Genomic DNA, 274,615 nt, shown 5'->3' on the forward strand with positions numbered 1-274,615 from the left:
GATAGAAGACCAGTACCAGATGATCTGAGAGGTCTGGACGGCTCATAGTTGAGCAGGAGGTCAGAGATGTATTTTGGCCCTAAACCATTTAATGCTTTGTAAACCATCAGCAGTATTTTGAAATCTATTCTGTGAGAAAATGGACGCCACTGCAGTGATCTGAGGACTGGGGTGATATGGTCCACTTTTTTGGTGTTAGTGAGGACTCGAGCGGCAGCGTTTTGAATTAGCTGCAGCTGTTTAATGGACTTTTTAGTGAGACCCGTAAAGACACCGTTACAAGTTTTTCCAAGTCCTGCTGAGACATAAGTCCTTTTATTCTTGATATGTTTTTAAGATGATAGTAGGCTGACTTTGTTATGGTCTTGCTGTGATCTCAGACCCCAGATTCAGGTCTGAGTCCATGACTACCCCTGGATTTCTGGCTTGGTCTGTGGTTTTTAGCATTACTGATTGAAGTTGGCTGCTAACTTTTAATCGTTCTGCAGTGGCACCAAAAACAATGACCTCAGTTTTGTCTTTGTTTAACTGAAGAAAATTCTGGCACATCCAGGCATTGATTTGATCAATGCAGGTACACAGTGTTTGTATGGGCCCATAGTCCCTTGGTGATATGGTTATGTAGATTTGGGTGTCATCTGCATATGGTAACTTATTTTGTTGCTTTCCATAATCTGGGCTAGGGGAAGCATGTAGATATTAAACAGAAGAGGCCCTAGAATGGAGCCTTGGGGAACCCCACATGTAATTTTTGTTCGCTCATATGTGTAGTTGCCTATAGACACAAAGTAGTCCCTGTCCTTTAAGTAGGATTCAAACCAGTGTAGAGCTGTGCCAGAGAGTCCTACCCAGTTTTCCAGCCGATCAAGTAATATACTGTGGTCGACTGTATCGAATGCAGCACTGAGATCTAGTAATACTAAGACTGTAATCCTGCCATTATCAGTGTTAACGAGTATGTCATTGAAGACCTTAACTAAAGCAGTCTCCGTGCTGTGGTTTGGTTGAAAACCTGACTGGAAGACATCAAAACAACTGTTCAGTGCTAAGAACACAGCTCTTTCAATAATTTTGCCTGAGAATGGCAGATTTGATATGGGCCTGTAGTTGTTCATTTCATCTTTGTCTAGATTATTCTTTTTTAATAATGGTTTGATGACTGCAGTTTTGAGGGCTTGTGGGAAAACACCTGAGAGAAGAGACATGTTACAATCTGTATCAGATCTGAAGTCATTACATTCAAGACTTTTTTGAAGAAGCCTGTTGGCAGAATGTCAAGACAGCAGGAAGAAGACTTCAGCTGTAACACATTTATAGGGTCAAACATTAACATTATCATACTACATTTAGTATTAGGATAAAATGTTAGATTTAGTAAATGTAGTGTTTGCTTACAAGTTGAAATCATCTTTTAATAAAGATTGTTTATTGTTTATTGTTTATTGTTTATTATTCAGATCCCCATTAGCTGCAGCAAAGCCATAGCTATTCTTCCTGGGGTCCAACAGCATCAAATATACAGCTGAAAACACCAAACATAAACATTATAAAAATTAAAAACAAAAAAAAAACAAGTGAGCGATATGCTCAACCCAACAAAACAAAAACAGAGCAAGTGCTCACATTTCCTAACTGTGCCCCATCCATTCCTCGTCACATTAACTGCTCAAAGATTATGCTGCATGTCATTCTCTCTCTCTTTGTCTCCCCATTTTCTCTATTGGTTTGGCTCATTTCTTGAAGCAGAAATTACATTCTCGAAATTCTAAGATCATTTGGCAAAACAGTTCAGCACAACATTATAACTCTCTCTCTCAAAACAGTTCACCCATGTGTCAAAACTAAATTCCTTTCAGCCAGTGCCCCCAAAACGTATCATCCCTTCGGCACTGTGTAAGTACTAGAAGTCAAAATGTTTAGATTGAAATTGAAATTTGAATTTGAAATATTCCTCATGTCCAACCTCTCAGTCTTAGATCAGTCCTTCATTGACAATGGTTACTGTACTAGTTTTTTTGTCCGGCTAACAGAATGCAATTGTGTATAAAACTGAAAGGATTTTACAGTGAGAGCCAATTTGACATGATCACACATTGCACTCACACTGCCAAGGAAATTGTAACTATTTTTATTCACACACATAAAGTAACTTCCATTCATCAGAGTAAAAAGAAAAAAAAATGTATACAGCGTAATATAATATAAACACATAAACAAAAAACAAGGACAATTATATGTAGCCTATGTGCTGTAAATAAGTATATGGTCTGGTATTATGTTCTTAACTACTTTTGAGAATTGAACTTGACTTGATGACTTATACACAATGTAATGATGTTCCGTTAGACTGAGAATCAATCAGTTTAAATCAAAATGCTAAATGTAAGCTACCTGTATCATTTACAAGGATGTGCTAAGACATTTGCAATGTGATGAAATTAATGAGAAACACAATTCTGTTGTGAACAATTGCCAAGTGGTTTGGAGGTTTGTCCATGTTGTTTTAAGAATGTAATTCCTGTTTGAAGAAATGAGCCAAACCAATGGAGAAAAACTGTAATGTCTCTCTCTGGTAGTCCTGTCAATTAAAGGCATAAAAGCCTCACCAAAAACAGATTTCAATTTAGAAACTGATTCTGAAATCTTATGTGAACATTTAAAGAAAACTAAGATAGAAAGATTCTGTTCACGAGACTTCATGTTAGGCTGACCACAACAAAAAGCCCCTCAGATGCTTAAGTTGGGAAATAAATTGTAGACATGAGTCACTAAAGATCTTTTTTTTTTTTTTAGCTACTTCCACAAACCAGTGAGAGGTGATGGACAGAATGAGATAGAAGTCTTTCTATACCCCATTTCTTTTTTTTTTAAGAAAAAAAGAGAAAAAAAACCCAGCAGTGTATCAAAACGTGAGAGGAACTGAATAGACTCGCGGTTCTTTCTGTCTCCACTGTTCTGGTAAAAAATCATTGTGCAACGTTACTGTTGCTTCCCTCTGCCACGTCAGCTTGTTTGTATGATAGTACAATGTAATAATAACATGTAACAAGTTGGGTTTAAATGTAATCTGGTGCAGGTCACGATTATCACGTGAAAGCTTAAGTGCCCATGTTCTTGTTTTTAACCTGTAACAAATTTGTTTTTTTAAATATGTGGGTGAAGTTTTTATGTAAGCCCTTTTGGGGTTTCATACCTCCCCCTTGCACATCCCAGTCATGATGATTGTCCATGCTGTTTTAAATTATATTGTTCGTGCTAAATAAATAAATAAATACATTTTTTTTTTAAAGGTGGGAAAAAATGATGCCAGTTTTAAATGCTTGATTTCCATTTTTCACTTTCTCCTGTAGTTTATTCAAAAGCCTCTCTGATGTGTCTTAGGGCAGTAAAAAATATCCCTTATCCTTCATGCTGTTTGGTGGTTAAAAGAGCTTACACACCACTTTATACAGCGGGGAAAATAAGTATTGAACGCGTCAACATTTTTCTCAGAAAATATATTTCTAATAGAGCTATTGACATGAAATTTTCACCAGATGTTGGCATCAACCCAAGTAATGCACACATACAAAGAAATCCGAACATTAATGTCCATAAATTAAGTTATGTGTAATAAAGTGAAATGACACAGGGAATAAGTATTGAACACATGAAGAAAAGGAGGGGCAAAAAGGTATGGAAAGCCAAGAAAACAGCTGGAGTTTGTCAGTATTTAGAATGTAATCATGTCTCCTATCAGTACAAAGTAATATCTGCTGGTTTAGTCCTGATTGATGCCTTTTAAAAAGGTTTCTCACCACCAAGGTGTCAGACAATAAGAATTGCATGGTGGGCAATGGCAAAGAGCTGTCTAAAGACCTACGCAGCCAAAGATTTCAAACAGAAGAGTCAAAACAATAATCAGAAGGGTTCCCTAACAGTCCAGGACACTGGTGGAGAGCTTCAGAAAGATCTGGAATCAGCAGGTACAGTTGTTTCAGAGAAAACAATAAGTAATGCACTCAACCATCATGGCCTCCATGCACACACACCATGCAAGCCATGGCAGTTGAGTGCATTACTTATTGTTTTCTCTGAAACAACTGTACCTGCTGATCCCAGGTCTGTCTGAAGCTCTCCACCAGTGTCCTGGACTGTTAGGGAACCCTTCTGATTATTGTTTTGACTCCTGTTTTGCAATAGTAAGGTTGTGTAGGTCTTTAGACAGCTCTTAGACAGCCCTTTGCCATTGCCCACCATGCAATTCTTATTGTCTGACACCTTGGTGGTGAGAAACCTTTTTAAAAGGCATCAATCAGGACTAAACCAGCAGATATTACTTTGCACTGATAGGAGACAGGATTACATTCTAAATACTGACAAACTCCAGCTGTTTTCTTGGCTTTCCATACCTTTTTGCCCCTCCTTTTCTTCATGTGTTCAATACTTATTCCCTGTGTCATTTCACTTTATTACACATAACTTAATTTATGGACATTAATGTTTGGATTTCTTTGTATGTGTGCATTACTTGGGTTGATGCCAACATCTGGTGAAAATTTCATGTCAATAGCTCTATTAGAAATATATTTTCTGAGAAAAATGTTGACGCGTTCAATACTTATTTTCCCCGCTGTATAAGAAACTATGGTCTGATACTGATATTTTGAAGTTTGAAGAAGGCAATAATGATGTGTGATCATTGCTCTCTGGTGGACACACTATGTAATACAGTCTGGTGGCCTATCTGTGCTGCAATGTCTTGTTACTTGTCAGCTGACAGATAGCCCTGTGTGATGTGGACAATTTCTCTACCAAGCTCTAAATCTGTAAGTTATGTTGTGGGACATTTCCCTCCAACTGCAATAATGACATTGACAATGACATCTGTTGAAAAGTTGTTTTCAAAAGTAAGGTTTGATTTGGTCAACTAACTAACTAATTTTTGGCCAAAATGGCCAAAATGGCCAAAATGTGGTTTTTTTTTCATCAAAAATGGCCTGTGTGGTTTTTGGTCATTTTCTCCAAAACCACCGGCCCGATTTCAACCAAACCTGCTGCGTTGGACTCCCCTCGGACCCCCAGATGATATATCCGAGTTTGGAGAAATTTGAAGAAATCTTTCATTTTTGGCCAAAATGTAACCCGCGTGGTTGATGTTTTGTTCAAAAATGGCCTGTGTGGTTTTTGGTCATTTTCTCCAAAACCACCAGCCCGATTTCAACCAAACCTGCTGCGTTGGACTCCCCTCGGACCCCCAGATGATATATCCGAGTTTGGAGAAATTTGAAAAAAAAAATCATTTTTGGCCAAAATGGCCAAAATGTGGGGTTTTTTAAATCAAAAATGGCCTGTGTGGTTTTTGGTCATTTTCTCCAAAACCACCGGCCCGATTTCAACCAAACCTGCTGCGTTGGACTCCCCTCGGACCCCCAGATGATATATCCGAGTTTGGAGAAATTTGAAGAAATTTTTCATTTTTGGCCAAAATGGCCAAAATGGCCAACATGTGGGGGGTTTTTTTCATCAAAAATGGCCTGTGTGGGTTTTGGTCATTTTCTCGAAAACCACCGGCCCGATTTCAACCAAACCTGCTGCGTTGGACTCCCCTCGGACCCCCAGATGATATATCTGAGTTTGGAGAAATTTGAAGACATTTTTCATTTTTGGCCAAGATGACCAAAATGGCCAAAATGTGGGGTTTTTTCCATAAAAAATGGCCTGTGTGGTTTTTGGTCATTTTCTCCAAAACCACCAGCCCGATTTCAACCAAACCTGCTGCGTTGGACTCCCCTCGGACCCCCAGATGATATATCCGAGTTTGGAGAAATTTGAAAAAAAAAAATCATTTTTGGCCAAAATGGCCAAAATGTGGGGTTTTTTAAATCAAAAATGGCCTGTGTGGTTTTTGGTCATTTTCTCCAAAACCACCGGCCCGATTTCAACCAAACCTGCTGCGTTGGACTCCCCTCTGACCCCCAGATGATATATCCGAGTTTGGAGAAATTTGAAGAAATTTTTCATTTTTGGCCAAAATGGCCAAAATGGCCAACATGTGGGGTTTTTTTTTCATCAAAAATGGCCTGTGTGGGTTTTGGTCATTTTCTCCAAAACCACCGGCCCGATTTCAACCAAACCTGCTGCGTTGGACTCCCCTCGGACCCCCAGATGATATATCTGAGTTTGGAGAAATTTGAAGACATTTTTCATTTTTGGCCAAAATGACCAAAATGGCCAAAATGTGGGGTTTTTTCCATAAAAAATGTCCTGTGTGGTTTTTGGTCATTTTCTCCAAAACCACCGGCCCGATTTCAACCAAACCTGCTGCGTTGGACTCCCCTCGGACCCCCAGATGATATATCCGAGTTTGGAGAAATTTGAAGAATTTTTTCATTTTTGGCCAAAATGGCCAAAATGTGGGTTCTTTTTCATCAAAAATGGCTTGTGTGGCTTTTGGTCATTTTCTCCAAAACCACTGGCCCGATTTCAACCAAACCTGCTGCGTTGGACTCCCCTCGGACCCCCAGATGATATATCCGAGTTTGGAGAAATTTGAAGAAATTTTTCATTTTTGGCCAAAATGGCCAAAATGGCCAAAATGTGGGGGGGGGGTTTTTAATCAAAAATGGCCTGTGTGGTTTTTGGTCATTTTCTCCAAAACCACCGGCCCGATTTCAACCAAACCTGCTGCGTTGGACTCCCCTCGGACCCCCAGATGATATATCCGAGTTTGGAGAAATTTGAAGAAATTTTTCATTTTTGGCCAAAATGGTGGTCCTTTTTTTCAAAAATGTCCTGTGTGGTTTTTGGTCATTTTCTCCAAAACCACCCGCCCGATTTCAACCAAACCTTCTGCGTTGGACTCCCCTCGGACCCCCAGATGATATATCCGAGTTTGGAGAAATTTGAAGAAATTTTCATTTTTGGCCAAAATGTAACGGGTAGTCGTTTTTCTCAAAAATGGCCTGTGTGGTTTTTGGTCATTTTCTCCAAAAGCACCAGCCCGATTTCAACCAAACCTTCTGCGTTGGACTCCCCTCGGACCCCCAGATGATATATCCGAGTTTGGAGAAATTTGAAGAAATTTTCATTTTTGGCCAAAATGGTGGTCCTTTTTTTCAAAAATGGCCTGTGTGGTTTTTGGTCATTTTCTCCAAAACCACTGGCCCATTTTCAACCAAACCTTCTGCGTTGGACTCCCCTCGTACCCCCAGATGATATATCCGAGTTTGGAGAAATTTTGAAGAAATTTATTATCCCATGATTATAAAATCTGTACTTCTGTTTCCTGTATGAAATTTAGATCACTGATCAGATCAGAATGACAATTTTTGTTATAGTTATATAACAAAAGTATATTATAGTTATTATTCACTCTCAAAGCCCAGTCTGATCTATTATCTGTGTGCACTGGGAGCATACTGGGTCCTCCCATGTTGAATGAGAAAATGAAAGTCATAACACTGGATAGTGAGATTAAAAAACTGGAGCACTAATGGAATTGTATGGGGGCACATAATGACTTCATGACCACTTTCTTTAATCTCATGTTTACTGGATTTGTTAATGGTTTAGTCATAAATCAAACTTTATTTCAGAGAAAACTGTCAAAACATTGTTTGTTTCTCCAAGTATTAGGCCAACATAATTTTGTTTATAGAAAATGGGTACAAAATGTGGAGAGAGCAGCTTCAGCATAGGGAGCATGATTTCCCATATTAGACTGCAGGTGGCGCTGGAAGCTCAGTTTTTGTTGGTAAATGTATTACTGTAAAGCAAAAGTGGACAGTGTTCAAGCATCAGTCATAGTGGTGCTGAAATAAATCAAGAAGAGGTCTCTTTTTTTTTTTTTTTTTTTTTAATTTAAAGCAGCTTAGTTACTCATAAAGTATAGGCCTATGTTTCCTGTCAATGCTTTTTGAGGCTATTCAACTGGGAAACATCATCCAGGAAGTTCTCTTCATCGTAACTCTAAATTCATATCAGTGTAAATAAATTGATCAACAAAGTCATGAGGCTCAAGGTCCAGGCCAAACAATGAAATCAAACTCTGTCAGGACAAAAGCACTGTTGGGGGTCCAGGCCTAGACCCTCACCTCATTACATCCACCTGCACACTCTATAAGCCTGGCACACAGCAAAGCAAACAAATACTGAAAACAAAGGCCAGGAAATCTCCTTTCTAGTATTGTTGCCATGCTGAAAAGATGCCTTGTTCTCAGTTTCTACTAAATCTACTCTATATCTACTAGACTGCAAAGAATCGGTGGCTGGAATTCATCTTCTTGTCCCCACTGCTGAACATATTTGTCAGTATTATTCAAATGTCCTCCTGGATTCAGTATGACAGGAAGATCACACATGAGTGAAATGTACACTGCTGACTTGTCTACTTACAGTATAACAAACGTGCCCCGTGAATTTCAGCCAAATAGTCCCCGAAATTCACCCTTAGGCACAACATCACATGTAGAAACAGATTCTGTTCCTCCGGGACTCAGTATGACAGGAAGATAACAAATGGCGGGCCAGGAAAGAACGCATTCAATTTCAGATCCTTATCATTTACTATAGAAGTTTTCTCTGAAGTCTTCATGCTGTTTGATACAGCCGTGGACGAAGTCTTTATGCTCTTCAGATTCTCTCCTAACAAGCTCAAAGGACCTTGGGGTAAATAATACTTCTCAACAGGATATACAGTATATACTGTTCATTGTAATACACTCTAAACAAGATATTTTATATCAAGGTGTTCTGAAGTGGATGATCCGTGTTGTTCAGAATGACCTGTGACATCTTCAGTGTGCATCTATACCTACAAATAATTACAAATAGGTAAATTAATAAAATAATAACAAAAGGAAATGGTTCACTTCAGTGTTTTTACTATCCATCAGTCCCCTTAGTTTTTAGGCGTGTGTACAGTTTATGATGAACATGCACAGAAGGGGCAGGGTGAATGGGTCAGGGGTTTAGAGGATAGAGAGGAGAGCTCAGACATTTCTTCTGGATTTGATCAGAATAATATTGCTGGTGAATTCCCACTGGCTTCTGTCACCTAAAGAGTGTTCTCTGGATACAAAACCTGTTGGAAAGATTGATTATTGATACACATACACACAAATGAATGTTTCCACATTTGTGGATAAATTGATTACGATCAAATGGAACCACCTACCTCAGTTGTTGGCACCAACACATGTGCTGCAAAAAAAAAAAGAAAGATAAAAATAACATGGCTCTGCTTGGACTAACAGGTTTTTGAAAGAACTTATTCATTTGACAGCTAAAGTTTCAATGATGGTAATAAGATCCATCCCTCACCTGCAGATTTCATCTTGTGGTAAACCAGGCCAGAAAGTGAAAACACCAGACCCACCAATAATCCAGCTGTTCCCACAGCGATCTTTTCCATCCCTTCGCCAGGTGCCGCCGGCTCTGAAAAGTTTTATTTAGCGCAAAGCCGGCATCATATTTACATTCACTGATATCACAAAAGTTGCTCAGTGTCTCAGCCAGGGCTTGCACCATGACAAAGACAAACAGTATCAGAGTTTATAGTTAAAGTAAGTGTGGCAGGTAAAAAAAAATGTACACTAAAGTTGTAGTTAAATATACTGTATATCAAACTACTGTATGTAATTTTTAGAGTATAAAATAAGTTAGTGAAAAGTATAGTGGGTTATTACTGTATATTTATTTATTTTAGTCGATTTGGAGCTAATTTGATATCAGGGTTTATACAGGAACCTGTTCACGCAGGCCCCCTAGTGGTTGGGACGCCGGCGTCCCAAATCAATAACACATGAACGGCGTCCTTAATACAACGAAAAGTATACACGCTGTAATGAAAACTCCACCACAGACCTTTTAAGGACACCTTCGGCAACATGTAGGAAAAAAAATGAAGTTTCTAGGTGCTACGGTTTTTTCACAGTCACTGAAAATGTCTCAAACAATATCAGACTACGGCAGCCCACAAGTGACGTCACGTCAACAACGAAGGTGATTTTAACATATATGTACCATCTGTACACCTCTTCTTTCACCACCAAAAAATCATAAACTGTCATATAAACAAAAGCAAAGCACAAAAATGCAGTTTTTACCCCATCAAAGTTTTAAACAAGCCTGCTCACTCAACACACACAAACCCGGAAGTCATTTTCGAGTGCCGAAAAAGACGGACATTTGTCAATGATAGACCCACTAAAACACTGAATAAAATTACAAGCTTACCCTCTTGTTAAAGCTGAAGATGTGCTCGACAAAACAGGCATGGGTGATTTAATCCATCGTGACCAGATAATCCGTTAATGGTTACGTTTACCCGCAGTGCTAATGCTATGAGCTATTATCCGTCAGACTGCGCACCCGCTTTGCGCATCTCTCGTCGCCTGTCAATCAAAGTCACGGGGGTGAAAACTTTTTGGTCCAATAGCAGAGACTCTAAGGTGGGACCTGATGTATAATGATCCCTGATTGGGCAAAACTTAAGCCTGCACCCAGCTGGTTCCTGTGGTTCCCTCTCCCCCTAGTGTCAACAAGTAAGCAATACAAGTATCCACAAAAAGTGTGTTTTTACTGCCCCAAGTTTAATTAAAATAATAATAAAAGACAAAATGAACTATTTCAAATGTCCTTGTTAATTTAAGCCATCACTGATGGTTGTGGGATGTTTACTTCTGGAGTTTTAAAGGAAAATAACAATATAATACAGGCGAAAATAGGTCAAATTCCAGTTTGGATGGGTTTTGGACACTAAATATTCATCCCCATAAATTAAATTTTCAAATGGCATTTTACTTATGTAACTGGTGTTCCTAAAAGCCATCAAGTATGTGATTGGCCCCAGTAAGTTATCTGTTGGAAAAAAAAAAAAATCTCACTAAAATCTTGCAGTGTGCATTTTAGCCAAATTGGACAATTTTGGACAGTTTTTGCATGCTGTACATCGCCAAGGGACACTGTTTGGAAAAACTCTATAGTGCCTCAGTAGTTTTACATATCAACCTAAAATTTGGTACATATGTGGACAGGGAGTGTGTGAACCATATATGTAAAATTCAACCTGTTTTATTATTAGGATTTTGATATATCACCTTTTCACCAAAAATTTCAAACTCGTTTTTTTTTTTTTCAAAAAAAAATTGTAATTTCAGAAGCCCATTTTTTTATGGAATGACTCAATTCAATATTTTATAGATATAGATGTAAAGGGCCAAAGGTTTTTTTTCATTTAAGCCATTAACCATAGTTGTGGGATTAGTACTTCTGTAAATAAAAAGCTTTAATTGCAGTGATACAAAAATAGGCGGAAATTGCCAAAAATGGCCTCTGCATGAAGCTAATTCTAAAACCTTTTGAAGACTTTTTCAAGACCTTCTCAATATTTTTAACACCTCACCGCCACTTCAAGCTGTAAACATTTACATCAGTGACACTTTTAACGTAACAGTTTTAGTTTGTGATAAAGACTATAGACCACTATGATGCTACAGAATTCAAAATAGGCTAGGATAAGAAATCAAAGGCAAAACAAATCTGCTTTTCTTTTTTATGTACCGGTTCATCTTTGTTTTTTAATGAAATGAATAAATTCACACACTTTCACAATGTTTTTTAGGACTCAAACTCTTGGATAGCTAATTCAGAAAAAATAACTTTTATTATTTATTTTATTTTAAATTTAAGACTTTATAAAGTCGTGAAAAGACTTTTTAATACTTTTTAAGGGTCTTAATTTTCACAAAATTGATTTATCACCTTTTAATACTTTTCAAGACCCCGCGGATACCCTGGATATGACTGTGTCAATACTGAGTTGATCTTTGTTTCTAAAATCTATTATTAACTAGAACTGTGAAATATATAATAGATAATATAAGTCTGAGCTGAGAAAGTAGCATTGTACAATAGAAAATCTGGCAAAGCAGGATTTTCTCGAATACTTAAACAGTCTGTTAATTAATCATTGATCTCCAGTGGTTTTCATGCTGCTATCACTCTCTTACCCCAGTCGTAGAGTTTAGGCTCCTTGAGGCTGGCGTGCTCCACCATGCAGGTGATTTTCTCTCCAGCTCTGGGTATGTACTCCAGATAGGAGTGGATCTGGTAGAGCCAGTTCGCATTAGACAGCTCATCAGTGGACGTCACATCCGAGGTCACCGTCTTCCCGTCCCTCAGCCAGGTCACTTTGATTCTTTTGGGATAAAAGTTGTACGCGCTGCAGAGGAGCATGGCCGGATGTTTGCCGTCCTCTGTTTTAACTGACCTCAGCTTGACATATGGTTCAACTACAGGACAAGGCCACAATTGTCATAAAATAGTGCACACTTACACACACTTACTTGTATTTATTACAGATTTATCATTACACATGTTGCCTTTAAAGCAAAAATTCAACATTTGAGGATGTATTTTATTCAGATGATGACTTCTTGGAGTTAGGTTGTTTGGGAACCGTGAACTTTTCACTGGTGTTTGTTCTAAAAACATCAGGAAGTTTGTTTTTGTAGTTTGACCTGCTCACCAAGCTGCATGCTTACATGTCTCCTTTATATTAAATGTTGAATTTTGGCTTTAAGGCAATTTTATAGTATTTGTTGTTATAATCACCTGATTTCAAAAGGCCTTTATGTGCCATCTTTGAATTTCTTCTGCAAAGGTCTGTTTTCCATACCTCATGTTTCACATAACTGGGAATGCTGTTGAGCGTATCTGCAATTTCCTTTGCTTTCTTTGTGTAGCCGATCGTTTTCCCCACACTGCTGTTGTATTGTATCTCCAACACCTTATTGAAGTAGTATTGCTCTATGAATGTGACATCATGCCCGTCATAGGCACTAAACTGACAATGAGCCAAATACTGCCCATAGAAAGCACCTGAAAATGAATCCCAGCAGTTATTTGTTAATGTTGTAAAACATTGACAATACTGTCAAAGATTTGACTGTATTGTATCTAGTTGAGCAGCAACACAAACAAACTGGTTTCTTACCTTCTGCTGAAAAGGACAAAAACAGCAAGAGGAAACTAAAGAAAGTGTGAGCATGAGACATGTTGTCAGGTAAACAGGAGAGAGTCGACTGAGTAAAAACTTGCCTGAGAAAACGGTAAAAGTTGATCCTGAGTTCAAGGAATGAGGAAATTCAGTAATAACATCATTGGTGTAGCACTCAGTGTATATCCTCTTTGATCATGTGTCATGTAATTTTGATCAAGTTTTTTCCTTTGTTTGCTAAAGGGCATTCAAGGTGGAGGAGGAAGTAAAATTGTTTTGTGTGTAAAAATGTATTATGCAAAAAATCTGCACGTGAAAGGTGCATAGTAGCTACTCAAGTTACTAAGTTAGTAAATAGTAGTTCATAGGATGAAATTTAAAAGCTGTTTCAATAGAATGATGTAACAAATAAATTCCCATAATATTCAAAGGCAAGGGCAACTAAAATGTGTCATGTTATATGTTACACCTTCTGCACCTTTTAATTGATGCTGATGGTGGAGTCCACACATACAAAAGGTGCAATTTAGACCCAGAGATTGTGGCAATACTGAGAGGCAAGATGCAATAGGCTATAGGAGAAAGTGCAATAATTATTTATTACTATAATTATTTATTACTTGTATTAACCAGGAACTATGTGAAATGGTGTATGGTTTTTTTAAAATCTGTATGCATTGATTGATTGTCCATGACAATTTCCCCTCCGGGGACATTAAAGTTTATTTTGATTTGATTTTGATTTGACACAGGTCAAACTCTATATCATCAAGTATCATGTCAGAAAGAAACTGAGATAAATGGAATAACAAGATACAAAATTCAAGTGCCGTGAATCAAAGAAGCTCCATGGTTGTGTTGCAGTATGATCATACTGTATTTAAGAGTGTGCCCTCTGTTGTTATTGACAGACAGTTGTCCTAAGTGTTTGTAAATTATCTAAACATATGTGTGGATTATTGAATTTGACTGAAAAATCTGTTAAATAATTGAGATAAGAGCTCTGGCTGATCACACACACACAAAAGAAAGTCATTCATATTGCAAATATAAAGAGACAGAGCAAACGTAAAAAATCTGTCAAACATTTTTTTCCTCAGACAGAAGCAAAGGTTTATGTTTCTTTTTTTAATGACTCTTACAGTAAATTTTACTTTTACAATGAAAGTATCAGCTACTGTTTCGTCCCTTATATTCATCTCTCTATTGCTTTCAATAAGAACTTTAACTTCTCTCTTCCTTTCAAAGCAAAGGTTAAGAAGAGTATAACTTGTGCAGGACTGAATAACAGCACTGAACTTGATCACATGCAGTGATTCAGTGATAAATTATTGTCCATTATGACCCTTGACAATAAAAAATACTCCAGTTGCGATTCCCAATAAACCCACAGTCAGGCCCACTCCACAGAAAATATCTGGTCCGAGACTAGTATGATGACTCGACTCGAGCTCTGTGGACAAACATGACAGGGGATTTGCGTCACTTCAAAGACAGCCAAACATTTGATTAAAGTGCAGTTATCAGATAAAACAATTACCCCAGACTCTGGTCGTGGGCCTCTCCAGGGCCGAGTGCTCCACAGTGCAGCTGTAAATGTCCCCCTCCATGGGTGTGAACGTCAGAGTGGAGAACTGGTGGAAGGTCTGATCGTTATTGGGATAAAATCGACTGAGTGACACCCCCTCTGACACAGGTCGGCCATTTTTAGTCCAGGTCAGTTTGACAGCAGGTGGGTAGAAATGATTCACAAAGCAGATGAGGTTGTTTTCAACTCCCTCCTCAACGTCCTCTGCAGGGTAAAGGATGGTCTCAGGGGGATCTGTGGTGGTTCGAAATATAAATACAATGATTTGTCAGCATTTCAACTGTCATATCACACAGATGTTAGGCTACATAATAATGTGGATCATTTTTACCTTTTTCCTCTTGGTGATGGTCCTCCTCCTTTTCAGCAAGTGCTGTAAATTCTAAACAGAATTGCTTGTTTGACAAAGCATCTTTGATTATAGACATACCTATCAGTATCTGACCTGGATCAGGATCAAGAAAAGCAGGCACAGTGTATACGATCTCCTCAGTTTGGAAATCAACATATAGAAGTTCCTCAGAATCAAACTCAAACTGTACCATCGTTGTGCCATTCACAAAGCAGCCTACAACATAGGTCACTTCATGGGGAACTGAAAAACAAACAACGGAAAATCAAAAAAATTGTACATAAATACACTGCATAAGATATGTATGCTATATTTTTATTGAGAACATCACTGCTTAATAGCATGTGTTAAGGGGATAAAATTAAAACACTCATATCTTCCTCATATCTTTATCTTTCAGTAAATTACTGAACCATCTGCAGTATGGTAGCGGAAAGCTGACAAGAGGAAGGTTAAATTGAAGACAAGGGGTATACTGACCAAAAAATATTAAAACCAAAATGTTCATGGATAGGAAGCCTAACTATGTAACCAACAGAAGAAAAACAAACTGGATGAAAAAAAATATCTTTAGTGTATTTTACAACTGATTTAAAACACGGGTCAAAACTGACCTGAACACCATAGATGGTTGCACAAAGCTAACACAAGACGAAGATTAAATGATCAACTACAACAAAAGACAGCAAATTTAACTCATTCTTACTTTGTGAGGAGGCACAGAAGATGTTGAGCATCAGGATTAAAACAACAGGACGCAACATGTCTGAGTGGCAGATTGAATGTTGCCTGATAGACTGACAAATTTCTTTTTTTTCTTTTTTTATATGTGTAGCCTACAAGGAAGCTCACACCCACTCACATGACCAAATTAGATGCTAAACGTGAGTTAAGTAAAACAAACAAACAAAATGAATATGTGAAATGAAGTGCCTTTTTGGTCTGAAGTGAAACATCATTTAATTCATTCTATACTTTATAAAATAGGTTAATTTGAAGATAAAAATCCCTTTCAGAGAGGTGACCTTGGCCACACTTTCCATTGTGTAAATGTTCATGCCATCACAGTGGTCTAACTTGTTTTGCAGCAAAGATGTTTAATCGACCAGATAAAAGAAAAACAGTTTAGGCCTAATGCTTGCCAAAAACTGCACAGAATGAGGAAACTCAGCTGAGAGGGGGAAGATAAAAATGGGACATAGACCGTTTCTTTTTATTTGGGTGATTAATATATTATCTGATATTTGTGATTAATTTGATGAAGAGCAATTAAAAGACTCAAATGTTTAAAATATTTTGTGAAGAAAAAAAGGTTTACCTGCTAACCATATGCATCTGGCCAAACCATGGAGGTAGCACAAAGTGTCTGTTTTTCCACAGCAGACATTTCAGCCTGTCATAGTGGGAGAAGCAAAGGTGATATTATCATTTACAATGGCTCAGGTCTATCAGGTCTATCAGCAGTCACACTGAGTCAAGGGAGTCTGCATGCACTGAATGTGAGGAAGCAAATGGAGCAGTCACTTATTTTAATATGTGCACCTTTTGTCTATTGCTTTTCCTACATTGGCTTAGTCTGCCTGCATACAAACTGACTCAGACCAGGTTATAATTTCTATCAAAACAAATTTAATTTGTTATTGGCTATGTAGAAAACGTTGGAGACTGCCTTCTCATTTGTTTGGGGTTTGGTGCAAATAAAAGCTCCAGACTCAAAAGAGCAAGAGCTGCTGTCGCACTACTATATTCTTCTTTTTGTTGTTGTTGTTGTTGTTGTACTTATTGTTTTCAAATGATATAGAGAATTTTAATCCCAGATGCATGGAAATCCAACTTCTTATCTTGTATTTGCATTTTGTATTGAATCAAATCAGCTTGTTATCTCATTTCAATCTACATTACAAAACAAAATCATATTTTTTGCTAGCACAACATAAGACTGTCACCTAACTTTTTCTTATATTCTCTATAGCTAATTTTTTTTTTTTAATTCATGGGAATACAGATGGGAATGGGTTGTCCTGTGACTAAACTAAACAACACAAATTAGCTTTTACTTGTTTGTTTATTGTTGTTTTTTCCCATATATGTTCAGTTCCAAAATTACAATAAGAAAATGTGTATTGAGAGTTTTGCACCCTGTTGATCCCAATATAATACATCCATGGTTGATCCACATCACTGACTCCAGACCCGGAGAAGCACTTCCGGTGTTTGGCCTGCAGGGGTCGCCGGAGCTCTGCGGATGGTCGCGGCAGCTGCGTGTGGAAGAGGCCGCCTGTTGGTGCTGTTCTTCTGGGGCATGTGGCTCAGAGGAATGGGGCCGTCTTCCTCCCTGACCCTGGCCAGTCGATGAAAAAAAAAGAAAAAGCGAGCGGTAAAAGAGCTGGGGGATGCACAACGGGACAGAGGAGCCGCAGCTTCACGGGCGAAACACCAGGAATGCAGGAGCTGCTGAACATGGAGAGTGGCCTCCTCTGCGGAAAAAAACGTGTGTGCTCCGGGCAGTGAGTTAGTAAAGGCAAAAGATTTGGTTTCTACTTAGTAGGGTTTTTCTTTTTTCTTTTTTTTTTAATCGTTTGCGTTGATCACTCACATCTGCAACGATGCGGGCTGTGGACTGGAGCAGGACCGCTGCGATCATACTCTGCCTCCTCCTCGGATACCTGGGCTCCCCGGCTCTCACCAAAACCTTACCGGAGGACACCGTGGCGGAAGGTAAAAGTACATTTACCGCCTTTATGTGCTCGCATTGTCCGAGAAAACCGGCTGTTTTTTGGTGTGTCGGTGGCTAACGGAGCCGCTAGCTGCAGCTGCAGCTCGGTGCTGATGTGACCTGAGCCGAGCTAATGTTAGCGAGTTAGCTGGTGTCACAGGGAGAGTCGGAGCAGGAAAACTTTACTGTCTGTGATCAAACTGTGTGTTTATACAACTGTAAAATATTTTAAACTAACGATATTTCAAACTACAGTAGTTAAACAGTATATAAATATCTGGTTAAAGGCTGAAAACATGCCCTCATGTCCGGGATAACTGAGCAGGAGGAGTCCAGCTGCTGTGATTTGTCATTTTCAGCCTGGCTGTGTTTTAGAAAAGGATCTTTCTCTTCTATCTTTATATCCTGAATAAACACATCCATCGTTATATTGATATATATTCTCATTAGCAGAGCTTTCACTGTGTAAAACTGGAATTTCAAAAGGATGTTTTTTTTTTGTTTTGTTTTTTGTCTGCGTTGTTTGGACCTGGTTCAAGCCACAATGACTGCAGACATCCACCTTGCTCTCAGGTGTCCCACTGCCAGGAGATGCAGTAAATAACAACGAACACTGACTCCATTGGTGCCATTTGGGATTGATTAGCTGTGATTGATCATCTGGTCTATAACATAGATAGATACTGTAGAGAAAGGTTTAAAGTGTCTGTCATCAGCAGAATCAAAGTTGACAGATGTGTTGTTTTGCATTTACAAATGGCTCCAGTAATTAGTCTCAGTCATGGAAATGTCAAGATTTGATTTGCTTCTCCTGCTATGACACAGGCAAAATGTTTGATTTATTGGTTGATTGAGTAAGAGCATAATCATTATGAGTTGATGATCAAAATTATCCTAAGTTGAAGTCTTTAAAGATGCATTTTTATTTCTTTCAAGTGTCACAGCAGTAAAAGTACAGGAAAAACTGTGCAGCGTAAATAAGTACTGCTCCTATTTACATTATGGCATGGTGGTATTATACACACTGGTGTTGTAACATGTGTTTGACAGGATATGTAGCTAGCTACTACACAAAAATAGTAAATACTGAAACCCCAACTCTGATTTCCCTTCAGTCAGGTCTCTACACAAGTATTTGGAGAGTCGGTTGGTGGAGGGTATCCCGTCACCACAGCAGCAGACACATGCAAAGTTATGAAAACCAGCATGAATCACAATCATCTGCTGGCATCTCATTCAGTCGCTCACTTCAAAGCTGCTCTGTCAGATTTGCTACTAAAGTGGAGCCACACTTGTTTTTTTATCTGTCACTTTTATGTCTCACTTACATCTTCACATACTCAGTCGTCTGTGTTTGCTTAGTTTTTTTGGGCCAACCCACATTTGCTCCTCACGCTGCTGCAACCGTGTGTTACAGTCGGAGTATGAATGTAAACATACAGTAACTATCACTGAAATTGCAGCGATGGTCCTGATATTTTTACATTAAAGGTTTGTCATCAGGCATGAAAATGCTGATGTTAAAGGTATAAAACTAAGTATAAATGCTTTGATAATTCACAAGATTGCGTTGCTTTGAAGTCCGTCCCAGCCTCTGTGTGTGCTCTCTCTCTCTCTGTTTTCTTTCTCTGGCGTTTTCGCTTTGCCTCAGATTGACCTTCAGTCGTCCCCAGGGGGGTGTGTTCAGGTCGATACTGAGGATTTCTCCTGGTGTGTCCAGCAGTTCTGTATGGATGAGTGGAGCCAGACAGAAATCTACCCGCAGATATAGATCTCACTCGCATAACCGCTGCCCATAATAGGCATGGGCAGTGCATCTCCAACAGACAAACATTCAGCTGATGCCGGACAAAGGCTGCCAGGAAGTAGACCAGTCAAATCATATCGTCACCAAACCAAGCCAGGCTTAATGTTAATCATGAGATGCTGGTGCGAGGCGAGCGCCCACACAGTGGCCCCCCGCTTTGAGGAACAACATGCACCGGGTCATGATGAGAGAGCGATGCATTTAGGGACGAGGTCAACTAGCTCTTAGACCAAGGAGCTGGACCAGTAAATGGTAAGCAGTATTTATTTAGACTGGAATATTTACTGAAGCGAGTCCATTTGCTCTCCGGCCTAATCATGTAACCCCTAATTGCAGAGTTCCCTGCTGAGTTAATGGGATTGACCAGTGCGATCTAATCTTACTTTTAATCCAGATGAAGGAAAATAGCAGGCTGAACATCTATTGATAGTCCGTTTCTTTGTTTATAATGGCAGTAGTTCAACTAGAGTCTGTTGGTGTGTGTCTTTTTAGTTTTCCTTATTTTGTCTGAACACCTGTGTGTGTCATGCTGTGGCATGTTCAGGAGTTGTTTTGCAGCTCCGTGCGTCCCTTGTCCCAGTTGGTGATTCATACACTTATCTTGTCTGTTTTTACTTTTTTCTTTTGTAAGATCAACGGACCGAAAGTCAGATGTTTGCTATATCAGTCTGAATGGTAAACAAATAAGCTCCAGTCTTTTGTGTGTTTTCTTTTGCTGCGGCTGAACAAGTTATTAAATCCAGAAACACAAACAACCGTCTGTTGGTGCTTAAGGTTGAAAAGCACGACGTAGTTAGTTCTCACGGTGTTGAACGCTGAGCAGGATCGCTTTGTTTTTGCAGCGCTGACACGGTGAATTGATTGTTTGCTTGACAGCAGGTATGGATAAGATCGCCTTTGGACAATATGAACGTTTAAGATGCTTTGTCATTAATTATTCAAATAGCTCTTGCAGTGTTTTGGCTGTTCGTGGCCGTGCCAGTGTAGTTTGTCTGCTTTTATTGTGAAGACCTCGGCTCTTGCACTCTTTGTCACATGATTTCTGGCTCCTCTCATAATCAACCATGTGTTTCTGCTTGAGATAGTGACATTACCCCTTTCTGCTGTTACAGGTTTCTTAGGTAACGCATTATTTTTTACAGGTCCCAAGTTTTCCAGATAATTACCTGGAAACTTTCCTCATAATTTCCAAAGAATTAGCTGTAAATTATAAAGACCGAGATGGAACGACACAGTTTAGTAATATTTACCAGATTACACCATAAATATAAGCATGTGTTTGTGTTTTTTAATTTCTTGTCAATATCAACTTAAAACAAAAAACAAAGCAATTTCCAATGCAGCAGAGTTATTGATAATGCAAATAATTATTAGCTGCAACCCTGTGTGATACAGTGTTTTATCATCAGCACTATGATGCGAAATGACATAAGTTCAGTAATCTGTTGAGGACAAATAACAAACTTTTCCCTTATTACAGCTCGTGAACTGTGCATTTGTCCGTCTAACTTCATTATGGGGTGAATGCTGTGGGTGTTTTCACTGGCATCACTTTGACCTCAAGTAACTTGTGACAGAGCGCTGATTCTATTGAGCAGCGTGAGCACGAGTGTGACTGCAGCTATAATACTAAGTGTTGTGTACAACGCAAGCTTTCCACTCGGCCTCGTGTGCAGAAAGCATCTGTTTCCCCCCGTCGTCCTCTGTGTGGAAGAACACCAAAGCCCCTCTCACACACACACACACACACATACACACCCAGTGGAGGCCGGCCATGCCACGCATTTCCAGTTTATCACACCTCACTTTCAAGGGGGCAGAAATGCTTTGCCTCTGCGTAACTCCTGATTAATAGACCAAACACACATTAATTCAAGCTGTAGTGGGGCTGAAAAGCACGCACACACACGCACTCGATCTGTCTGTCCTCGCTGTTTTTTTTTTCTCCATTTGGATACTTGCATACAAACACACACAACCACCCTGCTGCTTTGGCGGCTGTTGCCTGAGATAATTGGTCTGAGATGGCAGCGTCGGTCAGGCAGAACTCTCTTTGATGCCTTTATCCTCCATATGGCGCTCGCCACACAAACAGATAAGGGTTAGTCAATATAGCGAGAGGCTGGTTACAGAGGAATCGAAGTCTTCGTCAATTCCCGACCGATCTTCCTCTCTGCTGCGTGTGTGAGCAGAGAGAGAGGAGACTCCTAGCTTGTTTAACCATGATGTCACCGCAGCAGAGATTTATTGGATGAGGACTGGGAGGGGACTGTTGCATTTGTGTGCATGCATGTCAGTCTGGAGCCTCCCAGGGGAGATCTTTTAAAGTGAGCACAGCTGGTACCCCTAACAACATGCGTATCAGTGGGAGTGGGACAGTGGGAGTGGGACAGGAAGCGAGGTCAGGATCTCTCCAGCACACACACACACACACACAGTCGATGCAGTAGGGAGTCTCCACTGAGGGGAAATCCAGTCTTCTTTTTCCTCCGCCGTGACAGCAATAACATGATAAAGAGGAGGAATGAAGTGAGGAGTCGGAGCAGGTCTTCACACCAGACCTCTCAGGTTAATGATGTGTTTTGGTTTGAGGCCGACATGTTGCTCTGCCAAACCCCAACACCTACAAAGGCACCATGTAACTCCCAGCCAGTGAAAGGTATAATTTGTATGTGTATGTGTGTGTGTGTGTGTGTGTTGAGGTGGAGCCTGCACTCAGGCTGAACTCTTCATCTTACCAGATATTGTCAGAGTGGTTCCTCGCTGACCGCAGGGGAGGAGGAGGAGCAGGGGGGGGGGGGGGGGGATTAGTCTAGCCAGGGGTATGTGTGTGTTAGAGCGCGTGTGTGTGTGTGTGTGTGTGTGTGTGTGTCACGGAGGGTGGGGTTACAAAGAAAGAGTTACAACCCAAATTCAGCTGAAGTGAGTGTGGGGGAGGTGGGCATGTTTAGGTCAGGGGAGAGGGAGGTAGTAACTCTTTCAGTCTTAATTGAAAGGTCGCCACGGGTCAATCGGCAGCCAATGATCAGACAGGGCTCCTGTTGTCGTGTTTCTAAAAAAAAAACAGAGAGACAGTTTGAGTTTGTGCGGTTGGTAAATTATACGCTTTTGTTTTTCTCAAACCTTTAGAATTATGAGGTTGAGAAAGACATTTGTTTGTTGTTTTTTCAGCTCCTATGTTGGTCCTTTTGTTTTTATATGAACCAACCAGTAACATTTCTGCCTGTAAAATCATTTATAATCAAAATAAATCATTTTTCTGTCATACAATTCATCAAAAATGAATTGAATCACTGACTACAACTTCACTGTCCACAGCCCACCTCGCTCAGTGTAACAGGCAGTTCATGTAAAAGACTGTTGAAATCCTGATTTACAGCGTGTCTGTGAACCTCTCTTCCATCAACAGGCGGTCTGTGTTTGGTTTTTATGTTCCTCATCCCCATTAGAGAAGGTGTCCGTATGTACAGTTGTTTTCCCCCTCTGGTCCAAGGCTTCTTTGAGAGAGGGAAGCGGCCCATTGTTTTAGAGGGGAAGCGCCACTGGCAAGAGTCCAGGAAATGGTCAGATGGCCGTCTCTTTATGTTTCGCCGCGATGTGGAATGTCGCCGCTGGATTGAAGGCAAAGGGCCTGGCGCTGAAGCAAAACCCAGCTAAAGAGATGACTGTACTTTAGACGACCGTAATTACAACGCCACTGTGTTTTATGCCTGTTTATCCGCTCCATGTTGCGGTGGTTTAGAGTTTGCAGGCGTTCCCCCCCCCCCCCCCCCCCCAAACACAAACAGATCCTGTGCGCACGGCTCAGTAACGGCTCTGTCTGTTCACACAGAGGTGACTCTGAAGGTTCACCTGAGCGATGCCAGCACTCACCAGCCCCTGGGAGGAGCCACCATACAGCTCTTCGCCAACCACACATCTGTAACCACGGAAACCTCATCGGCCGATGGCAACACCTACCTGCGCTTCCCCTACCGCCTCGGGACGCCGCTGGTCGTCACCGCAACCAAGCAAGGATTTGTGCCAAACTCTGTGCCCTGGACTCCCTCCAGATTACCTGGTAAGTGTGTGTGTGTATGTGTGTGTGTGTGTGTGTATCTTGAGTGTGTCCATGTATGAAAGGGAGAGAGAGAGATTTTTGGACTAATGCAGAGAGGGTGTTATGAAATACCCACATTTAGATTGGGAGCGTTGGCTTGCAGGTTATTGATTTCAATGTGAGCTGCCAGCTTTCTGTGTGTTATGTGTGCCTGTGAGTGTGTAATGTGTGGGGGTGTGTAACACAGAAATTGTGTGACTTTGTGCCAGGTGTGTTAGCTAATAAGTGGAGTGCTCCATTACTAATTTATTGCAGTAGATGCCAAAAACCCAGCAAGGGGTCTGCTTAAGCTTCCCTTTCTCTAATACACACTTGCACACAAAATACCTCCCAGGAGGCTGCGGTACAGTGTGTGTGTATTGTGTGTGTGTGTGTGTATTGTGTTGGGTGGGGGGGGTCAAACTAAAGAGGGGGTTATTATAAGCCAACGGAACGGCAGCCAATTGGATTATCACGCTTACCAGCTCCGAACAATGGGAGAGTGAAAGGAAGGAAGGAAGAGGAGAGAAGTGCAGTTTGCTGGGTCAGACTTGTGTCCCGCACAGCAGACAGGATGAAAGCTGCACTATTAAAAATGTATAAAGATGGAGTAATGACCTGTTTCATGTCTGATAGGGATCGGTAAAGTGGCCAGGTAGATTGCAGGTTGCTTCCTATGCGATATGTGAATTCATTCTCTCACTTAATGCACTTTGTGGTGTGTTTGTTTGTTTGTGTTTCAGTGTTTTCCTCCATCAGCCTGGTCCTGCTACCAGAAAGAGCTGCTACTCTGATGGTGTACGAAGACGTTGTGGAGATCGCGTCAGGCTTACAAGGTAAACGCAGCAGCGTTTTGCATGTCCGTTGATACGTTGGCGTTTGCCTTTGTCCCCGCGTATCGAGCTTTTGCATAACAGCCTGTTATTGCTTTTTAACAATGGGCCTTTTTTAGAAGAGTCACAGTCATAAAAGTGCAGGTGTAGATAATGAAATTAAAGATGGCTAGATTGCATTAAGCTGCTTCATTTCCACGGTCCTGGTGTTGAATCGCTGTCACACCGTCATGTTTTACAAGGACACTTAAACATTGAGCCATTGTCGATGTTATTTGTAACACCTGTGCGTTTCCTACTCTTCGTATGTTTCATGTAACTTTATGTTTCCACCATGCATCCAAAAGCTGTTCACTGTGGTTCACGGTTAACACGGTCTTATTGTAAAGGGCTGGGACTGCTAAGAGTATACTTTAGGAAATTTACTTTAAAGAATATGGATGTTGATGTCTGTCTTTGTAAGAGAAATTATTATTATTCAGTACTGATGACAAAGGGTTGGTAAATTCTGAACCTTTTTATAACTCGTCCACTATAGAAGTTGGTGAAGCTGTCCATATATGCCAAATAAGGCTGCCACATCTCTGCAAAAGTGTTATAGTCATTCCTGAGTGTATATGTAATTTTTTCAAGTGGAACCCAGCCATTTATTTCTTCCTATAGAAAGTTGGGAGTCAGACTTCTACGTGATGGCTATGCACTTCCTGGCCAGTGTGAGAAACTTCTTTTGGGCTTTTCTTAATCATGCATCGATATTTGTAGTGTCTCCTAACAAACAGATTAAGAGTATGCTTTAGGAAATTTACAGCGAAGAATGTGGATGGTAAAGGTCTGTCTTTGTAAGAGAAAATAGAACTACAGATCATTGGTGCCGCAAAGAGCATTTGTATCATAAGACTTTGCCATCCTATACCTTTGGTATTGCAGCGTCATTTGCTTTCTGGCTTGTATTCAAGTTCACCAGTTGCTCAGCTGTGCTTTGTGTTTAGTGTAAATGTAAGCATGTCAACAGACGGCAACAACTGCATCTGCCTGACATCTTCACTCTTTCAATTCATATGTATTTGTTTGTTTTTAATACAGGTTTAAGATAATTAGCCCTGCCTATACAGTAGATGATCTATTGTCATGTAGGGTCTCATAGATTGGATAATCAAATCCACCCTCCTCCGTCCACATGTACTCTTTGTTAGTCAGTCTCTTTGTTAAGGTGCCTGTAATTACATTAGAAAGGGTTTTCTCACTCAGGCAAAATCAATTTAGTCTTTTTGTCTGCCGGGGCTTTTGTGCGTCTGTGACTGACAAGGGTGTAATTTAATGTGTCAGCTGTGTAGCCTGACTAAAAATCACCGACGCCACACACATAAATACACAGACGCCGTTAACATGTTAAAACCTCTTCAGTAGAGACAGACAGCCCATAGCGCGTGCCTGGGCCGGAGCGTTATTTCTGCACTCTGTCCGACGCACACAGTTTGTCATGTTGTCGTGAACTTGTGCGCCCAGGGGAGGGATAAACCTTGGCGTGTGGCACAAGGAAAAGAGAATAAAAGAGGGGGAGGAGGAGGAGGAGGAGGAGGAGGAGGATGATACAGTAGGTAGTGGTACTGGGAAGTGGGGTTGTGGGTGGAGTAGTTGGAAGAGAATAGGGGAGAGAGGGAGAAAGGGGGATGGGCAGAGCAGTGTCCAACAGAAGGAGGAACAGATGAGGTGAAAGAAAAGTGGAGGGAAAAAAGACAAGAGGAGTCGAGGAAGCGAACACACAAAGAACAGAAACTGAGTCGTTTCCTTTCACAAAAGCAGAGACACGGAAGGGAAAACACATTCACACCTGAATTTCAAGAACAACTGACAAGAAATATGTCAAAAGATGCACTCGTACGGCAGAGCCTGAAATCATGTCGTGCACAACTAGAAACACAAACACAGTGAACACTGGTATACAGCTGGGTCCGTGTCTCACTGCTCAGGAATGTGCGCTCGGCACAGTCGGACCACAATGACTTCACCTTGCTGAGTTCAGCCACATGTAGTTTTTTTTTTTTTTTTTTTTACTGTTTATTGCACTTAATCCGTGATCCGTTAATGGCAGGCAGACTGGATAGACGCAGCGAAGAGGAGAAATGACGAAGAAATAATGAATTACTTGGGGGAAACACAGCAGTGAGAGGCATCGCACTGGCTGAGAGAAAAAGTTGAACGAGGCCTTGTCTTTAATGTATCGATCCAGCGTAGCCTCCATTAAGCTCAGTTTGATGGCTGGATGTATATATACTGTATATATATATATATATAGTCATTAGGCAGAGACGAAGAGAAGAAAATTACCTTGTTAAACATCCTGGGACAGACATCAGTGTGCAGGACGGTCTGTTAACGTCGAGAGTTTCTGCGCTTGAAGTTCAGATTTCCCCTTTGAATTTGATTGTTAAAATGATATAAGAAAGTTGATAATGTGTGTTTTTTTATTGTTTACTGTGATATTTACATTTTAGACATAAGACACATTTGTTCTTCTAGTGAGATACACATTTTAGACCAGTATGTGATCTCCATCACTAACAAAGATTGCATGATTTTGCACAGATCAGTTTAAATACACGACTAATCTTGGTGCTGTTTACAAGCCACAGAGCAAATCCTCAAACATCACACACACATAGTAACATAACATATCTGAGGAATGTCGTGCCTTTTTATTGTAGAGTACAGGACAGTCAGTAGAGAGATGACAGGAAACAAGTGGACAGAGAGACGGGAAACAAAGTGCAACGGAGGTTTCCAGCCAGAGGCGTCATGATTCATGGCTGTCAGGCAGCCGTCACCTAGGTCACCAGGGCCATTTTAGTAATTGAGAGACGTCAGCATCTTTGACCACAATACCAATAGCGTTTAAGTGGATTGGCATATTCCCACTTTGTTTTAGAGGGGAACCTCTGTTCATGTCATTGTTTTATGTGTCATGTTTTAAAAGAAACTTTGAAGAATAAATTGAAATGGTTTTGAATGTTGTAACACGTGTTCACAGTGTGACGGTCTCTGTGCGTCTGTTGCTCCTCAAGGTTTCCGACGCCAGCCCAGCGTCCACTTCCAGCGCAGAGCTCTGAGTCTTCCCTCCAACACCTCCTACGCCAACCTGACCGCTCTGCTCACCGTGGCCAGCTCCCCCTCACACATCCAGCACTTCCCTCACCTGCAGGTCCTCGGCAACGGCAACGGCACAGGTAAAGGTGTTCCAACTGGGGAACGGTAGCAGGCAGCACAAAAGGGTTTTATTCAAGACATTATAGTAGAAAGGGGAGGAGGGGGAGGGGGGGGGCAAGGAGAATGGGGCACAGATGACAGGGGGGAGAAGGCTGCAGGGGGAGTGAGGAGTAGGAGCAGTGGTACATCAGAGAGACGCTACCCTGGAGAGGCCTCTGTATCTGACCTCCTGAAACACAATAACCCTGTGTGTGTGTGTGTGTGTGTGTGTGTGTGTGTGTGTGTGTGTGTGTGTGTGTGTGTGTGTGTGTGTGTGTGTGTGTGTGTGTGTGTGTGTGTGTGTGTGTGTGTGTGTGTGTGTGTGTGCGCTCTTGTGAAAGCACAAGCACCGTGTCCGCAAGCTTTCAGGCACCCTCTTATGTGTGTGTGTGTCATATGATTTGGTGTGTCCTTTCTCCTTCAGGTTGAATACCCCTCAAAAGCCCCCCCTCCCCTCCCCTCTGCACGTATCTCCCCCTCCGGGTAGCGCAGCCATACTTGCGCTTTGTGACACTTTCCAACCTCAGTCGCTCAGTTTTTTTTCTCCCTCCACCCTGTTTCCTTCTTTCCTGTCTTTCCATGTTTTCTTTCTTTTCTGTCCTTCCCCTGACAACAACTCTCCTTTTATCTTTGCTGTTTTATGTTACTCCCCCCCCACCGCCCCTCCCCAGCCCCCATCTCCTCCTTTCTCTGCTTCCCCCCCCCTTACTTAACACTCTCCTGCTTCTCTCACAGGCACTGAGAAGAAGTTTGAGTTGACTCCCGTAGCAGCCATCTCTGTTCACTTATTGGCCAGCGATGGCTCAGAGCTGCAGGTGAACGAGCCAATCACGGTGTCCGTCCCGCTGCCGGCGGACAGCGGCCTGAAGGAAAATGATCACATCCCCGCTTGGAGATTTGACCCGCGTTTGGGTATGTGCTGACAAAAAAAAAAAAAAAAAAAAGCTTCCCTGACTTTCTCAGCTTTCCAGGCACTTTCTCTGTTCTTGTATCGCTTCCACTGCACATTCACACATTGTAGCCAGGTCACAATGCCCCGGGCTCAGAGGAATTCATTAATTATTCATAAGGTCATAAAAAAAAATTAAAAAAACGTGACCAACGTACGGCACCACATTAATCTGCAAATCAAAACAGAAATACTGCTTCAGATCACGAGGTTGGACCATGGATGCATAATCTTCTCGAGCTCTGTTAAATCTCAAACATGAGCAAAAAGTCTCTGTGATGTTGTTCTCCTTCAGCAGAGACCCTGACCCAAAGATTTATCTCAGCACTCTTAAATCTGTGTTGTCAGACATCCCACACTGTGACACGCCCAGCTCCTCTTGGACAGGCTGCTCTGAAAGACAGTGATTAGATCATCAGCTGAGTCAGATGTGTCCACACTAGAAAACATCCATCTCTGTGAACATTAGTCTCACATTTCCAGATCTGCTGTTTCTCTATTTGTGCTGTGCTGCTGCTGCAGGGGGAAAAGGTCTGTTAGGACCTATTAAAATTCTTCTGTGGAAACAAAATGTATTGGATTGTTGTTTGATCTAGAGCAGAAGAGATTAGTCAATTAATCGCCTTCTAGTTCAGCAGAAAAACGTGCAGCAACTGCGATGATCAATAAATAGTTTAATTATTTTTAAAGTATGTAAGTGATGTTTGGATTAGGAGCAGTGATACTGACACATTAAGCTTTCAAGCTGATATTACCAACTTAATATATTTCCATTTATACAGTGGCAAGAAAAAGTATGTGAACCAACTGGAATTTCTTAGTTTTCTGCATTAATTGGTCATAAAATTTAATCAGATCTACATCTAAGTCACACGCATAAACAAACACAATATGCTTAACCTAATGTGTGAAGTGAACTCTTGGGGTTGAACCTCCTTTTGCTGCAATGACCTCAACCAAGCAGCTCTAGTAGCTGCTGATCAGACCTGCACAACGCTCAGGAGGACTTTTGGACCGTTCTTTCTTACAGAGCAGCTTCAGCTCAGCTATATTCATGGGATGTCTGGTGTGAACGGCTCTTTTGAGGTCATCACACAGCATCTCTGTTGGGATTCAGGTCAGGGCTCTGATTGGGCCACTATTATTTGAAGGTCCATTGTCCCGCTGCATCACCCAACTTCTACTGAGCGTCAGCTGATGTTGTAACTGTGATGTTTGATGCTGGGCTGGTGGTAGCGTACAGTCGGCTTTCAAATATGTGTAGTTTTATGCAACACCAAGAATGACACAGATGAGAGGGGAGAAAGTGAAGAACCAAAACAGCAGATGTTGGCTGCAACACAAAAACGTAACCACACAGGGCTGAAGGGAGCTGCACAGTCCAGTGAGTAACCCTAACCCTCGCTATGAGTGATCGATTGCTCACAAGAAGCTTGTGTCATAGCTGCTTTAAGCATAAATATCAGCAATTCACCATTTACTACTTTTCTAATGTGAATATTTATTATTCTATGAGAAACCAACTGACTTTGGATTCAGTGTGATTGGAGAAATGATTATCAGGATGTTTGCCTATTTCCTGACATTTTATGGACCAATTGTTCAGTAAATCATAAGTAAATGACAGGCTATTTGATAGTAAAAACTAATTTTGTAGGAGCTTGGCTGACAGACGGAAAGATAATATTATGTTCTTTCTTTCATTTGAAAAATATACAAGATATAAGCTACAAATCCCTTTTTTACGGGACAAGATCTAAGAAGCTGCTGAGTATCTTGTCCCAGCCCTGCAGCCCACATGTTGATTCAGACTACAGTACATGAACACTAACAAGAACAACAGGCCACTCGGAGTCGTCACAGGCAAACATGTCTTCTATGTTAAACACGTTTTATGAGTCCACCACTCTACTAAATCTATCGTCAAAATATTTCTGCCAAGAGAGGAAAACTGTATTGGGCCAATCGGTGTCTAAAATCTTTGCTCTTGTGACAGTTTTAAGGATTGCAGGGCTCAGTTTAAAGCGCCCAAAGTATCAACATCCAGTTCTTACAAGAAGGGCTTTGATAAAAGCTCAAAGAACACACTCAGACACAGATACACACTCGTATCCTACACACAGCCTCTAGCAGAGAGTATTTCCACAACAGAAGCCATCCCCGGACTCCTCTCCGGGCTACATCTCGTGTTCCTAAGCAACCCACCAAATAAGTAACACAACAGAAAGGCCCAGCTCCTGATTGAGTTTCTTCACTGAGTGGTTAAGTGTGTGAAATATGTATGTGTGTGTGTGTGTGTGTGTGTGTGTGTGTGTGTGTGTGTGTGCGTGTTGTAAGTGTATTAAAGTGAGGGTACAAAACCACAGTCAGACAAAGAACTTTGAAATCTGTCTGGTGCCGTTTGGAAGAAGAATACTTTAGGCTAATAAAAGCTCCCTCACAACGAAGCCAGTTCTGTTTACAAAGTGCGCACATGGACAACAAACACACACACAATATACATGCACACACACACACACACACACACAAACCTGTTTCTCCCTCTTCACAACTGACAACCTTGAATGCATTGTTCGATGTCGAGGGAGCTGGAGGTAAAATGATGTCACAGACAGACAGATCAAGTTCATCTATTTATGTACGTTTGTGTGTGTGTGTGTGTTGTCAATAAACAGAAGCACCTTCATCCCGAGGCGAGTGTTGTGATGAAAATAAGCAAAGAGACCTGACTAATGTTAGTGAACTAGCTGTGTTGACTTGAATGGGGGCGAGAAGAGGGAAGTTAAATACAAACTTCATTGACATTATGTCTGTTTGCTCCGTGTCTGAGTGGTCAGCGGCGGCGTACAGTACGGAGGCGTGGGAACAGAGCCATTAAATGTCTCGATTAAACAGGTCAATCACAAAGAGAGGAGTCCCCTGTGGAAACAACGCAGACAGTAACCGGGTGAATCTGGGCAGGGCTGGGCATTAGGCCTCTGTGTGCTGTGGTGCTGAGTCACACAGCTTCTCTCCTTTCTCTCTGGCTCTTCTCTTATCTCTCCCTCCATCCCTCCCATTTGTCCGCTTGTTTCCTTGTTTTTTCCCCTCTCACCATCTCTCGGTATCCTCTCCTTCTTGTTTCATTTCCTCCTGAAGATCGATGCAGAGTCCTGACAGCTCAAAGTTGATAACTGCTGCTACTACTACTACAAATAAACATAGGAACAAAGTAGCTCTCACCATGGTAGCCCTGAGACCCTGAGAAGAAGGGGAAGTGTAAAGGCCCTGCAACTGAATGTTTCCTCTTGGAGCAGATTTAATGTGAGCCAATCAATCAGAGCCTTTGGCTTTGTTGTGGTTTGGGCACTGGCATGGTTCAGGCTGCCATTGTGCTCCTATTCAAAGGCTCCCACTGATATTTGACTGAGCATGCTGCCTCCCTGTGGCGAAGCGCTGCCAAAACACTTTCTTCTCTGATCCAAGTGGCTGAAACCAGTGGTTCACCAACCAGTAATCAGGGTCTCTGCAGGTCTTGAAAAGTCATAAAAAGCAATGATTTCAATTTCCTCAGAAAAGGTCATAGCCTGTAAAAGCCCTAAATATATCATAGACATTTTAAACTAAAAGTGGGATTGTGGGTTTTCCTTTTTTGGACTTTCAGTCAGCGCAGTCACAGTCATTGTTGAACAGCAAGACTATATGGGCGAAAATAAATACAAAATAGATGAAATGACCACTTAATATATGTTGCTTATGCATCCATGCTGAATTCAACCAACCGTGCAGACACCTCTGCCACATTAACATAAATGATTTACAGTTGACACGTATCAAAATGCAGCTAAGCTGAGCGCTGCTTTATCTTGATGGGGATAAGAGTCAGGTGGGATGTTGCTGCAAGTCATGTCAGTTGTCACTAATCCTCACTGTGAAGGTGGTTGTAAGAAACAATAATAGTTGAGAAATTTGATTTGAGCCTATGTTATATTGTGTGTGTGTGTGTGTGTGTAGGCGCCTGGATAAAGAGCAGTTGGGGTCATGTGCAGAAGGAGGGCAACCAGCTCAGTCTGACCTACATTGCTCCTCAGCTGGGATACTGGGTGGCCGCCATGTCGCCACTACACTCAGGTGAGACACTACACTGACACAGATTATATATACTGTGTTTACTGTAAATGGCATGTCGGATGTGCTCAGAGTGACACAAACGGTATTTAGAGATTCCTGTAGAAAGCTGTAGATGGTAATTATAGTTATAAATACTGAGGGGATGAACTTTGACAGCAGATATATATTTCACATGAAGATCTGTGGCCAGTTGCGCAAAGCATCTTAAGATGTGATTTTCTTTAAGGTCTAACTTAAAATTCCCTAAAAACTAATGCACAAAACACACTAAACTCTATTTCTTAAGGTTGCCAAGGATTTCAGTGTCTCTACTCTCTACCTATCTTAAATGTATACATATAATCATTTAAAGTCAGTAAAACACTGGCCAAAAAACCCAAAATTTATAAGTTGCAATTGTATCTGGTATCCCAAGCACTAATGCCGAACAAGCAGTCTCCACAGAAACAGTACTATTTCATTGCTGTAAAATCTCTTTAATTGCTGCAAATGCCGTACTGTATATATTATTTTCCCTTAGAGCTTTTTAATAGATCCTGTGCAACAACCTTAAGTAACTCCCTAAGCAAAGGAGAAACTGAACCTGAAGTGTCATATTGAAGTAGAAAACTGATGATGCTTTGAGCAACTTGTCCCTGTTTCCCTGTGAGCTCCTGTTTGCTGGTTCTGCTTTCCTCACTTCTTGTTCTTCCAACAGGTCCAGTGGTTGCGAAGGATATCAGCACGTACCACACTGTGTTTCTGCTGGCCATACTGGGAGGGATGGCTCTCATCCTGCTCTGCCTGCTCTGCCTGCTGTTGTATTACTGCAGGTTTGTGAGAGACTTTAAAAAAATAAAATAAAATACTTTGTATCTTCCACCGATAGGAATAGGACTGTTTTGACAGTGTCAGGACTATAATAGTCAGTTTCTTTGGTTATCTGGTGGTTGGCGCAAACAAAAGATTAAACAGGACTTATGGTAATGGTTAAAATGTTTGGTTATGCGAGGAAATCAAAGTGGAACTAGATGTTCTGATTAATTCATAACCTCTGCTGTTTTTCTGTGTTGCACAGGCGTCGATGTTTGAAGCCCCGAGGGTCCCACCGCAAGCTCACGCTGTCCTCTGGTCTGGACGGCAGTAAGAGGGATCAAGCCACCTCCATGTCCCACCTGAACCTCATCAGCAACGAGGTCTGTCCGGCCTTTAGAGAGTGGATCAGTTGCTAGCCTGTAAAATAAATACTGATTAATACCAGTATTTATATTCCCCTATATACAATATGGGGAGATTTGGCTTCAGCATTGAGATTTGAGCAGCTTTGCCCATTATCCTTATGTCGTCAACCTGCTGAAGCATGACAAAATCCCATGTGATGATGATGATAATAATAATAATAAACAATCAATCATTTGATTTTCTCCAGGTGCAGCTGGAACTCGTATCCACAGCAACTGAGCCTGACATGACCACACCGATGCTGAAGCCTTCCTCATACGAGCACCAAGACAATCAGCGTCAACACAGCCTGATCCATCACAGCAAACACAGCCGCTCCTCCCTCGGCAACAACAGCCACCACGGCTCATCCCTTGGCAACCTGACACCTCGCAGCAGAGACTACCGGCAGTCCGTGGAGACGTTCCAACTGAAGACCGCCCTCTCGTCTGGAACGGAGCGAGGCTACCGTCAATCATACACCTCGGTCTGCTCGTCCAGCAACCACTTCTCGGACGCGCTGTCGTCGACCAATCACGCCCAGATGTCGGCGAACCAGCTCAGCAGCATTGGGATTGTCGATTGCATTTCCCCCTCCTCTCCTCCCCACTCCCCCAGCCGAGGGGAGGGGGTCGAGTGCAGGGCTGCTGACTACCTGCTGTCCCGCTCCGTGGACCACCTGGAGCGCCCCGGCACTCCGCTGCTCACCCGGCCGGGCCAGCTGCTCTGCTGCGGATCCGTGGACCTGCTGAGTCGCGGCGAGGGCTACCCGGGCACTCGGGTGCGCCCCACGCTGGTGATCCCGGCGCACTACATGCGCCTGCCCGGGGAGCACCCGCTGTCCGGCCAGGCCCTCCTGCTGCAGACCGACCAGCAGAGCGACCTGGAGACCATTCAGGCGGAGCTCAACGCCTCACACTCCCAGCAGCCCCTGGGGCAAACCCCTGCAGATTGCTCCCCCGTTCCCACCAAGCAGAGTGACGGGCAGGGGGTCGGCCTGTCACAGTCTCTGTCTATTCCCGCAGCGCTCGGGGAAACGTCTCTAGTGGAAATAAACAGCGAGGACACCTTGTTGGCTGAAAAGACTTTAATGGAGCTCAGAGGAGGGAAGCCGCTTCCTCACCCACGAGCCTGGTTCGTCTCGCTGGACGGACGCTCCAACGCCCACATTCGCCACTCCTACATCGACCTCCAGCGGGCGGGATGCCAAAACAACACGCCAAGTACAGGAGGTCAGCAAAAGAGCAAGGGCGGCGGCGGCGGCGGGAGGCACGGCAACGGCACCAGCCTGGACTCGGGCGTGGACCTGAACGAGCCGAGAGTGGGGCGCAGGGGGAGAGACCTGGACCGGGAGGAGAGAGAAATTGAGAAAGACAGGTCAAAGGGCACGACCCCCGCCTCGGCCTACACGCAGCTGGTTTACGTGGATGATCTGGATCGGGGAGGCAGCGAGCCGGAGCCGGCCAAGTGCAGCCCTCAGGACAGCAAAACAGGACCCGTCCTGTCAGACAAAGCAGAGGGGCAAACAGAGGCTGAGGGGCAGGGGGATCTGGAGGGGAAAAGGGTAGAGGAGGGGGTACAAATACAAGAGGACCCCCCCTCGCTTTCCTCTTCGTCCCCCGGTTCTCCTCCCCCCCTGCCGACACCGGAAGGAGTGACTTTCAGGACTGATCATGCGCTGCTGTCGGTCTCTCCGGACGATGATGCAGCACAGGAGGACGCAGAGGAGGAGAAGAAGAGCCCCTGGCAGAGGAGAGAGGAGCGACCCCTGCTGGCCTTCAACCTGAAATGATACATATTGTAGGTGCCCCCCCCCCCCCCCCCCCCCGAAGGATAGATTCACATTTCCTTTAAGGTCTTAATAGAATACACATGTCCCTTTTGTGCACTGAAAGTCCTTTTGTCACTACTTGTTCCACCTGTCCCCACTGACCCTGAAGAAATCTCCTCTCACTATAAGTTATGTTGGAAAAACCAAACTCTTCGTTCTGTGCAAAAAATTGATTCTGGAAGAAACTAAACGAATAAACTAACAAATAAACTGAAATTTTAGCATCAAACAAAAAAGCTATATTTAAAATGTATACGATTGCAAACTGAGGAAGGCAGGAGATATTTAAAGGGGAAGTGCAGAGAGATATGAGACAAATATACTGCATTGCATAAACAGGAAATATTTGTATTTCTCCCAAACATTATTCAGATATACAGTAACACTTCCCAATATCATTACCACTGATGTCCATCATGAAGACATGTCCATAAATCTGCATTGAAGTCACAGAAAAAAGATACTTCTTTTATGACCAGAACTTGCCAGAGGATCATTGAGTTTTTAATTTTCTTCAGTATCAAAGTAATCCAGTAATAATCATCTCTGAATCAATGCATAGATGGTAAGAAAAGAAGCATTTAATAGCTAATTTGGCATACTTTTAATGGTACCCATTGACCTCATATTAGCTTAAGCTGAAATTAAGAAATAGTTTTTTGCGCAGAACAAGGCTGTGGATTTTGGCCTCCATCTCTTAAATCATTTAGGTTGGGCGGGGGGGGGGGGGGGGTCTCTTTTAGGCCAGTGTGGACAGGACGATCTGTTTAGAAGTACATATGAGTGTGTGAGATTTGTTTGGACTTACAGTAAATGTGAACCTATCCTTTTATCCCGACTCGCCGTCTGCCCAGATGTTAACGTGAAGGATGTGACCATTTAAATTAAAGCCCTTTGTTCTTGATATAGCACTGAGAAAATATTTCAGCACTGGGATCCCTTCTGATTCTGAACAAGAGGGGGGCGAATGAAAACCTTCACGAACTTCCAGCTCCCCTTCATCAAATGACCACTGTCCACTTTGTCATCCTCACGTTGCACACCACACAAACTGACCACTCATCAGGCATGATGTTCACATCATGAGGGAGACGAATAGACTTTGGTGGCAAGAAATGAGTAAATTTTATGCACAACAAATATATGCCTTTTTGTATAAATAGCCGTGTGAGTGTAAATGAACTGTAGTAGAAACAGATGATGGCGGTTCTCTTAAACAAAGGACTACAGGGACCTTTTTCTTTTGAGCCATATTGGCCTCAATCAACTGGTGGAAGCCGGGAACACGCTACAGTCGTCGAGAACAAGATTGAAACACACATTTAGCCATTCTGACTGATGTTTGAAGACTGTGGAGCAGCCTTTTCACAGTTGGTTTGGAAATTAGAAGTCTTCTGATGTGTTCCTGTGGTAGAGGGAGCACTACGACAGGTGTTGTTGGATGCACTTGCACAACAATCACTAATAGGAACATGTAAAACCTGTGCTTTTAAATGGTTTGGAGTATCTCACTAGACCTCCATCAGAAAGCTGTATGGGTGTTTACATGAATCCACGGGGGGGATGAAGTTTTTGGACTGAAGAAACGAAACCACTATCAGCTCTACAGCGCAATCAATTAATGTGATGTGACCACTACGCTGGTGGGCAAGGATATAATACCACTACAAAACTGTAGTTCTACCCCAAATAATTGTGAGGTGTAATAATATGAAGGGTTTTGTAATTGTTGAACCACTGACCGGCATATTTTTGCTCTGAAGGCTATGCATCACTTTTATATGTCTGCTTAAGATGCCTTTTTTGTAATTTTAATCACTATAATTTTAATTGCCAACATGAAGTATTTTATCCAAAAATAGGCTTTCTTTGTTTGTTTGTTTGTTTGTTTTATCTTCAAATATGTTAAGGGCTTTTCTTCTTCACCCGCCTTATTGTTAGCTACAAAAACAACCACGCATACTAGTACACATCTTTTACCTGAAACCAAACTGTTTGCTGTTCGCTTGCTGTTTAACCTTAATCTTTACCATTTCCAGATGTTCCAAGTGCCTTTGAACAACCTGACTCTACAACAGATTTGTGGAACAGATTACCTTATTTATTTCTCACCTTCTTTTGCCTTCAGCTTTCCTCTTCTACCTCAGCCCTCCCTTTCTCTCCCACATGTGAAAGAAAGCATGCAGTAAACTTTCCCCAGCACTACAAAGCTACACTGCAGACGTCTCAGAAAATGTCTACCAGCTGCTGCAATCGTTAAAAAAAAGAAGAAGAAAATCCTCCACAGCAATCAACAGGCATCAACCTCTTAGAATAAGGAGTTAAAGGATTTGCAGAAGTTTTCAGTGTAGCATAGGATACATAAAGCTAAGTGCGATTGTATGTGAAGCTAAACTGCAGGTCATTTCTGTACATTTTCTTTATTTTTGTGTTTGTTTTTTTTTCCCCCCAAGAGTGAATGTTTGTTCGGATGGCTTATGTGCAACTAGTTGGTGGTAGTGTCCATATGTGATGCTGCCTGCTGTGAGTTTGTGTTGTCAGACTGTGTCCACATGAGAGTGCTGAGAAATAATCAACATACATCCACTCAAGGATCATAATAGTCATAGCAATCACATTATGGAGTGTGTATAGTTCTTTCTTTCCTCTACAGGGTCAAAATATTGTGCGAGTTGTTGTGAATGACCTTTTCTCTCTCAGTATCCCACAGCGACCTCCACTTGGAGGGTGGAGTTACACTACAGCACCCTGATTGTGTAAATTGGTTGCTTGCATTATATTTGAAGCCTATTACTCTAAATAAACAGCCAAACTGGAAGGATTTGTGTCTCTGTGTTTATACTTGAACAGATGTTTTCATGTCAAGTCCAATTATGATTGTGTCCTGTCTTTCTACCTTTCCTGAATGCATGATTGCAAATCCATCATCTCACATTTTCTGTTCACACACCTTAATGTAATGGCAGTGCTGCTAATGGATATAATAAATAGAGTATTATTGATAGAAAAAGTACTTGTTTAAAGACAAAGGATATTAGATGCCCTTTTGGTGTAGCTAATACCTCTGTTTAAGTCAGTGATGTTGTGCTGCTGTAGTGCTGGATGCTGTTGTTCAGAAATTACTGTTCTGTGAATGTTGTTTATGAGGATCAGGTAAGTACATGTCATGATTGAATTGATATGTTTGTTTAGTTCCTTTTATTAATTTTTGATACAGTGCAGTTAGCAATTGCACTTCACAGTAAGAAAGTTCTGGGTTCCCCAGTTGCCAACCCGTAAGTGTATTATTAATCTTTTTAATTTAAATATTATTAAAACTATTGTACAAGGAAAATAAAACAATAACAATAAAAGGCATTACGAGGACAATTTACACAAGACAGACTCAAGATAGGGGATAGGGAGGGGAGTAAGGGGGGGATGCAGTAACAAACTGTGGTTGTACAGTATGTGCTTCCGTCCAGCAAACACTTCATAGAATCACACACAAAATAACTTAAAAGCAAGGATCACAATCAAACAGAATAGATAGGCTACATATACGGTAGTTGGGACCGATAATTTACCAGCTGAAAAATGTGACCAGTCCTTAAATATCTAGTCTGTGTATATACATGGTTACAGTCAAACGTTCTGCATGGGAGGAGGGCAAAATGTTGTGATGTCAAAAAAGAAAAAAAATCTTTTGTCCCATAAGCCTTCCTCCCTCCAGTCCAAGTCCATCAAGGCAGCCTCACCCATGCTTACAAGACTCAGGAATTCCGCCAGCCATTTCTCCACGTTAAAACAATCTGGTTTTCTAACTTTCCAATCCATAAGTATAATGAGTTTAGTTATAGAAAATGTTTACAGGCAGGTAGCTGGCGAAGGAGTCAGCTCAGTATTGTGGACAATGTGACTGATCGTGTTCCAGGTGGCTCTGACAGCAGGACAGACCAGAAGGGAGTGGACCACGGTTCCTACCTTCCCACAGCCGTGACAACATAGCCTACGTCTGAAAGTGTAAATTGATAGTTACTTGTAAGAATTATTTATTTATTTTTCTGACATTATGCCTTTAGTAGCTAGGGACAGTGGAGACATGATAGGAAATAGGGAAAGAGAATAGGGGAACAGACATGCAGTAAATGATCATCCTCTGGAGTGAAACTGGTGATCTCCTGCACAAGGAGCAGAGCCCACATGGGACATGCTCTCAAACTACTCAGACGTGCACCCTCACCTTGTGCCATCTGGGATTGATCCAGCCCCCTGTGACCCTGCAAAAACAATAATGAGACACAAAATAGCCACAGGAAGACTAAAAGAGGTGCATGTCCACACTCCACACAGAGACAAAACCACCATAAAAGAGACTAAAGGCCTAATACTCCACAAGAACAGAGAAATTTGTTCTCTCTCCCACAGCAAGACAGCACCTTGAGAAAACGAACAAATTTCTCTTGAGTATGTACAGGCCTTAAATAGGGTGGGGTGCAGTTGGGTGCGGTGGAGTGGGTGCAGGGGGGCTTATAGTGCCAAAATAATGCATTATCCATCCATGCATGGAGGTGGTGCAAAGTTTACAGCAAACCTTAATACAGGTTTTATAGATGAATAGGTTATATACATCTACATCTATGTGTGTTGAGCAGCAGGAGCTCAGTCAACAAGAGATTGCCAGTGTACCACTGACTGGACTGTAGGACTTGATGCTGTAAAAGTAGCTGTTGTCCCTCCTCTGGCCTCTAGGTGGCGCGGTTTCCTCGGGCATTTTCTTTGTTTTTTCCATCTCTCGCCCGCTGCTGCCCGTGATCTCTATCATACGGCGGCTGGCTATTTTTTTTAAAAACACTTTTATGATGGCGGAGGACAGTGAATCCGCGGCCAGTCAGCAGAGCCTGGAGCTGGACGACCAGGACACATGCGGGATAGACGGAGACAACGAGGAGGAGAATGAACATATGCAGGGGTGAGGAAGGATGGCCTGGTCCGGTCCGGCTCGGCTCGGCTCGGCTCGGAAACGCAGTAACGCTATTTCAGGCTGCTGCTGTTTGTGCCCTGCCTGTTTTTATATATATATATATTTATCTATGTGTGCGTGCGTGTATGTATGTGTGTGTGACGTGTGTGTGCTCGGCCGGGGATGGCTAAGTTAGCGCAGTTAGCCGTGTAACGTTACGTTAGCCGACACCAACACAGCCAGGCTGTTTGCCACAAGGCCGTCGTTTTAAAACAAGGAGGGGTGATAATGTAAAACCTGTGTGACGGTGTCATTTTGGGCGTTTTTTTTTAGGCAACAATTAATACAGTTAGCTCCCAGGCTGAATGACGTGATGACAGCCGACCGATAGCACGTCCCGTTAGGTGGCTAACGGTAGGCTAGCTCAGCTGTCATTCGTTGCTATGGTAGCTAACGTTAGCTTTGGGTGTGCGTGTGTACGTGTGTGTGCGCGTGCGTGTGTTAGGAGTCAAAACAAAGTCAGACCCGCGTTCAACGATGCACTGTGCGTTTGTCCTCGTGTGTGTGTGTGTGTGTGTGTGTGTGTGTGTGTGTGTGTGTGTGTGTGTGTGTGTGTGTGTGTGTGTGTGTGTGTGTGTGTGTGTAGGAGTCCAGGGGGGGATCTGGGGGCAAAGAGGAAGAAGAAGAAGCAGAAGAGGAAGAAAGAGAAGCCCAGCTCGGGGGGAGCCAAGTCTGACTCTGCCTCCGACTCTCAGGAGATCAAGGTGTGATGATAATGACCCAAATGAAAATCTAAAAACACACTGACTGGACTGGGGGTTAAAACCTTCCTACATGTCTGACATGTGTTAGGGTCAGCCTCACCCAGACTCATGTTGAGGTACAAGGACAACTCTGAAATGACAGTGGCTGCTAATCAAAGCGACCATGAAACACAGTATATTTAGTATGTTGATGCCCATGTAAACATCAGAGACCTGGATAAAAATCCACATCCCAGTTTTAAGGGACATCACACTGTATAGTTAGTATATTACCTTAAGTACTATACTTACCATACAGCCAGGTGTTTCATCAGCTTGACTTACCTTCACATGATCTAACATGTCATGTACAAGTAAAATAAAATGTGAGTATTTCTGTCTGATGCATTTGAATTGTTGCTCTTAAAACATCCAGACAGTCAAATTTCAGGGTTCATTCATGACGAGGGAAAGGCACAAATAGAAGATACATACATTTTGAAATCCTGCAAAAAAAGACCCAACAAATTTGATTACTATTACATTCATGTACACAAGGACACAATGACCCAACGTCATGTTTGAGAACTAGGAAAAAACTTTCTGAGGATATTAACCTCACACATGCCCTTTTTTAATTGTATTTGACCAGATTTATATGATGTAAGACAATTTGTTTTTTAGCCAGATGATTCCTATACACCATTTGTGTTTGACATGGTGTGTCATATCACACACTAATGTTATTGTCATTTTATTGAATGTACCTCCTTTTTTCTTCCAGAACCCTGGCTTGCCCATTCAGAAGCTGCAGGACATCCAAAGAGCCATGGAGCTGCTGTCCTGCCAAGGTCCTGCAAAGAGCATTGACGAGGCAGCCAAGCACAAGTACCAGTTCTGGGACACTCAGCCTGTGCCGAAGCTAAGTAAGTACTGTACTGCAAGAGCAATGCAAGAATATTGTTTGCTTAATCTTTGATCATTAATTTGGTAACTCATGAGCTCTCAATAGTTCAAATATTATTGCTTGGCAAAAGGTTGAATACTGAAATTGCTTAACATTTGTATCCCTAGCTCAAACATGATTATCTCAGCTGTCAAGACAGGGTTATTTATTATCTTTCTTTAGCACTGTTTCTCTGCACCAGTGCCATCTGCTGGTTTTAGATTGTCATAGTATTTTCTGCTTGAACCGAGCTTCCCAAAACACTGTCAGCTGTGAAGTACAGTGGGGGTCCAGGCACACTCACTGTGCAAGCTTAGTGGCATTATATTGAGCCGTTACCATGACAACTACTGGCCAGAGCCAGAGCTAGTGCCATGAACTTGCCTGGTCAATATGAGACCAACAGAAGCAGATTTCATAAATGTAAAAGAGATGTTGTCAGCAGTTTTGTGTATTTTTTTTTTGTATTTTGATGCTTTAGTTTTTTGGTGTGGTGCCCAGGATCAGTGACAAAATGCAAGAACAAGAATTTTCTAGGTGTGCTGTGGTGATTGCAAAAGTAGTGTGACATCTCTCTGTGATATTTTTACAGATGAAGTTGTGACGAGTCATGGGCCGATTGAGGCTGACAAAGAAAACATCAGACAGGAGCCATATTCCTTACCTCAAGGCTTTATGTGGGACACTCTGGATCTCAGCAATGCAGATGTGGTGAGTATATTGATTGTCTTATACACAGAAAAACAATAAATGCGTATTGTTGAAATTAATAACTGGTTGTGTCTTTTTTCCAGCTGAAGGAGCTGTACACACTCTTAAATGAAAACTATGTGGAGGACGATGATAACATGTTCAGATTTGATTATTCACCAAGCTTTCTCAAATGGTAAGCTCTCAGTGCTGAGCTCAGTTGTTTTTATCAACTGTTCAGTTCATACATAGTTATAAATAAATACACGATTCAACTATCTGCTCTGACTAAGCATGTCCTCCCCTCTAAGGGCTCTGCGTCCACCTGGCTGGTTACCACAGTGGCATTGTGGAGTGAGAGTGTCCTCAAATAAGAAACTTGTTGGCTTCATAAGTGCCATCCCCGCAGATATACGCATCTACGACACGTGAGCACTCGCGGCTGACTGTACACATTTTGGAGAAACTGTGCATTGAAAGAGTCGTATGTAAATCCTTTTACACTCACGCACAATCCATCTTGTTTGTCTCTGCTGCTCCAGGCTGAAGAGGATGGTAGAAATCAACTTCCTCTGTGTCCATAAGAAGCTGCGTTCAAAGCGCGTTGCTCCCGTGCTAATCAGAGAGATCACACGGAGGGTGAACTTAGAAGGAATATTTCAGGCAGTATACACGGCGGGAGTCGTGCTGCCCAAACCTGTGTCCACATGCAGGTATATTTTGCAGTATTCAGACATCAAACACAGATGATATAGGGTCAGAAAGTCATTCAAATCCATTGCTCCCTAATGTTCACTAATGTTTTCATTTTCTCCTTGTTTCTCCCGTTTTCTGCTCAGGTACTGGCATCGTTCTTTGAACCCCAGGAAGCTTGTGGAAGTTAAATTCTCCCATCTGAGCAGAAACATGACCCTGCAAAGAACCATGAAACTCTACCGACTACCAGATGTAAACACGTAACACCTGTCACTCCGAGATATCTCTTTACAATTCTCACAAATAATAGAAACCTAAATCAGCTTTTTCCGTCACTCTCCACTCCTCATGCAGAGCACCAAGACCCCAGGTCTGCGGCTGATGGAGAGGCGGGACCTCCGCCAGGTCACTGAGCTGCTACAGAAATACCTGAAACGCTTCCAGCTTGCACCTTCTATGGGAGAAGAGGAGGTGGCTCACTGGTTTTTGCCACAGGACAACATAATTGACACATATGTAGTAGAGGTATGTGGAACTAGGTTTTACCCTCAAACTTACTCGGTACCTGTCTGTTGATTCTTCCAAACAGCTGATACGTCTCTCTCTCTCTATGTCCTCAGGGTGCTGGTGGCGTACTGACAGATTTCACTAGTTTCTACACTCTGCCCTCGACTGTGATGCATCACCCTCTCCATAGGAGCCTGAAGGCTGCTTATTCTTTTTACAACGTTCATACACAAACCCCACTACTGGACTTAATGAATGATGCACTGATCCTGGCTAAACTGGTAATGTTGCCCTCTTATGGTGCGTTCACACCAAACGCGTTAGACGCGGAAAAAAAACGCTTGAAACGCTTGTATCGCGTCACTTGATCATTTTTGGATCATTCGCTCAAGGCACGTGGAGACTGTTGTGGTCCACTGACTGTTCTGGAAACGCTGCGTGCACAGTGGAGAACTCATTGTCGGTGAGGACGTTGCACATCAAGCACGGTTAATATTTAAGTGCTCCTGATGCTTGGCATAGAAACCATGCATCACGTATCATACACACACACACACATACACTTGAGTCAGTGATACTAAAGGCGCAGCAGTGAGTCTCCTCCTCAGCTCTGCTCAGCTGCTGGCTCAGCTGCTGGCTGTCAGAGGACCGGGTGCTCACACACAGCGACGATTAGCCCCCTGCTTACGTCAGGGAAGTGAGATCGGGATGAACTTGTCACTGACTGGATGTCGCGGCAGGATGTTGCCTGAAAAGTTCAATATTTCCAACTTTATTTGCGCCGCTCGAGACACTCCAGAGTCCAGACGCTCCTTTTGCGCCGCCTGATATTAAATCGCGTGTCATCGCACTATTTACATTGATTTTGAATGTAGAGTTGCCGCTCAATGTCGCGTTTGGTGTGAACGCCCCTTTAGTGTGAGACTCATGTCACTACCAGGAAAAGTGAATAGGTTTTTTTCTTTTTGCTCATGTGAACTCAGTTTGTAATTTCTTATTCTGTGCATTCAACAGAAAGGTTTTGATGTGTTCAATGCCTTGGATCTAATGGAGAACAAGGTGTTCCTGGAGAAGCTCAAGTTTGGCATAGGAGATGGAAATCTGCAGTATTACCTCTACAACTGGAAGTGTCCCCCTATGGACCCTGATAAGGTTAGAGAGAGCAATTGACACCACATCAGCAGGTGGTCAGAGATTAGGTTTTTATTATACACAATGTAGCAGTGAAAGTTGCATTTCAGTTTTGTATGAAGCTGTTGCTTGCTAAGACAGACTTTGCATGTTTCCAGTAAATTTAAGTGAACTTAAATGCTGTGTTGAAGTTAATTTATAACAATGTATAAAAAAAGGGGGCTATGTTTGCTTTCCAACCTGCAAATACTCAGCTATGTAATCCTTGTTGTATTTTCGTCATGTTATTTTTCATTTGGATTCATTTAGTAAATCCTTGACTATATTTTTTCAACATTTTCCCAAGTTCTCAGACCTACAAGCTATTTTTCAACCAGTGATTTACTAAATTTGGTTTCAACAGTAGATGTGTGCTAAATGTCTTAGCTGGCAGTGCATTTTATTTATTTATTTTTATTTAACCAGGTAAGTCAATTGAGAACCACTTCCCACCAATTTGCAATGACAACCTGGGCTAGAGGCAACAATAATAACAGCTGGCAAGCTAGTAAAGCATGTAATAGCATGTAAATCTGCTGCTTAAATCTGCATCACTGCCCAATCACAAGCGATTAACTATAATCAAATAGTGGCTGTGGTATTGCAAACTGTAATATAACCTTCAATAATATCATTGTTTGGTTGCCAAATATTAGACTGAACCCTTAAACACTTGTGGATGTAGGAAACACAGAGTCTGATAAACCAACATAGAAATCATTTGCTCTGTTATTATCATGAATATGTTGTTCTGTAATTTGAGCTGTATTGTGACTTGGAATGACTTGGAATTTTAAGTCCCACTGGTTAACATTATTAGACTGAGCTTTTTTGTGTAAAATGTGTATATCTCCTGATTATAAACAGTCTTTCTTATCATTTGTTTACCACAGGAGAAGTCAGTGGAGCCTGCTCCAATATAGAACCTAAAATGTTTGTCTTCTTTCTGTCACAACTCATCTAACATCGGGTGAATCTCTGTTTCAGGTTGGCCTCGTCCTTCAGTAGCAGGCCGCTTCATGGCTGCTACACAAAATACTGATTGAGAGGTTTTCAGCGACCTCTGCCTATTCCTTACCTGGACATACAGGTAGCCCAAGCTAGACAATGAGAACTACAACCGTAAAAAACAACCTGGTGACCGGGAGGCGGTTCACCCGGCACTTGTGTCATCAAGAACATTCTCAGTTCACCTGGAGGTGAAAACTCTTAAAATCATCAACATCCTGAATGTGAAATCATGCTATGCCTGAGATACTCATACAGTACAATGCTCCTGACATGAACACTCATATTTAAAAACACACACCAATTTGACATTCAAGAGGATGCCTTGACATTTGTGAATTTTGTTTAGCTCTTCCTCATCAGAAACTTTGTTACAAGGGATGGGCATGTCATTAACCACACTGACATGGAAATAATGTAAATGATAATCAGCAATTAAATATGGCTAGCTATAATTAGCAACTTTTCTAATTTTGTTCATCCTGTCCAAACGATTATTATTCCCATCTGTTCTCATATCATTGTGTTCTGAATTGTCTCTGCTGGCTTTTTTGGAGCCTCAGTAGAATTAGAAATGCTGAGAAAGAGTTTCTTTGATAGCTGACATAGAGAGAGGTTTTTTTGTTGTTTTTTTTACCCCCTTAACTGGACGAAAATATCTCAAAACGACAAACACTGTCACACACACAGAAATACAAACACTGTCAAATAACACATACACAAAAAAGGAAGGACTCATCCAACCGGTGCATTGAAATACATGTTTTTGTTAAAAATATATAGTTACCTGTACATTAAAAGCCAGATCATATTTATTCCTGTAGTGTGAGTTTGGGGTTTGGGAGGGCTGATCCAAAGTATTTTCCTCATAAGTAGTGTAGATGTCACTGAGTTTGTTCAGACAGTGTGGGTTTAAATGGTTTCTGATGAAGAATGTATTGCATCATTGAAGCACAATTTTTGGGTTCTTAAACAAGCAAAAGGTCCTTAAAAGGTCAGTTAGCCCAGGTTTCAAGACAGATGGGTTGCGGTGCATAGAGAACAATCGGTTCTTTTTTCTTTTTTTTCCCCCTCTTGCAAAGGATGTGAGCTGTTTTTACATCATAAACCTGTTTCTAGAACTGGTGTTTTTTAATAGCCAAACACCCAGACAGTGTGTTATTTGGTTGTATTCACTGATACATTTGTTGCATGTCAGTGGCGTGTTGTCCTGTTAGCGAGGCTGTTGAATAATAGGGGGGGGGGGGGGATTACCATTGCAAAATTAAATAGGGAAGTTGTGCTGAGTGCACAAGCAGGGCTGGGAGAATTAAAGTACCAAAGGCTGGTAACCACACACACACACAAATCACAAATTAACTCATAGCCAAGCAAATTTGACTTTTATTTTGTACTAAAAATGTAGAAAATGGTCAGTATTTCTATCTAGAGACGGTTTTATAGTGTAGAAATGGCTTATTAGCTCTGGTGTACATGTTCTCAGTTTAAACAGCCAAGGTTAGTTTTATATATTTTTTATTTAGCCATTGCCACTCAGATCACGTGCAAAGAATTTCTCGTGTACTACTTTACATACCCTGTTGTGAAACAGAAAATAAGCTCTATGTCTCTGTAAAACTGCAGAAGTACAACGCTGTGGTTGTAAGCATTTATGAACATAACGTGTGTGGGATCACCCATCCACTCACCTGCTGCAGGATGTTAAAACGCTTTCCTAACCAGACTCTCTGTTAAACAAAAACCAATTGAACTGAGCACAACAGTCAAGGGTTAAAAAGGAGTAATTCAGGACAGCGCGCAGTCGGAGTACAGTGGCTGAATCAACAAAAGCCTGTATCACAGTAACCGCATCAGTTTGAAATGTGAGCTTTTCCTGTTTTTCCAGGTCCGTTTTTATTGACTTCTCTCAATTTGTTTTTTTGTAATGGTACTGTATTTTTGTGTGTCTGAAAAATATACTGTAGGTTATTTTTTTTAGCGTGTTGTGCAGCTAAATGCGTGGAACTGTTCTGATATTTATAATTGTACTTTGCAAAATGTCTTAAGACATCATTCTTATTCTTTTTTTCTTTCCAGTATTTCCTTTAAATTTTCCAGTTAAATATAGGCGACTTCAACACAAGAGTTTTTGAGGGTTCGGAGTATTTGACAGTTTCCTGTTGTCAGGGCGCTCGTTCTCTGGTGGTTTACTCAGAATTTTAAACGGTTTCTTTGCTCTGAGTTTACTTTATGTTCGATGTTCCTGTTCACGTGGCTCTGCATTAACTTAAGGGGTAAAGGCTGCTGCCATTTTTGTTGTTGATTTGTCTGTATGTGATGTAATTTTCTTCTCATCTCTTAAAAGATTAGCAAGAAAAGAGCAACCAATGGACAGTCAGTGCTTCAGGGTTCAAAGTTTTTTTTTCTACCATTGAAAGTTGAATGAGGAGATAGCGGGATTACTTTAACACTGAAAATCAGTCACTGAGTCAACGGTGTGCCTCATGGATGTAGTCATGATGTGTTGCCTGCAGCTGTTTGAATGAACATTGAGCATGTCAGTTTCGCTGCCGTGTTGATTTTAGCGTCGATGTTACTAGCTACACCCTTTAGTCAGAACTCAACCCGAAGTACCTGCCTTATTTAAAAGATTTTTTTTTTTTTAAGATTTTGGGATAGGGTGAATGGGGTGTACTTTTGAAATGACATACAGCTTTCTCTAACTGAAGAACAATATTTTTATTCAGATCCATTGTAAGCTGTGAAAAAGCTGAAGAACTTGTACCAGCATCATTTAGACATGACCCCATGCAAATAACAATCTGTTTCAATACACACGTCAGCTATACCAGCATGGATGTTTGATTGAATAAACTCACTTCAAAAAGGAACACGAGTGATGCTGTATTAATTACAAACTGACTGGATCATAAATACTATACATACATATTTACCAAAACATAATGAAAAACAATCCCTAAAATCCCCACTATTGTTGTGATTAATAAATGATCAGAAACACAGAACTTCCTATGTTGTCCTTGTTTCTCATCAAAGAAATTCCAAATTCATCTAACTGGCTCAATTTAAAGGATCAGGCCATGGACCTTATCCAATTAAACCAAGTTGTTGATGCAAACTGCAAATTATCCAACAACAAAGCACAAGGCAGCCAAATGTGAATTTTCCCCAGGGGATAAATTAAGTATTCATCTATCTGCCACTGGTTACTATTCATGTCAGTGCCAAGAGTGAGGACTGAAAACAGGGATTTACTTGCTAAATAAGAGTTGCCCATTCCAATAGCTCATATCTGCTCCTCATTTGGTTTTTGTTTTTTTGACGAACTTAAATCTCTATAGCTATGGATTGGGTGTTTTGCAGTCGGTTGTTACTACTAAAAATAATTCTACGTCTCAGAGCACATGGTGACATCTTTAAATTGTTTAGTTCATAAGACTTTTACCATTGGCTGAAAACCTAAAGGTATTCAGTTAACTTTCGAAAATGACAAAAAGAAAAAAAGTTGATCCCTGGAGAAAATGCTTCATTGAACAACCAATCAATTACTTGCTTCAGCTCTAAATCATTGCCATGGATAGACTATCTCAAACAAGTTTTGAGTCTTTGCAAGTCAATTTGTGTTGAATGATTGTAAACTAACAACTATCTGAAATGTCAGAAAATGAACAGTGAATCCCCACTTTAAAAGTGTTAAAAGAAAAAACTAAGAAAAATCTTCTTGGTCCTTCAGGCTTTAGATTGAAATAATCTGAAAAGAGAAAATCAGCCTCATATGGTCACAAGCCAAGAAGTTGGGGCCTACTGAGTTATAGAGTCACGGGAACAGCTCTCTACACAGTTCATTTGTCAGGTTGCGTCTTCTTCTTTTTTCTTTTCTTGTCAGGGTTAGCGACTACTCTCTTCACTTGGAGAGGCTGCAGGATGCAGGAGGGCGACTCTGTGATCTCCTCAGATTCACTCTCCAGTTTCCTTTTCTGGCCTCTCTTCTCTTCTCCTTCCTCCCCCTCCTCCTCCTCCTCGGCCTTCTCCTCAGTGGCTGCTGCACCTGGAAGCCATGCAACGTGCAGTGAGGGCACTCTGGGTTTAATGGCATCGACAGTGTCAGAGAAGACCTCCTCGTCCTTGGAGGAGCACTGTCTGAATCCCAGCGCGAGGACACTTTTCAGCCCCAGAGGCTCGGACACACTCTGGCTCAGACGAGGCACCTGGCAGGCCGGCACGCCTCTTGTCGCACTCAGCGCTATCAGGTGATTGGTCATGTGCTTTGGTTTGACAGACTTGCACACCAGCACCAGTTTGAGCTCATTTCTCTCCAGGGCCTTTGTGACCTCGTTGATGCCAATGGCCAGCTGTCGCCTGGCCGACACATCTGTCCAGCCGTTTTGGGGAGTATCCTGCACCGGGGCAACAGGTTCAGATGAAGCAGCAGCAGCAGCAGCAGCAGCAGCAGCTTTCTTGTCTCTCTTAGTCCTCCATGGCCGATACACTTTCGTCTCTTTCTTTTCGAGACCCATGGAGGCGAGCTTGTCCCTCAGGGTTTTCAGGATGAAATGCATGTCCTCCTGGGGGAGTGGGCTCCATGACGACGTGAGGGGTGAGGTGAAGGAGATCTTGGCTGGCACATACACTTCCTTTTTAGCCTTCTTCCCTTGAGAAACCATGCCTGCTCTGAAATGATGACAACAGAATAGAAAAAAATTATAATACACACAAAGCCCAACCAATATAAAACAGTTTCAAGAAATTGTAGAAGAGAAAATAATGTTAGTTTTTGAATAATTTGTCTCTGTTGCATATATATCATCCAGACAGAGAACACCAACAAGACCTGCTCAAAACATATAGTAAATAATATTAATAATTATTGAGAATTTGCTTAGCTTTATTGAAAAACACATTTAGAAAATAAAACAATACAGGGAATTCAGTTAGTGACAAAGTGACTCAAAGTAAAACACATACATGATACAATAGCATGATCACAAAATAGAAGGAATAAAGGCAAATGTATGAAAAAGTATGAGATATAACTCTATAATAAATCTTTTATAACTAGATGGCACTTTAGCCATGTTTACATGGCCACAAATAATAGGAATAAATGCTGATCAGAGTAAAACAGTGAAGTTGGAATTTCAGATCAGAATGACTATAATCAGATTGTAGGAAAAAATGCACATGTAAACGTGGCAATTGTCTTGTATTTGATTTGTTCAGATTACCTCTAAGCAGATATCAGTACAAGCCTAATAAAAAGATGTGTTAAATTTGTGAGTCAGCTCTTTTAATAACAGTGAAGGAAAATAACTTCCATCAGCACCTACAACTTGTATCTACTTTGGTAAAGTAGCCATTTTCCCAAGCACTATTCTGCTACAAGACATTTCAGAGGTAACTGTACTTTCAACTATTACTGTGCATTCACACCAAAAGCTTCCAAAGCGTCAAAACGCCGGAAGTCAGTTCATTTCAACATATTTAATTATGTAGATTAGGAAAAGCTCTCCCTCTTTTTTGTCAGCTGAAACATTAAAGTGATGAACACATTCATGCATCAATAATTACAATCCAAAACGTTATTTTTCTGTACGATAAGTTGTCGCTTTTACTGTTAGTGCTTAATGTCTGTGCTATTACTTCTGTACTTTAATTTGCACAAAACTAGGACTTTAAATTTGTAGGATTAAAAGTGTAGCAGAGTGGTACACTGTTGTTTATAGATTACAGATCAGACTGCTGCTTATCAATAACGTAAAAACACTTTGCTTCCACTCAGTGATCAGTCAACCACAGCGACTAACAACAATGAACTTCTTTACTGTACCTGGTCTTTAATGCGGGGGAACAAAAATCACGTTTCTGCTTTTAATTTCTTCGTTTTCATATCTTCAGTCCAACAGCATGGATGAGCCACTGCGAGCCGCCATGTTGGTTTGAATCCAAATAACTTTATTTAAAAAAAAAACTAAATACTGACAGCGACAGCGCCGACCAGTGTTCTGAGTGCAGTTGTACATTTGTGTGTGTGTGCGCGCGCCATAGACTGTAGCGCGCGTGTGTGTGTGTCGCGTGTGTTTCCAGGCAGCCAATCAGCTCCTCAGCAGCTCCCTGCTCCTTCCTCTGCAGGCCTGTCCTTGGTCGACAATAACGCATTGATCAGCTGTGCTGCAATTACAGCTGCAGGCGAAGCAAGAAGAAGAAATAATCATCTCGACTACGGGGCTGTGTTTGCGAAAATGTCTCTTCAGGTAAGAAAGATATTCACCGCTTTTGACTCCATTTCAGTCATGTCTTTAGAGAGGAATTACCGGAGGTTCCTTATTCTAGCTGTGAAATGAATAGCGGCGGCCGTAGCGGTCCGGTGTTCACGCCCTCTAGCCTACTGTAATGTATAGTGTCATCCATCTTTAACAGTCTGTGAGAGGCAAGAAGCAAGAAGAAGTCTTGACATCTTGATCAATGGTTCTCTGGTAGCTCTGATGTGAAACTGCACTTTATTCGCACATCAATTGCTTAACAAAGAAATCAACCTGCAGGACTGAGAGGAACAAGCAGGGTGTGGAAGGTTTATTATATTTAACTATTCCATGCAATGTCTGTTTTGACTAATAATATAGGTTTATATTATATTTGCTGCAAGAGTCCATAGGTATTTTTTAATCTGTGCAAAAACGTCTCTCTTATGGTGTATAATTATCTACTGTGCCATGCCCCAGATCCTTTGAAAAGTAGATTATTCAAGTGGACACAAAAGCTCAAGAGTGCTGAATAAAAGCCCATTGTTTATCTCCAGCTTGAGCAACAATGAGTTTCCCGGGCTCCCCACCATGACTGGAATACTAGTCTGAGGTTTCTCTTTCAGTGCTGTGTGTAACCAATTAATATGCACATTCTCATATTCAGTGGCTACTCCCACTGCACCAAAGAGCCGCCCTCAACCATCCTCATCAGGATTGCATATCATAACTGCTGTAATCATAGGATAGGAAGTGTTAAAAATGCAAAAACTGACTTGACTGGTCTTTTCCTGGTCATCTTTAACCTACAGGCAGAGTTTGAGAAGTTGGCAGAGGATGTGAAGAATGTGAAGACGCGGCCCACAGATCAGGAGCTGCTGGACCTCTACGGCCTTTACAAGCAGGCGGTCGTTGGAGACGTCAACACCGGTATGACTTCATGAATCCCTGAAATGTTTCCCTGAAATGTTTTCAGAATTCTGAATGTTTCTTCCTCTCTGTGTGCTTTCATTAGATCGACCAGGAATGCTGGATTTAAAAGGAAAAGCCAAGTGGGACGCCTGGAACTCCAGGAAAGGTAACAAGTTAAAAGTGCCTGTATAGGAGTAAAATGGAGTCTACCCAGTCTACCGATGCTATCAATAGCTTGGTGCTGTGAGGCAGCAATTAGACATTTACGTAATAAATTCTCATGATCACCAAAGTGATTATAGTGTATCCAGAGGCATGCTTGAATGTGTCTGTAGTGTAAAAAAAGTGGGAGCCATTGCCATCTGTACCAGATTTTAGAGCAATTGATGTAACAGCTATTGGGATGTTTCAGTCAGGACTGAAGTGATAGACTGACTGAAATTTTTTAAGATTAAATATTAAAAAAAATTGATTATTTGTTTTTTCTTATGTAATTTGATTGTATGCACTCTTTCAGGAACGTCCAAAGATGATGCCATGTCAGCCTACATCACCCTTGCAAAGGAGATCATCAGCAAATATGGGCTGTAATACTTGCAATAAACTAAGGAGGCAGAATTAATGCAAAAGACCAGTAACTCAAACAATGCTGCTCCCGATATAACAAGTAGCCTTCTGCTTTCAGAGGCCATAATTATGCAGGTCAAAGTGTCATTTTCATTTTTTTTAAAACTTGCTGTTACTTCTTTCTTTTTAGTAGGCTATGTCTTTTTTAACCTCAATTATTCTAATTAATTTATACAACTAATACAAATCTATGCATTCTCTAAGGGTAAAATACTAAACTTGCTAAACTCGTCGCCATTTGATCAAAATTAATTAATTTATACTTGTAGTCCACATGTGCACAGCAATATACTGTCTACTTGTGCACTTTAAAGTAGCACTATCGCAAATACAGCAGTAATAGCAATAAAAAAAAACTGAAATATGCAATAAATAGGTCCAGGGGAGCCATAACTATACACAAAATATATCCATCGGTGTAGTGCCTGTGGAGCAAATGCAGAATTCCTTTTTGTTATGTGACAAGCCGGCCCGGTGCTTAGCCCCACCTCCTGAACGGCACGCTATGTAAAGAGAACAAGGGTGTTATATCTGATTCGCTGCACCACTGGTTGCATCTAGTGGCCGAACAAAGAATTAGACTTTGCGATTGTGCTACTTTAATGTGTTTCTTGAAGTTTAATCAAATCAGGATGAACTAAATGTGAAGATACTTACTGCAAACCTTTTGAAAATAAAACCTCTTTATGGACCATTCTTGTCTCCACTGCTTGTTCTCCACTTGGTGTCTGCCTTTTCCCTTGCATTTATCAGAGTTGCAAGTGACACAGAAGCATTAAATCCATATGTGATTGTATATGTGATCTCTACTCTTTTCATGTAATTGTGATGATGATGATGATATTATTATTATTACAGAGACATGTGCATCCATTTTTTTCCCATTTACACCAGTTAAGGTAGACTAAATAACCAAATAACAAAAAGCCAGACAATAATAGTTGTAAAACAGTGAGTGAACATTTTTGTAGATATAACCCTTTTAATACTTATTTATTTTCCTGTTTTTATCAACTAAATTCTCCCTCCACTGTAGTGTGGTTGCTGTTCCAGCCACTGAATCAGTCTCTTCCTCTCAAACTGCAGACAGACAGACTGACCTCATTATTTCACTCTCGACCATAGAAGCTCTCGACATTACCATCAAATTGTCTATGGGGCATAGGGCTGTGGGGTCAAATGTGGTGTTTATATAAATACCGGTATGTGTTTGAATGTTTGCCAACCGCAAATGACAACGCTAAAAAAAAAAGAAAAGAAAAGGGGTCAAATATGGTCAAATGCGCTCCCTAGTTTGCGCATGCGCAGCAGCGTGTTCCCACTTGGCATCGGACCAGCGGTTCACTGGGGTAAAGGTGAGGACGAGAGGCAGCAGCAGCAGCAGCAGCAGCGGGCTGCGGTTTCAACACAACACACCGCACTCACAGTGTCTCTGCTGTCCCTGAATGCAACGCTGGAGTCAACATATCCTGAAGAAGGTGAGCTGACAGAGGCTGTCACTAGGAAGTGTTTTAATCTAAGTTACATGTTGTAGTTGTAGTAGTAGTAGTAACGTTAGTAGTAACGTTAGTTGTTGTTGTAGCATTAGCACGAGCTAACTTCTAACAGCTTAATATAATTGTGGACAGTTTTACCGTTAAGTTGTTGAAGCTATAATTAACAAACAAAAACTCACAGTCCAATCTCTGTAATTGGAGCAAACCGTTTGTTGTTTTTTTCTTTATCCGTATTTGACCATCAACGTTTGTCGTTTTAAAGGGAGTTTTATGAAATAAATTAGCTGTGACACAGTTAGCAACATAACATGGGAACTTATACACAGTAAGTTGAATCTGTTAAACCGACAAAGAAAGCCATATTGTGACCGCTGAAATGTTAAACAGTGTGGTTCACGATGAGTTTTGAAACTGAGATCGACCGACCGACAGAAGGACCTCAGTGGGACGATTAGCTTAGCCTTAGCCTGTAGTGTTACTGTTGTTTAGGTTGAATGGTGACTGACTGTATAATTTACACCAGCGATATCCGACCCACCTGTGTTCATTTGTAGGGGAGACCGGGGGTGCTTGTAACAAAGGGATAACAGCATCACTTTCACCAATAAGGGATAACATTAGAGTTAGCTATGTGATCAATATCATGTGTACTCACCCACTCCCTGACATTGCATGTGAATTTGCATGGTTGTGTCAATAAGTGTGTAGGTTTTACAGCCAAAAAAACACTGTTTTAGGTCAAAAACTAATATTTTGGACCAAGCCTAAATTTAGACTAGTATCAATACCATTGAAGTTTGAATTAGGTAACTTGTATAAGATGAAAGAGCAGGTTCTTAGGTAAAATATGAGTCATTTCATCAATGTTTAGCCTATTTGAAACCACCATGGTGGTACAGCTAGTCAAACAATGGCTGACAGGGGTGGGATGGTTGTTACACCTTTTACCTTTGTTGTTTTATTACTGTAAGTGTCATTAAGTGTCACCATCTTTCCTGGAATTGTATAATCTGCTTCTGACCTCCTGTTGAATGCTGAAGATGTATGAATGGAAACCTTCAACAGGAGGTCAGAGCTTTCTAATGTTAGGATCCACAACACTGTCACTGTTCTTTGTCAAACCATCAGTGATGAGTTATTTTTGTTCATACTGAACCATAGGAAGATTTAGTGTTGGAACATGCACAATACACTTACATAGATGCATGTTTTTTGGGTTTGGTCTCAGTTTTTAGTTTTTAATCTCACTGTTACAATTTACCCCAGGTTGTGTACAACCTACCCTGGTAGTGGGGTAGGTTGTAACAGTGGCACCCCTTGCATTTGACATCAAATAGTGAACTCTGTGATATACTTTGATAAGTTTAGGGCATTGCTATTTGTGGAGGACAAATGAGGGTACTCTGTGTCAAAATTTGAGAGCCCTACCATGAACACTCTGCAAGTTATGGGAGCTGAGACAAAAAGTGTTACAACCATCCCTGGCCCCCCCCCTATACTCTGAGTAGTAAGCTGAATCACACAGAGCTTGGTGAAAGGATGGGTCATCATGAGTTTGAGTCAGATCTGGATCAGATTCAGAGGTCAGGTGTTGTTGGACATTGGCCTTGACGGAGGTCTGAGTGCCCTTGTTCTTCTCCTTAATAATTGTATCAGTTATTATGTTTTGATAACAAAGCTTGTGTTTCATAATTTATCATTAGTCCTTTATGTCTGAAAATGATGATAAACTGGCCCCCAGACACCAAAGATTATCAAAATGTATTGTTATGTTTAATTCAGTCCAAGAGCAACAGTCTTAACCTTACAGTTTGTCTGTGTTATACACGTACTCTTGATACATAAAGTGGATGTGCCTCATTTTGTAAAACCCATAGGGCAGCATTAATTGAAACAGTGGAGCAGCAACTGTTAATGGGGGAGGAGGTCAAACTAAACTTAAGGGCTAAAACTGGGGAATCCGATCATATTAGTCAGTTGATATATAATTGATTGCATAATCTATTAGGCTAAAGGCCATTCCTCAAGCTAAATAGCAACAGCTACATGTGAGCTACTGTGCTTCTCCCAAGTCTGCCACACCTCTGTCAAATAACTTTTTGATTAAATATTGGTAGTAGTCAGCAGCACTGCTCCTCCATGCGGAGGGAAGTTTACAAAACAGAAACAAAAATGGCTTTGATGTGATTCACATCCTGTTATACCAGTGACACAAAGCAAAGTCGACCTCAGCTTCATGTCAGTACAACATCTGTTTGTGTTACAGGGGGAACATGGCTAATCATTTGTCAGAGTCTCTGCCAGAGCAGACCTTTCAATACCAGAGCAGCTTGCCTCCCCTGCCGGTGCCGTCACTAGAGAGCAGCCTTTCCAAGTACCTGGATTCAGGTGGGATAGTAGTTTTGTGCAACCTGCAGTGTCACAGAGTTCCCCTCTTTCAGGCTGTGTTAATGTTTACCATGCGAAATGCAACTATTTATTCAAACTAATTCTGTGAATGGGCTCACTGCAACCTGTCTTTATGCAAACTTTTTTTGTGTTTTTAATTTAAAAAAACAAAAAAAAGTATGATAGTCAGTATTTTAATTTTCAACCCTGAAAAAATGTATTTATTATTTATTTTTAATTGGCTTTTTGTGCCTTTAGCCAATAGTTAAGACAAGAAATGATGTACTCACTGAACTTGACCCCTGCTTGAAGTTGGTGTATTCAGTCTTGTACATTAAAAATGAAAATGTAACATCAGAATTGCAGTTAAAATATTTATTTTAGATCAGGATATCTTTTATCTTTTCCCCAGATTTCTATTTCTAACTGTATGATAAATTCAATAGGTCTCATATTGACCAAATTTTATTATTGTTAGTGTGGTGTAAGTAAGTGTGTCAGAAAGTTTTAAAGTGTACATGCTAGTATTTCTGTTTTTTATTGATTATGAATATCAATATTGTGTACTTTTGCATGAGAAGAATGAAAAACAAACAAACAGGGAAGCTGCTTAATGTTCACAATGAGTTAATAAATTGGTGGTAACTTGGCTGTTTAGCACAGATTCACTGGTTCATTTTGTGTTAATGTGTTTTCCATCAGTTCATCCATTTGCATCTGAGGAAGAGTACAAGACAACAGTGGACATTGTGAGGAAATTCCAAGAGGGTCCCGGTAAAGAGCTGCACCAAAAACTACTGCAGAGAGCCAAGACAAAGAGGAACTGGGTGTGTAACGCAGCTGTTACTGTTGTTTAGTTTTTATTAACTTTCCTCTTTAGACCTGGCTGTTCAACTTTGCTGTTGATTTTTGTCCCTAGTTGGAAGAATGGTGGTTGGACACAGCGTATCTGGAGGTCCGCACCCCCTCCCAGCTGAATGTGAACTTTGGCGGCCCAGCACCCTACCTGGAGCACTACTGGCCCCCTGCTGAGAGCCTTTGTCTGCAGAGGGCCAGTATAAGCACATGGCACACACTACAATACTGGAACCTGATCCGCACGTAAGACAAGCTCACAGAAACTAGTACAAGCTTTGACATGTTGAATTCATATTCTGCTTTTCTTTTCTTTTTTTACACAACATCACATAAATATGTGATATTTTGTATTTCAGGGAGAGGCTGGCTCCTCAGAAAGCTGGAAAAACACCGTTAGATATGGACCAGTTCAGGATGTTGTTCTGCACCTGCAAAGTACCTGGAGTAAAGAAGGACACCATTCACAACTACTTCAAGACAGGTGGAAAAAACACCTCTTATCTCTGACCTTCAGACACACCCGTGTAAACTGTAGCCCACTTGGCTGTCTTACATATCTCTGTTGTGTAATGTGCATTTTCTGCTGTGTCATAGAGAGAGAGGGTCCGTGCCCTTCCCATCTGGTCGTGATGTGTCGTGGGCGGATGTTCACATTTGATGCACTTCATGATGGACAGATCCTCACCCCTCCAGAGCTTCTCAGGTAGTTATTACACGCAAGTACGGAAAAAAATCACACTAGCCTGCCCAGAACCGAAGAGAGCAAATCTCCTATTGATATGGTTTGTGGCCATGGATCCATGTCCACTGACACTGTTTACTGTGTGTTCATGCTCTACTAATTAGACAAAAGAGGGCGCTGCTATACTTACGTTACTGAAGGAAGGGGACAGTGGGTGCTTTTCTCTCCTCCTGGGAGAAAAATGTTTCTATATTGTTGATCTATCAACATAATTTTGATGAGACAGCAGTTACTCATGACACACAGCAGATCAACAGTCCTATAATCCATTGAAATTATGAAGTAACAGGAGGAGGAATAGGAACACTTCACATAGATGAAGACCTATTGTGGCTTCACTGCATCATCCAAATGTGACTGATAGAAATTATATCAACTGGAAATTAGAATTATTTTAATGGGAAGAAGAGAACAGGCATGAGGGGAAGAATAGAGACATCTATGAATGTCAGAAAACACAATCTATAATGAGTTTGTGGATGGCAGCAGATACAGTGAGTGTGCTATTTTCAGGCTCAGTCTGAATCTTAACTGTGACTGTGCAGTTGTATAAACAAGTATCTAATTTTAGACCCATAAGATGCACTTGGGAAAGAGGGTGAGGACAAAAGCTCTTTGGTTCATGAAAAAAAAAATAGACAGTCTTGGTTTTAGATTTGTTAAATAATATATATTTGGGCTGCTCGATATGGATGCTGTGTGATATTCCTGTTTAATGGGTAGTTTGTTTACTCTTGAGTATTGCTAGCAAGCATAATATAATGTATCTGCAGGTCTTGCCAAGTCTAAAGCTTTGCGGTTCACTTTCCTTTGAGAGACTTTTGTGGCTTTTAAGTGTTTGATAACTTAATTTGCAATGTGAGCTGCCAGAAGAAGTGAGATTGTTTTGTTACTGCAGTGCGCAAAGCGATTCAACTCTGTGTGGTGATGTAAAAGATTTGAAAGAATCTTAGATTCAATTTGGTTTGATGCAAAGCTCTCACAGTTCAAAGTTCCTTTTTTATACTTTTATGTGTGTGTTAATCTGTGCAGGCAACTGAGCTATGTGAAGGAGCGCTGTGAGGGAGAGCCAGAGGGAGACGGAGTGGCTGCTCTCACCTCAGAGGAGAGGACTCGCTGGGCGAAGGTGAGGGGAAACAGGTTTGGAGACATGTGTCGGGCATGAAAAGGAGAGTGAAAAATTCCTGACGTTACAAAAGAACAACTGACTGTCAACAGTGTCTGTTTACTTTCTTCACAGGCCAGGGAACATCTAATAAGCATTGATCCGCACAATAAGACCATCCTGGAGACCATCCAGAGTAGCCTGTTCGTCATGTCCCTGGATGAAGCGAAGCCCTACTCCACTCCTGAGAACTACACAAATGTACTAGCCACATACATGAATTATTTATGACTTCATGAGTGCTCTGATTACAGGAAAAGAGGCATGTGTTTGATTTTCTGACTCTGCAATTCTGAACATAGATGACCCTGGAAGCTCTTACAGGCAACCCCACCATCCGCTGGGGAGACAAGGCGTACAATTCGATCGTGTTCTCGGATGGCACTTTTGGATCCACTTGTGATGTGAGTTTGTGTGTGTGCATGCAGTGCCGGAGATGATACAAGATGTTTTGAGGTTTAAGATTTCATTCTGCTCATCTCAATGTCTTGGATAGATCTACAAAAGAAAATGATCCTCCAGCGTTGAATGCATAATTGTTTGAAGTCAGAAAACTCAGTTTCAGTTGTTTTGCAGCATGCCCCATATGATGCCATGGTGCTGGTGTCGATGTGTTGGTACGTGGACCAGCAAATCAAAGCAACAGAAGGCAAATGGAAGGTAAACATCGACTATTACTTGTGCATAATCATGAAATGAAATAGTTGTTGCTGATGATGATAGTTCAGTGAACCTCACATCTATGTCTGTAATTTCTAGGGCTCAGATGCAGTCAGACCCATGCCTCTTCCTGAGGAGATGGTGTTTACTGTGGATGAGAAAATCCAGAGAGACATTAGCCAGGCTAAACAGCAATACCTGAAATCGGTGAGCCAGAATTAAATACCATTATAGAAGCATCCAAAATGACTTGTCTCTCATCACAGCTGTTTGACTGTCTCTGGTTTTACAGACCCAGGACCTTCAGGTTGTGTGTTACGCCTTCACCGCATTCGGAAAATCAGTCATCAAGCAGAAGAAGCTGCATCCGGACACCTTCATTCAACTGGCGATGCAGCTGGCCTTCTACAGAATGCACAAAAGGTGCGGCCCTGGTTATAAATATGCTCAGGTCTTTATTGACAATCGAACAATATTAAACAATCTCCTCCCTCTCTCAGGCCAGGTAGCTGCTATGAGACGGCGATGACTCGCAAGTTCTACCACGGCAGGACGGAGACAATGCGTCCCTGCACCCAGGAGTCTGTTAAGTGGTGTAAAGCAATGATGGACCCCACGTGTGATGTGAGTGTGTATCGCTGTGGAGAAGTGTCACAAAGGAAATGGGTGGATACAGTCTTTTATTTGACATGGTACATTTTTCTCACAGGTCAATGTCAAGAGGAAAGCCATGATGGTGGCCTTCAATAAACACAACAAACTAATGGCCGAAGCCCAGGAGGCAGAAGGTTTCTGTTTTAAACTCTTTGGCAATTTGTTGATATTTCTTTATGTCACTGTTGTGTTCAATAGAAAGACTGCCCTCCAAAGCGGTTCATTATCCCGTTAATGGAAATGATATTTCTTCTGTTCCTATGATTTTAAATTATTATAGAGCTATTGAGCAACTGTACATTGCCCATCACACGGGACGAAATACTGTTTGTGACTAGTAGTAGCACCGTGGAGCCTTGGTACTGTAGGGTATTATCCTTGACTCGTTCTGTTTGAATTGTATTCTTCATCATGTTCTTGATATTAGCTCATACTGTTTTTGTGACACTGTTGCCAGGTTTTGACAGGCATCTCCTCGGCCTATATCTTATCGCCAAAGAGGCAGGACTTCCCACTCCAGAGCTCTTCACAGATCCCCTCTATGCAAAGAGGTACAGTGGACTGTTTTGTAAAATGACCACCTGCCTCACTATGCCTTGTCCAGAAAAAGCAGTGTGTGTGGTAACCTTTTTGTAACTGTCTTGTAAGTTTTGTAACTTAATGTAGTAACTTAGTCACTGTCATTTAATACCATGTGCAGATGTGCAAAGATCTGTTTTTGTATATTCAAGTGCTATTCAAGTGTAATGGACATATTGATATGGTTAGTTTTAACATTGCATCCAATTGAACATTGCTGGCCTGGTCTTTCTGTCAGTCTCTAACTGGGTTGTGTTTGTATCTGCAGTGGTGGTGGTGGTAACTTTGTGCTGTCGTCCAGTCTGGTGGGCTACACCACAGTTCTGGGGGCGGTGGCTCCCATGGTGCACCATGGCTATGGCTTCTTCTACCGTATCAGAGATGACAGGTAAGAATAAACATCTTTCCACGAAGCTGTTCCCTTCTGTAAAACTTTGCTCAGGATTTCTCTGTGGAGTGATAAAACTTAAATTTAATAATTGATACATTATTGTAAAACCTTTGGTCACATGAACAATAAAATAAAAGTGTTACTCCTTGTTCTTAGGGTTTCATAAAGTTAATTACTGTACAGTTTTCACCATCATAATGAAACCTGTTGAGTATTTCGCTTATTATTTATTGGCCCAGTTTGTACTTGGTCTTAATTCATCAAGCAGTTAAATGTGTGATGTTTTGTGCATCTTCCCTGTAATTCAGCTGTAATTCAAACTGCTGTTCTTCCTTTTAGGATTGTGATCTCCATCTCAGCCTGGAAATCATGCTACCAAACAGATGCTGCGTCTCTATTCAACAACTTCTGTAGCTCGATGCATGAGATGCTCCACATGGCCACCACATCTCAGCTATAAGTATTCGCCCCAGCAGACACAGGAGCTGAACACAGGCCAACTCAGATACTCAGCTTCTACCTCTGTCTCAGTTTCAGCCTTAATGCACATACAGTCCACAAAGCCTCAGTTAATAGCCGACAGCTGCTGATAGTCATGTTTATTCTCAGCACAGATCAATGCAACAGCACAGAATCAGTATCTCTAGGTAATAGTCACTGGTTTTGGCATTCAAAAAATCAATGTCTTCTTTGTAACGCTGAATACATTTTTTTCTCCTTGTAAATTGTTTTTTTAGGTGTATATATATTTTCTAAATCTTAGATTTTTACGATTCATATGTTGAATGATAATTTTAAAGACTGACAGGTTTAATCCAAATTTCTAAACTCAGCTGATGATGTTTTCCTCCAGTGGGTATTGATTTACCAGGAACCGCAGCTAATGTAGAGAATTATAAAAAACAAAACATTGTGTGATGGGATTACAAATCAGTCTGGACGCCCATCAACATGCTGACATTCCCACCCCCAGAACTCAGTGGTAATTACTGCATCATTACACTAGTACTCAGTAGTTACGTTACTACATGCTACATGATGACTGGTAATAACTGCTGCCGTCTTTACTCTTAGACTTAACTGTGATTTAATGAAGGGCATTATAATCAAGCTCACAAAAACTAAGTTTGATAGAAGTTAAATAAAATGAATGCACCTTGTGTTAAGTTTTGGTGTTCCTGTGAAAATTTACCGAAATAATCAACAAGCCATTAAAACTTCATTGATGTGGGTGGGGTTTGACTACGGTTTACTGGTCAACATTGTACTCAAGAGAAAGATGACATTTTATTTTAATATCTGTATAGACAGGCACTAAACATAGCAGTTTTTCAAGTCCATCTAACAACCTGCACAGAACAACATTTGTGGATTTTATCCTGTCACTGATGTTGGAAGGTTGTTATTAAATGTATGGACAAATATAGCTAGAAATAGTTGCAACTTATTATGGTGCACCATAGCTAAAATACCATTACAGTGTTTATGACTTTCAAATGAAATTCAAATTTCCGTCCAGTTTTTGAAAATAAAAAGGTGCCCACCATGTGTCTGTGGGACTCTACATTATGTTGCATTACTTAGATCAGTGAAACTGTTTCTTTGCTGATTGTAGCATGTTTATTTGAACCAAAACCTTAACAACTTGGTCACTCCACCTCATGGGCTCTGTACACTACACTATGCAGTTTTCCTTTGTGTTTTCACATAATGTTGAACAGGTTTAATGTTTTATATTCAGCCGACTCACATGACTGAGCCTTAAAAACCACATTTCTTTTGAATTTAAAGCCTTACATCAATGTTATTGTTAACTCAGCTTTTGTAAACACCTTTCAAATATCCAAATAAAAAGTAGCTTGATATTTTTAACTGTGATCATGAATGTTGAAAAATGCAGCACTTAATGTACCGGTATGTGATTTTTGAAATGTAATGAAGTGTAATATAGTATGAATGTTGAGACAAATAAAGCTAAGAGATGTCCATCCTTTAAGTTAAATAATGATGTTATAGTGAAAGAATTGTACAACAATGGCTCAAAAATTGCATATAAAATTTTAATATATAAGCATGTCCTCAAAAAAAGGTTAGTAAATCTGTGCATTTTCAGAAATAAAGTAGGTCACTAAGTCATCACAGCCAAAGAGAGTCAATGAGAATTCACTTCTCTACACCACGGTGTATAAAATATTTTCCTTAAGTGAAACTGCTCAGACACCTCTGTGTCCTTATTAACCCAGACTGTAGAAAATGTTATAAACTAAGCAATCAAAGTATTCAGCAAGGGATTTTCCCAAATACATTTCCTGTAAAACACAAGTTATTTGTGATGATGATTCCTGTTTCAAAGGCACACTACATATACAATACATAGGTGTGAATACATCAGTGTAATCTCAGCTTCAATCACAGTGTATTTGTCGTAAGTATTTTGCATTTAACAGTAGGTGGCACTAAAAATCAGCAACACTTTGGTTTGACTGCCTTCAGTAGCTCCATCTTAGAGATTTAAAATACTGGCTGTAAATGTGTCCCAGCATACAGTGTATAAACACAATATTTTTCTAACCAGGATAAGATTAACAAAAAAGAAAAAAACAAAACTGGGTACGACACAGTTGGCTACTTTTTCACAGTAGACATTTTGGTTTGTTGCTAATGAATTTTCCCAGTATGTCATAACAGTGAGGCACCATGAACAATACCAGGGCCCTGGAAACATGCTAACGAACAAACAGCAGTAAAGATGTTTGACTGTTTGAACACGACCCAATGAGCTACAGCCACAAGACCAGAAGTCTGGAGGTTACTAGCCAAGATGCGGTCGGCACATCCGCTCCTCGACTGTCTCACTGCAGCTGCTCAGTCTGAATTTGTAAAACTGAAATGTGAGGCAGGGAGTTGATGAGAAAAGGCACAAGTAGGATTGCTCCCTGTGTCCTCTCCATGTCCCCTCAGTCCCTCCCGTGGCCCATCTGTGTGGTGACCAGCGTGTGGTAAACTCCCTTCTTGGCCAGCAGCTGTTGATGCGTCCCCTGTTCCACCACGACTCCCTTCTGCAGGACAGCGATGCGGTCTGCGTTTTGGATGGTGGACAGACGGTGGGCCACCACGATGCACGTCCTGCCTTTACTGGCTTGGTCCAACGCGTCCTGCACCACCTGCAGAGACAACAGACAGTCATCAGTGAGTCGCTTCAGAACCGTGTTTTTTATTCCCCTACTCTTGCTTATTGGTCTTACTGCCTCTGCCATCATCCATGGGAAGGAGTCACTCACCCTCTCGCTCTCGGTGTCCAATGCAGAGGTGGCTTCGTCCAGCAGCAGCAGTTTAGGGTTGCGTAGAATGGCCCGGGCTATGGCTATTCGCTGCTTCTGTCCACCTGACAGCTGCGTTCCCTTGTCACCTGCCTGTGTGTTGTACTTCTGCTCATGCAAACAGAGAGAGAGACAAAGAGAGGCCATGAAAAGGTGTGACAGTAGATAACCTGTTTCCACACATACAGTATATACCAAATAGATTTTTTTTTTTTAGGGTAATGGAAAGTTAGAAAAACTAGACTTAAAATTGTGATTCATTTAGTTGAGCCCATAAGTACTTAATGAAATGGGTTCAAAATAAATATTCATCAATGGAGAAATGTACTCATTTTGAATTATCTTGGTATGGTCTTCCTCACTTTAGTGAGGAGTTTTAGAGTTTTACCAAAGGTCTATATGTGAACTGTTACAGATTGTGTAGTGTGGCTCAGAGACAGTCACTACACCTGGACAAATACAGCCAAACCTGTGTTATAAATGTAAGTGGATGATTAATTAATACTTTGTTGTGGTTGTTGTATGACCTCTGGCCTGTTGATCTGTGTCACTTGCGTGACATTGAGGTGTTGTAAAGACAATTATCTGACTGATATAAACATGAAATGAGGAAACAATAGTATCAAAATAGCAATGGCTGTCATGCCTGTTATCATCTGTTATCAACACACGGTGGTTTTACCTGTGGTAGATCTTCTATAAAACTGTGGATGTTGGCCGCTTTAGCAGCCGACCTGATCTCATCCATGGTCACAGTGCGGCTGTTGTCTCCGTAGGCAATGTTTTCAGCTAAACTGCAGTCGAACAGCACGGGCTCCTGAGACACAATGCCTATCTGGGCTCTCAACCAGTAGATATTCAGGTCCTTGGTATTTATACTGTCCACCATCTGAGAGAGAAAACAGGAACAAAAATCAATGCAGAGTAAGTGGTGTGGCCTAACAACCTTGTATATTTTGTTCTCTGTAAAGCTGAACTAATGGTAGCATTAGCACTAGGTACTCAGCTATGCTATATATCCACCTACTGTTGTGAGGAATATCCGACTCTTAGGTGCTAAATGATTATAAGAAGTACCTCTGGCCACAGGTTAATTTGTCAAGTTGTAAAAAAAAAAAAAAAAAAAGGAAAACAATGAGTTTCTCTGTAGAACTGAGGGAAACTGCAAAGATGGATGAACAACAATTATCTGTGAGCTCATCACCATCTGCAGCCCCTTTCACATACAAGTCATCTTGTGGCTAATTGTTGATTTAAAAATGCTGATCATTCTTAAAGTTTCTATCTAGAGAGGGGAAAGTATTGATAACCTCGGTGTGATAACAAGGAGGCCAGGGGATATCGATAGTCTTTCTGCTCTCACACATGACTAGCAGTGACAACAGTGATCCCACCATGATAAAATGAACTGGTGAGTGCAATCTAGATAAAAACAACCACGCTACACGTGCCTCTAGGTCCCTGTCTCATCCGTACAGTGCTGTAAAGCAGCCATAAATCCTCTGCCCAGCTAACCATTAGCTAAGTGACAGTAGGTGAAGAGGCGAGGAGGGCGTGTATTTGTCTGCTCACCACTCTTCCTTCTCTGGGGTCGTAGAACCTCTCCAGCAGCTGGATGACGGTGCTCTTTCCACAGCCGCTGCTCCCAACCAGAGCCAGCGTCTCTCCCTTCCTCACCCTCAAGTTCAGCCCTTGGAGGACGGGCAGGTGAGCACGTGTAGGGTAGTTGAACTTAACATGCTCAAACTCCACATTACCATCAAATTTGTCCTGGAGGTTGAGGGAAAGAGAGAGAGAGATAATAATTATACGTTATATTGTGTGTAAAGATCTGCAGTGGAGCTGTCGAGTGGCTGGTTGCTTTGTGTTACGTACCGGTGACTCTCCCTGCTGTGAGAGATTATCAATGGCGGGCACTCTTTTCAGCAGCATCATGAGGTGGGAGGCTGACATTTTAGCCTTAGCGTAGTTGGGAGCGAACGAGTTGGCCTCTCCGACGGCCATGGCACCGTACAGAACGGCTGAAATCACCCTGGGAGAGAGGAAGTGATGAGAAAACGACATAAGCAGCAGTCTTATACCTTTCACACTGAAGAGTCAGTAGAGTGGGGTTGCATAAGGCTTAGCTAACACGAAGCAACAATGACATCCTCACCTTTGTGTGTACAATATGTTTGTAGATGTTGATATGTTCAACAAACCACCATCACTCTGACATGAACATCCAGTCATATATAATATTATGTACGACAAATATAAACAGACACCACATCTGGGGTTTTACAATGCAGAGATTATACTTGTATGTTTTATAGTTTTATGGCCTTTCAGAAGCTCAAGGTGCAGTGAACTTTGGACTGTATTTATGTGGTGGGTGGAAAATAAGTGAAGTCTGTGGCTCCTCCCAGCAATGCTGGAGAATTATATTACTGTACTAAAACATATTTCAGATGAATCACCAAGGCATGGGTCATTTGCATGACCATGTACTCTGTATTCACGGCGGCTTCTCACATGCCTCAGGCCAGGGTAATGATTAAAACCTAAATAAACAGCAGGAATGTTTTGGTCTCATGTCACCTTCTGTAGTGCACACAAACTGTTGTTGGACTGGATAGCTTTTCCATCATATGTTGGAAAAGCAGTAGATGTCCTGATTAAGAGAAAAAGACTGTATTTACTCACAGAAATACACCTTCAACATCCATTCTTCCTGCTTTAATGAGCCAAGCTCCAAATCGGAAACAGCCAGCATAAGCAAAGTAGATCATGGCCTGGGAGAAGGAGAAGGTGATGCCGTATATGTGGGCCTTTTTCTGGGAGTTCCTGTATAAAGAGTGAGAGAGGGGTGATTCAGATTAATTCAGAGTTTCACATAATACATAAAGTCATTTTATTTATGTATCTCATGGGGAAAAAAATCATTTCTCGTACTTGTATGGCAATATGAGGTTTTCATGGTACAAAGACTCAAACTTGGGTTCTCTGGTGAGAGAGGCGACAGTGCGGATGTTCTCGATGGCCTCTGTAGCGATCTGTAGAGAGACACACCACAATGTTTCTGCAAACAGTAGGAAAAAAAGGAAACATACATGCAACTCGTACTCACTCTCGCCACTGAATCCTCACCTTTCCAGCCTTCTCCAGCTCCTTCTTGTCTTCGGCAGCGTGTCCTGTGAGCATCTTCATCTCCACAGCTCCAGCCACTGCCATGACGGGCACCACAAGCAGGATGAGCAGAGTCAGCTCCCAGCCGTACACAAAGGAGATGATCACACTGGTGCCCATGTTGGAAAAGTTCTGTGCCAGCGTGGCCATACGTACTCCTGTAGCCTGAGGGGATGAGCAAGATGAGAAACAAAGCAGACGATAAGATCAGTGATTGTACAAGAATTTAATTGCCTGGAGTAAATTTTTTCAATGTGTGTGCAGTTTACCCCTTGCACTTGGGCAGCGTCTGCAGCCAGTCTTGTAGTGAGTGCTCCAACACTGTTTTTAGGGTCATCATACCAGCTGAGGTCCTACAATATAAAAAAGTGGGAATACAGCGTTTTCCAAATGAGCCACATGTATTCAGCAAAAACATACATATAGGAAACAACCTCAGGGTTGTTTGAATTCAATTTGTCTCACTCACCTGTCTCATCATAGACTTAAAAGCCCCAAGTCTCAGTTTCAGGGTCAGTATTTCTCCAGATTTACCAAAACAAAAACCCTGCAACAAATATTTGGGTCAGTGACAAACCAAAAAATGTTTTTGCTGTATTCCTATATTTAAATTGTAATGCATTCTGGCAACATATCCTAAAAACACCACTTTTCTCTAAATAATGTGTAACAAATTATGTAAAATCTGTCAAGAAACATCTATGCTTAAGTCCAGGTTTATTTCCCTGTATATAGTCAGATTTTTATGAAAAAATGCCAGTTACACAACTTGACGTTGGGTCGCATCATGTCCCCATGACCCATTTACAGATAGAAGATATTAGCACATGTGGACAGTGACATGAACACTACTATATTTTGGGGTTTAAATTTGATATATTAACTCATTAAGTAATTTTTAGGTTTAGACAAACTTGCTTAAGTTAGATGGTTCAGTTCACCATTTTGATAATTGTGCTTCTTCCCTTTGTAACTGAGAGGTAAAAACAGCAACAGCCAGAAGCCAGTTAGCATAGCTTAGCACAACGACTTGAAACAGAGGGAAACAGCTAGCCTGGTTCTACTGGTTTGTATCATACAAACAACATAGTGCTATCAATGCTTTTATCTAACCAGTAAACAAATAGTGTCTGTTACTTTGTGGCCAGTAAACAACAGAGAAACTGTGAGTCTCAGTGTTAGTGTAAGTATATAAGTGCGTACTTGTAGAAACATGGTGACAAAAGATACAGCTCCAATAACGACAAACATGAGGGAGAAGAACGTGGAGTTTTGCCTGACGATCTCTGGATTTGGCTCCACAAACACCTGAGGGAAAAAAAGACAAACACCCATTTTTTTTTATATGTCCTACAAAATCCTGACAAATGTTAAGTTTTAGGGTAGGCTACATAGGCTATATACTAAAAGTAACTTACAGTGATGATCTTGGAGAAGATGATGGCAAACAGTGGCTGCATTGCACCGTTGATGACGGCGCAGATGGTCCCAACCAACATGTACGGCCACTCGGAAGTGTTGAGACGCATCACTTCAAGGAACGACACGGGGGGGACGTTTTCCTCCTGAGGAAAGAGAGACAGATCTGAGTCACATCTCCTACACAACACAACGTCTGTTTGATCCAATGAGATGCTGCGCCGCGGCTCACCTCTTCTTCCGTCTTCTCCTCGTTATGCCTGAACTTATCCTTGTCCTCTCTGTCTCCCTCGGAGGCAGTCATGGAAGAGCCTCTCGTGGACTTCCTCCTGTGCAGGGAGGACTGAGAGAAGGACTTGACTAACGGGCTCTTCTCGTCTGCAGACACTTCATACTCCACCTCCTCCTGCTCCTCCACTTTCTGAAAAGTCTGCGGCAGGGAGAGAGAGAGAGAAAGCATAAATACAAGTTTCATCATTCCCCATTCATCACCAGTCCGGCCTAGTGATGAGTAAAATGATGTGTGTGTGTGTGTGTGCGTGCGTGCGTGTGCGTGCGTGCGTGCGTGCGTGCGTGTTACCTGCATGGTGACCAGTGTATGGTAGACTCCCTCTGTTTCCATCAGCTGGCTGTGAGTGCCCAGCTCTGCTACTACACCTTTCTGGAAACCGGCGATGACGTCAGCGTTTCTGATGGTTGAGAGGCGGTGAGCCACAATGATGGTGGTACGACCCAGTCGGATCTGCATACAAAGATATTCAGCTGAGTTTGTGTCTAAAAGGAGTTAAATGTTCATTTACGCACATATGTGTTGTCAGTAGTTCTGCTTGTACTGGCAGCACAACGTCTGCATCAGTGTGAAAGAGCAGAGAAACTGCGGATGCGACTTTACCTTGTCGAGTGCAGCTTGAACAATTTTCTCGCTCTCGGCATCCAGGGCGGATGTGGCTTCATCCAGCAGAAGGATTTTAGGGTTGCGGACCAGAGCTCGAGCGATCGCAATCCTCTGCTTCTGTCCCCCGCTTATCTGAGTCCCTCTGTCCCCGACGTGCGTCTCAAACTTCTGCTCAACGACAAGAGTCTCGGTGTTACTCTCAACATGATAAACAGAGTTCTTGATAAGCACAGAGCCATAAATGAGTTCTTACATCAGGAAGGTTCATAATGAAGTCGTAAGCGTTGGCCTCTCTGGCTGCCTGTTCGATCTCCTCCTGTGTCACGTCAGGTCGGCCATATTTGATGTTCTCGGCGATGGTGGTGGCGAAGAGGATGGGCTCCTGACTCACCACGCCGATCATCTCCCTCAGGTAGCGGACGTTAAGAGAACGGATGTCGTGACCGTCAATACACACCTACAACGAGAGCATGCGGCACTGAATGTGTGTCTGAAGCAGCATCTCTTCTTCTCTTGGTAAAGAAATCATTTCACATTTTGGATCTACTATCCTTGCGGTTCAATGGGTTATTTTATTATATAATATAGTAATACCAGTGTTATTCCATGTCCCACTTACTACTAATACATTACTACTGTATTCTCTGTATTGTAATGATACACACAGTTTAATGTAGTTCTACTTCTATAAACTGGTTTTCATACTGTTGTAAAACAAATGGACACCAATGGCTGTCTAGAAAGCAAGAAATAACTCAGGGACAGTGGCCATGCTGCAGAATAAATTTGGTACTCAGACGGTATTGCATAATGGATAAGAATCTAAACATCTGCCTAGGACTGTATGTTAAAGGTAAGATAGCAGCTGTCACTAGCATAAGTGTCATTGAAGAAGGAAGTGCAATGCATGGAAAATAAACCAGAGTTATTGAAGACTCACTTACCGATCCTTCCTGAGCATCGTAGAACCTCTGCAGCAGCTGGATTGTTGTGCTTTTTCCACAGCCGCTGCTGCCAACCAAGGCAATGGTTTGTCCACTTGTCACGTTCAGACACATATCATTTAATACCTACAAAAGATAACGGCATCAGTTCTGACAGCTGATACACAAGTAGGGTGTTTTTGATACAGTTTGATGTGATATGGTGTCAGTGGGGGCACGTACTTTGATGTCAGGTCTTGAGGGGTAGCTGAAGTGAATGTTCTTGAACTCTATGTTTCCCCTGATGAAGTCAGGCTTGAAGCCGGACTCCGAGAAGCTGTCGATGCTCGGGTCCTGTGGAGACAAGTCAACCGCGTTTCATTCACTTCTTAAACTCAGCCCCTGTCCTGGTCTGTCCTGGTCTGCAGTTTGGGATAAAGGATCCGATTCTTATCATAACCTCAAACAGACAATAGGAGGAAGGCTGTTAGCCCTCCAGGTTAGGGTGAGCGTATTTAACAAGGCTTATGTTTATTTCCACAGCTCTTTGTGTTTCCACTGCTTCTCTCGCTGCTCTAGCACACACAAACACACATGTTGGTTATTCTCTCCCCTGCTCTGCCGCCGACAAAGGCCGAACTCCGTGTTGACGCAGAATTTGAGACTGTTTTATGTCTCACTTGGAGGCCTCACCCTGCAGTATCTCAGACTGTACAGTGAGGTTTCACATCACACAAGTGGTTATCAAAACGCAAAACTGAGATATAAAGTACTGACACAATATGAACGAATATAAAAATAAATGTGTAAAGAAAGATCTCATGTCCTCCAGGGAAAGGAATCATGATGGTCTCCTGCAGTCTGAAGGTAAAAAGCCCTGAGAAGAGATTTCATGCTCTTTTCAGTTTTGCTCCAGGCTATGTGAATGCTAATTTGTGTTCATGTGTAAACAGATGTGCTACTTAGTCATCAGTAGCATCCTGTCCTGTGTTTATAATTTGAGAATAACTGAATTTCGCATGTTGTCCTAGTGAAATACCAACAGGCGCACGATAAACTAAACACAGGTCTTTCCCACAATAGCTCGAGGCAAGACTGGTTACACTGCATGTTTCTACACATATGAAGACCACTTCAAATGACAGAGATGACAGTTCCATGATGAGGAAGAATCTATACAGCACAGTGTGGGACAGTGGCGCAATAGTTTCTAAACTGATATCTACTTGAAAGTCACATTTTATATTTGTCACACTGCTTAAGTTTGGATTATTTTTCAGTAAATGAGTTGGATTCAGTCAGTTGAGGTAAAGTGAGTTCAGGAGGGAGAGAGTCACACAGCAGGAGCTCCAATTAGAGCAAAATCCAACATCTCACTAGTGAGTGCTGAGTCCAGGTTTGGCTGCATCAAAGTGACTTCCTGCAGTGCCAGGTTACAGCGGTGCATGTTCAGTAATACAAACTGACACCCTTCCAGCGGCAAAGACTTAAAAAAAAAATACAATGGTACTTTTCTAAAGACATGTATTAAGCTCCGAGTAGAAAGTGCTGCTTTTCTTACATGATCGATGATGCTGTAAACTTTATGTGCTGCTCCCCGGGCGCTGGCAAAAGTCTGGATGTTGGGAGAGGTCTGTCCCAACGTAAAAGCGCCAATAAGCACGACGAAGAACACCTGAAGACACACACACACACACGCGGTTCAGTGTTAGCTGCACCAAAACTCTTTCTTCTCTTGTTCATTTTTAGTTGTTGGGGGTGTGGGGTGTTTACTCACAGTGAGAACAGTCCCGATGGTGTACTCCTTACTCAGGATAAGTGTACTTCCATACCAGAAGGCCAGAGCATAAGACAGGTAGATGATGAAGAAGGTGAAGCCCATGGAAATGTTAGCAGAGAGGGCCTTCTTTATTCCCACTCTCTTAGCATCCTCCAAGTTTTTATGATATCTGCCATGAAACACACGCACACACACAATTAGATTTCCATGACAACAGGGCTGTGATCAAATTTTGAAATGGGAGTAATGGGTTTTATTCAGTTTCAGTCTTTCTGGCTGCTTTCCCATGGGACTATAATGGCTTTTGACGTGCACATGCTTCTATTGTTTCAAGTGTCTGAACCTTTTGCACGAATCCTCTGTGTAACACATTGTATTGCATCCGACTAATGACTAACGACTGAATATTTGTCACACCTTTTGAGGGAATCTGAGCCTGTTTTGGTGTGACAGCTGCAGTCTGGGTGCAGGTGCAAACACGCCCGCACGCGTTATGCTATATGACACAGTGTACACACACACACCTCTTGATCTCTCTGTCCTGACCACTGAAGGCAAACACTGTCCTGATGGCTGAGAGCACCTCTTCTGCCACAGCTCCAGCTTTGGCGTATGCAGTCTGCTCTTTAGAAGTGAAGGAGGCCAGCACCTTTTCAGATAAGAACATGGTGTTATATAAAGAGCACCTACAGAGGCCTGTGTCCTAATGACCAACATGAAAAAACATAGATAAGAGAGAGAGAAAGAGAGCAGGAAGACGGACAGAGACAACGGGAGCTGACCTTGCTGAAAAGCGCGGCTGAAATGCCCAACACAGGGCTCACAGCCAGGATGACCAGAGTGAGCTTCCAGCCTTTGCTGAAGCCGATGATGAAGGATGCGATGAAGGTGGTGAAGGCCTGGATCAGCATCCCCGCCTTGTCGCCAATGCCCTCTTGGATCTTGTAGACGTCACTGCAGACACAACCGCAAACATTTGCATCGATGGTCCCAGAAGCACTTCAACATTCATGAATTACAAAAGGATCTGGTTTCTGTTGTCACCCACTCTGTGAGACGCGTGTTAAGCTCTCCCGTCTCGTTGACATCGAACCAGCCGATGTCCTGCTGCATGATTCGGTGGAAAAACAACTTGCGGATGCGTTTGACCTGCCGCCCGGCTGCCAGGGTCCAGAGGGACACCTGCAGGTAGGCTGCCACCAGCACGACGGCCCCCATGATGGAGTAATAGATGGCAAAGCTGGGAGAGGAAACTTGTAAATGAGTCTCAAATTCTGATTTTGATTTTTTTTAATTGTACGAAATTCATGAAATGATGAAACTCTACAAACATAAAAAAGTAAACCTATAATGCTTGTTCTGTATATAGCTCATATAGCCTTACTTATTCATGTCCTCTTGTAGCGTGCTGTTTTTATGAGGGACAGTGACATCTGAAGACAGAAAGAAACAAAATACACTGTTAAAAAACTTGCTTCTTAATTATTTACTTCAGCCATTGTGATTAACGTTAGTCCACGCCCGTAACTGGAAACTCACTGAGACGATGGGACATTCGAGAGTCTTGTATGAAGCTGTCTGTCATGTCTCCAAACACGATGCACATGAGAGGCAAAATCGTCCCATTGACCATGGCCATGAGTGTCCCAATGAAGATCATCACAACGTCCCAGCTTTCTGCGAACCTGAACTACACTCACGAGAGAGAGAGAGAGAGAGAGAGAGAGAGAGAGAGAGAGAGAGAGAGAGAGAGAGCAGAAATCAGTATCTGTATCTGTATCTGGGGGATGCACCTGATAATTTGCTGGGAGTAAGAATGTTGAATTACGAAATAAGAACAGGGAGGAAAAAATATCGCTCTAAGAAGCCATTATATCGTCACAGCAGGGGACTGGTGGAGTCCACCCAAACAACAGGAGGATGTGTTGCACTTCCATCCTCTTCTCCCCCCACCTCCCCTTGTACTTCACACGAAGTCTGACACACACAGACACACACACACACACACACACACACCTTGCCGGTATGGTGACATAAAATCATTTACTCGAAACCATTACACACACACACAAACACCACATGGCATTTCAGTTGCACTACATAGCAATGGAAACATTTAGACTATTACCACCTTACCTACAGTAACTACCTCCAACGCATAGTGTCACACAAACATAAAAAAACAAACATGCACACACACACACACACAGTGAGTGTGAACTTACCACATCAATGGGGCCGACCATGGGCAACTTCTCCACTTCTTCTTTCTCCTTTTTTCTGCCTTTCTTCTTGCCCTCACTAGAGGAGTCATATAGAAAAAAACATGACGTCAAATAGAAAGTCTAAACACAAGAGGACAACTGAGGCATCTGGAGGAAGTACAAAGGTTTTATTTAGGGTAAAATTTAAAAAAAAAACATCACACAGACTTTTATCTGTGTGAGAACCAATAGCATTCAGACCTGGAATAAAGTATTGTCGGTACAAATTACACAGTAGCATCTCCTCTTCTATGACACAGACAGCCACACTAATACTTTTGGCAAAATAAAGAAATACTTTTTATTTAGACAGTAATTGGTTGCAGTTAATGGATCATTTGAATTTCAGATACACCCTCACGGGCAAGTTAAACAATTTGACAATTTGGTTGGCAGAGTCAGACTCAGACACTGAAATTACAGATCTAAATCTCTAAAAGGGATACTGTAGCCGATCTTTATGACACCTGTTACTGACACAAACATTTTAACATTTAAGCAGTTATAGAAATCGTTTTTTATGACAGTGTGGAGCAGAAAGTGGCCACAACAATGGAAACAGGTACCTCAAAACTGCATCAAAAGAACAAACTTGAAAACCATCTCTCTTCAAACCAGCTGAACTTTTTAATGTGCGTTTACCTTATATCCCCATTTAGCTCCTGCTTGCCTGTAGACAGCATTTCCATCTCGCCCTTCACCTCCATGTCTGGGTCCTGTCAGAGGAGGAGGAAGAACCTGTTCACATCTCACACTTAAATCTAACCAAGCCTGTTTTGTTTTTTGTTGTCCATCTCCTTTTCTAAAGAAATCCTGAGATCACTGCTAGAGTCAACCAGCCCCATGATTCAAAACTGACTGAGTACGGGGTTAATTAAAAGGGCATCATCAAATGCAAACATGGAAACATGACAACCTCCTCACACTGGTGGGCTGATCATTTTAAAAATAGACCAGGCTACAATGGAAATGGAAACAGAGTAGAACCAGGGCCAAGTCTCACCATTTCTCTGCCGCTGTTCCTCCAGACCCCTCTCTATCTCTCTCCTCTCCCTCTGTCCGTCCGTCTCTGCCGGTCCTGGTTTCTGACAGAGGAGCACAGATCACACACACACACGCCTGAAACAGAAACTGTCCGGTGCGTCCTTCCCCCCCCCCGACACACACCTCCCCGCTCCTCCCCCTTCTCTCTCTCTCTCCCCCCCCCCCGCCTCACGTGGCTTTCAGCTAAATGTTGCTCTCAGACAGGACGAGCCGACTCCTGACTGTCGCCCTCTTCTGTAACAAACCGCAGACATGCTCGATCATTGGAAATTGATTTTTTTTATTTCTTTTTTTTTTGGGGGGGGGGGGGGGGTTGATCACCGCGCGTGAACAGCATACTGGGGGCGTGGCCGAGGATTTTGGGTGCAGGAGTCCTTCAGTCAAATTGCTGTGTTGTTGATTAGCTCTAGTTTGAGTCTCACAGAGCTCATTTAAGGTGTCTGTTGTATGTGGTTTGTTTCAGGCTGCATTTGTAAATAAGAAATTGTTCTTAATTGCTTGACTGGGTAAGTAAAGGTTAAATAAATAAAAAATATCATATTTGACCTCCTTGAAAACGAGATGATTGTTTTAATCCCAAGGGGCTGCCCATAAATAGGCCTAAATTTCAAAGTTTTGATCACAGATAATCTCTGTGCAAGACAGTCTTTAAGCACTGTCAAACATGACACCAGAACATCACAAACTAAGGAGAAAGTGGAGCTTTTGTCTGTTGATCTGTTGAAGGAGATCCTATTTGATCACAAACACTTTCTTACAATAGGGGACATGGGGAGGGAGGGAGGGAGGGGAGGTGAGGGGGTGTCACAATAATTAGGCGTAGTCTCTCCTATTATTTTCTATTTGTCTACACTGCTGTGTTTGTTTTGTAACGGGCGGAGGGTGAGTCAAACTGTGACAGTGAACAACATGCAGCTTCCTTCCTGTTGATAGAGTAAATATTTTCCACAGGTTTGACTCGTTCCTGACAGACATGTGGGGGCAAATTAATTTTGAGACCAGCGATACAAACTGGTAAAGGTCAAAGGGTATCAGAGGTACTTTTAAAAAAAATCTGTTTTATATAGGCTACTTCACATTGGTTTAGGAGAGTGAGCTGACTCCAGAGATATGGTTACTTACAGTAATAAACTAAATGTATTCAAACTAAGTAAAGCATGCATATGGAAATGAGCAGAATCAGGTTGTGTGAGCTCTGTTCATGGAGCTGCTGATTGGTGTAGGCTACATTGATAAGAGGGTGAGAGAGGGTGGGTCAGCTTGGATGGCCTGGGGGGAAAAGGCGAGTTAGATCAACTGATGACCATCTCAACAACTGTCTTGAGTTGAGTTTGTTCGGGCCTTTGTCATGATTTACATTCAGTATCTGAGTTGTTAACAGTTCCACCAAATTCCCCACTCTAAACTTCTCATATAGTTTATTTAAATGTTTATTTGTGGATCAAACAATGGTCAAATTTTCCATTGTTTCACAATAAAAAAAATGTGTGCGTCAGAAACTCCTTTGGTTTATTGAAATACATTTTGTACTGTATGCCTCCTTCTACTAGTTTAAAATCATTTTACCCTTTTCAAACAACCTGACCATTCAGTGCTAATGAGGATGGCGATACCAGACATCATGGGCGTAGCGGACGCGGGGTACACGAGGGACATGTCCCCCGCACTTCAGGGTCATTCTATGTCAACTCAACCAGAGTTTGGCAACTTTAGTTTAGATTTTGACTTTGTATATCATTTTTTTAAAGAGCTAAAGTTGGTTTCCTGGTGCTGTTCTGTTTGTTTGTGTGGTTCTTTAGCTGCTAAGGAGAGGTGCAATTGAATGCGAGAGGATGATACATCACCCAATAGACCTTTGAACAATTTGTCCCCCTCACTTCTAAAATGATGGCTACGCCACTGCCAGACATGATGGTAGTGAGTGAAGATGTGACTTCTTTGTGTTTGTATCTGCAGCACCATAAACAGTATTGTTGACAGCAGAACCCTAACCCTAATGTTAGAAATATTCTTATCTGATTATCATAATAATTATAATAGAAATCTCTTCAAATATAATAATAAAATCCATCTTTGATCAGACAGCTGAGGACAAAAGTTGAATCTTGAGTGTGTGTTAGATGTTGGTTAAGTATTACGTTACATAAGGTCATAATGTTGCCTCAGTGTAGGCCAAAGGCAAAGGCACAGCAGCCAGATACCACATACGTAAAACATTAGAGGCAGTTTACAACAATTAAAAGTCACGCGATGTCCGTGACTGCATCTCTTGCTGAACTCATTCACACTTCACTTTTTGTGTGACTCACTGATAAAGGATCATAAAGATGATTTCACCTCGTCATCCGCTACAGGTGTTTAGTTCTCACATATTCACTTTCTTCAACAATATGTCCTAAAATTAAAGGTCATTACATGTTCAGCTCTGTCATGTGTTTCCTGTGAAGAATATTTTTAACAGTGTCATTGTGGGAACTGTCACTCCAGTGGTTTGTCAGTATAGTTTCATTCACGTCTCACTGAGTGCATGTGTTGCTTGTACAGAGGTCATGAAACCACAAAGATTAACCAGAGCACATGAATACTTAACACTGCTGTTCTCTGTTCTCTTCTAGTTTGGTTCGTGAAATGTTTTTCTTTTCTTTTCTTTTCTTTTCTTTTCATTTTTAAAAGAACTAATAATTCCCCCCAAATCTTCACACAAACTACAACTTCTCAATTTGGCAGATAGTTGAGGGAGTTGCTAACCCTAACTCCCCATCAATTTGCTTTATTTGAATGAAATCAGCTGCGAAGTTAATAGGTGACCTCTCACTTTGAACCTTAGACATTTAAAAGGTAACACATGGTTCATGTTTAAACCAGAAAGCGGTTTTATCCAGCTGCCATCAGGCTGCTAAACACGACAACCACACACCACTCACTGTTACCACTGTTACCACTAACACTATAGGGAACGTGCAATACCTTACGTCATGTGTGCAATAGCAGAGTCATATGTGAGTGAAAGGCCTCAAACCCAGTTTCATCTCTGCAATAACCTCCCCCTGCTTTATTCCTTATCTGTAAAATATTGTGTAATGGGTTAGTGACAAAAAAAGATGCACAATTCAGGAATATCTTAAAAAATGTCTTAAAAACTTGCAAAAGATGTGTTACAATGTACTACATTTTCTGTTCATGTTGGTTTTATTTCATTTGAAATGAAATTTGAACAATTCTTAACAAAAGTCAAACTGAATGCCCCTGAAAATGGCAAATGGTGTAACCACAAAAGAATGATAAATATTAAATATTTCCACCTACAGTGGATTTAAGTGTACTTATAAAAAATATATATATACTTTTTTTTGCTGTATTTCTATATTCAAATTTGAATTAATTTGATAATACTGAGCAGGAATTATCCCCCCCCAAAAAAAATCCCCACCACAAAATAATGTAAAATTTGTTGAAACATAGTGTTGCATTATAAAAGTGAATTACAGGTATTCCACATTTGAGTCCAGATTTATTTTCCTGTATATAGTCACATTTTTATGAAAAAATACTGGTTACACCACTTGACACATGGGTTGCATCATGTCATTGATTGACAACTTCATAATTTTATGATAGATAGATAGATAGATAGATAGATAGATAGATAGATAGATAGATAGATAGATAGATAGATAGATAGATAGATAGATAGATAGATAGATAGATAGATAGATATGTTTATTTATCAGTGTCTTTAGCCACGCTCGCAATTTTGTTCTGCTCTGCATCTTTGATGTTTCTGGAGAATGACAATAAATCTAATCTTGAATCTTGAATCTTGAAGCAAGGAAACCAACAGCTGTACTGTTATGCTGTAGTGAAAAGTATGATATCTGTAGTAGGCTAGCCTAATACAAATTAAATGTAATGTAGTTGAAGTAGGCTATACAGGGAAAATACTCAACTTATGTGGCCTATAAATACTTAAAAGTTGATTCAGATGCTGATCTCAGGGGCCGAGGGGTTCAGGATCAAGACAATGACAAACATCCTCATTCAGCTGTGGTTGGTTAGGAGAGGAGTGGGGACTAGGAGATGGATGGATGGAAGGAAGGAAGGAAGGAAGTGAAGGAGATAAGGATGCATGACTGTGATAGTGGAGTGACGCCAGACTCTGCTGTTTAATTTCAGACCACTGGGTGGCGCTCTGCTCCTTCAGGATGACTTCACTGTATTTAAAGGGATCCAAAGGCCCAATCAGTGGTCTGCTAGATTGTAAACAACAGCTGACCAAAATCAAAACACAGAACCGTGGTAACACTGTGAAACTCCTGTTTAATGGTTGACAGCATTTTACAATACAACACAGCAAAAACAGTGAATAATTATGACTGATAGACTACTCCTAAAGGTTTGAGTGTAGACTATGTTTTGTTACAACTTAAACCCTATAGTAACAAATGTAAATGTGTAATTCATATGGCAAAAACAGTTTTTAACATCAGTGGCCTTGAATTTGAACACAAGGAGGAGATCAACAGACACGGGGACTTTTCAGTTATTTGGATTAATCAGTTTTTTGGTCACAACTAAGAAAAGTAAATCCTGCAGATCATTGAAACATCATTTAAAACTGTGTATGAATGAAAAGCAGACACACGCACCTCAATTTGACACTGATGACAGCAGCAGCGTCCACTGTCATTGTAAAGTCAAGTTATTTACACCATCGCACTACCGTTTGGACAAAATTACTTTCAAAATAAGAGTAAGCCAGCTGAGGCATTTCAAATTTAACCAGAAACTGTCAGATATTCTTATGTAGACACAAAATAACGAAATAGACTAGATTAAACTATATAGCCCATCCATATGCAAAAAGTGACAAGAACCTGACATTAAAAAAAAAAAAAAAAAAATTCATGTTAATTTCAAACTTTTAGTTCATAGGCTAAGGCTAACTTATCAAAGTTTCAAGTTGTTGATTTGTGTTTTTGATTTGTTTTGGTTTTTACACTGAAATAAATTATAATATGGAAGTGCTGAATTGGCCTAGCTATTTTATTTCCAAAATTAACCTGAAAAAAAAAAGAAATGATCAAATAGACTGCAATGTCCCTAAAAGTAGTGTCAGTTAGTCATATGTCATATTTATATAACTCCAAAATATAACATTTCACACAAAATAGCCTATAACATTTCAGCCTAACATCCTGTAGCCTATAGCCTATTTGTGGACCACTGTGTCTCAATTACAATTAAATAACAGCATTTACATTACATAGCATTAAGTAGGTAGGCTTATGTGCAGTGAGACTTATTTTCTTACCTAATGCGAATGCGTAAACAAAAACGTATACATTTTTGTACTGTGGAGTTGGCACACACGAGCATTTATTTTTGAAAGTTTCCCCAGGAAGTCCTGCACCACTTGCTCAGTGTGTGTGACTTGACACATACACAAACACACACACCGCCTGTCCTCCCCCTCCTCCGGCGGTGCAGCGCTGCTCCTCCGGGCTGACGGAGACTGGTCCTGCCCTGCTGCTGCTGCTGCTGCTGCTGCTGCGCTGCGGAGGGAGCGGAGCCGCGACTGCCGCTCGCCGTCCTTCCTGCCTCAAGCCACGGATGGCGTCGCTCGGCGTGGGGCTGCACCTCATCCGAAAGCGGGGAGTAGTGAGAAGCGCCGCGGTGGAGAGGAGGAACCTGCTGACGGTGTGCAGGTGGGAAATCCTCACACTGATTTCTCTTGTGCATGACAGGGAGGATGAAACAGCGTCTGCAGCTGGATTTCTGACGACAGATTTATTTAGTGATCATTGGAGACGTACGCGTTTTTCTGAGGTCACAGCTTTAAAGGGAGCTGGTCTACAACCCCCCGACCCCAGGATTAATTAAACATAGGCTATGACTTCATAGGTGCAGACAGGAAGTCTGTGTGTAGTTATATTATGATTTAACTAGCTGGGCGAGCTCAGGTAGCTAAAATGCTCCTGTCCTGTGTGCAATATCTTAAATAGTCCTTGTCATTCATTCCCACTCATTCACATTTACAGCAGCCTCTACAACAATCTATCAAACATCCATGCAATTACATTTCACTGTTGGCTACCTTCACAACATTAGGATTATTTAAGCGCTGGATTTCACAAATGCTAACTGCTGTAGTCCTAATCTTGCAAACATTTTTTGGACCAACCACCTAAAATAAACAACAAATTGTTTTTGTTGTATTTTTTTTTTCTCCACAGTGTTATAATCCTGTGACTGCAAAGATATTTTCTGTAAATTGTCAGAGCACTTCTCATCAACACTTGCAGGAAGTGGGGCAAGAAAGACTACTTGTTCCTAATATTCTTTTTCTTACACTCAAATTTAAAGACAAAGGATCTAGAAATCACTGCATACACTGGGTATTTTTGGTGAATATACAACAAGAATCTCGATAAATGATAAGATAGATATAATTTTTTGAAAACGTTCTGCTAGATCATAAAACAAAGACAACAATGACAATGTAAAATAAATAATTCTCACAGTTCTTGGCCCTGGTGCACAGGTTGAAAGGCTTTCACCTAACCCCCTTCCTCACCCACTATTATCAGCCGTGGTGCCCATCGCTCTGCAAATTGTGTGTTTTGGAGTCTCAACATAAAAGTTTTTTTTTTTTTTTTTTTCAAAAACCTGGACAAATGAGAATATGCACCGGCTTATAACATAAAAGTTGTCTTTTCCATTATGTAAATTCTCTTGACTACTGACTGCCATATATCAAGTGTCAGGGGATCTTTTTAAAGCCAGTTTAAGGTTATTGCTCGCCGTGATTATTTTGATTCTTCACTGCAGTCCTGCGAGGTAAACAGAGTTTACTGGTGGATGGGTGACAGATTTTGTAGTCTATAGCCTACACAGGTGGCCTGTCTCTCTCTCCTTGTTTCTGTGTCAGCTGAAGTGAAAAGCTCTCTGCTCAGAGTATTGATTTGTGGTCCTTTCTGTGCTGCTGGCAGATGTCAGTAACTGACTGACAGTCCCTGTGGTGCGTTTGAAACAGACAAGTAGAAAGAGTCAGAGAAAAAGGGAAGATCAGGAGGTGTGTGTGTGTGTGTGTGTGTGTGTGTGTGTGTGTGTGTGTGTGTGTGTGTGTGTGTGTGTGTGTGTGTGTGTGTGTGTGTGTGTGTGTGTGTGTGTGTGTGTGTGTGTGTGTGTGTGTGTGTGTGTGTGTGTGTGTGTGTGTGTGTGTGTGTGTGTGTGCTTGTTTCTGCTACTGGCACCATGTTAAATGTAACAGATCAAAAACCAAACCATCTGCTCCAGTTGGAGTCTGCTCAGTGGTTTTATGGGATTAAAACCAACAACATTTTCAGGCTTCGGTGTGGTCAGGTGCGACTGTTTGTGATCTGGCTCCCTCCATTTCCGTCACCAAACAGATGCTCCTGGCTGACCAGTCTGGTCGTTTCCCGCCTCTTTCTGCTGCCTCCAAACAAACCATCAACTCACTGATTGGCACAAGGTGCAGAGAAAAGAGAGTTGGCAAAAATATCTGAAGAGAAAACACAAGTATGTCGCCAAGAAAAGTGAAACATACAGAGTAGAAAAGATTAGTCGATAAATAGATAAACAGAAAAACAGAAGTTAACATTTCCATAATTGATCATTTATTTCATTTTTGTTTTAAAAGTGCCAAATGTTCTCCGGTCCCAGCTTCTCTTGGAGATCTGATCCTTTCCCCTCCCATGTATAATAGTGAATACTGTTCGGGCTGTGGGATGGCTAGAGAAAACACTTTGAATGTCACATGGGTGCTGTAAAATTGTGATCATTTCATGCTTTTCTCTGGTGTTTCATATAAAATAATTAAACCAGAAAAGAACATGCAGACTAATTAGTTTGCAGTCTTAGCAACAGACATCTTGTTCAACTGTAGGCTACATGATGTTTAAACACTAAGTTATGGCTGATTATTTCTGGGTGTTTTATACTCGTTTTTCTATACAGTTTCACTGGAAACAGTAGATCTTGACTAGCATATAAAGTTCAGTGGATTTGGACAGTGTTTGTCTGCACAGTGTGAGTTCATATTGACCGGCCCAGCAGCAGGCGGCTACAGAGAAATTACACTTAGATCACTGCTGGAAGTGAGTGTGAGAGGGAAGACAGGATGTTGTTGTATCTGCCTTAAACACAACTGCAGTTAAATAGATGCCACTTGTTTTTTATTTGTCTCATAACTCTGTAGAGCGTCTGTTCTGTCACGGCTGATGAGATCCAGCAGGGGTCAAAATACATTAAGAACAATAATTTCATTATGAACATTTAACACTGAGGAGCTGTGACCGAAGACAGCAGCGTCATATTTCATCATATACCCTGCAGGTTTCAGTGTTTGGACTGCGCGTTTGCTGTAACCGACACTGCAAACATCGCTGTTTCTATTTTTGTATACACTGTCAGTCAGAAGTATAGACACACTACGCTGCACCAGGTTAAACTAGTAGAAATGATCTTCATTGTGTAAAATGTAAAGATTTAGCAAATAGTTACTCTATGAATGTTTGACTTGGCATGGCATAAACTTGATCTCCTTTTTTCTGCAGTAGTCCATATGTGTGTGCGTCTTTACTTGTTTCTGATGTGGTGATAAATGTTTCTGTGATATTTCACAACACATCACACTCTATAGTGAGCTGTGAGAAGTGCTGGTTTACCTGACAAGTGTCCCGAAGCTGCTTAGGTTTTGTTGCAATATGGCATCATTATTGTCATTATTATTTTGTTTATTTAACCTTTTCTCAACAATTTGTCAACATCAACCTGCAGTGTTGCTTTAAATGGATCTCCATATAGGCCTATTAATAAGCTGCACACCTGCGTAGGTGTTTTCACTTTCTCTGGCTGACTACACCCCCTCTGAAGTGGACACTGAGCACAGCGGTACTGGGAATTAGCTGATGTTGTCAAGCTCATGGTGCTAATGGAGGATAGAGGTTATTCATGTGATGCCGTGACGCAGGCCCTTACTGAGATTTCTTTTTATTTACATTTTTTTCCTGGTTAAAGGATTTTATTATTTGGATCTACATTCGAAGTAAGGGTTGAAGACACAGAGGGTATTGTATGTAACGCCCCGGGAGACAAATGTGTAATTTTTAAATAATGGGGTTTCAATCACTGTTTCCTTAGTATAAAACCTGAAGGTCTGATTTATTTTATGTGTTAATACATCTGGGTGTGAAGGGAAATGGGAAAAATGGACGTGGACACTGAGAGTGAATACAAGACAAACCATAGGCCTACTTCCGCTACAGGCCAAAGAGAAGAGCAGCCACATGAAGCAATGCTCTCTAAGAGGATTTGTAATGATATCTGTTCAAGCTGAAAGGAACATGGTTACCTGAGAAGTGAGCGTAATTTGCATACACCTACACAACTGGCCTTTTTTCACATGAGTTACATTGGCTTACCATCGTAGGAAAGGCATCAGGTGTCTCTCTTCTATCCAAGTGTCCCAGTAAACCTAGATGCCGTTGGGTCATCATTGATTTTGTTATTTACACCTGTGCTTTTTCTGCTATGACATGTCAATATGTCCTCCATGATAGAGGAAATCAAATCAGATAAAGTAATGATGACCTAGAGCAGCGCCTTGTTTACTCTGTTGGTTAGAGAAACCATTTGTTGTTCAGTTTAAACCTTACAAGTTAGTTATTTCTCTCATTCATAAGCGTGGTGTGAACTTCAGAAATCAATTCATTCAGTATTTGTTTTGAGAGGGGAAGAAATAATGATGATAACCGTTGTCAGTTACTTAGCAACGGGCTCTGTATGGGTGGTGGTCATTTATCGACAGTGTTTACATGTTACATCTCGGGCTTTCTGACCTTAAAGTTAATTCAGTTAGGGTAATGGAAAGATAATAAAAACATTAGTATTAGTTTTTGGCTTCTTTCACAGGAAGCGCACACACTGTGGTCAGCCTGCTGCTAGGCAACGAGATAGAGAAGCAGGGTGAGATGTGAAGTCAGATTATTTAATTTTGACTTTAACATCTACACACACACACACAGGCACACTTTTCTTACTACATTTGTTCTCGGTCTAATGCTTTAAGACCCAAGTCCAATGTCTTGGTCCATGCACACAAGTACAGTGGGCTCCATTGTCTGGACCCCACAAATATAGGTAAAACAAAGGCACACACACACACGCATGCACGCCAGCACTCACTGCAGCCTCGTCCATTAACTCTCCTTCCTGTCTAATTAGTTGAAACCAGATTAAGCAGAGTCAGTCGGTGCACATGACTGTCGTACTGGGCTGCACATTATGACTGCTTTCATCACAGGAGATTAATCAATGTCTCATTACCACCGTAGAGCCCAGGTGTGTTTGTTTTCTTTGTCTAGTGATTGGTGTCAAGTGTTTGTCTTATGTTAATTAGGATGATTCCTCTTCTTTTTGTCTGTTTGTCCTTGTGCGTGTTTGACTTAATTTGACATCATTCAGTCTGGGAACAGGCAGCAACAGAGATATTCGACTGTCACTGTGTGTGGATAGATGTCACTGTAGCAAAAAAAAACGTGATAGATCTGCAGGTTTAGTAACCAGTGTGGGCATCATCTCTTGTGTCTAGGTTTTCAGTGAAGACTCTGCTGGACCGCTCATGCTTTGAGACCATAGATGACTCATCTCCAGAGTTCATTAACTTTGTCTCCATCCTGGAGCACATCTTCAATCATCGCCTCAAAGGTAAGAAAAAAAAAAACTGCTCCTCATTTCCAGATGCAGATATATAAAAATGTATTACGTAAAATTCACCCAAACAAGCAGGTGATTAACTTATACAAGCATGTGTAATATATATATTTTTTGTATTAAAAAAAGGCAACGATACGCAGCAGTATCAGTTCAGATTCACACATGTATCAATTTCTATTTCCGTCTATCCCTCAGGTCAGACCACTTGGTTCGGCTATGAGAGTCCTAGGAGTTTCTGGGATTACATAAAAGCAGCCTGCAGTAAAGTCCCTCATAATTGTATTCGAAGCATTGAGAGCATGGAGAATGTGCGATCATCAAGAGCTAAGGTGAGGCTAACACCATCCTGAGGTATTGGGTGGAAGTGCATCAGATTTAATACTGGTAATGCCTTAATTAAATTACCTCGGGCAGCAGGGAACAAAAGAACTTGGATTTCTAAAACAACTGCAAAATTTAGTAATTTGTTTATTTAGTAAATGTAGCCAAACACTGAGAGATATGAGCAACGTAATATTTTTTATATACATGGTAGGCTACTGCGTCTTGTGCTTTGATCCCAAATTTTGACCGACAGCAGGAATGCAGGATCTGGCATTTACTACTTTGGCTTACTTTGCATTATCCTCTTAGAAAAAGAAAGGCGACACAGTCAAAAACATAAGAAGTAAAGGACACACAGGCTCAAACAATGTGACTCAGTCTTACCCTGCGGGCAAGAGAACAAACAACTGGAGTTAATATTGTTCTGCAGACGGTGAAGGTGAGAACAAGACTCGCTGTCTCGCACTCTCTTGGGTCATGAACTTGGAGAAATCTGTGTTTATAACCCTCCTGTTGTCCTTCTGGGTCAAATTGACCCAATCTGTTCCCTTCCTCCACCCTTCCTTCTTTCCTTCCTTTCTCCCTTCCTTCTTTCCACAATCCTTTTCCCCTTCCTTCCTTCCTTCCTTCCTTCCTTCCTTCCTTCCTTCCTTCCTTCCTTACTTCTTCCTTCCTCTTTTGATCCAGTTGACCTGGTCTGTTCCCTCCCACCATCTTTCTTTCCTTCCCTTTTCCCTTCCTTCTTTCCACAATCCTTTTTGCCTCCCTCCCTTCCTTCCCTTCATCCTTACTTCTTCCTTCTTTTTTGACCCAATCTGTTCCCTCCCTCCATTTATCTTTCCTTCTTTCCTCCCATCGTTCCCTTTGTCCTTCCTTCCTTCCTTCCTTCCTTCCTTCCTTCCTTCCTTCCTTCCTTCCTTCCTTCCTTCCTTCTTTCTTTCCCTTTGTCCTTCCTTCTTTCCCTTCGTCCTTCCTTCTTTCTATCCCTTTATCCTTCCTTCTTTCCCTTTGTCCTTCCTTCCTTCCTTCCTTCCTTCCCTTTGTCCGTCCTTCCTTCTATCCCTTTATCCTTCCTTCCGTCTTTCACTTTGTCCTTCCTTCCTTCCTTCTTTCCCTTTGTCCTTCCTTTTTTTTTAAAGTATATTTTTTTTGGCGTTTTTGCCTTTATTCGATAGCACAGTGAGATAGACAGGAAAGGGGGAGGCAGAGAGAGGGGGAACGACATGCAGGAAAGGTCTGCCCGACGCGGGACTCGAACCGGGGACGCCTGCGTTGAGGACTGTAGCCTCTACATGGGGCGGCCGCCTTAACCACTGCGCCACGCACCGCACCCCCTTTGTCCTTCCTTCCTTCTATCCCTTTATCCTTCCTTCCGTCTTTCACTTTGTCCTTCCTTCCTTCCTTCCTTCCTTCCTTCCTTCCTTCCTTCCTTCCTTCCTTCCTTCCTTCCTTCCTTCCTTCCTTCCTTCCTTCCTTCCTTCTTTCCCTTCGTCCTTCCTTCCTTCTATCCCTTTATCCTTCTTTCCTTCCTTCTTTCCCTTTGTCCTTCCTTCCTTCCTTCCTTGACCCAGGAGGACAGCAGGAGGGTTAAATAGAAAGACCCAATTTTAAAATGTCAACATTGTGTGGAGGTTTCAGTCATGAGACCTGCCGAGCTTACAAATGACTTTCTGAAGTTTTAATTCAAGTAAAGCTTGAAAAAAGGGGGTTTAACGGCTTTAACATGACATGTCATTAACAGCCAGTAAATCAAAGCATTTGTGGCCTTTAATTCTTAGTGCATAATGTCAGGCTGAAATGTCTCAGCAGAGAGATTGTGCAGACATTCATTGTGTTTAAAGGAGAAATCCTACGAAGCAGGCAGGCCAAAATGTTCCTGTAGTTTTGTAGACTCTTAGTTTTTTCCAGTACAGTGTGTTATTGGCTGATGGTAAAATATTTCTACAACCAGGCCAATGTTTTCTTCCTGTGTCAGCAGGGCAGGGCGTGGATCAGAGTGGTCCTGATGGAGAAGAGACTGTCAGAATACATCTCATCTGCACTGAGGGACTTCAAAACCACCAGGTCTTAATGTTGTCATAACACACACATATTTATCCCCCATTTCCACACCACGGATGGCTTTTCAAAGCTAGTGTAGGCTACTACATGTTAATTTAGACTTCTTATATTTGACCTCAGTGTTCACATCTCATCCTTTGTGCTTTCCTTATAATTTTCACTCAGTTGTCTAAATGTGAGCTGAATTCATGTCCCACTGACGAGTGCACGTGTGTTGACTTCAGGAGGTTTTATGACGACGGAGCGATCATCCTGGGGGAGGAGGCGGGGCTTTTAGCTGACACGCTAATTGGCCTCAACACCATCGACTTCAGGTGCGAATCATGTTCTGCTGTTTCTCACTCAGTGTCGACAATGAATGCTTCAGTGGCTGCTTCTCTTTTACACAAAGAGTATCGCTGCCACCTTTGTGGCATAACCTGCATTAGACAAAGACAAATCAACCAATAAAAACTGTTTTTGTTTGAAAATGAGATTCAAAAGTCAGGTCATGGTTGAAATAACATTTTCAAGTCACTTAGCATCCCTCTGAGCCCAGTTAAAACAATTATTGAAGCTGTAAAAGTCCTAAGAACATGAGTGCCTGTGCACGAAGCAGATAACACGCTACAAAGCCTTTACCATTACACTACAGGCTTTTATAAGTCTGTGTTACATTTAGCCATATACTGTAGAATGGCAGGTTTATGATGCTTTGATTTCCCATTCTCCCTTGCATCTTCTCTTTTACAGCTTCTGTCTGAAAGGGGAAGGTCTGGACGGCAGCTGCCCCGCTGTGATTGACTACACGCCTTACCTGAAGTTCATTCAGAAGTATGTCAGGTCGAATAACACCAGTTACACACAGTTCATCAGTGTATTGTAGTGTAGGGGGTCAGCGATTACATGTTTTGCAGGCAGGGTGTAAAATAATTCTCATATTTTTTCATTATGTTTGATTTCTGATTCATTTAAGAATACTGAGTTTATAAAACAGATGTTCAGCTTTTTATGTTCATCCTTCTTTGGCAGACATTTACATAATGTTTTATGTGTTGCATTATAAAGATATTGGAGAAATAACTAAAAGAAAGGGCTGTTGTTCAGACAAATATGAGTTATATTATTAAACCATGTCCTGTTAGTTCATTGGACTTCGTTTCAGCACCAGGCACAGGTCAAACAGCCTTTGTCTCCTCATGTGTGTGCAGCATTTGATGTTATAAAGTTAGATTTTTATGGAGATAAACATTAGCCCTGTGTTTACATTGTTTTCTACAGCAAACTAGTTTTATCCATGAAATGCAAAACTCAGCTTTACTCAGGGGACATTTGTCGCAGCAGAGAGGAGAGATTTAGCTGCTTGTCACAGCGGGATTTGTGCTAATTTGAGACACTCTGCTGTTCACTTTGCAGCGCAGACAGCATCAGCAGTGACGAGGAGGAGATGAGGACTCTGGGGAGCAGCGGCAGTGAGAGCAGCACCCCGGACAAAACGGCCACGGCCGCCTCCATCTTCACCGAGCAGAGCAACTTGGTCAGCAAGTGCAAACGCTTTGAGCAGAAGTATCGCTTGGCACTAGAGCAGAAGGTATGTGTATTTCAATATGAGTGTTATTTCTTGATAATTCAATTGGATGGTAATATATGCCAGTGTGACATTTTCCTTGATGCCTGCATAATATTCAGTAAAATGCCAGGAGGAACTAAGTCCTGGGTAGAGCGATTTGATTTAACCCACACACACTCAGCTTGGTTTTATTTCTTGCATTTAAAATGTGTAATAGGTCTTTCCTGTGTGGCTGCAGCTCTCTGCTCTGTGATTCGCTTCGAGCCAAAACAAAGAATTAAGCTGTGTTTTCACACAGCAGTGCCTTCCTGGCATTAAACAAACAAGCAGACAACAGCGTGTGTGTGTTTGTGTACCTCAGGGTTACCTGGAAGAGCTGGTCCGTCTACGAGAAGCCCAGCTGTCGGAGGCCGTGTCTCATAACAAAGCTCTCCAGCAAAACCTAGCAGACACACATCTCTCCCACACACTGGAGAAGGAACAGCTTGAGTTCATCATACTGGAGCTACAGGATCAGCTGTGAGCTCATTTTCCTCTGTGCTCGTGTGTTTTTGTGTGTTTGTCCACAAGTTTATGTGAGGTTGGTGATGATAAGCTGGAGGACGACTTGGCAGCGGATCCAGCTGTGAATTTGACATTCAGGACGCAGCAAGACTCTGGAGGTTGCCGGTGGTTTGTTATTTGTGTGTTGTTGCACTCACGGCTGCTTTTAGCTAAGAGGAAATGCAGCAATTTGTGTTTCTATAAAATTTCTCATGAGTGAGAAAACCTTCTCTCAGTTTGGGAGGGGGGGGGGCTCCATCAATCCAAACCTTTTTTTTTTGTTACTTGTGTCTTTTGCACTTATAGCTCTTATATCACTGCTTTTTTTCTCTTTTATATATTTGGAGATTTCATTTCAGTCAATAAAATGTTTCTAGTGTGGACACTGACTGTTGTTTTTAGGACAGTGCTGAAGAACAATGATTTGCGGTCCAGACAGGAGTTGACAGCTCATCTGACCAATCAGTGGCCGTCTCCTGTCGCCCTGGATGCCAACGCCGTTGCCTTGGACACGCTGCTGTACAGGAAGAACACAGGACAGTGGGATGAGTATGTAGATGAGTTTCTGCTGATTTTTATTATTATTATGTCAATTACTAACTCTAATTTCTGAACTTGGCTCAGCAGATGTTAGAGTTTTAGCTTATTAAATGACTTCAATTAAATAATAAAATCACTTTAGATTCACTCTTTATTCTGGTCTGCTGTAGTTACGTGCCTGTTGTTTTTGCAGGAAGAGCTTCCAGAGTTTGGAGCAGCTGTCTGCGGACATGAGTCTCTCCCAGACATCTCTTGAACCGTCACACACACTGAGTCTGGAGGCCAGGCCGAGCGGCACACAGTGGCTCCACCAAGGTACATCTGCTCCCAACAAGTGCTGCTTGCTGCTGCTGCTGTCAGGAAGGTCTCCTCTCTGGCTTGAGCACTAACCATGTGTATCATCTCTCTCAGATAAAGAGGAAACTCCTTCTCTACGAGGTCTGTGTGGCTCCCTGACCTCCGTCGCCAGCTACAAGTCTCTGGCCAGCCTGAAGTCCAGCGAGTGTTTGGCCAGTCCTGCGACGGAGATCAGCAGCCCAGGCGTCACTCCCTCATAAGACGGCGTAAAGCTAGAAACAACCGGGCCAGACAATCCAGGAAATTTCTCAGTGTAGGTGATTTTGATTTGTAGAGGTTCATGCTCTGTTTGTGGAGCTCGGAGCTTTAACAGATGGACGACAGGACTGAAAGTTGAGAAGCTGGCGTAGCATGTTCTTTGAATTGTGACTGAATAATAAGTAAGTCCTAAAAAAAGTACCTTCGAGTTGAGACAGTGCCCAGTCTGGTGTGCTTTATAAGATTCATCAGTATGTGTTTGTTGTTTTATTGTTTTGTTGGTGTTTTTTTTACCTGTGAAGCATCAGTTTTGTTTCTCTCTTGAAAATGAATTAAAAGTAATAGACAGTTACGTATGAATTTCCTTGTCATTTTACAGTATTGAGAAGACAATGATGAGCTAGTGTGTCTTCATGACTCTCTACGGTGGTTTTACTGCATGCTGAAGATACCAACGGTATCGGATCAGAGTTTAGGAGAAAACGTAGAACAGTGTTAAAAGTCTTTGTCAGTGTTTGATCTCGTTTCGCACCACAAAGTGTTACCTGCGGTCAAAAGGGTCCTTTAATATCCTCTGTGCCGTTACTGCTGCCACTTAATGCCATTTTTTAAAAATTCGAATCCACTCATTTCTTTGATTCATGATGGTGACGGTACCTTCACATTGGTGTTTTGCATAATGTAGTCTCACATTTTGTTCTCAGGTGTAAATGTTCATCAGACCTACATCAGAGTTTTTTCTTTAATGTTGTCAGATGTTGTGCGTAATGCAGTATCACGTGCTTTGTTCTCAGGTAATGACCACTATAATTAACATCCACACTTCAGTTTTGGGTTAAGCTTTAGACAATTGTTCTTCTTCCCTTTAACTGTTCAAATGCAGCACTTTGTTTTTATGGCTTATCACAACAATAGCACAGTTTGAACTCTGAATACTGACCTGTGTTCGGACTAATTCATATCTTTCGAGAGATATCCTGAGAATCAGAAACAAGTGTATTTGCAGATTATCAGTGTAGAGTAATTGAATTATTGGCGACTAGCCAAGTACCTCAGCACCACTGAACTCATGACTTTGCCTTTAGCTCGTTCCAGCAGTCATTTGCACAGACATACAGCAGATGTTTTAATGTTTTGTTTGCCTTTTTATGCTTCATTTTGAATAAACTCCACTTGCTAAAACAGTGATTGTTTTGTTATTGTTATCTTGAGTGGCTCAACACAATGAATGGGTATAATAATGATAGACCTTGAACAACATCAAGGAATGAAAAGAAATGTCGACTGTCTTTTGTGGGCTCTGGAAAAAAGAAACATTCAACACTTGACACTCATGGCACTAAACTGGTGACAAAGGATTAGAGCGTAAGTGCAAAGACAAAAACATGGAGATCCTCTCTTGGGTTGTGGAGAAACACTGACACAGAGGAATAAAATCGGGATGAATCTTATTTCTAATGTTAAGGACTTTGGGCTCAGTGCACGTAATCATGGATGAGGGATCAGGGAAATAAGGTTATTATCAACAGGACCGTGGCTGCCATCTGCTGGCTGCTAAATGCACCCAACATCATGTGATTTGATCACTGAACAGATAAAAAAACATTTTTCTTTTCAGTTGTGCGTATAGGATTTAAAGCGGTGAACATATAACTATAGAATATTAAATTACAAATACTATAATAAAAAGGTTTTCATATAAATTTCAATCATCTATAATTTGTCATGCAGAAAAGGATTTCTTTTTTCCCATTCCCATTTCTGCTTGTCTTTGTTTCAATTTGGCAACGTTAGCATCTTCTGTGCAGATACAGTTTTGCAGTAGTCATAGTGGTGTTCAGTTTGAAGAGAAGAGATGCTTTCAGGTGTTGCTGGTCTGCAGTGGTCTGAGTATGCTCTCCTGGTTGTGTTTGCGGAAAAAGGCCTTTCCAAACTCATACGTGCTGATCATGATGGCGCAGGCCGGGGCCACTTTGATCAGTCTGGGCAGGAAACCTGGCAGAGAGATGGTAGAGAAGAGGTTGGCATATTATTATGCAAAACACAACTATAGTTCACAAAATACCACCAGAGTGCCTACCTGCAAACAGACCACCGACACCGTCCTGTGCCACAATCCTGCTCATGACACTGAAGGTGGAGGATGAGACCTGAGATGACACTGACAAGACAAGAACACCAGTCAACCCAGTAACTCCCTTTGACATCTGAACACAATAGATAAAGTGACAGTGTGTGTAGAACGGTGCTTCCAGGCCCTTTGTTATGTCAGATGAGTTCATGCTAACTCATCAGTTTCATTTGCCATGTTGCAAATATGTTAATTTCAGTTGTTCAGTTCATTTTCTGCTTCAAACTGCGGTGGCTTGTGGTTCTCAGAGTACAATGACATAAAATTGTAATCCTATTCATGTATTGATTTTCCTCTCGAACAAAATATGTGGATGTGGAATTTCTATTTTTAAAAAAATTGTCAAAATATTCCCTGGCAACTGCAGACATAGACTACCCCTGAGCTACATGGACGCCTGGTTGGAATTCAATGAAAGTTTTTAAACTTTGAAAGTACGACAGGAAATCATTAATGCCATATTTACAATTCTTTGCTTGTAGCTCTCCCAGCTCCAGCTGCCGTCTTGTTTTGACAACATCAAAAGGTAACGTAACGATGGATGCAATCTGAAAGAAACGGATGGAAATAGGAATTAGCAAACAGCGGTCGACAGTTCACGTGATTACAGCGACGGTTTCTGTCAAGTTCTCCTGCTGAGGCACTTACAGAGCCAGACACAGCTCCAGATATGAAGGTGATGGTGAAGGTGGTTTCTCTGGTGTTGTAGTGTTCGCACAGCCAGCTCTTGCTCTTCTCGTAGTTGTACCAGTACATGGCTGAGAAGGGCACGTCTCGGAGCAGCGTGGGTCCCAGACCTCGCCACAGAGACAGCCAGCCCTCCGTCTCCACTGCTGAGCGGATGCAGTCCGTCAGCTCCCTGTACGACTGTTTCTGAGACTGCAGCTTGGTGCGGATTAGCTCCAGAGGGCTGATCACGGTCGCCGAACCCACTGGCGTGCACCGGACCAAGACAAAACAGGCGTGAAATGTTTAATAAAGACACATCTTACTCTATGTGCTCAACAGAAAAGGGTAAACAAAGAAAACACAAATTCTGTCAGTTACAGTTAATGTAATTGTCTAGATAACAATGACATTAACTGTGGGGAAAAAAAAGCTTCATCAGTGAAAACCATTTCTCAGTTTGGTGGATCATTTCATTTGAAAATGTACATCACTAATGAAAATATTAACACGTCGCCGACTTGCTTTTTTAATTCTGCTTAGAGGCAGTTATTAAAAAGAGATTCAAAGTCAGACAGTCCGGGTCACAGCATCGCACAGAGCGTTTTCAAAATTAAATCTATCATCAGATGAAATTACAGATAAACACAGGCTGTAGAGCAAAAAGTATATGTGGCTGCCCTTTGAAATTATTCAGGTAATTAAACCTCCAACATTATCAAGACACTGTTTTAAATGAGATAAACTAAATGATTTCAACAAGGTATATTTTCATTAAATGAAAATATTCCATTCAGTAAACAGTGACTAAATGTAAATGGTGTTATAGCTGGTGCTCTTGTCTTCAGTGTTGGGACAGCAGGCAGCACAGCTCACCTCTAGCGATAGCTCCTGCCAGGAGAGGAGCCTCCTCAGCACAGGAGCCCATCCTGACCCTGAGCGCTGCACACAGCTGGTCATAGCACGTGAAGTAGATCACTGTGGCTGGAACTGCCATCACACTAGAGGCAACACAGAGAGTTGCTTAACAAATTATTCCACAACACAAATAGGTGAATGAACATTTGATTTACAATTGGGGGTGCCAATATAACACTTGAGTGCATCAGGTTCAGATTATTGAGAGTAGGCAGAGCAAAGCCCAGCAAGGGGGAAAAGACTTCTTACTCACAGGGTTGGTGGTAGACCACTCCATAATGCCTTTATTCCTTCTCCCCGTATTATCTTTACAAATGCATCCTGCAGAGAGAACAGAGTGTAGAGTCAGTGGATTTTCTATCATATCAGATTTGCCTCACACCGACAGGAATAGGCTCTATCACCAACTACAGCAAATGGGACAGGGAACAACAGACTACAAGCTTGAACAGTGAACAGTGAATGGTTACAAGCAAAAGTTACGTCAGAGTTTTTACCAGTGTGCCATTGAAGTGACCAGGGGCTTTGTACCAGGCCCTGGAGTTGCCGTTCTCACACACACATATGTGGTCCATCAGTCCATTGCAGTAGACAAAGCATTTGCCTAAATTTTGAAAACACAATGTGGTCATCCAAAATTTACTGTGGTGGTGGTGCAATATGAAATATAACACTGGAGGTTTGCAAGTCATATCTACAGTGGTTATACCTTTGGGGAAGGGAGTCTTTTGTGCTTGAAGCCTGATCTTCACAACATCCAAAGGTGTGACTGAAAATGTTTACACAAGTTTAAAACTTAATGCAGACAAATAACATTTAACTGTGCATGTTTCATTTGTTCAGTTCAACAGCAGCAACCACATTCATGTATCGTTTTCACCACATCTATGTTTGTTTATAATGATGACACTATGCTTTTATTAGCAAGTAAAAACAGAGGCATTCACTAGAGTGGATTTACTGTGCACTCATTTGACTGTCTGTTAGGTACAAGTTGTTAAAACTACTTTAGCTTTGCAATTTACCCTCATTTTATGAAGAGCGCTAATGTTTTAGAGTAGTCTTGATTCAACAACAAACAACAGTATAGTCTTTAATTGTGGTGTTGTTGAAAATAACTGGCTTAATTCAATAGGTGTCTACATGGACACATCTTTCAATATAATACACAATAATTCTCCAAAATAACTATTACATTCATTTTTATTGAGAGTCCTATGAAGCTGATTTTCACAATGCACTCGACAGAGCAGAAACCAAGTTAAAACAATGATGTATGGTGGGGAGTTGTTAACAGTATAATGTTACTACGTACATGAACTAAACAATAACCAAACACCAGTCCCCTGTAAAGGAAAATGACACCGTATGACAGATATTAAGTCTCACCAAGCAGAGATGTGAGGATGGCTCCGGAGCAGGACGCCACCATCTGCTGGAGGGGAGTGATGCCTTCACTGACACCAGGAGAAGAACTTTGGCCACTCATGTCTTCAGGAAACACAAAGATAAATCTCAATGTTAGACCTGCTTTATGTACGGTCTAATCACCATGAACACAATAGTTAATGTTGTCACATGAACTACTTAGTGGCATAGTGATTATTTATTCATGAGCCATCACATTCGCCACATGATGAAGGGAGCTATCAAGCTAACCTGAATTAGCTAACTAGCTTAGTCAACTTCTTACCTACTAAAGCTTCTCAGCATCCAAGAAGTCGCCCATGAACACATACATCCCGCACGGGGTTTTAATGTCCAAATAGTGCAGGGGTTACTGCTGTCATATTACAAAGCTTTAACACGTGTGCGTTTGGTAAGGGGGCTGTAACCCCAGCTAGCTCAGTTTACACAGCAAACATTACTTGATGATGACATTTGTTATGTAATATTGATTTCCGTTTAGCACTTTCTTGAACATTCGTGAATTTTTTATTTTATATCAATTGCGATAAAAGATACAAAATACGCACTTTTATATATAAAAATAATGATATATAAATATTTTTGTAAATCAAACAATTTTTCTATCTGTTTTTTAATACTGTATTTATTTTATTGTATGCCAGAGTATCGTGGAATCATCACACTCAAACAAAAAGGATGCATTTACTTATTTTGAGAGTTGCCAGGTTCGAAGTTTCAGCAAAATCCAAAATGTCTCAATTTCTCCGGAAAAAAATCGGAAAAAATGACTCATAGTATTTATTTAATCAAACAGAAGTAATCTCTTTCATGAACTTTGTACGTACATTATGACATTTGGATTTCATTTAATTGCCCATAACAGTGCTTACGTGGCCGGAAAGTGTCAAACATGGCAACACTCACTTCCTCCATCATTGGATTTCAAGCGGGAAAGAGAAAAGAGTTCTGTGTTGTGAAAGTTCAGTCGAGATGGATAAGTACTCGTAAGAAAAGCCGACTGATGGATAGTCTGTGGTAGCGGACATGCCACCACAGCTCTGAGACGTTTATCAACCGTAGCTTCCGAAATAATGTAACGTAAGCGGAGCAGCTAACCGACAAAGCGGTGTGTCCGCTCGGTAACGGACACCGTGACCGTACGTTAAGTCGTGACGTTAAACAACAATGAGAGCAGTCCGACTCCGACCTAACGTTACGTGTTGTCTTATCACGAGTCGGACGCCTTCTCCTTCTTCCCTTTTCACTGCGTATTTGTAAAGAACAAATTGTTGGTTTACACCCACGGAGGTACTTCCTGGGGCGCCTCGACTTGAGCTAAACAGGAAAGCAAAACTTTTTTTCCTCAATGAAAGAGAATAAAATGAAGCCTAAACGCGTCCAGAGGCACAGAGGACCCAACTGGCAAGGTAAGTTAAAGTTTCCAAACATTGTTATTTTGCTATAGCCTAGTGGCATTCTTTTTTAATTGAACAGTTCTTGTTTTCTCGTCAAATATCCAACGCACAGTTAAGCAAATTGAGACATTTACATGTGAAATGGGTTGTTTTTGTCTGTTTTTAGTAGGTAAAACAATGCTACAGAAAAACTATGAATTTGATTTCTTCACTTCAAGACTGCCCTTTTTAAATTAAATTAAATCAAGTAAACTAGTTATATAAAATATTGTACATAAGCTATTTGAATATGAACCTTTTTAACAGGAAAATGACAGGATGGTTGAGTCTTCAGACCTGCAATAGACGCTGTTCATGCTTACACTTACTGAGAAACAGAGTACTAAAACTGTAGGCAAATAACATATGCAACATATATTTTAATTAAATAATACATATAACAAAGTAGAGCTTATTATTTAGTTATAGAAAGCTGATTAATGGTGTCGCAAAGCACTGGCAGGATGGTGAGGGTTTGGAAAGAGGAAAGCCTCTTTCTTGCTGTATAATGGTGTCATTATGTTTTGCAAGATGAAAATATGAAAATGAATAGATTCCTGTGCCATTGATTAATTATCTCTCTCTGATCACAATGGTTGTCGTTTAGGAAAGGGCGTCAGCGCTGGTGAGAAGACGACAGTGAGCCAAACTAAGCCAGCATCTCCTGCTCAAGTCAAGCCTTTTGCTGGGAAAGTGTTTTACCTGGACCTGCCATCAAACAGAACAGCAGCGACACTGGAGAGTGACATCAAAGAACTGGGAGGGGTGAGACAAAAACACATTTGGTTTCTTATTGAGTTTAAGAAAGCTTTGCTGTCATTTCTCTTGTGTCAGTGTTACTTATTCCTGATTGGACAAGATATTTAGCTACAGAAACACATTATGTCACATTGTATGTTCACAATGTCCTTCACAGCCCTGTGCACTTTTCCTGACATTAACTTCTGTGCGTTTCATATAGACACATGTTTTCTTTGTCTGCATGCATGGTAGTAACATAGACTCACCAGTTAGTCCTTCAACTAGACTTTTTTATTATGTTCATAATTATTTATTTTTATATTTTTCAGTATAAGTGAAAATGCTATACCTTTGCTTTGGTGCTGATACTAGAGTGAGATTTGTTTTCAAACAAAAGAAACAATAACAAACAAAATGTAGACAAGAACTTTGCCCGGGTGAAATGGGCTGGAATTGGCGAAAATTCTATTCAAATGAGAAAATATTGGGCTTACAAAATAAAAAAATAAGGCTATGAATCTTTCTTGGACTTTCCTTAATTACTGCTGCTTATTCCAAATGCAATTTTCTATCTGTACTATGTATATTTTGACTTTGGTTGGATCCCCAGTCCAGTAAAAAAAAACGTCATCAGCATACAGAGGCAGGTGTTTCTCTTGAAGAGACTGTTGTGAAGGTTTTGAAACTTTCTTAAAAATCTTATACTGTGTTTCTCTTGTCCACGTTTCAGACTGTTGAGAAGTTCTTCAGTAAGGAAATTAAATATCTGGTGTCCAACAAGAGGGAGGCCAGATACGTACAGTGCCTCAGGCAGGACTCTCCTGTCCCCAGCCCGGACTCTGGACGGAGTTCACCTCAGCCTCAGTCAAACCCACACCGGCCCGCCAGCCATGGGGACACCAGAAAAAGCAGGTCCCAGGGTCAGGCAGACACAGTGAGTTCACTTTCATTGTTGTAACATCTATTGTGTGTGTCATTGTTTCATTGGCTTCATCTCAAGATAAAGCAAGATATGCTTTTACATTCTCTCTCATCTCTTGCTAGCACTGTAACCATTTAGAAAATCTTGATTTTCTGTCGATATCTTGCAGTGTGTCACAAGTCGAGGGAAGTCTCTGGTGGAGAGAGTGGTGAAAGAGCAGGTTTGTTAAGTCAACACTAAGTTTACAAAGGAGCTTTAATTACCTCTTTCCTTTCCTGAACTAATACACCCTTGTTTGTTTTTAGGAGAGGGTAAAAATGAACAAGATCCTGTCAAATGCTCTGGAGTGGGGTGTGAAAATCCTCTACATAGATGGTATGTTGTAGAGATTTTTGGTAACATCACAATCAGTGTTTACACTATTTAAAATTATACAGTGATCTAAATGGTAGCTAGTTTTGCTTTGACTTACTGTGGTTTTATTTTTATGGCAGATATAATAGCATATGTACAGAAGAGAAAAAACATCAACGGCCAATGTCCTGCGACAGCTACCGTAAAAAAAAGTGTAAGTTTATAAGTCTAAAATTGTAAATGCATCCATTACAGAAATGTAATCATTTTTGGGAGTAATGTTGCAAGCTTGATTTATTGAACAAAGCTATGTTTTTAAGTGCTTTTTGCTGTTCTTTGTAGGTCAAAGCTGAGTCAGCAACAAAGCAAAGCTATCTAAAATGCAAAGGTAAATGTCTTTTCCATGCCTAAATATATTTTTCTGACTCAATGTAGTTATTATTTATTTCAGCTTGAAATCTAACCTGTTTCTCCTGATGCACTGTAAATAGACTCACAAACTGAGATTGGTTTTATGCAATGTTTTTTTTTCCAGGTGGGCGAATCAATAAACCCTTTGTCAAGGTTGAGGATTCAAGCAGGTAAAAAACAGTAGTTTAAAAAAAGCTGACGTCCACATACATCTGTGCACTACAAAATGTTTATTTTTCTTATTTATTATTCTTATTCTATTCAGACACTACCGTCCAATCTACCTCACAATGCCAAACATGCCTGAGTTCAACCTGAGGGCCGTTCCACCTTTTAGTCCCTTTTATGTCGAGAACAAAGATCCTCCTGGGAACAAACAGCAGGGACACAGGTTTGGTGTTTTCTTCTCTGCATGCTCTGATCTAATTGAAGATGTGGACAGTTTAAAATGTCACACTTTCACAAGGACCAAATCTTTTTTACAAACACTTTTTTTTATTTCATATTTTCTTTAAATTTCTCCTCTTCAAGTTTTAAACTTAGTAACATGGTAAGGACTTGGTTTCGTGACTACATCTCTTTCTTTTAAAATGCTTCTTGTTAATCCTTAATTGCACCAAAGACACATTTCAACATTAATATTACTAACCAGATGACTAACTAAATGATTAACAAATTATGTATCTAACAACTAAACCACTGTTTTATTTAGGATGATCATATTTGCTGTCTTTAGAAAATTTGTGATCTTGAGCAGAACTAAAACTTCTGTGCTTGTCTGCATGGTTTGAGTTTTCACCTCTGGAGCCACTCAAAAATCCACAGGCTTGCTAGTCAGGACTGAATCAAAATTTTACCAAAAGAACAATTTTCAACTTAGTTCGATTTTATTTGTTCATCACCTGGTCTCCCCCGGAAACAGAGGTGCAAAAGGCTCAGCCACTGAAGAGCGAGCTCACGGCCGAAAGAAGAAAGACAAGAAACGAGGCGGCTACTGCGAGTGCTGTGTGATAAAATATGAAAACCTCACAACAGTAAGTCATCACATTTGTAAATACAGAGTATTGTATATCCCATTACATCTGTTTCAGATCAATGTTTTAAATATTAAAAATATTGTTACTGTTGTTTATTAGTCCATTTTTATAAACCTTGAATTTGTCTCAAAAATACTAGACAGGATGGTTTATGATATACTACAGGTGTAATTTGGTCACACTGTAATATGATTTAAAAGCAGGAATGAATGAAACAGATCAATCTTACAAACAAAAAAGCTCTAAGCTTGTCTGTCAGCACTATCTATTTCTTGTATGACACAAGCTGATACACAGCACTATTAGTGATTTCCGTCTAACTATTAGTAATGGTTTTTACTCTGTAAGCATTTTATTGTGTGGCCGAAGAGTTTTGTATTTAGTTGCTTCTGCAGTAGTGGAAATTATGTACTCATTGACCTCTGTTGGACAGCTGTTGTGATCAATAATTTAACAGAGTAAATTGTTGTTCAGCATCTACAGAGTGAACGTCACAAGGCTTTCTCCAAGAGTGACGAATACTTGGTGGTAGACGGACAAGTTTCAACGCTGCAGTGCAACTTCATTCACCTCAAGACTAAAGTTAAAAGGTAACGTTTTCTCATAGTTTTAAATTTTCCATCAGCATCATCAGTATATACATGCAAGAAGAAGAATTTCTTCTTTATTCTTTACTGTCGATCTTTTATTCCTCTGTTGCATTGTAGTTAACGTTTTATTCTTATTATTCCCATTAGGCCAAAGTGCAGTGTTTCCTCTGTCCTGGTTGCTCCTGGACCATGTGGGAAACCTGAACCTGATACCACAGAGATTATCAAAGAGGAGCAACACCAGACTGCAGATATGGAATCTTATTTAGGACAAACTTTAAAAATCGGATCATTTCCTGGATCTAACCCTCTCACTCACAGAGAGCGAGCCAGGAGGAACTGTTACACTTACTTAGACAGGTCCAAGCACAAATCTCTTGCAGGTAAACGGCCGAGCAGACAGAATTCTTTGACTGAAAAAGCTGAACAGGCTCAAGTTCCTCAGCTCAAGACGGAAACATCCCCCTCTAGAGGTGAATGTTGTGTTACGTTTCCCACCGGAGCTACACAGGTTGACTCTGTGAACCAAATATTCTCCCAACATATCAATGCACAGAGTGATTCCTCAAAATACCTTAACGTTGCGACAAATCAACAAGGGGAGTCCGATACAATTAAGGGTTTGTTGCTGTGCGATGCTGCTCAGGAAGGAAATGTATCGCTTGACAAAATGACTGGAAACAACCTTGCAGAAAATAAAGAGGAAAGACCTTCTCCACAAACTCTCTCTCCAGTTCTGAAAATACAGAGAAAGGTGCGACTTTACAAAAGGAAAAGACGGAAATTGGACATACATGTTGAACATGTAGAGCCAGGTGATGTTCCCAACAACTCCACGTTGAAGCTTTGGGAGCTTTTCCAGTCAAGTGATGACAGGGACGCAGAGTTTCATGGATTTGAGGACTAAAAAAAGAGCAAATGAATTGAGAGGATTAACTGGATTGTTGCATTGATTGTCATCGATGAGCAAGCCAACTGACTACAAATGATCTGCTCTGACTTATTTTATGTGAGGGGCTAAATATGCATATTTGTTCCCCTTTATTCAGTATCAGATGAAAAGCAGGTACTGATGTGCTGTAAGGTTTGTTTACAGTGTTGTAGAAGATGTTTCACTGTTGAGAAGTACAATGTCACATCAACAATTAGAATTCACTTAAAAGTGGGTATTAGTCTACTTGCCAGCCCATAGGGCCCCATTGTGAACCCGGAAATGTTGAGTACCCCAAAGTTTTATGTTAGAAATATATAGTATGGGTCCCCAGTATTCAGAAACTGCCGGATGCTAACTTATATATATTGGGCAATTAGCACAATTGACATAATTAGCATAAATTAGCATAATTTCCTATATGGGCAATATTTCAACAAAATTGACTTGGCTGATCTGGGCAATATTGGAGTGGTTTTAGGGGTTATTGATGATGCTGAATCCATTTCTGACATTTTCAAAATTCAAAATGGCTGTCTAAACCGGTAGTGACCAGATTTAAACCGCCAGTGGGCCGATTTTGATGGATTTCAATCTGGTCCCTTCCGGTTTAGACAGCCATTTTGAATTTTGAAAATGTCAGAAATGGATTCAGCATCATCAATAACCCCTAAAACCACTCCAATATTGCCCAGATCAGCCAAGTCAATTTTGCTGAAATATTGCCCATATAGGAAATTATGCTAATTTATGCTAATTATGTCAATTGTGCTAATTGCCCAATATATATAAGTTAGTATCCGGCAGTTTCTGAATACTGGGGACCCATACTATATATTTCTAACATAAAACTTTGGGGTACTCAACATTTCCGGGTACTCATTTTTGGCAAGTAGACTATACACTGGTCTGCTGTTATAATTTTCCATTAGATTTATTTGGTGTTAATGGTCAAAACTCAACACAAAGGTCTATCATGGACTGGAAATTATGATGCAGAACAATAATATCCCCACACCAGTAGTATCATCTGTCTTGATATTGGTGCTTTCTTGTCTTAATCCCCTTTGTGATGGGTATAGATTTAGAAAAGGATATCAGTAATATTGATTCAGTTTGTCTACTGAGTCTTCATAATACAATGCACATTCATTGTGGACTGAAATACTCACCATTTGCCCATTTGGTCTAAGTTGCCTCACTCTGTAAGTTTTCCCATCACATTAATTCTTCAGTTTCAGACTAGATTTGTGAATACAGTTCATTATTTATTCAAAAATACTATCAAAGGAGGGAACAAAATGAACAGAACGTTCAGTCTCTGAAGTTGAACATGCTGAAAACTATGCATGTTCAAAATATTTTCCTGACCCAGTAAAGTGGAGTAAAATGCCACTCGTTTAAAAATCAAACACCCAACCCACTCAAGTCCCATCACAATGTATTAATGGAATTAGTTATTTTATATAATGAATGTCAGACAAAGCAGAATTTGTTTTTGGATCTAGAAATAATGAACAAATGTCTTTTTTGAACAAAACTGATAAAATGTCAGGGTTGAATACTTTTCATTGGCATTAGAAATTCTGTGATGAATATTTGTTTGGTGCGTCCGATGGAAAACAAAAGCTTTACTGGTAACATGTTACACAGTAGGATGAAGAATTAAAAAATTTGTATTGTTGAACACATGTGCTTTGTGTATTATACAAATACTGATTTTATTGTGTATTTTAATGTGGATGATTTGTAGGTTGGATGTATGGTACTTGACATTACAGGTGACATTTTAGGATTCTTACTCAGTGCACTCTTTGACCCGGCCTCATGTGCTTTTTCTGATTTATTAGCTCAGCGTCTCCCTTTCCCCTGAATTTAGTGCATTAGCATAGTGCCCATGTTCTCCCTTGCTGCTCTCAAATGAACGCACTGGGTCAAATAGGAGTCTCTGTGCCAGGCATTCAGAAAAAAGACATGAGCAACAATCTGTTCTGAGGCACAATCACACTGCAAATAAAGGAAATGCTGAGTGCAGACATTATGGTTGTTGTTTTTTATGCCTCTCAGAGGTTATTACTCACACTACTTTATGGTTACAGTGCAAAAAAAACAACTTAAATTTGGTACATGTGCCATTAATGTACATGCATGAAATATTCATCTTATCTCTACCCACTTACCACTACATGGATCTAGTTGTTGGTATATGTGTCATACTGTACATGTATGATGCAACACACAAATTTCAAGTCACTTGTCTGTAGAAGCCTTAAAACAATAGTGAGCCACTTCAAACTTAATTTAGTGTGTGTCCCAAGATTGTAGAGCTGGTTTCAATCCATTTTAGATATTTTGACTGTCCGGATGTATTGAGCTGTTGCTGCAGAACCATGTCAGCTCCTTGCACTGAACAACAAGGGTGAAATTCAATCTCAGCACCTAATGTTTTCTGGGTGACTTGGGGACAGTCCACAACAGGTGAAGTGTCTGCTGTGGGTTTCTACAGACAGTGGTTTTACAACAACATCAATCAGATTTTGTTGGTGCAGCCACGTGTCTTTTCAAGGTGGTCAAAGCAACACATTATGCAAGAATCAAAGTGTATCAAGAATCTGAACGAGTCACCTTTTACATGATGACAACTATCTCATCCAGTTATTTATACATGGCTTTATTTCTCACACTCATGTTTGTTGTCTCAGAAAATCAGGAAAAGATCACAGGACGTACTGTGTAGGCCTATTATTTGTGCATTGGAGAAAAACAATTATGTAAATGATTATAATTCTGTGAGGCTCACTGATGTGTGCCCATATTTGGGGAGATTAAATCATTTAAATTAAACCCATAATGTATTAATAAGACACAATTTATTTATTTTTTGTTGTCCCAGTAATTCTATTAGGAGGAGTTCCCTTTTCTGGACGCCAGGGGGCAGTAAATGAGCAGGGGTGGCTCCAGAGGCAGAAGTGGTGGGGCCACAGAGATGCTCCGTTTCTAGACCGTCTCCGGTAGGACACAGCCGGCTGGATTTGGTTTGGGTTTACCTCAGTCAGAGGAAGCAGCGACGTCTCTCTCTGTCACGACTTAGCTACTGTCTTTTCAGGATGATATTGTCTCAAACCCCCACGGAAACTGCTTAGGTCAAGTTTAGAAAAACACGAGTGAACTCTGTTTTGTTTATAAAACCGTGTCGCCCTGGCCCTAGAGTCGCCTAGCGCCACCTTGAGCTATTGTGTCAGCCCGGTTAAAGGGAAGAGCTCAGAAAGAGGTCGGTTGCGCCACCTGTCTGCAGGACTATGTAGCCTACAGGAGTGTGTGTGTGTACTGTGGCTCCATGATTTGTTTTGTTGAACTTGTAAATATTGCCAATGAATAGGCTATTACCTAAGTTAAGAAATGTTAATATCTGAGCTCTGGTGTGTTAATTCATGAGCTGAAGAGTAACCTGCAGAGTGATGTTCATTTACAAAATCAGCACAATCGGTCAGTGCAAATAACGCTTTATGCAGGTAGGATTTGCAAGAGCCTAAACTTAATTAGGATGTAGGCTAATGAATGTGCTTATAGGCTAATAATAATAATACTACTACATCAGATTTGTATTGCGCTTTTCAAAGGCGCTCAAAGACATGAAATGAATCGAGTGTATGCTCATTTTCATATTTTATGAAAATAAAGGCTGCTGTGGAGGACCCAGTGGGAGCAGCCACGTCTCCCCGTGTCTTTTCAGGACATTGATATCATCCTGGTCCCTCCTGTCGGCGGAAGGCCGGGCCGGCAGCTTTTCTCCATCCTGTCTGCGCTCATATTTATGCATTAGGCGTTTCTGCAGTGAGCCGCTGGATATTGATGTGTTTCAAGGAGGTGTCCCCAGTCCTCTCCTCCTCCCCTACATCCCTCCCTCCCTCTCACTTTCTCCTCCCTGCCTCCTCCGTGCTGCTGATCCGCGGGGTCTCGGTGCGCTCAGACGAGCTCGGCGTTCAGACTCGTAGGTACCCCGATGGCCCCCCACCACCTAAGGGACTTCGTTAACCAGACGACCAGCCCCGGCTCCAAACTCTCCTAGCGAAGGCAGGACCCCGTGAGCCTGCTCCTGGAATACCGCATTGTTTTATAATTTCCGACCTGAGAGAGAAAGGTGATGATGCTGATGATGAGACCGCGATGGTGGATTTCCCTTTTGTGCGTCTATGGACTGATGCGCGTCGGTCACCAGAGCAGCCCTAATGGTAACCGATACTATTTTGGATATTACATAAATAGGCAATCAAAGCGTTAAATAGCCATTAATAGGCCCGTGTGTGTGTGTGTTTTTTTTTAAATCATAGCCTCTGCTTCTTCATGATCTACATTTAATAGGCAATAGCTACGCACGCAACCCATTGCTGTTTAATGTTATCAAAGGAAATGGGACACATCGACATTTCAGATGGCAGTGTTTATAATGAATGTGTCTGTATCACTGCTGATTTTTCTCCAAATGGATGAGACAGGCTGGCAGTGTAATCTGTGTTTTCCTCTCTGTGCAGGAGACGCCTTGTCGAGCTTGAAGGCTCTTCGTGATGCAGGCAGGTTTGTCGGGAAGGAGGACACGGTGCCTCTCCGCCTGCTCTACAGCAGGCACAACCACAGCCAGATCACGCATGATGAGCTCAGCACCAGGGTTAAAGCCAGCTCCGGCTCCACACAGGTACACACGGCGTTTTCATGTGTTGTCGGGATGTGTGTGTGTGAGAGAGCAGTGTCTTTATGGAGGCTGTGAGATGCCTTTTTTAAGAGACATCTCGCTTGTTTATGTTTGCATTGATTCATCTTCTCTTCTGCCCCATGCAGTCCTCACAGTGGAAATCGATAATTAGTAAATGACTCGCAAAACAGAAAAACCTGAAATATTTAGGCAGCATCAGACAGACAGCACTTTATCAGACAGTCTGCAGGTGCTATATGGGTCATCACTGCCCTCATGAGCAAACCACTCTACAGAAACATTGATTTTACTTATTGTACTGCAGTAATAGGATCTGTTGTTATTCTGTCCACACTGCACATTTATAAGAGCTCATCAGCTACAGTCATCTGGCCAACCAGGATAATTAATATTTCAGTGAAAACTTGCATCTTGTCTGTCCAGCTGGTTTGCTTTCCAAGCAGCTGGGTCACCTATAGAAGCTCAAATCTCAAGTCCCATTAAGTAGCATTTGCTTTCACTTTATTCATGATTGAAGGCGACCAGAGGCTGTAAGAGCTTGACTGATACATCTTATCTATCTGGACTGTAACTAGCAGCAGATTTCTTAATGCATATTGATATGTATCAAAGAGGTTGCATAAAATAAATGCTAAAGCTACACTATATTTACATATTTTACTTCATCAAATTTAGAAATGGTATTGCTATTACATAGCTCAACCATTAGATGGCACTGACAAAGTTGTTTCTCAATTATTAATCTGCTATGCTAGGTCAAGGCCCATTGATACATTTTTTGTGTCCTCACCACAAATTCTGTGTGTTTTTGTTGATATGTTGCTATATTATTAATATTTTAGCTATCAAATTTCAATATCAGTATTGGCGTCAAAAATTAAATTCTACTAGCTGCATATCAAAAATATTTCTTGTGATGGTGTGCATGGAAATGTTGATGTATATTCATACATTGAAAGGATATTATAAATGTGTACATGACTGCAGAGATTTAACACCTTTTTGTACTGTATCCTGTGCTTATCGTCAACGCCTTCATGAAGCCAGTTGAACACTGAAGTGGGCAAAATGGGCAGTATGAGTTAAACTTGGTTTTGCAGTATGTTTGGACATGTAATTATGAAGAAAGCTGTAGTTTATATGTAAATCCCATGGGATAAACAATATCATTTTGGCGAGAGAGCCTACCAGAGCCATTTGGCATTGTCTTGTACTACTATCTGATACAGTGCAGTAATAATCATAATCACTGTAACTGTGTTCACTGACTCAGTTCAGTGAAGCAGCATTTCTTCTGGGTTCATTTCAAGGGATGAGTCAATTAGCATTGTGCAAACCTGTCATGCGTTTTTAATTTGTGCAGCTTAGGCTTGTGTAGGCTAGCCTATTCAGGGCTAGGAGAGTGGAAGGAGCTACAGATGGCAGCAGGCAGGAAGGTGTTAACCCTTTGTCTCTCACACACCTCAGACAGAGCTGCAGCCCAATGGGTAAACCAACTAACAGGAACCATCTGCCATCAGATATCATTTTAATATTTTCCTTTTGATGCTGCTACTAATCTCATCACAGGTTTGTCACAAAACACAGGCTGTCTGTGGACTGGAGTTTGAAACTGGGAGACTAATTTCTGCAGAACAAGTTATTGTCTTTGCATTGTACAAGATTCAAATAAGATTTGATCAAACTATATCATCCTTTAATCCTTATTATATCTCAGGCATGTAATTTCTAAGTTCACAGCAGGGTATATCTTACTGTGCTGGAAAAATGGGTTTGTTAACTTAATATAACAATAATAATGATACAATAGATATGCAATGATCCAGAGTCTCAAAGTTTAAATGATGGTATAAAATATACATTGCAAGTGATGACTAGGTCCAGGGGAGGAGGAGGAGGAGGAGGAGGAGGAGGAGGAGACAGACAATGGCATCTTTGATTTGTGCTCTTAGTTTCTTATTCTCTGGAGAGTTAACACCTGTGATGTCACTTGCGCAAAGTTTTATCAGTTATTGGCTGTTTTTAGATCAATAGCCTAAAAACAAATCTGTCAAATAGTTCTGAAAATGTGTGACACACAGGAAGTTATTTATAGGCTTCTGTTGCATTGCCTATTTTCAGTCTCAGACACAAACACCACTGAATGAGCAATGGGGAGTTCAGCAAAGTGCTCCTGTTGTTTTGGTGGAAAAACAAACGTTTCCAGTATAATCGGTCTAAGCGTGTGGTGTGTGTGTGCTGGTTTGCATGTTTTTGCCTCTCTACCTTTCTGCGTTTGTGTGTATGTAGCTCGGAGCACTTAAATACCCCTTTCCCACTGGAAAGACACAAAGTCATACTTCAACAGTCATGAGTGGGAAGGCTTGGACAGAAGAGTGGTCAGAGAATATATAAACACAATTACTGGTACCTCCTCCCCATCATAGATCCAATCTGCCAGATTAGATTTCATTGCAAGTGTGCCATGGAAATGGATTGTCCTTTGTATGTGCTGACACACACACACGCGCACACCCCCACACACCCCCTCTTACCCGGTCATATATGCAATGACCATGCACAGACACTCCGACAAACAATGGAGTCTGTGGTCACTGGGGACACAGTGGGCTAAGTTCGTCCTTGGGTGAGCACAGGGGGCACCTCCTCAAACGGATACAAAAAGCACACACCCCCTCCTCCGCTTGCTGTCACGCAACGACTGGTCTGTAATGAAGGTAGCTGTGGGCCGCGGGCTGAGGCCTCGGGGGTGGGGGGTGTTAGCTCGGCTCTGGGACTCCCCTGGACCTGCACAGGAATGATTGTGTGGAGTTTTCATTGAGCCAAGGGGGAGTAATGAAGCCTGCACCATATGTGCCCAACACTGAGAATGAATCAGGCCCTCCTCAAGCCAAATCAATCACACAGTGCATAAAACCATAGAAGAAAGAGTGATGTGTACATACATAGCATGCTGCCTGACTAAAATATGGAAACTCAAACAATTAATTGATTCAGCAGGAAATTAAATCTGTTTATAAATACTTATCTAGGTGAAATAATAGTGCATCGTGTTGCCTGCATGTATTTTTCACACATTTAAATGTATGTCTTGATAGTGGGTGTCAGATTAACTGTATTTCTGATTTGTAGCTCAAGTATTGTGGTGATATCCTTTGCAGAAATTCAAATTCACATGAAGGAGACAGACGAGGAGCTTGATGACTTAATGAAAACGGTCTTATTCGTACTGCTGATTGATGCTGAAAAAGACAATGCAGTCATCCATCAATGCAGATGAGAATTGATCCGTGCATATGATAATGAACCGAAACGCGAGTATGATAACGACTGTCCTGTCCTCAGTAATGGCAAAAATCCTGTCTTCTCAACTTTTTTTTTTTTTTTCATTTTTAGGTGAACCACGTGGCCCAAGCAAGCTTTCAAGTCAAAGCTTTTGGCAGGGAATTCATCTTGGATGTGGAACTGAATCAGTGAGTATTATGACATTAAATTTGGCTGTCTGGCTGTCTGGTTATCTGTTTGGCTAAGCTGGCTCTACGTCTATGTCGTTATCTCTCTGTCTGGCATGCTAGGTGTTTACCTTTCTGTCTGATGTCCTGACAAACTGGAGGTTGATGTTTTCATAGCTTTTTTTTCCTCCTCTCGTTCATTAAAATTTTGAATATGCAATGGATTAGATGACAACCACAATATTCTTTCATGAAAATGCAGACTTTTTTCCAGTAAAAGTTCATAGAGTGTTATTAACGTCCACTTGCTGGTTGAAATCATCCAAGCATTCGGTCATACATGGGCCTGAACAACACTTTTGAAAAGAAATTCAGTTATTAAGTGTAAATCCCCAAGTACATGCTGAGCATTAAACTGGTGCTCACTCTTGTATTTTAACTGAAGGTGGCCATTGTGGTGCCACTGGACTGCGGTCATATTTTCCTGCTCTGGTGATATTTATGACCTGTTTAGGGAGTGCCCTCTTTGGACATAAATAATATCTAGTGTTGGTGTGTGCTGGTGTGTGCCATTGTATGTTTGAATGAACATCTCTGTATCTGTGTGTGTGTTTGTATGTTTGCAGCATATTTTGTGTGTGTGTGTGTGTGTGCGTGCATGTGTGTGATTTAGAGGTTCCATCATAATAGGAAGTGATTTATGGTAAAGGCTGGAGCGCTACTCTGTCAGACACTGATATTGATCACAGCACTACTGATGGAAAGCGAGAACCACTCTCTCCTTATTTTCTGCCTTTCTTGTTACTCTGTCTCTACACTTTTTTGCTTTTTGCCTCCATCTCATACATTTTTACTTTTTAAAATCAGCATCTTTGTAAACCCTTTCCCTTTCTCCTCTTTTGCTACCGTCGCCCATCTTTCACCATTTGAGACCATGGCTTGTTTGTCTCATTTTGCCCAAAAGACAGAAAGCTTATGAACTTGGCCCACACACAGTCATGCTATCTGCTTTGTCACAGTGGAAGTCACTCCCCTACTGAGTGAAATGTTACAAAGCAGGAATTTTCAGACATAGGGGAGGTGTTTTCTGTACAGCCTGCTGCTCATGGTGTAAAACATTGGCCAGTCATGGATACAAACGTCTGCATGTAGGCAAATTCACACACCCACACACCGAAGCTACATGTATGTACAAGCTTTCACGCGTGCATATTCACTTTCATCAGCACTTGGTTTGATGTACAGTCATTATTCATCTTGTGTGACATGGTGTGCTTACTGTGCCCTTCTCTGCAATCTCCTCTCTGGTTGTGGTGGAGAAAGGCTATCTGAATATGAGAAGAAAGGAAACATGGGTGTGAAAACCAGTTTTTAGCTTACCAGAGAATGAATTGGCCTCTAACCAGACAGCTCTTGGCAACAGTGACATGTGTGACTCTGAATGAAAACGAAAGACTGGGATCAGTGCAGCAGAGGATTGTACTGTGTGAATTTTATCTGTTTGCTCTTAAAAAATAAATCTTAGCCAGTACAAAGCAACTATTTTGTTGAAAAATGTATCATTTCTCAGACAAATATATCAAACATCCCCTGGTGTCAGCTTTTTGTTCACGATTTGCTGCTTTTATTTGTTTGATAATGAATATTTTTAGATTTTGTTTGCTGATTTTTCATCATTTCTACTGCCTAAACACTTATGAAAGAATAGTTGATTAAAATTGATGGCAAAAAATGCTACATAGTTGACTAACCCTAACCCAGTTCCAGCTACTCAAATGTCAGCGTTAGTCATTATTTGGAGCCTTAACCATGTGAATGGTTGTTGGTATTGTCTAATAATTTGGGATGTTTTGTTTTGGCTGACACGTTGCTACTCTGAGGGGGACTGCATTACTGCCTCCTCCCAAGTCCCAGTTTTGCATCACTCCTGGGGTCAGATCTCAAGTTCCCCTCCATGGCTGAAGGAGTAAAAAATCTCCTGTGGCCCTCCTCTCTCCTCTGACCTCCTCACCGTCCTCAGCCTCACTCCTCTCTGTGAACTGATCCCCGACTTGACAGCCACACCAATTTTGTTTACAGATGGCTTTCATCCCAGACAGAATAAACCCAGTTGATGTGTTTGTGTGGGTGCAGGAGTGGGAGGTATTTTAGCTGAATGGGCCGACATTGTTTTTTGGCTTCCAGTAACACAACCTAGTTCTCTCGTTTTGATCAATGGGTGACTCTGCTGCTGTGCATTTTTGCATGTTTAATTGTTGCCGCAAGCAAACAAGAGGTGTTTTCTTGGCCCTAGTATTTGGCTGTGCCTCCACTGCTATAGTACATATCATTATAATTATTGTCATCTTTAAGCAGTCTTTCTGAGTCTTTGCCTCAAGTTGAAATATTTGGCTATAGACTGTGGGTAAGAGTGTAGGTGGTTTGTTATAAAGTCATTGTGAGTTCCTTGTGAATTCAAAGCACATGCTAGATGGCAGTGCTGACTATTGGATGTATTGCCATGACATTTTTTACACAATTTACCCCAAAGGATGAATCCTAATGGCTTTGGTGGTCCTGACTTTTCTATTGCTATCAATAGGTTGAAACTTTTTCGTACCAGTCTACCAGATTGATTGCCATGAAATTTAATGCACACATTCATGGTCACCTGAACTTGCACCATCATCAGATGGAATATTTTCATCTCATTGTTCAGTAGTTTGATTTATGTCCAAATATGTGCAGAGTCAATGCCTCCGCTTTGTGTTGAGTGCTAATTAGAGAAGCATGCTAACATGCTTAACTAAAATGGCAAAGTCACCTTTTGTGTTCATATTTTCCTACCTTTAACACATCCATCCATTCATTCATCCATGCATACCTGGACATCCTATTCAGGGTCACGGAAGATGTCAATCCCAGCATGCACTGCGCAAGAGGCAGGGTATACCCTTGATAGGCTGGTGTGCTATAACAGTAGGCTACTTGCACATTTTGTTCAGATACGATACTGAAAGAAATGAGTGTGTGTGTTGAGAATAACTATATAAATGTTTGTTCTGCCATCGTTAGCTCTTTCATCAGTAACTGCTGATATATGTACAAGCCACCCATCTGAGGTGTGACAGTCTATAGAGAGGAAGTCAGGTGGGGGTTGGTAGGTCATGGGGTCTTTATTCCCCCTCACTGCCTTTGTCTTCCTCTTACCCCTCCACCTCAGACTCTGCTTGCAATTTACCATTCATGGGACTAGAGTGAGCTGAAAATGTGCACTCGGGTGGGGGGTTGCCTGTTTTTTTTTTTTTTTTTAATCATCCTCAACCCCAACACACACCCACTCTCTCTCACACAGACACACACATACACACATTTCCCCACCCTTGATTGCCCCCTTCCTCCACACCCACTCTCCATTCAGCCCTGCCCCTACTACCCCTTTACCCCACCTGCTTTCACTGAATAATAGATGGTGCTGTAGGATTAAAGAAGAGCGCGCACATGCACGTGTGTAATGGTTTCCGTCCCTTGTCCATCATATGGTTTGAAGGAAACTTGTGCAGTCTTATGTACATATGTCTTATGTCAAGTACACACACACACACACACACACACACATGCACTGAGACAGAAGAGTTGATTAAACCGGTAAAGAAGCTTCATGCTGTATATGCGATATGATAACTTTGTTGTTTACTTATCCACAGTGTTAGGAAAAGGTGAAACAATATCGCAAAACCTGTATTTATAGTTTCTTCACGTATATAAATCCTCCTGTATTCAAAATATATACTCAACAAATCTCAATCACTGCTCATGACAATGATGGTTCGCTGTGTGATAGCAGCCTGGCTGAGTTGAGTTCTGTGTAGAAGAGTGGGCTGAGTGGACATCATGTCTGTGATTTTGTATTCATACAGCATGTAGGTTATGCATGTATGACAATGTGTGAGTGCAGAAGGAGAGAAGAGCAGGTGGGCAGATCCAAGTGGGATGAGAGAGTTTCATAACCTGTCTTGTGTTACGACGGCTGCAGCAGCATAAAGAGAGGAGGGCTTCTCTCATGTCCGACGATGACACTTAACAGACGCTACGTGTGTTATGATTTCTGCTGCTTTGTTGTGTCGGCTTCCCCTGCACATAGACAAATTCTTTATGTTAATGTATAGGGTCAATTACGTGCAATGCTAAATGCATTATTCATTTGTGTGTGTGTATTGTGGACAGCAGTGTTAGTGGGGGAGGGGGCTGGTGGTGATAGAGCACTCATAGGAAGCCCTCTACCTGCTTATGTTAGGAAGGAAGCTAACCAAACATCCCATGGTTCAGTAGTTTGATGAATGTGTACATATGTGTCGGTGCGTATGTGCATGAGCGTGTGTGTGTGTGTGTGTGTGTGTGTGTGTGTGTGTGTGTGTGTGTGTGTGTGTGTGTGTGTGTGTGTGTGTGTGTGTGTGTGTGTGTGTGTGTGTGTGTGTGTGTGTGTGTGTGTGTGTGTGTGTGTGTGTGTGTGTGTGTGTGTGTGTGTGTGTGGAGAAAAGAGGTAGGTTGTTCCTACCACTGCAGTTGTCAATATGATGTAAACCCTGAAAAGATGCTGCCGCTGAGTCTTTGTGCGTCGTCTCATTGGGCCCCAGCTGCAGGAGAAGCATGTAAAGTGTTGTCTTAATTAGAGATAACAAGAATGGATCGAAAGAAATGAAGCTCAGATGGAAAGTAGGAGGATCAATACTTAAGAGGACGGAGATGACGAGGATTGGGCAAACAAAGGAAGCCAAATTACTATCTTGTTTCTTTGTTGTGTTTTCAGATTTTACATTGACTTTAGGTTTTGCACAAACTCGTAGCATTTTGCCTTATTACTTTGCATCACACAACTGCCATGATAGTGTATCCTCAGTGACACGCGTGAGATGTGTAGAGTTAAGTGACGTTTACATTCATTGTTATTCATGAAAATCAGCTGATTTGCTTTTAAATGTTTTTTCGACACATTAGCTTCTATATTGCTGGGAGAGGTAGTGAAGCCAGGTGCTGTGGAGTTTTGCATATCCATTTTACAAACAAGAACGGGATGTTAAAAACTCCACATGGTGCTAAAGTGAAAGGTACCAATCAGAGCCAGTGCCAATTCAAAAATTGTGACAAAACTGAATTCATTCAAACTGCTGATTGCTCAGGTTTTGTGTGTGGCTGTGTAGCTTTGTGAGTGGACGAAAAGTTTCCTCAGGAGTCGTAAGTTACTTATCTCTTTATGTTTTCATGAACACTGCTTAGCCCTTATTTAAGAACGAGATGTTTTGTTGCCTCCTTATTGTTTAGATTGATGATTCAGCCATGAGACATTCTGACTCTTCCAAGCTATTAACTCGTCTAAATAGCAGACATCTAATAATATCTTTGTGGAAAGAATGAAGCCTAGACTTCCAAAATATCTTTTTTATGGGGCGGCAGTGAGGGCCAGTGCACTGTCACCTCACAGCAATGTCAGCTGGGATTGGCTCCAGCCTCTTCTGGCTAATGAATGAATGATTGAATGAATGAGTGTCTTGTTCACTTGAAGAACAAACAAGTGCTTCAAAATGCCAGTCTGCAGATGTCATGCTCATGTTGACTCCATGACTTTGTCTGACTTTGAGTGAAGTCTGTGACATTTGCCATTTGATGCCTAAAATGTGTGCAGGGGGGGTGTCTGGCTCCCTTTGACTGTGAAAGCTGCAGATACTGTTATTGGTGTGTGTCCACCAGCACCGTGTGTGTGTGTGTGTGTGTGTCGCTGTATTTATGCGTGTGATACTTGTATGTACATGTGCTTTCAGCCCCACATAGCCACGTGTATATGATTTAGCTCTCTCTCACGTCCCATTCAAGTTAATTTATCATCCACCCGTGTCCCGCTCCCTGCATCCTGACATTGCTACAACCCAACTCCACTCATCTCCTCCTTCTCTACCTCCTTGTCTATCTCTCCTCCTCTGTTCCCAGGTCTGTAATTTATTGCACAGAGGCGTGATCTGATTTACTGTGGACTTAATGAGAAAAACACAGAGAAGAGTGTGTGCGTGTATGAGGGAAAGAGGGAGGGAGAGAAAGAGAGAGAAATAGTTAAGGATGAAAAGGACAGACGGAGAGATGTGGATGTCCTTCATGCACCCTTGAGTCTAGCTGGGTGGGTGAGTAAGTGTAGGAAGAAGGGAGAGTGTGTGTGTCAGTGTGTGTGCATCTTGAAGGAGGTATGTAAGAGAACCATAAAAAGAAAAAATATCTCTCCTCTCCTCTCCTCTCCTCTCCTCTCCTCTCCTCTCCCTTCTCTCTTGCTTCAGGCCGGGCTTCTCTATCTGATCTGTGTATGTCTGATCACACATGCACTAAAGCTCAATACATTCATGATCACATTGGAAATAATGTGTGTGTACAAATATTAATGAGATAATGCAGCGCTAACAAACTGTATATTACAGTGTTTGCTAAGTGGCTCAGAGTCACACACGGGACTGTATTCAGTATGTAAGATGTGAGTGTGTGTTTTGCTGAGTCTGTGCTGTGTGCATGCAGGAAGGTGCACAGAGATTAATTTTATGGAGGTGAGAGTTAATTTAGTAGATCAAACTACCACACAGATGTTAACAGTGACAGTAACAACATCTAAATGGGTGTTATGTTTGAGGACGTGTTAGTAAAGATGTGTGACCCAGACACAGAGAGCTTCTATAGACATGTTCAACATATGGACACTGTTGTGTTAAGACTGAATAATAGCTGCACATAATTTAATAACACTGGCTACTGTGATTTTGGTGGCATATTGTCAAATAATTACTCTGGTTAATATTATTGTGAATATTATTTTCACATATAGTACACACACAAAATTGTTAGTTTTACTTTTTTGCTATGTGGACCCTCTCTGTTCATGTTGTTGTTCCTCTGGAGCCCTCAGACCTTTACTCCTTATGATTATAGCTTTCAGTTGGAAGGCTTCAGCTATACTTTCATTAAATTAACAATTGTCTATTATTAATTTAGTTATACTTGTAATATAATATAGGACATTGTGTGTCCACAAATGCACTGGTAGCCACTAGCATGGCTGAAAATGTGAATCTACCCTTTGAGGTCAAAGGTTGTGTTTGTGGATCGGCATTGAATTACCAGCCTCCCCTTCACTGATGTATCATTCTCTCTCTTTCTGCCATGTCCTTATATTCCTTTATTCCCTCGTCTGTTCACCCCCTCCTCTATCGAGCAGTCTCACTCAGCGTTGAGGATTAACGGAGACAAAAAGATCCAGGAGACGGCTCACGCTGAAGACTGGGACAGGAGGAAGACTGTTGTTCTCTCAGCAGGGAAAGATACTAATGCCTCTGTTAAGACCATTGTCTCTCATAGATTACTCCTTTTCCTCTGTCATGCTGAATAAAAATCTGTCGAAAGTACGGTTTGCTGACAAGAGATTAACCATTTAACAAAATTTTACACCTCACAAATCTGATGGCGTCAGTGGATAGTTGGAGAACAAACACACACATAAGCATAAAATGAACGGCATAAGAAAGTGAATGATGTCAGCAGCTGAGCATAATAATGACACTGTCAGGACTGCATGGTCCCAAGTGTGTAGAGCTCCCAAGGTCTGTCTCTATTAACGCTGTTTACATGGTGGGGAGTTGACTATAACAGTCCACAGGTTGTCACAGATACAGATCTGCATGTTCTCGTTAGTGGCAACAACATCTTCACCCGCTGCATAATTCAGGAGTCAACTCTGTTTGGCCTGTATGTTGTGTGGTATCTATACGCCTAACTGCATAACGGACCCAAGACCGCAGAGAACGGGAATATTCTCTGTTTTTCTTCTATTAGCATCAGTATTTCTTGTTTGTGAGCATCAGTATTCCCTGTGCAATAAGAGCAGGGATCCCAGTGTGCGTGCTGGTGGAATTGCATGCCTGATAAGTGATTGGAGAGTGAATGAATTACAGCCTGGAGACCTTTAATGAGGCCTCAGTGGGAGGGAGGGTGAGGCTCGAGAAGGGGGTGGTGGGCAGGTGAGAGCAGCTGCAGCTTTTCCCAAAGAGAGATCTCCTCGACCCCTCCTCTCTTTTTCTCTCAACCCTTTTGCACATTTTTATTTTTCTTATCCACCTTTCCATCTTGCTGCACCCCTCCATGCTTTTCTCTGATGCACTTATCCTTGATCCTCTCTTCCCCTCAGCACACGCCCCCCCAACACACACACACACACACCACCACCATCCTCATTACGGATGCCTGACACAGCACATGTTCAGTCTGTTGTGTGGCTGTGCCCTTTTATTACTGGGTTAAATGGCAAATCCATATATGGAGCAGAAGTCCATTTGATGACTGCAGTGCCCGTGTGCAGATGTGTCTGAATGTATGGCTGCATCTCATTAATGCTGATGCTCCTTTTGTTTTTGTTTTGAGTTTCTACTTTTGTTTGTGTCTTTTGGGATGTTGAGTGTATTAAGAGGAGTATTTGAAAAGGCTGTGAGAAAGCAATGAAAAGCTGCTACCCCAACATTTGTGCCAATAAACTTACAACACATACACACACAAACATTAGTCTTGCCAATCTAGTGCTATTGTGCTCTTTTTCATCCCAGTGCTTGGCGACACAGATCGTGAGAAGAATTTAAGACCACATGCAAACTTACTTTATGCGTGTGTGTGTGTGTGTGTGTGTGTGTGTGTGTGTGTGCATGATTCACCTCAGGAAATCAAACTGGGTTGTCACAGCAGATGTCTTCGCCCAGAGCAACTCACAACAAAATGCTTTAAAGGAAGGATGCAGTTTGATGTGTGTGACAGCCAGATGGACTCAGTGCACTCAGGGGTTCTCAGTGTTTCAGTCAGTTTTTACCTCCTGAAGATCCACTTAAAAACTTGAATAAGGCTTTTCAGTGGAGCATTTTCCCAGCTAAAGCAGCATCACTGCTCTCCAGTTTCCTTGTGTGTGCACACGTGTGTGTGTGTGTGTGTGTGTGTGTGTGTGTGTGTGTGTGTGTGTGTGTGTGTGTGTGTGTGGGCTGACTGACATTTAAGTGTAGTGAAAGCAAAATGCAATTGCTATGTAAATGGTGAGGTCTGCCTATGAAATGTTGCGAGCTGAAAGTCGAGCGTCTGTGCATCCACCTCCGAGATCTCCTCCAGGGTTGATTGACAGCTGGACGCTATCTCTCAAACAGATGTTGCCACAGCGACGGAGGGGGGCCTAGAAAGTATGTGTGCCAGTGCAGTATGGGATAAGCTGAGTATTTTTTTTAAAATGAAATGAGCTGTGAGAATGAGAGACAGACACTGAATGAGTCAGAAAATTGCTCCGTCCTTTTTTTCCCCAGCCTCACATCTGGTATGCAGAGAAGTGCCAGATGCCACCAAAACATGTCTGACATGAGATGGACCACTTGTGCCGACAGAAATCTGTTACGCCACATCTTGAATGTTGTGATAATTCTATTTTCCTCATCTCTCTTTTCTTTATTTTTACACAACAGCTTCCACTGATCGTCGTTTATGCTGAAAGTTTTCCGTGTTTACATCCTCAGGGAGATAAATCGCATATAAACATCAGCGCATGAGCATAAGCCTTTATGTTTATGTACTTTTTGTTTGTATGCATATCAGAGTGAAGCCTCAAAGAGGCTGCTTACGTTTATACACATGTGTACGCATGTTAACAGGAAGAGAGGCTGTACAATATGTGCCGGTGGGGAGGTCTTTATACAGTGTGTGTGCGTGTCAGTGTGGGGGTTGGGGTCGAGGCTGAGATTGCGTCTTTGTCTGTCAAATAAATTATTTAAATCCTGTAACAATTAAAGCTGAAATCTGTTATCAGCGTCCTCCATTAGAAGCCCATGTGTCTGCCTTGCTGCCTCAGTATGCTCTTCGCTTGCTCCCCCTCCGTCTGTGCGCAGCGAGGGGCCGGATAAAGATCACAGGCACTGAATCTTAAACACACATCCCAGCAGAACAAAGGCTAACAGAGCACGCCTGTGACCCAGGGAATAGTCGCACACAATACGACGTCTTCATTACAGGAGCGTGAATGTTTTGATGCAGATTCTTTTGATGGAAAATGTTGATAAAATGTAACCTGTCTCTCGCGAAATGTTTTAATTTGCACAATATCGTCGCAAGTCTGAGGTGACGTGTTTGTTGTGTGATCCTGTGAGAGGGTGTGAAGTGTGTTTAATGGGGGGTTGCCTGTTAAGACATTGGAGGGGGGGGTTTAGGATGGAGAGCTCCATCGCAGTGCATGATGTGAGATCTGTTAGGGGCCCTGAGCTTTGTATTCACACCTTGCTCCTGCCACTCTTTATCGTTCACTGCTCTTTCCCTTCTTCTTCCTCATCATCCCCCCCTTGACGGCCGTTCTCTCCCTCTTTCCATTTTACTGCTCTCTATCTCTACACTTTTCCTACATGTTTTTTATTGCCATAGCAAACTGCCCATTAGTCATCTTTGAAAGCGGCCTCTTTCCTCCGGTCGGTGTGTGTGTGTGTGTGGGTGCACGTTGATGTCAGGGGTTTCACTCAAATTATATATGTTATATCATCTTTGGAAAACTTTTGCCTCCTGAAGGAAAGCTTGGTTGAATAATTTCTTGTCACTCGTCTTATTATGACTCATTGCAGGTTGTGATTTTTCTTTGCTTTCAACACAGAAGTCTGTAAAAGGTATCACTGTTTTCGAAAGGTTTCTGTTTTTTACTTACTTACTTAATATGAAATAGACTTAGAAACTGAACTATTTAAGGTCTTTAAGCAGCAATGTCAAAATTATTCATCAAGATTTGCTCAAATGAACAAACACACAAAATAACACTTCAATTGTGGTTACGGTTTGTGAAATACCCAAATTTTCTTTATGCTGAGTAAGTGTAGGCAGGATTGATACCATAGTCATGTTGTAGAGTAAATATGAAGCAGGTGCCAGCATTTGCTTAGCATACAGACCAGTGTCTAAGTTTTGTATTTACATCACACATCATTTCACTCACATTTTCTTTCCTTCACTGATCCCCCAAATCTGTTAATGTGACACTGAGGAAGAGGCTGGCTTGTTCGTTTGAGTGAACAAGGTGAAACTTCATCCCTCCTACTTGTCTATTGTCGATGTCTGGCCAGTGACAGCAAGCCAGAGTTGACTGATGACTTTCTCTGGTTCAGTGCAGTCAGTGGGCTGCTCAGATACTGCATGCATACTGTTTTGGTTGCACTTTGTCAACTCCTGTTCTCTGACTGATAAACACGACGGTCGCGCTGGTGATTCTCGGCCCCTGATTCAGCAAATCCACTCAATTTCAACTGATGGGTACAGTCTTGTTGTTGGGCTGATTGTGCTCTCTGACTTTTATCCTGCTCTCTGCTGGTGCAAGGTTGGCTGTGTTTGTTCTTGGCATTTGCTGTGTGTGTGTGTGTGTGTGTGTGTGAGAGAGAGAGAGAGAGAGGGAGAGAGTTTGTTTGTTTGTATGGCTGTTGACTCTGGCACTCCTGAATGTTCTGTGTATTTAAAGAAATACTGTAAAACCTTACTCCCATGTGTAAGTGAATGTGTGCCTGTCTGTACATGTGTGTGAGTCACACACATAACAGGCTACAACTTTCAACTGTATTATATTCAAAAACAGGCTGAGCAAGTGACAAATCCCCATTCATGTGCCGCATTATTCTGTGTGTGTGTGTGTGTGTGTGTGTGTGTGTGTGTGTGTGTGTGTGTGTGTGTATAAACTAAAGCTCATACATCTCTGTCTCATGTTGGGCCTACTGTGCGAACCTCCGTTGGGATTCTTGGGTCCAGCTCTGCTGAGAAAGCAAACACAGACTGATTTCCTCTGATTTAGACCATTCTTTCACTTCCTCCTTACTCTCTCAATTTGTAACCCTTCTTTCATTCTCCTATTCTGCGTGCCTTGCTTCTTTTACTGCTTACTGACCTTCACCCGTCCTTCGTTGCTCTAATAGAAACACACACCAGTCATTTGCTAGAAGGCTGTGTTTGTATAATTGTGTTTGTGTGAGTTTGTGTGCAGGAAATAGCCTTGTCCCTGTACACTGGTCATAATTAGCTGAGCTGATGCTCTGAAGCTCTCTGCACTGTCAGGACAGAATACAATTATCCTGTAAAATACTAGCATACTTGAATAACTGAGTGACACTTGAATGAAAAGCACACATTTTCTAACTTTAATTCTCTTTCTTCTTTCCTCACTGTTCCCAGTGATCTGCTGTCTTCGGGGTACGTGGAGAGACATTTATCGGAAAAAGGAAAGGCTGTCATCACCAATGTAAGATCCTAAAACTCATCTCTGCTTATGCTCACATGCACACTTTACACATTGGGTTATTTGCAATTAAAATACAAGCCACACTGTTTTATGGAACCTAGGTCTAAATACAGTCGGCAGAGGTCGTGCACATTCTTACAGTGACTGTTATCAATACTTTTATATCAAGAGTAGCTCAAATCTTCAGAGAATCGTCACTGGACTGCAGTTCAGATCATGTTTTGAATGTCACTGCTACAGCTGGCAGATGCTTGCAGTAAGAAACGAGACAACAAATAGGCAATTGTTCACCACAGAAAGTTTGTATACGGAGATAACATGTCAATGTCGCACATTAGAGTTATTTCATGACAAAGATACATTTTGTGGTTGCTGCTGTCAAAGTGAGGTTTGACCGCAGTGCAGGTAGAATTGACAAATCAAGAGCCCTTATATAATGTTTGGTAAAACACACCCAGATAGAGAGTGTGTACATAGACCAGATGTATAATAAGCATGATTCAGTTTGGCAAGGCTAGAGATACAGATGTCTCATAGCTTATACAGTACACCATGTGTGTGTTTACCAGACTCCAAAAATAGGAGAGGGGCTGATTCATCTCAAGTGAAGATTTTTTTCTCAACTGTGTGTTGGACTTGTACAGTTTCCTAGTGTAGACCCTGCTGCAGGTTCTTCTCCCTCCCTCAGCCTTTCATTGCTTAATCACTGAGTCAGTTTGCAAACAGCCCATCCGACCACCCAGTCCTCATCCATCAGATTTCAGTGGCAGTGTGGATTGAGCTCACGTTAGTTAGTTAACATGAGATTAAGATTGCTGTGATAATCCTCTAAAATCTGGACTTCAGTCTCAGGACACCCACTCAGGCGTCATGTTACATCACATAAGTGGGAGGATTAATATAATGGTCAGGATTTATTCAGCTAAGAAGCAGATTAGTTGAATATTAGACACTTTACAGAGAATGAGCCAAATTATTATTACACCACAAATTGTATGATATGGCCATTTGTAATTATGAAGCTTATTATAAAGCAGTCTTTAATTCAACACACAGAAGAAGATCCAGGATGTACTCTGTCTGCTACTTCTACCATTGTGGTCCCTTTTTTTTTTTTAAATAGTGCAGAGAATAAGAGCTTATTTGCCTCTTTTATTAATGGCTGCTGTTGAGAAAGGTTAATATGAGACAAGCCCCTGTTTGTAACTCTGCTTACTGGAGAGGTCAAAATGCCAGCCGTCATAACACAGCTGCTGTGCTGACAGGTCGACTGCAGACTTCTCACTGTTCCCGGAGCACACAGTTGGTACAGTAGAGGTAGTACATACAGATAGCAGCTCCATCTTCCTTTGCAGAGTTTGGATTTATTGCAGGGTATGCAAGGAAAATCCTAAATCCTCATTAGGCCTTTGAACAATGCACCATTCAGCTGAAGATAACATGATGCTGTCCAACTATATACTCACAGGAAGTGATGAGTGTGATGACATTTCATTGATCTACCTTTTTCTTGTGATTATTAGTTTATATGCAGGGACCAATGCATATTAATCAGCGCTGACATTACAATTATTGTAAATATGCTGGATTAGCAACAGTCAATTTAAACAGATAATAAACAGATATGCACAATTAACAAGTGAGAGTGAATTTAGAAAGGGTATAGACAAACTATACCCTTTCTAAACTTTCTATACTAAATAAATGATGTCCCTGAAAGACACTTGTGATAATAATTGGGTTTTATGTAGAGTACTTTAAGTGTTTTTTAATAGATTGAGACTCTTGACCTTAATGTGGAAACTCCCATCCTGCTGTGTTGCAGTTCTGCAGCCTTGCTCCCAGTGACCTGATGCATCCAGGGATATATGAAAGGATATCTTCAGTATGACAAAAACCCCTCAAATTGCTGACAAACATCTTTATAATACATTAATAATAAATAGGGATGGCCTGAATAAATCCTTTAAGTGGTGCATCTAGCATGACATCAATACAATGTTTACTTAAACTCCAGTTATTTGTCTTATAAATAATAAAGTATAGTGTTTAAAGCTGAAGTGTAAGTTTTGTGTGGCTTAGTCCTATACACAGTTTAATTGTGGTGCTGAAACTTTCATAGACTTTCACAGAGGGCAGAGTGTCCTACTTGTTTACCAAGTGCCTGACCTCAACCCTTTCATTGTGCTTTGTTTTGTCCAGATTAGATGATTAATTACTCTTATATGGGTCTAAGGAGATCACAGATCAGACCAGATTAGCAACAAACACCCAGGCGCACACACACACGCACTGAGGATGTACCCACAGTCCTGGTCTTGGGTGCTTTCTTGCTTTGCTGAGAAGTGGAGCAGAAGGTTCAGGGCGACAGCAGGAGGAGAGACGCTGGGATAGTGGAGCACAGCACAACTTATAAATAGCCTCTCTCTCTCCCTCACCCTCTACAGCTCTGTGTTTCACTCTCGCTCTACCTCGCTTTATTCAGCCTCTCTCTTCACCTGTAGCTCCCTTTATGTACCTATAGCAGTCAGACATTATGTCTCTCTGTTAGTATATTAATTATTTTACCAATAACACGCTGATGTTCTGGTTGTCTGGGATGTGATATGATATTGTGAAAACCCAGAGACAGAGAGAGGAAGATTAGAGCGTGTCACGTCTCTTTCGTAGAATCAGATTTAGAAATAATAGCTAAGAGTGACTTAATTGGGAATGATGGAGAGCTGGGAACCTGAAAACCATAACAAAACAACAAAGCAATCTCAGCAACTGCTGATGGAGTTTTAATTCTGCAATTCAATCATTGACTTTATGCAGATGTGTTCTCCACACACATACACAACCTCAGATAAAGAGAGAGAGGTACAGTTGAAAGTTTTAGCCCCTCATCTGACAAGTGGATTATTCGTATCGTTATATTTTCCTTAATTAATCAAACCTGAAATAGCTCTTTAATCAAATGGCGTTTAATTTTATTTGCATCACTTAAAAGTTAGTATAAATGTGGACAAAAGTATTGACCTCACTTTTCCATATAAATGTGTGTTATTTTATCTTTTCTCTGATTTTGGTGCAACTCTTTAATCCCACTTAAGGGAAATGTTAATGTTAAAGCAGAAGTAAGCGATCCGGTCGTTTTGACTAACTTCTTGTCAGCGGATGGAGTTAGTAGTCCCCGCCCTCGTCCCATTCACGCGCATCCCTTGGCTGCACACACAGGGAGGACCGCCCCTTTATGCCGTTCTCTCTCTCCTCATTGGATAAAGGCTGTAGGATACAAGGAAAGTTTTCTCCTCGGCTTACAGCAGAGCAGAGTGACTGACAGACCCGTGTTTCAGACCAAACACTCTATATAAGTGATTGCTGTCGGAAGATAGAACTATTTAAGACTTATATTAACACAAATTCTGCTTTAATGTTTGTATGGTAAATATGACGCTACAGCCACATGCCTAGCTTCTCTTAGCATACCATAAAGAATAGAAACGTAGAGAAACAGCTAATTTAGTTCTGTCCATTAGAGTCAAAATCCATACACCACCTCATTAATTAACATGTCTCTGGTTCCAGAAAGAGATGTCATATATTATATAATATATTCATCAGAATTAATGATCTAATGTTGTGGCTGCAAGGTGGATTTTGTTACTTTTCGACATATTCCTCTTTCCAGTCTTTCTGCTAAACTAACAGTTTGGGAATATGTCTTTTCAGTATGACATAACCCCTTCATGTTCAAAGCTACAGAGAAAAAGAAAAACCCCAGTGTAGAGTGGTAGCACTTGATTGGGCTGCACAGAGCCCTGATCTGAGCACCTTCAGGATGAGTTGTAACAGGGACTGACTCCCAGGTCTTATCGCCCAACATCAGCACTCAACCTCACTAATTCTGTTGTGATTGAGTGGGAGAAAATTCCAGCAGCTGGGCTCCAAAGTCCCGTGGAAAGCCTTCCCAGGCAAAGAGGTTTTAAAGTGGCATTATAATGTCCGTAAGTCAGTTTCCTCGTGCTTTTGGCCATGTGGTTTAATAACAAACACAAACATGCCTTCTCACACAAACCAATAAGATGAGCATGGATGAAATCCGCTGAGAGCACTGTAGGTAAAAGTGGACGTAGCAGCGTTACTGTGCACAGCATTAGACTGGAGCAGAAATTGATCCTCTGATAAAAGCTATGTTTCCTGAGGGAGACCAGCTTCCTGCCTAATGGCTGTTAGGCAGCAAGAAATGGACCAGGAAGAGACGACCTGCAGAGCACTTAGACACTTAGACATCATACACGTCTATAGAAAATAAATGTGTGTTTACGCTTGCAGAAAGAGGAGGAGACTCACTGCACACACATATTGATGGATGGAGAGCGAGTGAAGAGAATGAGTGGTTGACGGCCAGTGGTAATAGAGATGGAAATAATTTCACGTGTGGGCAATGCTATGGCTTTCTAATGTCAGGAAGTTGGGAAGAGGAAAGAAAAGTCAGTGAGCAGTTAACACAGATGGTAGGATGTGAATGGGTTAAGCTCGTTGTGTAGAATACCACACAAACACAAAGTGCATGCACATATCAACACCAGATCACGCTGTCACCAGTGTGTGTGTGTATGTTTCTGTGTGTTAGCAAATGAATTCTGAGTGATTGGCTAATTTCCTAATGGAATATGGAAATGATTGCAAGTGGAATATTTCCCTCAGTGTTCGACAGTACGAGACACTTGAAGAGGCAGTCATGTGAATGATCTTAATCTGTGTGTGTTTGTGTGTTGTTCACTGCAGGGAGCAGAGCACTGCTACTACCAGGGGAAGGTCAGAGATGTCCCTCACTCCTTTGTGGCTCTTTCAACTTGTCATGGATTGCAGTAAGTACAAATATCAGCTGTGTGTTTGTGACTTTACTTGTGTGCTGTGTGTGTGTGTTTCTCTGTGTCCAGGTCTTGGGCCTTGCTCCCATTTATCCATTGGGTCAATGTAATTAGTTTTAGCGCAGCCCTTCTGTCTCTCTGCATTTTTCAGTACACAGATAATCATCCACATAGAAAGGCTCTCCTCTCCTCTCCTCTCCTCTCCTCTCCTCTCCTCTCCTCTCCTCTCCTCTCCTCTCCTCTCCTCTCCTCTCCTCTCCTCTCCTCTCCTCTCCTCTCCTCTCCTCTCCTCTCCTCCGTGTTGTTATTTTTAGCTTTTCTGCTCTAAAGCAGTGCTTGTCCTGTGACTGTCAGAGAGACGGGTCAGAAACGAGGCCTGCTGGTAGGAGTGGATATACCACACTGTATATGTGTGTGTGTTATGAGTTAGCATATGCAACTTGTGTATGTGTAGGAAGAAAATAGATGCAGAGGAGGGGGCATCCTGCAGGACAAAAGTGGGAGTGAATGTCACTGCGTTAGGACAATATATTACGGTACTTGCGTAAAAAAGATGCCTATGAATAATTAAGTATAAAACATGCACATATATTGAAGTTGCTTACACACATTTCCTGAAAGGAAACTGTACTTTCCCAAAACTGCGAACCCAAGACAAAAAAAAAATCTGCTCCGGTGCAACCTCTGACCATATACATTCTGCACTTGCTGTTTTCTCTACATGAATTATTTATACATCTTAGAATTAATTGGAAAAAGGAAAGAAAGCCGAATTACTTACATCATATTAGCAAACAAGCAAGAAAAAAGCTCCACTGCTGACTGTTTTTATCATTCATTCATGGTGTGAGTCATTACGTTTGTTAGTGTTTTGACCTGGAGGACTGTGTATTAATGCACCTTTAGTTGTAATGACTGCATTTTATACTAAATATACTGAAAGAAGAGGAGTAGGTGTGAGGTGGATTTTCGACATTTAACAATTGAGGGGATACAGGTGAGTAGTCCTGAAAATGTAAAGTGGAAATTCAAATACCTAAACTTGATGTTGCCTTTTGCTCTAACTGTAGAGTGAATAACTCCATTCACATAACTTCAGCTAAATAAGGCAAGTAGGGGAAATCGGATAGCTACTTGCTGACTCTGAGCAAGCTTAACTAAATTCAGGCTCTTAATAATGTTTGCATATTTTATGTGATTGTGGTTGCATGTTTGGATTTTGCGAGCACAGCAAATTATGTAATGCCATACACAAAATAATAAAAATGTAGGTCATAAATTCATCAAACCCAAAGCAGGTAAATGTGTTGCACAAGCATTACAGTCTCGTATATAGGACAAGACATAACACTGTGTCTGACAAATGTTGACTCTAACCCTAATGTTTGATATGTTATTATTAGTTAATCTAAATGTCAGTGCAGTACTGTATGTGATGGGGTGGCTGTCGTTCTTATTGTCATTGTTTGTATTGGTTTTTGTATTTGTGTTAATTTGAGGGATTTTCATGTTAGTATGAAAAGGAATTCACAAGATTATGTTATTAAGGAGGCAGAGACACAGCTATAATGTGTTGTGTGTGTGTGTGTGTGTGTGTGTGTGTTTGTGTGTGCATGGGTGTGTGTGGCTATCGGTGAAGGAGCGATAAAGAGAGGAAGGCAGTTAAGGGAGTGCATAGTGGTGTCGAGGGGTTAGACATTAGGGAGAGACTATTTCCCTAATGCTGAGTCAGTTTATCATAATATACATTCTTCTTTGTCTTCTCACGCGCTTTAAGTTGCTCACACACACACACACACACACACACACACACACACACACACACACACACACACACACACACACACACACACACACACACACACACACACACACACACAACAAGCTTAGCTCTGCAATGCAATACTCCTATTATAGCTGTATATGGAGGGCTTGTGCCCGGCTACATCCATCAAATGGGACATGGGCAGCTCAGTATTGACCTGGAGTTCCTGTTGAAAGCAACATTCAAGTTCTGAGCACTTGACTAAAATGGAAACACTGACATTGATGAAGAAATAATCAGATGAAACACACTGGTCCCCAGAAGTGCATAAATTCAAATAAAAATTAAAATCTACTCTTAATTCAGGACAGGATCAGTGGGCTTCATCAGGGACCCTCTGAACATTATCACCAGTGCAAAATTATGTAGCTTCAATCTCCCAAAACTTCTTATTAAATCTTCCTCTTAACCTGCATTAATTGGTTTTGTTGGCAATAGGGCAAGCAGAAACACCTTGGAAATCCAACACTGACATATAATTCCTTATTAAGCTGATATGTCAAACCTTCTAGTTGCTTTTTTACACAACCAGCAGTTATGGACAAACATAATCATTCATCTGAAGTTGCATTTCTCTGACTATCTGGTGAATCCAAGTCCAACACTGGCTGTATTTCAGCTCTGCTTTTGGTCTCTGCCAACTGGTGAGAGAAATATCTGACTATTTAGCCTCTTAATGCTCCACTGTGTTCACCTGCTGGTTTGTTTGCTGTGTCCGTCTGATGTGTGGTGCTGTACACAGGGTTTTTAGATCCTTTCTTGCAGCTAAAAGTGGTGCAGCGTGAACGGTGAGAGGGAACCGAAGCAGTAAAGTTGCAGGCTGGACACCTAAGAAATGAGCTGAAACTCACTAAATACCTCAGTGCTCATCTCATGAGCCATCACTACCATCAATAAACATGCAGGTTCAAACACCAATACACAATTTTTTTCACATAAAATATATTTAAATTTAAAATATGTTTAACGTTTTCATGTAAGCTCACTGATCATAGTAAGAAGATGATTAGGAAAACAGATCTTTATAGTTCACAAGATAGTGGAGGAATTTAGCATTATTCTGTTGACATGTGGTAAATCTACAATTGAGAGTTTCATACAACATGCAGCTACATGCCGATACAACAAGGGGCACTGTTTCTGTGTAATCTGCTGTAAGTGCATTGTTGGACCAGGATATCGAGTGTGTTGAAGGTGAATTGTGGATGTTGAAGGCCAGAAAGACACAGAGAAAAAGCTGAGAGAGAGAGTTGAAAGAGAAAAGATAGAGTACCTGCAGTGTTTACCTCCCTGACTTCACAGTTTGACCCGACCAATCTCCTAAAAGCTTCAGATAAAGTTAATTAACGGATGATGTCCGGTCATGAGCACATGCTCACAGGCCAGCGGGCGGAGACGAGAAGACCTTGAAACAACTGTCAAATGAGAAGTTGATTGGACTTTTAAAATGTTTAAAAAGATATATCTGTGTGTGTGTGAGAGAGAGAGAGAGTGAGTTTTAAAAGCATATGTTTGAGTCATGTTTTTCAATAAATGGTTTTCACAGACTTTTTGCAACATGCGCCCCTTTCAAGGACGTCTGAGTCACTGCTACTTGTGGTCGACCTGTCCAAACTCTTTGTTACTGCTCCAGAGATAAAATCCTTAAGTGACCTTTAAGTTTCGCTGTGTGGGGGGAATCTCTAAAATGATTGGATGACCTTTTGTTTCACATTATCCTCCATCCCTCCCAAACTACACATACGCCAAACACAGCAACGAGAAGAGTGGAGGATTTTCTCAAAAACTGCACCTTGAACAGTTATTATTCTGACACATGCTCCTGTAATACAATAAACCCCCCTGGGCGAGCACTGAAATGCCCAATCTATCACACTGATAGCTGAGGAGGAGTTGAATTCAGACGTTGTTCCAGTTAGTGATGAATAAAACAGCAAAGACCAGTGTCCATATGTGCTCTCATGCCGTTTCTCCCTCTGCTTCCTCTCTCTCTCTCTCTCTTTTAGTGGGATGTTTTTCGATGGCAATCACACCTACATGATTGAACCTGGAGGACAGGGCAGCAGCGAAGTAAGTACCCGTGCAAATCTACACAAAATGTATGTACTTTGTAGGAGCTGCTGATGGCTCCGCTCATGGGGATTTATACGTCCTGCTGCCTCTTAGCCCTGGTGAATTGCCAGTGGTCAGACAATCTATTACAGCTGTCTTTTCTTTTTTTATGGCCAATGTCTCTTCACACATCACCATCGAAGGAGCTCAAAAACCTCTTCATCAACGACATCCAGAATTTTTTTTTTGCCTTACATAAATGTAATCTGCAGTGGTGAGATGATTCATGGGCTAGCTTACTGACTTATTTTTGAGCCATTTGTCAAGCCAGCTGCAGTTCAGTTCTTTGTTAAATTGAATAATAAACCATAGTTTGAACTGTCCATGGAGTTAAATAAGCTTTTTGAATACATCACTTAGGTAAGTGTTTGAAATTGTAACAAGATTGTATTTGTATTTTCTGACATTTTGAAGACAGAACAATTAATTCTCATTATTGTCGCTTACTATAAAAATGTAAATGGTTACAATTCAATTTTTTCAGACTAAATATAATTATCCTTGAATTATCAATGTTTCTTCAATACTGTAGGCTTGATCAGGGTTACCTCTGTTGTCCAGCCCTTGTATTACACACTCTAAATCTCAGACTGTGATATTCAGGTGATTTGGGTCAGTGGGAGGCATGGTCTGTGTACATAGCCTCATTAACTCGTAGTTTATTTTTTGTGAAAATGATAAAGGGGCAATTAGAGTAGCTATAGTTTAGCTACTCTAATTGCCCCTTCTACAGTAAACTTCTCTTGCAACATCTTTTTAAAAAAATGTTTTTTCTGTCACTTTTTTGTGTAGTACCATGAATCAGTCCGTCTTAAAATATAAACCCTGTTCATCCGTATATTCAAAAAGGACCAGCTTACTTACCTCTCATCTATGTACCATATTAATGTATGATAGGCTGCATACTCAGCAGATGACACATGAGAATAGTTTTCCTGGTATGACGAGATTTATACATGGGTCAAATGTTGCCCCGAGAGGAGCCTGTGACAAACCCAGCATCAGTTACAGATCAAGATCACACGTTGACTCACTGTGACTTTTCCTCATGAACCCTGAGAGCAGCAGACCTGTCTCAGGACAGAGAGATTTGCTGGGTTACAAAGTCGGCAGACAGGAGAAAAGCCTACAGCCAATTAGATAAAAACAATTAGAGGCATTATGGTCGGAACGAAAGGACAGATCTGAGATTGTCTAAAGACGCTGTGAGCATGAGAGAACAGCCGCTGATACTCTGCAAGTGTGTGTGTGTGAGAGGGAGTGTGTGTGTGACTTGCTTTCTGCTCTAATTAAAACGTCCAGAAGTGTGTGTCTGGTGTTAATCAGTAAGGGACGAAAGGAGACCAGATAAGAGAGGTCAGGGACTTGTGTGTCTATGTTTGTGTCCGTGTGTGTGTGTGTGTGTGTGTGTGTGTGTACAGTATGTGTATGTGTGTTCTCATGTGAGCGTGTGCATGTGCACTCATGGGTGTTGGTAGTGGCGGCTTGGCACACACAACTACTTAACATTCATTCCCATATGACAGTTTTAGTGCCAACAGTGTTGAGAGAGGGGGAAGGAGGATGAATAAAGAGGATGGGCAGACATAAACAGCAAGTGAGAGTCTGAGAAGATGAGTGTGAGGAATAGGGGATGGGAAGGGGACAGGTACACACAAAAATAGCAACAAAAAAAATCATTAGTAAAATAAATGGAATTAGAGACGTGCTTGTAATTGCATTTTCCGCAGAGAAGCTATAAAACAAGAGGAACTAATTGTTTGTAATGGCAATTACTGCATCACAGTTACACTGTTGTGAAAATAAGTTATTTAAGCAATGGAGGGTTATGAATGTAAAAAATGTAGAGAATTACATTGAAGACAAAGAAGGAATGAGCATCTCGCCTCCGTCATGTCCTCACTCCCTCCTTATCTGGCCTCCTCTTCATCTCTCCTCTGCCTCCGTCATTCCTATCCAACGTTTTCTGGAGAGACTGAATTATTCAAGCGATGAGAGAGAGAGAGAGAGAGAGAGAGAGGGATAGAGAGACACAGAGAAATCGAGATATCTTGACTCAGAGTATGGCTGCAGCGCTTTTCTCAGAATCAGTATCGTGGTCACTTAGTTTTGATCATTCACATGGACTCAGTGGTTTAAAGTGCAAACAAGGTCTGAAAAATTCAATACTAGTTTCTTTTCTATGTGCTGTCATGTCAAAAACACAGCTGTATATCACACATCTGCACCAGTATCATGGTGCATGGTCGTCACAAATCTAAAAACAAGACAGTCATCATAACAACAACATTAAAACAAATCTAATTTCAGGTAACATTTAATTATATAAAGCACTTTAAAGAAACTGTGTGCAGAAGAACAGTTTATACAAGACTTTATTTTCCCTCAAATGGGAAACTGACCAAATTAAGTGTTTTCTGTGTGAGTAGCCCCCTTGGCCTTTGTGGTTTGTCATTGTTTAAAACATACATTTCTGTTTTTTGTCTCTATTTTATAATAGAAGAACTAATCTGAGACAAATTAGAACTCAAAACCTTTACTTTGGCGCAGTTTGCAATACTTACTTCATACTGTACCGGTTACTTCTCAAATGTGGATTTCATGTACAAAACATATGATGTCATCAAGTTTGATGAGTTATGGAGTAAACTGTAACTCAGTTCAAATCAAGGTTAGCAACCTCAGTAAGCTGCAGTTTTTTAGCATCCATATTAAAGCAGATATCAGCTTCACGGCCGTTTCGGCTAATGCTGCGTTCAAGGCAGGCTTTTGAAACCGTAAGTTACAGCTTCAAGTCACAACTACGACTTGGTAGCGTTCCAGGTAACCCGTAGCTCGTGTTTTTACCATCCTGTTGTCTGTGAAAGTTCCCTATAACGGCCACTCGTAACTTCCGACCCGTGAACTCGTACCAGATCGAACTGGTATGACTTCACAGGAAGGAAAAACACAAAGTACGAGTTTCTTTGAACGCACCATGAGTTAGCAGCCCCCGCCCTTGTCAGGCATCAATTGGTCCTCGTGCTACGTCACCACATTCACGCGCATCCCTTGGCTGCACACACAGCCCTTCATGCCGTTCTCTCTCCTCATTGGATAACACTTGTATCCCACAAGGAAAATTTTCTCCTCGGGTTACAGCAGAGCAGAGTGACGGAGAGACTCGTGTTTAGGCTGAAATACTTCATGTAAGTGATTGCTGACGGAAAATAGGACTATTTAGGACTTATATTAACAAAAACATTCCACTGATATCTGCTTTAATGCATCAGTAATAGCAATCGAATAATGTAATGTAATAGATATTTATAAAACCCTCACAGGGGCCAGTTTAACATTTTGAAATCACAACTTATTTCCTAGTTTGTTATTTTTTACACACTACTTGGACTCAAGCGTAGGATCTAAATATATCCCATATTTCTCAACCGGGAACAAAGATCTGTCCCTCTTCAATAAATCTTATAAAACATGATATGTCCATTCTGCAGTATAACTACCGATTTGTTTTTTGCAAACAGTTTGCATGTTCCTCCATTGGCGTTGCAGGTTTTGCCTTGTTAGGCCAGGGAATCCTGTCTGCATGATAATGCCAGGGACAGCTCTGCCCTCGAGCCCAGCGGTGGCTGTCAGTTTGTCAGCACCGAGCTCTGGATGTCTGCTCCCTGCGGGCAGCGGTCCACATTGACTGTCTCTTCCCCTCTGCGTCTCTTGGATTCTCTCAGTGTGTCTCCTTCTCTATTTCACTCTCGGTCTATATATCTCTTTGTCTCTTTGACAGTCTGCTCGGTCTGCAGGTCGTCCTCTCATTTTTGTCAAACAGACGCACAGATGTCTGCCGCAACAACCTCAGTGATCCCCATGTATCCTGTGTATCAGCACACACGCACATACACATGGATAGAGTTGGTCTTTTTGCATGCTCTGAATCAGCCACATATCTCCCTTGATCACTGCTAGCTCTGAGTGCAGCATGATGCACAGCTAATTCTGGCTGTTATGATCTGGTTGAAAATGATAGGAAAAAAAAAAAGCATGGTCAGATGGGGTTGTTGAGAGACGGCGTGGCTCCTGTCAGCCATATGGTAAATCCATCTGCCCTTCCTCCTGCAAGCCAAAAAAAGTTATACAGGACATTAGCTAAGTGCGTCCTTAACAAGCGGCTCCTGTCACCTTATGTAGCTGAACTGGTCTGAAAGTGTCTTATCGTGTTATGTAAATAGGCTTGTGTACAAGTAGGCTGCAGTGGTGAGGAATATAGAGCACCAGAATTAAAGTTCAGAGGCTGAGAACGTGATGTTCCCAGGCGACACGTAGCTGATAGATCTTGCACTTTTTGAGTGTGTTAAGTGTCTGCATGAGTGTGTGTGTGTGTGTGTAGGCAGAGGGGGGGCAGATGACTTGTCGGGAGGATGTGTGATGCTAGCTTGCATATGCAGAAAACACCATATGTTTTACATTTTTATTTAATTATATCTTGGACACCTTGTCCAACCCCACCTGCACCTCAGGGCCCCTGTGGCCACACCTCAGCAACTCTCTCTGTTTGCTTTTAGCTGAACACTGAGAAATAGCGTAGTGCCGTATACCACATACATAACCACAACATCCACGGTTAAGCTCCCGGTTCGGGGTCCCTCGCTGGAGGGATAAAAGGCAGCAGATCTTCAAAGCTATTTCAATTCATTCTGATGTGAATGTGTGTACTATATGACATTTGAATTGTTTCTTTCTGGTGGGTCAAAGGTCAGATCATCACTAAAATCTTTAGGATTCATCCTCCAGGGACCATGAATGTCTGAACAAAATTCAATCTGTATTTGTGTGGTAGTTGTTCAGATATTTCAGTTTAGACTAAAACGTGATTTGCATTTTGTTTTGTTTTTTGTTGATTCTGAATTGAATAATTTAAAAATGTTTTTCTGTCAAATGTTTCCAAATTTCCCTCCCTCATTAACTGCTTCAGTCCTCAGATGTTGGGTGAAGACCTAACCTGAGGGGACAAGACTAACAGAGCATGCGGATAAGTGTCTACACTTATCAGTGGTGGGGGGCTGGATGGTGAGGGGAGCGGTGTGTTGGTGCAGAGCAGTGGCAGGTTGTGGAGAGGGGGTTGTTTGCACTAGGTGCCAAGGGAGGGTTTTTTAAATACTAGCTCAAGCTGGGAATGATTTTTGTTTTTTTGAGGGGTCTCCCTGTGGCCTCAAGCCAACTTCATGTTGCTAAACCGGGACCAGTTCATTCACACATGCAGAGCGAGAGGGCGGGAATGAAAGGCGTGTTACCCCTCACTGCTTTATATTCATGAGCCAGAGGTCTGTGTCTGAGGTACCATCTCCCTTAGCAACCCAGGCTCCGCCCCTGTCTCTTTGTAGCACGACATATGAAAGCCATCTGTGTTTGGACCCTTAATCTCCATCACTACACACACCCTGCAGAGTCTATATGCTGTGTGCGTGTTTTCTGAACTGGCTGCGAGCGATGATCTGGGGAACAAAGAAGACATTTTTATTACAACAGTTAATTCAGCAGTAACAGCTCTGATAATGACGGATGGTGTGGTGTGTCTGCGCTACAAATAATAAAGAAGCGGCTACACTTCTTTTAATTGTGCTCTTATTAATTATCAGCCATTAAACTCCCAGCAAACATAACAATGTGACATCAAAGAAGGAGCTGGTTCCAATTATGAGAGTCGCAGTTCAGGCTGGTGGCTGTTAATCCAGACACTCAGTCCATTCACGCCACATCTGAGCTGAAACAAAACACTTGAGTGCTGAAAGCTGGGTTTATACAGAGTGCACACTCCTCTTAATTGGCTCTGTGATAACTTGAATATTTATCCACAGACAAGATCACAATTCAAATGTCAGTGAGTTCATATCACTGAGTTTGCTGCTGGTGATTTCACAACAGCTTACTCCTTAACCGAGCAAAGTAAAAGCAGCTTCGTTCTATTTTGCATTTTGTATATTACATTTATCCACAGTTGTTGACATATTAGTATTTAATAATTCCATTTTCTACCTCCAGCTTCTCAAATGTGCAGATATATAGATTTTCTCCATTTTATATAATTAGAAATTGAATATATTTAGGTTTTTTGAAAGTTAGTGTGATGAAACAAGCTTTTTTGTTGTTGTTGTTTTTTAACATACTATATCTACCCAGGACTAAGTAGTATTTAAGTTACCGTCAATGTGAAATGAATTTGTATTGTGAGAGCCTTTTTTTTGATAAATAAATATTTTTGACTAAAATTATTTTGTAAACAATCAAGAAATTAGTCGTGAAAGTAAACATTAATTGCATTGCCTTTATTTTGGCGTTACTGTAGATTTTCAATATAGTGTTAACATGTGATGATTACGTCAGTTTAATGTACCTATTTGAGATGGTGGTAGTAGTGTGTATTCACTATGCCACAAACTTAATGCATTTGTTAAGACCCACTATACAAGAACAACTGACTTAGTTAATGGGGCTGCCCAAATAAGGATCCTGCATAGATCCACAGTTTGACTGCTGGACTCAATAAACTAGGCTAACAGCTGAGTAGATATAGCTCATACAATAAACTAGTCAGAATAACTATTTTACTATAATGTGATTTATTGTAAAGTGAGTATGAAGCTGCTTAGGTGCAGTTGTGTGCCTTTATGCATGCACAGGGAGTAAATCTAGACCACCTGTACAACATAATAAGAGCTGTGTGAACCCTGTATGGGGATGCAGCAACAATTTCTAACTCCCTCACTGAATCGTGTCATCGTGAAGGAGTTACGGAAGAAGCCGTAACATTTTTATGATGACACACTTCTGGGAAACCAGGCCATTGATTTCTCAAACAATTTATCAGTTTAACTGGAAACGTGGAGAAATAATGAGCTGAGACTGTCAGTGGAGCTCACTCTTTCTTCCCCCAAGTCTGTAATTCAGTCTAACTGAATTCACATATTAGTCTTTCGCCAAGTCACTGAGGCTGGACACATTACTCACGTGAATACTTTGGGATTGACTGTGTCTATTTTTGTTGCAGTTACAAATATTCAGGACTTTAAAGTGGTTCATAAATTTCTTTTAAATTTGTTGCTCCAGCTCATAAACAGACATGAAAATACAGCGTGATTTATGTTTTAATAAAAATAAGAAGACGACAGCGTACAAAAACAGTCCACAATATCACCAACCTCAATATTGCAAAATGACACAATGGACCCATTAAATGTTGATCAGTGCTCGATAAACAAACCACACAAATGACAGCAATTTATCTGACAGTCACTTTTGGCTTAGTCACAGACAACATCATACCTTGAGCTAAGATATTAGACGTTTAAAGGAAAATATAGAAAAATAAGTAACATTTCCCACATATTCATTCAGAGATCTAGTGGTCTTCTTACATTTAATTATATTAATCATTATTTGACATGTTGAGCAGGTAAACAACAGTCTCATCCCTGTCATTGACATTACAGTTCATAATAAAAATTCAATAATCAAAATCTGCACCGATACATTGCATTTAACACAGCTGACAGATTAGTGTCATCTTTTCGACATAAACACTTCCTGCAATAAATGATAAGTAATGTGTTCCGAGGTCATACTTACATTTGAACAAAGGCAAAGTAAAAAGTGGCACAACATTCACATAATTAGTGCATTAAAAACTATAACAGCTGCTCTCCACGAGGCACTGTGTTGCTAACAATTCACAGACAAGACTCAACATAAACAACTGAATGAGTCAGTTAGTAGTTCTCTACTTAGAGGTACAGAATGGAAAGTTAATGACAGCCAGTGTTGGTCCAGTAGTGTTAATAAAAGGCCTCCTGACAGTGGACACAACAATGACAAATCATCGTCACAACTTAAAAAAAAAAACTATAAAAGAAAAATAACATTTTGCAGCTAAGCTGCATTTTAACAGAAAAAAAACATACTGGGAATTTACATAAAGCCACATACAGGATGTTAGTAACTATTTGCTTGTAGCTAGTACGTTGGTCCCATATGAGGCAGCAGATTATGTAGTCTGTTATGTGCAGTGATGCTACTCTAGTAAAATAGTGACAAAAGCGAGGTGAGGTGCCTTTTTAGTACATTTAGCTGCAAGTTAAAGTTTATTTTCTTCCCTTTCTACAAAACTGAAGCTGAATACAGTGATGTTTGCCCCAGTGCTTCTGTACTCTTCATTTTTAAAGAAAATGTCATCCTTCATATATAGTACCTCCAGAGACTCTCATATTCTATAATCAGCAATTTACAGGCGTGGACTGACTAACTGAATTTTTGAAACTCCAGAGGCTGTAAATAGCGCTCATATTATTAACTTCCATCTATCAAACTCTCTTAGTTTTATCAATGGTGAAGTTCATAGAGCCTTGAGGACAGAGAGCTTCAATGTGCGGAGGTTTTCAGCCTCTTTTCTCTTAGTCTCCCTGTGTCAGCACGGGAATGTCGATCTCTATGGCAGACATCCGCGAGCGGGTGGAGTAGCGTTGGCCTGCATAGCTGGATGCGTATCCCTGAGAAGGAGCATAGCTTTGAGAAGGAGCGTAGCTTTGAGAAGGAGCGTAGCTTTGCGAGGGAGCGTAGCTCTGGGAAGGAGCATAGCTGTAAGCCTGGGTTCCTCCCACCTCGGACCCATAACCATCTGGAGCAGAAATCTGAGAAATGTACAGTTGCGGTTGTGCAGGGGTGATGACACTTGGTGCGTAGGCCTGAGCTGGCACATAAGGCTGGGTTTCAATCACTGTGGGCGGGAAGGTCTGTGGTGGAAAGGGCTGAGGACCATACACGGGGGAGGGAGGATATCCATTGGCAGTGAGAGGCTGAGCGGACAGAGATGTGGACATGGAGGGCAGGGGCAACCAGAACGGCGAAGGCAACTTCTTACACATGCAGTACCACATGAACATTAGCAGCGCTGCCAGCATTAGTCCTCCAGAGCAGCCTATTGATACATACACAGCAAATCCATCAGAGAAAATGTGGTCATATCTGATGTTCAGCTCCTTAGTGCGGAACAGGAACCACACAGAAGGCGCGATGGCGATAGCACCTCCCAGGAAGAAGAACATCCCGGCCACCAGATGACAGCCTGCACTGTTAACCAGGAATCTGATTGTTTTAATGTCTGGTTCAGGCTTGTCTGAGCAGCAGCAGGTCTTACACATCCCAGCCATGCACAGGAGCAAAGCTAGAGAGCTGAGCAGCAGGCCTGCAGGCAGGCAGAACTGCAGGAGCCGCAGATCCAGCTGGTCCACCTTGGAGTACCACTGGAAATGTGAGAAAACATGACTTTTGTTAGGACAATACATTTAGATCAAATGTTAAAGCAGATGGGAGCAAATTGTCCAAAGTAATACCTCTGAGTCATAGTAGTAGCATCCTGAATAGCCATCCTGTTTCACACATTTAGCCCAGAGCCCATCATACACGCTGATATTCTTGGCGTTGCGATTAAAAGTGACCAGTCTCGTTATTCGCCACTGTGGGATTATTGCTGCCACAGCGAGCCCTCCTATTGACACGAAGGCGATGATGAAGGCAAAAGCGTTGGTGGCGTGGATGTTCCGGCAAGACATGGTTGTTGTTGGTGCTGACAGGAACCGAGGCCGCGAGGAGAGTTCCTGTTTGAACGGATGAAGTGAGGAAGTCAGAAACAAAAAAGTAGCTCATCAGTGTCCTGGGAGTTAAAAAGGCCTTCATACATTTTTAAACACTGATTTTTTTTTCTGTATATAAATCTCCTGATCATGGGAAAAAGGTATAGTTATAAAAGTTTATCTGAATGGCCCCATTACTGATGAAGCAATCTAACTGTGCCACAGACTGACCTAGCTATGGGCAACCCCCCTGTATTTCTATTCACCACAGTGTAGTTGACCCAATATCTGCTGTCCCCGAGAAACAATGCTCTCATTTCATTAGCAAACAAAGTGGGAATGACTTGATGGTTGAGGTTGCAGAGCGAGAGTGTCTGTTCTGTAGTAGATTGCATAGTCTGTAGGGCAACACAACTAACAATTGAATGACACACTTGAGCTTTCTATAAGTGACAGCGTTCAACAGAAACTGACTGTGGCAATGCAACTTGCCTTTCAGAAACTCATTCACAATATTGTGTATTTTTTATTGAAAAATCTTATGTGCTCATATGTGTTAAAAAAAACTCACTCATTTGGATGGTGCAAAACGCAGGAACCTTACTTACTTAAAAGGCTTTTTAATGCTACTTTTTAGATAGTCTTTTTGTAGTTGTGGCTGCTCAGCTCTGGACCTCCCTGTGTGATGATCTGAGGTTTGCAGAGTCAGCAACAACGTCTTCCCTTTAAATCATCATCATCATCATGTTTTTAAGAGCCTGTTTGCCCCAGGTTTTAACCAGCAAGTTGTTATCCGTTTGTTTCGTTTTACTGTCATACACTGATATTTTTGTACTTTTACCTTCCGTGCTTATTGATTTTATTTTATTTTTTAATTATTTATGTAACGTTAATTTATCATGTTTTGTAGTAAGTTAACTGTAGTAACAAGAGGTTAACGACGACCGTGTAGACAAATTTAATACTAATATAATGGACAGATACAAGAGCCCAATATGTAACGTTATATTAAGGTCCAATGTTGTGATTAACAGTAACGTTACACCATAATTGAACGACAACGGGTGTTTATTACACCCAACAGTTAACTTAACGTTACGTTAGCCTAGCCAGCTAAGCTAAGTACCTGGTTGGTTTTACAATGTTGTATCAACTATGCATCAATCAGAAGCATAAATAACAGCAAATTCCAAGCAATTGTCTTCGCTAAATGGATCACCTGAATGTAAAAAGCAAACCAACCAAAAAACGATCTACGATTTTAATAACAACGAGCACTCAACGCTGCCTCTTTCGTTAACTTATATTAGCACGCTAGCTTCAAAAGTTAGCATGACATCAACCTGTTGCGTCCGGACTGTGTCGATACGAAGCTACTGGGCGATAACTACAGTCAATTAATAACACAGTACCGTGTATTTCCAGCGGGGTTTCAACTGTATTCAGAGCGAAGGCGGTGTCATTTCAGCTCGGTCCACTTCAACCCAAGCCCCAGTGTGTGTCCGTCTCTTCACTGAAGTAGCTACAGTAGATACGAACGTAAACAGGATGTCGCCTCGGAGCAAGCAGCGTTTCCGCCCTCAGTCTTGTCTCTCAGGTGGTTCAGCTCAGCCTCTCCGTAAAACGCCTGTAGCTGTGTTTCCTGAAATTATTCAGGTACAGAGCATATCAAAAGTTAAATAAATATGCAGAGATAACACAAAATAAGGACTTAAGATATTTTACCATAGCAGGCATGTCCAAACCATTCCTCAAAGGGCCTTGTGGCTGCTGGTTTTTGTTCCAACCAGAGGAATTGAGCTCTGGTTCCAACTAACCAAGAGCAGACAGTTTGACCAATCAACTCTCTGAAGACAGTGATCAGTTGATTAAATGAGTCAAGTGCTGCTGCTTGGTTGGAACAAAAAACTACATCCACACCAGCCCTTCGTGGAAGAGTTTGAACATGGACTGCAATGGTAACTTAAGCACAGATTGGCATTAAGTACACTGAGGTATGGCAACAGTATGCTGTCAAAACCATCTCTAACATGTGCTGTAAAAATACAGCTCTGAGGGGCGATGTGTGTGTGTTTGGGTGTGTGCGCACGCTCAATAATAATTAAATTGACATTCTGCCCATTTAACATACAGGTCGCCAATACAAATTAGTAGTTGCTGATGAAACAAGCAGCTTGACTGCGCAGTAAATATGGGTTTTCAGCCCCTCAGTGAATTGATCACATGACCCTGGACAACAGGAAACTAAGATAATTTGGGAGTATTGTTCTAATTTCGTGGGTGGCGGTGTGAGGTACCTCTTTTACCGTACACACCAAGATCTCGAAAGTGAGCATAATAATTTACCATGTAGGCTAGAGAAAGTAAATTTAAGTCTGCATCTCAAACTCTTGACACCTGTCTCACTTCAGTTCCTCTTTTTGTGTCTTCCAGGGAGATGTCCACATTCACATGATATATAAATCTACAAGGGAGGACGGATTTCATGACTTCTTCAATGGTAAGATGATTTGAGTAAGAATTTAATGTGTATTGATGTTTTTTTATTTTCTTTTTTACTTGCGATAACATTTAATGGTAATATCTCTGTTTCCTAGGTGATGTGCCAGAGCCACCTTTTCCCAGCCCTCCATTTCCTGGGGCAAAAGTTGTTCACAGGAGAAAAAAGAGACAGGTATGACTCTGCTGCTGGCATGTTTGTTGGGAAGTGTTCGTCATTAGCAGCAGGATGCTAATGGACTCACACTTACCTCACTCTGTGTTGTGAACATGAGTGTGTGTATCTGTGTGAGTGTAAGATAGAGAGATAATTATGCTGTAATGCTTTTTGTCCAGACCCGTTTACCCTGTTTCCCACCTGCATGCTTTGTGTTAATTCATAAAACTAAACCTAGAGACTGTTTCGTGCTGGCGTCCCACTCCCCAGCGCTCCACCCCCTCTCTCTACTTCTTCTTCTTCTCGTCTTCTTTTTCATGAAATATTTATTGCCCTATGAGTCGAGGCTGCTCCCAGCCTCGTCTTTTCTGAGGTGCAGTCAGATGTCTGCAGCTGTCTGTCTCTCAGCCATCAGAGTGGCTCTCATCTTTATTTGGAATTTGGAGAACAGACACACCTGGTTTAGCTTCGCAAAGTTCATCCTTATTGATTTGTCGTCTCTTTTCTTTTCCTGGTGACGCAGGAGACATGAGTTGATCTTTGTGTTTGCTGCGTGTGCTCCTCTGAAATTCTTCTTGATGTACAAAGTCTTGGTTAAAAGAAGCTGAGAAAAGGGTGTCAGTCTGTGTCTGTTAATATAATGAAACTAAACTGTGTTGTTTCCTCTTAGGCTCCACGTGTGTCACGAAGTGTAGAGGACGAGACCAAATACATTGAATTGATGGTGATAAATGACCATTTAATGGTAAGCTTTTGACTTCATATGGTATGAATGTAAGCTGCTAAGAAAGTCTCTTTATTTTGTCATGTTAAGTTTCACCGTATTTCATGGTTTATGATTGTCCTGTGAAGTGATTTTGGTATTTGTGAGATTTATAGAAAATGTACTCACAGCTAAGACAGAAAACACAAAATCCCTCATAGATACAGCTTAAGGATAAGGCATTAAACACAGTATTTTTCAAAAATGATACACTGTCTTTCCTTACTCTGTCTCTAGCTGTCTATGTTACGTACTGTATAACTGGGAAGAAAAAAAAAATTACAAAGTTTCTTGTAAACATTTCTTTGCATTTACAGGAGTATCACAGTTCATGTTGGATTAATTAAAAACAAATGACAACAATCATGGTTAGAGGTCATCTTGAATTGAATTGAACATTTGAGGTCGATGACATTTAGGTTTTTGGTCTTTTCATGGGATTAGTTGATTATAGGAAAAGTGACAAAAATATAGGTTATCCTAAGGCTTATATTTTACATTTCTGAGAACTTGCGGGATGAGATAAAAGTCAACAATATTAAAGTGCTTGTCCTCTCAAGTCACTCCAAAAACTACCTACTATGTTGTGCATGAAACAGAAAATGTTATGGTCTGTCCAAATGTGCCTGACAAAGATCCTCCGGGACCAATTTTGTTTTATACACAGTGACATTGATATTTAGAGCAAATCAAATAGGCAGACACTGCTTCTTTTATACATTTAAATGGCTTAAAATGAATTTGTTCCAGATTATGGATCCCACTTTTATTTGTTTCCTTTCCATCCCTCTGTGTCTCTCTCTTTCTCTCTCGCTCTCTCTCTCCAGTATAAGAAGCATCGGCTTTCCATTGGGCAGACGAATAACTATGCTAAGTCAGTGGTCAATATGGCTGACATGGTAAGAATTGTATTGATCCTCTTCTTGGAAAGCTTGCCACAAGCACTCCCAGGTATTGGGACTTTGCAGTGATTTCTCATTTAACCAACCTCACTTGCTCCATTTAAAAACCTCTTGGTTCATAATATGCTGCAAGCGGCCATTAACAAGCCATTCGTGAGTTTTTAGGTTTCTGAGAACTAAAGCAGCGGTGGCATCCCAGCAGCACTGAGGCAGATATTCCGATGTTTGATTATTTGTGGCCACATCTGTGTGCTGTGTTACCGAAATCTGACCTGCTTCAGGGTCACGTCTGTAAGCTGATAGGCTGGAGAAGCTGGAGGAAGGTCATGCTTTTTGTTGTGTCCTTGAAGATGATCATATGAAGCAGCCGCTATTTGGGAAGCACCCATTGATTTCCAAGTAGAAGCGAGTTGTCTTTCCATTCACTGTGTGCCATGCTGCCACGGCACAGAGGCACGTTCTTAGGAAGATTAGGTATAATAAAGGATATAGCTTTATTTCCTAAACAAATGCCTGCAGAGTGGTACTATATAAGCGGACCCAAATCAGCTCATTCTTATATACAGTTTTTGATTCCTTTTTACCTGATGAAGAGAAAGGTTTGGCTGTGACATCTACTTTTCCTAATGTAATAATGATTTTCTGGCACTGTCACCATCATCAGTTAGCAGCCGGTGTCGAGGCAGACAGGAAACAAGGGCAGAGGGAGGCGTGACAGGCAACCAAAGCGTATCAAATCATGTAATCAAATCGGGGATGTTGTGGCTTTCAGAGATACCTTATTATTTGTGTTGCACAGTGTTGCACAGTCACAGTTACAGTATTTTGGATAAAAAGCACCTGGACAAGAAAGTGTGGGAAAACATACTCTTAGATTTATGTGCATGACCAACATAATGTTTACAGAAACGCATTATAGAGTTAGCATTGCTGCAGAGTCACTGTCTGAAATCAGCTAGTGTGGCGCAAACAATAAACCTCTCAGACAGCCCTTCATATGGTGAACCTGCCATGAAAATGCACAAACACACATTCAGGGTGGACAGTGTCACATCTCGCTGACTGCTCCCTCTTTGCTCTGCCAGGTTTGTCCCGAGATTCACAGCATTCAGCTTGAAAGGAAGAATCTTAACCCTTGTCCTCTCCTCTAATGTTTGTGTGGCCGTGGACCCCGGTAGATTTCCATCTTATGAAAGCAAACATTATTATTTACCATCCAATTTTCTCCGGCTTTGTCCTTCAGACTGTTGCACTTGTTGACTCTGTCTAGCCGCCTCTAATGTGCCGCTGTCTGGTGGCAGGATCACACTGATCGCACCGACTGTTGACTAACTGACTGACTGCTGCTGTCACAATGAACAGCTGGAGATGACGACGAGTTTGAAACATGGCTGTCAGAGTTAATGTCGATCAGGGCACGTCATTTTGTCTTTTCTTTTTCTTTGGTTGCGCTTAAAACGCTGTTGTGACAAAAAAAAAAAAACTTAAATTTTCCTTTAATTCTGCAGATCTTCAAGGAACAGCTCAATACCCGCATTGTGCTGATTGCCATGGAAACCTGGTCAACTGACAACAAGTTCAACATCGACGACGACCCCATGGTGACCCTGAGGGAGTTCATGAAGTACAGAAAAGACTTCATCAAGGAGAAATGCGACTCTGTTCACCTCTTCTCGTGAGTCTGAATATCTTAAAAGGATTTTCTTGCGCCCTTCATCTTTTTTTTCTTTATTAAACACACAACTTTTTATTTTATTTTATTAGAGGGACTCGCTTTCATAGCAGCTGGGGTGGAGCTTCCTACATGGGAGGAGTTTGCTCCCTCACCAAAGGAGGTGGAGTGAATGAGGTGAGTGAGTTCTGAGCCACAGATCCAACAATTATCACAATGTCAGTTTTCCATTAGAAAGCATAAACACCAAAGTTTCATTCTTGTAGCCATTTAGTTTCTGTATAAATATTTTTATTTTGTACTTTTAAGGGTGATGCCTGTCTAAACCCTTTTGTAACACAAGTTGTCCTGCTGTTTCTCTCCTTGTTGTGTGTCAATCTGCCTTGTTTTATTAGTACGGGAAAACAGACGAGATGGCCATTACCCTCGCTCAGTCTCTTGGACAGAACATTGGCATCTTCTCTGACAAGAAGAGGATCCTCAGTGGTATGTCATTTAACATTCATGTATGACTTTTGTTTGGTAGTTTTATAACACAGAGTATGTTTTCTTAAGCATCTGTCCTATGCAACAAAAGATGTGTTTGTTTTGTTCTAGGTGAATGCAAGTGTGAAGATCGCTGGTCAGGCTGTATCATGGATGATGTTGGGTAAGTTACTCTTAAATTGCAGTTTCCCAGAAATAGTTTGTAAAGACACAATAGAGTTTATGATGAAACTCCAACTGGGATCAAAATGTTGTCTGTTAAAATCGATTTGATTTGGATTGGGGGTTTGGGGGTTTGGGGGTTTGGGGGTTTGGAGTGGAGATGCACTGTTTTCATCACTGTCATGAGGGTTTTCCCCAACAAATTTGGCTTAGTCCAAATCCCTGAAACATGATGGCATATTCATCTGACTTTTATTTCTAATTGATCTGCTGTTCAATCAAATCTCACTTAAAAGTAGTTTTAAGGTGAACATTTTCATCGTGTCCCCTCCGAACCTGAGACTTTGGGCAGTTGGCATTTATAATCTGACCACAAACCAATATAGCAACTCTATGATTTCTTATGTATTTTGAGATAATTAAGGAGTACATTTTGAAATCAGTACAAAATGAATGAGGCAAATGTTGGTTAGACATGAATTACAGTATGTGAGTCCCTAAAATGTCATGATTGTAAACATTTCCATCCTCTGGAGTGTTATTGTAGTGCAGTAATGAACCACTAGGTGTCAGTCTGTGTGAATTTTCAGAATGGTCTCAGCTTGTTTATGTAACTTCACTGGGCTCCAGTCAGTAGAAATGTATTATGTAACCCATATCTTGCTAAGATTATGAAATAAGTGTAAGACCAGTCTGTGTATGTTTCTTTTGCTTGCTTGGTATTGTGCCACTGTGAACGTTAAGGATGTGATTGGGAGTGTTGTGCGTGCAAGAGGCACTGTGATGTGCGTTTGTGTGTATACCCCTCTTCTTAAATATTTTTCACGTTCCCCCTCTATCCCGAATGGGACAGCAGGTGAGCAGAAGCTTGGCTAGAACGTTGCCTGTGCTGTTTTGAACCAACTGGCTGCCTCGGAGGGGTTGTCAGTCATCACAACCTTTCCCATTTCATCCAGCAGCACTACAGCCACTGTGGCCCCAGCTTCTCTGTTCAAAATGATATGAGCAAATACAGTTTGATGTCTCTTTGCTCCACACTGACTGCATTTTTCATTATCATTTTGTACAATTTCACTTTATGTGTATCCTTAAGTTTTTGGCCGACGTCCGATTGACTTTGAAATTTTTATTAATTTGGTCGTGCTGATTATTGATAGGCTCCCTCTCCCTCCCGTCCTGTGAAAGTCAGGACTTTTCATCAGTTGTTTTTGTCCATGTCTAACCGATTGAAACAGTCTGCAATGTCATTCTCATCTTAGGCCAATATTTGTCTACTCATTTCCCTGTAACAACGGTACACTCCCTCGACACTCCCTGTCCAGAACCTGCTCTATTGGGTTACCATAATTAACCTGCCATGAAATCAGATGAGGTCACATGACAGAGGACAGGTCACTCTGATCTCTTTTGAGCCTGTCCTCTGTGAATGGATCCGGCCCAGATCTGTATTCTCTAAAGTAAAGTCAATGGTATTTCAGACACATGTATTCAATGAGCAACCTCAGTCATGTCCATTGACGAAAGTTTCTTTTTTCCCTCAGCACCTGCATGTCTAATCCACCTAACCTGACTACTACTACTAACTATTTTCACATTTTTTCGCAGGGTTAAGCTGTGTGTGTGTGTGTGTGTGTGTGCCTGTGAGGGAGAGAGAGAGAGAGGGAATTGATCGTTTGTTCATATATGGAGTATGTGTGTATTCATACGCTGTGTGTGTGGCATATTATGAGCAACTTAAATCCTAATTAAACCTAATATAAACCTCAAAGTCAGAGGGCACAGTCCTTGGAGAAAAGATGCACAATTTATCATTGAAATGTGCATTATGGTCGAGTTAGGATTTTGAATTGTTTTATATATTTTGTATCGTTTCCTTTCTGTTTTCTTCTCATGATGAAGAATGGATGTTGTCATGAACAAACTGGGACAAAATATGTATTTAAAAGACATAACTGATGCAACATTACATGACTGAATGAATATAGCAGAAAAGGGCACAGGAATGTTGTAGACATGAAGCACAGTGCACGGTTTGGCAGTTTCATACATGACTGTAAACATGCTGTGTTTTCTGATGGCCACTAGGGGGCGATGTGCTGCCTGTGAGTGAACTGGAGAGTGAAGGGAGAAAGAAATCATTTAAGATGCTGGTGCTTCACACATGTTATTAGATCTATGTATTACAGGAAAATAATTACAGAAGTTGCGCCTGTGTTTTAATCTTTTGGAATACATATTTTGGTCCTATGGTCATATGTACTGTGAAATGAAAAGTTTTTTTTATTATCTTGGCTGAATAATAATATTAGTCCACCTGGCAACTTCTTTTGCTGACCAACGAATCACTCAAGCACGCTTCATCTTCGCCTCACCTCCTATTACTGTTATTATTATTGCTGTTGTTATCAATGTAAAAAGAGATGAACACTACAAGATTTTGACGAGATTCAACTCTGGTGAAAATTGGAGATCAAAGGCTCAAATCCCTCAGACGGCTTTTAAATCTGATTTATTAAAAAAAAAAAAAAATCTTTCTCAGATATTGTAGTGTACTTCATCCACCATCAAAGCATCATTACCGTGTCCTTGTACAACCATCATCTCTGTAGGTGGCTTCATTTAGTCACATGACATTTGAAGTAGCAACGACCTCTCACAGCCCCCGACTATCAGTGAGTCTCACTGTTATTGCATTGTCTCCTGTGTCAGTCCCGATGACTATCACAGCCACTCGAGTTAAACATCTGCCGGCAGCCTAATCAACATTAAGCCCTGACAGACCAGCAGAGGATAATAATATTTAAGTGCTGCTCAGGTTTGGGTCAATATCATTAAAAACCTCTCAGTGAACACAGAGCATTTGATTGTAATAGACTTGGACAACTGCTTCAGATGCCAATTGGGCTCCAGGTGGATGTCTAATCAAGCTGTACTTATATTTTGACTGTAAGCGAAACCAAAGCAAGCACATGGGACATGTAAGAGTTAACGTCATCTTCAGTAGAGTGTGATTTCAGTTTTGAGAATCTGTGAAAATGTGCCATGCAATTCAGCTTATCCTTTTGGCAACAATATCAAATGACACATGCAATAACAGTTCAACGAGTGAATCATTCACACTATGCAGGTTCATCTCCAGGACAAATTCACAAATGCATCTTAGCTCCATCTACACTTCACAGATATCTCCATACATGTTTTCACAGTCTTAGCTATACTGTCTGTCTGCCTCCATGTTGTAGTAAGGATCTCCTCTGAACTGTGAGTATGGTAAACCTGTCATAACACATGAAATATTTATGGTACGGTGTCTCCTGTAAGAAATACAAACTATATTAAGAATGACAAATCTGCTTTGGTTTTGCCTGTAGCACTGAAATTAAATGTGAAAAATGAAAAGTCATTTTGTGTGGGTAAAATGTTTAAAACTACATTTTTTTCATGCTAAGTGTTTTTTCCTGTAATGAGTATTCGGGAGCAAGCCCTCTCAAAGCCGAGGGTCCTGTCTGTATTATATCCACAGTAACTACATGATATGGTCTTGTTGAACAGTTTCTACCTGCCCAAGAGGTTCTCCGACTGCAATGTGGAGGAGTACCACAATTTCCTGAACAGCGGAGGAGGAGCCTGTCTGTTCAACGAACCCCTGAGGGTGGGTCACACTCACGGACACACATATGAATCTATTTAAAGCTGTTTTCTTCTTGGTATTATGAATATTAATTCTGATCTCTCCCCTCTCAGCTGTTGGACCCTCCAGTCTGTGGAAATGGCTTCGTGGAGCCAGGAGAGGAGTGTGACTGTGGCAGCCCAGCTGTGAGTTACTGTACAGGAGATGCATTCTTACTTGATAATCAAGGTCAAAGTAATTGGCTAATTTCCTTACAACAAAACCACCTGCTGTGTCACATTGTCTGGTAGGAGCTAATTTGAACTAATGAGGTAATTTCACTTGAGAAATCAAAGAGCTGTATGTTAATATTCCATGATTATAGCTGGTCCAGAGAGACCTCTGTTTAAAACGATGATATGATGACATTAGGTATCATGAATGACTGTCATCCAAACATAAGGAGACCTGAGAACATTTTTTTGTGTTTGTCTTTAAGGAGTGTGCCCGAGAGGGAGAGAACTGCTGTAGCAAGTGCGCCCTGACTCATGGCTCCAAGTGTAGCAACGGACCCTGCTGCAACCAGTGTCAGGTATAAGACATTTCACAGCTACTGTACATCCTCTGTCTTCTGTAGGGTGTTAAAAGAGGTGCTGAGTACCCATGATGCAAAGCAGAAGGGTTTAGCTCTAAAGAGTTGGATCAAATCACCAATAAAGACATGCTAAAAATCAGATAGTTACAGTTTCCAGTTGATCTTAGTTGATCCCCTGATCTTAGGATATAATGGGAGATATAAGGCCCAGTGGGTGAATTTCCTACAAATTAATCATGATTCATGATAAACTGCATGATTGAGAAGCAGTAAGTAGAGTTAATAGGGAACTCTAAAAATATAATATACGTAAATATAATGGAAATAGTTACAAATGGAAATATACTGTATATTGAATTACACAAAAGCTAAGTGCTCCACTGGACCTCAGCCAGTAAATTGAAAAGAGTTGCATTCCCAGCAATCATAATAGGTCACAAATAGGTCAAAATCAATACATCAGAAGTAGAAATTTCAAGGATCTATTATACCTCCACTGTGTACACATCACTGATAGTATAGTTGTAACAGCCTATTACTGCTATAAAATCAAGACTTATATCCCATAAAAACTGGGTAGACATAAAGGTTCATCACAGATGATGGTGTAGTGGGCCAGGGGGAAAGTGAACTGGTGCAGAGAGTTAACAAACTCACACTCATTCCTCACTTGATCCTGTGTAATTGTCATTGCTCACTGCTGCAGATGGAGTTCATGGGAGTTGTGTGTCGCGATGCAGTGAATGACTGTGACATCCCAGAAAACTGCACAGGCAACTCCAGCCAGGTGAGTGTAAATTTCCTCACACAGCTGAAGCTCTGAATCTAATATTTAACACTATCACGGGACACGCGTGGTCCATACAGAACATCACAGCATCTCTCAGGTTTCCTTTGTTGTTGTTTTTTCTTTCAGTGTCCACCAAATGTGCACAAGATGGATGGCTACACATGTGAAAAGGATCAGGTGAGATGTTTGGCGGTGGCTAGGGAGTTCTACATTAAAAAAAAAAACCTTTTACATCTGCTTGGGTTTTTTTTCTTTTTTTCTTACACTGTTTATCTCAACAGGGTCGCTGCTTCAATGGACGGTGTAAAACCAAAGACAGACAGTGCAAGTACATTTGGGGAGAGAGTAAGTATAATATTTCTGTGTGAATAACTTTTAAGAGATACATTTCCTGTGCTGCCCATCTCAATCCTGATTGTGTGGTGTTGCGTCCCCCTCAGAGGCGACAGCAGCCGACAAGTTCTGCTACGAGAAGCTCAACATTGAGGGGACAGAGAAAGGCAACTGTGGGAAGGACAAAGACACCTGGATCCAGTGTAACAAACAGTAAGCCAGTCCTCTCTCTGAAGGTAAACTGTGGACTTGTGGGTTATTCCCTGGCTATAACTAATGTGTGGTTGTATCTTTGTGAACCAGGGATGTCCACTGTGGGTACCTGCTGTGCTCCAACATCTCACCTGCCCCACGACTTGGAGAGCTGACGGGAGGGCTGACCTCTTTCTCCGTGGCCCGACACAGCGCTTCTCTTGACTGCAGGTACACATCACTGTGAAACCCCCCTCCTCCAAAACTGAAAAGCCCAAAACAACAACAGCCTAAAAAACGGCTGCTGGTGATTCATCTTTGACCTCTGCTCTTGTTTGTTAACTGGCTCTGTAATATCAACAGTAAAACTACTCTACAAAACCTCACAGCATTCTTTCAAATCAACATCTTTACAGTGTTGCTGTAGTTAAAATTGAAATGATACATTTTGACTGTTTTCTAAGGGGATATGCACACCTGAACTGTAATCTGGTTAAACCTTTTTGGTGCGATTCACTTGGGAAGGTGTCAAAACAACCATCACACTCAGATGTCGACCAAAACGATCACACTGAGACCCTTAAGGAGGTGGTCAGTCTGGTCCCAGACTAAACTCTGAGGCGGTTCGTTTTTGGTTTGAAAGAGTTCTGAACGAACAGGTGAACTCACAAGTTTGAGAGCTTGATGGCTGCAGAAGCTCGAACCAAGAAGAAAACGCTGCAAGTTTACAAATTCATCAACTGAGTCAGAGCAGAGGAAACAAACTTTAAATATGAAAAAACATAATTGTCAGATTTTAGATGAAGAATTAAGAACAGACATCTAATCTCACCATTTCCTGGAATTCTCCCACCAAAAAAAACAAACCCATAATTTCCTGACTGATTGTCATCTCACTTGTTCCGTCGTGTGTTTGTTTTTTTTCAGCGGTGCTCATGTGCTGATTGATGGAGACACAGATTTGGGATACGTGGAGGACGGGACAGCCTGCGGGACAGATCGCATCTGTTTCAATCACAAATGTCTCCCCATCCAACAGTTCAACTTCAGCACTTGCCCTGGGACCACTGACAAGACCATCTGCTCCGGACATGGGGTATGCACATACACATAATCACGCAAACGTAGAGGGCAGAAGCTGTAATCAGGACTAAAGCAGATTTATTTCAGGCTAAAAATGGACCTAAGCTTTAAATACAACTGGAGACCCAGAACCCAGATCTCTGAATACATCTTTTAGGGCTTCTTCTTTTTTTTTTTTTTTTACAGTAGCATTACTCTTAACACCTAAAATTGGGTGTCCTAAATGATACAGTATGTTCAGTAATTGCACGTTATTGGATGACACTAGGCCCTCCATTACTTTATTGCTCAGGTTGTTGAGATATAAGTAGTGTAAAAATATATGTTTATCTATTAATTTTTTTGTATGTTCATGCTGTAGGTGTGCAGTAGCGATCTGAAGTGTGTGTGTGACTTGGGCTGGGCTGGAGAGGACTGTAACTCCACGTCTCCTCTCAGTTATCTGGTGGTGGGACCGACTGCCCCAGTCTCAGGTACAGATGTTAACACTCTGACTTTCTGCTGCCTCTGTTCATGCCTCTATCTATGTCCTGTACTCTTCACTCTTCTGTCATTCATTCTTCTCTTCCCTCCGTACCTGTGCATCTCCACTCTTGCACCACAACTTCACCTCTCTCAGTTCATCTTTCATCATCGCTCCGCTTCACCAAAACACAAATGTTAATAGGATAACGTTTTTTTTGTCTTTTATTTTTGTCGATTGCGCATTTCTGTTAATTTCAGCTTCTGTGTTGAGTTCACGTCCGCTCATTAAAACCACCAGCTGCATTTGTATTCACTTAACCATGCACGTCATTCTTTTTGTTTGTCATTATTTTCACACTCATTCTTTGTCGACAGGCTGATGTCTTTGACGGAGTGACTTGAGGTCAGATTTGGGTTCTTTTTTCATTGTATTTGTCCTGTCTTTGATGTCATTTCCTGGTTCTCTTTCTCTCACACCTCAACTTCAGCCCACTGCGGTCGGTTAATTCTGGCCACAAAAAAAATAAAATTCAAATAGAAGTGAAATTTACTAACCTAATCTCTGAATGGGAACCTACTGCACTTGTAAGTTCCCCTCAGACCAGCGCTGAAGGGTGACAGCAGTTCCTTTGTTCTCAGTTTATTCCTCCCTTGTTCTCCTTTTACACTTTTCCTGCTAAATGTAGTGTTTTCCTGTGTTCTGCTGCAGTGTTTTGTGGTTTGTGTATCCCCATGTGTCCACATTACTCAGGAAACGAGAGACATCCAATTAACACACACTTGCCCTCCTCTCTCTTCCTCTTCTCTCCCCCTGTCTCAGGTATCACCAGTACAAACATCATTGTCGGGGCCATTGTCGGCTCCATTCTCTTCCTCGCTCTCATACTGGCTGTTACAGCCTGGTGCTACAAGTAAGAGTCTCTGTGGCCTGCATGTTGGATGTTTTTTTTTCCGAGAGGTTCCCAAGCTAGTGGTTGGCCCCCCACCAGGATTTACAAGCAGAAAATTAAGGCGTGACTTGTGACATTTTTGTCAGTGTTATTCTCCTCTTCTCTTTTTTCTCCTTCTCTTTAAAAAAAAAATTAACTTTGGTTATGGTTAACACTATATTCATAGCGTATGTAGCCAATCATAACGGGTCCCAAGTGATGTTTCTTTGTTTTGAGGGGTTACAAACTAATAAGCATGTTATTCATTTTTGCTCTACATTTGACAAAAGCTATTTTATTATGGGGCTAAGGATATTTCTTCTTCTTTTCACAGGAGCTACAGGCAGAGACGCTATGTCGAGTCTGAGGTTCACCGAAGATTCTGCCGGTTTGCTCACTTAAAATATTTTCCACATTCATGTTGATTTTTAAATGTCTGAGCTGTGGTGTATTTAAATTGATTTTAAGAGTTAGTGTTCTCTCTCTCTCTTTTTTCCCCACGGTGGTTTTAGTTTTTGCACAACACAAAGTCTGTAGTTAATTATGAAACAGCATAATTGCATAACAGTTCTCTTACATTATCTAACACAACGTTATTGTTCAACATGTGCATCAGACATCTGTGGGAACCAGGAACAAAATAGCCTCATTGTCTTACAGCATGACCAGTGGTGGAAAAACTACTCAGATTTTTATTTAACTACAAAATGCAGTAGTACAGTGCCTGTTCACTCCATTACAAGCAACAACCTTACGTCCATATTTAATCTAGGTGAAAGTAAAGAGGAATTGTAACCAAAAAAGTAGAGTAAAACTATGCATTATGCAAAATTACCTCATTCAGAGTATGATGGGCCATTCATTTTGTGGATGCACTAGTGTGTAGAGTTGTTGAAACTAAAATAGTCACTCAGGCGCACATTCAGTACTCTTGGTAGAGTAAAACGAGACTCAGCTGGACAAAAAAACCCTGAATAACAGAATAAATGTTAAACTAAATCAACATTATAAATCAATGATAAATGACTTTGTGGTGTCATTTTCCAGTGACTGTATTTATTACTATCTAAAACAATTGCTCTGTATTTTTCAGGCAAATGCCCCCAGGTGACTATGTCACAAAGCCTGGGGATGCAGATTCATTTTACAGTGACATGCCTCCGGGTGTCAGCACAAACTCTGGCTGCAGCTCCAAGAAGAGGTCAGCCTGCCTGTCGCACCTGCAGATTTGCACCTTGTCCTTCACTCCCTCCATCCTATCCATTTCTCAGAACATCTCACTGTTTGCCTTCAGGTGTGCCATCTCATCCTCACTAATTCATTAATTCACTGGCTATTGTGCATGTATGCGTTGTGTTACTGCTGTTGCCAAGCTCAATATGTGTTCGTATCATGCTCTGTTACAATCATGGCTTTTATTACTTCTCTGCCTGTTGCCATTTTGGAGCTGAACCAAAATGTCCCAAAGTGGAGCAGCGCTCCATTTCTCACATCATGTCATATTCAGCTGTCATGATGCTGTTTCATGGCTCATAATGTTGCCATCTGCTGCGATGGTGTCTCCATTTTCTCCCTCATTCACCTCAGTCTTCTCCCTCTTCTCTACATCTGCAACAGGAGCAGCATAGTATTTAATGATCTGTAACAGACAGTTTAGAAAACTGATGTGGCGCTGATGAAATTGTGTCTGTCTCAATGTGCGTTTGTGTGTGTAGATCAAATGGGCTTTCCCACTCATGGAGTGAGAGAATCCCAGATGCCAAACACATCTCTGAGATCTGTGAAAACGGGCGGCCGAGGAGCAACTCATGGCAAGGTAACATCCAAATCCCCACTCATACTAAAATGGAAGTAGTTCCTTATATCTTACACTGAATTTCACTCAGGTGCCTCAGAAAAAAGGAGCCCAATGTGTTTGTTTTGCACATTTTGATCATTAGAGTAGAATTGCTCTGCAACTATTTCATGTAAAATGTGGTGTGTAGCCTCTATCAGTGAGTGAAAGTAATCAATACATGAAGTAAATCTGTTGCTTTTTAACCACTAGATTTCTGCTTTTTTTCTGAATTAGTTTTGCAGAAACAAAATATTACAGCCCTACTCACACGCATTCTCTCTTACATCACACAACATCACCCATTAAATCAATATTAAACAAGTAACTATTTGCATTTAAAGTGTGTGTGTTCATGTTCTGTCTGCAGGAAATCTGAGTGGTAATCGTAAGAAACTGAAAGGAAAGAAGTTTCGTGCTCGCTCTAACTCCACAGAGTAAGTTCCTTGGCAAGATGGTAATGTTATGAGGTTACTGAACACTGACATTGGGGTGTGCAGATAAACAGAAGTTCTAATGAAAAACATATATACAGTATTGTCCTTTGGTTTTATACAGGATAAAGCTGGTGCTATACTTTATTTTCCATTTTTTTATGTTAACAAAATCCACGGAAAGACCAAAAACAATGTTTGAGTCTCTTTCAACACATGCTAACTTTCTTACCTTTGTGAACATCTAAATGATTGTTTTATTTCTTAAAAAAAAGAAACATAAAGCACCTGAGCATTGCAGCTTTTAGTAAATGTTGTGCAAGTAGCAATATAAAAATGCATTCGTGGGGGACTATTTTCACCTGTGAATGAATAATACACATTCTGATACTAGAAGTGTGTAGAGCAGGACTGTGCCTGTGTAAAGGATAATGACACCCAGTGCAACATGTGGCACATTTGCATGTTGTTAGTGATGTTTGAACAACAACAAAGTCTGTGGCACAGAGGAATAAGTGATGTCAGGCTTTGGCTACATAAACATTGTGGTAGGATTTACTTATTGTTCGTTTTGGTCTTTTTATTAGAATTGTTGAGCAGAGGAAAATAAAGAATATTACTGTGTTTATCCTCTGATTGTGTAGTGTAGCTGTGAGAAGAAAACAAACACAAAAAAACACAACTCTGGCATGCTTTCTTTAAAGCAGATATCAGCTTCACGGCCGTTTCGGCTAATGCTGCGTTCAAGGCAGGCTTTTGAAACCGTAAGTTACAGCTTCAAGTCACAACTACGACTTGGTAGCGTTCCAGGTAACCCGTAGCTCGTGTTTTTACCATCCTGTTGTCTGTGAAAGTTCCCTATAACGGCCACTCGTAACTTCCGACCCGTGAACTCGTACCAGATCGAACTGGTATGACTTCACAGGAAGGAAAAACACAAAGTACGAGTTTCTTTGAACGCACCATGAGTTAGCAGCCCCCGCCCTTGTCAGGCATCAATTGGTCCTCGTGCTACGTCACCACATTCACGCGCATCCCTTGGCTGCACACACAGCCCTTCATGCCGTTCTCTCTCCTCATTGGATAACACTTGTATCCCACAAGGAAAATTTTCTCCTCGGGTTACAGCAGAGCAGAGTGACGGAGAGACTCGTGTTTAGGCTGAAATACTTCATGTAAGTGATTGCTGACGGAAAATAGGACTATTTAGGACTTATATTAACAAAAACATTCCACTGATATCTGCTTTAAATGTAGTTGTACGAGTAGAGCTGCTCACAGGACGGTGACGTCACGTTGTCTCTTGCAGTGTGAACTCTCTAAACCTGTGTTACCTGTTAGGCTTAAGAACGACATATCATAATGTGTGAATAACTGAAGTAGTAGTTGACTGTGAATTGTACAATGAACACTGTGCATCGGCGGCCTCCCAGCCTGGCGTGTCGGTTTGTTTGTTTGTTTGTTTGAAGCATGAGTCTGACTGAGTAGCGAGAAGCTTGGAATGATGTGACACGTAACCAATATGCAACTGAGCCTCGTAACACCCGACACACAGTTGTTTTGTGATTTTCATGGTGCTGTTTTCATCCAAAACCACACACTCTTACACACTTACACACTTGCACGCACACATACACACACTTACACACACAGGTCTGTCTGCCGTCTTTCTCACCATTTTCTCAATTGCATCTTGGTGTTTGTTCAGGATATCTTTGCTCTGCTCTGCTTTCCTAAAATATCTCCTCTCCCTCTCTCCCCCTCCTCCCTAATACCTGCTTATTTCTGGAGATTTTCTGTCCTTTTCATTTCTTTTCCCTCCTTCCTTTTCTCTCTTCTCCCCCTCCTTGTGTTGTATCCATCCACCCCTCCTCCCCTTCCTCCCCCTCCCACAGGTATTTAACCCCTCGCTTCAAAACAGAGTTTTATGATGTAACTAAATGGGTAGAAGATGTGAATAGAAACACTCAAGGACCTTACCTTAGGTATTACCTCAGACCATGTCCTGTACCCCCACACGCTTGTCCAAAAACCCCTTCACTTTTGGTTTGATTTGTGGTTTGGTCAAAGGAACTAAGAATTAGTGCCAATCTGGACTTATTTTCTGCGGGAGTTTGAACGAAATACCTGAGAGAAAGTAGGCATGTTCCCACGAGGGGTTGCTGCTGACCCTTAAAAAAAAAGAAAGAAAGTGATAAAACTGATGAAAGGAATTGTTCCTGCTTTATGTTTTATCATAAGTTTTGCTCTGTTTCAATAAAAAGATTTCTGTTCTCTTCAAACAGCTGCATTTTACTTTGCAGATTTTGATTTCCTGCTGATTCCCTGGTGCAATAATGGCTCCTACTGTGTTACAGTTAAACTACAGTCATTTTATTCCTAATTTCTCCTCATCCCCTCCTTTGCTTCTTCCCCTCAGCCTCTTGTTACCTCTGCATGTTCAGTGTCTTTGTGTCAGTAAGTGTCTGTGTGTCGGCGCGGCCTCGACCTCGCGTGCCATAGCGTCAGTGTGACGTCACAGCCGACCTGAACGTTTTGGGCTCTGCTATGACATCATCACCAAGCCGCAGTGAACAAAGTGAAGGCCACCTCTCCGATTGTATCCAAGGTCTATAGATGATCACAAACACAAGCTTTCCTTGACAACGAGGAAGCTCATGTGCTCATTGGCTCTGCGCCGGTCCCATGTTAGTGCACCGACTGTTCCTTCACTTGAACAGACGAATGTCACCAAACTGTCAGCCGGCGCTGTAATCTATAGACCTTCACTGTGTCTGCCCCTCCCTACATTGACTCAGTGATAGAAACAGAGCAATAGAGTGGAGAGAGGTGGAGGATGACATTGGGCACACACAGCTAAAATATCTCACTAATATGTGATGTAACTAATGATCAAGTCTGTCCTGGCTGAACCATCTGTAACAAGAAAGAACTAATAACCTTTAATGGCAGAATAAAAGAAATTATACAAACAGCTATTACAGTACAATGGATGTAGCTGTTTTGCAAATAAGTGCAGGGCCACCATGTGTTTTTTTCCCCCAAGTGCAACAACCTGACATATTGTAAAGTCATGGTGACTTTATTTGGCATTTTCTCAATTACCAATTAAGGTTAACACAGCAAACTAAGCAAAAGCTTGATTCTTTTTTATGATATTATAAGATGCGCAACATAACTTTGCAGAACAAAATTGTAATACAGGCGTTGCAGTTAAAATTACGACTGGAACAGGCCCCTTCATCTGCCTTCTCCACTCTCTCCACTGCTGTGACCAGTGCAGGTATTTCTGGTCACCACACACAGTCAGTGGTAAACAAGCTACTGCACAGGGGGCAAGTTTTGTGTGTCAGTTTGTGTTCACTGGGCAGGACGTCTCCCTCTGAATCTCTCAGTCTGTTGTTCTCACCCAGCTCCAGTGTGGTTTTGGTGTCCCGGTCACCTCATCATACTCACTGCTCCCAGCATTCATCACAAAAAAACACATACTAACTCGCTGAGCCGACTTTTTGACGATGGCTCATCTGACAGCAGATAGCAACATGTCCCCCCCCCCCCACTGAGGCTAAAGGTGTATATTTCTGCATATTCTGTCCATTTGTGTGATGATGGAAAAATAATGCTGAAGCACGTTAGTTGCAGGAATCTCTGACTATGACCACACCGCTGCTGGGTGTTGTGTACTGCCATGTAAATACTGTGTGCAGAGGTTGCACCTAAGAGCTGAGCTATGGTCTTATTTTTTTTAAGAGATTACATGGTCGGCCTGTGTGTTGCTTTTTTTGGGGAGAAGCAACCATAACAGCTTTTAAGAGCAACCTCTCTCTCTGCAGGAAGGTGAGCACTGAATATTTAGAGCAGCCCAAGGAGGATGTTGCCCAAAGTCACAGATCTAACATTAGCTCCACTTCCTCAGTCTAACCTTATTTATCCATCTGTGTCTTTGGCCAACTTAATCCTACACCACACCAAGAAAAGGGCAATCTCTTAATAATTTTACGTCCTCTTTCTCCTCAGGACACTATCCCCTGCCAAGTCTCCCACTTCGTCCACAGGATCAATTGCATCCAGCAGAAAATACCCGTACCCCATGCCCCCTCTCCCTGATGACCAGAGGAAAGCCAACAGGCAGAGCGCCAGGGCAAGTATCACTCAGGAACACATTGTGCAATTCAAAACCACATTATACCACAGACTTGGTCACGACGACTGGTTTTCAGTGCAGTGAACAGGTTGGCACAAATGACAGCAGATCATTATGGATGCTGAGTTCACGGAGGCTTTTGGCCCAGATTGAGCTACAGTGCTGCCGGAGGCAACAATTTAAGAGTTCTCCCTGTAATCTTTCTACTGCTGCAATATGTTTTATCTTTTTAGATGGGTCACTGTTTCAGATTGGATGACTATTATTATTATTATTAAGTATAAATTCAGCGTTGGCCAAGAAACATGGCACACAAAATGAAACCTGACTAATCATAGCCTCAGTTTTAAAGTACATGATGTATACATGCCAGAAACCTCCTGACATCACTAGGTCTATGTGTGTAATCGTGCTTTCGTCAAAGAAAGCGGAAACTTTGCAGACATAATGTGATGCGTCTCCTTTCCTGATGTATAGTAACAAGATGAACGTACAGTACAGTTATGCAGTATACGCGTGATTGCCGTGTTTATTAGGCCTATGCCACAGGAAACTTTGCAACAATTGCCGAACAAGGTTAGAAAATGGGTTATTTTCAAAGACAGCTGCTGGTTTTCTTAAAACCAGCAGCTGTCGCTCCTGAGGCTCATTTTCATTCCCAGCACTCCTAGTCCTGATAGTGACCTCTTGGTTGGGCCATAATTAGAAACCTGATATCATGTCTGAGCCCAGGTTAAGACTTTAATGGATAAAGCTGGTGTTATTTGTGTTTATAAGACCAATCTTTTAAAATACAAAGACAGAACCAAACCTACATAAATAGGATGTGAGGAAACTGACCATCAGTGAAATCTGGCAAATTTTTAAAGTGTCCACTCTTTTTCTTTTCTGTGCTTTTTCCTTTCTTTTTGTCTCTCCAGCTGTGGGAGACTTCAATATAACAGCCATTCAACCCACTCTGCAAAAGACCTCAAGGAACTACACTTGTCTCTCCTTTTCTATGAATGAAAAACACAACAATGAAACAAAATTGACTCTAAGCGACTAAAGCGAAAGAGAGAGAGCCCCCCCCCCCCAACTGGAGTGGAAATAGACAGAGGTGTGTGTGTGAGTTAGTGTGAACAAGCATCTCCGAGGCTGTCTAGCCAGACTTACAGTGGATCTCTACAAGACGATGCAGAGTGCCAGCGGAGATCCCGGCTCCACATCCACTCCAGACCAGCTGGAGCTCAGACCGAGCTGTTCCTGTCTGCTCAGGCCTCTGGAACTGGGACTGGAAACCCCCCCCCATCGACACCCACCCCACCCCTCTCTACCCGTACCAGTCCCCAAAACCGGAAACTTCAACACATCCTTAGCTCGGCTCTCGTCACACTCACTTAAACACCACTGTCCCCTGAGTTGTTTGAGCTCCTTTCTTTAAAAAAAAAAACACAACAAAAACAAACGAAAAAGGAGCAGCGGAGCCAGGAGCAGGTCATCATATCGCACGGCATCGCTGGATTTGTCGGATCATTTTGACGCACATGAATCACTGTAGAAACTCCAACACTGTATGCATGAGACACCCCCGTTTATCAGCAACCTCCTCCGAGGGAAAAGACGAGAAGGACTGATCTGACCCGGTCTGAAATGAAAGCATGCGAGGGGGGCAGTGATTTTATACCATCTGTAGGCTTAGATGCTTTCCCTCCACTATAGGTAACTCATATTGTATCACCAGTTATAACCCATAACCCACGACATGGACGCGACCTGCTCTTCCTCCCCTCGGTTTGTTGGTGCGTGTGTAAATATGTACAGTGAAATACACACAGAGTATGTTTTTTGCTTTTATTTTGAAAGAGGACAAGCTCTTCTTCCTGCTGTATTGTGTTGTAGACAGAAGTGGATCTCTGTAGATGAGTGAAGAGACCCCACACTTGTTCTGTCTGTCTGTGTTTATACTTTTCATCTTCATTTTTTTCCTGTGTGGCTGTGACCTCTATAGCTTTTCTCCATCCACAGCAGAATGTCAAAGTGTTTTTCTTCTTTTTTTTTAATATATATATTAGCACTGGTTTAATCCATCTCTGGGAGAATACACAGACATGAAGTATTGACAAAGTTGTTGATTGTGGCACAGTAAGAATGTTACTGAGGTGGTATTGATTTAGCAACGATTAAATAAGTTTTTAATTTCCATGCCTGTGTGAAGCGAATGGACAGCTGTGTTTGGTGTAGTTGTAGATGTGCCACTTTTCACCCACGTGGTTTTCCGACATGTCCCTCCCCCCTGCCCATTGATAATGATAAGATGTATTAAGTTTGGATATTTGGAAGTGTGAGACAAGTGAGCTCCCATATTTTGTGGTGAGAGTACACGAAGTGAGTGAGAAGTGAAGAGCAAGGCTGATAAAACCTGAACTCGGCACAAATCTGGGAACTGTGATTAAAATGTGCATTTTGGACTTAGCTGTGATGATTGAGATATTTAGCCTTGTAAATGATTTACTATGCTGTACAGTGCTTGCTGTTTGAGCTTGTGAGGACCAACAGCATGACAGTTCTATATCAAATTAAGTTGTTTCTCCGGTAGGCTATTTATGAGACCATAACGGGAAAGGAGCATGTCACTGGAAGACTTTTTCCCCTCATTGCCTATCGCTGTTGTCTTAATGGGTTTGTTTGTCACAGACTACGCTGTCAGAACAAAGTCAGGACATTTCATGGCACGAAGGCTTAAATATGATTGAGAATGGGGATTTTGTCCCACCAGTGTAGCTACTTAAGGAGGATTTCTTTTCTGGAAACAAAGCCTGATATCACTCCCCAGAAGTAAGTTCTTTGTACAGTTACAACTCATCGTTCTACCTTGTGTAGACACTTTTGTCTTAAGTCCCTTTGTTTGTCATTTTACTGTTGTTGAGTTTTTGTTCCAGTGTGGACACTTGTTCATTTGTAATTCATGTATGCATTAGGACTGTATAGGTAATATTATCATCACAATACTGGACTTATATTGCTACTAGTATCTTTTTTTATTAAGTACCTTTGTAATGTTCACTTTTTTCTCGACATTATGTAGACCAACTATTCCAACAGTAATTAAGTGCATTATTGTAATTATGTGAGAGTTTGAATGGAGACAAGATGAGTTTTTTTAAAACACTTTTGTTCCTATGGCATGTACCGATTTGTATCATATAGGTTTGGACACAGATGTTGTAAATGAGATGTGAACAGGCTCATGATTTGCCTTCATCCGGAGCTTTCTGCTCTGGTCTTCTTAAAGTAATGGTCAGTGGCCCAGCAGGCTGTGAGCGCATTATCTCAGAGCTGTTGAGTAATATTTTTAACATCATAATACTGTGCTGCAGCGAGACATTTGTCCCAGTGTCATGGACATTGACACTGACACTTTGAGGACTCTCCACTAAGGATGGGACCGTGCAGGCTGCAGTGATTTCTGTGATTGTACAGCTGTCAATCTTCCTGTAAACATATCGGCTGCATCTGCCCGCCCCTACGGGTGGACTGACCAAAAACCTACCAGGGCGACTCTGGCAAAAGTCCCCACAGATGAGTCGTCTCTCTCTCTGGCCAGAGACTTGAATGTATTAGTGTACTGGAGCACACCATCACCCAGTCTTAACCATGTGGTCCCATCCTGCCAGACGTGTCGGCACTCTGCTCCAGGAATCTTAAAAACCCCACATGTACTAGTTCAAATCGGAAAACTGCAGTTGCTGTCTTTTTTCATTTTTTCATTTTTGCCTGTATGCTGTACAGACTGATGATGCAAAAATCAATCCCCATATTTTTGTTTTCTCCTCTTAATCATTCAGTATTGTAATATATTTAATATAAAATAAAACTTTCATCAACACGACTGTCTCTGCTGTCTTTTCTAACAGCTTCAGCTTACTGGTAGATGAAAAAAACACTACATGAATAGTAGAAAACTGTCTCCTTTTATTTATATTACAACACTCCTGTGAAACACTGATCCAACACTAACCTCATTTAGCCAAGCAAGAGTCAGCCGGATATGACTGATCCACTTTAATCAGTTCCTTTGTTGATGTCATTATGAAATAAGTGTTTCTACCATGACTCACTCACCCCCTTAAGACTGCAGACTTTTTAGTGACACGTCTTCAGGCTTCGTGAAATTCTGCACAGATATATTAATTTTACATTTGGCAAAAAGACCAGCTGGATCAGATTTTCTGCACTGAGGTATCAAATCAGTATCAGTGCATCACGACAGCACAGAGAAATAAAAATAAATACAATCTTACAATCAGATAAAACAGAAAAAAACTGGTTGGTAGAAATGCACTTCTCAAGTTCAAAGTTGCTGAGGACTCCAAGTATCATTCAATGTATCTGGAGCTGAAGCTCTGACATCCTTTTTTGGACATGCATACAAATGACTTTGATCAAATAGTTCACAGTGACTCAACTTGTGTAGCCTTGTAACATTTGTATGTAACGCAGGTGATGGTTAATAAGAAAGTCAAACATCTTCCTAAAGTGCTCTGAAACTGCAAAGTTTCAGTTTTGTGACAGACGGATGACGTTCACCTGCTCCTAAAGTGTTCGACTTCAACAGTTTGAACCTTTTTTAGCAGACCGCGCTGTAGGTTGACCGCAATCTCACAAGATGTCCGTGTTTATCACAAATGTCCACGTGAGGGATACCTTAGCGCTTGCAGTCTTTCCTGATGGTTGGCTTTGGTTGCCATGGCTGCGTCCTCATCAAGCGACTCTCGGATGCAGCTTTTTAACTGGTCAATACCGAACCCAGTGGCGGCAGAGACGGGAACCACGTGTTTGAAGGTAATGTACTTCTTAGGTATCATGTCAGCAGGCAGCAGATGGGTGAACTCTGCGGGAGGGACAATGGATGAATGTTGACAACAAATAGTTGTGATTCTGGTTGTTATCGGTCAAAATACATGTTCAAATCACTGACCCATGTCTTTATAAACTTTGTTGATACTTATTTTTCAGTTTGACCAGTGACAATATATAGTGATAAAAATGTAAATACTATTAGGTGTGATTTGATCTGGCATGACTGAATTTAACACCTAATCAGTCCCTGGAAAAAGTCAGCACACTATTTCTGCAATTAGCTAATGAATAAAAAATAATAATTAAAAAAAAACATCAAATGTACCATCTGGGTTCTGTAGATGTTCCTTCAACTCTTGTAGCTTGTGCTCGGCCTCAGGCAGGTCCATCTTATTCACCACCAGCAGAGCAGGCTTCGACACCAGCTCCTCTTTGTACAACTCCAGCTCCTTGAGACAGTGAAGACAGAGGAGGAGGATGAAAGAGATGGAAGAGGTAAATACAGTATATAAAAACACATGAGGCAGATGATTCAAATCAGTGAGAAGAATATTTACATACAGTATTTATATATGCAGTGCCTTGCAAAAGTATTCATACCTGTTGAACCTTTCCACATTTTGTCATGTTACAACAAACTTGAATGTATTTTATTGGGATTTTATGCGATAGACCAACACAAAGTAGCGTATAATTGTGAAGTGGAAGGAAAATGATACATGGTGTTCACGATTTTTTATAAATCAAAAACCAAAGTTGAACTTTTTGGCATACGTGCAAAACGCTGCTATGTATGTGTGGCGGAAACCTAACACTGCACATCAACCTGAACACACCAACCCCACCGTGAAACATGATGGTGGCAGCATCAGGCTGTGGGGAGGCTTTTCCTCAGCAGGGACAGGGAAGCTGGTCAGAGTTGATGGAAAGATGGATGGAGCTAAATACAGGGCATCGGAAAAGCTGTTAGAGGCAGCAAAAGACCTGAGACTGCGACGGAAGTTCACCTTCCAGCAGGACAACGACCCTAAACATCCAGCCAGATCTATATGCTTTGATCTACTGGTTTGGATTAAAGCATATCCATGTGTTAGAACGGCCCAATCAAAGTCCAGACCCAAATCCTACTGAGAATCTGTGGCAAGACTTGAAAACTGCCGTTCACTGACGCTCTCCATCCAATCTGACTGAACTGGGGCTATTTTGTAAAGAAGAATGGGTAAAAATTGCAGTGTAAAGATGTGCAAAGCTGGTTGAAACATACCGCAAAAGACTTGCAGCTGTAACTGCAGCTAAAGGTGGTTCAACAAAGTATTGACCTCGGGGGTCTGAATATCTATGCACACCACACTTTTCAGATTTTTATTTGTAAAAATCTTAAACAACATGTATCAAAATGTGGAAAAGTTCAAGGGGTATGAATACTTTTGCAAGGCACTGTACATATTATATTAGAAACACAAATTGAGTAGTGAATAGTGTTAGTTTCACCTTGGTGAGAAGCTGCACAGTTTCAAAGGCCGACCTGAACGGTGTTTTACTGGCCAACTGGAAACCACAAACATCCACCTGCAGGCAGACAAAACACAATCAAACGAGACCCCATAATCACCATCACAACTTGTAATGTTTTAGACAAAATCAACCACATCCTAACTGGTTGTATGAAGGTGTCCGCTCATGTGCTGTTTGTGTCCACTCACCACAAACAGCAGCTGCCTGGTCCTTTCCACATGCTTCAGGAACTTGTGGCCCATGCCTCTGTTTATGTGAGCGCCCTCGATCAGGCCTGGGAGGTCAGCGACTGAGATCTGCCAGGAATAAAACAAATGACACAAAAAGAGAGAAAACCCATTTTAATGGACAGTTAAAATACACCAATTCACCAAAAGCTTAAAAGCATTTCCCTTACCTGCTTGTAATCTTTATACATCAGTTTGCCAATCTCCGGCTTCAACGTTGTGACTGTGGAATAAAGAGGGTTTTAGAAATGGCACAAACACAATAAACACAGTAACAGTAAACTCACATTTGTATCAGTTGAACATACAAGAGTAGCTGGCAATCTGCGGTGTGGCGTTAGACATGGCTGTCAGCAGAGAGGACTTTCCTGCATTTGGGAACCTAAAAAACACACAATTACAAAACATCTTAAAGCCAATTTGAGGCTGAGCTGAAATTAATTCATATGTTCATGCGTGTCTCTTCTCTCACCCGACAAGACCCATGTCAGCGATAAGTTTGAGGTCCAGCCGGATGTGTTTGGCGCGACCCTTAGTGGGCTCAAACGCAGAGAAGTAAGAGCCTCCGCTCCCTCCTTTCGCCACCAACACACGGTCACCGTCAGTGTTCAGGTCCCCTTGAAGACAGAATAGGGACAAAAGGCACAATATTTACTGTTCATTTGGATTTTCCATCCCTTGATCATTGTCTCTTCATGTACTTCTCCTCCTAATCAACTTTACTGGTCATTATTAGTTTTTCCATTGAACATATCATATTACCAAGTATTCCGCCGTCATCAGTGGTGACGGTGATACCAACCGGGGCAACGATCTGTTTATCCACCCCCTTTTCCCCTTTCAGTGTTCGGACACTGACGATAAGAAAAAGAAAAGACTCAATAAATACACAATACAGCTCTGTCTGAAAGGTCTCAGCTGCTGTTACACAAGTCTGACACCTATAATCCAAACTGATGTCAACTCAACCTCTGACTTGGCACTTGAAACTGACCTGCTGTTGCCTCCTGCTCCCGCTACGAAACGTTTCTGTGGATATTTGTCTTTGAGTCTCTTCAAGGTCATGTTGTTTGACGCCACCACCCAAACATCTCCACCGCTTCCTCCCTGTCCCCCAAGACGGGGCAAACCCATCCCACCGCTGCCCCCACGGACGTACAGACGGAGATTGTCCACGAAGTTTCCAAACTGCAAGGAGACACAAAAGATGAGGCTCACAAATGTATCCGATCATCCAATTATTATTATGCAACTCAGTGGAAAACAGAATAATTTGCAAACATGGTAGTCAGCCTGAGTGAGCAACATAAAACAACCAGTACATTAACTGTAACTTTTAACTGTAATTTTTTTTTTATATTCTTTGTATTGTTTTGTTGGCCACATGCGATCTTGTCTACAAATACAAAAGTCTTGACAGTCTCTTGATTTCATGTGACCCCCAATATATCAAGGAAAACCATGAATATGGCACAATCCCACGTTTAGCCTTTACCAGAAGTTTCAACTTATTTATGAGTACTTTTTACCTGTTTCCAAAGTCCAAGATGAACTTTCATTCTTAAAAAAGACCAGAAATGACCATGACAACAGACGAACAGTGTTGTGTTGTTGAAAGCACGAGAATAAAATATAAACATAACAAAGATCTGTCAAACTGCTGTATTAAAACATAAAACTTAGCTTAAACGCTATACGCATTTAACACCGCAATTAAACTGGATCCAACACACCAGAGACACCGACAAGTTCATTATGATACAGTAGACGAACGGGAATACATGTTCATAAAAGGCTGAGAAGTTGCAGAGATCCCAGAGCGAGTTGTTTATGTTTTTAATACACTTAGCCTGTTAGCTTCACAGCCAGTGTCACGTTTACAGACATTAGTGAACTCTTTACTGTGCATTAAATTATTCTCAAGACATTAAAATCGGTTTTGTTTCGGTGCCTACCTTCCGCAGACAGGCTCTGCTGAGCAGGACCATTTTCAGTGGCGTTTATTGCCACTTTTCGTGTTGTTCACTGAGGTAGAGGTTAGCACACACGCGTTTGTGCTGAGGACCGGAAGTGATGGTTTGTTTCTCTCAGCTCATTGGTTGATGACGCGGAGGGGGCGGGGCCGTGGGCGGGGCTCTCTCCTCCAGTCCAGAACCAAACATCTGTCTAGTCCAGTGTCTACACACATACTGGTGCAGATAAATTCAGTTTTTTCCACCTTACAACACAGAACAATACCATAAAGAAGAGATTGTAACTCCTGTATTTTGAATCAAGTAATTACTCTGAACATTTAATCAATTTAAGTCCTGTACCAAGAGTTTTCAGGTGCTTGTACTAACTTCATACTCCCCTATATTTAGTTAACAGCTTGTATCACACCTACTTAAAAAGAAAAACTGTCTGTAATCCCAAAGGGAAGCATTATTATAGAACTATCCACACAACAGTACATTACATAATAACCTTCTTCTTTACCAGCCAAATCAATATCAATAATATGTTCATAATCCTACAAATACTGGTATTATTGATAATGAGTAGGACTACTTCTCCCTTTGACACTTAATGCTGACACACTCAAAATCTTGCATAGAGATAGACACAGTCAGATATTCAAAGTCCTCAAAGGAAAAGTTAAATTGGTGCTGGTGACGGTCCGCCTCCTGTCATCTAACATCATTACGGTCAGAAATCCCACATCCCACCAGCAATAACTTATTACAGAGAGAGTAGGCTGTCTGCATAACATAGGATAGCAAGAATGCAAAAACTCTAGATTAGAAACTGTGGTTTCTCAACAAGAAAACACTATGGTGCTATCTTTATCACTTTTTCCACACACAACTTGGTCACCAATGCAGAACACACACATCTTTTAGTGCCCAGTTTCCAAATGTAAAAAAAAAAAAGTAGGTTATCTGTCAGTAATTTCACCCCTATTGAAAGCTCCTTTGATAACTTCAACAAATATATCTATAGTATTACACTATGACTATGTGGATGTTGAGGTCATACTGACCCAATTTACTTGAAATCCTTCTATGTACGTGGACACAAATAATGGTTCATACACAATTATAATGTAATTGTAGTTAAGGCATTTTAAAGTGTTTATCATTAGGCTACATCAACCAACAGCACCATTTTGGTGGTTGTGTGAGTCGTTATAAATACCGAATAGACTGACTTCAAGTTTCACCTTAATAGGACAGAAGTGACATTTTTAACGGTGCAACTCAAAAAATGCCAGTATGATATTGACCCAAGTCAAGTAGAGATCTGGCTCCAACACTTTCATGTTGTCGGTTGCAGGTTAATAAATATCTAGGGTGATTAAGCAGAGTTTTATTAGACTGACAATATCGGGTTGCCCTAATCATGCCTAACTGTTCACTGCATTTCTTGTAGGCAGAGGTTAATGAACAGCAGCAGGGAGGATGCTGAAGATGCTCGGATCTTCCGGTATCTCCTGTCTGCGTGAACGCGCACACGCCTGCCGGTGCAGAGTGAGATGCGCATGTGACGACAAAAGCAAATGCAGGACCCTGTTTCTCTTTCTCTCCGTCTTTCTCACACTCTCTCACATACACACTGCCACCAAGACACGGAGAAGATTTAACCCCAAGACGACATTTACGGGCTGATCAGACCTGAATATAAGCAGGTCTGCTCGGATTTTTTTTTACTGCACGGAGGTAAGTGGGTGTGCGCGTTTGTGCGTGATGACAAGAGAGAGAGAGAGAGAGAGAGAGAGAGAGAGAGAGAGAGAGAGAGAGAGAGAGGGAGAGGCTGGCTTGTTATCTCGTGCAAGACCCCAGGACAGTTGTATAGGTCCTCCCACCGCCGGTGTCTGCCTATTTATACGATTAGAGATGCAGCCTTGGGTCGTGATAGCAGGACGCGACTGGAGGATACAGAGATAATTCACAGCGCGGTAAGACATCCTGTTCTTAGTGCGGAGTGTTGCGGATGCCAGTGAGTGTGTGTTTGACCTAAATTATGCAATGATGGTGACATAGCTGTTGTCGCATGTGCTCCTTGTGCCTTTTGGGCGCAGGTTGCAAGGACAGCTGCTCGAGAGTCCGGGGTGTAGTGGGAGGTTTGAGCCTGTGTGGGTCCATGGGGATGATGTGCACAGTGCGGGGTATAACTCAGTGCTACATCATTCAGCTCCTCCAGTGTTGTCTGTGCTGCAGTAATGTTCGCACATATAGCTACCCAGTGTAGAGCTGGTTTGAAGTTAATTTTGTAACTGACCTGCAGGCTTGCAAAGGTGAGGCTGTGGTAACGTAGTTGTAGGCTTGAAGAAATCAAACACAGAGTCAAAAACAGAAAAGTCTTTAAGTCAATAAGAATATGAGGAAACCATGCTTGAAATGCATTTGTATCATGAAATAAGTGTTTCCAATTGAATTATAGGCTACACAGAGCGGTGGAGTCTAAACTGCATGTTTGTTATTTCAGTGATGACAGTGAACATACAAAAGTCATTTTCAACCTACAATACTCAGTGCACCATGTTCTAGAAAAGTATTGTCCATCCTCTCCACACATGCTGCAAAAAGCGCACATTAGTGCATCAAAGGGGAGAAGACAATGTCTACAACAAACAAAGTCTAAAACTAGGCAAACATCCTGGTTGGATTTATTTGCATATTACTTTAAATGTTTCTATGATGTTAATGCTATTCAGACTTTTTCCATAAGTTTGGACATTGGTGCAGTAGTTTTTTTCTTTGGTATTTAATTAATTTGGCATTAAATTGCGCTTAATCTAAAAGATGCAGTAATTCACACAGTTTTATCCATATCATTGACTCATGCATTTGCATATCATCTCATAAATGTTTTGAAATAAGTGTAGATGCTCCATAATAACTCTACTGGCTAACCAAAGATGGTCAAGGGAGTGAGTATCAAGCTACCATTGCAAGCACATCCTATTGTAAATAAACAATCTTGTTTATGTGGATTTGTCCAGACTTGGGTATTTGAATTTTGAAAGCTCCATCTTTAAATTGAGATAGGTTTGTCATAAATTCTGCAAAAGTGAAGATTGAACTTCCTTATTGATCTGCAGTAGGCCTAAATTGTATTGGTCTGTTAATCATATGGGTAAACTTTGTTAATTACATTTTTTCATTATTTTATTGGGAGAAAAGGTTGAAAAAACAAGACGACACTCTTTAATCTAAACATGGGATCCACTTACTGTAAGTCCACCAACAGTAAGAGACACATTTCTATCTGAAAGTTTTGGCAAAATCAACTTTTAGGACTGTAAACACTGTGAGGTTTGTCAAATTGAGCAGTGGCATGGAAATACCAGTATCAACCTGCCAACTGGGGGCACGACACTCTCCAAACAGGGCAGGCAATGTGTGGAATCCCAGTGCTTTCATTGAAAAGGGTAAACAAGCCAACGACCAAAGACAACCGGTTGGCTCACAGACACAGGTCAGACAGGGGGAGGGAGGGGAGGTGGGAGAGAGGGAGAGAGGGAGAGAGAGAGGGGTGTACATAAAATGAGGCAGACTGTATTGGCAGCAAGGGGACATTGGAGTTATAGGGGAAGTGAGCCAGAGTTTGGAGATACAAGACAAAAGCATTGTGGGCCATGTTTTGGTTAGTATGAAACTGGGGCAAGTGGACACTGCTCGCTCTGGACAGTGGGTAATGTTTTGGCGGGAGTGTGCGTGTGTGTGTTGGTGGTGGGTATAAAAGGGGGAGGAGGAGCTCTGATGGTTTGGTCTGTCAGCATGCCAGGACCACATTCTCACCCTGCTGCTGTTGAAAGGGGTGGTAAAGACATAAACAGGCCCAGTGGGATTAGGGCCCACTCGGAGGAGTGATCAGGGGGGATTTGCTGCCCGGCGGGCACACAATGGCACTGTCGCGTAACACACAAACACACTCTACACATGCTCACCGGCAACGTTTCACAACAGACCCAAGCCTACATAAATCTGATTAGAACTCCCTTTTGTTTGGGAAGCGGTACCAGGGTTAACAGAGGCTAGTCTCGCCGCGGGCCACATTTGATAGGACAAGGGGGGTGTGAACGTTGGTGGGACGGCAAAGAGAATAGCTGGGGGTACGTTGTGTTGTGGCGGGTGTTTCCACGTGTGCGAAGCCCCAGACAGACAGGGAGGGTCATGGCTGTGTGTGGAAGCACAATAACAGGATGAATAAAGGTTTTTTTCCCCCTCGATGCCTGTGTTTCTGAGTCAGCTGATGGTGGTAGATGGAGACAGGATCTAAGCTAATGAGAGACCACAACAACACTGGCAGACACAAAGACAACAAGTTAGTTTGAACCTGTTTAAATACAGAAATATGAAGCTCTGCTTTCCAGTTGGAATTTGAACTCTGAATTGATGGCTCCGGAAACATGTTCAACTTTGCTCATATATTTATTGCTTTATTTCCCCTCAGTGCCGGCTCTGGCCCAGGCTGCAGCCATGCCTCTTCTGGAAGAGACCACTCTGCCGCAAGACCACCCATCTACTGTTCCTGTGGTCATCATAGGTAAACTCCTGAGCTTGCTGTTACTTTCCTCTTGGTCCACATTTTGAAATATTTTTGTAATGCTGTGTTCCCCCAACATGATGTTAACCCACTGTTTCACAAACGTGGGCTTGTTTTCAGGCAACGGGCCATCAGGTATTTGTCTGTCCTACCTTCTGAGTGGACACAAGCCCTACCTGGATACGGCAACTGTCCACCCAAACCCAATACTGTATAGGAAACTGCAGGAGACTAAGCACCTCCCCATCACTGAGCAGGTAAACATTTGCAGATAGATTGAATATTTACACACTCCCATGTGCATATGTTCATTTATGTCATGAAAGGGACATTTGCCTGCAGGATCTTGAATATTTGAGCGAAGGTCTTGAGGGAAGGTCAAGGAATCCAGTGGCTGTGCTCTTCGATACACTACTTCATCCTAACGCTGACTTTGGCTACGAGTTCCCCCCTGTCCTTCAGTGGAAGAGGGACAAGCAGCAACACATCCCACATCTGGTGCTGGGAAGAGCAACACCGGGAGGTGCTTGGCATGTAAGCCACAAGGTTTAGTCTTCGACACCTTTGTACCTATCCATATCTTTCGTCAATCCTTTTGTTTTTGTGCATTTTCTTCTACCCTTCTTTTCTATCCTCAGGCAATGGAAGGGTCCATGCTGACTATAAGTCTTGGCATCTGGATGGAGCTTCCGGGTGTCAACTACAGGGATTTGGTCAACGGGAAACGCAGGTGAAGACATGGGCCAAGGTTGTTGACAAAGACATGGTTCGACATTTAATTCTGTGCTACCTCATTCCTCATTGTCTCTCTCCTCTCTAGGGATGTAACCAGTGACAGAGCCACCCCAGATGAGATCTCATCCTATTATCGTAATTATGTGAAGCTTAAGGGCCTGCAAAAGAATTTTGTTGACAACACCTACGTGACCTCCGTCCAGAAACTCTGTCGGGGGCACGAGGAAGAAGGCTTGGAAAATGGGCATACTGATCAAGGGGTGGGAGATGGTGGGAATGAGGGCTTTGAGGGAAATGGAGTTGAGGAAGTAAACAGTGGAGGTGGGGGGGCTCTCTGGGAAGTAAGGGGATACCAACAGGTACAGAACGACACTCACGTCCCCTTTTCTCTGTTTGCCGAAAATGTAGTTCTGGCTACTGGTGCATCCGATTCACCGATTCGATTAGGTGTAGAGGGGGAGGACCTACCGTTTGTATTCCACAGTATCTCAGACCTTGGCATGGCTGTAAGCCGGAGAAAGCTGGATATGAACTCTGATCCAGTTTTAATTGTCGGTGCCGGTTTAAGTGCCGCAGATGCAGTTCTGTGCGCTTGCAACAGCAACATTAGAGTGCTGCATGTCTTTCGTAAGAGTGTAGACGACCCAGATCTCATCTTCAAACAGCTGCCCAAGACCCTGTACCCAGAGTACCACAAAGTTTACAACATGATGTGTTCTCATGCCTACACAAATGTGGCTCCCTCCTCTGCTCCCACCAGACCCCAGGCAGTTAGCATTGCCTCTTCAGTATGTGCCAAGATGTGCCCAAAGCCCCAACTTGCCTCAGGTAACATGGCTGGTAATGCCAATGTCAGCCTGTTTCCAGACTACACCAGTTTCCCCGAACACTGCGTGGTGTCCTTCCAGTCTGACATGAAGTGTTTGCTGCAGGGGAAGAACTCCCTCAAGGCATTCAAGATCTCCATGGTCCTGGTGCTCATTGGGACCAACCCGAACTTATTTTTCTTGAAGGGGCAGGGCCAGTACCTGGGTCAGGATCCAACAAAACCCATCTCCTGCAAGCAGAACCCCATTGACATCCACCCCTACACTTTTGAGTGTACCAAGGAGCCAGGTCTGTTTGCCATGGGCCCACTGGTGGGAGACAACTTTGTTCGGTTTTTGAAGGGCGGCGCTCTAGGCATCGCCTCCTGTTTGCTGAAAAGACTCAAGAAGAAAGGGAAGCTCATCAGCAATGGCGGGAGTAACTTCATTTGAAAACATGATGGAAAAAGAGCGGTATAAATTGGTTGTAGGGCACAGCTTTCAAGAGCTTTTATCATCTGATAAAAAAGGGAGGGGGATGGTTTTAATGTTTTAATCATTAATGCAGTGTTTTCTCATCAAAGCTTAGGCATTTGTACAACTTTTTAAGACCAAAAGGACAGTGGATGTACACTAATTAGTTTCTAAAGAAACAACTTTTCAGAGTCTTGTCTGACTTCTTAAGAAGTCCCAGAAGTCTAAGCTACCATGTCCCAATGTTTTGTAGTCAAACTGTAACCTCACAACTGAATGGGACCTTATTTTCATCAGGGTTATTTGTTTGTTCACCATGTGTCTTTCAATCCATTTACTAACCTTACTTGCTGTCGTATCACAATATGGTCTTGTTTTTCTAAACTTTAGGAAACAGAACATTAAAAAGTAGAGGCGACTTCACTAATTCTTATTGCAACATTCAGTACAGCTTTATCAGTCATGTGCAGTCACAGATCAATCTGTGGGCCTGCTTACAAAACTTACGATTATCCGAACTTTACGCAAAATAACCAGAAGTGGTGGTTGTTTGCAAGATGAGACGCACATCAGATGTGTGAACGGACAAGTTCTTGGTTAGTCAGTGGCTTAAGGTTCCCGATTATTATGAGCTTACCACTTTGTTTTTTTTTAACTTCAGATATTCTTCTTTGATTTGCTATTGTAGTTAGTGGAGCCATATACCTAAAGAATTAGAAAACTCAAATAAATCCTGTTGCTTTGATTATAATGCTACTAAGAGACTTTCTATGCAAAATTTACTTGCAGATCTGAATGTATTCTTAGACACATATGACCAATTTTACTACAGATTGCACCAAGATTGGATCCAAGTGATATCTCAGAAGTCATCATCATTAAAGGGTCACTCTGGTGTTTTACATCTCTCTTCCTTTTTTATTTACCTCTATATGATAATCATTATATTTGTTAAGATTTACATTCAAAACAACAGCAAATCGACTAAATCCACACCAATAATATAGTAGTGATATTTTCCTTATGTATTTTGAAACTATGAATGGCTCCTGTCATTTGGCATCCAACTCTCCATTATAATACATGAAAATACTGAATATTGTATTAGTTTATTGAAAGGAGTTTAATGTGGTTAGTAGTAAAGTAGATAAAGCAAGACACACCAGAGTGGCCCTTTAACTACAGTCTTTGGAGAGAATTGCCAATTATACTATGACTAGAATATAGTGAAAAAGTAAAGCAACTTTTTAATTTTGCTGTCAATTTATTGATCTTGATGCCACAATTTGAACACTGTGTACATTTTAATGTCACTTTGGACAGCCAGTGCCAGGGTAACTGCATCCACACTGAATTCACATAGATAAACAGTGGGGGAGGTGGGGGAGGCAGGAAAAGCACACTCACACAACAGCCCATTTTACAATGATACTATCCAAACAGTTTTTTTTTTTTTTAATCATTTCTTTATTTCTAGCAATCCAAATCTTAGCATCCCCTTTGTATTTTTGTTGTTTCATTTCAGTATTTCTTAACAAAGCATAGTATTTAGATATCCCTCTAAAGACTAACATTTAAACTCCACCTTGAATCTATTCATACGGTCTGAGCAAGACTGGATAGTATATCAGTATTTATTACTGAACATCTGTGATTGGAGTAATGTGACAGTAATAATGTGACATGTTGTTTGTTACACTACAAAGCAATTACTAAGTCATATTTCTTCCATAACTGTTACACACCAACAAGGCAAGTTCACAGATAGTTTTCCCACTCATGTTGACTTGTAGAACAATTTGTTTTCCTCATATCACATCATCTGTATGTGTGCATCTCTAAATCCTTCTATCACTTTTAATGCAGCTTTACCGTTAACGACTACTGTTCTGTTAAGTGCCAAATAACAGTTTAGAGAGGATATAAGCAGTGACTGTAGCCATACATTTTATATTTCTGCTACAGTTTGCACCTTTCAGTAATTTAAACACAGCCTGTGTTGCCATACAAATATTTTTTTGTGTCCCACTAAGCACAGCTCAAGGTTTGTTTATTGTGATGTGACACTTTGATCATTTTGTAGGGGAATTCTTCTTTCATACGATACAATAGACAGAGACAGCGTTGGTGGTGAAATTACTAAATAATATATGTAGTCACATTGCTTTTAAATCTAACAAAAGTAGTTTAACACATAACTGTTTGAGTTTTGATAATAATATAACAGTAAACTAATGGAACTCATGTTACTTGTGTTAAATATTGATTTTCTGCGGAATTATTCCTTGACGCTTTTTTCACTGACTTTTGAATATTGTTTTGATATAAATATCAAATATATGCATGTAGGCATGAACGACTGCTTTGCAGCAGCTGTTTTGAGCAGAAGAGATAAAAGTGCTAAAAGGGCAGACTGGGTGACTCAAAGGGGCGTTAACTCTTATTATTTTTGAAGTTGAAAGTGAAATATGACCCTGTTACATCTGGGTAAGACACACACCTGTCCACTGTTTTGAACTCAGAAACAGACTCTGGTTGCTTAATAAAGTGCCGACAGGTTTATTTAGTGGCCATCTAAGAGTACAACTTAGATTTTAGTAGTTAAGTAGTAAACAAAATAATTCTGTTGAACCAACTGTGTTTCAAGGCCAGTTTCCTAACGTCTTGTGGCCACTCTGCTGCTCATGACTTTTATTATTGCACAATTTATGCTTAACACAGAGTTAATTCTCAACTTGTACATGGCACTTATTGTGAATATGAAGGGACACATGGATTTCAACTTTCAACAAAGAAAGGCCAACAGATGTTTGGCATGAAGACTGGTTATCTGAACAGTTCTGGATCTATAAAAGTGCCTGAGGTGGTTGGCTGTGTCAGAGATAGTTATAAAAACTGTTACACTTGAATTCACCTCAAGTTTCTAGTTCAGCTCAAACCAGGGAACACATTTGGTCTTAACTTCAAAACAAAGGAGAAGCTGCTTTCAGCATGTAGAGCTTTAATGCTCTCTTGTACAACTGAAGAGTTTTTAATGTTTTGTATGCCGTATTTTTTATTATTGACAAATAAAAATTGAGAAAAACTCTCTGAACATGAGACTCTTTTGTTACATTGCTTGCTGTCAGTGGCTTAATTGGATGAAAGTATAAATGCATTTGTAGACAGAACATGTATCAGAGAAAACTAAAACACTTTTCTGATTATTTTAGCAGACATGAAGCATAAACTTAATTTTGTATCAGTCAACATTATGGGTAAAATACTGAAACAGACAACATGAGTTACAATTCTGGGGTATATTGTGTTGGTGGAGTCTGACGTACTTCCTTTGTCTCCAAGACGAATTTCCACTGGAGGACTTCAAGATGAAGGCATTTTATCTTCTCCTGGTTAGTTTGGAGGGGTTGTACCTAAACACACACACACACAAGGGTTTATCTCATAGGTCCGTGCACGGCAGGATGGGCTTTTAACATTCCTCATGGATCATTCCTCAATGTCCTTAGAGGCATTTTGAACAAACAATAAAAACAGCCCAAATTAAGCGCTATAAAACATGGACAGTGTTTGAACAGCTTAAAGCAAACAGGCTTCCTATAAACCACGTCTGGAAACCTCGTTTAGACCTACCAAAAAAATACTGGATTGTTTTCTTAGTGGCAGGGTCTGTTCACCGGCTACGCATGACTGACTGAGCATGACTCAGTGATCAAACAGCTCAGCCTTGACACAGACACACACACACAAAATCAATCTCAGACTGTCTCTTTTCTGCTTAGTCAAAGAAAACACAGCAGCTGCAGCTTACATCACCTGTTTCCCCACAGAGGCCCCATGTCCATAATTCTCAGCTAATGATGTTGTCTGGACTTTATTATAATGACAGAGGCTGAACAGACTGTGTGGAATCTCTGTTTTGACCTTCATTAATACTCAGAGTCCGGCTGAGCAAGCTCTAACGCAAAAGACAGGTGTAAATTAAAGGTGTACCAAAATTTTATAAATCAGTACCCAAATTTGAATTTCCAAGGGAAAAAACTAACGTGCACACATGCAATAGTTAACATGGAGACAAAATGTATTTCTTTAGACCTGAAGTCTAAATCACAGAGGAGGAAATACCGTTACGGTATAGAGACAGAGTGGGGAACCTGTCTGACCAAATGATAGAAACAAAAAGCCAGACAAAGTAAAATGTAAAACATTATACTAAATTACAGGGCAAACATTATTTGTAGATGATGACAATTCATAACAAATAATAAAGGTGTGTTTCATGTTTCAGCCATTTGCAGATAATAAACAAAGTGGTAAATACTAATACTAATATAATACTAATAATGACTAATAATGCAGTTTTCTTATTGGTTAAGACCTGTAACGTGACACATGTATTTTGGTTAATTAAGTAAAGTTATGGATTATTGTTTTTCTCAGTTTATAGCACAGTTTTTGTTTTATGACAGAAAGAAAAGCTTCTCTGTAAAACCTTTTGAACGAAGAACATGTACTGTGCAGTTCCAGTTTTGAAGCACGCGTCAACTACAGTACATGCTCGGGCTCTACAGCTTTAGTGGGCATTTTGCAGAAAAAAGACGGAGCCAAACTAACATTTCAAAATCTACATAATTCACAAATATTATACTGGCTGGGAAATTATTACTCACTGCCTATGGCCAGAAGATATTGTACCGTCAGTGTCGGACGAAAAAAGAGAGGACTTTCCATTATTACTTTGAAAAGTGTGCAAATGGCACTTCACACACTGGAAAGTGGACACCCAGCATTTTTTTTAGGAAGCTGTGAGTGGTGGAGTAAATTTCAGACAGAAAATGTGAATCTCTTCCTCACCTGAAGAGGTCGTCTCCTATGGTCTCGTCCCGCCTGCTCTGTCGCTCCTCCTGAAGCAAACACAGGCTCAAGATCATGAATGGAGCTTGGACAGATCACAGACACAAAGAGGCAGACAGAAAAGAGATATAATTACCTCAGCTACGTCTTTCAGCCACTCATCCAGGTCAGTGTTCTTCGCTCTGTTGTGAACCAGCAGATCAGTGCCTCCAATGAAGTGAGGTGCTCCATTCGCACCTGGAACTCGCTTCTGAAAATAAGCACACAAGGAAATTCAAACATGAAAAGGGAAAACACCACCAACACCCTCTATGTGTTGCAGGTTTCGTTGCAATTTTGTTTTTGTGCTTCTTGGCAAGGTTGAAAGTTGATTTTGAACATATTGCGTGTGTTTCACAGGAGATGATGCGTCTTATCAGTGCATACAGTACATAAGCATCACTTAAACGTGTCTGACTCACAAATAATGGGTTCAAATTGTACTTTTTTGGAACTGGATGTTCTGCAGCCTACCCATTAATGAGAGCATATTATTTCCATTTAAAAACTGATGTAATTTAATTGTTAGAACTCAAAACGGGAGCTTTATGATTGCAGCTACATGCATTAGACAGTCTGTTGTGACTTTAATAATTAATTTACAATCAGTCTTAATTTCAGCTGAGGCTCGTCTGGGGTGCATTGCCGTCTGACCTTGCGGAAACATTTGTAGTTCTTTGCATCAACATTGTCCGTCATTTGCTTTGGTTTGGTCTTCGGACGTACGCTCACAGTGAGAGATCGAAATTCCACCAACACCAGCTTTTGAGGAAGGTCTTCCTCAATCTTAGACTCCTGAAAAACAGCAAATCAGGAATTTAACTTTTGTCCAGTGGACAGTTATTATTTTTTGTACTGTAGCGTGATTAATCGTTTCCAATGCTCTGTCAAAATCTTTGCTGATATTATACATACACATCAATACTGTCAGAAAACATTTTGTAAAAAAGACCACTTAGCTTGGCTGAAAGAAAAAGATACAGTATGTACTGAGCTAACACTAAGGAAGGAAGAAGACAAAAGTGCAACAACAAGAGCTTTTTTCACAGAACTTACTTGAACCTCCTGTTTGATCACAACTGGTTTCACAGGCGGCTTAGTTTCTTCTTTAGGCTCGCTAACATCTGCTTTGAGCAGATCTAAATCCTACAGGAATAAAGGGTAAAAATGAGCATTACGCAGTTGTGTCTTGTGTGAATGGAGATGGAAGTTTTAATTTACTTTCTCTCCATAACTAGTGGAGGAAATGTACTAAACAAAATGAAGTGAGGGTAAATCTTCTCTCCTCACCTCAATAAAAGACACCTCGTCCTCTTCAAAAGATGGCAGAATGTCTTTTTCACCTTTGCTAGCAGATGATACATGTGAAGGTTTGGACTCGTGTTTAGTTGTGATGTTTTCTGAAGGATCCATCGGCTCGGTCTTGATGGAGATGATATGCTGCTCAGGTTTTTGGCTCTGGTCCTTATGGGAACCTGACTCTCGCCTTTGGTTGGTTTCACGCTCTTCTACATTGAGGCGTTGTCTCTTGCTTGAAGACGAAGTCTCCGCCATATTGAAACTTTGTTTCTGTTCAGCAGAATTTTTCCCTGTTGACTGTGATTGTTGCCTTTGTTTTTCTGAGGGTTGTTCATCAAAAAAATCAAAATCCTCAGACATAATAGACTCCAGTTCTTCCAACTTTATCGCTTCTTCCATCTCCTTCCTCTTTCTACCCTGTGGCTCCTGCTGGCCAGTGTGTGTGAACAGGTCTACTCCTGACTGGGCCGTGGCTGCAGAGAGCCTGTTGGAGTGCGAGTATGTTTCTTTAGGTTTGACCAAAGTGGTTGGTGACTGTAACCTGCTGATGGAAGATGCCAGTACAGGCCGCTTTGCCTCCGACACAGTGGTGGAGGACTCCTCTTCCAAAGGCCTTTAAGGAAATGGGTAACACGAGACTTGTTACATGTAATTGATACAATATATTTCAGATGTTTGTTACCAGTAGCACGTTTTGACGTAGTGAAAGTGATGTGAATTTTATCTCTAGAGCCCATTTTGTGCAGTGCTGCAATAAGCAACTAAAACAAATGTATAGAATATGACTTTAAAGGGATAGTTCAACATTTTTGAAAATTGGCCCATCGCCATGATCCCCCTAGTAATAGCAGTAGGTTCGTTACCTTTAATTGTTGGTCCAAGCTGCTTTTAGATCGGGGGAGAAGAATACCGAGCGGCGCAGCTACACTACGGAGGCTAATGGAATTTCTTGGTTTTGCTCATCAAACTCAGCAAATACACAACCAAAAAACTCAAAAACGCTGTGGTGGACAAGTTGTGACCTGCACATTTACCACGCTATGAGATAATAGCGGAAAGTTAAGAGAAGTGAAGCAAATACTCGGAACTACTTTCTTCAGTGAACCACTGGTCGGAGGGACACAGTGTGCGCACCTCAGCCAGTGCCATAGTATACGGACGTATCTGCAGTAAACAGGCGCTTTTGAAATCACTCCGCCGAGCAGCCGTCTAGAGTGTAAAGTCCGACTTTGCCTCTAAAACAACTCCATCTCGCAACTTTCCGCTATTATCTCATAGCGTGGTGAATGTGCAAGTCACAACTTGTCCACCACAGCGTTTTTGAGTTTTTTGGTTGTGTATTTGCTGAGTTTGATGAGCAAAACCAAGAAATTCCATTAGCCTCCGTAGTGTAGCTGCGCCGCTCGGTATTCTTCTCCCCCGATCTAAAAGCAGCTTGGACCAACAATTAAAGGTAACGAACCTACTGCTATTACTAGGGGGATCATGGCGATGGGCCAATTTTCAAAAATGTTGAACTATCCCTTTAAAGAGCTGAGACTGTTTTGTGATTGTGATACATACTCCAGCATCACTTCTATTTCTTTATTTCAATATTATAGTATAAAAAACCAATTTGCTAAAACTTGAAACTTAAACATTGGAAGACCTGTCAAATTAAAAATGATCCATCCATACATCTGTTTTCTAGCTGTTTAAGGTTGCAGAGAGTAAACGTAAAGGCTGCCAATGTTTACTATCATTTGTTAAGTGCTTTCACATGAAGTGAACATTAACCAAAGTGCATTACCTGTGTGCTAAAACAAAGGTGTTGTCTTCCACATGCTTAAAGAGTCAATGTTTACCTTTTCTTGTTGACTGGCTGAAAGAAACTAGTCATAGTCGACTGTTTCTGTGGAGAAGTTTGTGCTGGGACTCTTGGTTTCTGAGGAGACTGCCTCTGAAAGAACGTCTTCGCGCCACCACCACCGTTGGTCTTGTAGCTTTGAGGCTGGGACCTAGCGCCACTACTCCTTTCACCTGGAGCTGCACAAGCAGGGATTAAAAAAAATATTCTCACAGCATTAGAGGCATTGTAGCTCATATCACAGGTGAATTAATCTAAGCTCTGTTCTCTAAGCATAGAGGGTTGAAGCCTGGCTCTTCTTAAAGTAACATAATCCCCCATCAGAACCTTTAGAGCTCATTAATAAACATTATACCTTTGACGTTATCAATACTGAGCAGTTTAAAGGTATGACCTGTACCAAATGTGATCGATAACATTGAAGACTTCTTCCTAATCAATGCCGTTTATACATTTGGAACTGCAGAAAATATTTGTTCTCCATCACACAGAATAATCTGATCAGTTTCACAAAGGTTTTGAATAAAAATGGTGAGAGAAAAATGTGCAGCCATTCTTCCAGCTACCTGTTGGTCTGGACTCAGGCTTCTTCCACGGTGAGTTGGCGCTGTGAACAGTATTGAGTGATGAGCTCATTGTATCGGCCACGACGAACTGAGTGGACGACTTCTCAGCCCTGACTTTGGATCCCTGGTGAAGACCGGTGTTACCGTTTTGCTTCTTCTCAGGAGTTTCTCCTACTGCTGTCAGGCCGGGCACCTCACACAGCTGCGACCTGGCACACGCATAAATTACACACATGAAACTGGCTACCTGGAACGGAAAAGTTTGTCACAAGACTGATATGTGTGTGTGTGTGTGTGAGTGAGTGTGTTGGTACCTTTCTGGTTGCTCTGTGTTCACTGCATATGCTGTGATGTTTTGAGATGTGGCGGCTAACACGGTCTCCTCTACTGCCACACTCTGTGACAGCGAAGCACTTGGGATTCTGGTTTTCACATTTGGCCCTGACTCTAAAACCCAAACAAGACAGAAACAAATCAAAGACAACTGAGCAAAAAAAACAAACCAGCAAAGAAGTCTTTTTCGTTTTTTTTTTTTAAATCTGATCATTCACCTGCGTCTGGCATTTGACTGGTTGAATTACAGTACTTGTCACAGGAGGCGTAGATGGCAGCCAAACCAATCTCAGACTCTGTTATGACTCGAAGGCCTTTTCTGTGTCACCAGAGTAAGAAAAAATGCCAAAGATAGAGGGGGAGAGCGTTTTAAAGCATTCACAAGTCACTCACTGACCTCGACAAGTAATTTACCAAAATACACTTTTGAGTAATTTTCAAAAAAGGATAAGTTTGTGCAAACCTCTCAACAATGTTCTTCACAGAGTTGGCCCACTCTGTGGCGGAGGGAGGAAGCAGCGCTTGGGAGCTGCCTGTAGAAACGTCAACCACACAGCTCTTTGGAGACTCCAGCAGGCCCCGGGGCAGGGAGCTCTCCTCCAGAAGTTGGCTCTTGCCTCCTCCAAAACTCACTGCTGCACTCAGACGCTTCAGCTGCAAATAACACAGAACATCACAAATGGGATGAGAGAGATAAAGAGAGAGTGTCCGTGTGTCTGCTGATAATATATAATTCCCTACAGTTTAGTGCTAGCTGAAGCCACAGAGCCTTTCTTCCACTGCTGGTCTAACTCAAGGCCTTTCACAGTGATCCATCAATATTTTAGCAATTATGAAAGCGATTGCTCCAGAGTAGTGCTGTTGTACTAATGTAAACAGGATGGACGTGAGCAAGTCACCGCATATAAGAGATGTTTTCAAACAAACCTCACTTCATAATATATCACTTGACCTGGAGGACCATTTGTGATTCATACCGGTGATACTCTTTTTTTTCTTTTTTTTTCATTAGGCTAAAAGGTTAAAAATGAGTGAAAACTAGTGTACCAATAGTGAAAACTGGTAGGATCAAACAGACCTGTGATACATGAAGTAAAGGTACAGCAATACAATAAAACATGGTAATGAATTAATTCATAACTTTATTGAACTAGTTTGTTGCAAAAAATGACATGAGCTCATTATTTTAGTCAAATCAAATCAGGGCAAAAATTGCATTGTTGATAAGACTATAAAAATAAACATTACTTTGAAACCAGTAGGTGTTGTAGCTTGCTCTGGATATTTGTCATTATTTTTGACTTATCACAGACAGAACAATTTATGATCTCTAAAAAATAATCGATAGAGCCTGTAAGAGTGTCATAAACATTAGCTGCAGCTCTGGTAACAACGAGCCTCTTCACTGGAGCAGCGACTCTGCCCATGGGATCTGCTGGCTGCCAACTGCCTGGCAACTGATATTCAACTGATAAACATCGAGCTCATAAGATCATGTGACTTTCCGTCATTTCTTTTAATGACTGGAAAACAAGCAGGGAGTAGGGACATGGGCTTTCATCCCGTCAATAACAAGTGCTCCCTTCTGTGACTCATCAGTTCTGTTGTCTTTGATGGACGACGACAGGTACAAAGAAATTCAGACTGATCACCACCAATCCTGATATGTTATATGTGGTTATTTAGCTATTTTAGTTTATCATGAAGGAAGAAGTAGACAAACCTGCTTGGCACTGAGGAATATGAAGGTCTTTTCACTGAAAAGCTGTTTGCGAACTGTGACCACTCGAAGGTCGACGCCCTCTCTACTCAAGCTGGGCTCATCGATCTCAGGGATGAAACTTAAAAACAGTGAACAGCACAGATGAAACAATGCTCTGTTTGGTGTAGCTGGTGTTTATAGTACATGTGTAAGGATTGTTTCGTACCTCTCGGGTTTAGGAGGAAGCGATTTTTGCTGAACGGCGCTGTTGAGCTCTAAGAAGAACTCCGGCTTCACGATGGGACGACAGCACAGCAGAGCAGAAATAGTCTAATTAGGACAAGACACAAGCAAGTCAGCACACATTTAGGGAGAGACACATCACATGCACCAATGAGGATATGAAGTCTGGTTCCTTTCACCTTGATGGTGACTTTAACTGTAGGCATAACCAGGTGGGTGCAGTCCTGAGTCCATCCGTTGACCAGCTTTCCACCCAGAGCCAGCAGCGCCTGAGAGAGCGACGCCTTGCCATCGCTGTCCAAACACGACGAGCACACCACCGGCTTCTGATGGTCCACACTGATGCAAACAAGACACAGTGAGAAAGGAAGAAAATGCAACATTTTCAGAACAAATGTGTGTTGGATGTACTGTATGTTGTACTGATGATTTTATGAGTTTTGAGGAAATAAGATGAAGCGATGGCGCCATGCAACAGCCCAGCTCCCATTCCTGTTACATACCTGAATTTACTTTCAAATGCTCCAAATGTTACTTTGTCCCCTGACTTCAAGTTCACTGTTGTGTTCTCTGCAACACGCTGCCCGTTGACCGACGTGCCATACTTGGAGGTGTCTTTCAGAGTCAGGGTCTAAAACACATGGAAAAACCCATTTATTTGCTCACTCAACAAACAAACCATCCTACATCTTTCTGCTCAACGAGAAACCCATCAGTTTGAAATTAAGCCCGAGATGGAAATGTATCACAAGCTCAGAAAATCAATTAAAGCTCAAGTGTAACAACAAATGGACAGGACTGCAGTGGTGAAATAAAATGGAGTTGTAAATTATTTTTTCTATTAATCAATTGAAGATGCTCTTATGTCACAGTGGGTTTATTCATTTATTCATCAAGATTAAATCAACAAACAGAGAGACAGAAATTATTTTTATAAAAAAAAAAAACAAAGCTGGTGATTGTTTGATATTAAATATATATATATATATGAAAATAATAAAGTTATTAACAACCAGTAGTGTCAAAAAAGTCTAGTTTTTACAATGATATACAACTTCAACATCCAAGGCAACTGGTTTTAAACTTTTGAGTACCCACATTTACTACTGCTTTCCATTTTCACCAGTGCAACACCACCACCTTCTGCCATAAAACAGGTTAACGTTTTCCCCGCTATCAATTATCGATTTGGAACATTATTAAATGAATATGGTCCAATTAAAATTATCTAAATCTACACACCAATATGACATTATTTACTAAAGAAACTGTATGTACTAAGCAAACTGATGATCATGTGTGTGTTTTTAAAATAAATTCAAATCGGTGTCAGATTTCACTTTGTGCAAGCTCTTACTTAGGATTGTTCTTTAGCACCTGACTGTATCCGACTGCAAGTCTTATTGAAACCTCTACATCATGAGAAGAAAGACAGGAAGTGGTCATATTAAATTACCTACAAGCAGCTCGAGATGCCGTTAGTGAGGTCTGTTAGATTTTCTGCTAAGTCATACTGATAGGAAAACTGGCTTGATGCCAAGAAAGTGCAGCACGCAATTTCTATAAATGTTTGAAATTAAATTTCTGCTGTTTCTGCTGTGAAAACTTGTCACCATTGGAGTCCATTATAACTTAAAGATCACATCATCAGAGAATCAAATACTCTGTATTCCTTTAAAAGGCAGTTACGGCAGTGATTAGTCAATAATCAATCATGTACCCACTAATAAACCACACTCTGCCTGCGATATAGGCCACTTGCTTTGTCATGTCTGTCATTGTCTCATGTACATGTCCATGTCCATGTCCTGTTTTTCAATGCTTGCTATTGTTTGTCCTGTTGTCCTGCTACTCGTGTCTCCTGCCATCATGAGCTGTCATTATGCCATTATGTGAAATTTTACTTTAATACATTACGTAATTGTTGCCCTTTTCGGTTTTTAGGTTGCCTTTAACATCTGGCCGGGGACAGCGGATGAAAATTAGCCTGACTGGCTAACTCTGGCTCACTTACAGTTTCTTTTTAAACACTGTTGATTAGTGTTGTCTTGTCCCTGATAAATAAACCAATAAATAAATAAATAAATAAAATAAATCCTCCCACTGTTCCTTTCAGTCGCTCTGTTTTAAATTTAGGCCTATAACTTGATCAATAGGGTTGTTTCATCAATGTTGACGCTCCAACAGAGAGACATACAGTCTTCGATAAAATTTGTTTCTGGTCAGTATCCGTTACTGTTTTTATCTTATTTTATTTATTCATTCATTTCGGACATGTTAAATCAGACTTCATCACACATCATCTCAGTTTAAGTAATACAATGAATGAATGTATGAATAAATCAGTTACTGTTTTAATTGTACAGGTGACAAATGTCCTTGGAAAAAAAATATTCCAGTTGTTCAGTTGCACAGCAGCATCTGCAGTTCCCATCAGGCCATAACTACATTATATATAACTTTCTGACCATATCATCCCCTCATTTGCTATCGTTGTGTTACCTGGTCAGTAGCGGTGAGATGAGCGTGAGCCCTGCTGATGGACTGGTCGTTACCAAGAAGGATGTCACAATTCTTGCGTCCGACCACGTACTCTTTGCTGGCAAGCAGATAGTGGGTCTCACCTGTGGGTGACAGAGAGAGTTACACTGTGGACCACACGATGAAGAATCAAAACAATAGGCTTCCTGGTGGTATTATGAAGTGAATTACTTAGAAGTAAGAAGTAAGACAATTACTACTTAGTCTTGGTTACAACCTGAATCATGAAGGAATATAACCAGTTCTCTAAGAAGCTTGGAAACAACAAACCTGAGAAACTGTGTGAAAATGTACAGAGGAGATTAAAGGTTTCAATTAGATGTTCTCTGTTTAGAAAACTTTAGAGGCAGTTTACTGGTCATACTGTAGTATTTTCTTTGAAAGCATCCTCCTAACTTTATCTTAAGTAAGAAAACCCTTTGCCCACGACTAAACATATGGCATCTAATCTGTTAAGAAACTGGGAGGGATTTTAAACAATTATTCAGACAACTGCTTCTTCAGACGTCCACCCAAAACATCCAATCTTAACTAACATTTCAGGGACTGTTAATCAAATACCTCCACTTGTGTATTTACAGCAAACTACCCATTTTCTACGTTTATCTGTATTAATCACAAAGGTCTGCAGACACTTAACACAACTAACTCATAGACTGTAACAAGGAACTAACTACATCAACAAGCAAACTTTACACAAGCTAGCAGAGTTAGCTCGCTGGTTATTAATTGTTAGCAACCAGTCAAAGTTACCTCCGGGCTGCAGGGGGGTCAGTATCCACATTTTACTGTTATCTGCTGCGTTTTCGTCTATTTAAACTTGATGTAAGTCAGTTTTAAGGCTGCCAGTCCATTTTCTACCAACATAAACGATGCACAGGATCTGTGCGCGCCATCCAGTGACGTGCAAACACTGCGACGCAGAAGCCTTTCCAAAATAAGAGTCTCATCGAAGATACGTCTTTGGTCTCATTTACGCAGCCAGTGAGTGAAACTATCCCACTTCGCCCACAGAGACAGACAGACAGACAGACAGACAGACAGACAGACAGAGGGCTTATTTTATTTGCGCAACAAAGATTGCCTTCAGCTATGGAAGTGCCATAAAAAAATCTCCGTTTCTTGGCACTCGAGGAAATCTTTTTGGAACATTTTGCATCGATTATGAAGACTTTTTTTTTTTTTTTCAAAATATAGGTTAGACATGGTAAACTTTCTGTTGATATCCCAAAAAGATATGAACAATTCAAACAAATTTTATGTAATAGCCTACCTAAAACCAATTTTCTGTCAAGTGATCAGTGTCAAAATTTGTCACCTGATGAATGTCTTTCTTAGAGAAGTAGGCTACCTAATAAAGTCTTCTGTGTCTATTCAATCATTCAACAGATCCACAGCTTTTAAATGAACTAGAGAAACTATCACTAGAATTCTCGTATTTTGTATCACATTGCTCTATCCATAATTCATAGCTTAAAGCAGGGAAGAAACTAGGAACAGTTAGCCTACTAAATATATTAATATAATATTCATGTAGTGAAATAAGTAACACATGATGAAACCTTAAATTAGACATTTTTTTACTGAATCATTAAACATCAAATAATAAGTTCATTCAAACAAGCGCATCAACAACAAACATCAACAACACAATTTAAAAGTATGAAATAATACATAAACAGAAGTCATTTCTGTGGTCAGTTATTCACAGCTTTTGTTGTAAAATCCTGCACAAATTCTCAAATTTCACAATAAAATAAAACATGTGGTCTTTATTGATTTAATTCCTAAGAAACATCTCACATTGCCATATTGCTTTTTCTTTCTTGTTTCAGACTCATTGACTCAATTCAAAATAGAGGATCATTGTCAGATTTCCATGGTTGGCCTGCGGCTGGTCTGAGACGGCCTCGTCCCCAGAGACAAGGTAATTTATGATTGGCTCTCATCACTGCAACGCTAGTGCAAGAGTCATCAGGTTTTCTGATGATTTCACACCAGTCTGGATAGTCCACAGGTTTAGATCCGCTGTAGGGAAGATTACAGTTAGATCAGAGCACGTTCAGCATGTTGAGTATTTTTTTTCGAGCATCTGGAGGTGGTGGAGAAAAACTCACTGGTCACAGCATCCTACTCCAAAAGGCTCCATGCAGACACACTGGTAACAGTCACTGGTGATCCAGCTGTCTCCTATACCATAAACCTGTCCCATGTGTTCACAGCTCCCTGACAGAAAAAGACATCGGTCAATGTCACATACATGGTGAGAAACATGCTTCAATGTAAAATATACAATAAAAAGTAATGCTTTCATTTATATATGACAGTGATTATGACTATTATAAAATGTATCGTACAGCACCTTTAATGCAAAGATACAGCCCAAAGAGTTTCACAAAATTGAATTAAAATCAATGTGTAATTCAATACCTGTTGAACTAACATCAGGAAAATACACAGTATGCCCATAAAGTTTAAATAATGATCTTTGACAAATTCCTCTCTTTATTCCTATTCCTATTCCTATTCCTATTAATTCACAGTGATATGTTTGGAAGAGATTGATCAATAAGGTTTTTTTAGAAGATATACACCCTATCTATCAAAATCAAAATCACATTGTCATAATCATTGCATGAGAAGAATTTAAAATTGAATTCCAACTTCATGGGTAACAATATAAACTTATAATGTTGCAGATGGTCATGGTGGAGTTGATTTTAACTATTCTTTATACTGTTCGACGATCTATAATATGCATTCTATTTCATAAACTCATAGAATGCTTTTGGATGATAAATGAAAATCTGGAGAGTAGTAAATTATAAAGTATATATTCAAGTGTGATGTTGCATTAAAACACAGTATCAATGGCTTGAAATAGCATTTACATGAGTAAATGTGCTCACACACAAATAACTTTGCTGACATGCATACTCATATAACATTATGTGCACACTCACACTCACTCACTGTACCTTTGGTGTTGAAGAAGCACTCCCCACTGTTATACACAGAGAAACATGGCATGCTGCGACTCAGGAGCAAGAGTAGAGCCAAGAGGGCTGCAGCTGTGTTTGCCATTTCTGTGGAAAATGAAAACATGTAGGCTACAGGTTGAAATAGAAACTATAATAATTATACTGTATGTGAGAAATGCCATGTTGTATTTTACCTGCTGTGAAGTTTCCGCTACGTTGTATAAAAACCCTCTGTAGTTGTATTTTCTCTCAGCTCCTCTCTTTCTTCGTCTCTTGTTTTCATTCACCCTCTTGTTGTCCTTTTCTGTTCCCCCTCTGTCTCTCTCGCGCTCTCTCTTTCACCTCCTCGCAGTGCCACTCTTCAACTGATGCACTTTCTCCCTGAGCTCCAGATATTTATACTGCACCGACTCGTCTTTATCAGAGCACTCATTTCTACTGTCTTCTACTGCTATTTGTCCACCCCCTCCCTCTCATTAATTGCTATTATATATCTACACAAACATACAAACACACAAACACACACACACAAAAGCATTACTATTACAACATCTGTCATGCCCTTCTTGTGCTGCTCCACAGAAATGGCCCCTGAGTATACAGTGTGCACCCTTTCAGATAACATTTGTCTCAGAGGGTGCCATTTGACCCTGCCACTAAATCCACTATCACCATCTACAGGGCGACCAGCAAGAGGCTCATTGTCACGCACAGGGGCAGCATGTGTGCGTAAGAATATGAACCTTTGACCTCAGCTCAGCATCCACATACAGTACATGCAAACAAATATTACTTTGGCATTCACAGAACATAACGGTTTAAAGGACAATGTAGAGAGACCTTTTTGTATCATTAAAATTACATATTAATCCTGTTGTGTTCTTACTATTCAAATTGAGATGTTGAGGAGGTTTTTGATAATTGTATTCCTCTTACATATGACTTATCATCTAAAACTCACTGATGCACATCAGTTGCTTAATACAATTTCATATTATATTGTTAATGAATCATCTTTTACATGAGTCAATTTAATTGCCTGTTAAAAGTTTCTTTGACATGCTGTGTGGTGCATTTTTACGTCATGTTGTTTGCATGTTTTATTTTCTTCTGTAGGGGAGGAGACAATACATTTAATGGCTTCTTGGTTAAATTTGAGTTTGTTTTTTTTGTGTGTGTGTTGGAGGATGGGCTTCTGTTCCTTTGTGCTGGGTTCATTTGAATAAACCACGCTGAGGCCTCAGATAACATGCACGTGACACAAGTGTACACACAGATTTGTTTGTGTTTTTTGAGGAAATTTCACGCCTCAGAGATTACGCACAAAACGTAATAAATCACAGGTGAACACACATGTGAACGTTTACTTACTGTAATATATTAGCAATGGAAACAAGTTATGAACATCATATTTCTTTCTTTATTTTTAAGGATATTTTGGGGGGGCTTTTTGCCTTTAATTGATAGGATAGTTGAGAAAGACGGGAAATGGGGAGGCAGGCCACCAGATTCGGGATTCAAACCATTCATAGCCTGCTCAACCCACTGAGTTATACGGTGCCCCGACCATCATATTTCTTTAATAAGATCTTACTATCTCTGAAAAACAGGTTTAAAGACCATCCTTATATTGGCCCTGAGATTTGACTACACAGTGTCACACACCTAAATGTCTTCTAGTGCTGCAGCATACACACCATTATGTCCATTTTTTAATCTTGACACATCTTGGGCCAAGCTTTCTGCAGCCTGGTATTCAAATCACAAAGTGAATGTCACTATGTGGTTTGCATTTGTTGGCAGCATTTTCATAGTATGTACTCTTACACAGCAACTGATTTCATTAGAACACAAATCATTTCTCACATCAATGCCACTCATCTTCCAGCCAGTGCTCCCAGAAGCCTGCGCACATCAGGATGTCATCACGATTCATTTAAAAATGGACTATTGCATAATAAAAATGTCCTTTAAAGAATTCATTGACTGGGAAGGAAGACGTTTCATTAGCCAAAAGTTCAAAAGCATGTTCCCATGATATAAAAATCAATTAATTAAAATATAAAAATAGTAACTGAAGGTTGTAGCTCATGTCTGATGCAATGGGTAATAAGTCACATGGAGACAGGAATGAATCACTGTTATCATGCCATCAGGCTTTATTTGTGGATTAAAAAAAAAAGGTAATTATTTGTACATTCTCATACTGTAAAAGAGGCAAAATATGCAAAATATGTATGTTGTGTGAAATCTAAGATTAAGTTGTAAAGGAATGTATAGAGAAAGAAAATGAGGGAGTGAGTTCTCCCTGTTCAGGAAGAATGAGCTGTGAACAGGTTTGACCATGTTGTAGTTTCTGAAGTCACAAGCCGGTATGGTGACTTTACTGCCTGTTTGCTCATGGACCAGGATGCACTTTCACATAGATCCCGTTGAAAAGTAAACTTAATGTGGGTCTCTATGAACAGACATCGTAAATGTATTCTAATGGTGTTTACACAAACATTGTGTGTTCTTATTATAAATCATTTTACAATAATCATTTGAAAACTTTACAGCTCAAAACCATTTACCTGTACTGTACATCTATGACTATGAAGGCCTCTTTTTTTCCCGCAGTGGTGGAGCAAAAGGATCAGAAGTCAGTGCCAGACTCTGTAGGAATATGTCTGATATTTAGTTGACATCATAAAGCACAAGAACAACCGAATATCAAACATATCACACAGCCTCCAGCCAGTGTCCGCCTCAGCAGACTTGAAAAGCCTGTAACAGATAAGAGAAACAAGGCAGTGGCATTACTGTAAAAAAAAAAAAAAAAAAGGGAGTGGAGTGAGCAATAAATACCAAACTATCAAACGTCTGATTGTTTTACATTAAAGATGGCTTAGCTCCATAAAAACACATGCAGTAGTGAGTAATGAAGAAAGACCTGCACAACCCGTTCACCAACAGTGATTCAACAGAGGGAAGGCCCTGGGTTATAGGGAGTCAGTAACTCAAGGAACAAGAGGTCCTGTTGGCATTTGAAATCATCTGTCAGTGGTTCAGTTTGCCTCGGTAAACACGGGGATGATGGGAAACAAAGGGCAGTAAAGGGAAGACATGACAATACACAAAACACTTACTGTAGATCCAAAGAAAAGACAAATACAAGGATACTTACCAGTTGTCTTCATTCATACACGATGTCCCCGTGTCCTGCAGCACGAGAGCTGAAGTAAAAGTTGGATAAGAGTGACAGTGTGTCATTCACAACTAACTGTTAAAAGTGTGTAAGCTAAGATCTGTGTGTCCGAGTGTGTGGCCAATTCCTCAGCGGGACAGCATTTATATATGCAACCCTGTGAGTTTTGGGGGACCACCTACACACACTCTATTAGTAACACACACACACTCACACTCAGTGCCCCATGTAATTAGAGGTATATTGATCATTTACTGTGGCCTGCAGCCTTTCCTCCCCACATTAGCCTGATCAATAGATGTGATGTTCATCCTGCTGTGAGCTCCCTCTCTCTCTCGCTCTTACACACACATACACATACGTGACTGACCACAGATCCAGAGTCAAATAACTTTGAGTTATTGCCGTTAGGGAGGGCAAACAGGAACACATGACGGTCACTTGTCATACACTGTTCCTATAATATTCCCTGAAAATTAATGTTTGACAATTATTCTAAACTGTTTTGGTTTGAGGTATTTGACATAACTAATAATGATGCCTTTTGATGAAAAAAAGTAGAAAGGAAAACATTACAAAGGAGCTGATGTAGTATAGAGTTACAAAACCAGGTAGATAAAATACATAATGATGACTTCTATTCTTGGCCAACAGTCTCAGTCTCTCACAATGCTTGAATCATTATTGAGACTGAGAGCAGCACAACTGTACACAGGCAAGTCTGGATAATAGTCGCACCACTGTGCATCCAACTTATTGAAACTTTATAGAACTTGGCAAGGACTGTCCTTGAATTTTGGTTTTCCCAAGTAAAAGATTAGTATAAGGACCACAACATTTGGATAATAGGCTATCTGATCGACACTCTAAATGTTGATAAGACCTGTCATAGACTCGGTGGATACTGCAGGGCTGCATTTATTTTCTACTTAACATACACTCACAAAACTGGTTGTGAGCATCTGATTATTTTTTCATTGCAGTCCTGTAAAAACCTTTGTGATGCTTTTTGCCTGTGTGCCCCTTTGTGTTTGGCAGTGGTGGAAAGCAGGTGTATTAACTCTAACTACTGTAGTGAAGTAAAATTACAAAGTTCTGTTATAGCCTTGTTCAATCAACATAAAAGGCTGTTTACACATCAATGCATGGATAATAATATTACAAAAACAGTGCTCATTGCTGCCAATGAGTACTTTGATTTTGACTCTTGAAATAGTCAAGGTGACCTCTGGCTTTCATGATGACCTCTGCTTGTCAGAGTTACTGGTGATGATGCTCTGACTCCATCTGTGTCTTCACTGAGGGAGTGTGGGACTCTAACATGTGCCGACTGCACAGCATCTGCTGCACATGACGGTCTGTAAAGAGCGCAACACTTTCACCTCTGGGTGAGTTGGGATTTTTGTTTTTAATCAGCGAGGTTAATCAGCAGGTGCAGAATAGCTGGAGCTGATGAGAATTACAATGTGTGAATGAGAATTAAGGATTCAGAGATCTCCGGTGCTTGACTAAGAAATATCACTATTATGCCCTGTTTCCAGCTTAAAGGTAAATTACACGTAGTGTTTTAAACCTCAGCTGATTAGATGTTATATTTGGTGGACAACAGCCCTCATTTATGACATCAGTCGGACTGACCCCCCTCCCCGTCTCTGTATCCTCTCCTGGTATGACGCTGACCTTGTGTGCCTATTGGAGCGGAATGATAGCCCTCTGATTGCCTAATTGTGAGCCTGGGGGGAGTATTTTAATCTCTCACAGATGGAGGGCCGAGTGAGGCAAAGTGAGAGATGGCAGTATGCAATATGCAGCAAAATGATTTAAAAAAGAGAACTATATGTGGTTAAAAAAAAAACAACAACCAAAAAACGTGATATCTTGTGTATTGCTTTTTTGGTCTAATGATTCACATCAAGTCAAAGTCATCTCCTCCATAAGGAACTCAGTTACCTCTGGTTAAATCAGGGCTTAAAGTTATGATACTTTCTGTTCTGGCAAGAGGAAGTTCTCAACAGATAAAACTGAAGTTACTTGCAAAAGAACTTAATTTACCCAGAAGCCACATCCTCATCATCTATCATAGTTTTCCATTGAACTCTCCCACATCACAAAGTGGGGACTTCCAGGTTTCCTGAATTTCACGAGGAAGCCCTCCTGATATTGTATCTCTGGCCCCACGTGCTGTATTATCCTTACATCATGCGTACACTCTTAAACAGTGACATTACATTCAGTGTCATGTAAAAGTTATCGTTTCCATTTCCTTGCAGATTCATGAGTAATGTCTTACTGATGCACCATTGCTTAAGACTCGGGCACTGAAATATGTGGCTTACAAAACATAAATATTTAATTTGACAATTTAGAAAGAAGTAAAATCCAAATAAAGCCAAGTCATCTGTTTGCCTGAATCCAGTGAATATAAGAACAAGTTTGTGCTCTTGATAAAAATAGACTGATAAAACCACAGAATTTCTTGGAAGTTGAGATTACATAATATGAGAAAATGGTAACAAATACAAATGGGCATAATGCCATCATGACAAATATAATACTTATACTTTAGAACTATATTGTAATTGTAAGTATTTTATGAACCAGTATAATGCAGTATAATCACTGGACACAGTCATGAGCAATATATCCATAATGACTTCTGTGCAGTAGCTTAAGTAAATCTAATATAACGGGGAGCTACATGGCTTGGGGGTGACGGTGTGACCATGAACCTGGGATGACTCCATCTGAGGGGGGTGAGTGAATTTCATTCCCCATCTCTCTCCCTTCATTTGGTGCAGTCCCTCTACAATCCAAAAAATACTCCTGAATATAATTACATATGAACGTGAATTCATGGACTTGGAACCTTCCCAAACAACAATAAACTGTTTGGTCAAGTGCAATATAATGCAAAAGTCATAAAATGATGACATCCTTTGTGAACACTAAATATTTCTTTGTATTTTTATCTGCAGATAAAACTAGAGAATGCATTTCCTGAATAAAATGTGTGTGAAAAGTAGAACTTGTAAGGTGAAAGATGAATTGCTTGGAAAGGGCTAAAAGCAGTAGAAATGTTAAAAAGGCAGAAGAAAACTATATGTTTAAGTGTTCAAGTGCTCAAATACACTGCTGACAACTGATGAACATTACTGTACTCTTGAAATCAGCTCCAAATTTTGCTTTTTTTTTAATTTATTAAAATCTCTGCTACACCTCAAGAGTGCCCTGGGAGCTCTTTTTTGACTGCACCACCATCCTTCCACAGACAGTCAGTTTTTCCTCAATTTATTCCAAATTTTGTATTGGAGTTAATGGACAGCTGGATGGGACCGGCCCATGAGGTCAGTGCCTCGGAGTAGGGCCCTGTGGTAATAATCAATAATAAAATAAAGAAATAAATGAACAGATTTTACCATTTGTATTTGACATAAATATCTTCATATATCCAGAGGATGTATATAGGTGATGAAAATATATCCTTACAGACAGGTGTGTAATCACCATGGCAACCTCTGAGGTTGGGTGTTTTAGACGGACAGACAGACAGGTGGACAAACTTAATATTAGCATGATGTCAGCTATTAGCAAATGCAAACATTTCATTTTTTGTTGTAAAAACTAAAATACAATGATAATAATACAATAATAATAAATAAAGTTACTATTATTTATTGTTGATGTGTTACACCAGAAAGTCCAACCAGCAAAAAAGGCACATCACAGAATTAAATTGATATTATCAAAATCTACAAGGCTGCTGAGATTATATTATTTCCTGCATTAAAATGTGTTGTCTGACAAGTACTTTTCAAAATGTACAGTGAGGTAAACATTCATCTGCAGTGTCCGTTTAAGATAAGATAAGATACTAGGCTTAGCATAGCATTGTATTGAAAATTCTTATTCAGACAATAGAAATGATGAAGCTCTGTACCCAACCAGACCACAAACTGCACTGCCAGAGCTTCACGGGGTAACAGAGTGAAGTTTATGTGTAGTGACAGACCAAGGCTTTGGGTTTTGTGATTGGTCAATCCCTCTTTCTCTCTGTATCTGTCTCTCTCTCTCATACACACATACAACACACTCCCACAAGCCCTGAGGCAGGGTCAGTAAGAAACAGACAAGGTTAACAACGATTATTCAATACCTATACTGTGTGTTCAGCATTGGAGGTAGAGAAGTTATCTAATAGGGGGAAAAAAATTATGAAAACCAAAGGCCAAAAAGCAAAACGTATCGCAGAAAAAAAAAATACAGGAACATGAAAAGAAACAGAAGAAGGACACTGCCTGTCTGTCTGTTTCTCTCTCTTCCTGTGTTATTTGTATTTCCATATATTTCCATACAGCCAAATAACAAGCTTATCTATCAATGCCACTGAGAAAGGGAGGAGTGACATCATGGTTAACATTTCTCTGTCTCTGAATTGGCATCAATCATTACCAGGATACAGGTTAGAGGGTAAGTATTTCACAACATTCATGCAAATGTCATTCTATGTCGAGCCCTCTAAAGCATTTAATGCCATCATGAAGGCGTATACCCAGCGAACACATGGGCTGACCTTCATACACAGTCCCCTTTAGGTTCTAGTTTAGTTACATTCTTTCACCTGATTGCCAGTTGAGTTACACCCAATACAACAACAGTCAACTACATGCTCATTTTGAGGGATGTTGCCATATTTAGGCTGTTTCTTATCTGACATACTGTAAATGGGGTGAGCATAATAATAGAAACACTTGGATACATTGTCAGGATTTTAAGGGCTTAGTCTGGACCACTCTCCTTATTCATTTTATGGATTATTTAAAAAAATTAAATATTAAACAGGTCCAAATACTTCCTGAAGCCATAGTAACAGTCTTTGTACTATGACCATCTGCGACATTAAAATTCTGTTTGCACATCGTAAATGTGTCGGTAACACACAATGGTATTTTGATAGGTGGAGTTGGTTGAGCATATTGCTATAACTTCTACTTCTTCTTATGTAAATGATTTACCCCTTCCACAACTGTTGGTACGAAAAGGACTTCACAGAAATAGTATCAAAAGTAATCACTATTGCAAATGATCATTAATAACAACATAATTTACTGGAAAAGATTATTTTATTCAACTTTTACATGGAGTTAGTCCGTCATTGGTAAGACACTGTATAAGTATGAGCCGTGTTTTGTTTTTAACAGTCCGTTTATTGCTGTGTTTTTATTATGTTTGTGCCATGAATCCAAACTACATAGACAGACACTGTAGCTGTTGACTAAGGGATCGAGCATTGGACAGAGCTGAGCAGGTTCATTTGCAGTGGGACGCTGCAGCGCCACCCAGACCACGACTGCTCTGTTTAGCCAGTCATTTCTTCCATTGCCTTTTAGTTCACACAAATATTTATGAACTCTTCTTTATCCTAGCCACCACATTACAAAGCATTTTACACCAGCACACACACACACGCATTCACGCACAGAAACAAACATGTACACACAACAAAACCAACTCAACAACATGTACCCTACTCCAAAATGTGTCTCCATTACTCTTCATATTGTTGCAAAAAAAAAAAAGGAGTAATCGTTCACATTGCAGTGAGTGAGAATGGTCCTACTTCACCACTTCACCACTGTCTCACATGTATCATCGACCCAGTAAAGCTAAATGCTGGAATCTGGTTGCAACATATGAAAAAACATTGTTTCTGTCAGACATGAGGTGTGTCGAACACCACAGGTTTTCCTCATCTCTTCTTGGGGGCCTCTGCCGGTGCCTCCTCTTGTTTGGGGGCCTCTGCCTTTGCCTCCTCTTGTTTGGGGGCCTCTGCCTTTGCCTCCTCTTGTTTGGGGGCCTCTGCCTTTGCCTCCTCTTGTTTAGGGGCTTCTGCCTTCACTTCTTCTTTAGGGGCCTCTGCCTTTGGTTCCCCAGTGTTACACAACTTGCTGTAAGAGAGAGTTAAAAGATAGATAATGTAGTGAATGTGTAGAAATCACGAGTGCACACTGCGGATATATAAAGCCCAGTAGTATCATACCTTGCTGGCTCTGATTCTTTTTTCAGATGATCACACACTGGGCTCCGTGTGTTTAGTTTCTGTTTCAATGTGTCTATTTCTGTTTTCCAGGCGGCCTCCTCCTTATCAGTCTCAGCTGTATAGGATATAACATCAATCAATCAATCAATCAATCAATCAATCAATCAATCAATCAATCAATCAATCAATCAATCAATCAATCAATCAATCAATCAATCAATCAAATCAAATTATATTTATATAGCACCTTTCAAATAAATCAGATGTAATTCAAAGTATTTACAATTTGATTGAAAAACAAAAACAACATGAGGTCAAATCAAAAAGGACTTGGAGACCAATGCACACTGCACCATGAAATATGAGTAGTTTAAATAATAAAAGATCAAGAATAACAATCCGTGAAATAATTATTAAAAAGAATAAAAATAAATACAGTGGTAAATGAAAGAGCCAGGATCAAGAATAAGAGATAAAAATGATCTGTAAAAACAATAGAATACAATGAATACAGATAAAAGTAATAAATAGAGTAACTATAAAGCCTATAGAATTTTGATGAGACACTACATAAAAGCCAAACTACAAAGATACGTTTAAAAATGTAAATGTTTTCAGCTCCTCTCAGATCGTCTTGCAAGTTGCGGCTGAAAGCAGCATCGCTAAACGTTTTTGTTCTACTTTGTGGACCGGTTAAAAGAGACGAGCCTGAGGATCTGAGGGGCCGTCCTGAGATGTAGTCTGGTGCAAGCCAATGCAGTGCCTTAGAGACTAATAAAAGGAATTTTAAAAATACGAAAAGGCAGCCAGTGTAAAGATTTTAAAATGGGCATTATGTGTGCTCTCGGTCTGGTCCGAGTCAGAACCCGTGCTGCAGAATTTTGAATCAGTTGCAGCTGATTAATTGTGTTCTTGGGTGGACCAGTTGTAGTCCAGCCTGCTGGTTATAAAAGCATGCGTTAGTCTCTCTGTGTTGCTCAGAGAGAGAAACGGCCTCACTTTGGAAATTTCAGGAAGGTCTCATCTGTCACCTATGTGGGCATCACTTACCTTTTAGACCATTAAATGCTGTCTCTGCAGATGCCAGATCATCTTTACCAGCTGGCTGCAAGTGAAAAAGAAAATCTCAGCAACATAATCGTAAGTCTACATAGATCAACATGGCAACACACACAACTTCTCTCTGATTCCCGCTGTAAATATTTGAACATTTCAGCATCTGTGTCTGCATCTGCAGGCCTGCACAACAGTATTTCTACCACCTTGGTCTCTTTCACATTATCCTGCTAACTGGGTCCTACGGGGGGAGGAGCAATAAGGAACCACCAAACCACACTGTGATACCACAAGCTCTACACTGTATTGTGTGCTCATGTAAAAATGATAGGTATGTAAATGCAAATGTCTGATTCTCTGTGGAAACAAGACAGAGCCACAGGGTCATAACATTTCTGACTCTGCTTCATTTTTCCTGTTTGACCGGCTGTGGGTAATGGCATTCCTCTCACAGCAGAGAAACATTTTGGTGCTTTGATGCAAACTCCACTGGAACTACAGGAACACCTGCAGGAAAGAGGGTGGCAGGTGGTGGGGTCTGGGCCTGACCTTTGACCCCATTAGGGCCAAGACAGGGAAATTGTGTTCATGTACATAATTTAGGCCTATAGCAGTTTACAAGTCATACAGGTAGGAAATGTTTCAGAATTGTAGTCTGTTGTTGCAGTTAAGAGACAGGCTGCACCTGCTGAGTGAGAGAGAAGCTCATAATGTGCATTCATTCCCTAACCAGGTCAAACAGGTTGTGTATGTGTTTTTAGGGCTCGCCTAGGCTGTCAAATCATTTGCACCACACAAAGAGACTTTAATAACAAAGAATATTAGCTATTTGAATAGCTAAGTTGTTAAAGGTTGTAATGAAATATCATTTTTTGTATTTGGTTCTCATACTTTAATCCATTTCCCCCTTAGTGGTCTTGAGTTGACCTTCCTAATACATTCCGTTTTATTGCCTTTATGGTCACGCTATCCGTGTGTGTCTGTGTAAACAGATCCAGCATGATTCACATGGGCCCAGCATCCACACCCCCATCATTCATCCTGCCCTCACCTGGCCTGCGTGACACTCGTCTGCTTCCTTCTTCTTCGACTCCGCTTTGCTCTGGAGATCTTTCGCTGCGTCCTCGTGCGTCTTCTGCTCCTTCTGGCTTTCATCCAACTTTTTGACCATCTCTGACTCCTCCTTCTGAAACTCCTCCAGCATGTCCCGGGTCACCCGCAGCTTGATGTCCTGAAACCTGCTCCGCACGGCGTCTTTATCCTGCTCTTTTAGCCGCATCCTCAGGAACCCGAACAAACCCACAGTCACGACGACTGTCAGAGGCACCAAGATTACCACTTTCATTTTCTTTCCGTTCAGGAGCTGCTCTTCTTTGTATCAGGTGCTTGGCCTCCAATGAGTGGCCTTTTTTCTTTTTTAACTTCTTCGTTCAAGCTGTCACAGCACAGCTTGGTTAACTTCCATGTGGATTTCAGAGTCTCTGTCTGAACACAAAGCGGTCTCCCTGGTTACCTCTCTCCTCTCCTCTCTGCGCTTCCTGGATCTCGTACAATCAATCAGACACAGAGATCCTCTCACCTGCGCCTCTGGGCTGAATATTCATGGTTGGCACAGCCTTCCCCTTATCTGTCACACGAAACACGCCCTCTCTTCTTCTTGCAGGGAATGTCACCAAGACACTGGTCGGCCCTGTTGGACACCTGTTACACACCCGCCCTGCTGATCCTGATCTGACTTTACCGACTTTTATAACCGAGTCAAATGTCACTGTATGCTCAGAGCTGCATATATTTTATTATCTATCCCTGTGTGTGTGTGTGTGTGTGTGTGTGTGTGTGTGTGTGTGTGTGTGTGTGTGTGTGTGTGTGTGTGTGTGTGTGTGTGTGTGTGTGTGTTACTTATGACAACACTAAAAACAAAACATAATAACTAAACCACTCTGTCTTATATAAGAATATGGTTTAAACATGATGTAGCCTACTCACATATAAGCAGCGTGTTCCTGGCCAGGGTGGTGCTATTTTGAAGCAGACAACTTTATGATGAGCAGTTTATTCTGTATCAGTGCGTCACAGAGGTGAGATGATAAATATCTTAACGTTTACCTGGATTTCAAATAAATTCAGTGCAGTAAAAAAGTTTAATTTCCCTTTCTTCAGTTTCTAAATGAAAATAGCAAAGTGTTATTGCAGGCTGCAAGATTTTTGTTTTGTTTTGTGTAGTTGAATGAAACAGTGTCAATGTTTAGGTTCGTTTCACATGGTATTTTACCAATCTCACACCTTTTTTTTGTCTGACCTTGGCATGATCACGATGCAAATGCATTCAAGTTGTCATAGGTGCGAGAGAGAGAGAGATATTGTTGGATTGTCACGCCCAGCTTGTTGAGCAGGTAGAGCAGGTTACAGACACAATAACCACAGTGACAGAGAAGGAAGAAGCCGGAGGACACACGGCTGAACGGTGGTTCGCGAGAAGAGACCCGGAATGAACGACAAGTGATCGGCAGCTTTGTGCACCGGCTGGCCCTCGACCAAGATGAAGTCCCCGGTGATTATACTGGTCTTGTGCGCGGCTGTGATGGTCGTAATGGTTGCCCAAGTAATGCGCCAGGAGTTGAGCTTGCGCCGATTGAAAACGCACATGGTGCGGAGCTCGGGGGATGTCAAGTCAAAAGAGAAGGCCATCATCCAGGCAAGAGCCAAAGTGGACGGACTGAAGACGGAGCTGCAGTCTGTGAACAACAAGCTGGAGGAGCTGAAGAAGAGCAAGGAAGCCGCTGAAAAATCACTACAAGAGCATGATAAAACTCTGGAGGCCTGCAACTCGGAGAAGGTAGGCTAAGGGACACACACCCACACGTCCTATTATTTACTCTGCACACACTTATGCATGATGTATCCTACTATAACATTATTTACAGGAGAGTATCACTTTTCAGGATGTACATTGTGTTGAGTGGCAGGATCAGCTTGGTGCTCAGTTGGCTCTTATGTCCAAATGTTTGTTTGATGTTTCTTCTCACTTTGCTTAATGTGCCTTTGATAAATACCTGTTTGCTTGTTAGACTGGTGCTGACAAAAAGAAGATGGATCTGAGGGAGGCCATGTCTAAACTCACAGGTAAGGGAGCCTTTTGTTTCAACTCTGGGTAGATACTGAAAAGTGTACTCTACGCTCTTGCCGGCCTATCCAAAACTGAAAGGGCAAGATGTTTCCTTACAGGGATGATCTGCTGAGATCTGCCAGTTTTCATCATCTACACTGACAGATGCCAGGATTGGAAAACTGTCCTGTTTTTAATTTAAACTTCAAACAATGAGAAACCGGTGGAACTAGATTTAGGCTAACGACACTATCCAGTTTCACTGATCTTCTGATCTGCATGTTGCTTTCCTAGCTGATTTAAATCTGAGCTCATAGTAGGCTATACCAGTAGCCATTCTCACATGTGCACGTTAATAGTGGGCATAGCCTTTATTTGGACAATGTCATTTTGTACACTCTCTGGAGTAATATTTGTCTCTCTCTGTTGTACACTGTTATTTCCTCAGCCGATCATGAAGACGCTAAAGGGAAGGCAGAGAAAACGATTCAGACCTTGAAACAAGAAATTTTGGACAGAGACAAAGCCATTTGTGCCTTTGCAGATACAACAAAAAAGGAAGCACGGTAAGATTTGAAACAACTACTTGCATCTTCAAGAACAACAGTTTGACTTGCAAACCAATACCGAGCAGCATGTAATAGACTGGCTGTAAAAGTAAAGCCATATAAACGCAGCCTTGACACATCAGGACTTTGTTCTTTCAATAAACACTTTTTCTTTTGACTCCACAGCGAGCTGTGTGGACTGCCTGAAGCTGCAAAATAAAGTCAACTCAGAAACATTCAACATTGACTTTTTAAGAAAGAAGCGTGCCATGGAGGACACATTTTGTATCACGACTGATGTGATTATAGCTCTGCTTGTTTCTTAAGAGAAATTAAATCTAGAGCTGTTGTGAGGTCATAAAAACTGTCTGTACTGCAACTCATAGGACAGATAGACATTGGGAGTGGGGAAATGTGTTGCAAAATTTTATTATATTTTCTTTTTTTATGGGATTGCATTGGTTGGTTGGCTCAAGTATGGCCTTGTGCTTCTGTAAAAAAGTTTCACGCGCACTTGTGATACAGACCTCACAGACTTGGTTGCAGTGTCATTATCAAAACACCCTCCACTTATTGAACCAGTAAAGCTAGACTGTGTAGCACATGAACCAGCCTGCCTTACAAAACCTGAGTTACTGTCGGTAACCAGAAAGAAACAAGGTAATCGATTTAACCTACAAGGTCGTTTGTGTGGCATCACTTGTTTATCAACCATAACACGTTCAGTGGAAATATGAATATGAATTAATGCTATGGGAATATTGTTGTTGTTATTTCATGTCACATAGTGGAAGTGCGAAAGGTCAGTTGTCACTCAAATTCATACTGGCATGTAGATAAATATGTCATATTTCTAAACATATTTATTAAAAAGCCACAGTAATCTAGTTTCTGCCTGAGTATTTCCACAATAAAAACATACTTGGCTGATGAGCTTTCTCGTGTTGGTCTGTTAAACCATAAATGATTTAAAACTGAAGTCAAAGGCAAAAATGATATTTTTCTGTCTGTCATATAGTCAAGGGGTATTTGATAGATTGAACAAAACAGTTCAACGACCTGTTCCTCTACCCCCACCTAGTGCCCATCAAAGGGCTAACTGTCACTTTGCAAATGTTCATCACATTCACAGTCTCAAGTACCTACGGCTATAGCTTGATTCCCATTTCTTTCTCCACCAGCTAAACTAAAAAACCTTACATTTTCATGTCGTTGGTCAGGTAATCTGAGTTCAGTAAATTTGCCTCCAGCCATGCTACAAAAGGAGTATGAGTAGGCTAAATGCTGTGTTACAGAGATGCAGTTTTAAAGGCAAACGTGTAAGAATCGACACGTTTGCCCTCAAAACAGTCTTGGTAAATGCAGGACATCGTTTGTGGCTCTAATCAATTTGAGTTGTCTTTGAATGAGTTTTTGAGTTACTTTTTAAAAAATTGTCAACTGCTGGTGTTTGCACAAGTTAATTTGGAGAAAACTATTGATTCAAGTGTAGTAAGATGCCACAATTTATATAATATTATATATTTATATAATTAATTTTTTTATATAACTTAATAGGCTATAATTTACAGTATTAGGCTGTGGAAATAAAAATGATTGCAGTCTGTTATAAATAAATATGCATTGTGCTAAGGGAAATTCCTCAAATTTAGCACATGCCGTACTCAGCTGGTTTGACTTTGGTAGTCAACTGTGTGTGGATACAAATAGCTACAGTCTATGACAAATAGACATTTCTCTACTAAACTCGAAGAACCAGTGTTGTTGATAAAGTTTTACAAAAAATTATTTTGGATGGGCCTGGTTGTCAAGGGAAACAGCCAATGAAAATGCGAGGGGTAAAGCACGTGATCCAAATGACGCAATAGCTGGAGTTCCTCATGCCGGAAGTTGACAGAGAAAGGTCCGATGACACATGAAAGTCACCGGTAAAAGGGTGTGTTGTTACAATGGGATGTAATTTTTTAACATGTTAACGGTGTATTACAAAGCACTTCTCAGTGTTCAGGTCAGTGACAGTAATAATTTGTTACGGTTCAAGCCAACCTGAGCTAGCAAGCCCGTGCGATAGCGGTTCGCTGCAGTTACATCAGTTACACAAGCCGGTTGTTATTATCAGTCCTGAGCGGGCGAGTCAGTGTGTACAAGTCCACAAAACTAATACCTCACCGCTTGAGAGATGGCGAGGAGCCTCGGTAGGTTACTCCAAGGCTTCCAGAGCCTCAGCTCCCTCCCAGCCATGAGGACTCAGCGCTGCCCTCCGCCTGTCTGTGTGTCACTGAGGACCATGGTGGTAGGTAGACTGAACTGTTGTGATGAAAGTGCTTGAAATGACTGGTCATGTCTTTGTGAATGGAGGGGGGGTTTACCTGTGTGAACTGAGTGGATTTACATGTACTCTTCTGTCTGTCTGTCTGTTTTCAGTTGTATTGATGTGGCTTGTCCTTTTCTGCAGAGTGGAGGTAGAAATGTCCAGCAATGACGTAGACATAGTTTGACCAAGATGACACAAACCCACCATCATTGTCAGACAGTAGTGATTCAGAGTGAATAGACGGTTTTTCCTGCCAGTTATTCCCCAAGTCGAAAATGTAAAAACAAGTGCTTTTTCATTGGAATATAACTAAGTTCTTTTGAGAATTTAGTCCTTGTCATATAAATGTTTTTATACAATCCTCTGACATGTCCTGTCTGATACTTTATGCATTTCTTTGTTGCGCAGACATTGCCATCTTTCTTTTCCTCCAAGCCCCGAGACTTCAGCCTGCCCAACTCATCGTGGGGTTCAGAAATGATGCGATTGTATGAGCATTACAACAGCCAGTGTGAGGTGGAGACAGAGGGAGGAGAGACACAGCGAGGGCCTTGGCGGAGACTGCCAAGCTACAACCGCTCCCTCAAGTATGCTACAGGTAAAGATGTACAATGTGATGTTTGTCTGTCTTCCTGCTTGTTTTGCTGTATTGATGTATTTATTATTTATTTGGTTTTCTCGATGAAATGGAGAAAAGCATAGTGATGGGCCTTTCTGGCAATCATCCAAGGGATCAAGCTTTTCAGTCTAAACTGTATTGTATTTTAACTTTATAATGTGGGTATCTATTTTAACAACCATAAAGCTGTTTTTGCAGCGGGCTTCTACTATACAATGATTGATACATTAAATCTTAAAATAGAAATACTTTTTGGTACAGTACTGTATAACCCCTTCTTGCACTTGTATTTATTATGTATTGTGTGTATTTTGTCCAACAGGAGGAGTGTATCTGAGTAAGTTCGTTCAGTCAAAAGCTCGTCTATTCACTCGCAACATCAGAGAAACAGGAGCAGCATTCGAGTATGTTCTATTTGTCAACAAAGAGGAGCAGAGGAGTGCGTGCCTTTTCCAGGCGGGACACCTACTGGAGGGGCCCCCAGGGTGAGAAAACACTTCCACTGTCCTCCATACTGAAAACAATCTACACATATTACAGTAAAATATACATTTTCACATGTTAGTCCTCTAATACTAAATTCAAAATGCCAAGAAATGCATTTTTAAGGCTTCAAAACTCTCAGATATCTCAAAACTTCACTTTGAAGCTTTAGATTTGAGGTCTAAAGATGGTGTGTGTGTGTTTCCAGGCATGTCCACGGGGGGGCGATAGCCACTATGATTGACACTGTGACAGGAACTCATGCTACTTTCCTCTCTGGACCTGTTATGACTGCCAATCTCAACATCAACTACCGCAGGTACAAGAAGGATACATTTTTATTTAATCAATATGCAGCAATTAACAATAATTTGTTGTATAAATGTATTTATGATTATACAACTTAAATAAATGTAGCCCAACAGAATGAATGTTTGTGTCACTGTTTTAATATTTACCTAAATTAATTCAAAATACATTGAAATGAAAAGAAAATTAAGCACCTTTCTTAATTCAAGTGCACAGCCTAAATTTCTGTGTGTAAGATTCTGCATAGCCTCATTTGGCTACGTGCAGGAATATGACAAGCACTGTTTAGGTGCTGCGTGTTCATTACAGTAGAGGAGACTCCACGAGTGTTGGGCAGAGTTTGAGTAGTTAACACTGGCACAAAAAAAAATTCACATAGATGAATTTATTTGGAAAGTAAATATTCAGCGGCACAGTTGTGCTTGTAACTGTTTGCCTCAGCTCAGATGCTCTGGTTCACTCTGTGATAAGCCATGAATCATTAGACATTTGCTTTGGGCCATTTGGGTTGAACATTCAAAGATTATGAAGTGCTGTTTTTACTCTAGATATAAAAACAATAATCTTACCAATAAAAATAGAATAATAGTGATGCTACTCAGTGCATTAGAAAACAGTGCGTTAGTGCAAAACCATATTTTCATACTGTGTGATGATGATCATTTATGGTCGGTTTGCTCTAACAAACAATTGTTTTGTCTCAAGCCCCATCCCACTGGGAAGCACAGTGTTGATTGAATCCTCTCTGGACAAGAAAGAAGGCAGAAAAACATTTATCTCATGTAAAGTGACCAGCACTGATGGCTCCAAGCTGCACACAGAAGCAACAGGTAAAATACTTTTTATTTTCAGCCAACTGATTGATCATTTCAGTGAAAGCACAAAGTTAGACAGTTATCTGCTTCTTGATCTTCTGTGTTTTCACTGTCTTGTTTCACACACAAAAAAAATGTCATGTGTCTTTTGCAGCACTGTTCCTGTCAATCAACGTCAGCCATCTACTAGGGGGAGGGTGACACAAAAAACATATCATCCTACCTAGCACCAACCCACACACTGAGGCCTGTGTGTGTATGTGTGTGTCTCTGGGCTTGTTTCAGTATACATGTAGGCTCTGACAACTTCTTGTGGGGATCAAAATGCAGGACATTATATTAAAATGGTTGTTTTTTAGGGTGTAGAATCAGGCATTCAGCTTTAATGGCTGAGGTAAATCTAAGGGTCAAGGGAATGCAGTATGTCAAGCCCCACAAAGAAAGGTGCAAAGCGTGTCTGTGTGAATGTGTGAGTGTATCATTTGTTTGCAGAATATTTGGGAACATGTGCTTATGTGCCAGGGGACTGAAGTGTTAACTCTCCCTTTTTTTTTCTCATATCTTAAAAATGTAGTACTTTATAATATTTCCCAGTGTTTTATTTCTAACAAACATATCCTTGAAGAATCTAACTTGGCTACCTCTTATTAACTTCTTAACTAACACACCAAGAGTACATGTCTGGGCACTATTTATTGAAGAAAATAGCTAGGTTTATTTATTGTTTCTTTGCTACAGTATTGATGGTTTTATGTAACAATGGGGCTTTTTGAGAGTGAGGAAAATGTACTGTACTATGGCCACTTTGTTTCCTCCAATAAAGCCTTACCAAGGGTATTATGTGAATTATACAAATCCTGTGTTATTTGTTTGTCAACAAGACAAGGTTTGCAGCAGCAGTTTGGTTAATGATGTGAGGCTTTCACTTTTAAATGTAAAAAAAAAAAAAAAAAACTACTAAGCATTATGCAACACTTATGAGACTAACGATTTAAAACTTCCACTAGTGGGGAAAAAAGGTTCAAAACACCCCCCCCCTTTTCAGTTTTTTAAATTAAAATTTCAGCAATCCAGTAATAAAAACTTTAAATGGCACAAAGGTAAATGGTGAACTCAACAAAATAAAATGAAGTTCAGATCAATAGAATTTGAAAATGATTCATTCATGAAACGATGAATTACTTGGGGTAATGCTGCACTGCAGGAGTTCCTGTGAGAGGGAGAACGGAGAAAGGAGAACAGACAAGTTGGTCAGAGGTTCACCTTACAACCCAAGACATTGAGAACCAGACGGTGGCCCTGTGGAGCCGGGTTGGGATGAACTGGGCAGAAGGTGAAAGCCACAAGTGCAACGCATTTGTGGAAAGTTTTGCATCAGTGCTGGGGTGAACTTCCTGAACAATGTTTAATTTCCACTGAAAGAGCGGTAGTATCTCACGCTGCTGAATTTGTCAGTTATTTTGATTAAATAAAGATTACGATTTTGCAAATCCTTTTTTAACCAGTAGTGTAAATAGTTTTAAACAGTGTATGGGGACATGTTAACATTGATATAAGTCAAGATTTTGTACAAATATGGAAATTCAATAATAATTCAATAATTTGCCAGAGGAAAGCAGAATGTGACGTCCACCAAGATTGTTCACTGTGTGCTGGGCATGCTGGCAGCAGGAGAGAAAACAGACAAACACACCACAGCTCTCAACTGGCTCTCTAGAACTCTGGAGCAGAAATATACTGACCTTGCTTGAAAAGATATTATTTCATTTTGCAAATTGGACAACAAAATGTCAGCAACCATTAGTCTGACTCGTAGCAACGGTAATAACATGTTGGTGTTACTCCAAGCTCAGAGTAGGGTCCTCCTGTTCTCTTTCCCCTCTGTCAGATAACTGCGCTATTCTCCTGCTGACCTGCTAACACCCCTAGATGTTAACTGAACATGGAAATGAATTCTGCTGGATTCAAATAAAATGTAAACATAAGAGTTTAAGAATAGTTCCTTTTAATGGATCCTGTTATGCATTTTAATAAACTCTTGTATTTGACATACAGCTTACTCTAATATCTAGCCTTTACTTTTTTGTATTTTTTTGTTGTTGTTGATTAGATGAATTGAGTAAATGCCTAATAAACAACTGCTGAAATTAATGTGACAGTTTCGGTCCGATGACATCCACTTCAAATACCACAAAGTGTTGTTTATTAGCAGGTGCTGCCAAGTGAGTTGTCGCGACTAAATTGTTGGTTACGAATATACAAACCCTGCATGTTTTTTTTAGTGCATTTAACTTCACTTCTCACAGTTTGGTCTGATTGTGTGGTTTTTCAGTGTATGGGTTCATCACAGCACAAGTAGGCCCAGCGGTCGTCTGAGGGCCCCTCACCTCAGAAAAAGTGCAGATGGAAATTCTGGGTTAGTTTCTAAAAACTTAAGGTGTGTGTGTGTGTGTGTGTGCGCGTTTGTGTTGAGTGATGGACGCAGGACAAACACCAGCAGTTATTTTTTTCTTTTCCTTGTGGTCAAGTTGGGTTTGAAGAAGCGGATGGAGGTTGGGGGAGCAAAGTAGGGGCACTTGTCTTCAAGTTTCAGTTGAAACCACCTGCAACAACCTCCATCCACTGCTGACTCCCAGATCTGATTTTCACTGAAGACACACAGTAGCCTAAACGAGGAACGTCCCCTTGGAGAGCTTAATGACTGATCTGATGTGAAATCCTTAAAGAAATGTAATGTCTGGCGAAAGACGTTGTTGACAGGCTGGTGAAGAGTATGTGTTTCAATTAACAGTCGTCTTTTAAATGTGTGCTGATGGCAAGTGTTACCTCAGGTCAGATGTTAAAGGATCTTGTGAATTACTCTGACTCCACATCTGAATATTTGAACAAAAACCACACTGCTGGTGCTGCTATCAATTAGTTATCTGACAGAAATATCCAGCCTTTTATGTCTGAGGATTTATTGTGTTGAGTCTGTGGTCAAAGTAAATGAACACCTTTGGCTTGGCTCATCTCACTTGCAATGCACATACTGTATGGCTGTGGTTTAGGACTTAATCAATTTATATACACTCATTGATAGTTAAATTACCTGTATAAGTACCAAGTATAGGCTAAAAGATTTTACCCCTCCATCTCTGGTCCCATGGTCATTAACACCTTTCATTGCAACAGAGATGCTTATAAGATACATAAAACCTGTGGATTATTTTATTGCTGGTTGAACAGCCAGGTAAATTACAATGGTTAAAAGTTAAAAGTAGCGCTGCCACACAGTGACAATAATTTCTAAGAATTCATGATTTCTTTTGTCTAAGCACTCGTATGATATTCTTCAGCAGCCAGAAAAATGTAGTGGGGGTAAATAACAGTTTGGTGGGACGTTGAGTGGCGCAGGAGGTTAAGCAGGTGCCCCATGTAAGGCTACAGTCCTCGCTGCAGGCGGCCCCGTTTCGAATCCTGCATTGGGCAGCCCTTTCCTGCATGTCATTCCCCCTTTTCTGTCTCTCTCAACTGTTCTATCTAATAAGGGCATGAAAAGCCCAAAAATATACTTTAAAAAAAGCAGTGGATGCATGTAGCAGAAAATGAACAGACTTTAAGAACAGGGATCTCAGAGCTGTAAGTGCAACACCTGACAAGTGGCACGATGTAACTGGATACCTATTTATTCCATTGGTTTGAGATACTTCAGTAGATATACTGTATCTGCGGTGTGTGTGCTGTCCTTTTAGTTTTCTTCACATACACTTCATTGCCATTCAAATGTTAATGATGTTCTTTTTTACTCCATGCTATGTTTTTTTTTTTTTTTTTTTACAGGTAGAGTCTACTTAAAAGTACAGCTAATTCAAACTGACATAATATAACACAATGAGCATGATGCATTGTATCTCCAGCAGTGTCAACATTGCTCAAATTAGTTCCACCATCTAAAACAGTTACACTTTTACACATTTATGCATCTGTGCTTTTCAGTAAAATTAAAAAAGCAACATTTTCAATCCAGGTCATAGCAGTATATTCAGCTTGGTGTTTTGTGGCCTAGGCCTACTTTCCACCTACCTCCCTACATCTTCATCTTGTGTGTCTGTCTGGACCCATAGCGCCGTGTCTTAGAGGAGGTTTTACCACAGTAGGCTAATGTAAACCGAGAAGACATATCGATTATTCATTGTATTCTTTGTCCGCAGTTGTTTTAATCCCACCTCAATTAAAATGATGCATTGCATAGGTTATCTAATAGCTATTATTATAATGCTTAGCCTATTTTACATACACAGGTCCCTGTGCTTCAGAGGAGCTACTGAAATTATCTACCAATCTATGAAGAAGGATTGTGTTTGAGTGACCTTTATTATTTCCCATATTATCAATGAACAGGCCAAACCTACAAGTGGAAATTAATGTGTCCACTTGCATTGTGTATTTTCTTCTTCATTAGTGGGGCGGAAATTCGTGGCAGCAACATGGGATTATATTTCTCAACTGAGCACTACAAAGCAAAACCCGATCCGCTGCTATTACGTAACAGCCGGTGACATAACTCTCTCCAGCCCGGGATGGTCAGGGCGCACGGGGAGAGCAGGGAGGAGGAGGAGGGGGGGGAGGAGAGGTAGGGGCCGGGGAGCGCGGCTTGTGCACGGCCAGGCCGGTCCAGCTGCACTCGCTCCACTCTGCTGCTTTAACCTCAAGGGGGAATTAAATTATTTCAAAACATTCACACAGGCACGGAGGAGGTGGACTGCTGAACCAAGGAAGGTGGACAGAGAGAGAGGGTAAAGAGGATGACAGCCGACTTTTGGGACCGGCTGTAAAGGACGGGAAGGAAGGAGGCGGGATGGCTGTGCATGTTTTCAAATGCCTGCGCCGGCCCGGGCGCTAGAGCAACCAACAGGTAGTATCCTGCAGGAGCGCCACTGTTGATAACATTAGTGCATGCATCTTCTGTCCAATGGCGGCAGGTGGAGTTCATAACAAATCGTTTGTGTGTATTTGTGTGTGTGTGTGTGTCTGTGTGTGAGAAGTGAGTGTGTAGGGCCACCCAGTGTTTTGACAGGAGAGTTATGGACTATGAAGAGCTCGACGTGCCCCCCGTTGACACCCCCATCAAAAGAGGTAAGAGGATCCATCACTGAGGTTGTACTCTGCAGATTACATGTGTAGGGCCATTTAAACTCGCATGCCTCTGCAGATAACATGGTCAACAAATAACTTGTTTGCTCTGGTTGTGTTATTTCATGTCCGTGCACCAAGTAAACCTTGCACTGATCTCCCAGCATGCCATCCTCTGCCCCCTCTCTATCTCACTTTTGCTCACCAATTCCCTGCACCAGTCTCCTGTTTCTGTATCCCCAAGTCACTGCACTCACTATTATCTTCTTTCCCTCCACTCTCATCCTTACCCCATTAACCCTACTCATCCTTTTCATTGGGGTGTGGTTATTAAGGTGCTGTGAGTGGGTAAGAATGGCAGTAAGCCGTAGTAATCCTTGGGGATTAGGTGTTATTTTTGCTTCTGTTTTTGGTCAATGCTTTTCTATTCAGAGCCTCTCCCGGGCTAAAATCAAACCATTGGCAGTCACTGGAGATAAGACACCTTGTCCCTGTGCCACGGAGACCCACTGCACACCTTTCCTACTAGTCTCATAGCACAGAGGCACAATTTTCTAGAGTTACTCCTGCAACAAGTACGACCATATGGGCAACTGCATCTTGCTTGATGAACTTGAAGTGCAGGTGTTCTTTTTTTTTTTTTCTTTTTTCTTTTTTGCATAGGTGGAACAATATTTGATATATTTTTAAACATTGCATTGGGGGGCAATTTAAAAGAGCATGAGAGTAGCTTTGAAAGGCAACACATGTCACAGACTTAAAGACACAGCAGTCAAGGGTCGACAAACACAGATAAAAGAATTCATCAATATCAATGACACAGAAGCATGCAGTTTCTGTTTTACTTTGATGATTTTTGAGAAAAAAAACCTCAAGAGTATAACATTTATCCACAAACAATTTCCTGTAACCTTTGACTGTTTCTGTTGAGAAGGTTTAAACTGTTCATTGAAAGTTAGATTAGAAAGTAAAGAAAACCAAAGGTAATGTAAGTAATTACATTCTACCTCAATTTTCATATTTTATTTAAAACGATGTGTTTTGTCTAGAGTGATTTAAGAGCACAATTACAAAGACACAATTTGAAACAGAGGGCAAGAGTGAAAAGACTCATTACTGTATATTTTCTGGAAAGCTTACAGTAGAATATAATCAAGAGAGAAAGACAGAGTAGAGTACAGTATGTAGTTGCACTGCAGGTAAAAATAGACAACTTTTTTTTCTTTTTCTTTTTTTTTCTTTTTTACCACAGTTTCTGTTAACTTAAACCTCACTTTCCCACCTTGGTTCAGTGAAACTCAAGCTACGTAGCCACATGTTGCTGAAACCCACAGCATTACATTAGAAATTCTTGTGAAGGGGGCAAAAGTCCCTGCAAGAAAGACCAAGAGTCCCTGCTGCAGAGGCCCAGGTTTGAATCTGACCTGCCCCCTCTTTCTCCCCTGCCTTACCCATCTATCTCCGCTGTCCCACAAATTAAGGCAAAAATGTTACAGTGGCGAAAATTAATTGTTAAATGAATTGAAAATGTTGCACTCTACTGGTGGAGCTGGAACCACGTAATACACAAATTACAACACAGGCTTTTTTAAAGATGAAATAAAATATGAAAACAAAGGTTAAAGGATTCTGTGAGAACAACAACAGCAGCTGTAATGCTGTAATGGTGTTTTAATCTGTTTGAAGTGAAGTTTCAGTGTGGTTGTGCTGTTTCTCACACTGCTGAGATGGCTCATCTGAAGGTAATGAGTGTCTTGGTTTTAGTGGCTGATGTGGGTGTCTTCTCATTTTTCTTGAGCACAAGGTTTGCGTGTCTAGTACCTCATTGTTCCTCATTGCTCTTCCCCCTGTGGAGTAAATCTCTGCTCCGATTTATTATTGGATACCAACTGGCTGGTGTCCCACAGGGATATATTGTGGGTCCGATCATCTTGTGTATGTTAATGTGCTCAAATTTCAAATACATATATTTGTTTCTATTGTATGTATATCTCATGGTCTGCCTGCTTATGTCTTGCAACTTAATACAGATAAGTATGATTTTATTTTTATGAGACCATGATTTTGGCCTTTCTAATATTTTTAAACCCTTTAAGATCACTTGTAAAAGTATGAGCAGTTTGTTTTTTCTGTAACAAGAAAGCTTACAGATTTAAAAAATATATATCCTTGAAACAGTGAAATTTTATTTTATTTTGTTTCGCCTTGATTGTCCAGATTTCCTTTTTTATTTTACTTAATTGCTTCATTTAAGTGAAAATAGAGAGCATTTTATTCATGTTTAGATTCTGACACTGTTTTCACGGCAATTGAAATATTCACTCATATTCATTTTAAAATTAAATTTGTTTTTATATGTTTCATTAGTATTGAGGAAGTGCCCTTACAGGTTGACAACCTCACTTACCCTAACCATCATCCAATCCTGTTTTATCAAGTTAGGTTTCAACTAAATGGTTTTATTTGTTTGTTATTGATGTTACTTACTCACATTTTTTTCTACTTTGGACAGAAGTAGTTTAATGTATTTGCACTATTTTTTTTATGTGGTCTGTATTGGATGCGTTTGTGTTTTATATTCAGGCAAAGTTGCCAGCCTACTCTCTGGGCTCAGGGTCTTCAGTGTTGTTATGTAATGTAGCAACTGTCACTTCAGCACTCAGCTTAGATGTCAGAGTGTAGAGACGCAAGTGAGATTTTGACTGATGAGTGGTGGTGATGTTTGTGCCGCTGTACTTATCAGGCTCTTGTACTCAGCGGTAGGCATGTGTAGTGTGTGTTGGACGTAAGGCCTAGTTTGCCTTTTGCTAAATGTGTACATTTACCTTGTACAGAGGTAGATGGTTCATCAGGTCCTTTTTCCACCATTATCCATCGTCCACAACTGTTCCGAGATCACATTTACGTTTTTAAAATGAAAGACATTCACCTGGTGTGTGTTGTTGGTGACTTTCACCTGACTCATCTCTGTGTGTGACTCAATGGCTTTAATTTTGTAGATTTAATTACAGTGATTTGGTTTTCAGATTAAAACAACTCTGTTTGAATAAGAACAAACATCAAAACGGGTCTTGCTTGGACCATATTAATGCAATATTTATGTAGTTTTGGAATATTTTAACCTTGGTAAATATGTAAAAACAAATCCGCAGCTCTCAGATTGGAGATAATGCGTCTATCAGATAGACGCATTGTCAATCAGATAGACTCTATCTGATTGAAACGTACACGTTTTTACCTTTATTTGGCAAGCACCTTATGAGGTTTGCTCAGTTAGTGTTGAAATTTCTCTGCATTTTCCGTGTGTGTGTGCGTGTACTGCTCTGCTTTCATTCCATGCTTTTTGCTTATGAAGCAAAACTGATTTGATGAGGGGAGGAAAACAGTGGAAACCACAGAGGGCCTGATCAGGCGCCAGACAAAGACCGGCTAGCGCTACGTCTTTCACTGATACTTATCTCCCCTGCCTTCAACCCTCTCTGTCTCACACACACACACTCACACAGACACACACACACCCACACAGATACAGAACTCCAGAAATAACCTCCGTTGGTTCAGAACCGACCGTCCACACACTCACTCGCGTTCACAGCAATTCAGACTTTCTCACAATTGCGGTCAAACAGGCAGACAAAAAAGGAGGACCTATTGCTTCACAGCTTCACAGACACCCACCTTCCTTTGCCTTCATCTGCTGCGTGTATGTGTGTATGTTGGTGTGTGTGTACATGTGCCAAAGACACTCACAAACATAACATAGACAGACACCACTGTAAATGAAAATCCTCTATTTTAACCCATCAATGCTTTTTATCTGTCCACAATCCAAGTACACGTGTTCATCAACAGTTACCAAAAAAAAAGCTACTGTGCTCTGCAAGGCCTGGACCAAACCGCTATTGATTTGTAATTTGTAATAGCTGAATGAGTATTAGCATCAGTTTAAGTCAGAGCCTGCTCAATTGCACATTTTTTTTATATTGCATGTACATTGCGCTTTATGTACTGACCCTATGGAGGTTTCAGTGATGGAATAAGTATTCAGATTATTGAGGTAAAAGGACCAACATGGAACTATGCAGTAACAAGTAAAATGTCCTGTGTTCAAAGTAGCACAATTATGAGCAAGAAACTGTATTTAAAGGGACAACGAGGAGTTTCTATTTGGTTATAAAAAAGTTTCACATTAATGTGGATGAATCTACGCTACCCACACTTGTTAATGGCTCCGTTTTCGGTTTCACGGACGCTGCCCGGCGAGTCATGAGAATAACGCCGACAAATCGCCGTTTATGGTCGGAACTACGACGGTATGTGATCGTCTTCGAACCTCTGACTTTAATTCTTGATGAATGAAAACATTCTTGGCAAGACGTCCGTCTTGCGCCAGTCCAAGAATTTCACAGTGCGCGCGGAGGCTCATGGTAAATGTAGTATGAGAACACTTTGCTTTCCAAAACTCCTCGTTGTCCCTTTAACTGTAAGCACTCCATTATAATGTAAGCAGTTCATCCCTTCTCGTCTCCTTTACACCTACCTGCCCATGGGACAGGAGATGGAAATTAGCCGTACGGCTACAATTTCTTTTCATATTTACATTTTTCTTTTAAAATGTTCATTAATATGTTTTGTCCCATTTCTAAATAAATAAACTTGAAACTTGTAAACTTTGTTGGAGTTGGTCAAAGTGATGCTATTTTGGTCAGTTTTTAAACTGTAACCCCAGCTGTCAGATAAATGTAAAAGGGGAAAGTTTACAATATTTCTTTCAGAATTGCAGCAGAAGTATGAAATAACAGAAAAGCAAAATAGTCAACTTAAGTAAAAAGGTTTAAAATTTGTATTAGAGTACCGCACTTGAGCAAATGTACTTAGTTCCAACCCTGGCATGTTTTGAATCATGGTCAAAAGCTGATGAAGCAGTTGTTTGGTAATGTTGTTTAGTCCTGGGTTCAGTCTCTTAAACAGAGTTCAGCCTTCGCGAAAACGCGCGCTTAAAAAACACAGCATATTGCAAGTAATGGTTCTTTTCATTTGGGTTTTATCAGAGCTTGTAGGACAGATTTCCAGTAATTGTTGTTTATCTTTAATTGACTACCTGCATCTTTTTGTTTCCCTTAGGAGGAGCTGTGTCCAAGAAGACTCATCTGAGTGAGTTCTCTATAAAAACACTGTATCTGTTAGGTTAGCATGTGTGTGTGCATGTGTGTCTGCATGTGGCATTGGCATTGCTTGTGTTTGTGCTAGATATTTGTGCATGCATTGTGGTTAACTTCATAGTTAGTGAACATACAACACTGCACCTGTAGAGCCACACACACACACACACACACACACACACACACACACACACACACACACACACACACACACACACACACACACACACACACACACACACACACACATATGCACACTGTGTGGTATAGCTGGAGTTGGGCCATTAGCAGCACAGTGTGTGTGTGTGTGTGTGTCGCACCTGTGCTGCCCGCCACACACACACACACACACACACTATGGTTTTGCCACTTTGGCATCTGAAAGCAGATGACAGCGATAACATCTTGTCTTTTTTTAACTTTTTGGTTTAACACTTTCTGCCACAACTTTAGCACACCTGGGTATGTTATCAAGTGTGAAGATACTGTGTGAAACGCACCACCAACCTTCATGTTAGGTGGTGTGGTGGTTATAAACAAACTGGGTGTCAATAATAACAAATTTATCAATCATTGCTGATGAGTGAGTGAACGTGTGTCTAAAGCCAGATATCTATAGAGATAGAGATCCATGGTGGTTGTGTCGTTCGGTGGATCAGTCACAGAGAGATGAGATAGAGCCGGGGAAAGCCGCGATAGATCCTGATGAAGTAAATTAACTCGAGTACAGTACATGAGAAGAGTTCTGATCCATTTCTGCTCATTTTAGAGTTTCCATTTTCTGATTTATTCTTCTTCACTTCAATTCAGAGGCAAAACTTCCACAACATTTATCTGTCATATACAATCAATGTGGTAGAAAGACCAAACTACGTCTTCCATCACTGCAGGTGAAGTTGTTGCAAGAAGAAATGAACAATTATTTGACTAACTCGTGTGTAGTTTTTAAAGTCAGTGCAAAGAAACATTCATTTGCACCCCAACCATCAGCAGGATGAATTGAGTTTGAGAATGAATTCAGTTCAATTCAAAAAACTTTATTGTCTATTGCAAGGATAGAAAATTGTCATTAGTTTGGGCTCCAAAACAGTCAGACATACAAACACCAACATAAACACTCACATTAAAAAATCTCACATAAAACGCTATAAAATTCACATGACGCTCGACGAATAAAATTATCTTACTCGACTGAAATGTTTCTATAACATACTTCTTTTTCTGCTTCCTCAGTTGCTCCTGTTGCAAAACGTTTGATATAAATTCTCAGGGCATCTTAAAGGTGCCAGTCGATGTATAGCTAAATTTTTTGACGTGTTGACCAAAGTGAGGGGGTGGAGGATAACAACAAAGGGATAAGGAAAAGTACCTTGAGAAAAAAGCAGAGCTAGGGGACAGTCCCCCCTTTCCTTTGTCTGTCTGTGTGTCTATCTGTCTCTCTCTCTCTCTCTCTCTCTCTCTCTCTCTCTCTCTCTCGCTCACACACACATACACTGTCACGCGCACACATGCTAACAAGGAAGGTGAGGCGGTGACTGACACTCAAAAGTCTGAATATGTGTGGTGAAGCTGCAGTGAGCACCCAGCCAGCCTTGCCTAAGGACGACGAAGAAAAAAAAAAGGCAGAAGAACGGCTGAACGAATAGGTGGTGCAAAAGAGAGAGAGTGTGAAAAGGAAGAACATTGATAGACAAAGTGAGAGGAAAAGTGAGTTTGTGAAAGTGGGACAAACATCTGAGACAAGTGGAGGAGTGGTGATGATGCGAGGTAGGGATGAAGTTCTTTGGTTGCTGTGTATGAGTGTGTGTTTGTGTGTATGTTTGTGTGTGGGCAGTGCAGGATATTTTATCAATTTGATCAAGTTTGTGGTCGTAGTTTTTCGCCATAATATCCAGATTTTATAGTGAACGATTGTCATAATAATAATAACACATGTAATAGTGATAATTCCTTGTAATGATGGCACATCAAGGTTCTTTAATGTTTTTGTCAAAACTCCAAAATAATATGAATTCACGCAGACGGGTTTAGGCACCGACGGCATCAGCTATTTCAGCTTTATCACATGATGTGGTTACGCGCTTCACTCAGGTTCCCACTTTTCTTTTTTGATACCATCGGCTTTTACAGTGAAAGTTCAAAGTGGCTTAGAATTCATAATTTCTTCCCGAGTCCAAAACATTTCAAAATTATATGTTTTACTTAATATTTGCACTTACATCTGTGAGAAATCCCGTACCCAGACACGACAAATTCAGACGGATGATCTTTGTTTTGAAACTTAATTGTGTCTCTTCAGAGTTCTCGATTGGCTGACTGTCGGGTACGTTCACATCAATACGTGTGTTTCACTTGTATGGTTTGGTAACATGACTCAATTCTGAGCTCCCTTTGATGGATTAAAGATTTGAATCATGTCTCGGATATTTCTCCCCCCTCTCACTCCCACATATACAGTGCAACTAAGGTAAGAAACTGAGCTGATTTTAACGGGCGAGAATTGTGGTGCAGTGAGTTGTATAAAAAGTTGTACTCATTCAAACAGATTTCTCATATTTTGAGTTGATTCGCATTGGTTTTTGTTTAGTGCTGTCATGCTTCTATTGTCAGTGATCTCAACTGACAAAGTGAAACCACTGAAAACCCAAGGGACCAGATTATAAAATGACATTTGAAAAACTTTTTGCAAACACTTCCACTGAATTCTAACCCATGTAAAAACAGGATGCTTCACAACTGCAGTGCATTAGATTTAATGGACTGACTCCATACTCCACACGCATGCAGCAGACAGGATTCAGAGGACATGGTAAATACTGTGAAACTGTGATCATAAAAATGGCAATACATTCTATTTCATGTGCACAAATATTCAAAATTAATAGAATAAAAGCACACAGAGGACAAGAGGTAAATAATGAGAAATAATGAATATGGTCTGCGCAACACACTAGACAGTTTTTCAGCTGCAACGTGAACACACACACACACACTAAAATATACACACAGATCTGCAGCTGCTTGTTTGATGGCGCGTAGATGTAACTCGTCTCAGTCCTGCAGCTGTGTGCAGGAAGAGAAGGATTGCTCCCGCTGCAATATATGACTTTATATTTTTAGTCTTGTTGTTGTTCTTTTGTCTCAGCCGGTAAACAATTAATTATCTAATCTTCTAGCAGTACACACTCTCAGTGGACTTAGTACCGTCACAGTTGTTGTTGCGTTCGGGGGATTCCTATGTAGATTCTTATAGAGTTTCTTTATCAGAAAGGATTTCCTTGTTCCTTTGGGTGCAGAACCCTGCACACAGCACTTCCAAAGCAGCAGTAGCGGTTGGCTTCACATCAAAGCAAAGATCAAAATCGCAGGTGACACATTCCCTCCCAAAATATGGTAAAAGAAATACAACTGCTGAGCTGATTCATCCCCTTTGCCACTGTCAAAACACTACCTCTTTCAAACACCCCCAAATTCATTCTACACTTCAAAGTCCAATATGATAAATCTGATGCTAATTAGTTCAGTTCTGCTTTGGTAATTTGTCTTTTTCTCAGACAAGGTGCTGTGGGTAAAATTTTCTCATTTTGTTATTTTCACATAGCCCATTGAAAGAAACTTGGTAAGGAGTTCACAAGTACGTGTCACAACCAACACAGGCTGATTCACGAACATAAAGTCCCTTCACGCCTGCAGACCTGTAGTCAGTCCACAAATATGTCTTATATTCAGTACAGAAAAATGGGTTGATATTAAAAAACCTTGCTCTGTAATTATCAACAAGTACTTTTGCTTGATGATAGATACTATATGAGTCTCTTCTTTATTTCTTTTTCTGGTTTGGGCTTCAGACCTAACTTGTGGCATCTTGCAAAGGAAATTATAATCTGATAAGCAAGTTTAATTATTATTTCAGTGGGTCAGTTTTAGAGCCATTAGAAACGATGTTCTGCTTTGCGGCAGGAGAAATGACGGAAAAGTTGGATTTGATTTTATACGTCATATGATATTTACCTTTCTCATTAACCATTTTTTCAAATGGAATCGCAAAATCTACATATTGTATATCATAATGCATAATATTGAATTTTGATACAGCAGAAAATACAGCGTTATCGTGATGCATCTTCTTTTAAATTAAAGTGTTTGGAATATTTTAAACAACTTGCCTCTGCAATATATTTAACTGAAATTAAAGAAAAATGTACATGAAAGAATATTGCAACATGAATTAAAAAAGAAAATCTACTATGAATTATAATTAGAAACATTATTGTCTGAATGTTTTTATCACTTCACATGAATTCGGAAAAATAAACTTTCAACTAGTAATGTTGTAACTAAAATATAGCGGTCTAACAACGCTTTATACGACAATTTGTGACTGATTTACAGTCTATTTGTTAAGCAATAAAAACAGTTTTTTAGTGTGTTTGTATGTGCCTACGTGTATACAAGCTTTGTCTGCACTCTTGCGTGTGCACCAAAGGTAAGCTTCCGTCAGAGGAAAGTTGAGGTTTTTTGTCCGTTTACAGTGCAAAGAACAGACTGCTGACGAGGCAGAGACTGAATGAGTTGAGTGGCAGTCTGTACCATCGACCCCCAGATGTTCCACATAGACACACATACACACACACACACACACACACACACACACACACACACACACACACACACACACACACACACACACAAGCGCACATACGCAATCAATTTCACGCAAAAGTGGTGAAAGTACTGAGATAACCTCTTTCTAGGTTGAACTCTTTGGTTTTTTTTTCTCTTCTTGTTTCTTTCATTTTCTCAGTGTCTGGTATTTTGCAATAGGCCTACGTTTCATTTTATTTCCCACTCCTAAATGTTTGTGTATATTTAAGGCTTGTTTGATTTATTGTATTTGGAAGGTTAGAGGTCAGATTCAGAGTCACCAAACGTCGAAAACTCGGAAGATGCTCCACTCGAGAGAAACCTGTAATTGTTACATGATTTCTCTTTGTTTTTTTACAATGACCCTGACTGAAATGTACTGTGGGAGTGTGAAAATCATTAATGACACAAAATACTGATTGAAGGGTGTGAATGAGACCATCTCTGTGAAGGAGCGTCTTGGTAAACTTTGTACTCGGAAGCGTGGGAGGTGGCACTATTTTGACATGCCAGAATATTTCCATCACTGCGCAAACTATACTCAAACGTCGGGTCGTTTTACATCGTGCTGCACATAATGCATTAATTTTATAATTAAAAATGAATATTGATTGAAAAACAAATCTCACTTAAGTATACACTAAATACGTTAGTACAGCTGTGTGTGGTGAATTTACGATTGGATGGTTCGATCAAGTCATTTTCTTTATATAGCACATTTTACGTATGTGTGCTTTTCCGTAAAATACAAGAAACATTTCAAAAGAATGAGGTAAAAAGGAGATATATAGATTACACACACACACACACACACACACACACACACACACACACACACACACACACACACACACACACACACACACACACAAAGAAAAAGGCAGCTTTTAAAAGAAGACACAGTTGCAAGTGCACATAGGAAGTACTAGGTTGTAGCCGGTGAGCATATAGGGAGAGGCCGTATCATCAGAGGTCTTGTAAACAAGTACTTGAAAGTCAGTTCTGTACTGTAGAGACCAATGAGGTATTTTCACACAGCTGTGTTGTAGTTTCTCAGTCCCAGTTACCACTCTGGCTGCAATACTTTTAATGACCTAAAGCCCACTTCGTGTCTTTTTGGGAAGTCGTGAAAAATCTGATGATACCAATAGCAAACATGTATAGATTTAATAACGGTGGATCAGAAACTGAACTTTGTGGAACCCCACATAAAAATATTGACTTCTTCAGATGTGAAGGTGCCAGTAGTTTGAAATAAGTCCACTAAAAATATGTTGTGAACCACTGCAGAACATGTTCTTATAACCCAATATAGTTTTCAGGTATTTAGTTGAATGCCATGATCAAAAACATCACAAGTGGCATTTAGCATCTTGTCGCACAGGTTGTGGGGGGGCTAGGTAACGTTTATCTCAAACGTGAGTGAGGAAGAGACATGTAGAGAGACGTTGCGTATAATTTAAACAGTTCTCAGGGCCGATTGACTAGGTGGCGTTATTGCAAATTGTGGCATATTGCAACTAAAGTAAACAGTGTTCTTACTAAGAATTATATGCTTAAAGGTGTACAGAAATGGCCGTTTTTGTCCTGTTTGTCGCGCCGAGTTGTCACGAGCTGCAACACGAGTTTACCCGGGTAAGGAAAACGAATTTGATTGGTCGTTATCGAGCGGGCGGGATATTCAAAGTTTGGGGCGAGACCGAGCTCCGTGTGTGTGTGTCCAATATCAGTGGCTGGTGAATCGTGTACAGGCTGACGTATAATCCGTGCGCCTGCATTATCCAATGCGGAAAAAAAAATACACACTTTCATCCCGGATTTACTCAAAAATAGAATTTTGCACAAAGTTTGGCCTACATCGTCTGATAGATGAGTTATTACACTAATTTTATGACCCAGAGTGGGCTTAAATTCAATTTTCTTTTCTGTACACCTTTAAGCAGCTATGATAATTGTTATAGAACACTTACCTCACATGAGAAACCATAGAGATGCAGATTTACAGTAAAAAATAAATATATTTCACCACAAAACTTTTTAATTGGGTCATGTTGAACTGTGAAGCACTTCTGCTATGTGAGGAGTGAAAAAGTGAAATGTTTAATTCAAAGCACGTCTTAGCTGGTATTTAGCCATATTGTGTGCAAGATATAAAAACCCAGTCTTAGGTTACTGAAGGACAGTCTAATGGAAGAATTGTAGGCAGTTTGTTGTGTTTTCTTTTTTTAGTGTGTTGATCTCTATCTTTCTCTCTCTCTCTCTCTCTCTCACACACACACACACACACACACACACACACACACACACATGCGTGTAAACACACACAAGGAGATGCTTGGTTTGATTGGTCTAGGCCTGTGGCTGGAGATAAGACAGAGAGACAAAAAACGTGAATGTAGGTTCCTCCGTGTATATCTGGTGTCAGGTTAATTTCATTCTACAGCCTCTGGTGTCTGGATACTCAATCACCATCAAAGACAGATCGATTTGGTTCAGTGTGCGACTCCCAAAAGAAGTAATGATTTAATTTGCTTTGTGTATCATTTAAATTTAGTCGAGTAACAGTATCACCAGAGTTAAATGGTAACGTGGACAGTTGATGGGGGAGCAGCACATGTGATTGCTGTGTGCGTTTTGTGTGTGCGAGTGCGTGTGTGAACAGTGAAAGGTTGTGGGTCACAGTGGATTTCCTGTTGTTTGAGGTTGACAATCAGAACTGAAATAGCGAAAAATAGAGACCACTGATGTTTTCTCCACCTACCATCGTTGCAGCTCAGTAACCTTTTTTTTATTTAAAAAAATGGTATTTAGGCGTCTGCAGGAAAACATTTCCAATGAGCAATTTTACCAAATCAAATATAATTACTGTAAAATCAGTGAAATTCTCTAATCCTTATCTATCTATCTTGAGGTTAATCAGTCACGTCTATTAGCAGCTGCTGCAAACTTATCAGATTTGATGATCAATCCTGCTTTGTCATACACACTTAGTAATTTCTTCATCTGTATTTATTTTACCTCAGACTGGAGCTGAAGTCACGTCGGGAGCCTTCAGGTGATCCCTGTGGCAGTAGATAAAGAGGGCACACACTGACACACTAACACACACTCGTGTGTGTGAATAAATCTGACACAGTTATGCACGGAAACGCAAATACTACCGTATACTGTATAAGCATTTACACAAGCCTGGCTTGCAGAAGACGTTCACACTGTCAGCGCATTTGTAAAAGGAAGACAGAAGATGACAGGAACAGATAAAGTTGTAGATTATTTAGGGTTAGAAAACAAAAGGAAGGCAATAGTGCACGCTCTGCTTCCTGTATGTGTGTCATCATTCAATGTTAATGTAGCAGTGTCATATAATGTGAATTTTTACAGCATGTGATGCACGGTTCTGCATCAGTTTTGTTTGAGAGGATATATTTTTGAGGACAAACCATAAAACCTTCCACACACGTCACCAGGACAGCCTGACAGCTTTAATGGATCAAATCACTTTTGATTGTGACAAAAAAATCGCCACCAGGCAAAAGGCTGAGGGGTGTTTGCAGAGATCAGGGGCACGGAGGGGGGTGGGGGGGGGTGGTGGGGTGGGAGGGGGATGGCCATTACTGGCAGTGATGAAGGAGAGAGTGCATTACTGGCAGCTGTGTCCTTTATGAGCGAGACAGAGAAGGATTCACAAAGAAAGAGATGACATGAAAGAGGGACAGTCAGATTGAAAGAGAAGCCAGTCAACCACTTAAAAGGACTCTGAGGTTGACACCTTCATATTCTCCGCCTGGCTCCATTTGCAAATATTCCACACTACCTGAAGACTCTGTCCTCGTCGTATTTGATGTTGTTTTTGTTCATTAAGTCAGGAGGTGTTTAAGAGGAAAATACCTTTGGTTTACTCTGGTCACACAACAAATGATAGATGTTTCAGGGGAAGTACAGCAGGTCTGACTGTGGGAATCGTTCTTCATTTTATGTGTTTGGGCAAAAATATGCAGTGTCATTCTACAGTAGTTCAGACTGGTATTTCTCAAATCTTTGCTGTTTGTTGGTCAGTTTTAGTCATGTCGTAAAAATAAAGTTTCATTTCATAAAACTGATTCATTTACATTTCTTTTGTCTTTGCAATTCACGTTAACGTTTTAATCGTTTACCCTCATCATCCTGTCACCTGCCTTGGGTTGTTCGTTTTGTGAAACTGATGATCCAGTATCTGTGAACTGAAAAGTTGTTTGCTTGCAAACTCATACTGAGTGAAGCTTTGAAAACGGCCACATTAACTGCTTCTCTTTCTGTGTTTTTTTTTCTTCAGCTCAGATTGAAGTTATTCCGTGCAAGATCTGTGGTGATAAATCCTCTGGAGTGCATTATGGAGTCATCACATGCGAAGGCTGCAAGGTGAAACGCAACTGCATTAGATACAGCGTGTGCACACTCTCACAAACACAAACTCACAGACACACAACTTTAACAGCGATACAACAGGTCTGGCTACACCTAAAGCTATCAGCTTCTCTAAAGCTAACACTATATTTCGTTTGCTGTAACCTGTTGTGGGTTTATGTTGGTTAGCCTCAGGATGGACAGACCATGGTGTCTCTCTCTCTGTTGACCTACTTCCCAGCAAGAAACCAAACAAGCTTTCCCAAAATGTCTTTAATCATTAGAGTGAGACCAGTTTATCAAGCAATGGCAAGTGTTTCTAAAATAACATTAGATAAAATAATACTTTATTAATCCCCAAAGGGAAATTCATTTGTCTGGCAGCTCATCTCCCATTTGCAGAAGAATTAAAAAGCCTGATGGCTGAAGGTACAAAGGATCAACTACATCTGTAGGAGCCAATATTGTTGTGAAGTCGGTTGGCTTTAAAGCTAAGTTCAGTCTAAAGTGTTTGCCACTGCAATATCTCTCCGTCCTGCAGCGAAGAGAGAGGAGCCGTCCACCACTGCTGTTTTTTGGTCCATCGAGGTGTTATATGAAGTTGATCCTAGTTGTTCAGAATGGCCTCAACCATCGTCAGTGTCAGCATCTCTCCACCTCATCCCCCAGTGCGTCCATCAGGGAAACATGACTGAAGTCTCCTGATATTATTAAAAGTGCCTCAGGATGTTTAGTCTGTATCCTAGCAACGACTTCATGGAGAACGTCACAGCGGTTGCCATGGATGGGACGTACACAAGTACTGATGATATGAAAAATGTCTACTTTCTGAATCTCCACCAATATCTCCAGCTCATCACTCAACTCTCGAGAGTTGACATTTCCCCTGATGGCAGAAAGGGCCTCCAGTACATTTCCACTTTCAAGCCTGTCACCTTTGCACGAGCAGCACGGCAACCACGAAAACACCTCTTCATCTCAGCTGGAGCAGGGTGGCGTCCTCCAGACCTGCTCCGTTTTCAATGAAAAAAGCTCCTCTCCTTGACAAACTCCTCTCCCCACAGATGTATCCATCAGTAATTGACAAAACAGGACAAAAACATAAAAAAAATCAAGCAAAGATTGAGCAAAAACTCAGAGCTACCGGACTTTGCTGCTCCCAGTTGAAGCTTCTATTTTGCTATCGCATAAGTAACAAGAAAATACAGAGAGAGACTTTATGCCATCTTAGTTCATCAATTAGAAGTGTCAGGTTTAATTTTCAACTGTAAAATGTCCATAATGCTCACTACATATCACATTTTGAATAACTGACATACCATCATCAGACGTTTGTAACACAAATATCAATATATCAGCCTCAAAGGCCCTGTTTCTTTTTGACTGTTAACCATGAGTGTATCACCCCTCAGGGATTTTTCCGGCGCAGCCAGCTGCCCACCGTGTCGTACTCCTGCTCCCGGCAGAACAACTGTAAGATTGACCGGGCCAGCCGCAACCGTTGCCAACACTGCCGTCTGCAGAAGTGCTTGGCCCAGGGCATGAGCAGAGATGGTGCGACACAAACACACGCACACTGATGCACAGACCGACCCGCTCTGTTCTTAATTCTTAGCATCTTCCTCTTCTTCTTCTTTTTTTTTTTTTTTTTACTTCCTCAGCTGTGAAGTTTGGACGGATGTCTAAACGTCAGCGGGACTCTCTGATTGCTGAAGTGGAGAGGCACCGACAGCAGCAACAGCAGCAGCAGCAGCAGCTTCAGGGAGACGCCCAGTCTCTGCTGTCCTACCCCACCAAAGCCCGACAAGAGCGCTCGCCCCAGCTCCTTCAGCCCATGGCCTCGGCCTACTCCTTCACTCGTGAGGCTGAGCTCCTCTCCTACACCACTGATGTCCATCCGTACGTCGTGTGCTCCCCGAACGAGTCACAGGTGTCAGGAATGATCTACCGAGGCTCCGGTGTCTCTCCGACATTGAGATCCCAGGAGAAGGGGAACAACGGTGGACACCTTGATATTAGAGGTGAGGAGGCACTTGTGTGTGAACACACTTTACTGTGTTGCAGCTGCCTTTATCCTCCTGTTTCTGTCCCTGATATGTTTCTACTCTTCACACCAGGTTTTGACTCCAGACAGCCATCTCATGATCTGATGTCAATTCACCCCTACAACCCTCTGGAGGACCCTTACAGCGTCTATCCTCATTCCCTGCGAAACATAGGTGTGGAAACAGCAACAGTTGGCAAACATGCGCCTAAGTTTGCCGTGTTCTTGATATTAATGAGTGTCTCGACTTCTTTCAGATGAGCTGTGTGTCAGCATTGTGCGTTCCCACAGAGAGACCAGTCAGTACAGAGTGGAGGAGCTGCAGGCTCTCAGATGGAAGCTGTTCAGCCGGGAGGAGATCCAGGCCTACCAGAGCAAAGTATACCAATGACACTGCTTTATGGGTTCTCAGACATTGTCTTGCATTGGTGTGACCTTATTGAGACAGTGTCAAAACAAAACATGTCATTTCAGATGCCACTTCTTTGTTTGATGAATCAAACTGAAAGTACTTGTTTCATCATTTCCTCCTCCTCATGTTTCTTCCTCTTTGATCATGCGGAAAGTTTATGTTCAATTTTAAGTTAACGATACTAAAGCACATTAGAGTATAATATATGCCATTTCTTTTGATATTTGACTGTGGTAAATTATGAGATGTGGAAACTTGATATGTTTGATCAGGAGAAAGAGTGGTAGACTGAGGCATGTGTGGAGGTGTGTAGGATTTGAGCTCTGTCTGGTTGTTTCAGTGTTGATGATGCTGATGTTAAGTTGTAAAATATTCGCTGAAAAGTTAACTCACCGTGTTTTTTTCTCTGTCCTACTCTCAGACAGTGGATGAGATGTGGCAGCACTGTGCCATTCGACTGACCGATGCCGTGCAGTACGTGGTGGAGTTCGCAAAACACATCCCAGGCTTTCGCATGCTCAGCCAGAACGACCAGATCGCGCTTCTCAAGACAGGTGAGGTTACCTGCCACCTACAAAAATGAACCATCAGCTTCCATCTCAATCTAAATGGCTTCGAATCTCTCTTGTCTCGTCCTTCTTTCGGTCACACAGGCTCCATGGAAGTTGTTCTGGTCAGGATGAGTCGGTTCTTCAACACAGAGAACAACACTGTCTTTTTTGATGGGAAATTTGCAGGAGTTGAAGTCTTCAAGTCTTTGGGTGAGGACTTCTCTACACGATCATACATGATGCACATAATGCAGATGTGAAGCCATTTGTGCAATGAGTTGACAATGTAAATGTGGTGGTTTATCAGAGCTCTGTGGTGTCTTTTCTTGCAGCATGTGGCGACTTGATCTCAGCAGTGTTTGATTTTGCTCATGACATATGCGGTCTCAAGCTCAGTGAGCAGCAGATCGCTCTCTTCAGTGCTCTGGTGCTGATCAACGCAGGTAAGATCAGCTCACCTGGAGGCCCACATTTCTTAGAAAAGATTGTGTAGTCCTAATTTTCATATTTCATGTATATATTTATTCATACATTTACACCCAGCATCCACGGTTAACTAATGATGTTACTGTCTAAATCTGATCTTTGCATCATGGACATTACATCACTACAAAACTGTCATCTGTCTTTGTGCAATATTGTTATATTATTATCATAAAGTAGTAAGTTGTCATTTTAACATAGTTTCAGCCATGGTTTTAATGGTTTCGGTCATTCTCGACCTCTCTGCCCCACCTAGTGGCTGATAGTCATGGTAACGTTTACAACAGTGGACATAGTAAGTGCATCTTCTTATACTTCTTTGCTTTTGTTTCTGTCCTTCTGTGCAGACCGTCCATGCCTGGAAGACAGAGGCAGGGTTCAGCGGGTCCAAAGAAGCGTGGAGGCAGGACTAACACACATTTTACATCGAGACAACCAAGACAACCTAGTGCACAAGGTATGTGTCCCTGTATAGAGTACAGGCAAGAATGGCTCAAAAGCAATCGTAGTCATAAGAATACCGTTTTTCTCTACAGGACGTGTTTACTTTGCCCCATCTAAATGTGTCTGTGTCCTCCATTGCAGCTGTACCAGAGGATGGCAGTGTTGCGTTCACTGTGCAGCCTTCACATGGAGAAGCTCCGTTGGTTCAGTCAGCGCTACCCTCTCACTGCTCACTCTCTCTTCCCTCCACTCTACAAGGAGCTGTTCGCCTCAGAGGCAGAGCTGATGCCAGGGACCACTCACTGAGGATTGACTAAAATATGCAAACACACACACATAGACATACATTGTTTTAATCACTTTCTGACAGAATCTATTTTTCTAATAATGAAGACAAATGAGAAAAGCTCAGTGATCTTAGTGTGTTAAGTATTACATGACTTCCAGCAGAGCTTTGTGTTGGTAACTTATGTTAAACATACATTTCAATATTTTGATAGCTTAAAACTATTTTGATTATTCTGAGGAAACATGTGTTATGTTGTTATTTGATGCTGCACTGTCAGTGGGGTACAGGATTCATTTTGTCTCAGGATGCACTATTGTGACTCTGTCCAGTTGCAGCTACTTTGTGTCACAGTGCTGTCAAGACAGAGAGATTCAAAGAGGCAGGTACAGTGACAGCGTTTTGAGGCCAAACTCGAAGCGACATTTCACCCAAAATCTACCTTTTATATACCTAATAATAATCATTTGGCTTAGACGTCTGTTAATGCAATCAGCTTGGAAACACTGCAGATTCAAATCCAAATGAGTTTGTCTGCACATTACAAAACCGGGAAATTTAATATAAGATGACAGTTGTATATATTTATGTAATTATAAACAACATGTTGTGTAAAAAAGCAAAGACGGAATAACGCAGTCACGCGCAATGTGCTTGCTCAGCCAAAAAGCCAGGAAATGTACAATAGTTTTGCAATACAGTTCTGGATGTTGACCCAGTTTCACAACACAACCAGCTTTACACAATCCCCTTCCTCTGTCCATACATGTAATCGATGTGCCATCAAAATTCATACAATGTTCACGCCTAAATCTGGATAAATAACCAGACTGCATCTTTACCCCGCATGTACAATCCTGTTAGAGCTTGTTCGAAACAGCCCTACATTAGTTTGAACAAAATAGATCCACCTGCTTATTATACCCAGTGTTTAAGCCCCAGAGGTTTATGGCTGCAGCATTTCTGTAATATAAATGTTCGAGCCATTTAGCAGAGGTTTAAAGAAGTGACAGTGGACATGGGGTAATCTAAGAAAGTTTGCAAGATCTCACTCTAATACCACCTGAAGGAGCGTCGAGAACAGGCTGTACCCCCATACTTCAGTAATGTTTGATATTTGAGGATAGATATATGTGGAAAAATTGAAATAGATCATATTTGCCCCTTTTCTCCTCCTCACTCAGAACCCAATGGTGGAGTTATGCCTGATTATATGAATGACACACTATACACATAATACACCCCAAAAAAAAACAAGCAGCAACTTGCCTCTTTGTATCTTTATGTCTCTAGAGAAGTGTTTCTCCTCAGGTTGATGTTGTCACAGTTTGACTAATAAGTCTTATAAAGCAGCAGTACCTCTAAAATCCTTTTCCTTTTGTGTTTGAAACAGGCTTTTATATCTTTCAAGCTTTGAAAAGACGTTGCATTAAATGTAGGAAAAATATTCAATTAAAAATGTGGAGATACTGTAGATATCTCTTCCGCTGTGTGCAAACTTTCCCCCTTTTTACAGATGAGCTTACATTTGTTTTGTTTTCTCTACATATCTTTGAACAAAGAAAGACTCAAAAGGCAGTATGGGGGCTTTCAGCATTAAGTACTGTATGTCCGGATGTAGTTCTGTCTGTTCCCAGAGCAGCTGAGATTATAATGAAGATAAGTCCATGTAAATCTTCTAATAAACTGCTGAGGCTGTGACACCAAGCAGATGTGATAACTTTATTTGTCTCTTTGTGAACATGCAGTAATATAAACCGAGAGAAACAGACATGTGAGAAACGAGATTCAAAATGCTAGTGTACAAAAAACACAGTTTATTCAAAGTAGACAGTTGATAAACATGATTTATCATTCTCAGTAGCATAACGACCTTCAGCCAGAGGTTATTAGAGTAAAACTAGCCTGATGTGCTTTGGCTTGGGACCTTTATCAGAGTCGTCCTGTACAGCCAGACAGTATCAGCACCGAACTAGAGCTGCAACTGCAGAATTTAACACAAAGGAAATATTAGTCATTGTGGATGACGGTAGAGCACACTGCGTGATATATGTGTTGTCAGGTTGTCATAGACAAAAACAATTGCTCAACAAGTAAAGAGGAAGCAAATTTAAAGTCTATGAGTCAGTTGCATTTGGTAAAAAAAAAAAAAAGTGACTTTCTCATGCAAAAAAGCCACAAAGATGTTATGTCAAATGTACTTCCATTTGCAGCTACAAATCTGGCTGCTTAAAAAAAAAGAAAAAAAGGAAAAATGCCTATTGTGTGTGGCTTTCTAAAACATAACTTTCATCTACAATGAGTTTTTCTTTCATATTTCAGTTTGGTTTGGGAAGACATGTGTAAACAATGTGAATGTTCTTTCTCATTGCACTGGTAGCAACAATTGCATCCACATTCATGTTGTTGCTTCTTTCTTTCTGGTGTTCTTTATCCGTTCACAATCTTAAAAATCTACAAAAACAAATAAACTATATCTGATTTTTTACTCTTTGTAAAATAAAAAGTGATAGAAACATTGGCTGTTGGTACATTTAACTCATGCATATATTTTGACTGAAAAAAAAAACAGTTTTCAATGAGATCATAACCTTGCAGTATTTAAAAAAAAAAAGTGTTGCATTCAATTGCCTCAATACTTTCATGACAAATTGCAGATCTTTTCCCTGTATGAGTATGACAGGGAGTCATTTCAGCCCATTCTTGGGTTTGTTTGCTTGTCTTTGCTCTCTGACCTCTCAGGGGAATTTCTACCAGGGAAAACACTTCTGTAGAGTTTCCGGCTCCCATTTCTCACCACCACCACCACCACCACCACAACAACAACCAACGGCAACAACTGAGAACTCTGATCCTGAGATCTTCTGTATATGATGGGAATGAGCTGTGGGAATAAAAGTAAAGCAGGATAATCCTTCCACTTTACTTGTCTTAAAGAGAGTCTACAGCAGGGAGGACGCCTCTTGTCTGATCTGGCTTCTTTTGGGGGTTGAAGGTAGTGTAGGGGTCACAGTCAGTTTCTCAGACTGGACTATTTGAGATCCTGATAAATCGGGACTCAACCTCACTGTGAGATAACAACAATTTATTAAATCATAACACACATACTTGGGACAGAATATCTCTGGCTCTGCCACTTGTTTTGAATTGTATTTAATTATAATTCACAATCTGTTCACACTGCACCAGCCTCACAATACAAAGACATCCACTACTACTGTACATCTGCACTAGTCAGATGAAGGCCTATAGAGGGACTGTAAGATTTGTGACATTGTGCATAACATTAAATGTATGTAAAAACAGTAACTTGGAGGCCATGTTAACATCTGATTTGAAGACTGTTGGTTTGGTTGATGCTACAGAAAAAAAGGTTACTACAAAAACGTTTCATACAACCATGATGGCAAAGTCAAATAGCTCTAATTAATGGGGATTCATGGTTATTATAATGGCAATTGCCCTGTTTGGGTTAGAAATAGATTTATTTTTTGTCTTGCTGCTACTTACTGTTGGTACAATCACCTCTGTGACAAATTCCTGAAGTAGCCTATAATTGGTCTAGCCATAGTTTTGCAGCACAGAACAGCTGATTGGCTCAGTTCAGCTAATAGGTGATAATTAGCAGCTCGGCTTACAGGTGGGGAGATGAGTGACGCGTTCACTGTCTCTATGCAACACCCGCTATGAATTTAATAAAACAAAACAAAAACAAACAAGAATCGTGTTCATACGTGCGTCCAGAGCTCATCGACCTATGACAGAAGACGGGACTCAGAAGTTCCGCTTAAAAAGCTCAAGGATCTTAACTGCTCACATGTGAGTCATGGTAAAAAACTTCCTTCCCTCCCTCCCTCCCTCCCTCTTTTCTCTCTCCCCGCCTCATCCCCACTGAAGCCCCACAACACAACCATAAAATGACGGTGCTGCAGTGGCTGACTCCGGCTCTCACAGACGGACAGCACCGCAGCCTCTGTTGGACCAATTAACTGGCCCGTCTGCGCGCTGCCCCGCCGAGCGCGTGTTTTCCTGGGCGGCCTCTGCTCTGCTCCCTGCGCCAGGACACACAGACACACAGACACACACACATACAGACTGGACATACAGACACTCGGCAGCGCGAACATTTACAGAGCAAGTTCACAATGGGGTCGTCTTGGGCTTTAATCTGCTCCACTGTGCTGGTCTTGGTTTTACTGAGCTCAGCAAACAACGGTTGGTGCTGTTTCCTTTTCTCCTGTCTCCTATCAGTTGTTGGTATCACGCTGGGAAATGTTGTATGTGTTGTGTTGTTTTGTGGGACATCAGGCCGGGCTCCATTTTTGTTCGTCTGAAGTGCGTTTGTCACGCGTGTAAACACATTTCTGCAGATTTCTGCAGCAAACAGACTCGGAAACTCTTGAAGTGTGTTGAGATGTCTGACTTCTGTCAGTGGTGTAAAGTAAACAAGTTGCTACAATTTATTTTATGGTGCTTTTAGATTATAAAAGAAATTGATAGAAAACAGAGTTGAAACTTAAGATACAAAGCTAAAAGCATTATTGTGTGCAATATAATAAGACATTGACAGGAGCCTGGACTGGCCGTAACTTATGTAATGAACTTGAATTCTTCCTCCATTATTGGCTGTTGCCAGTATGTTTTGTTTTCCATAATGAAAATATTTGGATTTGACTTCCTGTTTTCCCATGTGCTTCCAGTAAAACTCTAATACTCTCTGGCATTGATTTCACCAGTGTCTAAACTCTATTTGAGGGAAGAAGAAGATACCATTCCTCTAAAGGGTATTCCCTTATTTAGTGTTTTAATGAAGGTGGTAGAGAGCAACTCAGTGGTCCAAATTCACCCATAGGTGTGGGTCGAAGTCTCGTGACAGAGAAGGCCATAGCATATGATTTACATAATTTACACACTCAAGCTTTGTCAGATCGGGGTTATTGTCATTCTGTCATTTTTCACGGTTGTCCTTGAACTTGTCACTCATCTGTATGTCATTCTGTGTGCCTTAATTGTCAATCAAAATGTGTTTTTCAGAGATGGATGTACCGGATTCTCACATGTTACAGAGAGAGGTGGACTGGACAGAGCTTTTTGATCCTAAGGGTACTTACTGTTTGTCTTCATATCATCTGTTGTGACCATGTTTGGAGAAAATAACACAGCTGCATGTTCCCTTGAAACATCTGTGGTGTTTACTTGAGTTTGTCAGCCTGGTTTACTTTTAATCTGGCCAGTAATGAATTAGACAATCAGTGGTGCTGTCTTTTTTTTTTATAGAGCTCCCTCAAATAGAGCAGGTAGAGGTTTTTCCAGAACCCTTTATTCCACAGAGAGGTAAGGTCCTACCTTCCTTCCTTCCATGCATCTATTCATCTATCCCTTACTTATTTGTCCCCTTCCTGCTTTACTTCACCAATATTGTCAGCTTCAGTGATATAAAGAAAAAGATATCCAGGTAAATAATATTATCTTTATTCCATCAGGAGGCTCCAGACCTGGAGTCTTGACACCAAGGGGACGTATGTATTTATTTTCCTTGGGTTTCTATTTACTTTGTACCAACTACCACTGTAAAGTGTCAATAAACATTGTGATGTCTGTCCTTTCCTCAAAGATCCACCAAGTTTTAGACCCCGCACTCCCGTGTGGGATTATCCAGTCCAGTTTCCTCTCAGCCGTCCGACTGCCAACAACCTCCAGGCCATCTGCCTCAATGGAGACCGTCGTCCTCGCTACTCAGACTCCTACTTTCCTAGTGGTGGCTTTGGTGTGCAGAGGCTAAGGGCCAAGGCTGTCAATAATTTAGAGGCCTGGTATGGCAAATGCTGTGAAGATTACCAGACTGGGGACAGTGAACAGACAATGTGCTGTGCCACGCAGGCGGTAAGTTTTTGCAACAGCTCAGCAGTTTCTTACTCCTTTTTGTAAATGTAGAAATGTGCAATGTGGTGTCCTGTATCTCTTTGCTCTAATTCTTATTCTCTTGGTTTATTTGACATTGTTGTTGATAAAGCCTTTATTATTTCACAGACTGGATTCCCCACCAGTATGATAAATATGAAAAAAACAAGATGCATCTCATGTTATCCACTAAATCTCTCCTGTAGAAGAAAGCTGATAATAGTGTGCTATTTTTTTTTGTTATTTAAATGTATTAAATTAGGTTGTTTTTTTTCTACTTTTCAGGCTCACACATACCAAATACCCATTCTTTTTTTTTTAAATGACCCATGAAACATTTCACAACACTTAACATTGCAGTACTGTTGCTGCTTACATTTTTTAAACAAAGCTGAAGTCCTTGAGCACTTCTAGTTGATAAGACTTTGTACACAGCCATGCCAGACATAACAGACAGGCCTTGGCATGAGCATGAATGAAGGCAAGCAAGAACCAAACAATTAATCTTAGCACCATTTTCTAGCTTGTTTTATTTTTTTGGTTAAGTATGCCTAAAGATACTCCAGGTAATTGTGGGTGGTCCATTCATTGACTCAGCCTAGAACCTCAGGCATGTTGACTTTTCCATAGACTTAATGTAAGCTTTAAAGGATCAATTCATATGCTGCATTCATTCAACAATGATGTCTTTTTGCAGTGGGAGCTGTCGGTCACAAGCTTCTGTGAGGAAGACTCACGGATTAAGCATCGCTGGTATGATTGCTGCAAAATGAGGGGAAGCGACAGGCTGAACTGCTTCAACAGTGATGCCCCAAACCCAAACTATGAAGCAACAGAGGAGATCCCGTTGCCCTCACTCCCTGCTACTGAAAGCTTCATCTTTGATCCCCTCTCATGCCAGAGGTATGCAAGGGAATTAATAAAATGAGCATAACATTGACAGTCTCATTAAAGCAGCATGAGAATAAGCATAACCAAAATCTTATAATATTTAAAATCAGTTAACTCTGACAATGTAGTTTTGAGACGATTCTCCCTTTAGAGTCCTAGAGCTATAAACACTAACTAGAACATCAAATGTGCACTGATGCACCACTTAAAAATAGTTCCCAAAAATGCACTATTTACTAAGAACTCCATTGCTCATGCTGCTATATCAGGATATTATCAGGAACGTGTTTTGACAAGAGGCTTTAGCAGACCAGTGTGTTCTTGTATGTGGATCTCTGATTGTGGAATAAGCAAGAAAGTGCTTCCAGCGCAGCATCACCCCTCTCTGTCTTCAAGAATCTCAAGAAAACTCCTCTTCCAACACCTCTAACACCCCGACATGCCTCAATAGCTTACTTAGCATGCACTTCTTTACCTTATCTCCTAGCACTTATTGAATGGAAGTACTTGGTATTTACATTAAGGTCTCTTTGTGCTCTTAAGCTTTATTGTTGACCTTTGTGAGTCACTTTGAATAAAAGCATCTGCCAGATGAGCAAATGTAAATCTTCCTTTCTTCCTCCCTTCCTTTTTTAAGTTACATTCGTTTTATTATATTATATGTTTTGGGAGACATCATGTTTATTTCAGTTGGGACTGGGGCTGAAGAGGACCAAATGCCAACGAGACAGACTAAAGGGGAATTGGACCTGAAAGCTCTATTTTATAAATATGTTGGGAGTATTGGCAAGAGTGTGCTGCAGTTACCAGTGAAACAGTGGAGAAAATGAATAATAATAGATTGAATACATTTAGAATATTTGAATTAGAATATATATATATATATTATAATATAATTTGGATGCCCCTTCAAGTTTATTGTAACCACTACAACCCACTTTATTGACACAACCAATGGAGTGGTTCAGCTGAATTTTTTCCACACAGTGTTGGTCTGAAAGCACCCTAATACATTGTTAGTGCTGGTCTTCTCATGGTATTTTATAACAATAGAGCATCACTTTTCTCACTCATCAAGCATATTTCATATTGCAGACCACACTTCCTTGTTTTTCAATGCATCATCGAGGCTGAAGGAGGTCATGTTTTTGCTGACCTTCCAGTATGCCTCATACTTTGCAGGGAATCGATGACTCCATACGGTGTCAGAGCAACGAGGCAAAAGGAGGTGACATCATCTATTTCCCAGAGAGTTAACATCAACTTTCCTCCTGGACGACCCTCAGCACATAACATTGGGTCACTCTGTGGCAACCAGAGCCGTCGGCCCCGCTACAGTGTCAAGTGCCTGCCTCGTATTGGCTATGAATGGCTGGTTCGTCAGGCAAAGACCATTAATCGTATGGAGAACGGCTTCAAAAAGTGCTGTAGAAAGAAGAGGGATGTGCTCAACTGTGCTGACCGGAAGGTAAAACAAGGAATTTGGAAACATAAATATTTTTGCTTTTTACATGTATATTTTGCTTTAATTGAATTTGTTTTCTTATACCTGCTTAAGTGGAGTGAGGAGCTTAACAGGTTTTGCAGGATTCAGAAGGCTGGAGAAGATGGTTCCCAGTGTTGTTCAAGTGAGGGGGAAAATGATCGATACAACTGTTTCCAAAACACTTCTCCTGAACCTCACTACAATATGACTTCTGATGACACTGAAGAGCTGTCACTTAACAACATCTGTGAAACTCACAAGATCATCAAGAACCAGTAAGACATCGTTTTCAGTGTTTGTCCTGCGATCTGGTTTTCTGTCTGCTTACCTGCAGTTCTTCTGTTTTCCTTTGATGCTTTTTGTTATTTTTCCTATCACAAAGTAAATCTCAAGCTACCTACACTCTGTTGTACTTTATATTAATATTGCCATAGATCTAAACATGTTATTTCCTTTTAGGTTCCCCGTTGGGTTTCCTCTCAAAAGATTTGTTGACAAATGCTGCCCCCTGTCTGAATCAGACAAGACTGTTTGTTCTGCACAAAAGGTGAGTTCAAAGAGTGGAGCACAACACATCACAGGGAAATGTTTGGAGAGGAAAGTTGAAGAGTTACTAACACAAAATTCTAAATTGATCCTATCGCTCATCTTATTGGTTTTTCTTATCCCCACAAAATCAGATTGTGGAAATGTCAGGGACCCTGTGTTCATCTGGGAAGCCTACTCCAGCTGTCCGCCGCTGTTGCCGTCTGCCTTCAGAAGAGGCTCCACAGTGCATCTCCAAAATTCTCATGGATGCCATCGCCAAAGCGACTGGTGTCCTGCGTCAGAAGAAAAGGTGCCCCATCGAACCCTGATGACGTTTTGCTGCTGACCCTACTGGCGTTGGGGTCATTCAGGAAAGTGGCAGAAAAGGCTGCCTCCAGTCACTCAACAGGAAACAATGCCATGGTACAATTTCCACTTAGAGTCTGTAAGATGAAACAAATATGCAAAATGTGTACTGCATGTTTTTGTTTGAGATCACATGAGAAACATTACTATCACAAGAGTACATTTATGATTAACGAATGTATTGTTAAATGCACAATTTATAACACAAACTGTGTCACTGTACCACTGTTTTTGTAGCTGCTTTATATTTTGATAACAAATAAAATGCATTTTCTTGATTCCTTTGGAGCTGCAAGATCAGCACTCTTTTTTTTATATGGTTTTGTGGTTAATATATCTACAATAGTTATAGTTAACAGATAATAAAAACATTTTTTAAATGTTCTTTTTGTGTGGTTTACTGTACTCCTTTCAATGCTGTTACTTCAACAGTTCAGACCTTGTATGTGTGGCTGGCATGGTGAGGTACTCCTTATAACGCCAATGTATACAGTAGTCACAAATGCGTATAATGAAAGAATATATTTTAAGTGGAATTTAAAATGCATACTTTGTAAGACTTTAACAGAGCTCAGAAAACAACATTAACAAACTTGTGTGAAGACTTTAATGACTACGTAACAAACCACTATTTTGTGTTCTATTTACACTTTTAATTTTGATTTATACTGTCTCTTTTAATACTAATGTTCACTTAAGCTTACAAAATTTGCATTTTTTTCAATTAAGGAACATTGCCCCCCATTAAATTGATTAGATTTTATTGTGCCATGATGATCAGATCACCCACAAAAAACACAAATTAAATCAATAAACAATGAAATAACAATGTGTCATGTACAAAACAAGTGTGTCACAGTAAGCAAAACACTTTTTTGTGACTAAGTTAAGAAAAAAAAACACAAGTAGTGCATATTTTTCATGTCGTCTTTGGGTCAAATTTGACCCATAACCACTAGGTGCTGCTTTTTGACAATGGGTCACACTTGTGCTTTCCACTGAACACACCCACACACACACACACACGCACAAATTTCATCTGAAAATGACTTGTATCCAACACACACTTGCACACACAAAAGTTGCAGACACGAAAGGTACAAAAAATAGTAAAAAGTAGCAATAAAATAGAAATTTAAATAAAATAGAATACATTAGAAAACATTCTAGTGTAAAACATATTATATACAATAGAATAGAATAGAAATAAAGATACAGAAATTGTATTGTGCAAATCTATCTGTAATTGTTGTAACTCCAACTCTGTATCCATGTTGTGTTAATATTATATTCAAGGGCCACTGGAATAATACCTGTCCTATGTTTTGTGTTTCAAACTTGTAAACCATGCATGTAGTGTATGACAGAAACTGAAACTGCCCCCTCTGGCCGCTGGGGGCGCTGTGGTGCTGCTGCGACACGATGGGCATCAGACTCCAACTGTCGGCGCTGTCTGTGATGTGAACAGTCAAACCATAATGGCGACTGCTGGGACAGCAGACTCGGGATCAACAGCCCCGACAGGTATCTGGAGGCTAAATATTCCTCATTTGTTGCCTTCTAACGAACGAGCAAAATATCCGTGTAACGTTTTGTAGTGATGAAAACGATGTGATGTGGTTAAATGTGTCTTTATACTGTCCTGGTTAGCCTGTTAGCTAGCTAGCATCGAGGCTACCTAACAAATGAACCAAGCGGTGGCTGTAGCCTGTTTAGCTGCTGTGTTAATCAACGTTAGTTGTAGTAAATGTTATTGCTAACAATCACGTGGGGCGTTAGTTATCAGGGTAGCTGTAGCTGTACCGATATTAAATTATCTATTGGGGGTTCCTCGGGTCCACGTTGGCTAACAAATGTTTTGTTATCAAGCCGGTTATTATCGTTAACGGTGCCTTTTTTTCTTCTGTGCTAACTGTTAACTGGACGCAGGCGGTAAAAGAGGCACGAGGTTTATAAAACATCGCTCTCCTGCTGAGTAAATGGACAGGACGAGCTCTGCGGCTGCTGTTTCTCGCGGGTGTATCCACCCAGGAGAGGTTAACGGTAGCTACACCGTTATCCCATCGCCTTCCTCGCCCATTTCATCCCTCCTCCTCCTCCTCCTCCTCCTCCACCACCCCCTCTGTCTTCCTGTCTGTCCGTCTGTCCAGGTTTGCGGTAAAGTTAATTAGCAATTTCCATTTACTATCTTCATCCGCTCTTATCAGCTACTTTACAAAGTTTAACACTTAAGGCCATGTATTATCAAAAGCAAATGGTGACGTTATTGATTTCATAAACTCTTAAAACCATTGACACATGCCTTTGATGCTTATGTGGTTAATGACCAGACTGGTTTCACTCTACTGTCCGTGTTCAGCTATTGTAAGGATTGTCTGGGATTTCCCATTACAGAGACATGCATGATTAGTTGCTTATGAATTTGACTTTCTCTGTCTTCAGAGGCCACACAGGTATAGATGGGGTGGTGGGCTGCTCAAGTGCTTTCAGGTGGTATTTGGTTTTCTGAGGACAGGACAGATGATGGAGACCTTTCATCTCGATAATCCATTTAGTTGTGCGTCACTTATTAGCTTCCCTGTGTGTAGAGGAGTTGCTCTTCCCTTGGTAACCACCCAGTCTGAATCAGTGAATAAAAATAGTGGCTTCAGAGCGCTCCCATGGCCTCCAATTGGCCGACAGCCTGAGACTGTACAAATACAAGATACAGCTTTCTGTCAGACACACACACACACACGCACGCACGCACGCACACACACACACACACACACACACACACACACACACACACACACACACACACACACACACACACACACACACACACACACACACACACACACTTGAGTGACAGTAGCATAATGTTGTTTCCTGTATTAGTCCTTATTGGCCTTGTTTCCTAATCAGGCCAAGAACCAGTATACTGTATATTTATGGACCATTCACAGGCAGAGACGATTTGAAGTGACTCTGCATGCCCCATATTATTTTCTTGTGCGAGCTGCAGGCTACATGTGAACGAGGCTGGCAGGGAGTTGTTGGTAATATACAGGGAGGAACAGATGGTTTGCCCATTGTTGAGAGGCCTGTCACTAACAAGCTGAAGTCATTGTTAAGTAATTAGGTTAGTCCAATTCTAACGCAGAATCTGCCGCACACTGTATGTTAGTATCTGGTTCTACCTTGACATTGGAGAAAACATTGTCACATGATAAAACTAGGAGTGCAGCTAGGGACAAATTTCATAAATTTAAATAATCTGTCAGGTATTATACAAAAAATGTATCCAAGGCGTTGTTGTAAAGTTATGTGTTTTATTTGAGTCATCAGTCCAAAAGCCAAAGACACAGATTACATATGTATATGATAATATGTGTATATCTGATGATGATAACAATAAAGCAGCTAATAGCCTATATGTTAAATCAAAATGGAGCTGCTGCTTCCTCACAATAGTTGTTTAACTTTATCTCAAAGTCCCTTAGTTTATTTATCATTTCAACACTAGATAAACAACATTTTGTTGTGGCTACATGAGGTAATGCTTTAAATGAGTTTCGTGTCGCTCATTTAGTAGGTTAAGCCATTTAGGCTGACCATGTCCTGCTCCACAGATATTAGGACTCAGTTCTGGAGGAGAGCATTGCAGCGAGGTACTCGCATGGGTGTGTGTGTGTGTGTGTGTGTGTGCGTTTCTGTGTGTGAGCAGAAACTGCATGAGTAGTGATGATATAGTGTGTTGTTTTATACAATGAGAGGGAATGTGGGAAGAATGATGCTCACTGTTTCCTGGAGGATTGCAGTGTGGTCCTGTTTACCTCAGAAGAGATGCATGGCATTTCAGTGATCCCCCTCCCCTCCCCTTCCCTCCCCCCGTGTTATTAACACTCCCATCTTTCTTGGGTTGAAGTGTCCGTTTACTGTGCATCGCCTGGATTGAGTGTGTTGGCTGTAGATTGTACACACATGATTGTTACCACAGGTGTATAATCTTCCTAACATCTTTTTGTGTGTATATTGACCTGTGGCACTGCAGCATTGAAGTAGACGTTGCCATTGGTTACAGGCTAGAGGTGGTTGCGGAGTGGGCGAGATAGTAGGTTTAAACAGCAAGTTTATGTAAGGACAGAGGAAATCACGTCGAGTCTTTCTTTTATTTCGGCTGTGTGCGCTGTTTTTGAGGAGCACAGACCACATGTCTGTGTCATATATTACAAATTTGCTTTTTTCCTTTTTTGGTTGTCAGTCCAGTAAATGTTACACACATCCAGAGTTTGTGTCTGCGCACAAAATTAAACTACACCTCATATGATCCTCAGCTGAGTTTGCCAGATATCTTATTTTAACAAGCATCATGTGAACATGCTGCAGTTACACCAAGATACCGTGAGACACAAAGTAGGCTGTGACACAAAAAAAACTAGAAATTGTACCTTTTAAAAAAAACATATGACGTTGTGGTTGTAGACTCTCATCCTCGGGGACTGGATGAATCTGGAGCAGCAAGCTCCGGGGAGAAGTAGTTCCAGTTTACAGAGAGCTGGTGGTGTCAGAGTCAGTAACTGAGGCCACATTTAGGTCTGGACTCATCATTGGCCTTATAGTCATCAGCCGGTGCTGGAAATATCCCGGCTAATTAACCAGCAGAGGGTTTCTCTAACAGCCATTAACAGATTCTTCTACGTTAAAAGTTGCCAACTCGACGTTGAAAAATTTCAAGCACTGAGTTTAAACTGACTGCTGCAGTTTATGGGTTTCATGAGTATTTTTTTCTAGTAGCTTATAAAGACTCAGTATCTATCACATATTACATCAAATTAACTTGTTTTTCTGTCTCTAGGGACCAGCAGCATCCGAAAAATGGCCCCTTCAGAGGTAAGACGCTCAGAAACTGTCTCACTAAACTGACAAAACACACCTGCAGTATGTATAGCCCCAAGTAATGAAAATGTTGATCCAGTCAACTCAGTGCAGAGAAGCAGAACAGGTTTAGCATTCATGCCGCTGTCATGTGTCAAAACATACCATTGTAATAGGTGAAGCATTGTGGTGATGCCCTGTGTTCAGACTGAAGGGTATTTGTTAGACTCCACTTTATATTTTATGTTATACGGTATGTTATTATTATTATTATTGTTATTATACTTTGGTAACACTTTACAATAAGGGTCCCTTAATTAACGTTAGTTAGTACATTATTAAGCATTAATTAACTGTTTACAGATATATTAACAATCATTATTATGTATTATTTAGGATTAGGAAACACATTAATTAATGTAGCCTATTAATACGCAGTTAATTAATGTTTACTACTCAAAGTTAGTTAATAAATGTAAAAGTTGAATACTGTAATTAGTTATCACTATGTATGCATTACTCAGCATTAATTAACACATTAGTTTATATATTAATGCTTAATAATCCTACTAACTAACGTTAATTAAGGGACCCCGATTGTAAAGTGTTACCTATACTTTTTTCATTGGAAATCAGAATATGTTTTAAAATAGTGTGCATTTTGATTGCTTTGTGTGTCATCAGACATGAGGTTTTCTTGTGAAAACGTTAAAGCGGTGTGTTCTAAAGCTAACATGGAGCAAGGGCTTTGTCCTGTATTCACCAGCAGAAACACCCCCACACCTCCACCAGACCATATTTAAACTTTTTTTTTTTTGCTCCGTCCCTCTCTTCAGATAGCCGGCTCTTCAGGCACAACTCAAAGTATGAAGAAGACCATTGGACACCGGGGCGTTGAGACCACCACAGGAGAGACCACCTATAAAAAGGTTAGAACGGGGTAGAGGTCGGTGACACCCGTTTGTTGACACCCACCACAGCACTGAACGGCGGAGGTGAAATGTGGAAAAAGACCAAGGTGTACACGCACATGTTTGGTGTTTATGATCTAAAATTAGTTTGGGAATTTCTATCACAAGTCACCTAAACATAGCCAGTGAAACAGCAGAAGTCACATGGGAGTGAAATGGTGTTGGTTCCGATGCTTACCCTCTCTGTTCCCTCTCCAGACCACATCATCTGCCCTAAAAGGTGCAATCCAGTTGGGCATCACTCACACAATTGGCAGCTTAAGCCAAAAGGCGGAGAGGGATGTTCTCATGCAGGACTTCGTGGTGGTCGAAAGCATTTTCTTCCCCGGGTTGGTAGCAGAAGTCATAGTTGGGTAAACATTGATTATTATTATTATTTTTTTCATGTACTTAATGGCTTTTCTGTCTCCTGTTCTGTCTGTCATGTATTTTCAGTGAAGGGAGTAACCTGACACCTGCTCATCACTACAGTGACTTTCGCTTTAAGACCTATGCTCCTATTGCCTTTCGTTACTTCAGGGAACTGTTTGGCATTCGACCAGATGACTATCTGGTCAGTAACTGCACAAAACACACATGTACTATGTCTCCAAAAAGTGTTACTGTTTTGACTTTTGTCACTGTCCTTGTATTATTATAGGAGAACGGGTTAGTTCAGCATTCATCTGTGTTTTCTGCCCCTTTTAAGGATGAGAAGTGTCATCTGTTTAATGAACAAAGCATGAAACTTCACGTCATGCCTGTTTTTGTGTCATTTTTATCACTACCCTCAGGTTTAACAATCCCTGATTTAGTTACAATAGAGCAGTACATTTGTCCACCTGTTTGATCTGTTTTGACTGGGGTACTAATGCAGACTCCTCTTCCTATTGAAGTACTCTCTCTGTAGCGAGGCACTGATCGAGCTGTCCAATCCTGGAGCCAGCGGATCTCTTTTCTACGTCTCCAGTGATGATGAGTTTATCATCAAGACTGTTCAGCACAAAGAGGCTGAGTTCCTCCAGAAACTCCTACCTGGATACTTCATGGTGAGCCTGGGTATAGTGTGCTCAGTATGAGTGTGAGTTTATTATTGCAATCAGTATACTTAACGTGAGAGTAGGCGGCTTGAACGAGTGAGAGCGATAATTTATTTCCCATTCAAGTCATTAAAATATCTTTTTTCCCATATTTTTCTTCTCCCTACTAGAATATAAACCAAAACAAGCGCACCCTGCTGCCCAAGTTCTACGGACTGTATTGTGTTCAGGCAGGGGGCAAGAATATCCGTATAGTAGTGATGAACAATCTTCTGCCTCGGATAATCCCCATGCACCTCAAATACGACCTGAAGGGCTCCACCTATAAGAGACGAGCCTCCCCGAAAGAGAGAGAAAAGGCGGTTCCCATTTACAAAGACCTGGACTTCATCCAGGACTTGCCTGACGGCCTGCTGCTGGAAGGCGACAACTTCAATGCTCTGTGCAAGACTATACAGAGGGACTGCTTGGTGAGTTACAGAGAAGCACTAGGTTTTCCATGGGCAGTGCCCAAGTTGAATGCATTATTGTGTTGCGGAGTCTTAACTTTCCAGACATCAAGACTTTCATCTAGCAAAACAAAGGTGCAGATAAATGAACGCCAACACTGTTTTTCTGCTGATAAACTCTTAAGTTTTTATTTTTTTTAGAGGCGTCTGTAATGTTCTTTTTCTCCTCAGCTAGTTCAGTGTTACATGTAGCTTAAAGATGAGCTCAACCAGTGCTGGTGGTGTCGTCATCAGGAGTCTAGTGTTGAAGAAATGACTCAGGCTCGCATGACACTGCAAACTAATACTTTGTTTACTTAGAGGGGCGCACCCTCTGAAATGATGGGAATAGACTGATGGCATTTATCATTGTGGTTAACACAAGACGTCAATACGTTTTGTGTAATTTGGGTCATTGATCTTGGGAAAGCCAAACAATATACAGGACAGAGGGTGCATATTATTTATTGACAACATCATCTCTAATGCTTACTTTTTGTTATTCTGATCTAAAGCCACTTCTCTGTTGTTGTATTATTCTTTCACATTTCAGTAACACTTCAGTAACTCAACCAGCAGGGCCACTCAACTCTGTGAGCTGCTGTGTTGCTTCCAGTGGTACAACTGTGCAGTTGTTGTCATCTGACAGTGTTTATCTCATCACGTCATCAACATTTTTCAATAGACAATTGCACCTATTTGAGTGTTGCTGTCATCCACCATAACATTTGAATTTATTTTAAATTGAGAGGCCTCCAGCATCATATCAAATATTATGAATGCTATTTTGATTCTAAAAGTTTTTTCCGCAGCTGTAGTGGAGCAAAATCTGGCAAAAAACATGTTGCCCATGAAACTGTGTGTGAATGCTGTGTGAAGATATACAATATTGCTCTGGTTTATGTTAGTTTCGATTTATTGTATTTTCATGTTTTCTGTAGCTCTTACAGAGTTTCAAGATCATGGATTACAGTCTACTGATGGGCATCCACAACATGGACCAGGCCAGTCGAGAGCGGGAGCGCGTAGGGGGCAATTCGGGGGACAGCGGTGGATCAGAGGGGGCCGTGACTCCAGATCAACGCCGGCCACAAGCTCAGAGAAGTCTGTACTGTACAGCCATGGAGTCCATCCAGGGAGAGGCTCGGGGGAAGGGAGCTTTAGATTCAGAAGATCAGTGAGTCTTGTTACTTTGCTGACAAAAAGCAGAGCTGAATTTGAACTTAAAAGTTTGTTCTTGGTGTAATCTGTGACCGTAACAATGTCCTGTTGTTGCTTCTGGCTTCGTCCTTCCAGCATGGGTGGTATTCCATCACGTAATTCTAAAGGAGAAAGGTTGCTGATCTACATCGGCATCATCGACATTCTCCAGTCCTACAGGTCAGTGTCTCAGCAGGCAAATGACTTCGTAGCATGAAAATGAAAGTTTTCCACCTACACGACACATCTAAATATCTTGTGGTGATAAGTTGTTTTTTGTTTTTTTTCCTGTGTAGGTTTATTAAGAAGTTGGAGCACTCCTGGAAGGCCTTGGTCCATGATGGGGTAAGAGCCTACACACCAAATATTCAGTGAAATGAAAAAACAACAACTTGGATGGTTAGAAGTGAGTGTATGTGACATGTTGTCAGGTTGTCTGTCAGGTTTTAATGGCACCGTCTCTGGTTTACTTTAGGACACAGTTTCAGTTCACAGACCTGGCTTCTACGCAGAGCGTTTCCAGCAATTCATGTGCAGCACAGTGTTTAAGAGAATTCCACGTAAGTACGCACATGTTCTCACTCGAAAGCTTAGAAAATACAACATCGAAAAGCCCCGATAACTACCAGGATACTTTAATGTATTCTGCATTCTCATGTATATCCTCAGTAAAACCATCACCGTCGAAGAAGAGTCGTGGAGGAGGTCAGGGCGGGCTACGGAGGGCCCCCACCCTGGGAGGTCCCACCCCGCTCTCCCATGCAACAGGACAGTCTGACTCCAGGCTGGTGTACCACAGCCACTATAAAAGCACAGAGTCCGAGGCCGACAGTGGTATGCGAGCACGCAAAGCAATTTCCCTCGTAGCTGTGCTTGGCGTAGAGATACAGCTGCTGAAATCTGCTCTCATGCTGCCCTCAGGTGTGCAGATGGGCAGACCTGATCTCGTTCCGAGGACCCCTCCGCTGGTGGACAACGCTGCTGACTGCGAGGCCAACCTGTCCACCTCGTCACTAGGCAGCACGGGGATTGCCTCCACCTCTCCTCCTCTGCGGTACAGATGATAAACTAAAGTCGTTTTTATCCTTCCATCTCTCTTTACTCAACACCGTTACGATTTTATTTGCTCTGACTTTTCTCTGCAGGTCTGTAGGAGTGGAAGTGCATAAATCAGCAAACACAGACCATGACCAGGGTGCTTGCCACAGGTACAGAAGACGGGGATGGTCGAATCTGAATGCACATCTATTTTTCCTCAGCTGTGTCACTGTGTCTCATCAATTGTTGTCTTTTTTTTCTATTACAGTTTTGAGGCAGAAGAGGCTATAGACAATTCTGGCAACTTGTCTGGAAACGAAGATGTAGTTTCACTATCAGACATTGTCCCAGAGACCAACATCTGTTTTGTAAGTCTAAACGATGAAATTATATGTCTCTGTTAGAATATTTATCTGCAGTTGAATTGTACAAGCTAACACATGTCTTTCACCCTGCATAATACTTTGAATTTGCTTCGTTCTTCACAGTAAAAAAAAAAAGAGAAACAGACGCAGTGCCATCTACAGTTGAGGTGTTTCTGGACGATGTGAGGTGGGCAGAAGAAAGGATGAAGAGAGAGAGGAAGTCTCGACCTCGCGCAGCCTCCCCTGTTGCACCTTTGATGTTTTCTCAACCATACACAGTATAGTATGTACAGGGGGCGCTGGGTGAAGCAGCGAGGTGCAACAGAGGTTGTGACAGCGGGGAAAGCAATGATGGGAAGATCAAGACGACAGTGTGCGGTAGGCCTTAGTCCTTCCCAACCATCACCACCATTGTTACTGTGCACGCACAGTTTGTCCACACCTGTCCCAAAGCCCCAACGTCTTTCATAAACACCTGGGGAAAAGAAGGTGCACAACCCTGAATTGACAACTCTTGTTTTAATAGCCCCAGCAGCATTACATTGATCACAAAAGGGTTTTCCTCACCATTAACAACTCAACCGTCTGCTGCAACCTCATAATAACCAAAATAATTAGTTGTATATTATAAAAAGTCACCAGCGGATGGTGAAAACAGTCAAAGTCTCCATAGAGTCAGTCCTTGTGCCCACTTTTCACAGCATGAAGAAATGTGAGTGGGCGCAGATAATATTTCAGCAGGAACACACACACACACATATACACTTAAGAGCACACAAAGGGCATAGCCTGCATTTGTAGGAGTGAATACTTTTCTTGTGTGCTCATGCACAGTCTAAGTGGGTTCACATTTCTGTGAGTCACCCACTAGTGTTCCTGTTACCGCACATCCATTTCCTCCTCCTTTTCCTCATGAGCAGTGGGGGAACTCTGAACTATCAGTGGTCATCGTTCACAATCAACACTTGCTGCTGTCGACACCGCAATCACGTCTGCATCTCTTTTGTACTGATTGTGGATGTACAGTATTAGTTTCAAATCAAAATTTTTCGAAACGCTGAAGGGATGAGTCGAACCAGACCATTACCTCTACGGTAATTTGTTTTTGTTCCATGTGTGGTGATAAGTTATTCTGCTGGAAGCCACAGCGGTGCTGCAAAGGTCCAACTCGATCTTGCCATTGCTGAATGTACATTACAATGTTTTTCTTGTATAGTGTCTTATTAACATGGCAGACCACATTTTGTATAACCCTGAAAATCTCCCCCTCTGATGTGACCATATGTGCTGAAATACACAGAGAGAAGAGCTGTCAACAGCGTCGCTGGCTGGTAGATGCTGCTGAGTGTCTAACCAGTAACGTTCAAGCTACCGTCTGTCATGGCTGTGCCTTTACATGTCTCTCCGCTTAACGTGGCGTATAACTGACTCTTTTTTTTTTAACAGGTTTAGTCTTGTAGTCGCACAGAAACCTGCCTTATCACTACAGCCGAAGTTGTCAAACTGCCATTTGTATGTCTGGACCAACCAATCAGTTGTCAGGGTTCAAAATAATTTCAGATTGTAATACAAACACTAGTACAATCCCCTTTTTAGTGACGAGTGTCAAGTGCTCATTTACCTCAGTTCATCAGCTCAGCTAAACCCCGTAACTCTCATGACGTGAGACAGAACTGATATCTGTCGATCCGTCTTCATTTCTGCTGGTTACGGAAATGACACACACCCACATTCACCGTCGGACCAATATTACTTCCTAAATGTGTAAAATCATTTCTTTGTTTTGTGCGCAGTCTTACTAATGTTTTACTTGACGGCTCATAGAAGTTAAACCGTGTTTTATGTTTATTGTTCAGGGCACTAAACAAGCCCCCCCCCCTCGAGATATTTCTGATACAGAAATTTGAATCACTACCAGGTTGAAGTGTAGCAAATCTCAAGATCTTCAGCATCATCTCATTTTATGAATTACTGTTAATGCTTGTTGAGCACATGTGGTCTGTGCAGCAGAGAGGGAGAAGGGGAGATGTGAGTATAGAGAAAGAAGGAAAATTACTCACATTCATCAATGCACAGTTGAGGATTCAGGACTGGGCCTTTTGTATTATAAACCAGTTTGCAGCACCAAAGAAAAGAGAAGGGAGTTCCTGTGAATGTTCAGGATCCAATACAGATGATATGAAAATAATTAAGACACTCCTGTACACCTGCATGGACTGTTGTATATGGTAATAACACTGAGTTAACCTGTGTTTTAGGATCTGTTATTAAACTGGATGTTTTTTTGGGTTGTTTTTTTTTCGCTAAACAATGTCATGTCTGATGGGCTGTATCTGACATTAACCTAGTCCCTGTAAAGATTTATTTTTCTTTATCAAAGAATTACTTTACTTTGGTATGGCCTGAGACATTTCAAGAGGTAACTCCACATTCCTGTGAAAAGTTTAATTTACTGCAATTGTGGTAGCTCATAGAACCCATTATTTACCATCTTTTTGTGTAGTTGGAAAAATGTACTTGAAGTTGATGACTTCTGATATAATGCTAAAACGTAACATGCTGATAATTTCAAACAGATCAGTTTAAAGTTGTATTTATTCGGTTGACAGTCAAACAGCCACCAAAGAACAACACTCCCAAAATATCATTTGAAAAAAAAAAAAAAAAATCCACATTATGTTTTGCGACAGCTTCATTTTGATGTGTAATGACCCGACAACTTTTTCTTTTCTTTTCTTTTCTTTTTTTAAATGGGTGGTACAGTGTAATTGCTGGATACAGACCAGTTGTGTTTCAGTTACGTACTACACCCATGGCACAAGAGAAACATCATCCATTGGTGCTTAAAGGGCGGTGCACTCGGTGTAGACACTACAGTACATTTAAGTAATGCAATATGAACCACAATCTGTCACCTTTCAGCTCTAAGAAGTATATTTATTAATATGATTGTTTGCTGTCGGCTGAAATGCTCAAGTTGTATTATGTACCTTATATGATTGTACGTATACTGTAAACTGACAGAAGGATGTCTGAAGACTTTAAAGTGTGTATAGCCTATGAAGGGGGAGTATTTGACAATTTCACTTTTTATATTTCATGTTTAGATTGTGATATGATAGATATATTCTCTCCATGATGATTATGGGTTGTTCAGCTCCCATGCTTTTTCTACATGAATGTTTCACACGGCTTACAAGCCAATGTTGCTGGTTGTCCTATATGCTTCAATTACTATATTTTTACTGTGTATAAAATGTGTATATGTACATAGGAGTCACGGAAATGCCTTCTCATGCAATATGTGCTGCCTGTCCCTCCTGCCATGTTTCAGTTATGTGGTGGTGATGTTTTCATGTCTGATTTTAAAGGATTAAACATATTTTCTAAATCTTGGTTTTGGTCCTTATCTACCTGTCACTAGTGTTTTTTTGTTGTTGTTTTTTTTAAATGACCATCTTTTAGATATGTGAAGGCATTTTAATCAGAACAATGTCATTCACACGATGCAGTGAATGCTGTAACAAATGTTGCTGATAATTAGGTGTTACATAAAATCTTCTTCATTGTCCACCATAACCTGCCCTTTGAGTTCATACTCCAGGGACTTCCAGTTGAACACATTGCCAGGCTTCCAGTTGTACATACGAGGGTTTAAGAAGTTCCTCTCATTCGTCTTCATGTTGTAGTATCTGAGCTGACGGCCAGAGAGGACATAGTCCCACATGTGGACTAGAGTAATAACTCCAGTGAAAGGCTGAAACTCCTCACCATGGGTGTCATGGCCCAGGATAGCGGTGGGTGTTCCACTGATGGGCTGTCCAGGTTGAATGTATCTTTTGATGGTCGGTTTGTTGTCCAGCAAAAGCTGAGCCAACCCATTGTCAGAGCGCCAGGTGGCACACAGAGAGTGCCAGGTGTTTACAGGAAGTTGCAGTGACGGGAAGTATGTCGTCCTGTCCTGGACATGCATCTTGATATAACCCCATCTGTTCCACTGGAGCGTGAAGGCATGATTGTGGTCTGAAGTGGACAAAGAGAAGAGCGTGTAGTCCCCCCCGTAGTCTGTAATAAATCTAAACAGATGTGACACTTGTGAGAAACTGGAAAAAACAGCTCTTCAAACATTACAAGAAGGTTTTCTTGATACAGCACCTGAGACAGACGGTGGCAGAGCTGAAATTGGTCATAGATGTCAGGAGTCGCACATAATCTCTGCTCTCCGTGGGGAAGATAAACACTTTACTTGACAGATCTGTATGGGTGGAAGATTAAACCGACAGTCCCTTAAAAGAGGAAAATGAGCAGGAAAACTGACAATGATAAAACATTGTAATTGAAATAAACCGAAGAACTTAGATATAGTGTGTCCATCAAAATGCAGTTTGTACTGTTAACAAAACTTGCTGATTGATCAAAGGTTGGCATACCTTCAGGTTCTGCGTAACAGGTTGCAAACATCACAATCAAAAGTAAGAGTTTCTCCATCTAGGATTGAAAAACGTTGTTTTGGTATCACCGATTCACAGTTTTGTAATAATTGCATGATTAAAATCACTTCAGCTCAGTAATTGTTGCCTCATTCTCTTCTCTTGTAAAAAGTTTTTTTTGTTGTAAATTCAGTCATTGGTTGTTTGTGTCAATGAGTAAATATTACATTAAATTTGCATTTTAACAGTAAATGTAATCAGATCACCAAAATATAGGACTATGTGAGAAAAACAAATGACAAAATTTGAAAATGAGTTGGAAAAGTGCTTATTTTATATTTAAAGCGCATTGTTTGACCTACCTTGTAGCCTGGCTGTGTCAGCTATGTGTTGATGACTGGGACAATCCAGTTTTGGGTTGCCTGGCCTACTTTTTATATGTAAGACAAAAGTTGTTTGCACTGCTGTGGACTATTTCTCAACTCTAAGATTAATCAAACAACAAGGGGGGGAACTGTTGTAGCACGAGACACTGGCTGTAGGCCTATGGCTCACTTGCAGATTTCATTTTTGCCCTAATGTCACATGGAAGACACTCTTCCACTAGGAGCACCTTTAGCCTGAGGTGTGCCAGGTGGTGCCCTTGTAGAAGTATTATGTAAAAATCTCAATTAACAAATGCATTATCTCTTTAAATATGTGAATGCACAAAGCAGGGCACTAACCTATGACCTCTTTTTCAGTGTTGCCCCTGGCTATTTGAGAGCCTGTGCACACCAGTGATTCAAAAATATAGTCAGATATTTTAGCTGTGAAAACCTCAGAGTAATATATTGTTTACGTTTTAAAATAACTCATTGAGCCTAATCATCACATTGTTAGGAGACTTGTTTTCAAAGTGTTTCCCACCCATAGACTGTATAAACTTAAAAAAAAAAAAAAAAAAAAAAAAAAAACTTCATTACCCACAAACCCCCACGATGACGTAGCAACCACAGATGCCAAGATGGGGCTTGAAAGTACTATGGTCTGGTAAGGAATTACAAATACATTTAACTTTAAAACTAAGAGGGCTGTCTCTATTCAGAGTCAGACGTTATTTGATGAACTGGTTTTTCGTCTTTTGGTGTCGTTTGTCGGAAACAGTCGCGCAGGTTTTCTTGTGTTGTTGAGGATGAAAGATGCTCAAGGCTGAGTCACTTAGCTAACGTTAGCCAGCTGCTAGTACACAGCTAACCGCTTACAGCCTTTCAGTCAGGTTACGGACATTTAACAAGTTATGTCTTTATCAGTTCCAGCCAGTGTTGTGTTGTTTCTTATCGTCTGCTTATCTCAGCCGCAATATCCAGACTGAGCTTCAAGTTGAGATAAAAAATGTCCCTGTATTACGAGCTAGCATTAGCCAGCTAGCAAACCTTAGTGTCATTGTCAAAACATACAGCTGCTCTCCAGATGGGTCTATTGTGGCCTTTAACTGAGCAGCTTAACGCACCGATTAGATGTGTTGTCGATATAACTGTGAGTCTTTATGTTGTGGAAGCGTCCACACACACAGAGAAGATGTACAATATGAAAAGCATGCTATGATGCAGCAGGGCTAGCACTTGGGCACATTGATCATACAACATGAAAAGCATGCTATGATTGCTATACAATATGAAAAGCATGCTATGATGCAGCAGGGCTAGCACTTGGGTACATTGGTCATACAACATGAAAAGCATGCTATGATTGCTATGGTCATACAATATGAAAAGCATGCTATGATGCAGCAGGGCTAGCACTTGGGTACATTGGTCATACAACATGAAAAGCATGCTATGATTGCTATGGTCATACAATATGAAAAGCATGCTATGATGCAGCAGGGCTAGCACTTGGGTTTCCGTCTTGTCACTCTTGTTTCGAGCTGGTTTCAATTATTTTCAATATAAATAATTATTTTTATCGAGGGTTTGAAGTCAATACATGTTTGGAGTTAATGCTTGAAATTGATGATTTAAAAAGTTGCAGTGACATTTTCCACTCCTTTTTACATGTTAGACAGTATGGACGTGTGTTCTGTATGCATTGTTTAGGTGTTGATTACCGGTATGTTGGATGAGTGTGAATACTCACAGGTGCTGTTGTGAGTATTCCTGGTGTTTCTTCCGAGCGTCATGTGTGTGTGTGCAGTAGGTGTGTTCACTACTTGTAAATGGGTTAAATGCAGATGTATGATTTCTTGTGTTGTGATACTTCTTTCCTAGTGTGGATAACAGTGAATACATGCGAAATGGAGACTTTCTGCCCACCAGACTGCAGGCTCAGCAAGATGCAGTTAATATTGTTTGTCATTCAAAGACACGCAGCAACCCTGAGAACAACGTGGGCCTCATTACCATGGCAAAGTAAGATGCACTGTGTTTAAATTCCTTGACGTATAATATTACAATATGAATAAATAGTACAGTATGATGATATGTTGTTATGTCTTTGTGCAGTAACTGTGAGGTGCTGACCACACTGACCCCAGACACGGGGAGAATACTGTCCAAGCTGCATGCTGTGCAGCCTCGCGGAAACATCAGCTTCTGCACCGGCATCAGGGTGGCACATGTGAGTATATCTGGTAAAGTACAGTCACTTAAATATAATGCAGCCTTCATTAATGTGGAGGCACACTTGTCTGCTAGTGCTTCAGAAACAGATTCATCTCCATTGCATCCTATACTCCTTGGTTTGACACAAATGTATTTTGTTAATTCATATGGTCTAACGTTTTGACTATACTATGTTTCTTTCTGTAGTTGGCACTGAAGCACAGACAGGGCAAAAACCACAAGATGCGCATCATTGCATTTGTTGGTAGCCCAGTGGAGGACAACGAAAAAGACGTGAGTCAATTCTGAGTTCAGTCAAAGTGTCTTGCATGTTAATAGTTATCATGGGTTACAGGGAGAGAGACTTTCAATGATATTAAACTATAAAGATAACCTTTAATTTGATGATAGACACTAGTAATCATGATAAATAGTTACAGAATGCACTTTGAACACTGCTGTGTACACCAAAGCTGAAAGTTACATAAAGACACAACACACTTAGGAGCAAAAGTCAGTATCCGTTCAGAAGTTAAACACAATTTATTACTAGTATGACATATGTTTTTTCTGCAAACAATACCTTTACATTGTTGGTGTGAATGTGCAGACAGCAGATGCCTCACTCAAAGGATGAAGTCTAGTAAACATGATGAATAATGTACCTCCTTAGTAATGCCTCTTATTGAAATGTACATACTGATATGACATCTGTCATATAAAATGTCATTAAAGTAATATGTCTAATAAGCATTTCTTTTTTTTCCTGCAGCTTGTCAAAATGGCAAAGCGACTGAAGAAAGAAAAGGTCAATGTGGATGTCATTAACTTTGGAGAGGAGGTAATGTCTTTTTTAAATCAAATTTACACACAAACACATATGCACCCTCCTAAATGTGCCTTTCTCACCTCTCTACGTTTTCTGGTGCACATTCCCAGTCTGGTATCTTTGTCTCCTCTGCAGGAGATGAACACAGAGAAGCTGACAGCCTTCATCAACACACTAAACGGCAAAGAGGGAGCAGGCTCCCACCTGGTGACAGTGCCTCCAGGTCCCAGTCTGGCTGATGCCCTGTTGTCCTCACCCATCCTGGCTGGAGAGGGAGGTGCGGTGTTGGGCTTGGGCGCCAGCGACTTTGAGTTCGGAGTGGATCCCAGTGCAGACCCAGAGCTGGCCTTGGTAAGAGATACACAGTTAGTCTTGTCATTTGCCTCTAAAAATATCTGAATAGTATATCAACTATCTTCAAAACTAGTTTTTTTCCCCCAGCATATTCTGTGGTTTCACACTATGAGCTGTATTCAGAGTTATGTTTGTCTGTCATTTGTATTAAATTTCCCCAGGGATTTTACTACAGATGAAATAAGATTGAACAGCTCAGTAAGAACTAATTTTTCCATCGATTTCTCTCTCTAGGCTCTGCGGGTGTCTATGGAGGAGCAGAGACAACGGCAGGAGGATGAAGCTCGCAGAGCCGCTGTTGTATCTGCTGCTGAAGCTGGCATTTCCTCCCCTGCCGCAGATGGTGGGAAATTGTCCACCAACTTTATTTGCCCATTTCCCTCCAGTATTACAGACAGATGGGTTACAGCTTTGATTTTCACGTTCCATATTTATTTTTCTGTTTCAGAGTCTGAGGATGCGCTGTTGAAAATGTCTGTTCCACATGCAGACCCATCCACACCTGCCTTACCAGACTTTAGCCGTATGACAGAGGATGAACAGATTGCCTATGCTCTGCAGATGTCCATGCAGGGACCAGGAGCAGGTTATACACATATTTAAACCTTTCTGAATTTGCCTCACCAACAAATTAATAACCTGTTAAACAAACTGGGATATAATCCACATCAATTCAACTACAATACAATCAAAATGTATCCACAACAGCATTGTAATCTATTAGGAGATATAAATACTTTGCCAGTTGAAGTCCAAATATCCAATGCTTTAGTCTTCGCTCTATGTTTACTTCTGGAATACTTTAACTTTAATTATTCTCACATTAGATGTAAATCAAAAGCCTGTACACTAATCCTCTAAAAACCCCATTTTCTCTGCTCAAACTAAATTTCGGTTTAATTTTTCCTGCAGAGTTTGGTGCTGAGGACATGGACACTGGAGCTGACATGGACTCCAGTGAAGCAAAGGTAAGCACAAGTCTTCACAAGTTCTCATTTTTGTCTAAAAGACTGAAAGCTGCATGTTACAATCAGTTACCATATATAATCTGTGTTTAGGATGAAGAGGACTACGATGTGATGCAGGATCCAGAGTTCCTTCAGAGTGTCCTGGAAAACCTTCCTGGAGTCGACCCCAACAATGAGGCCATCCGTAACGCCATGGGCTCTCTGTCTTCCCAGACGGGCTCCAAACCTGACGCCAAGAAGGATGAGGAGAAAAAGAAATAAACATTCAAAGAGGAACTGAATACATGGCAAATAAAAAAGACCTGAGAATTGCACTGCATGTGTTATTCACATTTGCCCTTCAATACAGTAAATGTTTTGTTCACCTTTGTTTTATGTAGCTGTGTTAACTGTAAACAACTTTTGCCTTTTTTTTTCAACTTTAGGTTAAATAGTCTAGTAGGAAGGAGGGGTCCCAATGTCCCCGAGACAAACATTTTTGAAACATGGTTTTTTAGGACCCTTAAGGTGTCTACTTAAGATTTTTGCTTGTTGCCCGGGACAACTTATGTCCCATGGGTGTTTTTTGGCGGCCATTTTGAATTTATGTCCGCACGAATGGCGAAAACGCCAATTTTCATAACTCCTAAACCAGACATCATACAAAGACAAATGAACACACTTTTTCTGATCATTTTAACACCAGAAATCAAATGAAAAGGTCACCGAGATGATAAAACCACTCTTTATCAGAGAAAAATGAACTCCAAGTAGTATTTTTGTATAAATTACTCAAAAAAAGTTCGGAAATGTTTTTTCAGTCCAAAATTTCTCCCTTTTAATAACTCCGGTTGGTGTTGTCTTTTACACCGATAGAAAGCCGGATTAGTCACGTTTCCAACGAGGTACAACTTGTAAGGACTGTGCATTCATGGAATGCGCAACAAAGCTAAACGTGTGGGAGCGACCAATTTAGAATTCTGAGAATTTCACACCAATAAAACGCCATTTTTCATAACTCCTAAACCAGACATCACACAAAGACGAATGAACACACTATTTCTGATTATTTTGACACCAGAAATCAAATGAAAAGGTCACTGAGACAGTAGAACCACTCTTTATCAGAGAAAAATGAACTCTTGTGCATTATTTTAGTATATATTACTCAAAAAAAGTTCGGAAATGGGTTGGGAAATGTTTTTTCAGTCCATAATTTCTCCCTTTTGATAACTCCGGTTGGTGCTGTCTTTTAGACCGATGGAAAGCCTGATTACTCACCTTTCCAACGAGGTACAACTTGTAAGGGTTGTGCATTCATGGAATGGGCGACAAAACTATACGTGTTGGAGCGACCAATAGAATTCTTAGAATTTCTCCTAAACCAGACATGATACAAAGACGAATGAACACACTTTTTCTGATAATATTGACACCAGGAATCAAATGGAAAGGTCACCGAGATGGTAAAACCAGCACTCTTTATCAGAGAAAAATAAACTCTAAGTAATATTATAGCAAATAATAGCTACTACCTAATTGACAGCTAAAACAGGTTCAGGGTTCCCATACGCAAGTATGGAAAGTATGAAAATATATGGAATTTGATTATATACATTCCCAGGTCTGGAAAAGTATGGAAAATGGAAACTATTATATGGAAATATATTTATCTCTTAATGCTTATCTGGGTTTGGTCTTAGTTATTTGGGTTAATTATTTAGTATGCGGCGCTACTGTACCTTTCTACAATCTCCTGGAAATTATTTGGTGACATAATTGTATACAAATTCAGAATAATGAAAACAATCGATTAATTGCATAACTTATTTACATCATACACATCTAATTACTCAAATGTCACAAATTATTTGAATTTTTTACAGAGAGACGTCTGGAAATTAGGTTCTGTAAAAAGTATGGAAAGTATGGCCATTATTTTTGTCCATCTCATCATCCATCTGTCCAATTTGCCCATTATTTTCTTTCGGATCTTCGTCCTGGCCAGGTTCACAGATGTTAGATGTGATTGGCCATACATCAGACATGTGAAGCCCTCCAGCTGCTCCTGCACCTCTGGTTTGACCTTCGACTTATCGCCCAGCTGACTGTAAAAAGATTGTTGGGATAATAGGTTTTCCCTTTTAAGTGTACCAAATACCATACCAAATTCAAAAATATAAAATAATAATCCACCAACCTGAAGGCCCTTTGGAATTTGGGGTTCTTTTTGAGATTTTTGAGTGGGGCCACCTTGCCTCTGCCCTTAAAGAGGAGCTAAACAGGATTTCTCCCATGGCTATGCTACATTTTTACCTTAAAGCAGAAGTAAGCGATCTGGTCGTTTTGGCTAACTTCTTGTCAGCCGATGGAGTTAGCAGCAGTGTTGCCAACTCCTCAGTAAGCAAAGTCGCTATTGGCTGTCGTAAAAGTCGCTAAAAGTCGCTAAATGACGTCATTATCTCAGGCGGGGGGGGGGGGGGTGCCCGCGGCAGCGCCGCTGCTCGTTGAAAACAGCTGTGAAAACGTGATTTCAGGTCCAGAAACGTTTGTAATATCACGGGAAAAAGTCGCTAGATTTGTCGCTAGTCGCTTTTGACAAAAAAAGTCACCAAGAGGGGTTGGAAAGTCGCCAGATTTAGCGACAAAGTCGCCAAGTTGGCAACACTGGTTAGCAGCTCCCGCCCTCGTCATGGATCTATTGGTCCTCGTCCCTACGTCACCACATTCACGCGCATCCCTTGGCTGCACACACAGAGAGGACTGCCCCTTTATGCCGTTCTCTCTCCTCATTGAATAAAGGTTGTAGGATACAAGGAAAGTTTTCTCCTCGGCTTACAGCAGAGCAGAGCAGAGTGACTGACAGACCCTTGTTTCGGACCAAACACTCTATAGAAGTGATTGCTGTCGGAAGATACAACTATTTAAGACTTATATTAACACAAACATTCCACTTACTTCTGCTTTAATTGAAAAGCTCCAGACTAATTGTGATAGTTGTGATAGTTTACTATGTGACTTGTAAATTGTTCTGTCACGTTGATCAGCTGATGGTGCTTTTCCGTACCAATGTCAACGAAGACAGTGAAGTTGATGGTGTGAGCGTGGTGAAGGAGGATGACAAAGATGTCAGTGTCTGGGGTCTTCACTATTGCAGACTTAAATCTCAAAAATGTTACCTCACGATCAAAAGATGTGGCGTGACGCTCCTGCTGATTCTGAACAAAGACAAAAATCAGTACTCAATCTATATCACCTGCGCTTCACTCTCTGGCTGTGCCCACAGTCCCCTTTATCCCCTCCCATAAGCACCTCAGAAAATAAAATGAAATCAAGCGGCCAATACACCCAGCTTGATAGCATGACGTGGGTAGAGGACCACCCGGCTGGCAGGCTCCTCCTGGTTAGAGCGGGGAGCATGGATCTCAGTGACCACAACCTGAAATAGCACAAAATACATGATACGATAGCTTGGCAGAAAAAGGTGACCTTTCCTAGGTATGGACCAATGAACTTACTTCCTCCTGATGATATTAGCTGATGAGCTCTTCCCTCCATGATGAGAGTAGCTGTTTCGCACTTCATCAGCCAAGATGCTGCCCCCTTACTCCCCCAGACCTTGAGCATCAACTGGCAGAGCTGCTTCTTGTTCTCCTCATTGCCCAGAAAGAGTTTGAAGTCCTGGGGCTTCTTTGTAGCTGTACCCTGCACTATAAACTTCTGAAGCCATATACCAGCCTTTCCTGTCCCTTGATGGAGTCTTGTTGGTAGGAGTCATTGGAAAAGGGTTCTTTGCCAAGACCAACAAAGCCAGCATGTTGCCTTCCTCTTAGATGAAAACACTGATGAAGTATTCCTAGACAAATAACTAAGTCCAGTTGCTTTCGATTTAACCTCCTTTGAAATACTATGACCTGGGCAAATGAGAATATGCACCGGCTTACTGATGAAGTAGTAGGCTACCCTAACCCCAAGGATGTCATCTTCATCCAAGATGGGAATGCCCTCTTTCATGCTCTCACAACTCTACCTCACACATTTGGAGAAATCTGCCTGCAGATACTAGACCAGATGAAGCCAACTTCAAACTCTTTCTGGGCAATGAGGAGAACAATTACTGCAAGTCAAGAGTGGACTTTGCTCACCTGCCTCCCTCCCTGCCAAAATGGATGTCACCAAGTAATTTCCAGGAGATAGTAGCTATAGCTACCATATTTTCCAGACTGTAAGTTGCACTTTTTTTAGTAGTTTGGCTGGCCTTGCGACCTAAAACGACTTAGGCCTATACATCAAAAATATACACTATGTCATCTATGACCACAAGAGGGCAGGGAGGCTTTTATTTCTAAATTCTTCCTCATTCAGTAGCTCATCTTCATCTTCCTCATGTGCTGTTCTCCTCGCTGCGCTGTCGGACCTGGGTCTCTGTCTCCGTTGCACTGTAGCGCTTCACTAGCCTGACTCTCGCCAGACCCTTGTAGTTCCGCAAAGCTCCACCAGAGGCGCTACGCTCAGCTTCACACAAGGGTCTGGACTCGAGGCCAATGCAACCTTCTTCCCCGGAGCAAAAAATAATGAACCAATCAGGATCGCCGGGCGGGACTTTCTGAGGTGTGACGTAGCGCTGAAGCGACTGTTTGAGTCAAACAACAATGGCGGCTCGCAGTGAGTGGCTGAAGTAGCACGTCATTCAAGATAACGGACAAGTGGTTTATCCAATCACATACAAGATTTTTTTACAAGGCCCCGCCTTCTGAAATGAATCGCCTATGGAGCAGTCCCAGACCCTTGTGTGGAGCTCAGCGTAGCTTTGCGGAACTACAAGGGTCTGGCGAGAGTCAGGCTAGCGCTTCACTCCCATTCAAGTCAATTCAGAGTATTTTCACAGCGTGTTCTGCAGTCCGTCTTTGGTCTCTGCTCCAGTCCCGACCGGGCTCCTACACGGAGCAGAGAGCCAGGTCCGACAGTGCAAGGCTGTCCCTCTCTGAAGCAGAGGAAAGGTCGGCTTCACTCCCGTCAATCTTCACAGACAGTCCACAAAGAGTTTCTGATCATATCCTCACCAGTTTGTTCCATTTGACAGAGTTGTTTTTCTTTCTTTTTTTGACCTGGCCTGTAGTAGGCTATTTGGTGCTGGCCTTTATTTGTTTGTGTACACAAAGCCCTGGCAGTTATATGAGACCCGACTGTTAATTAAATGTTTGAAAAATAAATGCGATATAGACCAGTGCGACTTATATATGTTTTTTTTTCCTCTTCATGACGTATTTTTTGACAGATTAACCCAACTTTAGATAAGACCAAGATATGTATTAAGATAAATATAATAGTTTCAATTTTCCATACTTTTCCAGGCCTGGGAATCAAATTCCATATATTTTCATACTTTCCATACTTGCGTATAGGAACCCTGAACCTGTTTTAGCTGTCAATTAGGTAGTAGCTATTATTTGCTATAATATTACTTAGAGTTTATTTTTCTCTGATAAAGAGTGCTGGTTTTACCATCTCGGTGACCTTTCCATTTGATTCCTGGTGTCAATATTATCAGAAAAAGTGTGTTCATTCGTCTTTGTATCATGTCTGGTTTAGGAGAAATTCTAAGAATTCTATTGGTCGCTCCAACACGTATAGTTTTGTCGCCCATTCCATGAATGCACAACCCTTACAAGTTGTACCTCGTTGGAAAGGTGAGTAATCAGGCTTTCCATCGGTCTAAAAGACAGCACCAACCGGAGTTATCAAAAGGGAGAAATTATGGACTGAAAAAACATTTCCCATTTCCGAACTTTTTTTGAGTAATATATGCTAAAATAATACACAAGAGTTCATTTTTCTCTGATAAAGAGTGGTTCTACCGTCTCAGTGACCTTTTCATTTGATTTCTGGTGTCAAAATAATCAGAAATAGTGTGTTCATTTGTCTTTGTGTGATGTCTGGTTTAGGAGTTATGAAAAATGGCGTTTTATTGGTGTGAAATTCTCAGAATTCTAAATTGGTCGCTCCCACACGTTTAGCTTTGTTGCGCATTCCATGAATGCACAATCCTTACAAGTTGTACCTTGTTGGAAACGTGACTAATCCGGCTTTCTATCGGTGTAAAAGACAACACCAACCGGAGTTATTAAAAGGGAGAAATTTTGGACTGAAAAAACATTTCCGAACTTTTTTTGAGTAATTTATACAAAAATACTACTTGGAGTTCATTTTTCTCTGATAAAGAGTGGTTTTATCATCTCGGTGACCTTTTCATTTGATTTCTGGTGTTAAAATGATCAGAAAAAGTGTGTTCATTTGTCTTTGTATGATGTCTGGTGTAGGAGTTATGAAAATTGGCGTTTTCGCCATTCGTGCGGACATAAATTCAAAATGGCCGCCAAAAAACACCCATGGGACATTAGTTGTCCCGGGCAACAAGCAAAAATCTTAAGTAGACACCTTAAGGGTCCTAAAAAACCATGTTTCAAAAATGTTTGTCTCGGGGACATTGGGACCCCTCCTTCCTACTAGACTAAAAGGACTATCAGTTATTTTGTGTCTCACATACACATGTTTTCTTTTGAACCTTTTGTAATATAACTACTCAGTAACGGGCAGATTACAACCCTTAATAAATTTACAGAATACAAAGTGGTAATTCTGACTCTTGAAATTAATGTATAGCTGAAATATCTGCAACAGTTTAATCTCTACCTTCTCACTAAAACAACGTTGCTCTGAAATATACATTAATTAACTAGTACTACACAGCTAGTGTCATATTCATGATCCAGATACACGTTTAAAGTTCAAAATAGATAGAAGATAAATAGAAAGACTTTATTGTCCACCGTAGTGGAAATTTGTCTTTGGCCTCTCCAAGACAACAAGGCATAAAACAATCAGAGCACTCCACATAAAAGACATAGAAACAAGAAACAAACTTAAATGAAATGTTGTGCAAAACAGGCATAGACAACAACAACAACAACAGCAGATACAGCAGCCCCCTAATGGGTTGCTGGTGCAGCCAACAATCATAACATATTCAGAGCTTGTACGGCCTGTGGAATAAAGGATTTCTTAAAAATGTCCCGGCTCATTCTGGGAACTCTGAATCTTCGGCCAGATGGAGCAGTTCGAAC

General features: G+C 41.0%; 21 protein-coding genes across 27 annotated transcripts; 13 read left to right on the forward strand and 8 right to left on the reverse strand.

Annotated features, from left to right (window-relative positions):
- Nucleotides 1-11,970: 11,970 nt before the first annotated feature.
- Nucleotides 11,971-17,226, reverse strand: LOC310999216 (uncharacterized protein; the record flags this gene model as incomplete). Its single annotated transcript, XM_083989540.1, has 7 exons — nucleotides 11,971-12,275; nucleotides 12,679-12,864; nucleotides 12,980-12,985; nucleotides 14,328-14,435; nucleotides 14,523-14,804; nucleotides 14,902-15,165; nucleotides 17,109-17,226. The coding sequence occupies 7 exons, from the start codon at nucleotides 17,224-17,226 to the stop codon at nucleotides 11,971-11,973; spliced, it is 1,269 nt and encodes a 422-aa protein (XP_083845666.1).
- Nucleotides 17,227-17,367: 141 nt separating this feature from the next.
- Nucleotides 17,368-38,495, forward strand: fam171a1 (family with sequence similarity 171 member A1). The gene is made up of 9 exons (XM_083989002.1): nucleotides 17,368-17,640; nucleotides 23,278-23,505; nucleotides 24,267-24,359; nucleotides 27,419-27,580; nucleotides 28,335-28,511; nucleotides 32,542-32,658; nucleotides 33,356-33,470; nucleotides 33,716-33,833; nucleotides 34,067-38,495. Exons 1-9 carry the CDS (start codon nucleotides 17,529-17,531, stop codon nucleotides 35,648-35,650), a joined length of 2,706 nt encoding a protein of 901 aa, XP_083845128.1. The 5' UTR covers nucleotides 17,368-17,528; the 3' UTR covers nucleotides 35,651-38,495.
- Nucleotides 38,496-40,183: 1,688 nt separating this feature from the next.
- Nucleotides 40,184-49,910, forward strand: nmt2 (N-myristoyltransferase 2). 2 transcript variants are annotated; one of them, XM_083989889.1, is made up of 12 exons: nucleotides 40,184-40,640; nucleotides 41,278-41,395; nucleotides 42,159-42,300; nucleotides 42,913-43,031; nucleotides 43,115-43,206; nucleotides 43,322-43,438; nucleotides 43,553-43,723; nucleotides 43,850-43,958; nucleotides 44,061-44,231; nucleotides 44,327-44,494; nucleotides 45,228-45,365; nucleotides 46,371-49,910. In XM_083989889.1, exons 1-12 carry the CDS (start codon nucleotides 40,528-40,530, stop codon nucleotides 46,389-46,391), a joined length of 1,479 nt encoding a protein of 492 aa, XP_083846015.1. In that variant the 5' UTR covers nucleotides 40,184-40,527; the 3' UTR covers nucleotides 46,392-49,910. The 2 variants fall into 2 exon arrangements, with proteins under 2 accessions (XP_083846015.1, XP_083846016.1); XM_083989890.1 differs by having other exon boundaries at nucleotides 40,490-41,227.
- Nucleotides 49,911-50,190: 280 nt separating this feature from the next.
- rpp38 (ribonuclease P/MRP 38 subunit) lies at nucleotides 50,191-52,318 on the reverse strand. Its single transcript, XM_083990525.1, has 2 exons — nucleotides 52,219-52,318; nucleotides 50,191-51,062 (listed from the first exon to the last, which is right to left on the reverse strand). The coding sequence occupies exon 2, from the start codon at nucleotides 51,053-51,055 to the stop codon at nucleotides 50,234-50,236; it is 822 nt and encodes a 273-aa protein (XP_083846651.1). The 5' UTR covers nucleotides 51,056-51,062; nucleotides 52,219-52,318; the 3' UTR covers nucleotides 50,191-50,233.
- Nucleotides 52,319-52,464: 146 nt separating this feature from the next.
- Nucleotides 52,465-54,861, forward strand: acbd7 (acyl-CoA binding domain containing 7). Its single transcript, XM_083988820.1, has 4 exons — nucleotides 52,465-52,642; nucleotides 53,443-53,560; nucleotides 53,646-53,708; nucleotides 54,060-54,861. The coding sequence occupies exons 1-4, from the start codon at nucleotides 52,631-52,633 to the stop codon at nucleotides 54,131-54,133; spliced, it is 267 nt and encodes an 88-aa protein (XP_083844946.1). The 5' UTR covers nucleotides 52,465-52,630; the 3' UTR covers nucleotides 54,134-54,861.
- Nucleotides 54,862-55,545: 684 nt separating this feature from the next.
- Nucleotides 55,546-65,088, forward strand: crot (carnitine O-octanoyltransferase). Its single transcript, XM_083990118.1, has 17 exons — nucleotides 55,546-55,647; nucleotides 57,932-58,053; nucleotides 58,756-58,880; nucleotides 58,973-59,154; nucleotides 59,268-59,392; nucleotides 59,506-59,614; nucleotides 60,686-60,779; nucleotides 60,894-61,019; nucleotides 61,121-61,222; nucleotides 61,395-61,478; nucleotides 61,578-61,685; nucleotides 61,771-61,901; nucleotides 61,979-62,102; nucleotides 62,188-62,266; nucleotides 62,590-62,683; nucleotides 62,980-63,099; nucleotides 63,442-65,088. The coding sequence occupies exons 2-17, from the start codon at nucleotides 57,939-57,941 to the stop codon at nucleotides 63,560-63,562; spliced, it is 1,839 nt and encodes a 612-aa protein (XP_083846244.1). The 5' UTR covers nucleotides 55,546-55,647; nucleotides 57,932-57,938; the 3' UTR covers nucleotides 63,563-65,088.
- Nucleotides 65,089-65,094: 6 nt separating this feature from the next.
- Nucleotides 65,095-78,007, reverse strand: abcb4 (ATP-binding cassette, sub-family B (MDR/TAP), member 4). The gene is made up of 28 exons (XM_083990117.1): nucleotides 77,875-78,007; nucleotides 77,514-77,587; nucleotides 76,833-76,908; nucleotides 76,147-76,297; nucleotides 75,992-76,040; nucleotides 75,656-75,847; nucleotides 75,390-75,561; nucleotides 75,132-75,256; nucleotides 74,605-74,776; nucleotides 74,389-74,502; nucleotides 73,071-73,181; nucleotides 72,849-72,974; nucleotides 72,158-72,361; nucleotides 71,902-72,072; nucleotides 71,590-71,751; nucleotides 71,242-71,439; nucleotides 71,009-71,155; nucleotides 70,794-70,898; nucleotides 70,060-70,137; nucleotides 69,860-69,943; nucleotides 69,552-69,755; nucleotides 69,357-69,457; nucleotides 69,108-69,248; nucleotides 68,298-68,454; nucleotides 67,995-68,192; nucleotides 67,105-67,311; nucleotides 66,384-66,530; nucleotides 65,095-66,266 (listed from the first exon to the last, which is right to left on the reverse strand). Exons 1-28 carry the CDS (start codon nucleotides 77,875-77,877, stop codon nucleotides 66,060-66,062), a joined length of 3,876 nt encoding a protein of 1,291 aa, XP_083846243.1. The 5' UTR covers nucleotides 77,878-78,007; the 3' UTR covers nucleotides 65,095-66,059.
- A 5,402-nt stretch (nucleotides 78,008-83,409) lies between these two features.
- On the forward strand, nucleotides 83,410-94,241 carry rundc3b (RUN domain containing 3b). 2 transcript variants are annotated; one of them, XM_083989679.1, is made up of 11 exons: nucleotides 83,410-83,620; nucleotides 88,528-88,643; nucleotides 88,848-88,981; nucleotides 90,955-91,040; nucleotides 91,262-91,351; nucleotides 91,770-91,850; nucleotides 92,433-92,607; nucleotides 92,948-93,105; nucleotides 93,532-93,678; nucleotides 93,863-93,984; nucleotides 94,081-94,241. In XM_083989679.1, the coding sequence occupies exons 1-11, from the start codon at nucleotides 83,526-83,528 to the stop codon at nucleotides 94,224-94,226; spliced, it is 1,350 nt and encodes a 449-aa protein (XP_083845805.1). In that variant the 5' UTR covers nucleotides 83,410-83,525; the 3' UTR covers nucleotides 94,227-94,241. The 2 variants fall into 2 exon arrangements, with proteins under 2 accessions (XP_083845805.1, XP_083845806.1); XM_083989680.1 differs by having other exon boundaries at nucleotides 93,565-93,678.
- A 1,705-nt stretch (nucleotides 94,242-95,946) lies between these two features.
- On the reverse strand, nucleotides 95,947-99,818 carry slc25a40 (solute carrier family 25 member 40). 4 transcript variants are annotated; one of them, XM_083989684.1, is made up of 10 exons: nucleotides 99,633-99,818; nucleotides 99,329-99,430; nucleotides 98,649-98,708; nucleotides 98,437-98,543; nucleotides 98,193-98,260; nucleotides 97,898-98,022; nucleotides 97,004-97,287; nucleotides 96,822-96,903; nucleotides 96,305-96,385; nucleotides 95,947-96,219 (listed from the first exon to the last, which is right to left on the reverse strand). In XM_083989684.1, the coding sequence occupies exons 2-10, from the start codon at nucleotides 99,426-99,428 to the stop codon at nucleotides 96,086-96,088; spliced, it is 1,041 nt and encodes a 346-aa protein (XP_083845810.1). In that variant the 5' UTR covers nucleotides 99,429-99,430; nucleotides 99,633-99,818; the 3' UTR covers nucleotides 95,947-96,085. The 4 variants fall into 4 exon arrangements, with proteins under 4 accessions (XP_083845810.1, XP_083845809.1, XP_083845808.1 ...); XM_083989683.1 differs by having other exon boundaries at nucleotides 99,637-99,811; XM_083989682.1 differs by having other exon boundaries at nucleotides 98,437-98,708.
- A 521-nt stretch (nucleotides 99,819-100,339) lies between these two features.
- Nucleotides 100,340-108,526, forward strand: dbf4 (DBF4-CDC7 kinase regulatory subunit; the record flags this gene model as incomplete). The annotated part of the gene is made up of 13 exons (XM_083989542.1): nucleotides 100,340-100,776; nucleotides 101,411-101,568; nucleotides 102,275-102,478; nucleotides 102,636-102,686; nucleotides 102,772-102,841; nucleotides 102,961-103,034; nucleotides 103,163-103,208; nucleotides 103,356-103,401; nucleotides 103,497-103,622; nucleotides 104,154-104,265; nucleotides 104,743-104,858; nucleotides 105,006-105,331; nucleotides 108,492-108,526. Exons 1-13 carry the CDS (start codon nucleotides 100,716-100,718, stop codon nucleotides 108,524-108,526), a joined length of 1,425 nt encoding a protein of 474 aa, XP_083845668.1. The 5' UTR covers nucleotides 100,340-100,715.
- Nucleotides 108,527-109,776: 1,250 nt separating this feature from the next.
- On the forward strand, nucleotides 109,777-166,645 carry adam22 (ADAM metallopeptidase domain 22; the record flags this gene model as incomplete). Its single annotated transcript, XM_083989543.1, has 32 exons — nucleotides 109,777-110,021; nucleotides 110,322-110,482; nucleotides 113,897-113,973; nucleotides 126,175-126,241; nucleotides 131,015-131,097; nucleotides 134,932-134,995; nucleotides 147,088-147,154; nucleotides 147,252-147,328; nucleotides 147,981-148,055; nucleotides 148,901-148,972; nucleotides 150,484-150,650; nucleotides 150,740-150,824; nucleotides 151,043-151,133; nucleotides 151,245-151,296; nucleotides 154,848-154,947; nucleotides 155,040-155,111; nucleotides 155,405-155,497; nucleotides 156,207-156,287; nucleotides 156,417-156,467; nucleotides 156,572-156,635; nucleotides 156,731-156,836; nucleotides 156,927-157,046; nucleotides 157,743-157,911; nucleotides 158,260-158,371; nucleotides 159,184-159,274; nucleotides 159,627-159,680; nucleotides 160,386-160,586; nucleotides 161,008-161,108; nucleotides 161,497-161,563; nucleotides 163,456-163,545; nucleotides 165,578-165,701; nucleotides 166,625-166,645. Exons 1-32 carry the CDS (start codon nucleotides 109,934-109,936, stop codon nucleotides 166,643-166,645), a joined length of 2,943 nt encoding a protein of 980 aa, XP_083845669.1. The 5' UTR covers nucleotides 109,777-109,933.
- On the reverse strand, nucleotides 142,178-146,193 carry cldn12 (claudin 12). The gene is made up of 3 exons (XM_083990253.1): nucleotides 146,067-146,193; nucleotides 144,415-144,678; nucleotides 142,178-144,324 (listed from the first exon to the last, which is right to left on the reverse strand). Exons 2-3 carry the CDS (start codon nucleotides 144,631-144,633, stop codon nucleotides 143,476-143,478), a joined length of 1,068 nt encoding a protein of 355 aa, XP_083846379.1. The 5' UTR covers nucleotides 144,634-144,678; nucleotides 146,067-146,193; the 3' UTR covers nucleotides 142,178-143,475.
- Nucleotides 166,646-169,638: 2,993 nt separating the features above from the next.
- On the reverse strand, nucleotides 169,639-174,359 carry gtpbp10 (GTP-binding protein 10 (putative)). The gene is made up of 10 exons (XM_083989637.1): nucleotides 174,244-174,359; nucleotides 173,283-173,476; nucleotides 173,051-173,142; nucleotides 172,761-172,905; nucleotides 172,597-172,670; nucleotides 172,459-172,511; nucleotides 172,250-172,357; nucleotides 172,038-172,115; nucleotides 170,872-170,995; nucleotides 169,639-170,577 (listed from the first exon to the last, which is right to left on the reverse strand). Exons 1-10 carry the CDS (start codon nucleotides 174,274-174,276, stop codon nucleotides 170,366-170,368), a joined length of 1,113 nt encoding a protein of 370 aa, XP_083845763.1. The 5' UTR covers nucleotides 174,277-174,359; the 3' UTR covers nucleotides 169,639-170,365.
- Nucleotides 174,360-178,509: 4,150 nt separating this feature from the next.
- osgin2 (oxidative stress induced growth inhibitor family member 2) lies at nucleotides 178,510-180,813 on the forward strand (the record flags this gene model as incomplete). Its single annotated transcript, XM_083989232.1, has 6 exons — nucleotides 178,510-178,597; nucleotides 178,727-178,819; nucleotides 178,940-179,076; nucleotides 179,162-179,353; nucleotides 179,458-179,549; nucleotides 179,640-180,813. Coding segments are annotated over exons 1-6 (1,689 nt in total). The 5' UTR covers nucleotides 178,510-178,596.
- A 1,419-nt stretch (nucleotides 180,814-182,232) lies between these two features.
- Nucleotides 182,233-195,174, reverse strand: nbn (nibrin). Its single transcript, XM_083990198.1, has 17 exons — nucleotides 195,011-195,174; nucleotides 194,219-194,340; nucleotides 192,220-192,347; nucleotides 191,896-192,055; nucleotides 191,700-191,803; nucleotides 191,495-191,612; nucleotides 190,235-190,425; nucleotides 189,990-190,090; nucleotides 189,753-189,885; nucleotides 189,439-189,647; nucleotides 188,871-189,051; nucleotides 187,018-187,639; nucleotides 186,784-186,873; nucleotides 186,382-186,522; nucleotides 185,825-185,938; nucleotides 185,689-185,738; nucleotides 182,233-184,247 (listed from the first exon to the last, which is right to left on the reverse strand). Exons 1-17 carry the CDS (start codon nucleotides 195,039-195,041, stop codon nucleotides 184,214-184,216), a joined length of 2,529 nt encoding a protein of 842 aa, XP_083846324.1. The 5' UTR covers nucleotides 195,042-195,174; the 3' UTR covers nucleotides 182,233-184,213.
- Nucleotides 195,175-213,351: 18,177 nt separating this feature from the next.
- them4 (thioesterase superfamily member 4) lies at nucleotides 213,352-216,522 on the forward strand (the record flags this gene model as incomplete). The annotated part of the gene is made up of 6 exons (XM_083989544.1): nucleotides 213,352-213,465; nucleotides 213,895-214,084; nucleotides 214,428-214,590; nucleotides 214,797-214,907; nucleotides 215,603-215,727; nucleotides 215,867-216,522. 6 exons carry the CDS (start codon nucleotides 213,352-213,354, stop codon nucleotides 215,911-215,913), a joined length of 750 nt encoding a protein of 249 aa, XP_083845670.1. The 3' UTR covers nucleotides 215,914-216,522.
- Nucleotides 216,523-220,348: 3,826 nt separating this feature from the next.
- Nucleotides 220,349-240,894, forward strand: rorc (RAR-related orphan receptor C). The gene is made up of 13 exons (XM_083988983.1): nucleotides 220,349-220,609; nucleotides 220,740-220,830; nucleotides 225,952-225,981; nucleotides 234,946-235,031; nucleotides 236,429-236,570; nucleotides 236,678-237,037; nucleotides 237,134-237,235; nucleotides 237,318-237,439; nucleotides 237,894-238,026; nucleotides 238,126-238,233; nucleotides 238,356-238,466; nucleotides 238,854-238,963; nucleotides 239,092-240,894. The coding sequence occupies exons 2-13, from the start codon at nucleotides 220,779-220,781 to the stop codon at nucleotides 239,254-239,256; spliced, it is 1,521 nt and encodes a 506-aa protein (XP_083845109.1). The 5' UTR covers nucleotides 220,349-220,609; nucleotides 220,740-220,778; the 3' UTR covers nucleotides 239,257-240,894.
- A 2,310-nt stretch (nucleotides 240,895-243,204) lies between these two features.
- LOC310999340 (extracellular matrix protein 1-like) lies at nucleotides 243,205-248,779 on the forward strand. Its single transcript, XM_083989701.1, has 10 exons — nucleotides 243,205-243,451; nucleotides 244,271-244,339; nucleotides 244,514-244,570; nucleotides 244,720-244,755; nucleotides 244,851-245,119; nucleotides 245,835-246,040; nucleotides 247,211-247,496; nucleotides 247,587-247,789; nucleotides 247,974-248,061; nucleotides 248,195-248,779. Exons 1-10 carry the CDS (start codon nucleotides 243,382-243,384, stop codon nucleotides 248,369-248,371), a joined length of 1,461 nt encoding a protein of 486 aa, XP_083845827.1. The 5' UTR covers nucleotides 243,205-243,381; the 3' UTR covers nucleotides 248,372-248,779.
- Nucleotides 248,780-249,871: 1,092 nt separating this feature from the next.
- LOC310999075 (phosphatidylinositol 4-phosphate 5-kinase type-1 alpha-like) lies at nucleotides 249,872-261,896 on the forward strand (the record flags this gene model as incomplete). 2 transcript variants are annotated; one of them, XM_083989389.1, is made up of 16 exons in its annotated part: nucleotides 249,872-249,932; nucleotides 252,023-252,061; nucleotides 253,249-253,283; nucleotides 254,105-254,197; nucleotides 254,438-254,568; nucleotides 254,675-254,792; nucleotides 255,115-255,267; nucleotides 255,429-255,728; nucleotides 256,688-256,923; nucleotides 257,043-257,126; nucleotides 257,243-257,291; nucleotides 257,422-257,506; nucleotides 257,616-257,780; nucleotides 257,868-258,000; nucleotides 258,092-258,154; nucleotides 258,253-261,896. In XM_083989389.1, the coding sequence occupies 16 exons, from the start codon at nucleotides 249,887-249,889 to the stop codon at nucleotides 258,386-258,388; spliced, it is 1,866 nt and encodes a 621-aa protein (XP_083845515.1). In that variant the 3' UTR covers nucleotides 258,389-261,896. The 2 variants fall into 2 exon arrangements, with proteins under 2 accessions (XP_083845515.1, XP_083845514.1); XM_083989388.1 differs by lacking the exon at nucleotides 252,023-252,061 and having other exon boundaries at nucleotides 249,887-249,932.
- LOC310999076 (mucosal pentraxin-like) lies at nucleotides 260,927-263,206 on the reverse strand. The gene is made up of 4 exons (XM_083989390.1): nucleotides 263,142-263,206; nucleotides 262,780-262,837; nucleotides 262,505-262,604; nucleotides 260,927-262,425 (listed from the first exon to the last, which is right to left on the reverse strand). The coding sequence occupies exons 2-4, from the start codon at nucleotides 262,835-262,837 to the stop codon at nucleotides 261,897-261,899; spliced, it is 687 nt and encodes a 228-aa protein (XP_083845516.1). The 5' UTR covers nucleotides 263,142-263,206; the 3' UTR covers nucleotides 260,927-261,896.
- A 518-nt stretch (nucleotides 263,207-263,724) lies between these two features.
- Nucleotides 263,725-267,826, forward strand: LOC310999644 (26S proteasome non-ATPase regulatory subunit 4-like). Its single transcript, XM_083990173.1, has 10 exons — nucleotides 263,725-263,811; nucleotides 265,029-265,169; nucleotides 265,263-265,377; nucleotides 265,569-265,655; nucleotides 266,134-266,202; nucleotides 266,326-266,541; nucleotides 266,779-266,887; nucleotides 266,993-267,130; nucleotides 267,457-267,512; nucleotides 267,603-267,826. The coding sequence occupies exons 1-10, from the start codon at nucleotides 263,786-263,788 to the stop codon at nucleotides 267,771-267,773; spliced, it is 1,128 nt and encodes a 375-aa protein (XP_083846299.1). The 5' UTR covers nucleotides 263,725-263,785; the 3' UTR covers nucleotides 267,774-267,826.
- The last annotated feature ends 6,789 nt before the right edge of the window (nucleotides 267,827-274,615 follow it).

Source organism: Trachurus trachurus, assembly GCF_905171665.1.
Source record: "Trachurus trachurus genome assembly, chromosome: 16".
Classification (NCBI taxonomy): Eukaryota; Metazoa; Chordata; class Actinopteri; order Carangiformes; family Carangidae; genus Trachurus; species Trachurus trachurus.

Excerpts from the sequence above, each read along its gene's own strand:
- rpp38 (XM_083990525.1), bottom strand. The coding sequence starts at position 51,055 with ATGGTTTCTCAAGGGAAGAAGGCTAAAAAGGAAGTGTATGTGCCAGCC.
- nmt2 (XM_083989889.1), top strand. The coding sequence starts at position 40,528 with ATGATGGCGGAGGACAGTGAATCCGCGGCCAGTCAGCAGAGCCTGGAG. Across the intron at positions 40,641-41,277 it reads GAGAATGAACATATGCAGGG|GAGTCCAGGGGGGGATCTGG; the intron begins GTGAGGAAGGAT and ends GTGTGTGTGTAG. Across the intron at positions 44,232-44,326 it reads TTGACACATATGTAGTAGAG|GGTGCTGGTGGCGTACTGAC; the intron begins GTATGTGGAACT and ends CTATGTCCTCAG.
- LOC310999644 (XM_083990173.1), top strand. The coding sequence starts at position 263,786 with ATGGGGCTTGAAAGTACTATGGTCTG. Across the intron at positions 263,812-265,028 it reads CTTGAAAGTACTATGGTCTG|TGTGGATAACAGTGAATACA; the intron begins GTAAGGAATTAC and ends CTTCTTTCCTAG. Across the intron at positions 265,378-265,568 it reads CCGGCATCAGGGTGGCACAT|TTGGCACTGAAGCACAGACA; the intron begins GTGAGTATATCT and ends TTCTTTCTGTAG.
- acbd7 (XM_083988820.1), top strand. Across the intron at positions 53,561-53,645 it reads CGTTGGAGACGTCAACACCG|ATCGACCAGGAATGCTGGAT; the intron begins GTATGACTTCAT and ends TGCTTTCATTAG. Across the intron at positions 53,709-54,059 it reads CGCCTGGAACTCCAGGAAAG|GAACGTCCAAAGATGATGCC; the intron begins GTAACAAGTTAA and ends GCACTCTTTCAG.
- rorc (XM_083988983.1), top strand. The coding sequence starts at position 220,779 with ATGGACTATGAAGAGCTCGACGTGCCCCCCGTTGACACCCCCATCAAA. Across the intron at positions 237,440-237,893 it reads TCCAGGCCTACCAGAGCAAA|ACAGTGGATGAGATGTGGCA; the intron begins GTATACCAATGA and ends TCCTACTCTCAG. Across the intron at positions 238,234-238,355 it reads TGAAGTCTTCAAGTCTTTGG|CATGTGGCGACTTGATCTCA; the intron begins GTGAGGACTTCT and ends CTTTTCTTGCAG.
- slc25a40 (XM_083989681.1), bottom strand. The coding sequence starts at position 99,676 with ATGTGTTCATGGGCGACTTCTTGGATGCTGAGAAGCTTTA. Across the intron at positions 98,261-98,436 it reads GTCACTTCAATGGCACACTG|GATGCATTTGTAAAGATAAT; the intron begins GTAAAAACTCTG and ends TTCTCTCTGCAG. Across the intron at positions 96,904-97,003 it reads CTGGAGCTGTGTCTGGCTCT|ATTGCATCCATCGTTACGTT; the intron begins GTAAGTGCCTCA and ends CGTTTCTTTCAG.
- rundc3b (XM_083989679.1), top strand. The coding sequence starts at position 83,526 with ATGGCGTCGCTCGGCGTGGGGCTGCACCTCATCCGAAAGCGGGGAGTA. Across the intron at positions 92,608-92,947 it reads GCTTGGCACTAGAGCAGAAG|GGTTACCTGGAAGAGCTGGT; the intron begins GTATGTGTATTT and ends TGTGTACCTCAG. Across the intron at positions 93,985-94,080 it reads CACACAGTGGCTCCACCAAG|ATAAAGAGGAAACTCCTTCT; the intron begins GTACATCTGCTC and ends CATCTCTCTCAG.
- nbn (XM_083990198.1), bottom strand. The coding sequence starts at position 195,041 with ATGTGGATACTGACCCCCCTGCAGCCCGGAG. Across the intron at positions 192,056-192,219 it reads GCATTTGAAAGTAAATTCAG|TGTGGACCATCAGAAGCCGG; the intron begins GTATGTAACAGG and ends TGTTTGCATCAG. Across the intron at positions 191,613-191,699 it reads CTTCCTCCTAAACCCGAGAG|TTTCATCCCTGAGATCGATG; the intron begins GTACGAAACAAT and ends ACTGTTTTTAAG.
- LOC310999340 (XM_083989701.1), top strand. The coding sequence starts at position 243,382 with ATGGGGTCGTCTTGGGCTTTAATCTGCTCCACTGTGCTGGTCTTGGTT. Across the intron at positions 244,340-244,513 it reads AGAGCTTTTTGATCCTAAGG|AGCTCCCTCAAATAGAGCAG; the intron begins GTACTTACTGTT and ends TTTTTTTTATAG. Across the intron at positions 245,120-245,834 it reads TGTGCTGTGCCACGCAGGCG|TGGGAGCTGTCGGTCACAAG; the intron begins GTAAGTTTTTGC and ends GTCTTTTTGCAG.
- fam171a1 (XM_083989002.1), top strand. The coding sequence starts at position 17,529 with ATGCGGGCTGTGGACTGGAGCAGGACCGCTGCGATCATACTCTGCCTC. Across the intron at positions 17,641-23,277 it reads GGAGGACACCGTGGCGGAAG|AGGTGACTCTGAAGGTTCAC; the intron begins GTAAAAGTACAT and ends CTGTTCACACAG. Across the intron at positions 23,506-24,266 it reads GACTCCCTCCAGATTACCTG|TGTTTTCCTCCATCAGCCTG; the intron begins GTAAGTGTGTGT and ends TTTGTGTTTCAG.
- cldn12 (XM_083990253.1), bottom strand. The coding sequence starts at position 144,633 with ATGTCTTGCCGGAACATCCACGCCACCAACGCTTTTGCCTTCATCATC. Across the intron at positions 144,325-144,414 it reads GCTACTACTATGACTCAGAG|TGGTACTCCAAGGTGGACCA; the intron begins GTATTACTTTGG and ends TCACATTTCCAG.
- abcb4 (XM_083990117.1), bottom strand. Across the intron at positions 76,041-76,146 it reads TCGAATGTCCCATCGTCTCA|ATGTCACTGTCCCTCATAAA; the intron begins GTGAGTTTCCAG and ends TTCTGTCTTCAG. Across the intron at positions 75,257-75,389 it reads CAGCCGCGCTTTTCAGCAAG|GTGCTGGCCTCCTTCACTTC; the intron begins GTCAGCTCCCGT and ends TTATCTGAAAAG.
- crot (XM_083990118.1), top strand. The coding sequence starts at position 57,939 with ATGGCTAATCATTTGTCAGAGTCTCTGCCAGAGCAGACCTTTCAATAC. Across the intron at positions 58,881-58,972 it reads CCAAGACAAAGAGGAACTGG|TTGGAAGAATGGTGGTTGGA; the intron begins GTGTGTAACGCA and ends TTTTGTCCCTAG. Across the intron at positions 60,780-60,893 it reads AGAGGACTCGCTGGGCGAAG|GCCAGGGAACATCTAATAAG; the intron begins GTGAGGGGAAAC and ends CTTTCTTCACAG.
- gtpbp10 (XM_083989637.1), bottom strand. The coding sequence starts at position 174,276 with ATGGTCCTGCTCAGCAGAGCCTGTCTGCGGAAG. Across the intron at positions 173,477-174,243 it reads GCAGAGCCTGTCTGCGGAAG|TTTGGAAACTTCGTGGACAA; the intron begins GTAGGCACCGAA and ends GTCTCCTTGCAG. Across the intron at positions 172,671-172,760 it reads GCTGACATGGGTCTTGTCGG|GTTCCCAAATGCAGGAAAGT; the intron begins GTGAGAGAAGAG and ends TGTGTTTTTTAG.
- LOC310999076 (XM_083989390.1), bottom strand. The coding sequence starts at position 262,837 with ATGGAGAAACTCTTACTTTTGATTGTGATGTTTGCAACCTGTTACGCA. Across the intron at positions 262,605-262,779 it reads CTGTTACGCAGAACCTGAAG|ATCTGTCAAGTAAAGTGTTT; the intron begins GTATGCCAACCT and ends CCACCCATACAG. Across the intron at positions 262,426-262,504 it reads TCTGCCACCGTCTGTCTCAG|ATTTATTACAGACTACGGGG; the intron begins GTGCTGTATCAA and ends ACATCTGTTTAG.